General features: G+C 39.3%; 6 protein-coding genes across 19 annotated transcripts; 3 read left to right on the forward strand and 3 right to left on the reverse strand.

The window, feature by feature from the left end:
* The first annotated feature begins 9,866 nt into the window (after nt 1-9,866).
* Nucleotides 9,867-35,729, forward strand: dspa (desmoplakin a). Of its 5 annotated transcripts, none has more exons than XM_088338430.1 (24): nt 9,867-10,281; nt 13,446-13,530; nt 13,623-13,741; nt 13,825-14,026; nt 17,920-18,045; nt 18,161-18,220; nt 18,288-18,455; nt 18,537-18,641; nt 18,726-18,821; nt 18,900-19,025; nt 20,672-20,830; nt 22,087-22,241; nt 22,960-23,086; nt 23,229-23,415; nt 23,494-23,684; nt 25,340-25,521; nt 25,598-25,736; nt 27,056-27,249; nt 27,346-27,508; nt 27,587-27,670; nt 27,781-27,888; nt 29,136-29,234; nt 29,317-31,131; nt 32,031-35,729. In XM_088338430.1, exons 1-24 carry the CDS (start codon nt 10,031-10,033, stop codon nt 35,229-35,231), a joined length of 8,142 nt encoding a protein of 2,713 aa, XP_088194556.1. In that variant the 5' UTR covers nt 9,867-10,030; the 3' UTR covers nt 35,232-35,729. The 5 variants fall into 5 exon arrangements, with proteins under 5 accessions (XP_088194556.1, XP_088194562.1, XP_088194547.1 ...); XM_088338436.1 differs by having other exon boundaries at nt 23,497-23,684; XM_088338454.1 differs by having other exon boundaries at nt 9,868-10,281; nt 29,317-29,814.
* Nucleotides 35,730-43,633: 7,904 nt separating this feature from the next.
* Nucleotides 43,634-103,036, forward strand: LOC148374600 (tensin-3). 5 transcript variants are annotated; one of them, XM_088338478.1, is made up of 28 exons: nt 43,634-43,707; nt 43,814-43,946; nt 56,058-56,227; nt 56,374-56,424; nt 58,373-58,495; nt 61,096-61,160; nt 63,179-63,262; nt 64,045-64,157; nt 65,803-65,863; nt 65,934-66,009; nt 66,098-66,227; nt 66,392-66,457; nt 68,301-68,414; nt 74,849-76,021; nt 82,576-82,727; nt 82,797-82,929; nt 83,795-83,881; nt 84,757-84,871; nt 85,993-86,480; nt 86,573-86,659; nt 88,154-88,285; nt 90,330-90,425; nt 94,232-94,309; nt 94,393-94,470; nt 98,800-98,968; nt 99,043-99,111; nt 100,829-100,858; nt 100,932-103,036. In XM_088338478.1, exons 3-28 carry the CDS (start codon nt 56,078-56,080, stop codon nt 101,074-101,076), a joined length of 4,065 nt encoding a protein of 1,354 aa, XP_088194604.1. In that variant the 5' UTR covers nt 43,634-43,707; nt 43,814-43,946; nt 56,058-56,077; the 3' UTR covers nt 101,077-103,036. The 5 variants fall into 5 exon arrangements, with proteins under 5 accessions (XP_088194604.1, XP_088194620.1, XP_088194595.1 ...); XM_088338494.1 differs by having other exon boundaries at nt 43,660-43,946; nt 100,932-101,046; nt 102,378-103,036; XM_088338469.1 differs by having other exon boundaries at nt 43,660-43,946.
* A 19,756-nt stretch (nt 103,037-122,792) lies between these two features.
* On the forward strand, nt 122,793-152,598 carry LOC148374601 (insulin-like growth factor-binding protein 3). 2 transcript variants are annotated; one of them, XR_015850753.1, is made up of 5 exons: nt 122,793-123,207; nt 130,938-131,179; nt 143,016-143,135; nt 147,450-150,676; nt 150,993-152,598. XR_015850753.1 is itself a non-coding variant. In XM_088338515.1 (4 exons), exons 1-4 carry the CDS (start codon nt 122,832-122,834, stop codon nt 147,573-147,575), a joined length of 864 nt encoding a protein of 287 aa, XP_088194641.1. In that variant the 5' UTR covers nt 122,793-122,831; the 3' UTR covers nt 147,576-152,598. The 2 variants fall into 2 exon arrangements, 1 of the variants encoding a protein (XP_088194641.1); XM_088338515.1 differs by having other exon boundaries at nt 147,450-152,598.
* Nucleotides 152,599-155,589: 2,991 nt separating this feature from the next.
* On the reverse strand, nt 155,590-160,675 carry LOC148374602 (insulin-like growth factor-binding protein 1). The gene is made up of 4 exons (XM_088338530.1): nt 160,175-160,675; nt 159,981-160,111; nt 157,837-157,965; nt 155,590-156,357 (listed from the first exon to the last, which is right to left on the reverse strand). The coding sequence occupies exons 1-4, from the start codon at nt 160,512-160,514 to the stop codon at nt 156,232-156,234; spliced, it is 726 nt and encodes a 241-aa protein (XP_088194656.1). The 5' UTR covers nt 160,515-160,675; the 3' UTR covers nt 155,590-156,231.
* Nucleotides 160,676-165,259: 4,584 nt separating this feature from the next.
* Nucleotides 165,260-175,119, reverse strand: LOC148374603 (uncharacterized). Of its 2 annotated transcripts, none has more exons than XM_088338551.1 (3): nt 174,969-175,119; nt 168,370-168,750; nt 165,260-165,404 (listed from the first exon to the last, which is right to left on the reverse strand). In XM_088338551.1, exons 1-3 carry the CDS (start codon nt 174,987-174,989, stop codon nt 165,324-165,326), a joined length of 483 nt encoding a protein of 160 aa, XP_088194677.1. In that variant the 5' UTR covers nt 174,990-175,119; the 3' UTR covers nt 165,260-165,323. The 2 variants fall into 2 exon arrangements, with proteins under 2 accessions (XP_088194677.1, XP_088194669.1); XM_088338543.1 differs by lacking the exon at nt 174,969-175,119 and adding an exon at nt 173,081-173,397.
* Nucleotides 175,120-182,215: 7,096 nt separating this feature from the next.
* On the reverse strand, nt 182,216-268,952 carry LOC148374604 (adenylate cyclase type 1-like). Of its 4 annotated transcripts, XR_015850757.1 has the most exons (21): nt 268,173-268,952; nt 258,596-258,745; nt 256,218-256,336; nt 243,218-243,329; nt 210,980-211,107; nt 208,933-209,091; nt 205,879-206,020; nt 204,444-204,599; nt 201,605-201,802; nt 201,406-201,503; nt 201,253-201,337; nt 200,075-200,164; nt 198,209-198,471; nt 197,084-197,210; nt 195,432-195,581; nt 195,200-195,346; nt 195,033-195,131; nt 191,717-191,831; nt 190,255-190,379; nt 186,839-187,363; nt 182,216-184,023 (listed from the first exon to the last, which is right to left on the reverse strand). XR_015850757.1 is itself a non-coding variant. In XM_088338577.1 (20 exons), exons 1-20 carry the CDS (start codon nt 268,779-268,781, stop codon nt 187,010-187,012), a joined length of 3,393 nt encoding a protein of 1,130 aa, XP_088194703.1. In that variant the 5' UTR covers nt 268,782-268,952; the 3' UTR covers nt 182,216-187,009. The 4 variants fall into 4 exon arrangements, 3 of the variants coding, with proteins under 3 accessions (XP_088194703.1, XP_088194690.1, XP_088194711.1); XM_088338577.1 differs by having other exon boundaries at nt 182,216-187,363; nt 195,465-195,581; XM_088338564.1 differs by having other exon boundaries at nt 182,216-187,363.
* Nucleotides 268,953-286,157: the final 17,205 nt, after the last annotated feature.

Consider the following 286,157-nt stretch of genomic DNA (forward strand, 5'->3'; position numbering starts at 1 on the left):
CATTGAGTTATTTTACCCTTTTGTATGACTCATAAGTCCAGTCATTATTGGGACTTTTGCGAAAGATTTGAGAAAAAGCCAAGTTCCTGAGTTAGAAATGCTGTTTGTTTCATTATCTGCAATAACCATCTTGGGCATGAGTGCAGAATTTGCAATTTTCTATGAGAGGCTGATTTAGGCAACGATCTATTGGCCGAGTTAGACACATATGAGTGTGACGGTATGAAAATCGTGTAGTGATAGTTCTTCTGAAATTATAATTTTTCTGTGAATCTTTGGCAAAATTGTAATTCATAAAGAAGACATATTCATCGACAATTGAAAAGAAATACTACCATAAATACTAATTCCCATTTTGCACAGGTCTATAAGAGGTACGTGCTGTCCATGTGATTAATGTTAAGTTTTGGGGGTGATGGACCCATGCGGGGGAAGCAGGATCTGGAGGCAGGAGTGCTCAAAAAGAGATCATATTGAATGACAAAGGGGTATAAAAGTCACAAACAAACAATGGATCACAAAACAATGAAATGTCCAAACAAAACAAAACTTGACAAAGCCCAAACCAAAAACAAAAAACAAAACTGGAAATGGATAATGCAAGGAACAAGGGCACTAAACCACTAACAAAATGTATAAAAAAGAAACCAAAAACAAACTAGCACTGGAATGAAGGTGACCCGACAAAATGTGCTGTCCAAAATTCCTTTATAAAGGGTGGGGAAAATTAGGGACAGGGGTGTGGATTTTGGACACACCTGTGCCCAGTTCCATACCTGTTCGGTGTCCCCTGGTGAATGAGGTGCACCAGACCCTAAGAAAGAACCCATAAAGATCCGCTTATAACAATGTTTCTTTTAAATTATTTCACAACAACTGTGAAATATATCGGGAAAACTCGACTCATTGAGTATCTAAACTGACACTCAAAATTCAAATGCGCTTTCAAAATAATGAAATCCACATAATAGGTCGACGCACTTTGATTACAGATCAAAAATAAGGATGTGGTAGAGTTAATAAGAATCAGATTCAAAACACATCTTGTGAAGAGATCATCTTGGTTAAGTCAACCCACAAAATCAAAACATATTCACGTTGGAAAGGAAAAGTTCTAAACTACTTCAGAAAACAAGTAGCACAAATGTAGGAATACTTCAGTGTTTAGGTGGCCCGTCCCTGATTATCAGATCCCAATGATTTTCAAATGGAGTTTGCGTTTACTCAGCAGATGATGTCAACACTGGTGTCTGGAAATGAGGTCACACAAGGTGTTGTCCCGGTCGTCATTTTGTAACTTGGAAGAGTCAAGCAGGTGTCTGATGCGGCATGTGTCATGTGCTGCTACTTCTCACTGGCTTGCAAAACAAGCTACGCCGTATTACAAAGCAAATACTCAGTTAAATATTTACACCCCCCCCAACCCAAGTGGCGGAGCGTTTCACTTCCTCGTAAAAGAGGACAACATTAAGTTGTCTGTCTTTTAAGGCAGAGTACATGAGAGTGTGCGTTTTAGTTGTGTGCAGAGCAATGGTTCCCAAAGTGGGCGGTACCGCATCCCTGGTGGAAAGATCTGGGGGTGGCGGTGAGGAAGAATGAGGCGGTAGGGGGGCGGTAAGGGGGCAGTAGGGGGGCGGCAGGAAGGCGGCAGTCCCTAGTCGAAGTAAGAAGTTTAAACTAAGTGTGGTTGTCAAACCGCAAAGCACTGCGCTTTTTTGTAAAGGTTTTGTCGTGAGTGATGGAGTTTTGGCCAACCACAAATTGTTTCTGTTCGAGTTTTAAAAGCGCCGATCAATCAGAGGCAAGTTTTAATAATAGCACAAGCCAATAAACACGATTCAAAGTTTGCAAGCACCCTACTAAGCCACACCCATCGTGTGAGCTCATTGAGTGTCATGGCGGACTCCATAAACATCGTCCCAGAGTCAATAAACGAAAAGGAAACGAAGCTTGCACCGGAGAAGGGGCGGTACATCGCTTGTTTGGACCTATTTTGGTTTTGACAAAGTGGACGTGGAACAGACGAAAACACGCGCTGCAGAATTTGCTTCCGCGTAGTCGCTAGGTCCAGAGAAAAGTAATTTGTACCAGCACCTTAAAAATAATTACATATTACAATACACGGCATGTCAAAAAGGATTACAAGTAAAAGACGAAGAAGGTGCATCTACAAGTGGACTGTAGGGTAAACAAACCTCCTTCAAAGCAGCATTTGCGACCTTCACGCCGTACCAAAAAAGTTCGCAAAGGCACAAGGAAATCACCAATGTAGTGACTCAGGCTAAAAGTGTCTAATAGTGTGGAACCGCAAAAATGCATTATCGATTAGAGGTAACACTTTTTATTTATGCAAGTTAATAAGTGAGATGTTATCATACCTGTCAACCTTCACGGCACCATGCCCTTACAAATTGTCGTATTTTCCCCTACAAAATACAAAATAATCTTGCGGCATTTTTTTTTTCAAACGTGTTTATTTATGTAGTTTAACATGTTATATTGTGCATGTGTTTCGTTATATCATATATATTGTTAATTAACATTTTGTTGTGAGATTCTGAGTTGCTCGACATGAAAGGTTTAATATAACAAAAGTTCAAAAATAAAGTAGCTTGGACGTTTGCTGTAAAAGGAAAAAATACACGCAAAAATAATAAGTGGAATAATACATTTCATCATTCAAATTATGAATTCATTTTCTGCATTAAATTATTGTTGGTAATATACTGAATAAAGGGATAACCACAAACCTGTCTCTTTTCATTTTCTCATTTTATACTTCCTTTTTATCTTAACTTCTTTATACAACATAATAATTCATAATATATAATGCATCAAAGCAAGTGAGCCGTTTGAGAGCCGGCTCTCTTTAATGAGTTGAGCCGAAAAAGGCGGAAGAGACGGACTTCCTTTCTCTACACAACTCAAACTCGTTTGACTTGATTGATTTGCCGTTTCGTGATAGTCAGTGTATACTGGATGCTACCCATAATTGACAAATTTGCGTTTTTCCGTACGGATTTTCTTGTACGTCGTACACGTCTTAAAAGGCATGATAAACGTACTTTGTACGGCAAAACCGTACAGGTTGACAGGTATGTGGTATGATAAGAGTAATAAACAGTAGTAGCAGTAGTGTTAATAACTTAGCAGGAATGGTGGGTTTGAATTATTGGGGGGGCGCGAGTAATACAATGGGGGGCCAAGGCAAAAGCCTGCAAAAGTTTGGGAACCATCGCTGTAGAGAAAGAATCTTCCTTAGGGAGGTTTAACTTTCACTAGTGAGACTTAACGAGGGAGGAACTATACGACGAAGGCTTTCAAGTCTTGGCAACACGAGCCCAGAAAAAATGCAGTAAAGTGCATTGGCCTCTGCTGTTTGTCAGAGTTCTCAGACGGGTTCAGTCAAGCTTAGTTTGGAGCCTTAAAAAAAAAAAAAAACAACTCACACACACCTGAACTCAGAGAGGAAAAATGTTGGGTGTGTCTCTTCAGGTAGGTGTGTTCAGAGTCTGAGACTGGCCTTTCCAGAAATGGTGGTTTATAGCAGACTGTCATCATTATTTGGAAATGGAGATTACGCTGAAGCTGAGGCCAAACACACACACACACACACACACACACACACACACACGTGAAATGGAGGTGGGGGGGGGGAATTCCACCTCCGGGTGTTGGTTTTGTAAGAACTTCTAATGCACGGCCATGCCTCCCATCTTTCCTTTCTTTCCCACACGTTTACGACAGGACGCTGCAGCCTGCAGTACATCAGCGATTGTGTACCCACAGGCTGCATTGTCTCTTGCTGTCACAGCAGACATTCTATGCGGACACCAGAAGCTTAAAATCGAGGCCAGGTCGACCATATTTTTGTGTGGGCTCAAGCTTGCTTCTGACTGCTGCTCCTGAGGTCCTACCTGTCCCCTCTCTAAAGCTTTTCAAGCACGTAATTGAAATGATCTCAAGCACACTACACTTAAAACAAAAAACATCCATCTTTATTACTGAATTACCTTTACTACTATACTGTACACACACAATACAAACATGCTTTGCTCGCATATGTATGAAATACCGCTCTCAACATAAGCACACAACTAAACGCACACTCTCATGTAAACTAATAAAATCTCTTATTTCTATTTTTTATTTTACTCATTCCACTACAGAGGGTCATCAACACAGCCAAGAGAATCGTTGGGTGCTCTCTACCCAGTCTGGAGGACATTGCTTGCTCTCGCTACCTCAGCAGAGCAGAAAACATCATCAAGGACTTTTCTCACCCTGGCCACCACCTCTTTGACCTGCTGCCTTCCGGAAGACGCTACAGGTCACACAAAACAAAAACAAACAGACTCAGAGACTGTTTCTTCCCCAGAGCCATTACCACTCTTAACACACACCGCACAAAAAACTGAAACTCTTGCAAACACACTACCTCAAACAGATGTAAAATTGTATTCATGCCTATGCTCACTTTGCACAATGTTGCCTATTTTTGCACTACCGTATATTGCACTAATACGATCCCAAAACTGTATGTAACATCCTACATGCCCACATTTCTTGTGTATATATTGTGTAAATTATAACCTTTATCTTCTTTGTTCCTTTATATTGTGTAAATTATAACCTAAAATTCTTTGTTCCTTTATCTTCTTTGTTTTCTTCTATCCTCACTGTTAAATGTGAACCTCGAGTGCCACGTCCAATTTCGTTGTCACAATATATTCAACCCATTTTGTAACAATGACAATAAAGGTATATTCTATTCTATTCTAAATACTCTCACGACATATTTTTGCCTACGAATAAAAAATAAATCTTTACTCAATACCTTAATGCTCCCCTGACCACTCTATAATAATCTCATGCACAACTCAGAATCGGACTGACTACTTTTGGACGATGGATTTGGGCTAAATCTTGTCATGTGTGCTTTAGACCTGATTTGGACCAAAAACAGATGTGTAAAACAGGGTTGTGTTTTGCCCATTCGAACAAATCTGATCCAAAAGTACCGTAGTTGTTTTTGTGTTTACATCATCTTATGTGCTCTCTTCTGATTCAGTCCCCAGAAAGTCATTTGAATTTTATTTTTGACCTCTTGAAAACGACATTTCGATCAAATAACTAAATAAGTTTGACAAAACTTAGTGTTTCTTAAGCATATTTATTGTAAACAGCTTAATATACTGTGATATTCATATCATTGTACTGTTGTTAAGATGCACTGCTTTAGATTGCAATATCATTATGAAAATGAATTGATCTTACATCTTCGGCGGGTCTCCAAGCACTACTAATATTTTTGCTATCTGATGTAGCGAATATGGGTGGTAAATGAAACTATTCGTACAAACAATTTATTGACCAATTGAATTAAAGAGCGGGGTCTATTCTTTTCAAAACTTGTCTCGCCTTTTCCGAGCACCACATACGTTTTGAGATCATTATGTCAGGAAAATGGATGAAAAAACCTTGTTTATATATTCTGAAGGGTGGCTACACACACTTTAGGGGAGTTATTTTTACCGTTTTAATGGTTTAATATACTTTGATTAAGACACACACACTCTTGGATTTATGGACTTTTCTTTTACTAATCATCTACGGAAGAAGCTTGAATAGAACAGAAAATACTAATAAGAAAATAAAACAAAACTATAAGTTGAGAACTTAAACTGGCAGCATTTGGATGGACAACGTTGGCTTGATTATTATGTTGTATTTTTATTTTGATAGAATTTCCCCATTTAATGTCACACCAATAGCAATCAATACCTAGCAATAACAAGATGTTCTGCGACGTTCTGCTTTGATCAAGATGAAGGCCCAGTCTTTGTGTCCTCGGTTCCTAATCCTAATAGGCTTGAGTGACGGTTGGGATGAGGACCTCAGGATGCAGGGTGTTGAAGTAGAGGTTGACTGCTGGTGACTTGAGGCTTCTCTGAGGTTGCTGGCTTTGTCCCACCGGTTTGGCCGCTTGCTTGATCAAGCTTGGCTGCTGACTTGGCAAGGGTCGCCGGCTGCTTGTTGAGCTGAAACCAGCGAGGTTTTTGATCCAGTTCTTCTTGTTAGGATATGTCCTCTTGCCTCCTTGCTGGCCAAATTCAGACTGCCCTTGCGTGGTGAGAAGCTTACCATCTCTAGATTCTGGTCTCCTGGGAAGGGCGGACTCCCTGTGGTGGAGTTGTCATGGCAACCTTTGATGCACAAATGCAAGCTAGCGCCCTCCTCCCCAACCTCACATTCCACCATTATCAGTCAGATAGCATATCTATGTGATTGACTTGAAACACAGTATTCGCCTCACATGTTTTGACATTGTTTGATCATATTCAATGAGGAATACCCTACACTTATTTTTCGCTTTTCAGTCTTTATTATGTGTTTATCTTGCTTATCCTTGAGAGCCATGTCTAATCTGGTTGCAAACAATTTTAACTATGTTGTTATCGATGATGATAAAGACTATTCTACTCTAACATACTCCTAAGAAATATCAGTTGCTTTCACCCATACTACTAGAATTGTATCATTTTGAGTGACAAAATGCTTTGAAAACCCTGAGATTTTGTAAAATAAATGCCATAACACTTCTGATATACTCTCACACACTAAAAAACTTGATTGGTTGCAAATACCAGAAGATACTAACTAAAGGAAACAACCAATCTCCCAAACACCACCACTAAAACACTCACATTTACACAATTGAAACAGTCTTAAACAGATTTTGGATATATTTAATTCACACACCACTTAATTGCCATTTATATATTTGGATTAAATAGACAGTGTGTATGTTTAGCGCATTCTAGTTGTAAAACAATGTTATTTTAAAAAAACACACAGATCATCAAACAAACAAGCATTTTTTTTTCCAAAATACTCATGGGTGAAGAAATTTAGATTTATATTAGATAACATTTTTTAATTCACAAACACATATACTGAGTCAAGGCTTGTGGGCCGAATAAGGTTTTTTTATGTGCCCTGAGATGTTCTTGATACGTATTTTATCATAAATGTTGTGTATTTTTTGGTTGTGCTTGAAGAAAGTGTTTTTGAAAAATATAAGTTTTCACTTTACTTTATTGTATTTAAAATTACAGTACATTATATTTTTAAGAAATATTTCAGTTGAGCGAATGACAGCAAATCGCGATTATTAGGTTTTTCTTTTAAGTACATTTAGCCCACTTTGCTAAAACAGGCTACTGGTGGAGCCTGAGTAATACAGACTTCTTTCATTTGATGTTTGTAATGATTTTGGAGGATGAACCCATGCGGGGGAGGAAGAAACTAGAGGCAGGGTTGCTCAAAACTAGAATCAAAGTAACAACGGAAGAAGGATTCTCAAAGCAAACAGCATGTCCATACAAAATCAAACCTGACCAAGTCCAAACAGGAATGAAAGCCCGAAACCGGAAATGGAAAATGCAAGGATTAAAGTAACAAATATAACCAGAAACAAACAAGCCAGGCGTGGTGGTGGAATAAAAATTAAAGCGAAAACCAGGATGACAACGGCAGCCTAAATGAGAAAAGTTAAAAATGACAATGTTCCAGCAAACGTGCGTAAATCAAAATGTCCTTTGATTGGACACATCTGTGCCCAATTCAAACACGGGTTGGGGCTCTCTGGTCACAGGAGGTGTCGGACTTTAACAATGTTCATGTTATGATACTTTTTATATCAAGGTAATTTGTCTTTTGTGCCTGTTGGAAATTAAAGTTATTTTTATTTATCTGATCATATTGATATAGATGTATATGGTTTTCAGCGGGTTTAATTAGGTTCACTAAACTACAGTATACACGCCATTCTTTCAAATGTTTAACACTTGGTCAGTCTGGCCTTGCACCTATTTGGTGATTTGGTCCTTTTGACTTTGACACCCCTGTTTTAGAATGACATAATGGCACGTTTTGGAAGACGATTTCCAATACATGTGTGAGATTTGTAGATGGAGGTAAGATTCTGTTTTGGTTGTGGATCATAAATTACCTTCTTGGCGGCCATGTATACTGCAGCGCACATAAATGCTTATGTTAACACACATGTGTGCACAAATGAGTTACTTTCTTGACACTTGTATTGCATAAATGCATGCAGAGTTGCATACCCACCCTAGCACTCTTCACTGCCTTTCACCGGGACAGACACGCCTACCCGCATGTGGGCGCATGTAAACGGCACAATTATGCAGCGTGAGAGCGCACAGACGAAAGTCAGGGAAGGACCGATCCCAAGTGTCACTTGCTTTTCAACACCCTCAACTTTCTCAACTGGACCTTGTGACCTCAACAATGTGGAACTTTGGATGACACATTCTATTTGCAACCACTGCTATCAGTTTAATTTTGCCCCACCACTACTGCTGCTTTGTTTAATTGGTGTCAACAGAAAAGTCCCCACACTGGAAAATTGTGTTTGTCTGACACATGAAACCTCGAAATATATCATTGTGACATTTGAAGCTAATCAACCAAATCCATACAATGATCTGACTTTTTACGGTGCACATTCAGTGTATTGAGAAAAGTAACCAAGCTGCTGCTCGTTTCCTGATTGGTTCCCCTCCTATTTAAACACATCATTCTTATTCACTCCTTGACAGTCCGTCAGCGAACCTCCGCACATGCAAGGCAAGCACTTTTTGACTCTGGCTCCCGTCCTTTGACCACGCTCCGATCTCCCTTCCCGGCTGCTTGACTTGTTTCCGTTCTTTGTCCACGCTCCGATTTCAAAGGCTTCCTGCTTCTCCTGTTCAGCGAGCACCGGATCGTTGTTGTTTTTTTCCTCTCGTCTGACTTCCCCGATTCCTCAATAAAGTTTGGTGTGAAACATTACGCGTTTGGGTTTACTGTCTATTCTGGTTCTGTCACTTTGCTCTATTACTCTGCAATTCCAGTCTTTAGTTATGATCCACAAGTAAAATGATGCATGTTGAAAAATACATATTGAAGCAATCTGTCAATTCCTTCAGCCTCAGCCACTGTTACATTCTTTGACCACTAGAAGTCGATGCTTGTGTAATGCAGGGGTCCCCGTTAAGGTGCCCGTGGGCGCCAGGGTGTCCTCTTTGGACAGCTGAGGTGCCAGCGGTCCTGTTCTCAAAATAACTCACAAGCCCTGGGTCAGTGTGATTTTCTAGTAATTTTTTTTTTTTGTGGTGGACTGAGTCTATTTAACACAACTTCTCATAAGTAACCTGGTAATAACATAGTAACAACATAGTAACAAAAGAGTAAAGTTATTATTTTAGAAATGCATACCAAACTAGGTGCCCTTTGATTTCATTACCAACAAAATGTAGCTCTCCGCTTGAAAAAAAGTTGGAAGCCCCTGGTGTAATGCAACCAAAAATAAGCGCTAAAAAGCACAAACGCAAGCTTTTTTTCAGGTACCTGTCAAGCAAGCTGGTATTAAAAAAACAACTTTTTACAGGTGGGGTGTGTTTGAGGGGTCCTTAGAAAAATAAAATATTTTCACTATGTAGCATGTTTTCAAATGCCCAACTCAGTTCAAATAGCCTATACTCTTAAATTTCCTAACTACTTTTATTGTACTTTTAGCCACATCTTGTTGAAAAAACGGAAACGGTAAAGCCCATAAAGCAAAAACAATTCAGTTTTGCCCTTCCTAAATTTGCCAAAGTAGTGGAAGTGCAGCAAGCCAACTCAGTAGAATATAGAGAGTGAGTGAGCTCAGTCTTTTTTTCTGTCGGGGAGCTCGCAAAAGAGCGAGGGAGTGTTTTGCAAACACGCACAAACAGAACGCTGAAAAACTCTCGTGCGCACACGCGCACAGGCAAAAGGTGTGGTTTCTCTGCGATCCAAAAGCGCGCAGCTTCCGCCCATTCACAGCAGACCGAACCCAGCGCACCAGGAGACGGCCACAGGGGGCTCAAGGGCGCGCACGGTCTGTCCCACAAAAAATACCCCAAAAACCTATTTGGCTACTCACCCCCGAGTTTCCCCCCACTGCAAAAGAAGCTGAACCCAGCCCTTTTGTGGCGAAATGAGCATGTTTGGCGGCTCCACGTCCAGGTTGGCCTCTATGGGCCAGCGGAGTAATTCCCGTCCGGACTTGTCGTCGTCGAGCTACATGAGGAACGAGGTTTTTGTGTCTGGCAACGGATTCCAAGGTGGGGACATGCAGATGGCGGACGGCGGCTACAGCTACAAGAACACTTACTCCAGGTCGTCCATGCACGGAGGCACAGGCGGACGCAAAATGCAAATGAGCGTGGCTGCTGGCGGAGGGATAAGGTAAAGTCCCCCGCACGATCACCTGTTGCGTCGTCACAAACATGTCTGGAAAGGAAATGGAATTCCAATTCAATTTTGCGAATGGTGCCAGTTAAAGGACGAAAGTTCAATCATTATCGTAATAATGACTATGGAAACCGAGTTTCTAAGGGATTCCGTTGCGCAAGGTTCTGACCGTAACAGAGGAAATGCTTGGAACGACCCTCCCAAAACTCCCCTCTGCGCTTCCAGGGTGATCTAATCGCACTTTGGACGATTGCAAACGTCAGCTATTTTTTTTTTTGTTACTACACAGTGGTAACATTATACCCGTCAACCTAAACTTCCCCCCGTATTCTGTACGTTGTTTGCTCGTTTCAAATTGTGTGCGCCGTAAAGCAATTTTGGTACTGCAATTTTTTAAAAATACGCTTCTATGTATAAAAGGTAACACTCAATATATAGACTACTGAAAGTGGGGGGAAAAACTCAGAAATATCCTACAATAATTGTTTGTGTTGTTTATTTGGTAGATAGAATAAACAGGCTTTACGCAAATTATCTTTGTTTTTACTCTACATAGTCTGTCTTGTGGTGAGTAAATAGGTGCTGCGTTGTGTTTGCAAGGTTTATTATCGTTTAATAAGGAGAGTTGCTGTTATTAATAAGGTTGACAACTGGCGCAAGTGGTTTTTAGTGACATTGTTTTATATTCTATTGATTTGGTGGAAGAGTCAACCAAAACTTCATCCTTTACTGTTTTCGTGATGATGAACATAAAACTAGAATAACTTTTTATCATCTCAAGGGTCACCGTCGTGCAAAAAGTTGAAAAAAATAATCCATGACTCCAATTTTATTTTTTTATCTTAAGAGTGGTGTCCATAACTTCAAATTGTTCTCCATGCAAACGCCATCTACTGCCTGAAAACATCATTGCAGTGTCTGACAAGCTCCTTTTGTTGTGTATGCAAGTATAGTGAATTCTTAGATGCGCTCGAATAAACTCTTCTTTTGGGGGGATTCATGTTGGCATTTGGACTGTATTTTTTGTTATTTCACCATTTCTATCCTCGAATAAAAGAAAATAGAAAGCATACATGTGAAATCACTCGTCACTGCAGGACTTTTTTTGTCAGTGTAGCATGAAAATGGTGAAAGTATGGAAAAGCTAACCAAGAAAAATGAAAAAAAAGAAGAGTTTATTTGAGTACATCGAAGAAATGCACATACTTGCACATGCATCATAAATGAGCTCATTGAGGATGCAATGACGACACTAGCCTGGAGATGGCAGCAGAGAGTAACAAAGGTTTAAAATTCGTCCAGCTAATTTAGTGATGATTATGTTGCCTAAAGTGACAGTATAAAGCAAGGGTTTGACACTTTTGGCCTGCAAGCCATTTGTGGCCACCGGGATGGTAGATAAGGCCCTCGCCTTAATTTTGTAAGTTTAATGTAAGTTCAGCCCACGTAAATTATTGATTCATTCATTACTAACTGATTATTATATTCATGTTTAATATTTTCTCATTTTTTGATTTTGTGTGTTGAATCTTAAAAATATATTTGAGAACAGTGCAATGTTTTTTTTTTTAGCTTTTATTGTGGAAAAGCCCATTAAGACACCTCGCCTGAGTTTAAGACCACCTGGTGTAAATATTTTCTTGTCTTTTGTGGTCACCATGTCTCATTTATTTATGGTAGAAAATATTTTGTCGTTTTTTATTTTACTATATTTTTAAATTTATTTTTCCACATTAACTAAATTTGTATCTTCTAAAAAAAAATAAGAATACTAGTAATTAAAAGGAGCAAAAATGATCCGCCAGTAGGAGTAAATTGTTTTTATAATGTTGTATTTTTCTTTTTAATAAAAAAAAACAAGCAAAGACAGAAATCAGAAAAATAGATAATTTATATGATTTATTGTCGTATTTTTTGAAGTGCAATCTTAAACAGCATCATCAAACAAAATAAGTTATTAAATATACTTTTCTGTTCTATGACATGAGTAGAAAACCTGTTTGTAAAAATGAAAAAGAAAATTAGTATTCTGCTGCCATCTACTTTAATGGATGAATGGTACAGCTACTCAGATGATCACTAGAAAATATCAAATATAATGAACAATGGCATGCCTTTTCTTGCAAAGGCAAAATTGGGCAATACCCTGCGGCACAGTATAGTGTGGCACAACACACTGATTAAAAAGTACTGCTCTATCTAAGGGACATCTAAACTGTTTTAAACACATTTTTTTTTGTACAATTTACAAAGCAAATTAAAATGTTGGTTTTTGTTTTATCTAAAAAAAAAAAAAAAAAGCTTTTGTATCAATTTAGTTTAGAATTTTACAAAAATGAAATCCATTTATAACTGTTATTAGATAATTATCATCGTTGGATGATAACAAAATAAAACTCCACCGTGTATAAAACACATTTACTCAAAGTAAAACTGATTCTAACTATATGAAACATGGGCGACAGACTGCAAACCGTCTCCAAGGACAAAATAAGGAAACCACTGTTGTAACTTCTCTGTGAAAGGAATTGAAAATGCAATCACAAATATTCACATACATACACAATCAATGGATTTAATAAATTATAACACATTTTCTCAATTGTTCATTACAGTAGAGTCAAGTAAAGCTGGCTTCTCTATAAATTAAATAATAATTTTGAAAATTTTTGAATTACAGCATACTTTTATGAGTCTTCAAAAGTGAACGTTTTTTGGGGCGGGTTTTGCTTATGTAACCCATGAGTTTATTGTGTTTATAATACTGTAATGGTTCATATTTTGTTATCGCTTTGGGCTTTACATAAATTAAGGTAATGTATGCATGTGCGAGAATGCATGTTTTCACCTTAATAAACCTACACGTGTTTCTGTTTTATTCAATTGAAACAACTTTGTCATTATTATTTTCTTCCACTTAGACCAGTCCAGCACTCAAAGAAAAACCAAAGCTTTCCTTCTAGATGACAAAATCGTTTTGTTTCGTGATTTTTTCCCCCCTCCCAACTGCGCCAATATAGGCTGACAAATTTTTACTTAGATGAAGTGTTCTGTATGACCCTCTAACTTTAAATAGTAAATGCCATTTTTCTTTCTGGGCATTTTAATGAAAGTTACCCTGTCAAAACGAGAATATTTATTGTTTTCTCACTTTGCAGTGTGGAAGACATTCAGGAGAAAGTTATGCAGTTGAAAGCCATGAGTCACGAGTACCTGCAAAGAGCAAAGATGATCCTGCAGAGCGTAAGCATTCCTCCCCTCCGAAATAAGAAACAAGCTCATTTTCGCTCCCGCGACTTATTGACGTAACATGGGTGTGTCTAACGTTTACGCAGGGCGGTTCTCCCGCGGAAGCCGAGAAGATGCTAATGATAGCGGCTGACCACATGGAGATGTTGAGAACGTACGGGATGGACCTGCAGCAGATGCGTATACCCAACGACGCCTTTGCCAGGTGAGCACGAAAAGTAGCGACCTCAGATGGGAACCAAATCATTTGAAAACTCTTGCTTGTTTGTTTGGTTTCAAAACCTGCAGTTTGAACCAGCTGGAGCATATGTATGGTGGTATCCAACAGCAAGTCATGGGCACCATGGGCACCATGGGTACTATGGGGAACATAGGCACTATGGGGTCCATGGGCACCATGACCGTCAAACGGAACACGGCTGTCAATTTGGGTGCATCCGAAGGTGGCAGGCTCTTTCAAGACGCTATGGCCTGGATAAGCCAGCAGAAGGTTAGACTTGAGATGCAAAAAAATGCTTTAGGAATGTTGAATGTGTGCAGTAATACCTAAATACAATGTAGATTTTGAATTCAAATGTCAACTATTTGTTGTTGCATCCTGGTTATTATGTAAAAGTGACTTGACAAGCTTGATTCCGTCATGAATAGTACTTCATACATCATAAACCTGATTTTATACATATATATGACAGTCTCGTGAGACTTTTTTTTTACATTCATTATGTTTATTTTTATTTTTTACATATTCCCAAAGTACCCAAATTATGTATCAGTCTCAATGTTGATACCAGCCTCGTTTTAAGATACCAGTATTGGCAGGCCTTTAATGGACATTTTCTCATGTAAGGTTGAATTAAAATGAATAATCAATTAGTATTATTTTTATTATTCTTAGTCCTATTGATTGACTGGTATTGATATCGATGACCACTTATGAGTTAAGTATCGTCTCTGTGTCAAAAGAATTATAGTGTTGAACATCCCTAGTTGGACATGAGGCTGTTGGAATTTGACAAATGATGTCATGAAACACCAGATTGAAAACAGAGTGTCCAATATAATTGGAACCAGTAGAGAAGCTGTAGATTCTTTAATAATAATAATAATAATAATTTCCTTGTATTGTCATTCTGTGTAACAATGTACACAGAACGAAATGTCGATTGCACCTGACCCGTTGTAGCGAGCCGATGCAGCTGCAGCCAACAGAGGGCGCCGCCGACCACTTTTTAAGTCTTAGGAATGACTCGGCCGGGGCGCGAACCCGAACCTCCCAGTCTCAAAGCGGGCGCCTTACCATCTAGGCTACTGAGCTGGTTTACGATAAACTTAAGAAAAACACAATAGATCCACTTTCAGAATACACTGAGATTACTCTTCTATGTGGTATTATTGTTTGCAAAGAAAAAAGTATATAAAAATTATCGCTTGTTTTTCCTTCAACAGTCCTAACATACGACAGAGATGTCAACCAAAACCCCCACCCTTTAACAAATTAAGTCAATGTGTAAAACCATAACAAGTATATTGAATTAAATTGATTAGTCAATTTCACGTTTAAAAGAAAAACAAACATAAAGCTATTGCAGGTTAGCCATTACTCTTTTACAAACCTGTATCCAGATTTATTTATTGATAAATAACACAGTCTACAGTGTATCAAAAATCTTAACCAGTTGGCAAAAAAATATAGCTTAATTTAAGTGCAATTTTTCCCATTTTATGATAGTTGTAGTTGTATTTGGGGTAAAATAATAGAAGTCACACTAAAAATACGCAAAATATCTTCCCTGGAAAATTGTTTCGCTCATCTTAGGCATTATTTTGAAATCTTAGTATAAAATAATTTTTGGACCGATAATCGTTTTCTACCATATTTTATCGTATTCTACTATATTTTCGATTGCCTCTCTTGTAAAATCGAACACTGATCCCTAAATTTTAGATTTTATTCATTTTAAATCAATTCATCCATCCATTTCCTGCACTGTTAGGGTGCTCGAGCCCATCCCAGCTGTCTTCGTGCAGTGGGTAGTGGAAACACTGAACCAGTTGCCAGCCAGTTGCAAGGCTCATTTTACATAATTTTTTAATTATTTCGCCTATAAACTAACATTTGAAAAGAATACCTAAACAGCCTATTTTTTGCCAAAGGGGTAACCAAGGGCACAGGTTTGGTTTTGTTTTGGTGTTGCATTTTTTAAACTGATAACACACTATTGGTGGGGACACAACAATATATGGTCGATATTGGTGGGGGTGAAAGTGACCTGTCCCCTCGTCCATTCTAAAATGACGGTTTTGGGTGTAATGATTTATTATATTCAAAGATTTTATGACGTGTTTAGTCCATATGAGACACCAAGATGTTTTTTACTTTTTCTGTCCTGGGGGGAAGGTCTAAAACTATGAGCTGCTCTAAACTTTGCACAACTTTCAAAGTCTGGAAAAAGAAGGATCTGATTATTGGCAAAAACAAACTCCAACAAAAAGGCCCTCAATTAGGTTGTGTTTTTTGTGTGTTTGTTTTGAACACGGCATTGTCGCGACATGTTGGGCATATCTGAAGTTGCCCGGTTGCTGGAGCAACACGTATAATTGCATGCATGAGTCAAGATGGAGGAGGAGGAGATTGTGCACTCTCCCTATCACTCCCTTTGACCTGATGGTAACTGAAACCATCTTGACACACTGCCAAAACCTGATCCGCTGGTGAATGAGGCCTCAGAGTGAAGCATTGACGTGTGAGGAGGAATAAGACTGATTAGTCTAAATGCGTGCAAGAGGTAGGGCGAAAAGAACCGTAAATGAGTGTGAAATTTGACACTCAACAGTCAGATGTAATAAGGACGGGGCAGGGAAAATGCCCTCATAACCTTCCCTTAACTATGGTGACAAAAACCTCACCCTTAAAAATGCTGTTTGCTGACGCTAACATAACACCTGATCCGATCTGGCAGCTTTTTTGGGGGGAAGTTTTAGTGCTGCTGGTGAAAGAAGACGTCATGTGTGGCCTGAGCCTAGTAAGTGTGCTTGAAGGGAGTGGCGTGTGAACAAAGGCTCGAAAGAGAAGCGAGAGTGGAAGAAAGGGGAGTAAAGTGCAGGGACAGGCAGAGGTTGTTCTTATCAAAAGACCAGAGCTGAACAAAGAAGGGCATAGTTGGAATAGTTTCCTGCCTGTGTATTAGATGGAGATAGACTGCCATCTAGATGACAAGTAAGGGATTACCACAGATGAGGGGGGGGGGGGGGGGGAGTACTTAATACATTTGTATAGTACAGGCAGGTCAAACATACGGCCTGCTGGCCTGACCCGGCCAGTTGGAGGATTTTATCCAGCCCGCTAAAAATATTTGGGTACGAAAAAAAAGTGAGTCTCTTGGTCATTTCTGTCAAAAATTCTTCTTCCTAAAATTAATCTGAACCAAATGCTTCTTCTATTTCTGTATTTAACACATACACGATAGGGCGCGGGTGCCTTCTGCTGCGGCCGCCTTACAACAACACAGCATACAAGTGTGTGTGTGTGTATATATATATATATATATATATATATATATATATATATATATATATATATATATATATATATATATATATATATATATATATATATATATATATATATATATATATATATATATATATATATATATATATATATATATATATATATATATTTATTTATTTATATATACATATATATTTATATATAATGTATTATATACGTTTTTTGTTTGCTGCTTTGTTTTTAAAAAGAAAAAATGCTACTTCAAATATAACTGGAAAAAGGCAATCATGTAAGACACAGTAAATTATAAGTTTATTTTTCTGAATTCAATATTAAAAACAATTCCTTAAAGAAGTATATTCTACCAAATAAAACAGTTTTTCTGGCTTTAAAGATTATTTTTTCTCAAAAAAAAAGAATTTGCTCAAAAATGAATAACATTTTGTAATTATGGATAAAACATTTATTATCCGGAATATGTTGAAAAAATAGAGAAGCAAACAAACAGGATGGAATAATTAATTAAGGTTTAATTACCAAAACAACAACTTCCGTAAACATCAAATGTAATGTATGCCCAGAATCATAGTGTTCTACTTTTGGTCCATAGCTTTTTGATTTTTTGGGGTCATGAAACCAAATATTTACATCCTTTTTCTGTCCACTGAATACAGATTGGGTATTGACCATCAAATTGATTAAAATCTGGCTAATTGAGCCATACCATATTGATTCCTTATCCCACTTAGTTGAACCAACTTGAATCGTTCATTTTTCCAATTGAATTGTTAGAAACTGCATCGTGTCGGCTTTTGCAGCAGGATAATTCAGTAAATAGTAAGTTAATTGATATTTTCTTGTCAAACTTGCAGCGCATGATTCAAACAGCTCCATGGGGGGACGACTCTGCAACCATTGAGAAACAAATTATGAGCCACAACAAATTCCACAGTTCTATTCAAAGGAGCCAGGAAGTGGACCGTGCCCGGGACGAACTGGTACGTAGATTTGCTTTTCATCACTCAACAGTGACCTTTTCAGTGTGTGTCTTTTGAAGCCCCTTAAGTGAGGTCAGGTGAAGAAAAGGCTATTAAAAGAGTGACTTTTATCCAGGGCATGAGAGGAGACAAGTCCAACCTTTACGTCATGGAACAAGACTGGGACAGCCTGCAGGTAAACAAAACACGCTTGGTATTTGAAGAGTAAGGATGGAATTGATTTAATGTGCATTTAATCTCAGAAAATGTCCCACAACCGAGTCAATCAGCTTCGTGAACTGCAAAGCATCATTGAGGAAATCTCCCGTGCGATCATGTGGGTGAACGAGAAGGAGGAAGAGGAGCTAGTTTTCGACTGGGGGGACAAAAACATCGAGCAGTATATCCCAAAGAAACAAGAAAGCTACTCGGTAAACTTCCTCCCTTCCTGTTTCCTTTGCTTTGCGAACCCTTTGAAAAAAATGTTCACCCTGGTCCTATTGTTCGCACAGAGGCTGATGAAAGATCTGGAAGAGAAGGAGAAAGACTTGAACAAGCTCAAAGTGAAAGCGGACGGCCTCCTTAACAACAACCACCCGGCCTCAGATAAAATTGAAGTGAGTTGTTGAGCTTGCATGATGATTAATAGTTAATAACATGTTGTTTTTTTCTTTAACTAATTTTGCTTTCTGTTCCTCAAGGCCTACATGGACACCCTGCAGACCCAGTGGAGTTGGCTTCTTCAGATCACTAAATGTATTCACATTCATTTGAAGGAGAACGCGGCTTACAGCCAAGTAAGATCTCACAGTATTCCATCCTTGAAACAGGAACCGATTCCGACTATATCCTTGTATACAAAATCTCTTGCTCAGTTTTTCAAGGAGGCGAATGAGACATACGAGAAGCTGAAAAAGGACAGAGAGAACATCCAAACCAAGTTCACATGCAACAAGAATACCCCATTGGAAAACCTTGTGGAGCTTCTGAAGCACCTGGAGGTAGCTATATCATCTACTTTTTGAAAAGAAAAAAAAAAACAATCGAATTTGATTCTTATCGTACCCATCCACTAAATGACTGACTCTCATTCTTAATTAGATGCGCCGCCCATTTTTTTTTCACTCAGATTATTCTAACCATGTTTTTTTGTTTAATGATATAGAAAATGTGGAATGTAAATCATTCACTAAACTCAAAAAAATGGGAACAAAAGAACCAAAATTACGTTAAAAAGGGGCCAATAGACTACTTTTGACAAAATCAAATGAAACAAGATGGGTAATTTTTAAAGTGTGATAAGCAGGTCCTCACACCAGGTAACAATATTGGTGCCATTATAGGCTGGTTTTAAGGTATCGTACTTGTGATGGTATCCAATAGAATTATCAAGTACTTAAAAGTCGAGGAATAATAAATTGCCATTAATTAAATTTAGTGAATATATTCTATCTATACATACTGTAATCCTTATTTTTTTTTTTTAACCATTTTCTATGAGAGGAAATGTATACTCAAAGTGTCTGCATCTGGTTCTATGATGATGACAAATCAAAAAGGACAGTATTTTAGATTGCAAAACATTTTGTTTTGTTATTCTAAGGAAAAAACATTCTTGGTAGTAGTGGATTTGGGTAAAGAAAATCTGAAAATTTGGCTAAAGAGTGCAGCCTTAGAAATATAAATATATTCACTTTTGTGTGCATACTTCCTCAATTAATGACCAGGTATTGACATCATTTGGGATTTACTCTTAAACTCTTAATATAGGGTGGTATGGGAACCTATGCCTTTCCAGCCATACTGTATATGTCTCTGTTCATGAATACATCCAATTATTTACTGTGTTGATACACACGATTTTAGCAAGTGCAAAGCCAGAACAATACTGAAATTGTAATGTGTTTGGTCCAGTATATAAACGGCCCAGTCTTAACTATAGTCTACAGTGAAGGTGTCACACCAACAGACACTGTTTGGGCTGTACATCGCTAAAATTTATTATATATTCAAGCTCAACAGTAAACAATGTGTGTTTACGGTTGAGGCACATTATAATAAGAATTCACAGAAAGAACTTTAAACACCCCAACATTCTAGCAATGGGTGGAGCTATACAAACAGCGCGCGGACTCCTCTCCTGGTCCCAGCGCCGTCTGTTGCCGTATTTTGTGACATTTTTACAAAAAAACCTCACTAGCAGCTTTTTTTGAAACTATCATTTAGGACAAAAATGAGGTTCAAAATGAGCCCTAACACTTTTAACTGGGGGAGGGAGACAAATTTCAAGCATTATATTTAAAATTGATACAGTACGCAGGCTCTGGCATTATTATTTAATAGATTTTATGAAATTATCAAACGTCACTCAGTAAAATTAAATGTGCTGGACAGCAGGTTTTGCAGTTTTGTTGAATGTTGTTTTAAAATATATCTAAATATTTTGGCTTTTATGGCTCTTAAAATGAAAAAGTTACCCGGCCCCTGATATAGAAGCTTTGTTCTAGACTTAGTTATAAATAATAAGTAAAGCCCTTTGAAAATCACTGCACGAACCAGTGCTAGCCAGTTGAGAATATAAGATTTTAGGAGTTCTGTGTGGTATGTTGTGTAGGGTTTGGTACTGAGCACACTTTTCTGTTTACAGAAAGAGAAGGAGCGTATCTTGGAGAATAAAAGACAGGTTCAGAGCCTAGTCAACAAATCCAAGACGATAGTGAGGCTGAAGCCCCGCAACCCAGGGGAGCCGCCATCAACCGGCAACCCCATCATGGTTGAAGCGTTGTGTGACTTCAAGCAGGACCAGGTCGGGCCTCAACCGCCGAATAGTTCAACAATCCCTCTCACGTTCTCTATAATTTAGAGCTGAGGTGTCAAAGTCAAATGGACGGGGGGCCAAATCCAACATTTGAAAACAAACTGAGGGCGGACTGATCGAATGTTGAAAAGAAGTAGTTAATGTTGTACTTGTTGCAACTTGCAACCCCTAAAGCAATGCTTGAGGTTACTAAAGCTCACAGCTAACTATTAAAGCTAAAAATGCGACCAGTCCAGGCTGATGACACCAGAAATAAGAAAACAATACTTAAAATAAGAAAATAAAATTCTGATGTCTGTGGTTTGCAATAATCTGTGGTCTGTGCAGCCCTTTGAGACTCTTTGTGATTAAGGGCTATACAAATAAACATGACTTGACTTGACTAAATTGAGCAACACTAGATGCCAATCAAAGATTTTAATGCGAGTGGCTAAAGCTAAATCTAGTGACAGCATCTGTGATGTCACCTGCTGAAGCAAAGCTATTTGCTATTGTTGTGCCTGTCGCAGATAGCGACATCTAAAACAATGACAATACAGGCGTTAAAGCCACCTGTTGAAGACATATGTTTTCACTACTTGAAATGATTATTTTCACTCAGTATATGCATTCCTTCTCAATTTTTTATGATTTTAATCGAGAAGATAGATGCTACAAGCTGCCTCAATGACGCTAGCTGCACCATCAGTAGCCTATGGTTTATAATTTTAGCAAAAGTGGGTTAAATTGACTTCCAAGAGTAAAATTAATAACAGGTGGTTTCTATAGTCCACTCAACTAAAAACACTTTATGAATCATTTTAAAATCAAATCTTACATCCCTGAATCATAATTTGATTGTGAACTTCCGAAAAAGACCCCAAGTCCTCCACACCGCTAATGCCATTCATTTGCTAGTCTGGCCCCCGTAAAAATCTTTTTTCGACCCTTGTGGCCCCCGAGGTAAATGAGATTGACACTCCTGCCTTATAAGAACACTTTTAAAAAGTGTTATTGATTTTTTTGGGGCATCAAGAAAATTGACAATTCTGTTCCCCCACACAAACATTAAATAAAAATGGAAAACCATTTAAGATATCTCTGAAAAATACAAGGTACAAAATACATTGGTGTTTGTTTGCTGCTTTTCAAACTTCTGAACTACAAATTACTATTAAATCATGGACACTTTCCCCCTTAGCTCCAATATCCATTATGTATATTTACGACTATCTGGTACGATTTATTTTGTTTCGTCATTTCAGAAAGGGATCCTTAAAGGGAATGAGGGTATTCTGAAAGACAACAGCCAGCGCAGCAAGTGGCTTGTGACTGGTCCTGGTGGTCTCGACATGCTGATTCCATCCGTCTGCCTACTGATCCCCCCACCCAATCCCCTCAGCATCGGCCTCGCCAACAAGTAAGAGGAAAATTGTTCCTTTTCTTGTCTTATAATTTAGAATCATTGATGTTTTTCGAGTACTGTTCCAGACAATTCACAGGTGTCATGATTATTGATATATTTTATACTTTTATCTTGTCATACAACAGTATTTTTAAGTTTAACCCAATACCAAATATACCAGTGTCAATATTAGTAGTTAAAGCTCAAAACCAGCATAGAATAAAATGATCCATCCATCCATTATCTGCACCGCTTATCCTCAGTAGGGTCGTGTGAGCCCATCCCATCTATCTTCGTGCAGTGGGCATGAGACACCTTGAACTGGTTGCCAGCCAGTTGCAGGGCACACAAAGACAGACAACTCATTCGCTCGTTCACACCTTGGGACAATTTGGACCGGCCAATCAACCTCACATGCAAAATACGTGGTTCCCACTATATTTCTTCTTTTTATGGTACTGGAGACATTGGAATATTGGCTTTGAAAGTCCTTAAATGGTACTTGAAATTGGCCTTGAAAAAGGTGTCCAAACCATGTTCTTTTGAATACATTAGGAAAGTTTTTTTTCATGATTTGCCTCCGACAAAAATCATATCATTTTCCATTATCAAACATTTTTCACAAAGCGCCAGGGAGCCACTAGTGAGCGCCAGAAAGTTGCATGCAGCACACCCTGGATTTAGTTGTAGTTGTTATTTCTATTCATTTTTTTGCATTGTTTTTGTTCCCTAGGAATGAGCAATATTACGAGGCTATCCTCACAATCTGGAATCAGCTGTACATCAATATCAAGAGCCTCATCTCGTGGCAGTACTGCCTCAAAGACATCAACTACATCAACTCTCTCACGTTCTCCATGGTAATGTCTTACAACCTTGACTCCTCTTAACTCATATATTGCCAGCCTTGTTGAGAATGATGGTGTTTATATCTGTTTGCATCATTAAATCCGCAAACCCAACTACCTACACTTACCTCCTGTGACCTTGTTTACATGGTAGATATCAAAAATGCGTCCAGAAGAATACCGCAGTATTATTAAGAGACTGGAGACCCACTACCAAGAATTCCTTCGCACCAGTCAAGGGTGCGACCTTTTTGGAGAAGATGATAAACTCACCATTCAGAGCCACTTTGATAAAGCTCAGACACATTACGATACCCTCGTCATCCAGATGACCGGCCACAGTGAGTTATCCATTTCACCACAAGAGTGCTGCGTTTTAAATGATCAAGTGATTAAAATCCCCTTTTTGCGCATCGAAGAAGAAGAAAAACAGGAGCCGAGCAAACCCGCACCTCCTAAAATTCAAGCCCTCAGCATCACGCTGCTGAGCAGTCTGCAAGAGCTCCGGCGGAGGCTGGAGTTGGCTGAGTCAGGGCTCACAGGCCACCTGCACGTCTGCCCGGGTGAAAACAGCTTGCAGGAATGTTTGCTGCACATTGAAAAACTGCAGGTATGATCGTCATCGCTTTCATGATGCCAGAGCAGCAAATGTACGATTTCTAATTCAGGTTCAATAATCCTGATTTGAATGACCGGTTTGCTCGCTCTCCTTTGGTCTGTTTCCCTCTGAAATGTTCCAAAATCTTGACAAATTAAAATTATCTTTACATTAAACCACGAAATACTGACCTATATACATTCGCACATTCAGCTGTTAGCAAAATGTATGACCAGGACGAGTTCTGCTTAAAGGTGGGGTGCATCGTTTGAGGTGTCTTTAAAAAATTAAAAGTAGAATATATTTAAAAAGTTAAAAGTAGAATATATATATATATATATATATATATATATATATATATATATATATTTATATCTATGTATATATCTATGTATTTGTCTATGTAAATGTATGTATATACCGTATATATATATTTATATATATATATATATATATATATATATATTTTTTTTTTTTTTTTTTGTGCACTTGGCACCAGGACACCCTATATATATATATATATATATATATATATATATATATATATATATTATTATTTCATTCATATATATCAATTAGGTGTGGGTGAAAAAGGCCCGCCTAAGTTATAAGATCCTCTGTCATTTTTCTCCCTTCTGTTTTTATCTTACTTTTGGCACCGCTGTTGCGGTACATGCAACACATTAGGAAAAGGAAAGGAAGGAGGAGGGGTGGAGAATGACTTCATGCTCGTTCCCAGTTTTTTGTTAGTATAACCTGAAAGAAAAGACCGGACTCAAATACAGATACAAAATAAAGGGGGAAAATGTTTTTGTATTTGAGGAATGAGCTAACTGAAGCGGTCATTATGACATTAAGTCAGGACATGGCAGTAGAGAGGTGCATAATTTCACACTACCTTTAACCATTTTGAGGACAAAAACTAAATTGAAGTAATCTCATTTAGAAAAAAAAGCAGTAATTTGTGCATTTTCTGAGACAACTACTAGAAGTGAGGTAAGGGTTAACATTTTGACAAAAAGAAAGGAGATCTTGCATTTTTAAAATTATTTTTAAATTTATTTTAAGTATTTGTTATTCAGACTCTGCTTTGGAGTAATACGGTATAATGTACTTTTGCTCATTTTAAGTACATTATGTCTACTTTCTTATTGTTTTTGAGTAAAATGAGGTAAATTTGCTAAATTTGCGAATTTTTTTCAGCAGACTGCGAAAAAATACTGTGAAGAACAAATATTTGAACACAAATGGCAGCTAATGATATGTTATTTTTGCTAATTTTACAATATTCTTATAGTTTTTTCTTTAAAAAAACAAAAAATTGAGTAAAATGATCTAATGAAAAATGGCAAAAAATTTGCTTGTCTTTATTAGCTTATTTTACAATATTAAAGGTATAGTTTTGGTAAAGAAAGAAAAATAATAGCTGTAATAAACAAAATAATTTGTCAAAAAAAACAAGACATTTTTAATTAAAAATAATATATATATATATATATATATATATATATATATATATATATATATATATATATATATATATATATATATACATATATGTGTATTTTATTTTAATTTTTTGCCCCCTCCAATGTTTTAACTTGCGTTTATGCAGTGTAGCTTAAGGAAACACTAGATCGATTGCCTCATACATTGTGGATGTCTAGATGGTGCACCAGGATCTGGACTCCATTCACGATGAGTACCTGCGCTTGAGAGAGAAGATTCTGAAGCAGCTGGAAGGGATCCCCCCTGACTCGGAACAAGCCAAGTTCCTCCGTTCTGAACTGGAAATTATCAGCCAGAAACTTGGAGGTCTGCAGGGTCTCTATTCAGCTTACATCCAAAGGTTTGCTTTCCTCTTAGAGAAAACATATAACTCAAGGTTCCATTCCAAACAATTTTTCAATACTGTAATCCGACAGACTGTCAGCGCTCAAGTCCCTGCTCGAGATACTTCTTCAAGTTGAGGATGTCGTTAAAGTCCACGAAGCCCGCCTGACAGAAAAAGAAACCACCTCCCTCGACCCACGAGAGCTGGACAACTATCAGAGCACTCTTAAGGTTTTTGTTTTATTTTTTTTGCACATTTTGTCCATTGATTATGGTGTTTAGACCCCTTTGCGCGCATTGCAGAGACATATCAGCGAAACTTATGTCAGTTTATACCAGACGATTGACAGAAAAAGATCATGGATCGTAGACAGTAACATCTCAAATACGCTTAAAGTATGTGCAAGCAGCAAGATAGCGACTTTATATTAGTGATCAAAGTCAACCAAAAAAAATGGGGATCTCGCTCGACGCCCCAATTTGTGGAGATTTTGTGTGTGACTTTTTTTCCTCGTGAACAACGCTGGGAACAAGTAAAATACCTTTTGATGACAACAAGTTAAATGTATGAAAATACTGGCTCAGATGACCAGTTATTATTTACAGTAGGTTAGTCCAGCACGCAGCCCCACGGTGCAGAGGTTGAGGGTTCAAGTCCAGCTACAGGAACCTCCCTGGTTAAGTTTTCATGTTCTCCCCGAGCATGCATGGGTTTCCGCCGGGCACTCCAGTTTCCTACCATATTCCTAAAACATGCATGTCAGGTTAATTGGCTTGCCCAAATTGTCCCAAGGTGTGAATGAGCGAGTGAGATGTTTGTCTCTGTATGTCCTGCGACTGGCTGGCAACCAGTTCAGGGTGTCCCCTGGCCCCTGCCGGAGGACTGCTGGGATGAGCTCCAGCACCCCTGCGACCCTACTGAGGATAAGCGGTGCAGATAATGGATGGATGGATATATTAAATGATAATGTGAACATTGTTATTAGTATTGTTATAATTATTAGTATTACACAATACCTACTAGCTATCACCAGTACAAGCAATCTTACAGTCTGTAGTAGGCATTAGGAGCAAACTTTTTCAATTCACCAACTTACACTTACTAAGGAATTGCACATTCAAGTAAATCCAAACCAGATTACACTGATAACTTATCCGTGAGGAAATGGGCAGCATACGATGTTTTCCGCCTAGCTCTAATGGTTTGCAGCCAAAGGCTCTTACAATGCTTTTGAAAAAGCCTGTTTTTTGATGGGAATTGCAAAAGTATTGTGTTCCTTAAAATTGCAACTTATGTACCCATACAAGTGTGCATACAACAGCCGGTATGTTGTGTTTATAAATAGCCACTCTAAAAACACATTTCAACATCCGAATGTTCCCTCACTTAATTCAAACTCGTACTGCTCTTCCTGCTGTTTTTGTTCAATAATGTGCACGCATCCTGTTGTAATCCACTGACAACATAGGCTGGAAAGGGATCTATTATAGAGTGTCAGATATTTTTCAGATGTTCATCAATATAAGACAGACATTTTTTTCCCTTACAGCAAATGAAGATCGAACTGGACCTCAAAAAAGACCTTCTGAACGCAATGGAGTCAGAGCTGGCCAAAGCAGTTCAGTGGAACAACCAAGTCTCAGATTCTTTCCACAGGTGTGATGTGGACTTGTCCAAATTTTCAGAGCTAGTGGGTCAACTGTCTGACCGCTGGCGCCGCATCCAAGCCCAAATCGACACCCGGTTGGTTACTCTTCACGCAGATCCTTATTTTTCTCTTTGGAACAAGACAGAAATGTGCTCATTTGTCTTTCCTCCTCCCACGCTTTCCTTTCTCAGGTTGTGGGATCTGGAGAAGCACGAGAAGCAGCTGAAAAATTATCAGCAAAACTTTACTTCCACAGACCAGTGGATAAACAATGCCCGGAAGCGCCAGGACGTCCTACAAAATGTTAAGCTGACTAACATCCAGATGGTCATGGACCACCTTAACCAGCAGAAGGCATGTTTTCATCCCTGCTTCCTTCTTTGCGTATATCTGAAAGGGAAATGTTTGATTTCATGGTCAACTACTGTGTAGGTTCTTCACGGTGAGATTAAAGGAAAGAAGGAGACGGTGGAGGGTGTGCAAAAAGATGCAGACACCTGTGCTGCCTCTATCAAGGTTGGTCTGGCTTTACTCATTTGATTTATCTATATATATGTTGAATATATAAACCCTCAAAATCCTGCTGTTTTCTGATGAGGTTTTTAAAAGATGTTCTTTTTCCCCAGGACTATGAGCTGCAGCTGGCTTCCTATAGTTCCGGTCTAGAAACACTTCTTAATATTCCGATCAAGAGGACCATGCTCAAGTCACCTGCTGCTCTTGTTAGGCATGAGGTGAGCATTGAGGTTTTTTTTCTCAAAAATGTCACTTAATTTTGTTAGCTTGGATAAAATAATGAAATCCCGTGCAAGCATTGTACAGCAATCCCTTGCTGTATTGTGGTTTAGTTATCGTGGTTTCGCTACTTGGTGAATTTTCATCGTGCATCGTCTTCTGCATTGCTCTGCTCGCTTTCAATATAATAATTAGACAGAAAGAATGTTTTTCATAAATTAAAAGTTTATAAAGTACACATTTGTTAAACAAATACTTAAGTCTGTAAAGTGTTTTCGTTCTTGAGTAAGAAATGAATAAAGGTTTCTACTTCGCCGGGTTTTGTTTATCGCGGGACGTTTTTGGAACGCATTCTACACAAAAACAAGGGAGTACTGTTCTAAACATCTTGATATCGGATAATAAAATAATATTATAAAAATAAAATTTGATTATTGTACTGTTTTTTTGTAGAGCTGGTTATCCAATCAGATATGCAAATTGATTTCCATCAAGCAGTAAATGGAGATATTTTAAATTTGAATTCATTTGAGAAGTGAGTTATTTTAGAAAAGGTTTTCGTGGTGTGATGAATCAATATTAATCAGTGAAATTGTTGATTTATTCAATTTGAATAATCTTGTATTTGTTCCTTTTAAATCCAGCTCTAAGAGTTAGATTTTATCATCCTCTGAGCTGTTCAGGCGAGTTTTTTTTAACATATGTTTTTCGTGTTTATATACTGTAAGTGCTACTTCAGTTCCACGTTGTGTACTCCAGTGCAACTAATACTTGAACAGATAAAAATTAATTCACGGACGCACGTTAATTTGTGACAAGCACTCTTGAGTGCAGGAAACATAGGAACATTTATTTTACACACTAAAAAATCTCTGTCGAAGCTAGAAACTTTCTTCACCTAAAACTTGCCTATTTCATCACCTATCAACATCTTATTCTGCGCCTAAAATTAACCTCCTCGTATGCAATAAAAATGGACTCATCATTTTTTTCAATAATTTAACTCAATCATAACATGAGCTGAGTAAAAATGTGCCTCTATGATTTGTATAACTGCATTTTTGGCCTATTACAATATACATTTTACTATGGCGTGACTCCTAGAACAGAAATGGCAGTAAAAGTATTCGAAATATTGTCATGCTTTTGTATGTTGAGCTTGATATTGCTGATTTTTATTCATTTGTATTTTCAGCTAATCAGTTAGTTACCAATAGAAATATAATTCCGTATTTCCTCCCATTAGGCATCTGACCTCCAATCCCACTACATTGAGCTCCTCACTCGTTCAAGTGACTATTACAAGTTTCTTGGGGAATTATTGAAGAATATGGAAGAGCTGAAGGTACCTTTTTAAATGCTATTTATTATGTTTGATAAAAATAGAAATAATAAACCCGAAATCTAAAATAGTTGTCTACTTTCAGATAAGAAACACCAAGATTGAGCTGCTGGAGGAGGAAATTAGGCGCCTCAAGGAACAACTTGGAGATTCTGGCGGTAAAAATAAAGTGCTAGAAGATGCCTTGGCCCGCCTGAAGCTTGAGCTCAGCCAGTCAAAAGATCAGCTCATTTCGCTGGAGGAAGTGAAGAGAACCACATCCATTCAAGTAACTGCCGCCAAGGAGAGCTTGGAGGGCACCCACGGTCAGATCCAAGAACTGACTGACCAGCTCAACCGCCTCAAGTACCAACTAGAGGAAGAAAAAAGGAAAAAAAGGCTTGCTGAAGAACGTTACACCAGCCAGCAAGAAGAGTATGAGGCAGCTGTTCGCCGTAGACAAAAGGAGTTGGATGAGCTTAACTGGCTCAAGATTGACTTTGAAAAATCTGTCAAGGACAAGGAACGCGAACTTGAGAGGCTAAAGATTCTTCTGGAAGAGGAGGCAGCTCGCCGTCGCAGTGCTGAGTCAGATATTTCAAAGGTAAGAACACAGTGCACCCAGGAGATCAATCAACTTAAGCAAACGTACGAGACCCAGATCCACGTCACCAAGACCACCGTCCTTAAAGCCTCACAACAAAAAGAAGAGGACTCTGTTGAGCTAAGGCGACAATATGAAATCCTCACCGGGGAGAAGAGGGATCTTGAAGACGAGCTCCGCAGACTCAAACTCTCCATTGCCCACGCTGAAGAGCAAAAAAACCGAGCGGAGATGGAGACCAACCAGCAGAAGGCATCTCTGACCCAGGAGACAAGAATGCGGAGTGAGCTGGAGGTGCAAATTAGGAAGATCACACACCAGAGGGATGAGGATGAGCTCAAACTTAAAGAGGCTAACAAAAACATTCAGGAAAAAGGCCGGCAGATAAGCATGCTTACACGCGATGTTGACGAAGAAGGGAAGAAGAGGAGGTCTTTGGAGTTGGAAATTAATCTTCTGAAACAATCTGAGGCCGAACTAAAGGCAAAGAATGCCTCTTTTCTTGACACAATTAGCAAGCTTAAAATGTCAGAGAAAGAGATCCACATCACCCGGGTGGAGCTGGAGAAACAGACCATTGACCGGAACAAGGCCGAGCAGAGTGCTGTGAGGTTCCAGAGCCGTATCCGGGAACTCCAATGCTCTCTGGATGCCATGGGAGCTGAAGTGGAGAAGCAAAAGAAGGCCACTCAAGAGGAGTTTACGCGCAGAAAGAGGCTGGAGATGGAGTTGGAGAGGGTGACACAAACATGCAAAGAATATACCACCACTATCACGAGCCTCAAGTCAGTTCAGCTGGAGGCTTCAAACTCTGAAAGGAAGCACGAGCAGGATCTTAGAGCTCTGATGGAAGCTCGGGATAAGACTCTAAGGGAGCACAAACTCACTAAAGACGAACTGGCCAATGTGACAGCTGAGCTAAAGACTTTGAAACAGAAGCTCTACCACGATCAGCTCCAGATCGTAGAGTTCAACCAGCAAAAGGAGAGTCTGTACAAAACCATTGAAGACAAAACCCGCAACCTCAAGGAATTTACCATTGAAATGGAACGCCTGAAGGCTCTGATGCAGAACATGACGAAGGAGAAAATGAGGATGGAGGAAGAGATGAGGGCTCTTAGGCATGAAAGGGATGAGCTGAAGATTAGCAGGGACGCCATTGATGGGGAAAACGCATCTCAGATTTCAGCCTTGCATGTCCAGCTTCAGAGTAGCAACAAGAGGACAGCGGAATTGCAAGCTCTCATCAACGATCTGACCAAGGAGAGAGAAAAGCTTATGGTCGAAATAGACAAATTCCAAAAGCAGTCCTTTGAGGTATTTTTAATTGCACTGAAGGATCGCCTCTGCTTAATTCATTTCTTAAGCTTTTGCATTAACAATTATGTCACAGGACTGAACAATTTTGTAAGTAACATTATGAAACACAAAATGCTGTGTTTGGGAAATTGTGTAAGTAATGTGTGCTACTACTCACATCTGCATGTACCTTTAACTATAACTAAGCACAGAATGAAACTCATTATTGCTGTATACTAATTACATACACATTGAAGTATAATCACAGTGGACTCGATGAATGGTAATATATTTCAATAACAGTTTTTCAACAGACATGATTTTATTAATTGGTGAGTATAACATAGGGAGATAAAACGATTCCTATCTTACGTCTCATTAAGTCACCCCCCTAGCTTCCCTTGAAGTCATTGGGACATCGGCTTTTCCTGCCTCGCCGTATCTAGTCTTGGGTGCATTTTGCTGTGGCTCTGTTTAAGGGCTGGCAGATTAGTGCAACCGTTATACCTCAAATTTAAAAGCCTTTGAAAAAAATGAAGTCATCACTAACATTCACACAGCAAAAAAAAACATATCTATTTTGGACCAGCCACTGTTGGCTGTTGCCATCTTTTTTCCCCGTCTCAATTGCAAAAAACCAGCAAAGGCAGAAAAAAAACTGCACACTCTCACTTATGTCTGAAAGTGATTTGTGCGATATTTGGCCACTAATGGTTATTACTTTGTAAACAAGTGTTCAAAGTACAGTAGCACAAAAAAATCAGGAACAAATAAAACATAAAAAAAATACTTTGGACATTATTTTCAAGTAACTAAGTTCTGAGAGTCTACTGTACCTGCTGCTCACGTGGCTTTTTTGCGGCGAGTGGGGGTCCATTTGCATATTTAATTTTATATCTTTGCTTGTATTTCCGCAGACGTCCATCATGGTGCACGAGTCTCAAAGCAAGTACAGTGAGGTTCTGCTGGAGAGGGATGATTTGCTATCAAAGTTAAAATTACTTGACCAGGACAAACACCGTCTGAAGCGCCTTGAAGAGGAACTGGCTCGTGTCAAACACTCCCTTGAGACAGAGCTTCGTAACAAACAACGCCTGGTTGATGAGAAAAACACAGTTCTTAAGGATTTCACCCTTCTGAAAAGCCAGTACGAGCTGAAAGAAACCCAACTAAGGCAGTGGGAGTCAGACAGGTCTAAGACAGACCAAGATAGGATGAGTCTAAAGAATGAGATAGAGAGGTTGATGAGAGAGCTTCGAAGTGTTGAAGAACGTTACAAAAGCAGGCTTATGAGTTCCGAGAAGGAAGTTCACGACCTTGGCCTGAAGAGGGATGCCCTGCAGAGAGAGATAGAGAGGTTGCAGAGAAGACCAAGTACGTTGAGCAGACAGACCCAGACAGATATGAAAGTTGCAACAATTGACCCTTCTAAGCTTGTATTTGACGGAGTGCGTCGGAAAGTTACTGCCCACCAGCTTTGTGACTGCGGTGTAATAAGCAAGGCGACTCTAGAGCTGCTTCTTCAAGGGAAGAAGACAGTGGACGAGGTAGCAGTTGACATCCAAGTGAATCTAAAGGGTACAGGCATTATTGCCGGCATGATAACAGGTTCTCAAGGGAAGATGCCATTCACAGAAGCAAAAAATAGAAACCTTCTTAGCTCCGAGAGTGCGCTCATGTTGTTAGAGGCTCAAGCGGCAACAGGCTACATAGCAGACCCTGCTTTTAATGACAAAATGCCTGTAGACACTGCCTGTTCCAGGGGGATCGTAGACACGGAAGACAGGGATGTGTTGGTGCAAGCTGAAGCTGCAAGTGTTGGTTTCAAGGATCCCTACACGGGAAAGGTGCTATCTGTGGGCCAGGCTTGCAGACAAGGCCGGATCGACAAGGAAACAGCGCTTCGCTTGCTTCAGGCTCAGGAGGCCGTTGGGGGGATTCTAGATCCTGTTCTGAGTGTGTTCCTGCCAAAAGATTTGGCTTTGGATCGCAATCTTATTGACGAGGAGCTCTACAGGGCTTTAAACCGAAAACCTGCCTGCTACTTGGATCCAACAACAGAAGAAAAGGTGAGCTATGTCGACCTTAGGAGAAAGTGTACAGTAGAACCCGTTCATGGTTTGCTGTTGCTTCATGGCCCAGAAAAACCCATGACTGTCAAGGGGCTCCGTGGACAAGTCTCCGTGACGGAGCTCATCAACTCTGAACTGCTTGACGAAACTGATTTGCAAAAGCTCAGGCAAGGGGAGATTACCAGCAAAGATATTGAGGATAAGTTGAGGTCTTACCTCTATGGATCTACCTGTATTGCGGGGATTTATGATGAAGTCAATGACAGAATATGGCCCTTTTACCAGGCAATGAAGGAAGGTCTTCTTATGAGGGGAACCACACTGGAACTTCTTGAAGCCCAAGCTGCATCTGGCTTTATTGTTGACCCAGTAAACAATGTCTTCTTGACAGTAGAGGAAGCCACGATGAGAGGCTTGATTGGAAAAGAATTTAAGAACAAATTGCTATCTGCAGAAAGAGCAGTAACTGGCTACACTGATCCCGCCACAGGAAAGACCATTTCCCTTTTCCAAGCAATTGAGAAAGGTCTTATTGAGAAAGGCCATGGAATACGTCTGCTTGAAGCTCAGATTGCTAGCGGCGGTATTATTGACCCGAAGGAGAGCCATCGGATAGATGTTTCTGTTGCATATAAACGAGGATATTTTGACCAAGAGATGAATGAGATCCTAACTTATGAAGGGGATGACACAAAAGGATTCTTTGACCCAAACACAAAGGAAAACTTAACATACCTTCAACTAAAGGAGAGATGTATAGCAGATGCCAAGACTGGTTTAATACTCCTGCCTCTCAAAGACAAGAAGAAAGCCCAGGTTTTACAAGAGAGCCGCAGTAATGTCCTCCGCAAGAGGCGGGTGGTGATTGTTGACCCAGACACCGGTTTAGAGATGTCTGTGAGAGAGGCCTACCATCGCGAGTTAATAGACTACGACACCTTTCTGGACTTATCAGAACAGGAATGCGAGTGGGAAGAAATCACGATCAAAGGGTCGGATGGCTCAACCCGCTTAGTGATCGTCGACAGAAAGACGGGCACGCAGTATGACATCCAGGATTGCATGGAGCGTGGCATCATTGACCAGAGTTCCATAGATCAGTATCGGTCTGGAAAGGTAACCTTGACACAGTTTGCTGACCATATCTCAAGCAGGAGTTCGGGCACCGAGCTGACGATCCAAACCAGTAGCGCTGCCGACGTAATCACCTGCAGCAGCCCCACACAGGCCGCACCATCCTCTCCGACCGTCCGTAAACGCTTCAACAGTATTTCCATAACAGTCTCACCACCTGAGCTGTTCGATGACCAGAGCCCTGTAGCGGCCATATTTGACACAGAGACTCTGGAGAAGATAACTATTCCAGAAGCACAAAGAAGAGGAATAGTGGATACCCTCACAGCGCAAAGACTCTTGGAGGCCCAGGCTTGCACAGGAGGAATTATCAACCCCGCCACCGCACAGAGACTAACCCTGCAAGATGCTGTCCATCAGTGTGTGATTGATGAATCAATGGCTAATAAGTTGAAGGCTGCACAGAAAGCCTATCTTGGTTTTGAGGATGTGAAGACCAAGAGAAGGATGTCGGCAGCAGAGGCCGTAAAGGAGACATGGCTTCCTTATGATGCTGGGCAGAGGTTCCTGGAATTCCAGTATCTTACTGGAGGCCTGGTAGATCCCAGCAATGGAAAACGTATCACTATCGAAGAGGCCATCCGCAAAAGTTGGCTGGACGGTCTCGGGGCACAGAAACTACAGGATACTCGCAGCTATCCGAAAAACCTGACCTGTCCCAAGACTAAACTGAAGATCTCTTACAAGGAAGCCATGGATAGTTGCATGGTGGAGGAGAGCAACGGTATGAAGATGCTTCAGGCCTCTTCAGTGTCATCAAAAGGTCTCAGCAGCCCTTACAACGTCTCAAACCCAGGATCTCGGTCTGGCTCCAGGTCTGGGTCCAGAAGTGGGTCTCGCAGAGGCAGCGTGGATTATTCATCCACGTATACCTACACCTTCTCGTCAAACAACACAAGTGCCAACTATTAATTCAACATGAATGACATTCAAGCAATTACTCGGCATTTTTAAAAATACAGATGTTTTATTAACTATTTTACAGTTTAACAGTTTAGAGCTTTTCTGGTATATGTGCAAATTATGGGATGTTTAAGAAAAGAATAGGATTCTTTGTTTAAAGAGTGTTTGGATCTGGTGTTTTTTTAAGGTAGGCTTACTAAAATTTGCAGCGTTTTGCATAATTGAAAATACTCATAACTCATTTTAATGTATGGCTTTTTTACGTGCAGTCTTTTTTTTGATGCATGATCAATTCAGTATCTTTCCTTGTCAACGTTTGATAATGGCTCGCTATTGTATGACTTTTGATGTGTTTATCTTCAGCAAGAAAAAAAAATGCTACATTTAAATGTTATGTGTTTAGACACTGGATTGGTAAAAAATTGTATTAGATGTAAAATTACCACAGCCATTTAATAGTAATTAAAAGTGTTTTGGAAAAACAATAAAGCCCTTATTCTATACCCACGTTTGATCATTTGTTGTGTTTTTTGTTTACAAAGTAATTAATCGTGAAGTAAAAAAGAGAAAATACAAGCGCGTAATATCCATTCTTACCTATGAGTGGCGCTAAACGTCTATTTAAAAATGTCTGAAGGGAGCGAAATTTAAAAAAAATGAAAATAAAAAAGCTATACTTGTTGGGCTAAAAATCCTGTGTCAAGTTTGAAACAATTTTGAAAAGTTTCAAATGTATGCAATCTTAATAGCTGCATCAATTCAAAATATGTAATTATTTCTACAACACACACTAGATTTTTTTTTATCACAAAAAGTTATAGAATGTCTGTGATTTTATAATCTCGGGACATGAGATAAATGCTTCATTATATAATAAGCCAGCGGAAAGTATCATTTTCATAAAGTAGGATTTATAATAAGGTTTTAAGTCAAATGTAAAGGTAATAAATTGTTGATGAAATCAGTATTAAAGATGCAGCACGGCGGCGCAGTGGTTAGCGCGTGTGCGGCACAGTTATAGGGTCTTGGGAACCTCCTGTGTGGGTTCAAATCCAGCTACCGGACTTACTGTGCGGAGTTTGTGTGTTCTCGCCGTGTTTGCGTGGGTTTCCTCTGGGCCCTCCGGCTTCCTCCCACATTCCAAAGACATGCATTTCAGGTGGATTGGCCGGTCCAAATTGTCCCTAGGTGTGAATGAGCGAGCTAGTTGTCTGTCCCTGTGTGCCCTGCGATTGGCTGGCAACCAGTTCAGGGTGTCCCCTGCCCACTGCCCGATGATTGCTGCGACCCTATTGAGGATAAGCGGTGCAGATAATGATATGAGAATATTAAAGATAAGCACCTAATAAATGTAGTATTATATTTCCTGGATCGTCTTAAATAAATCAAACAATTCTTAAATGAATGACAGTCAATGAATCTCCAAGAACAAAAATTGAAACGCATTGAAGGCCAGCATTACTTTTAAGCTGCAAAGACATGTGAGTTAACAAAAGCTGTTTATGATGCCATATTAATCCTTGTGCACATTATTAATACGTCTACATTGAACCTAGGTGGTTTGAATTGATGACACTTCAAATTAATACCTTTGAATCTCAACATAAAATATTTCCTTGAAGGTGGTGTTCGTAACATCAAAATATTTTTCTTTCCGATGTCATTTTCTGGCTGGAACCATAATTGCACCCTTTGTCAAGCTCTTTTTGTTGCGTACCAGTGTGTGAGATTCTTAAAGGCACGCAAACAAAGTACTTTTAAATATTTTGGGGGGTATGGTTTGGCATTTCGACTGTAGTTGAAACAGTCCTTTTCTTACTTTCACCATTTTCATCCTAGAATAAAAGAAAACCGCGAGCACACACATGAAATCACTTTCCAATCCCCCTTCCCTGCGCCTCCTTTCCTCCAGCGTAATGCACTCCGTTGCCAGAACCCAGAGGGTCAAAGTAAGATGAATAAAAAAACAAATAGGCACTGTGTGTCAAGACCAGAACAGGAGGAGGACCCAGATGCATAACGCTCACTCACAAGTTTTATTGAGATAAGAGGAAAATCAAGCGCCAGCGATCCGGTGCTCGCTGGGCGAGGGAAGCAAGCCGTTCATGGGATCGGAGCGTGTTCGGAATGTGGAAGTGGATATTGCGGAGCGGGAGATCGTAATGTGATCAAACGGGAAAAAAACGGCTCGTTACCGGGACGGGAGATCAGAACGTGGTTGGGGTCAAAAAACGGGTTGTAGCCGGAGACAAACGGGGAAATCAGGAACAGACGAGTGGGAAACGGGTGACACAACGGGAATCAGAGTCAAACTGATTGCCTTGTGTAAACAATGGTTCGCTAACGGACTGACCACGGACGAGTGAAAGCACTGAGCTTAAACAGGAGGGGGGACCTGCAGCAGTTGGCGCCAAACGAGTGGGCACAGGTGAGTGTAACGCGTAATCATGACACTGTAAGGAAAACAAATGTAGGCTCATTGAACTCAGTTAGGCATTTTTAACAAAGACTTAATAGGGAATAAATTTACTTTTTTTAAGGACACCTATTACGCACCCACCTTCAATACAATGTTTATTTCTGGGCAAACACTTTGTTTTCTGGTTCCTGATTGTTGAAACGAGACAGCAGACGAAACATCGGTACTTTTTCATCTTTGCTTTTCATTGAGCATCACATCGTTACAAACATAATTGGCATAAAAGTCAAACAACAATAAAAATTGAAAAATTCAAAGGGAACAATAAATGTGGCAGAAGAACGTGGGAAAAAATAAATAACGAAATTATAATATGACATGTTTAACTCAACACAAGGGGAGATCCTTAAGTAGATTTTATTCATTTGTACATTGGGAATATTTAAAACATTCAAATATTTTACACAAAAAATATTAAAACCCATTTTGAAAAGTGGGGTTACATTTTTGAAAAGTGGAAATGACAAGAGTGCTGGTATCTGTACTACTCCATCTTTAATAATATAAATCAGACATTTGTTGTCACATGAGTCACATCAGGGTAACCTGTGTTGTGGCGGCCATGCTGGATGGGTAAGCGTACATTCACATAGTTGCTTATTCTTGTGATCATCCTTGAAAAGTATGGCTAGCTAAAGTCTGATTGAGAATAGCATGCATGTCCACCTAAGCCAATTGCTCCCCTTATAAATGATTCCTATTCCCCTTATTAAGCGATAATAAACCTCACACACACATCACGCACCTATCACTTACAGCAAGACAGACTATGTAGAATTAAAAACAAAGACAACATGTGTAATGAAGTTTATTTTTTTTACCAAATAAATGGTGGATCGAAGATAACATTTGCTAGTTCACCTCGACAATTTTAGCAATCCACGGTGACGTTTTCTTCCGCTACCAGTGATTTTGACGATCCATATTAGAGCTGAAATGGGAAAGACAAGAACATTCTAACAAAAACAAGTATTTAAATTCATTTATTTTTAAAAAATCGTATTCAAGAATTGTTGTACATAGTACATGTTTTGAAATGATGAAGAAACATAATATATGAGGAAAACATATAAGTTGACAGATATGCAATAGGCTGACATTAAACGAAAGTTCTAGACCACGTTATGATGGCAAATGTTTATTGAACAACAACCAGGACTATTATGTGCTAGAGAAAAGGTTGGGGAGTAGGAGTTATGGTTTTCAATTTGCTCAGTGAACAGCACACTACTCTTGGCCAGGCTTAATGACAAGTACCGATATCTTTTTAGAGGTTGACTGCAAGTCGGGTCACTTACCGCTTAACAATAATTGTAAAAAAAACATGACGTTGACTTTGAAAAAACTGCACAAGAACGACACATTTTACCTTCCACTTTTATCTGAAAAGCCTAAACAATACTTGATAGACCCGTGACAACATTACACTGTGTATGTTGGACCCATCCGGTAAGGCCGACTGTTTACTTTCAATTGCTTTTCACGCCTAAATTAAAGCCCTTCTGTGTTTTTAAGTGTGACGTAGCCAAGTTATGGCAGAACGGCGAGATTCATCTCAGTTTTTACCAGCCGATTGACAAAAAAAGTTTGCAGATTGTAGATAATCTCAAAGAAGCACAAGCAGTATGTGCAAGCAACTAGTTTGTGACTTTATTTTAGTGATCAAAGTAAACAGAATAGAAAAAGAACCTAGTTATTTCCATTGGTGCTATACATGGAGCTTTTGTGTTGCACTTTTTTGCCTCATAAACAACGCCGGTCCATATCAGGTATGATGATTAACATACCCTTCTACGCAGGCAAGTTAAATGCACAAAAATAGTGGCTCAGATACCCAAGTCGTATTTACAGTCGCTTTCATGCATGGTTACTTGGCTCGTTAGTGTTGATGGATCAATAATAATAATGATAATGACAATTAATCAATAATTATTATTATCAAATCTTTAATAATATAGGGCGGCATGGTGGCTGGAAGGTTAGGGTGCAGCCCCAAGGTTCAAAAGCTAAAGGGTCCTATGGCAGCCTACCTGTGTGGAGTTTGCATGTACTCCTCGTGCCTGCGTGGGTTTCTTCTGGGCACTCTGGTTCCCACTCGCATTCCCAAAAAATGCATGTCAGGTTAGTTGGCCGGTCCTAATAGTCCCTAGGTGTGAATGAGCGAGTGAGTTGTCTGTCTGTGTGCTTTGCGACTGGCTGGCAACCAGTTCAGGGTGTCCCCTGCCCATTGCCCGAAGATTGCTGGGATGGGCTCCAGCACTCCCGCAACCCTACTGAGGATAAGCGATGCAGATAATGGATGGATGGATAAGAAAATGTTATCATTAAAGCCCCAATGTGTAATATTTGACCACTTGATGGAACTTAGTTGATATACGGCACAGTGTGGCTGTAGGATGCCGTACAAATATGGGGCCAACCTAAATGGGAATTCCAGAGTAAAAGAAATACACATATCTCGACTTATGATTTTCTTTTATGTAATATGAACATTGCTATGATAGTTCAGGTTTTTTTACCTGGGGTTTAAACCAATGTTGTTGTTTTTTTTGACTGAATGGACGTTTTTTTTGTACAACTAGGAGGCTCAACATATTACACACTGTCCCTTTAAATGTATCTTAATAATAAAGTTATAATTATTGTTATAATCATTATTATAAAATATCTACTAGCAAACACCAGTAACAGCAAACTTACAGATTTCTATACCAGAGGTCAGGAACATTTTTGACTCAAAGAGCCATAAATGCAACATTTTTTGATTTTATTTTGTAGAAAGACACCATAAATCTTGAGACAAAATTCAACAAAACTGCAAAACCCACTGTCTGGACAAAGCCTATTCTTCAGCACATTCTATTTGACTGTGTAACATTTGAAGATTTGATAATAATTATAATAGAGAATAATGCCAGAGACTGCTTCCCAAATGTTAACAAATATACCACTTTAAACATGTCTCCCTCCTGCAATTACTTCAGATTGTTGAGGCTTATTTTGACCTTCATTGTTTTCTTGTCTTGGGATCAAGAGGTCGGAGGTTCGATACCCGGCTCCTCCGTGTTATATGTCGAAGTGACCCTGGGCAAGACATTGAATCCCTGGTGCCCCCACTAAGCAGGTCGGCGCCTTGCATGGCTGACACTGCTATCGGTTAGTGTGTGAAAGGGAAAAGTGTGAAGCACATTGTAAAGCACTTTGGGAGGTCTTCAATGACTTAAAAAAGGGCTATATAAATGCAGACCATTTACATTTACAAGGTGCAAGCAGTTATTTTAATCATAAAATGTCACAGAATTCTGCAAACAAGGATCCTGATGATATTTACATTCAGCGCAGACAGCACAGGGCGAGAGACAGGACCGAGTGCTTGCGCTCTATGCATACCTCCACCCATAGGTTCCCGGCCCCTGGTCTATACTATGGTAAGCATTAGTAGCAAACACAACGCCCACTAAGGCATTCTACATTCCAGAAAATCAAAATCAGATAGCCTTACTAGATATGAAATGGAAACCACAAATGTGGACATTCTTAAGTATGTCCTGGCTCCAGTCAGTTCTTAAAGAAGGCTTGTTTCTTCGAAGAAAACCGTGTTCCTTAAAATTGCAATTATTGTTCCTGTAAACACAACAGTTGGGCATGTTTTTTTTTTGTAAATTGCGACTCAAAAAAGACAATTCAACATACCAGTAGTGGGCCCGTCAGAGTCCGAACAGACTGTAGACCCAAACCCGTAACGTTTTCACACCAAGCTTTATTTCCGGAAGCAGAGCAGTCATGCGCAGGAACACAAATGCAAGCAATTCGGCGATCGCTGGACAATAGAAGCGGGGCAGAGAAGTCAAGCGCGGGAAAACAGGAAGCCATGGGCAGACGAGCAGGATAACGGTGCTTGGATCAGGGATCGATACAAGATATGAGACCAATACCAGATAAAGGATGGGTCAGGAATAGAACGGGAGCCAGAGTCAAAAAACTTGTCTTACAAGTGCGGAGGTTCGTTGACGGACCGAACAGGAGTGACTGGAAGCGTTGAGTTTAAATAGGAGGGGAACCATTCAGGAAACGAGCAGCAGCTGGTGCCAAAGGAGCGGGCACAGGTGAGGGCAATGGGCAATCATGATAGGGCCGTGCACTTCACACCTAGGCTTTCAGTGATGGTCTTTATTAAATAAATGTACCGTCTCTATGAGCTGGCTCTTGGAAGTCAACGACAGGAGATAACTCCCCACCAATTAAGAGCCAACTCCCTTGGAGACACTTTTTTCTCTTTTTATTGGTCAATATGCATGTTTTTTTTTCATGGATTTGGTGTTTTTGACTTGAATTTGTTTGGCATAAAATGGTTCATATCGTTTTAGACTTTATCTTCTTTTTGTACATCTGTAAATATTTTATTTTTTTATTTCCTCTGTTTTTAGGAATAATGTGTTTTAAATAACAAATGAAAAGTTTATTCTTGTATTTGATGGTTTATTTGTTGTTGCACTGAAAAGTCAATATTTTGACTGAACATTTAGTTGTGTGTTTTCTAGAGATCCGGAGTTGCCTGACATTAAAGTCCGGTGTTTGCTAGGCGCGGGATGCAAACGAGTCGAAAGCCAGGAGAGGAGAGTAGACGTGGTCAGGATCAAAAAACGGATCGAAGCCAGGGAACAGACGGGAGCAAGAAACATGTGGGAGTCAGGGTCGAAAAAGGCTTTTCTAGAGTAAACTGAGGTTCGCAGACGGACTGACAAAAGGGGACAGATAAGAGTGGGTTTGATAGGGACAGAGACCCAATCCGATTCTGAGGCAGTTGGCCGTAATAATGACAGCCTTACTCCGATTCCACACGATATGTGCCACTTCATTGCAAATAGAGTATCCCCATACACCTGTGATGATCTAAGAGCATACAATAGTCTGGATGCTTACCAGTTCTTATCGGTTTTGTGCCGAAAAATGCATTCCCGTGCGATTGTTACTAAAATGACTTCCTGTCTGATTTTTGGGGGAATGTGATAGAACAGTAAAGCACAGGGCATTTGAACCTTTTATAGATATCATTGTTGAACATGTTGTACATATTTATTTTGTCAAAATGATGTTTCCTCTTCTGAATTTTTGTCTCTCATTTTATCCATTGGTAATTTGGCAGTTCATTTTTGCGTAATAAGCTATTTGGTAGAGCACATAACAGTTTTCAATACATGTAATTTTCTGAACATTTCCGCTTTTAATCCCTGGTTAGTCACAATAAAAAAAGCTCATCTATGTAATAAGAAATAGCAATGGTAAGACACTAACTTATTATATTGAGTGTCTTTGTTGTGACTTGTTCCTACTAAACCTAATATTGCTCGAAAAAAAATCAAACATACTTTGTAAAAATTGTTCGCTGCAAATCCTGGAAGACTTGAGGGCTGCCTGTGTTGTGACTCCGCACAACACCAGTTCCTCCGTTTGATTGCAGATAAACATTGCCGTCTTATGTCTTCATCAAAAGAGATGCAATTCCAAATCGATCATAAAAGCTTGCTCTCTACGCAGGAGTTAATCACCATGGTAAAAAGTGGCGGATGTAGCCTTCTGTCGTGGTATTTGTTTCAACTCAACTGCCTATTCAACTGCCATGCGCTCAAGTGGCTCCCACCGTCCGTCATGGCTCTCTGTCCTTCAGAGAAGGCAACGTGTTAAGGGACTATATGACAAATGATAAATGACCGCTTGAGGGTGCAGTATCATTCATAAATAATTTTAGACCAGGCTGCACACGGTACGATTTAGGTATGGGGGCGTGCAGGACAGGTCTCGTCCGGTGGAGGAGTGTCTGGAGCAAATGTGCGTGTGAACAAGCGGGGGGAGGAGGCTGGAGCGGGGCTGGTCTGGAGTGAGAGGATTGGGGGGCGTGGGTAACGGAAGGGAAATGGTCCTGCGGAGCGGTGGGAGGACCATCCCCATGCCAGGACTTGCGGCTTTTGCAGCGTGGAGCTTCAAAACGGAGAAAAGAGTGCAGGGGTAGCGAGTAGAAGTTTAGTGGAACATTGCAAAAAACTCTACGACTACAATCGGTCTCACTGGGCTGACCTCTTGAATCCCCTCCGTTTTTTTTTCAAACATCAAGGTTGGGATGAACGTGCTTCATGACGGGCTGAGGGTTCTTTGACCTCATTCAAATAGTTTTTTCGCCTTTACTGCCTCTCTGACTGACAAAGGAGTGTGTCTTCAGGAAGTTCGTCCTCGCAGCCAAAGCAAAAGTAAGGCTGAACTTTCCTCGTTTCTTTCTTCCTATTCCCTTCGTCTGGTCAATCATTACCAGCAGCGGGGAGAGGTTTTAATAGTGGCGCACAGTGGCGCTTCTTTACTCCCTGCAGACTCATTTCATTGGCCCCTGAGAAGTAAAACAAAGTTTCACTTAGTATTTACTTTAGACCTGTTTCTTAATGCGCTCGTGTGTGTGTTCGTTCGTTACTTTCAACGGGAGACTGAGAACAGAGAAGGGAGTCATTCTAACTGTGCTCTCTGTTAAAGTACTTTGAAAAAAAACTTGTTATTGGAAATGATGCCAGTCAGGCCGACCTTCTCAAGAATTGGGTTGAAACCTATTGCTTGTGGGCCATTCATGAGCATTTAGTGTGGCCCTTTACTTCAACAAAGATACTGAAATCTATTGCAATAAACTGCTTTAAGATAACCACAATAAAGAAATAGAATATACCAACATTTGGCAGGAGTGAACCCTTCATATTTTTGGCTTGTGAAATCTTGAGAGATTGCAAACAAACACTTTGCCGAGACACTCCATATCTATTTTGTTTTTGGGCATCAAACCACTCGAAGATCTCTTCCTCTGTTTCATGACATTTTCTTTTATTTCCAGGCATGCAAAAAAAAAAAAACTTTCACAATACAAAAAAACAAATTCAGCACACGTTTACCAGAAATTCCGTGCTCACATTTGCCCGATTGGTTCCTGTTAGATTGTTGTTACTGTATAAGTCACCCAGTATTTACTTTAGACCTGTGTCCCAATGCACTCATGTGTGTGTTTTCGTTTGCTACTTTCAACAGGAATCTGAGAACAGAGAAGGGAGTCATTCAAACTGAGCGCTCAGAGAAAGTACTTTGAAAGAACTTGTTGGAAAGGCTGAACTTTTCGAGTGTTGGTTCGAAAACTATGGCGAGTGTGCCCTTAATGACCGTTTAGTTTGGTCCTTTGGTACATCACATGTCATTCTCACATGGTCAAAATATTGAATTTATTTGTTGGATATGTTCATCAAATTTAATCAATTAATAATTTAAAATACTTGTATAACTACTAGATAGATCAGCAACACACTGATTGTATAATTACTAGGCAACTATTTTTATGAACTGACTTTAAATACGATTTCATATTGCAGAAAAAATGTGGATATTTCGACAAAATTATGAGTCATAATTTTGGTAAATTAAATTTGTTTTTGCTCAGTAAATTATGAATATGATTTTAACTGCTAACTGTTAAACAAAAGAGCAATTTCTTTTCTTCCAGATAACGTGACACTGGATGGTAGAAAGTGTTTGGCTTGAAACAGTGATTTTACTTAATAATTTTTAAACATTTACCTGCGTGTCATAGTCCCTAACGATTGTTAAGTTCTAAAATTCAGGAAATGAAATGCAAACCATTTTACAGCTCATTAACTAATGGACAAGATAATGACTAGATCAATCAAATAATTATAATGTTTTTTTGCAACTCTAGTTTGAACCCATGGAGTGTGATTAGACGTCAAGGTTCTTTATTCATTTCACACTCTTATATAAATATATATTTTTTCATAACCTTTTGGTAAACCATGTTTTTAAAAATATAGATAGAACAAAAGCTTTAGCATTTCAGGCTTTTGCGTTGCCTTTATGTCTTTTGCACCGGTTCCTTGTTTGGCGCACTATGGTGCAGCTCATAACGCGAAACACATGCCCTCATTATTGTAGCCGGGAGTCTTTTTAAAGGATCAAAAAAAACAAAACAAGGCTCGCTCTCTCTCTTTTGGGCATCAGTGTTTACTCTGATCAATCTGAGATTGTCTTTGTAGCACACATCTGCTGTGTTGTCAGTGTCGCCTCAGGGCAGCTATCATTCGGACTGCAAGTAGCAGCCCACTTCCGTCGCAAGAGCAAGCAGCGGGCAAATTCTCAGCTCTTTGGCCCTTCAGTCTTTCACTTGTTGATCTTTTGCTGCGTGGTTGTTAGATTGAGCCGCACGCCTCTATCGACACCCTCTTATGCGGTGGGTCATCCCCAAAACAGCTTCAACATTAATTACAGGTCAAAAAAGATTTTTTTTTTGTTTGTTTTAAACTGCCAATTATGGCTTTTGTGTTGGTTTTGTTTTGAGTAGCTGAGTGGCGATTGGAGGTGCCGATTTTGTGACAGAACGTTTGGCAAAAGGGAGTAGTCGCCACTCGGCTGCCATGTGCAAACCATTAGAGTGAGAGGAAGGACGGAGAAATGCTTGAGATGAAAAGTGGGAATGCAATCCATTTTGGGACACATTCCATCTATGACCTTGGGATAGGAATTGGTAATGAGGGTTTGCCTCAGCAGCCTCTGGGCTCTATTTTTTTCGGACCCAGTAGGAGGGCTGTGTTGTTTTTCCTACAATTCATAAAAAAGTGTGACAAATACATGTTTGCCTTCCAACTCTACCCTATAAACTTGCTAAAAATACAAACTTCTCCTAATGCATGGCTTTTTCTCCTTGGGTTTACGGTTTTGTTTATGTCAAATGGGTGTCATAGGCTTAATGTGAGCTTGCCCGCGGACATAACAGGAAAAGGCAAGACCAGACTTCGACCTTATTATGATTCGATTTTTTTTTCACTTAAGACATGTTTTTCTACAGTTTGAGGTAGAGGCTCCTGCCAAGAATGAAAATATTTGGATGTGTGATGGTTTTACTGCTATTTGTGTGGTTCTTTGATTTCAACCAAGAGGAGTCATGGAAGTAGGCCTTAATTCAAGGAACAATTGAACATTTTATTGTTTCCCCTTTGTTGTTGTTACTGTAAATTTAAGGAAACAAATGACTGCATCCATGTTACAACAGCAGTGAGATGTACAACATTCATATATATTTATATAGCCAAAGAATATATTAATAGTTTTATATTTAAGAGTATGATATTGTAATTATCGGATCCACAATACAAGAACTGCAAATGTCCAAATTAAAACTTAAGTATGCCCATTTCGGATTTGCAAAAAAAAACATAGAAATAACACATCACTGGTATCTTATCAGATCCGTCACGGTATTGGCAACAGTCTGGCCTGCAGTATTGATATCAAAAAGGAGTCAAATACCATTCGGCGTTTCCTATCCGTCCATTTTCTGAACTGCTTATCCTAATTAGGGCCTCTTGGGGGTGGGTGCTTGGTGGCCTAGTGATTTTATATTTCGTGTTGCTACGTCATATCAGTCGAGAGGGGTGACCTACAGCAAGACAAACATACACAAAAACAAAGAAAGGGTAAAGTAACAAAAACACAAAAAAAATGACCATGGCCAACCCAAATGCCCAAACACCCAAACAAGTCAAGCATCTCAGCACCCAAGTTGGTCATGCTTTCGTCCCTCCAGGTAAAACGGGACACGAGAAAGCGGCCATGTCACTCAGGTCAGGGTGACACAACACACTTCTGTCACCTCAAGTCTGACCTGTAAAAAACAGCCCTGTGCCAAAGTTTCAAGGACCAATGGCAACTCTTTGGCTAACCACGTCAACATAAATGTGCCATGGTTGAATCTCAGCAACTGAGTTGGACAAACTAGAGGAATCCAACTGTTTTCACTAAAATTTCATAAATGTGTAGCTCTTGAAGAACAAGCAAGTTGAACTGCCAAATAGCAGTCAGATTCCTATTCATCAGTCAACACAAGCGGAGAATGCCTAGAAATTGTGTCGCAGGTGGATGCGGTAATGGTATAACACACACAAAGAACTGCCAATGGGGGGTTAACCGGGACCATTTGACGAAAGGCGGCCACTGCTTTGGCGGTAAAACACGATGCTGACCGACCAAAAACATGCAGTGAGCAGCAAGGCTAACCAGGAACTGATAGATAGATAGATAGATACTTTATTCATCCCCGTAGGGGTATTCACACTTCCAGCAGTATGCTTGTGTTGAAAATAAAATACTAATAAAGTAAACGGGATATAATACATAAATACCCAATGTAACGTGTTGATATAGAGTATTTAAATAGTGCAATACAAACTTTAATAAAAATATGGTAATATGCAAATGTGGGGTGGGGTTTAATGTGGGCTTTTACTCCCCCCGGGCGGAGTTAAAGAGCCTCATGGCATGAGGAAGAAATGATCTCAGTCTGTCCGTGGAACAAGACAGCAGTCTGTCGCTGAAGCCGCTCTTCCGTTTGGAGATGATGCTGCGTAGTGGATGTGATGAATTGTCCATGATTGACCGCAGCTTTTTTAGTGCCCGCCTCTCAGCTACAGTTATTAGGCTGTCCAGCTCTGTGCCCACAACAGAGCCCGCTTTCCTCACCAGTTTATTAAGACAAGAGGCATCCTTCTTCTTGGCGCTGCCTCCCCTGCCTCGTGATAATGAGAAGTGTCAACAACTACGGCGACAAAAGCGGAGCAGGCCGTGATTAAACAATCCAAGGAACATAGCAACACTGGCGCTAACGCCAGGCCAGACGATCAATAACACGCTGAGGAAGAAAAAGCTCCAACGGCTATGACGGAAAATATCCTATTGACATGGTAATATCTGCATTAACGGCAGGCTAGCTGGCCAAACGAGCACCATCTGGGCGCAAACAAAACCGGAAAGCCCTTGGCAGCCCCGATGTTAGCGGGGAGCTGGCTCAACAAAAATATACCAACCACGACACAAGCGAAGAACAACACAAACAAAACACCAAAAATGCCTTCTTAAAAGGGGTTTGTTTTTGAGCTAGTGTCACATGTTGTGTCAATGATATCCGCCATATCGTTGTGTTCCCCCATCATGTCACAGCTCTACAGCAAACAAGCCAGATGAGTCAATTTGGAGATGATATTTCTTGTGTTTCCCGCACCGTGGAATATTATCCAACATATTTATTTAATTGTGGGTAGGAACACTACATGTTCTGTGCTTGGAAAAAAAAATCTATTTGGGGATACCTTTAAAGGCAACGTGTGGTCAGTATGTCAGCAAAGTTTACAACTGACGTAGCTCACATTAATTGGCAGCGTGTGTATTTGTTGTCTTAGAATTAGCTTAGACATGGGAGGATTGAAGTTTTGGGGGTATGAAACCCTTAGATTGCATTCATATGTCTGCACGCATGACGTTTCCGTAGTAATTGAGGTTTCTTAAACCGGGCTAAAATCACTGAATGACTCACAAATGGGCAACTGGTAACCCTCGCTCGATTGCTTACATTGTAAAACTATATGTATTTGGGGGGGTTGGGATAATGTTCTTGGCTTCCTTCGCTATGGCATACTTCGATCCAGATTTTTCATGTTGGTTGGTTAAAAATGTTGCAGGTACATTTTGTGAGGGTTGCGTAATGCTTATATTGCTGGAAACTGAATATCATGTTGCTTCATGTTTGTTCAAGGTCTGAAGCTGTTTTTTGCTATGAATTTGCAGTGTAATGTTAATGTTCCTTAATTTACAATGCTTTATTTATTTTCATAGGGTAGCAACACAACATGAATTTGCACATCCATCTGAATGAACTTTAGGCTGTTGCTAATGCAGTAGTTGAAACACAAGTGCAGTAAAATGTGTCCGAAGGGCCATAAACTTTAAACAATAAAATTCAAAACAGTCCACGAGTCAGTATCTGAGTTCATTATTGTGTCTTCCCACGCCAGACTAGTTTTGCATGATTCTTTAACAACAATTCAAATAAATGGAAGACTTTTCTTATATAGATTTGTGTCAGGAAAATATTTATGCATATATTTTGAGCTGAACAAGTTTAGTTGTTCCCTCTCTTTGCCCATGAAAGGCTAAAGGATTTGGATTGTATTTGATCCCGAATCATGAGTGATGCATTACCTAAAACATTTAATGCCTTAAGCTTGTTTTCCTCATCTTCCTCCTCAACAGTATTTTTTTGTCTTAACAATCTTCAGTGATGATGACCACATCACCGTCAGTCATGGAAAACATAGCCTGGGAGCTTGTCAAAGCATGACAGCAACGGGCAAAATAAAACACTGACAATTATCTGAACGATTCAACCCCCTCTTTCATTGAGACAGCTAGGTGCAAGATTCTTCCCAAGTGTTGTCATCACAATGAACTCCAAAGAAGGAAAACAAAAATAGGCCGCTATTCAACCCATGTCTAAGACGTTTTAGAATCAAATTCTTTTTTCATGTCACGGCTGAATTGTCGGCCAGTTAAAAGGGCATGTCTCCACAAATACTGTAGTTGCTGGCCTGCTCTTGGCTAACACTTTTCACTTGCTCTCTTCTAAAGGTTTTTTAGAAACCCTTTTAGTTAATGTATTGAGAAGGACCTAGTCCAATTTCTTACCTGGAGGGCGTAAGAGCTTTGTGATCTAGACACACACAAATCCCCCAAACATCCTGACCCTAATAAACCTGTCCCAGCTTGTTCAGAGTAGACTAGATTTTCCAAATATTGTTTGTCAGTATTGCAAAGACACCCCCCTATCTTGGATCCTCTGCCATGGGTGGCCTTGACATTTGAGCTCCTTAATAAAGTTTATCCCTCCTGATTTTGTGAGCTAATGTCGTGTCTCATACCTGAACAATGCAGGCATAGCAAATTAAAGAGCAATTACCTTTTAGTGCGTGCTTGGGCAAGTCGCTCAACTTGGCTTGAACGGTAATGAGAAACGTGGTCTTGGATAAAGCTTATTCTCAAAGGCTGCACATATTGTTTCCCTAAGCATCATCAAGCCCCCATTCAACATCTAGACATAGTGTACAGTATTTTCTTGTCGCCTGTAAAACTTGTACTATGAAACTAAAGCATTTTACAGAAAGCAATGATCAGGAAAAGATCAGTAGTTTTCTAAAGTATTACACTCTATGTTGTTCACAGTCAGTAATATCTAACTATTTACTATTGGATTGCTGTATTCTGTAACAACAGTGAATGTTTTAAGACATCGATGCAATTTTGATTTTGAACTTTCTGTTTATATTTTAAAATGCGTACTACCTATAGAAAACCCTGGAGCAGGAGCCACGATCTGAACCTAGGAACTCTGGACCCAAATATTGCTCTAAAATAATACAATAATAATTGAGTGCAAAAAAACATGTCACATAAGTTCTAATGTTGCAGATTTAGTGGAGAATTGTGTTGTTAAAAGATGGAGACTTTCAATGGAAACACCTGTTTTGACTGCAATTGCCAATTTGCTGAATTCTTAGCCATGCTCCATTGCTTTGCTAAATTTAAAGGAATTGATTCCTTTTCTTTTGGCTATCGTACCTGCCCAGCGTATTTACAGTATTTACCTGTAATACACATAATCTACATACAAGAACGCCATTTCTGGGTTGTACAGACACCACAATAACATGAATTTCGTTGTCACAGCTTATCCCATGTTGTAACAATGACAATAAAGGCATATTCTATTCTATTCTATTCTATTCTATTCTAAATATAGGTAATAACAGAATGTCTGGTTGACAGCTACCTGAGGTCAACATCATTAATAAGCTGGATATAAATGTGTTCTAAGCCTAGATTTACACACTTCCACCAAAGTTGCAGATCGACTCACAGTGGGCAGAGCATTCCACAGCACCTGGGCCAAAATTGAGAATGTTTTTAAACTTTTGATTTCTTCTTGACTCTTGGGATCGCTCATAGAACAGCGTTTTCCGAGCAAAAGCTTCAAATAGACGCATCGTTGTAAATCTGAAAATATGAAGGGGCCAGTCAATTAGTTTTGTATTTTTAAAAAGTTTTGTATAATACCAACATAACCTTTGAATTACTGCACATCTTAAATTGACAGTGAGCCAGTGCAGGTCAGCTAACGGGCCGGTCACACAGACGTTTGCGGCTGAATCACAGCCAGAAATTTCTGCCTGTGAGGCGGACGCTATTGGACGCTTTGAGATCGCCATACAGACGAGATACAGCATTGCCTAACACGCAGTAGGAAATTCGCGCGCGGGTGGCAGCGCAATACTTTTTCGCGCTGCTCAATTCTTCAGAGCGTGGGTACACAGCCTTTCACGAGCGTATCGAGGCTGAACCACGGCCGGAAATTTCTGGCCGTGAAGCAGACGCTGTTGGGCGCTGTTGGACGTTTTGAGACCGCCATATAGACGAGATACAGCAGTGCTTTACTCGCGGTCGGAAATTCGCACGCAGTTGGCCAAGCGAAAAAGTTTTGAGCTGCTCAAAAGTTTGAGCACGTGTTAAACCGCGTGCCGCACACGTGGTCAACACGAGGTAATGACGCGGAAATGACGCGGAACGACGTGCTCTGGCCGCGGCCAGGGCGTGGTTACACATGGCTAGGACGGGAAATTTCAGCAGGTAATCGTGGGTGGAGCATGGTAATAGCATGTTCTGCGCCTGTATCGCAGTGTTATTACGTGAAATTAGCGTGTTACGCGTGTGACAGTCAAACGCCTTTCTCCGCGTATATACAGCGCGATTTGCCGAGCACACGTCAGTTGTGCTCGAGACGTCAAGGGGGTGAACATGGATCCCCGTCAGCGTAGTGACCTCGTCTTAATCCATTTTTATTTCTTGACCTTTCTTTTCAAGATAATATAATAAAAATGATGCCATAGCTTGAAATCTTGATCTTCACGGGACTGTGTCTTGAGCGGTTATGATTTCTACAGCCCGGTGTTATCCGAGAAATGCATCCCTGCCGAGATTTGCATCCCCTCGCTACTACAACCACTTTTACCTCGTTTTATCTCACTTTTAGGGAATGTAATGGCGAACATATAACCAAAACCACTTCGTCTTGCATTTGTTGGGAATGTAATACAACTTAAACCATTCCGTCTTTGTTTTTGTTGTAAACGTAATCGAACGGTAATGCACACCGTATTTAAATCCTCCCCCCCTCGCGTGAACGCGCATTCTGCTGCGCTTCCAACAAAAGCGATCGTATTCTATATAAAACGCTTATTGAAACAATAAAGCGAGCTAATTATAACAATTGGGAGATCCTAGTCTATATAACGCGTTTATTTAAACAATAAAGTGCGCTCGTATTCTACAAAATGCGTTTGTTAACGCGGATGAAAAAGTCAAAAGCGATCGCGGCAGAATGCGCGTTCACGCGAGGGGGTGGGGGGTGGGGGTGTTGCGTAGGAGTCGGATTTGGGCACAACACCGGCTCGGGAGCTTTTATACCCGTGGTCCACACGAGAAAATGACGCAGAAATGACGCGATGAGGAAGCGGAACAGTCGCCGGCGTCTGTTTTGCGGGCATACCACCGATGAACAGCGGGTTGGCCAATTTTGCGCATTTTCCATCGCGGGCAACCACGGGCAAAAAAAAAACGCAAAAGTTTAGCCGTGATTCAGCCGCAAACGGCTGTGTGACCGGCCCCTAAAATCGGGGTAATGTTATAAAACTTTCTTGTGTAAGTTATAAGCCTGACTGCAGCATTTTGTTCCAGCTGCAGGCTTTTGAGGCTAGACTTTGGGAGACCTGAGAGTTGTACATTTCCAGTCATAGAGACAGGAGGTAACAAACACATGGATTATAATCTCAACATCAGACTGGGACACCATATAATTTTTGCAATGTTGTGAAGATAGAAAAATATTTTCTAGTCATGTTTCAATGTGTAAGTGAAACAACAGATAAGGGTAAAATGTGACACCTAATTATTTGACTGATTCACTCGGGGTGTAGTTACATTTACGAAGGTTCAGAGCAGTGCTTGAGAACAAATCACCGCATTGACTGGACCAATTAATAACATTTTATTTTTTTCAGGGTTGAGGCGCAAGATGTTAAGTGACAGATACATTTGCGTGTAATCTGCATAGCAAAGGAAACGAATTAGACTTGCGAGTAATATCAATTGACAAAAGCAAATAAACACTGAATAGAAGGGGACCAAGTATCATGCCCTCTAGAAAGCCATGTGTAACATGAAAAGATGATGTGTATTTGTTGGCTTTACAAGCATTCAAGGTGGTAAAACATTTTTTGTTAGGTATTAAATGGTATTCTTGTCTATGCGGGTGTTCAAAACAGCTTTGTAATAGTGCTCTATTGCTGGTTTAAGTGTAGGATTTGATCCAACCTTACACGGCTTGTCTTTTAAAATCCCTTTTATCTATCTACAAATGACACACCAAATAAACCAAGACTTTCACAACTTTGGGTCACACACAGGTTAAGTGTTGGTTAGATACCAATCTAATCTTCAGTTAACAAAGCACTTTGACACATCCAAAACAGTACAAAGACCTTTCTCCATCCCACCCCTGCCCTGGAGATAGTTGGACTAACTACGGGCTATTCCGTTCATTAATTTGCCATTAGTCAACATTTTTTCTCCAGATGTCTGAAGTGAAGTGGGCTAAACCTGTTATTTTTGTGCAATCCCTAGCGGGCTCACGGACAAGCTTCCGTGCACACTCCCCGAAAACCCCAGCTTCGTTTCCCCCAGTGATGACCTCTCCAGACACATAACCTCTTTCATTCAGCTCCATGGCTCCCTTTCGGGCCCCCTTCAAAGTGCTGGGATGTAGCCTCCAGTCATTTCACAATTGACTGTCAGACACATTCTTGACTGTCAATGGTTTAATCACACCTAACAATCCGATGGTCATATGAGAAGGATGATGATGTCTTTTAACCTCGTTTAGAAATGTGAAACTGTTTGCGTGCTTGTCTTTGGACCGCATCCCAAATTTCACTTATCAAGAAAATGTTATTGGCGCCATGGGATTAATAATCTAATCTTGGTCATAAAATCTCTTCATGTTAACTGCACAATAAAATGAACAATTCAAAGTACACGGAATAACTTTTTTTTTTTAAACTTGTTGACTGATTGCGAACTCAGCATCAACATATTATCAATATGGGAATCTGTCTGTTAAGAACTTATTAATTAAATGACCAAACTTCTTTCTTTGTAAGATGATCAGCAACACATAATAAAAGGAATGAATCATTTCAAACACTTAAAATGCAGCGATAAAATAAACGGTTATGTTGTCCTTGGGAGTTTTCCACTCAACAGTGAATATTTAAACTAGGGCAATATGGGCCCCCCAAAAAACCTTTAGAAGAGAGCAAGTGAAAGAATGAAAGTGTTAGCCAAGAGCAATTTTTATTGATTTTAACCAAGAAAATCAGTTCAACTCATCAGACATTTAATTAAAGGAGGTTTGAAAATACATCCTGTGAAAAATGTTCGGACAACAAAAATTGATTTTAAATATCGGTACGTTTTATGGAAAAGATTCATTGCCTGTGCAAGTAGTAATTGTAAATGGCTTTTGCCTAGCCTGCATCAATGCAGGTTAGGCAATCAGTTGTAAGTATTATTTACTATTATTATCATGAAAATCACAAAGTCTGATAGTTTCGAACTCAAAAGCAAATTTGGGATGAGACCCAACTCCAGAACAACGCACTTTAGCAATCAGAGCCCGCTTTCAGTGATTGAAATAGTTGTAAACCTTTAAATACCCCTTTGATATTTGGACCATTTTGCAAATTTCCAAATATATTTTTTTAAATGTCAAATTAATTTTAAATAGTCATTGTCAGTCAAATTACCCAAAAATGAATATTACTTTCCTTGCATTCCCTTCAATTTCAGGATTTCTTGTGTAATTATTTTCCGGGAAATTAATACATTGACAGGGCCTTTTTGTTAGGAAGCTGCAAAACAATCCAAAATACATCATGGTGACATGCGTTTCCTTCAGACCTTAAAGTTTGGACAACTTCTAAAAGTTTCTTTGCCCAAGGTCTTTTTATCTATTAATTAAGTTGACACGTCAGGAAGTCACTTGTCATGAGCTCAGTACAACACGCCATAAACCCAGACCAACGTGTTGTAACTGGAAATGTTGTTGTCATTCTAACTAGTATTGTATATCTCTTTGCCTTTAATCTATCCAAAGAAACAAGCTGATGCATCGCTTCGTCGTGGCGTTAAACTGACGGCGGTTGTTCTGCAAACACTCGCAATCTGATTCTTAGGGTCACTCTCCGAGCGTATCGGCGAGACACTTGGATACAGCCACAAGCGTTTAGGACTTTGACCGTCAAATATTGACTAGAGTAAAGTCACCTGTCGCAACTGATGGTGGTGTGAAGTGGCTGCAACGGTATATTTCCCTTTTGTGACAGGAGAGTGTCTAGGTTTCAGAATGGAGGAGGGATATGAGCTGGACCTTACGTATATCACGGAGCGCATTATCGCTGTGTCTTTTCCTCGGGGATGCCTGGAGGAGATCTACACACACAACCTGAAGGATGTCACGCGGATGCTCAAGTCGAAGCATGCAGATAATTACCTGGTCAGTGATAATAATCAAATGCCAACTATTAGTTGTTGCTTTTTGCACTTGTGTCAAAGAGCTGGGTTGTAAACAAGTGCTATTAAAGTGTATAATATCATGTTTCCAAAATAAGCAGATTGATTTACTTCCCGTGTTTCCGACAGATTATCAACCTGTCAGAGAAAAGACATGACCTGTCAAGAATGAATCCAAAGGTACAGTTTTGAGCTTCTCCTAGTTTGTCGTCATATGTCAGACTTAGTTGTAGTGGCGCAGGGCAGTTTGAAATCAGACTGTCTAAGACAGGGGTTGGGAACGTATGGCTTGCGAGCCAGATATGGCTCTTTTTATAAGTACACTTGGCTCAGAGATGTACTAAAGTCCAAAGTAATCTCTTCTCTGACTTTAGTATTTTAGTGTGCATGAAGCCAAAGCGACACTGTAAACCAACTGTTAGTCCAATTAACTGCAATTTACACTCACTATGTTAGAACAAAGAATCTGTGTTTGCTTTTAAGACACTTTGTGATGAAAAGCTGCAGAACAAACTTTAAGCATCCGAAAACGCCAGCCAAGCACTCAGATAAATTTGATTGGATGAGCAGTAATGGCGGGCGGAGCTATGCACACATAGCAGAGTCCCCAATATACACCCGTTTCTGTCTGGTTTCTAGTATTTTGTGACATTTTTACAAAAGAACTTTGCTTGCACCTTGTTTTGAAACCATTATTTACGACAAAAATGATGGTCAAAATGAGCCTCAACGATCTTAAGTAACTGTTGTAAAGAGACACATTTGAAATAGTATATTTGTTGACATGGGGCACAGGCCCTAGCATTATCATTTTATCATAGATTTTATTAAATCATCAAATGTCCCACAGTCAAATAAAATGTGCTGAAGAATTACCTGTTGTCTGGGAAGGGTTTTGTGGTTGTATTTGCTTTTGTTCTAAAATATATGGTGTAGCTCATAAAAATAAAAGGAAAAAATGCAAAATATTTTGCTTTCATGGCTCTTTGAGTCAAAAAGTTCCCAACCCCTGGTCTAAGATCTAAAAGTCCACTACTAAACTATAGTAAAATTGCAATTTTTCTAATAAAGCAATCGCCTCAAAAACAGTAATTTTGTCCGTAAATCCCGAAAATAACCGAGCTTCGAACGTTGCTGAACCATGTGTACTGCATTTCTTCAGGGGTGTTTAAAAGTTGTCGAAATTTTGTGCCACAGTTGTGTTCGTAATTTCTAGCAGTTGTGGTCGTGACTTGTCCTAATTGATGGCAGTCCAACATGTTCAAAATGTCCCTGCTTCAATGGCGTCAACTACTAATAATCAAAACAAATTAAGAAAACATTTGTAACACATTAGAAAGAGTTAGTGACAAAGCTGTAAGACAGCTGTGGGATACAGACAAATCGCACTATTCAAAATTTTAGGTTGTAACCCAGTAGAATAGTCCACCATAAATAATACATTTTTGGTTTAATTGTATTTTGGGGGGGTTGGAAATACTTTTTCACACAAAAACTTTTTCGAGAAGAAAAATAATTAAAAAATGGGGCAGTTTCATCATTTTGAGTCTCCATAGTTTGTATCCTTCCTTGTGCTTTACAACATCTGTTTTTAGTTGCACAACACAATACAGCGGTAAAATATTACACTGTGTCCCTTTAACCGTTAGAAAAAAACCTAAAAACATTTTAAGAAAATGTAAGTTCCTTAAATATAAATGATATTAATCAAAATAAATGCTACAAATAAAATTACAGTTTGTAATGATTCAGCAAAATTAATTTTTGAATCTATTATTCTTTTGTGCAGTCCCTTCTCAGGGTTTCTTCACTTTCTTCATGTTGAGGTTTTTGAGTTTTTCCTTGCCCTCATGTAGGTTTTAGATCAGGGGATGGTGTAATAATGGTTTGTAATAATAATATGACTTGACAAACATATTACTCAAAATTTGGGACAGCGATACAAACGTAGGAGGTGATCTTTTTCTTGGTATTAGATTAATAATTCGGTATCTTTAAATCTAATCGATACATTAAGAAAAATACAGAAATGCATTGATATCCATGATTTCCTTTTTTTTTTGTTTAATAATGTAATAATAATGTTTGAATTATATTGTGATATAATGATGTTGCTGTGTGCTTTCAGACTCTGGACACAGGCTGGCCTGACATGCATGCCCCGCCTCTAGATAAGATCTGCACCATATGTAAAGCAATGGAGAGCTGGCTCCATGCCGACCCGCTGCATGTGGTAGTGATCCACTGCAGGGTAAATTCACAAAACTGGCTTCATGATCGTAAAGGCTTATTCATTATTTAGGATTGTTGCTTCGTGTTTTTCTTTCCTGAAAAACTTGATTTCATATCATATTGTTGTGGGGTGTGTAAGTTGCACAGGTATTTCTATTTGTTTGTATGTCAAATGAATGTCCTAACTTTAATATAATGTGAAATGTGTTTTCGAAAGAAATACCGTATTTTCGGCACTATAAAGGCGCACCCCAAATAACTAAAGTGATGTGTTTTTCATATACAACACGCATAGGATCAAAACTAATATAAAGGCTAGGATGGGACAAAAAATACTCAAAAAGTGCTGTTTTGAGTATTTATTAGTTCAAATATATCACAGAGCATAATTGCATTTGTCACAAATGCATATTTCATGCATACGTGAATTAAACCTTGATTGCGGTGTGAAGTGCAAAAAATCCTATCCACTAGACCACTACGAATGCATACAACACATGAAAAGGCATTCTCTTTTATTTCATCATCACACTATTTTTAGTCTTGGTACCAAATTGTTTAAGCTGTTATTGGGCCGGGCCTCGAGAATATTGTCAGACATGAAACCGGTCTGTGAAAATACAGTATTTACGAAATGCACGAGATTTTGAACTAGATGACAATAAAATTTGGTCGTCCTTGACTGAATAAAGAAAACATAATTGTAAGTAATTCGGTCTTCCTCGAAGCTATAAATAAACACTCGTGCTCTCGATTCGATTCCTGTTGCATTCAATGTTAAGCTATTTTGAACAACCATCCATGTCCCTGGAACCTGCTGGTTTGGATTCAGTGCTCTTACCATTTCCATCTGGTATAAAATGTATCCATTGATTCATTATTGCATAAATATGGTAAGTATTTCTAATTTTAGTGCGCCTTATGTGTACTCTCAAATGTATGGCCAATTCCGGGATTTTAGGTGCACCTTATGGTCTCGAAAATACAATATACAGTATATAATTTAAAAGATACACAAAACTTCACCTGACCTGACTGGAATTTACATATTGCAATCATATTATAAAATAACAACTTTTTTTTGAATGATTGCCTTGTCTACCTGTTGTTACAGATAAGAAAAATAAAAATAAATGAGATTTTTTTGCAGTGTGTAGTTTTGAATTATCTTTCTTTTTTTGCTGTATATGTACCATGTTTTATGTAGTTTGTCTAGTAAAATTACTAATAACACAAAAAACAGACAACCCTGCTCATTCCATTAATTAATTTTCTTACTTTACTAAAATGGAAAAACAAATTGTAATTGTTTCATGTTTCAGTAGCTGATAGCATTTGCTTGTTTAAAAAAAATACAATTTAAAAAAAAAGTTTCAATTTAGTCAATTTAGAATACCGTTCTTTCCACACTATAAACCACAGCCCTGTATTTTTTTTTATCGGATATTTTTTTCTTGTATAAGGCGCATATGATTCAAACTGCTGTAAGAGCTAGCATATTTTCCTTGTAAATTTTTATACACTTCTGGGAAATATTCGTGCACAGGCCAAAACTGACTAAATCATTGTGCGCAACGGAAATTGAACCCGGGTCGTGCCGTTCAGAGCGCCAAAACCAAACCACTAGATCAGTAGTGATACAGATTAGGTTTTATCTCTATGTCACACTACTTTTACTCGGTGCCAGAATGATGGGGAATGAAGAAATGATACATTTGTCCTTAAAGATGCAGTCTGCATTTACAACGCACTTCCCAGGTCACTTAAGACCTCCCAGAGCTCTTGACAATGTGCTTCACACTTACCCATTGACACACACACACTCACACACCAATTGCGGTGTCAGCCATTGAAAGCTCCTACCGGCTTATCGGGCGCATTAGGAGTGCAGTGTCTTGCCCAGGGACACTTCGACAAATAACTCGGAGGAGCCGGGAATTCAACCTGCGACCTCTCGGTCCCACGTTTAGCGCTCTAATTCCAGAGCTGCTCCTGCCCGATATATATATATATATATATATATATATATATATATATATATATATATATATATATATATATATATATATATATATATATATATATAAGATAGAAATAAATACAAAAAAGCATGACAAAAGAAACAACTCTGTTGTATCTGATAATGAATGGATCTTGGCGTTTATTCATAACATTAAGGACGACTTTCTGTTTTCGCCATTCTTTAACATTCATTTCTGGCCCCGTGAGTAAAAATAATGTGATAATGAGATGCACAAACTAGGTAGTATGCTGTAAAACCTTGTTTAGGTGCGCACACGTATTAATGCTGTATGGATTTTATATCTTATCCACCGTGATTTATAGTTATAAGGCACACTTAAACATTTCTCGCCAATTTGTTTTTTTAGGTGTGCTACGTTGTCCGAAAAATACGGTGCTTTAAATTTTAATAAAAATCATTCTTAAAATGAAGAAAATTATCTTCCAGTAAAACATGTAATCTTCAGTGTGTAATAGTGAACATATTAATTCTGGAATTTATGAATGATGTTTTTACTTGGAAAGATCCACTTAAAGTGCAAAATGTCAATGTTATGTCTAATGTGAATAATTGTCTCCTCTCTTCCTATTTCCTAGGGGGGCAAAGGGCGAATCGGTGTTGTCATTTCATCCTTTGTCCATTTCACGGATGTGTCTGCCAGGTAAGCGCTCATGTGTCTACAAATGTCTACGTTTGTGTTCCAGACACCGTTTATCATCATTTACCTCCTCCCTGTTGGCATTGAACAAACCACAACAATTCTATCTGACTCATTCCATGGACCACAAAAAGAGTCAAGTGATTTGTTTACTCGTTGTTACTCAAGGTCACCGGGATTCAGAGTCTGACAAAGAGAAAAAAAATGAAAACCACACCATTTAAGTGGTGAATCACCCCATATACTGTTACATGAATCAGCTTGAGAGAGTGAAAAAAAATAGCTGCTGGTCACGGTGTTACTTTCATGATGTCTATTCATCTCGGAGAGTCACTGTGGCTGATTTAACTCGGCCTTTCGATGTTGTTCCGGAAAGAGACCGATTATTAGGATCCACCTTTGCCTTTTATACACAATTTTATTCTATCATTAAAATGTTTACTTTTTCTGACATTAAGAAAACAAAATACACAATGAAAGTAACATTTGTTTTTTTCAGAATGTAATTTGAAATGATGTTATGTCTTAGAATACAAAGTAATATTAACAGTGTTAAATGCTTTACTGAAAAAAAGTAATTAGTTACAGTGACCTAATTTAGAAGGTAATTTTATCATCCCCTCGATTACTGACACACAAAAGTAGTGCATTACTGTACTCTGAAAGTAATTCTAGTTACAAACTACCGCACTAAAGCCGACCACCTTAAACTGCTTAAAAATAGCCCCATAATAAAAGTGATAAAATAAAACATGTACACCAACCTGAGGAAACAGTGAAGCTTTCATATTTCTTTTGTAATCTTGAGACCCTGCAAACGAACACTTAGCTGGGAGACTTCATATCCATTTTGTCTATGGGCTTCAAACTACTTCAAGATTTCCTCCTCCATTGCTGAGTAACGTCCTAGACGTTTTCTTATTTTTCACAGCAGGGTGTAAATAAGATATAACAATTAAAAAGACCAAAATTCGGAACAGGTTGACAGTAAATTCTGTGCTTACATTGATTTCTCGTTGGTTTATTGGTCCTGTTAAAGCCACGCCTCCTCCCCACGTGTTGCCTCCCATTCGCTACTGGTAGCAAACAAACTTGTACATTTAAAATGACCCCCTGATTTCAATTTATTATTTTATAGTTGTAAATGCAGCTTAGATGTGAGCATATATGGTAGAGAGAATATCAGTTAGGAGAAATTCTCACTCCTCTGTGCTTGACACTGTGCTACTGTAACTGTATTGAGTTGTACTTTGTAGGGCCATAAAAAAATGCCAACTCCCCTTTTTCAACGTGACTAGCGTTGTGCTGCTGTTGGACTAAGGGTTAAGTAATCCAACCTGACTGTTAACATGTACCGATTAGACAACGTTGAAAATTGTGAACTGTTTTCAATAAGTAGTTGAGTTGTTGATGATGTTTGAGTTACAAATTTGTATTAATAACGTGTTACAGTACTCGTTACAGAGAAAAGCAATTGCTTTCCAGGACTCCCAACTCTTTACAGATAAATGACCGATTAATTGAATATTACAATAATTGTTTGTTGCGTCCCTAGTTTTCATCCCATGACTAGGAAGCGATCCACAAGGTGAATGTGAAAGACAGGAGTCCTAAAAATAGAGTCAGAGAAAGAGACGGGAAAACAATGCGTCAGATTTACAATAGAATTGATTTCCGTGGCAGGCTCTGGGGGGGGCACGAAGGTCCGGGTGAAAAGGCCCCCATGCTTGTTGGTTTTAGGGATGCCTGAATGGCCTGGGCTGTGCACACACTCCCTTGTCTCCGCCTCCCTGTTTACTTAAAGCTGCCATTCTCTTCCTCTCCACGGGAATCCCTTGTCCCTCCGCTTACTTTCACTCTTTTCCATTATGCATGTGTATGCATGTGTGTCGTTGTTGACCTTGTACGAGTCAGGGTTAACACAATTTAATTACAGAGGCAGCACAAGTTGAAACATTCTGTGTCATCCCTCCTGGAAGTGTTTAATAAATTCTTTGTTACCCACCCATCTTCCTTTAAAGTGCTGATCAGGCGTTGGACCGCTTTGCTATGAGGAAATACTACGATGATAAGGTGTCTGCTCTCATGACGCCATCACAAAAGCGGTAAGGACCATGATAGTTTTCAGTAACTGTTAGCTACTGAAATGTGGCTGGTGTGCCCTACCCTAACATTCTGTAACACTAAAAAAGAAAACAATAACAACCACGTTCATTAGTAAACATAGAATACATTTAGCAAATGCATTTATTATAACTTAGCCTATTTTCTGCACAAAAATAGTCTTTTGTCATATATTTTTCATACATAAGGGACAATGGACAATAAGGTGGATGGAATTTACACTACAGTATGTATTTGTTTGTATAAAACTGCTGCACATTGTATACATTTTCAAAAAAATGATTGCAATCGGAATCAAGCCCAGGTCACAGCAGTTGCGGCGCCAAAACCTAACCACTAGAACTCTAGTGATACAGACTTTAAAATGCATTCAATTTTAACTTATTATCACAGTATTTTTATTCACGGTGCCAGAAGCAAATGTTAGAGAATGAAGGAAACAGAGAGTTGTCGTGAGAGTTATAAATAAATGCAAAAAAAAGCATGAAGAGGGAAATAACTGGTGTACCTGATGATGAATCTGACTGTGTTTATTTGTATCTTAGGACAAAATGACAGTTTTCTCCGTTCTCTAACATCAGTTTCTGACACAAAAAGTAAAAATATTAACTGTTTATTTACCATTAAATGTTGAATAAATTCAGCAAAAAGACAAAAATAGGCTAAAAAGTAAAATGACTAAGTATTAGGAACATGGAAACGTTTACAGTCCATTGATCCCTAAAGCATTTCATCCCCAACTGCCAATCTTTATTGTTTTTAGGTACGTTTGGATCCTGAACAGCCTCCTGAGTGGATCCATGAAGATCAATGCTTCACCTTTGTTCCTGCACTGCATCATCCTCCACGGAATGCCCAACTTTGAGTCCTCTGGAGGTTAAAAGTCTTTTTTGTTTACCGCCTCATACAGCTGCAGCGCTTTGGAGAGCATTTAAAAGAATTCAGACGTGACCACATCAGAGTCGCAACATGTGTGCACATGCTCAGACCGATGCAGTCTAGAGCCGACCTACACTCATTAAATTGTATTTGGGTCCAAAATAACAATATGGGTCAAGTATGGAACATTCTATTACTTGGGTACATCAAAGATTACAACCTTTTAGGCGTTGTTTTACACAGAATATGAATCGTTGTGGTTATTTTAAAGTTTTCTGGGAGGAGTCAGAGTCATTTAGGTGACGTCCCATCTATATTAAAGCCCATTTTTGTGTTATTGAATAATGAGTTAGTGGGTTTCAAAAAATAATGACCCAGTTTATTGTTCTATAAAAAAAGAACAGTTATTTTAATGTGTAAAACGTGTATTTGTCTTTGTTTTTTCGGTTGTCATAAACAACGTAAAAACAATTTTTAGTGGGTATGTCCTGAACACACTTTCTTTAGTCTCTTGAGTCCTAGTCTTCGATGTTACCGAACTACCTATACCAAGTCCTATTCCAATACCTCAGCAATGCAAAAGTAAAAAATACATACACCTTCATTTTTCTCAACGGCATATGAAAGTATACATACGGACAAATATGTGTGTACAATAAATAGTATGTTGATTTATATTTAGTTATTAGCTTGTTTACCCTTAAAATGTGTTTTTGTTTGATTATTTGGGGCCGATACCAATCTTCATGCCCGATTGTTTTTATCTCTGGATTGGGAGATCGCAAATTTTTATTGTTACCCAGCTAAAATAACACAGGAAGCTGTGCCGAATCAACCCAAGTAGTGCAAGGAATTGGGTTATTTTGTGCCAACTGTTTTGGAGATCCATGGACCAATTAAAATGGTAACAGCAATACTGCAAGTGTAGAGAAAGAAAGAAACAAATAGAAAGGGGGAGGGGCTAAAAAGAAAGTGGGAGAACAAGAAAGAGGGAGGGAAGGGCAACGAAAGAAAGATAAAAAGAGAAAGAAAGAGAGAGACAAAGAAAGAAAAAAAGAGAGGGGGGCAAGAAAAAGGAAGGGAAAAGGAAGAAAAAATAAATGAAATGATCTGCATTTAAATAGCGCTTTTCAAGTCAAGACTTCCCAAAGCGCTTTACAGTGTGCTTCACATTTCCCAATAGCGGCCGTGCAGCCATGTAAGGCGCTAACCTGCTTATTGGGGGTATTCAGTGTTCAGTGTCAGTTCAGTGTCTTACCCAAGGACACTTCGACATGTAACACGGAGGAGCCGGGATTCGAACTGCGATCTTTTGATCCCAAGACGAGCGCTCTATCTGAGCCACTGCAAGGGAAGTATAAAGAAATAATCAGAGGAAGGGAAGATAAAACAAAGTTGGAGAGAAAGCGAGGTGGGACAAAGTAAGACCGAAAGATAGAGAGAGGTGGGACAAAGAAAGAAAGAAAAATGGAGAAAGACAAAGAGAGAGGGAAGAACATAACAAGGAAGACAAAACGATGGAAAGAGAGGGAGGGACTAAGAAAGAAAGAGATACAAATAAAGAGAAAGAAAAGAGAAACCAAGCAAGCAAGAAGACCATTTTCAAAACAAAACGAGTGAAAACACTTTTTTTCTTTCACAGTATGTCGACCGTATGTCAAAGTCTACCAGGGAATGCAAGCGGTGTATTCGTCTGGAATTTAGTAAGTAGTATTTTTTGCTGTTTATTTAATAGTTATCCAGAGTACGTAATGAAATATTTTGCCCTTACAGTCACATCGGTCCTGGCCACAGGGGGCGGATCTGCGTCACGCTGGAGCCTGCCCAGCTTCTCAAAGGGGACATTATGGTAGGGAAAATAAACAGCTCACTATGTACTCAAGTGACATCAACGTTATTTTACAGCTCCACTGTATTTTTCTCTTCTCCTATTTTAGATTAAATGTTACCACAAGAGTGAAGTTTCTTCAGAACGCGAGGTGATTTTCAGGCTGCAGTTCCACACGGGAGCAGTGCAGGGCTATAAGTTGATGTTTGACAAAGAAGACATGGAAGCCGCCAACAAAGGTTAAAACAAAAAGCGGGTCTAGGCTTGTCTGGCTTTTCAAGACAAATGGCATGTTTCTTTGACACTTGGCACTTTATGACCAATAATCCTCTCCAAAAAAATAGTCTCAATAACAACATCAACTCAACATGCTTATAGAATCATCCCCTTGTTTTTGGTCTAGATACGAGATTTCCCGAGTATGGCAAAGTGGAGCTGGTTTTCTCAGAGGGACCGGAAAAGATTCCTGGTAAGTTGGATTTTAAGAAAATACATTAAAAAATTCAAAGTAGCTATTGTGGTTGACAAGTAATATTGCATATAATGCTTTGCAAACTGAATCAATCTGTTGATACCTATTGTTATATCATTAAAACATTTTAGCTCTGCCCTGCAAAAACTCCAGGTACAAAACCAAAACAACATATGATATTGTTGACTCCAAAAATCTTTAAAAACTAAGAAAAAAACATTCACAATTCTGCCTACAAAAACATGTATTACTTTGAATTATTTATTGGATTTTTTTGCACAGATTTTAAAGCTGTTCTGTGTAAAAAGCCTCTGGCAGGTATTTTTCAACACTTTTAGAATTTTTTTAGCTGTTTAAACACACACCAAACAATCCAATTCCGAAGTTCTCATGCTTTGTCTGGAGATGCGACATGATGCGGCGACTGTGTGAGTGCAGATGGAAATATGTGTTTAAATTTCGGATCATGAGAGGCTGTAGTAATTTTAATTAATTCATTTTATTATGAAGACATACTTTTAAAAATGGGTGTGTTGTTTGCGTTGTCCTTAAAAAGTTGAAAGTAGAATATTTTCTCTATCAAGCACGTGTTAACAAATGGTAAATGGTCTGCATTTATATAGCGCTTTTCAAGTCAATGAAGACCTCCCAAAGCGCTTTACAATGTGCTTCCCACTTACCCATTCACACACACACTCACACACCAATAGGGAGTCAGCAATGCAAGGCGCCTACCTGCTTATTGGGGGTATGCCCCACTGAGTTCAAAGAGCCCTTATATCTTATCTGCTTTTATATTACTATTAGCAAAGCTGTTTAGGCTGCAGAATTCATTAGGTAGGAGGAAAGGGGGATTGGAAATTGACCATATGCTCTTCACTGCAATTTTTTTATTAGTGTAGCCTGAAAATTGTGAAAGTAAGAAAAGGCCTGTTTAAAGTACAGTCGAAACGCCAACCTAAACATAAAAAAAGACGAAAAAGAAGAATTTATTTAAAATAAGAAATTGACATACCTGCACGCACATTAGAAGCTTGACAGAGGCTGCAATGATGACGCAAGCCAGGAGATGGCGGCAACCAGAAAAACATTTCCAAATTCCATACACTTTTTAGTAACATTTTAGGACTCTAAAGGCTTATAAATTTAAAAATAAATATATTTCTTTTAATCACTCAAATACTTGATCCTAGTCTCAGACTGTCACCCACTTCTATTGTTTTTCTGTATTTGACAAGTTAAAACGAAAAAAAAAAAAACAATAATAGTTCAGACATGAACTGCAATTTTGCTTGACCTTTGATGAACATCCAAACAGGTCTTACGACATTTTGTCACTTTTTTCCAAAATCGTTTTTTACATGTTAAAAGAAAAACATTTCTCTTATGACAAACTCCCCTTGTTCTTCCCTGAGGGGACAAAGGGGGGCAGGATGTTGCAGAGGGGGGATGATAAAAGCAGTTTTAAGTGTCTGCTGAAAGAGAGGTACAGACGCCCAGCATGCGCTTCCTTGGAGCCTAGATGAAGAGAAAGTGTGTTTATGTGCATCCGCGCACAAAAATTAGGAAGACTTAACGTAAGAGATCCGATGTGTGGGTAATTACTTTGGACAGTGTTGGGACGGTTCCATTGACAATACATGTTTTGCCATTTCAATCAGTACTGTACACTGAAAAAAATGCTAACATACAGTTGGTACTCTGATTACATGAATAGATTTATACTAGTCTTTGTCAGGAATGCTACAGTCCTCTTGCTCCAACCAGATGTCAAATCCATATGTCTTAATAAGATTTAGACAAACAATTTCTAGATGTTTGATGTTTCTTTTGGCTTCAGGTGCTGACAGATGGCATAACGGCGTGGATGTCACAGTGGACTATAACACTGCTGACCCTCTGATCCGCTGGGACTCCTACCAGAACATGTGCGATGCTGATAGTACTGTAACAAGTAAGTACTTCTCTGTACTATCTTTTGCAATTCTGGTTTATTTTTGCAAGCATGCTTTGAAACAGAGGTTCGGAATGTAGGTCTCACGATCCATCTTTTTTGTGAGTACATCTGGCTCAGAGATAAAATTAAAAATATATTTAAAGCACTCGGGCTTGTAGTGCAATACCGTGTTTCTATCACAGCTAGCAGGAGCAATATTGTACTTTTTTACCCTAAGGGCTAGTAAGAAGAAATGTCATTCCATTTCTCTCAGCCAATGAGATACACGAGAACATATTTTCAAGTGTGACGTCTGCTTTCAACCTATCCTGGATATTTTTTCAAATAATGTTTGGACAAGTTGTCAAAAAAAATCAAGAAACTTCAGTAAAGCCAATGAGGACTTTTAAGACTGAAGTTTTTAGTTTTCAAAGATATCAAAGATTCACTTCTGTTAAACTGAACAGAGAGGGAAAAATACCTACTTGAACCCAAGGTCAGAACCTTGTTACATAGCTTAAAGTAGAGGTAAGATTGGGCCTAAAAAAATCCAGCCCTATACGACCCAGCCCACGAGGATATAAAAGTCCAAACCAGCCCGCAGCCAACCAATTAACTTGATTTGAGGGACAGAGCCCGAAGTAAACCTAAATTTTCACATTTTATTTGTGCGATAGAAGCGTGATTTTAGCCATCTCTGAAAACAAACTTTGGTTAAAGGTAAGATCGGACCTAAAGAATTCAGCCCGACCTAACCCGGGTCGCAAGTATATAAACCCAAACCCTTCTGAATCCGTTGGATTAACTTGATTTAAAAAAACTAGCCGGAAATAAACCCAAAGCTTTAACGAACTTTACTTAAGACGTGCGTACTTCAGCACCAAACTGTGTGATCCGGCTGACTATGCAGTTTAGGGATTACTTGGGGCCGAGTCTCTCATATCAAGAGTGCACTGCAAGCACAGGGCCTAAATAGCAGGTGTCAAACTCACGGCCCGCGGGCCACATCCGGCCCGGCGTACAATTATATCCGGCCCGTGAAATCCTTTTATATACATCTACTATAATGGCCCGGGTCTATGAAACCCTGATAACTTTCAAATTATACTCAGTGACTAAAAACCACAATGGCCGAGAAAATTATGTTAACTGACATTGCCGGTAAACCCGTGTGTCTTATTTGTGTAGATTTTGTGGCCTTAATTAAGGAATTTAATGTAAAACAACACTACAAGACAAAACTTCAGAGTAAGCTGAAAAACCTTGAATCCAGAGAAAAGATACAGAAAGTTGAAGAGTTAAAGAAAAATATGAAGATGTTTTTCAATAAGCAAATTCCCAAAGTGAAAAGCACAAATTGTATTTATATTTTCCATTTTTTTCATTTTTATAGATATTTTTATGGAGAGCAACGATTTTTAATTCATTTAATGTTTAAGTTTGTTTATTCTGAAATAATATTCCTGACTGTTTTAAATTCATTTTTATTTATTTTTTAAAAAAAGGAAAGTGTATTTAATAAATATTAACCCTGTTCGGCCCGCGACCAAAGGTCTGGTTTGAGTTCTGGCCCTCTGTAAAACTGAGTTGGACACCCCTGGCCTAAATGAACGTTTTTTTATTCCGAAGTGCGCATCTTGGTGACGTGCCACGAACGAAAGTGGAACTTAACTAAATGGCACAGAGAAAAACAAATTCTGCAGATTACAAGCTGTAAATAATGAAAGATTTGGCCAAAAAGCGGGAAAAAAAATTGTAAGCTGTTAGCAAGAAGCAGAAATGACATCTGATGTAGGGGGAGCGGAAGGAGGAAGCCGTGCGTCTTTTACCCCAATACAAAGGAGGTTAATGTATTTGGATTTAATCATTTTAAGGTAAACTGATAGTTTGATAAGCATTTTATTCATCTAAATAATTATTTGAGTAAAAGTAAGTGCATGCTGTGTAGATCATCCACAAAGGGGAAGAAAAAAAAACGGCGAGAGAGAAGCCCGACCGGCCCGACTTAATTATTGACAGTTTAAGCTTGGGTCAGGTTCGGGCCCGGGCCCAAGATCTTACCTATACTTTAGTTACACCCCTGGTGCACCCCCAGGTTAAAATATTCAATGTGAGTAGATTTGATGCAGTTATAATGACCTTTAAGTATGCTTGGATTGCTCGCTGTTGATGGCCTGGGTCCTTTTCCCCAAAAAGTTCATTATACACTCGAAAATTTAGATTTTTGGATTGCAAAATTATTTTCTCATAGGAAATAATATAAATGTAATTGATCTGTTAGTAGGTCATAAGTCACTGTTAATTTTGGAGATGTTTCTGGACTGTATGTTGTTTGTAATTGGCTAAAGACCTGACTGGGTTTCAAATCTTCCTTGTTGCCTAAAAATCATTTGCAGCCCTAATGAGGGAAAGCACTAAAGAAAATGGAAGGTTGTAAAAGGGAAAAAAAAGCGAGCTTGACATACAACAACTTCAATAAGGTGGAAGGGAGGCGTGTCGCGCTGTGTGAGCGTCGGCTTCAAAGGCTAAGATTTGAGTTCTCAGGGCATTTCTATTTCGTTGATCCGTTAAATGAATAGGCGCTTGAACCCTCAGCAGCGCCTCGGCAGTCAGAAACTGGCGGCACGCTGTCCTCTCCGTGGTCCCTGCAATCCACGCAACCGCGCCATTCACAACAGTGTCCCAGAATAAATCCAAATCCACCCAGTTCCCATGAGTCACTGCACGCTTTTATGAAACGACTGATGAAAATGAGCTGTGATACATTCACATAAACATCCACCAATCATAATGCTCATGGCAAAAGCAGACTCAAAGAAGGACCTTTTTTTCTCCGCCGCTTGATTTCGAAGCATTCATGTGGGATATTTACTACCCCACTTTCTCATGTAAACACTACATCCGAACGGGACTTTGCGGGAATTCGACATCTTCTTCCCAGCGGCCTGGTAGACACGGCGTCACCTAATTTGGCAGCTTCAAAAGCAACACGGGCAAAGGACAACTAAAAACTGTTCACTTCAGAAGTGCTAAACCACGATCTTGAGGCGGGAAAAATGAACTAATTTACTTCAATCCCCCTTTTTTGATCTAGTCAGTACCTATGTGTGTGATTATCTTCAAGTGTGAATTGAGAGATGGATTTAAAAACAGACAAAATGAGGAGTTTGTACAGCTGGAAGCGTTTGGAAGACTGGTATTAAAAGACAAAAAGTGAATAGGTACAATTCTCTCATCACGTTCTATATAATTTCACCAGAAGGTAAGTACATCATTTGGGGCGCGGGGATGAAATTGAGATAAAAAATATGTTTTTGATGTTAGTGGATTCTTAGATGGAATAATGGTAGGGCTCAGAAGTCGTGGTTCATATGTGCATTATACTATTTGGCTATAAATGTCTAAACAAAGGGGCTGCAACTTTTTTCAAACTGAGACCTACTTTTTTTATTTAATCAACGCAAAGGGCACCAAAAAAACAAACATGTCTTGTTATTACTATGTAAAATAGACTCAGTCAACCATTAAAAAATATATTTTATTAGGTTATTAGAACAGGCCCCTCAGCTGTCCTTAGAGGGAACCGTAGTGCCTACAGGCACCACATTGGAGACCCCCTGGTCCCAACTTTTATCCAGATTGGCAAACTGTAAATCAATTAAAAATATCTGTCTCGTTTATTCTTATAAATAAAATTGAAGCCACTTATCAAAATTTAGGGTCTATTGTATATCAATTGTTGCATTTTGAATATTTCCTAAATAGAGATCAAAAATCCTCCTATTGCAAGTCATGTTTCCAAGTTTAACACTCCGGATGTTGGAATTGCAGGAATTTTTGACCAGAGGAATGGCATCTGCTAATTGCATATGCTAGATCAGATCAACTTTTAAAAGCTTTCTGTATGGCACTTGTGGGTTGCTGTGGAACTGACCACAGACCACTGTGATTTACAATTTGGTCTTATTTTTGGTACTTCTGGAATCCTATCTGGTTTGATGTTGAATATCTCACATTAAAGTTTAATATGTTCAACAGATTGAGACGATATATTTCTTTAACATGTTAAACAAGCTGTGGGTATCTGTTTCCATGGCATTTGTGTGTGAATAATCGCTTTTTAAATGAATTCAATCCCCGTTAGCGTTTGAATGGGCTCCTCCGTTGCCTTTTTGGCACTACAGTAATCCCTTACTATAACCCGGTTTACTTTTAATGTTTGGTCTCGCTGCTGTATGGATATTCATCATAAATTGCAATCTGCATTCTGATTGGCTAAATTGTCCCCAAGAGTAGTTATCGGTAAAAAATAAATAAATGTTTATAGGTACTTTATACAGTACTTTTAATTGCTCAACAATTACTCGGGTCTGTAAATTAATGTAGTTCTTTCATTCAAATATATTATAAAGTATTTCATTGTTTATTACTAATAAAAGTAAAGGTTACTACTTCATGTATTTAATGTATCACAGTTGTTTTTGGAGCGTAAAAGAAACAAGGTATTACTATACCGTTAATCTAGCAATTATTTAAAAATAAGATATGTTGTTTTTTTTAACCATAAAGTGGATGCCATTTTTCTTATCGTGTTTTATTTTTAAAATACCGTCACATTACAATTGCATTCGGATAAGACATGGAACAACCTTATATGGAACAAAGCCAATTGAGCAACAGTAATTTATTTTTCATTCAACATAAAGTGGCTAAATGGCTATCCTATAATCCCTTATTTAGACTGCTGGAGACACATAAAAATATTGTTAATTTTTAAAAAAGAAAATGAATTCCCCTTTAAGCTAAATCCCTCTTTAAATGATTTCATATTTCCACAACACAGTGGAAACTATTGATGTCAACATAGTCTTACGTGAATAACTGCATGTTTATGACCTGCTGTCCTCAAGCCACCGAGCAAAAACACCCATAAGAGAATCCGCACTTTAGAACTTCCCACCCATGATTAAGGTAAATGTGAATCCGGAACCCATAATTGAGTGTAGGTCACATCTGTTTCTGGGCGATTTTGTTCACAGAAGAGGGCAGGAATGTGATTTAATGACACACAAGTAAAAGAGGGACTGCCACTTCTTGTGAACTTCTTTAATTAAAAAGTATATTTCTGAAGAGTGAAAAGTGAAGGAAGGAATGTTGTTTTCATTCTATGATCCATGAAGGGTCTGCCTTTTAACCCCCTCCCATCCCATGGTGGTGCAGTCCCCCTTGATGCAGGGCAATAGGTCTATTTGCTGCCTTCCCCTGGCTCGCCCTCTACAACCTAGCACCGCCTCACGTGTTTACATTCCAGTGCCCTTATTTGGAGATAGTACCCCCCCTTCTCCCACCCACCTTTTACACTCCTTGTGTGGAGTGCAAACACACTCACCTTCTCGGCGGAGAAAGAACTCACTATAGTGATTTGAACCTGAACATTGCCCGCCTGAGGAAAAAAGCCATGTCCACTGCTGTGCCTTTGCACTGCCTTGCATCTGCAACAACTTGAGGGTGGTGATCTTCTAGTTCACAGAAAAGGTAGGACTGCTTGTTGGAGAGTTGGTCAGGGATGGTCTGCTACTCGCACCTTGCCTGGAATGTTAAAAGAGGGGTTTACTGGAACGTTGCGAGAGAAGGCCTCGTCATGGCCCAGTTGGATGTTAGCAGTCTTAATAGTGTTCGTGCATGTGGGAGGGGGGTAAATCACACATTATCATGCGTGTCTGGTATTTCGATTCGGTCAGGGTTTGAGGCAAAGGCTTAAAGTTAAGGCGACAGATTGAGCTGGAAGCACGGTTACAGTTTCCCCGGTGGAATCATAAAGTTTAACGAACAGTGAGACGGGATTCGAGTAATGCTCCTAACGTCTCAGTAGTGATGGATAGTGGCCGCAAATGACTGAACTCCTTTGCTTCTATGGGATTTAAAAGGTTGTTTGAACATATGCTGGGGGTCAAAAGGCAAGCGGCAGGGAGAAGGGTTACTTGATCACAGCAGGTAGAGGAATGCAAGGGGTTCAGAACTGTCAAGATGTGCAGCCGTCTGACACACAGAAAACACTTGGTTTGTTGTATAATCTGAGACACATAATTTTTGTGCATTTCATTTGCTCTTCGATGAACACTTGGATATGTAATAGGAGGTGAGGTTTTGTTCTTGTAACAACAATAGAAAACTCTTTCAGAAAATAAGTATAACCGGTTTTACTATTGTGCATTTATTAATACAGCGCCAAGATGACACAGGGTACATTATCGTTATGGAGAACATAATAAAAGCAAAATGTGAAGTGATCATCTTTAGTTTCACATATTTTGCTTTTCTCATTTACTGATTCACTCCCAGCCTTGTTTAAGGGAAATAGTGGATCAACAAGTATAGCCATCAATAGCACTAACTGTGTTAACTAATGATGACACATTCAATATCCAAAATGTGTATTTCTTATGTTACAGTGCCGCGGTTGCAAAGCTTAAGCCAAGACAAAGCGATTACCTATAAGACCCTCACTGGGGGAGAGATTACTCTTGGTCGGGGGATCTCCACGACCTCGGCGACTTCCAGCCCCGACCATAGCGACCACACCCTGTCTGTCAGCAGCGACTCAGGACTATCCAGCACATCCCTCTGGGCCGAAAAACCCCCAGCTCCATCTACCGTTATCCCCTCTGTCCCTGTTCCTTCTAACAAAGGGCCCAGCCAGCAGGAGAAAGTCCAGCTCAAACAACTGCTAAGTGGGTTTGGAGTGGAGGACCCTTCGCTGGAGGAGATGGATGATCCAGCCCCGAGGGTGAGCATCCATCAGATCACTCCAGCTCAAGTGCACATTAACGGCGACGCATTAAAAGGGCCACGAGAGCGGGAAACAGACATCCTGGATGATGAGGTCATTACTGGCCAGGATCTGCATAGTGTGGACAGCTTTGGGACCTTGTCATCCTCCTGCCACAAAAGTAGCCAAAACTCCCTTCTTTCAGATGGCTTTGGGAGTCCTGGAGGTGAAGAACAGCAAGGCCAAACCCAGACTCACCTCCAACCTCCAACACCTTCTTCCTCCATGGAGGAGTATGAGAGACATTATAGTGAGTCCAGAAGGGGTCATATTGGTTTCAGGAGCAACTCTGTGGCTAGCTCCAACCCCAGCAGTGCTTCTGCGACAAAGCAGCAGGTCTACAGAAAGGGAAGCTATTCCACACAGTCCTGGGTCCGCCAGCAACAGATGGTTGCTGCACAACAGTTGATTTACATGCCAGATGATGGAAACGATGCAGAAAGCTACCAAGGGAACAAACAGAGAAGTGGTTCACCTAAAAGAGGCATCAGCTTGGAACATGAGGATTCAGGGACACTGTCCCTGAGTGTCAGAGCTTCTCACAAGGAACAAGCCATGCTGAACAATAAAAACAACCATAAACGAGATGAGGAGTTTAAATCTCTCACCATGGACATTGACAACTCCATTGATCAGCTCAACCAACTCATCATGGACCTGGACCCCACTTTCTTGCCGCTTTCAAGCAAAAGTAGCTCCGTTAAGAGAAACGGCAGCCCGCTTGTAAACGGCACAGCGCCTAAGAGCCCTAATGGCATCGATCTGCGATTCTGCAACAACAACAAGCAGCAAATAGGTAAGACAGGCACACAGTATTGAAGGTGTTTGGAAATGGTCTCATGGTCACCTAATAACTCCCAATGAAAAGCGTTGCAGGACATTAGTTGGGTTAAACAAGGGGGCTGGGAATCCCCTCCCCTGCTTCAATCTCCCAAAAAGAGTCAGGAATGTGAGTTTGTTCTTGACTTTAGCGACCTCCCAATCGGGGAATAAGGCTCAGGTACATGCATGCATGTATGCATGCAATGGTAAACACAACTCCATGTATTGTTTTTCATTACAAAAAAACCCTCTACTTCTTTCCCCCATCCCAAATTGGCGTGTTCGAGTGTCAGAAATAGTAGAGTTGCTGCCAGATTTTTTTTTTTTAGCTATTCTCAGTATGTTTCTGAGTTCGGCAAATTGTTGAGGCTTGCCCGTGTAACTATCTGTAAGGGGATCAGCACTTTACATGAGAAGAGGGAGGGAGGACCTTTTTGAACATTGTTCCTTAAAGTGTATACACGTACATTTTAAATTGCACATTACAGAAGTAAAATGACTTATGTGTATAATTTACAAATAAGGAGCGACAAGGTTTTACAGAGGCTGCTGTTATCAAAGCTGATCCATAACAGCCTATAGCACTCAAGATAAATAAAACGAGAAAGCAAAACTTTTGCGTGGGATTAAAGGGTCACACCAAGATGAAACACATTGAGAGATGCAACCTTCTTGAAGTCACATTTGGGGAAATTCTTGAGAGGTATACTGTGTACTATCACGTCACTGATTATGTAGCTGTACACTGACCAGAGTTTGGTACAAGTCAAAATATGTTTCACACCAGGGCTTCAACTAACCATTAATTTCATAATCGATGAATCGGTCGATAATTTGTTTTGATTAATCGCTAAATCTGATTTCTAATTTCCCTCCTATTTCTTTAAATATCGAAGCTTTGGACAGATAGACAATAATGCACAAAACAAAATATTCTATTATATAAACCAATAAAAAAATGATAAGTGTTTGTTAATTAAGTTGATAATAAAATACATAGACGTTGGAGCCTTTCCTTTAGTGTGCTACGTCAAATTGGCATTGTAAATCTAATAGTCTCCACAAAATACATAGAAATATATACTATACACCTGCAAATATGTAAGATAGTCTTTTCCTACCACCTTATCCAAGGATAATATTAATGTTGGACTTATCATAAAAAAACAAATAGAGAATTTGTATAGATTTTTTTTTTTCATCAACAAAAAAAAAAAAAACGTTGAAAAATAACACTTTTCAAAAAGTTGTCAACAAATTTGTTTTTAGGGGTTACATTTTGGAATATGATAAACATTGCCTATATGAAAATGGGCGGCATTAGCTCAGGAGGCAGAGCGATCATCTTGGCACAAAGAGGTCGCAGGTTCGATTCCCGGCTCTTCCGTGTTATATGTCGAAGTGTCCTTGGGCAAGACACCGAATCCCTAATGCCCCCGATAGCAGGTAGTTGCCTTGCATGGCTGACGCTACTATCGGTTAGTTAGTGTGTAAAAGGGAAAAGTGTAATGCGCTTTGGGACGTCTTCATTTACTTGAAAAATGCTATATAAATGCAGACCATTTACATTTTTATATCCTCAAGAATTTGCCCCTTGAGTAGAGTTAAACATGTCATTATCATTATTTTTCGTTTTACTTTATTTATTTTATACTTTTTTTCTTATTGTTTTTCTCTGTATTTCTGTCTTAACTTGCAAAGTTGAAACTTTCATGTCAATTTTGTTTGTAAACAATGTTCAAAATGTAGAACATAAAAAAAAATTACACAGCTTTTTTTATAGAAACTGTCTTGGCATCCTCTGCCAGACCAAAGCGGTACTACAATTCCCGGCGTCACAACGAAATGGTTTGCATTGATTTAACGTTCTTGATGGCTCATAAATCACAAGATACAAGGAATGGATGATCTAATTAATGGATGATCTAATTAATTCCCAACCTTTTTAATCATCGATTTTAATCGATTTTGTCGATTCGTTGTTGCAACACTAGTTTACACCATTGCAAAATACAAGTTATATTAATATTATTGGTTTTATAGAAGCCTGTTCATTGTGTATGTTCTGCTGAGAGACACAATGACTCTTTGATTGGCACAGAAAGTTGAACAGTACTGTGTAGAGTAGTATATTACCGTATTTGTGCAATCATCTGTTGAAAATATTGCTGAGCAACATCGCAAAACATTGAAAGCAACGGCAATCAAATCCAAGTTGTCCTAGTGAAAACTAATCTCTAGAACGCCAGTGATATAGATGACGTAAGAATTAGCATTCGATTTGATCGCACTGTCACACTATTTTTATTCACAGTACCAGAGACAAATAATTGAGAATGGAGTAGACTAAAAATCGTTCTGAAATAAATGCAAAAAAAAGAACAAAAGGGGAAGCAAACTCTTTAGTGTATCTGATGATCAATCAGACTTAGAAGGACATAAAAAATAAATATTTTGTAATTGTGATGTTGGTATTGTGTTAACAGTTCAATTAATGATTTTAATCATGACCACTTCAACCACGTTTGTCACTTATGCTTAGTTTGAGCTGAGAAAAAGTGAAACAAAAGTGTATACCGATTTTTACTTAGAAATTAGGAGTCTCTGTATTACTCAAATCTGCGTTATACACGAATAAATACAGTAAGTCTTCATCGAATTTCAGTGATTCAAGTGTTGAAGAACAACAAGAGTATTTAGTTTCACTCTCTCAACATTTGAAAAGGCAATGACAGCTGTTGTGCACTTAAGTCTCTGTTTTGACCAGGAAACTAATGAGGCAGAGAGAGAAGACAGTCATCCATCTGGTTGACAGTGATTCTCATCTGCAGCGTGTTTTTTCGCTTGGCAAAGATAGGGCTGGTAAAGATGATGGTTGGCCAGAGGAATTTCCAAGAAGGAACTGTGGGCCTGCAGGCAAATATTTTGTATTTGATTCCAAAGAAGCAATACCTGTTTGTGCGTATCAGCTATGCGAAGGCCTCTTTTGTGGAAGGGTGGGAGTGCGCCAAGCTCTAGAATGAACGTTTTGGATTGTTCTCTTTTCCTCACTGATACCTGCCCGACACGTAACCATCTGCTATTCACCTCATCCAGCTGTATAATTGAGCTTGAGTACCAAGTACTATATTTTCTGGACTGTATGGCGTACCTAAAAATCTTAAATTGCTCCTGAGATACTGCAAAATACGGTAGATTAGAAATGCATTTAATATTCCTAAGTATGCATTACTATACAAGTTTTTTATGGTATACTTCTGTATCTGAGCAATAATTGCTGGCCCAAATCGCAGAACATTGTATGCAATATGATTGGAACCCAGGTTGTGGCGTTGAGATTATTGATATTCTTCCACTAAATCACCAATGTTGTAAAAAAATATAAAAAGGCATAAGAGCTTATCTCATTATCACACTTTTTTTAACTTACGGTGCTGGTTACACTGGTTTGCATAGTGCATACTGATAGTTTAAACAGTCTCTCCACCTCTTCAAAGACAATACTCTTTTACATACCTATACATATTAGGCTAGGAAATTATTAACGCACAGCTGAAGAGGTGGAGTGACTGTCTAACCAATCAGAATGCACAAGGCACAACGATCTTAAATCTAAACGGCTGCTAATCTGACTTTTTGCACTACTGGCAGTTTTTTTTTATAGCTTGCCACTCCTCCTTGCACATTGCTCTCTGCACTATTGTAATTACAGCGTTATTGTTACAGTGTTAATGTTACTGTGTACCTGACTTGTTAACCTGACTGCCCATTTTGCACATCTGGTTAGCTACTCTTCTTGCACTATCGGCACTATGGTAAAATACTATACGTAGCCAAAATACAATACAACATTATTTATATCTGTACATTCAAGGAAACTGTGGGGGTCAGATGCATCGACATTTCGTTCTGTATACACGTGTACTAGAATGACAATAAAGTAGATCTGAATCTGAATCTGAATCTGATGTTTCTGGCACCGGGAGTAAAAATAGTGTGTTAATTACATAGCATCTGTATCATTGGAGTGTGGTAAAATATTGGTGATTGCACTGCTGCCATTTGGGTATGATTGTTTAAATTAAATTAGAATGCAACATGATTGGACTTGGCATTCCTGGGTAAATGTCTAATAAAGACAATAAAGCAGACAAAAATAAATAGGAAAACAAAGAGGAAAAATATTTCCTTTATTTTAACATTTAAATCAGTGATGCTTATCAACTAATTAATCATTGCACTATTATTTTCTGTGTCTAAAGTTCCCAACGGTTATACATGAAAAACACAGTAATTGTTATTTGGGGGTGTGCCTATTAATCCGTTGCGCCTTATACTGCGGAAAATACGGCATGATGAAAATTCTGTGATCAATTCGTAAAATTTTATGTCATGAGTTTCTTAATAAATTCGAACACAGACATTGCTTGATAGCTTAATTACAACTTAAATAATCATAACTCTTACTCCTAAATGGCTCAATTCAATATTTTTTGCTAAAAGTATAGTTAACAAAAAAAAAACTTAAATCGAACATAGGATAATGAAAACAGTTAAAACATATAAGAATAATAAAACTGGAACAAAGTCTCATGCTGGGTCAAAAGTCAAGGCTCCTTCCAGTAATGAATCGTAATTAAAAATCGGCACTCTTCAGCACACACGGCTTAGAAAATTGAACAGTGCAACATGACAGCGATGGTCAATTGCCAAACAATTTGACTAATGACCCTGGTTATTAGCACTTGGGCATCATTAGCATTCTTCGGGTTTGACAGTCTGCTCACTGGGAGGGTTCAAATTAACACCCTGGTGCTGAATGGTGATGTTCCTGAGAGCAGTCAGAGAAGCAAGCCCCTCTTAACAATACACATTAGGCCACCCAGTCTTTCTAGCATTCCTCAGCTGTCCTCTCTCAACACCATTGCAGGAACACATTGAAGAACCCGTCTGAATGTCTCCGTTCCACTTTTTTTTTCCAGGGATAAATGAACAAAATTCCATCTGCAATGCCCCAAATCAATTTCTATCCTTGAGTAACAGTTTTGATCATCAATGTTTTCACTTGTGAAACTCGTTTTTCAGTTATTCTGGTGCTGCACGCTAAAAGGCTAGCTTTTGTGGCATAAGTCGCACCAAATTGTGTGTTTGATTATTTATTTTTGGAATTTATACGATACTGGGAAGATCTTTGTGGCTTGACAGAGTTGCAACCTGACCATTTGCTTCCAGCTTCTGCTTGTCGCACGTTGGTGACTTCGGCGCATATCCACTACCTTAACACGTCGTGTGTTAAAAAACACATGCAACATTGCTTTGTCCCAGGTAGTTCAGCATTTAGTTATTATTATCATTCCCCAGTGCTGGGCTGTGCATTTCACTTCTAGGTCTTTAGCAGGCTGAATTAATACGATCTACTATTTTATAGCTGTAAAACATTTGCTGCAGCTACAGCTGTGACATACTGCATGAAAAGCATCAATAAAAATTTAGATTAATATTGCAATATTAAGTAGGAATATAGCCACATTTTACTCATCATAAATCCTTGTTTCTTTTTTATCACCATCGAAGCTAATCCTGTAAGTCGAGCCTGTCCTGTCGTATTTCTGTCTCACGTTTTTATTCGATTTGGGGCTGAAAAAGTTTCTTCGACACAGGGATTTTTCTTCTTCACATTTACGTAGTCATACTTGTGTTACAGCCCCGTAGCCAATCAGAGTTTGTGAACCGGTAACATTTTACAAGGACCGCTAGCAGGCTCTGGCCCAACAACTTGAAATCTGATCGACTTAACCAACAGCTTGTTCGACACTGATATTAGACCTCAGAGCCTGCAGAGCTCATTGTGAACGCATCCGGGAAGATTGCTGACCCTTGTAACAAGAAATGGCTGAAATATCATTTAACCAAAATGTTTGAAGATGAAAGCACATAACTGGAAGCAGTGCAACACCCAGGGGAGAAGCAATGAAAGGAAGCTGAAAGACAATTTGGAATTATTTTATAAGTGTTCATAGACCAAATATAAACCTCACATGATTCAGATAATATTAAGTCAGCAGAGAAGGCATTGCAGGTCCTGACGGCCTACCACTGCCATGTTCAGGCTACTCATTGCTTTTGGTGGTTGTAACGGATGGGAACTACAACCTTGACTGATAACCAGGCGATCAAATTACAATGGAAAATAGTATTATGCTGACTAAACTTTACCTAACATTATTTTCTATAGAGGTAACAGGAAGGTGGTAACTGGAGCATTTTCCAGTTTATTTTGAGTGAGATGTTTTATATACCCGAATGCTCACCAGCAAAGCATAGGACGCAATTAAGCAAGCATTCACACACATATAGGATGAGCCAAGAGGCCACAGTGATGGGAACAAGTCCACACAAGCACGCAGAAAAAACAACTCCCCCCCAAAAACGCTACAGCTGCTCAAGAGACATGAGAAAAAAATCTCAATGGATCCAAACATTTAGTTCAATTCAATAACTTCCTCTATTGTGATTGTGTGTGCCCAGCTGTCCAGTCCAAAGAAGGGGATGTCACACAGGGTCTAAGTCATCAAGAAAGCAATCTCTCTGATTGCTCAAGGTTCTGCAACACGGGGTGGATGGCATCAGAAGAGTACAGGAGCCAGAGGACATACTCGCCTTGTTCACCACAGTCACAAGTACTTTAAACGGCATACGTTTTTAAATCTCATATGGTTTTACATTATTTGAAATATGTTGGGCTCTAGCAGAGCGTACTGTGCAGGAGTGACAGTGCTGACTACGGGACACAAGGTCCAGATACTGACAGTGGAGTTGAAGCTGGAAGTGACACAACACCACCTACGCCTGCATTTCCAATTTCTCCTCCTACACCCTATGGTGAGTTGAGTGAACCACTAAGTGAATTTGAGATTTCAGGGGAGGGGGCCTGAAATGCTTATTTTAGGTGGTTCACAAATATTCGTTTTACAAAAGTCCTCATGTAGTCACGCATATCTGGATAATACTGAATTAGGAGCCAGATAAAGTAGCAACAAAATATATCCAGTCGCTACAGGCTTTTCCGCAGGAGGTGTGAACAAATCTGGTCCTCTAAAAACAATTGTGTCAATGATAATTTTCTGACTTGGGTTGTTTGGCATAAATAATCTAAATTTATTTAATATAGCTCCAACTATTGGGTAGTTGTTTTTTTTAAATAACTCTAAAACTTAACTAGTTGACATTTTTCAAAGATCAATACCAACAATCAGACTGCTTTGTATGAGCATTTTAGTTCAAACAACCCTAAAATAATTAAGTTGTTTATTAAAAACCTAATACACAGGCCCTCTCTGAGATAAAAACTTTATTTAAAAAAAAAAGAAAAAGATTGTTTTGTATTAACCACCCGCAAATCTTTTTTTTAAAAAACAAAACAACAACAAAAATCTTAACTTCTACCAAATCTGGATTTGGAGTTTTTTGAGTCTGGTCAATTACTTGTATTGGAGCAGAGAAACCTCCCAAACCCTTGCTAGCATCATCCTCTGCTACGAGGATAGATCTTTCTACTTCCCAGTCATATTTGCAATCAACCAGAAGCAGCTTATCTATTAGGACTGGCTCATTGTCATTGGAGGTTTACCGCTTGCGTGATGTCAGTGATAAAACTGTTAGAGATTTTCTTAGTGTATTTTGGGGCTGATGTTGAGTTAAGTAGGTAATGCGCTAGTTTAATAACTCACAGTTGTATTCTTTTCAGTGAAAAACATGTCGGAGTTCAGTCAATCGTTCCAGCAAACACCATCACCCACCATCCATTCCTTGGAAGGCCTCAGAACAAACCACGGTAAATTCACAAGACTCTTCGTGTTTTGCAAGATAAGACAAAAATCACGAGGAATTCATTTGTCTGACTTCACGAGACATGTCTTTTTACCCAAATACACTATTTTGTTTATACAGGTTTAAATTTAGTGGCAGACAGTTCAGATTGATCTCTGGAATAGGAAATCATACCACCATGAGAGGGTGGGAAGTTACTTCGATGAAACTTAATCCTTTCATCATGTCGCGCTGGAGCCTTTCCTTTAGTGTGCTACGTCAAATTGGCAATGTAAATCTAATAGTCTCCACAAACAGACAGATGATATTGCCTTCGGCTATATCACGTTGTCTCTGTTTCCCTCTATCCTTAACTCGCTGCTGTTGCGGCCTACGGTTGTTGGTCTTTGGCTCGGAATGCCTGGGAAACCAAACCCTGCCCCTGCTGTGCCTCTTAAAACCAGACACCAAGGCCAGAATCCCAGCTACATTCAGTTCACTTTTATTGCCATGGTTACTGTGGACTGGGAAGCATGACACTTCAACAACGTTTTTTCCCTTCCTTTTTGAAGCGTTTCTGTGTACACAATTGGAAAACCAGCAACTCTACATCGGTGCACAATTGATTTAAAAACGAAAATCCCCTCAAGCCTCACAACATAGCTTATAGCTAATTATTTCACATCACAGATTTCAGTCTGCTACGTGGTGATGATAGAATGAAGATTGATGAGCCGTATTTTCATTTCCTGTAAACCCAAATACTGTATTGATTGACCCAATCATCAGAGACAGTATTTTCCCGTTTATTGGCTGTTTCTTGGCTTCCGAAATAGGTTGTGTTCCAAAATAACTTAAAACTAATTTAAGGTAAGTTCATTATTTTTAAATCCCATACAGAATCACGAGGACTTTCAGAGAGGACCAATCATGACACGTCCTCTGTGAACTGCCACACAGGCCAAAATGTGACACAACATGCCTCTGTTCTTGGGTCTCATCAACGGACAGATAGGTAAGATTAAGCCCTGATTAATATATAGATGGAGATGTGTCTTCATTCTGTGCATTTACATGCAGGGAATAGATCTTATTCAGACTGTTAATCCTTCAACGGAGAGTGGTTGGGTTAATCTGGTCATAGTCGAAATACATGGACTTCTTATAAACCCATTTGACTCCTGTATTTTCTAATGCAGATGCACAATTTCTTCTTTGGCTAATTTATTTTTTCCTTCGGCTATTTTATCTTCTTTATCGTACCTCAAAGAACTTTGGGCTTGTAGTCCAGACAGGAATTACCATATTTCTTTTTTGTATTAGGAGCACCAAAAAAACCTTATTTGGCCAGAAATGTGATCGTGTGCCTTATATACCAAATTGGGAATACAAGATTTTACAGTAATACCGTATGCAGGCAAACATTGCATGCAAAGGAATTAAATTCAAGTATTAGCATTGAAAACGCTGACACATTACCACTAGACTAGATTATCATTGGTCTAACTGACATACGACAAGGCATGAGACTTTATCACTTAATCACACAGAGTTCTCCACTTATTCACCTTAGAAAGTCTTTCGATAAAATACTTTAGAAGCTCTTTTACATATTAAACCGAGATGTTATTGACGAAAAGGTAACACACAATGAAAATCAGTGCTGTGGCACCATTAGTAAACATAGTGTGATGATGAGATGAGCTCTAATACCTTTTCTTATGGTATCTGCACTACTGGTAGTTTAGTCGTAATGTGTCGTTACGCTCATTGCTACTATCCAGGCTTGATTACCAATGCAAATGATTTGTGATTAGAGTTAACAGCACATATTTTTGCATTTATATGTACCCTTAACCACGTAACTTCTTATTGTAGTCTCAATTTAATTCGCCTTATAGTATGGTGCGCCTTACACTATAAATATGTCCGACCAAAGACTATTTTTTGGGGGTTGCTCCTTACAATCTATAGCCATATCTGGCCTGCGAGCCATGAGTTCCTGACCCCTGATATACAAAGTTACGTCTATGTGAATGAATTATTCTAGGTGGTCCGAAAACCTGAATTCTGATTTTAATCCGACAATGTTCGCATTCTTATTGTTGAAAATCTCTCTCTTTTCCTCATCTTTAGTCCATCAGTGAACCATCATTGGCCAGAACATGTCGTTGTGAGCCGCCAGGCTTCTTTGAACAGCTTCCCCTCCAACAGGCAAGCCACCCAGCACTCCTCGCCACTGGACTACACCCGCCAACATGTTCATCCGGCACCAAACGGCCATAGCTCGCCCCGTAGCAGCCAACGTAGCCGCATGGCACTTTACGCCCACAGCCATAGTCCCGCCCAAAGCTTTGACGAGCAGGATGACTTGGTTTTGGGTTACGAGTCGCATTGTCCCAATCCCGACTCACTGCTCGGAAACGGGAGCATGGAAAGGCACATCCTACCCCCACATCTGCCAGAGAAGAAGAGGGCGTCTGATGGGGAACATAGAGGGACTGCCTCCCCAGCTATGAGTGGGTTCTCTAGTCCGCACAGCAATAGTTTGCTGAGTATTCCTTTCCCCAATGTCTTGCCTGACCTGTCAACTCATATGCTGAGAACAGGATCACCTCTACCAGGTGAGCAAATAACTAGAAGCACCTAAAGAGGAACTGCACTTGATAAACACGGAGAATGTGTTAAGCTGTTTTTTTGTTTTTGTTTTTTGCAGATGTGCTCGTAAGCAAGCAGGTTACTGTCAAATTTGTGCAAGACACATCCAAATTCTGGTACAAGGCAGACATCTCAAGAGATCAGGGTAGGTTTATTGAGTCAAACCTGTTATGCTGCAAACATTTTAGTAAAAATGTAATATTTTAAAAAAGTTCTAGGAAAGAAATCCGGGTAAAATCTTTACTGTTAAGCTTTCAGACAGCTTTGCTCATGTTAAACATTACTATTATTTTTTTTATATTCATTTTAGATATGATTTTTTTACTCCCCTCAATTCATGCACCTTCACATTTCAAATACATGTTCCAAGTTGAGGAAAAACATTATTAATACAGCAGAATATAGAAAATATTCATCAAAAATGTATATAAAAATATAAAAACAAAAATGAATAATAATACAAATAAAATACCAATATTAAAAAAATATATATAAATAAGCAAAACTATGAATTAAATTAGTATAAGGTCATTGAGACAAAATGATTTGCCAACAGAATAATTCATGCTCGGTTGAGTTTGCAGTTTCAGTTGCTTGGTCGTTTTGCTTTTCCTGGGTTTTGCACACTTTTAAATGAAATCTGTAGTGGCATAAAGAAAAATTACTTTCAATACTTTAAAGTTTTTGCTGCAAAAATGTTATCCCTTTAGCAGAAAATTCTGTCCATTTTTATACATTATACTTCCCATAAATGAGAAAAGAAATGTGCTTTTTTTGGTGTGAAATGTTTGGGCAAAAAAAAAAAATATCTCGTTTTGTAGAGTTTATGAGAATGTTATTATACTTACTTAAGCCTGATAATTACAGTCCAAGGTAACACAATTCTGCACCTGTAGGCCGGGCTTCTAAACAAATTTCCTATCGAGAAAATACTATATAATGTATTTAATGGTAAAAAATAACATTGTTTTTTTAACATTTGCACATGTTTACCTTTTTAATTTGTTAACTTGCTCTGAAAGGAGAATCCCTTCAATTTTGTTGTACTTGTATAATGACAATAAAGTGAATCCATGCATTCATTTATTCATTGTGAGCCTGAACAATAGCACCTTATGACTATGTTGATGTGAAGAAAGTCAGCATCCCAAAAATGTTTTTACAACTTTTTGCAAAAAATACAAATATTGTAATTTTACAAAGGTGGGTTAAGGATTTGAATTCTTATTTATCTAGGGGAATACACTGAACATATACTAAAATAAGAAATATAATACTAAAAATATAAAGAAAAAAAATAGTTTACAATATTTTCTGTTTTTCTTGAGTGAAATGAGAAAATGATTCCTGCAAATGATAAAAGAAAAAAAAAATAATAATGAGTTGGGAATTGAGTTATTTGCAGTGTTATGGTTGTCTGTAAGCGAGTAAATAGGCAATGTTTGTTGACACTGAATACAACAGATTAACTCACCTGCACAAGGTCAAGCTGGACCTGAAAACAAGTGCCCACTACGGGCACAACATTTGAATTGCTTTACATACACAGATCAAGAACTCTGGAATTTTCACATCTGATTTCAGCTTTTATTATTTTTTTTCTCTCGATAAAAAAGATCCTTGTTCTTTTGTCTCACAGCCATTTCAGTCTTAAAGGACAAGAAGCCAGGCTGCTTCATCGTGCGTGACAGCCATTCTTTTAGAGGCGCCTACGGGCTGGCAATGAAGGTGGCCACGCCCCCACCTTCTGTTATGCAGCAAAGTAAAAAAGGTTAGACATTACTGTGTTCACTCATTGCCGGAAAGTAGTATTTTTGGCAATCCTTATGTCCTTCTTGAAATGAAGGTAGCCACATGCATACTGTTTACATTTGCACAACTATATTTTTTAAAAGTGAGGCAACATGAAGAGAACGTAAAGCCAATTGAACTCTTCAAATTCATAAAGGCCGACTTGCTAATATTATATCATGTTTATGGATCCCATTTGACATTTAAAATCGTTAATTGAGATTGTTTTCTTTCTAGCAGATGCATTATATACTCAAGCTAATAATGACTTTGATTGCTAGGTAGACCAAAAAAATCCTCAAAAATGTTGAGCTTTGTGAGATGGTTGTCTAATTCATGACTTACAATAACGAACTGCTAGAGATGCAGAGCAAATTTCTCAATATTGTAATCCCTTGCTCTATTGCAGAACTTTGCGGATTTTCATCGTGCATTAACTCCCTCCGACAAAAGTTTTCTTCATTTACAAAAATGGACATTTCAAAATACCGGAAAATGCAGCAAACCATGCTGTTTCACTAACGAAAGAACAAAGGTCCTTTGTCTTTTATCAAACTCGGGCCAAGATTGATCCCTTTCTTGGATCAATTTGATTTTTTTTGTGTTTGATTGGGGCACTTTCTGCAAAGCAACACCTAACAAAAACAGAAAATGTTGGTCAGCTTTAATTATCAACCACGAACCACAGCGACCCCAAATCACCTGCCTCCCTCTGCCTTATACCTTAAGACTTGGGATATTTCTTGAAAATAAATTAAAATAATAATGTAATTGGTTTGGTAATTTGGTTTGAAACACCCCAAAATTATCGCATTTGTTTTAATGCAAATGATAAAAGTATGATTATTTAATTGAAAATGACAACAACAAATTCTTAAGTTAAAGTTGAACCACCAGAAAATGAGTCATTTCTTTAAAAAAGCTTAAAAATGTGTATGTGTAGTTTTATACGTATTGCCCACCAAAAAAGAATTGTTTTTTTATAACAATATCATTGTTTTAAACACACCTAAATTCGTCTTATTTCAAACAATTAATAAAAAATAAGCTAATTTATTGGGACAACCAAAAAGTAGTATTAGTTTTACCTTCGCTCCTTAATTGTCATTGCTTATTAATGAGAACGAATACATGAAATTGTTAGGTTTGAATTCCCTATTGTGTTGTTACAACAAATCCCCAACATCCCAGAAAGTTAGTTCGTAGGGACATCTTGGGCCTCACCCAAAGCCGTTTCAATTTACCATTCACTGTACCAGCCTTTGTACAGCCACCGGAGCGTCTCGTCCTTCGTCAAAGGTTTATCTCAGGTGATGAAGCAAAATATAGAACACAAGCATCTCAATTTACAACCTTTATAAAGGCTTCTCTCCATCCAGAGGCCTTTTCCCGTCAAGGTACATTCTCCTGGAAAGCGATGTCATAGAAGCGATATCGTTGAGCTATAACAGGTTTTTTTTGGAGTCAAATCCGTCGTCTGGGGGAAACCAAACATTCCATAAAACAAAGTCACAGAGTTGGATATCACTTTAGCTCCAAGGGACTATAATAAAGCAGATATCTGAAGATCTGCCTTTGTTTTTTTTTTCCAAAACGTATTCCTAATGGCACAAAAGTACGGACATACCTTTCTGCCTATTTGAACCCTGGACCCGCACACCTGTCCTCTTTGTTCACCGTCCACCCAAATCGGTCCAAAGCTACCTGTGGTGACATCATGACACGGTCTTCCCCCTCACCCTCCGCACGCTCAGTTTAGCCCATTGTGGTTCCTTATTAGTGTGAAACCCAACCCATCTCAAGGAACGGGTCTTTCTCCAAGTCTTTGTGTCCGTAACATTCCTCAGATTTTCCCGCCTGCCTATGAGGCTCTTCTGCGTATTCATAATCCTTTTCATCTCAACTTGATGTGTTTGGGGTGGGCGGGGATTACCTGATTTGCTCGGAGCTAACTGCTGTTTTATGTGGCCTGACCTGTCTCTGATGAAGTCCTGATGTTGTTTTTGTGTGTTTGTGTTTGTCAGCCGGAGATCTCGCCAATGAGTTAGTTCGTCACTTCCTGATTGAGTGCACACCGAAAGGTGTTCGCTTGAAGGGTTGCCCAAATGAGCCTTATTTTGGTGAGTTACAAGAGCAGTCACATCACTTTGCCTGTCAACGCAGGGCTTGCCAATTCGTACCGCACTCTGCTGCCATCTGCTGTTCACTATGAAAGGCTGTTCGAGGAATCAATCATCCTGCACATGCACAACTATATTATACAGACACCGTTATACCATACCTGTCAACCTCCAGGGCTCCATGCCCTTACAAACTGTCGTATTTTCCCTTACAAAATACAAAAAAATCTTACACCATATTTTTTTTTCAAACGTGTTTATTTATGTAGTTTAACATGTTACATTGTACATGCGTTTCGTTATATCATAAATATTGTTAATTAACATTTTGTTGTGAGATCCTGAGTTGCTCGACATGAATGAGGTTTATTATAAAAAAAAGTTCAAAAATGAAGTAGCTTGGACGTTCACTGTAGAAGGAAAAAATACATGCAAATATAATTAGATGAGATAGATAGATAGATAGATAGATAGATAGATAGATAGATAGATACTTTATTCATCCCCGAAGGGAAATTCACATTAAGTAGAATAATACATTTTCTTATTCAAATTATGAATTCATTTTCTGCATTAAATTATTGTTGGTAATATACTGATTAAAAGGATAACCACAAACCTGTATTTTTCATTTTCTCATTTTATACTTCCTTTTTTTCGTAACTTCTTTATACAACATAATAATTCGTAATATTATTCATCAAAGCAAGTGAGCCGTTTGAGAGCCGGCTCTCTTTAATGAATTGAGCCGAAAAAGCCGGTTCTCTAAAACGAGACGGACTTCTTTTCACTACATCAAACCGCTCGCTTCGTTTGCAATGAAAAAAACGATACAGAGATAGAGGCTTCCGCGGCGAACTCGTTTGACTTGATTGATTTGCCGTTTCATGATAGTCGGTGTATACCGGATGGTACCCATAATTGACAAATTTGCGTTTTTCCGTACAGATTTTCTCGTACGTCGTACACGTCTTGAAAGGCATAAAAAACATACTTTGTCTGGCAAAACAGTACAGGTTGACAGGTATGTTATACTCATGCAACAAAATTCACTGTACTATTCCATACACACTACTGTTCTCTATCTCACACCCACTACCATACTTTCACATACACAATACTATACTCTCTCACAAATATTACTATACTCCCTTACACACAATACTATACCCTCTCACTTATATAACTGTATTTTCACAGACACATTGCTAAACTCTTGCACAAACATTACTATACTCTCATACACATACTACTATACTCTCTCACACATACCACTATAACGGGAGCAACTCCAGTATGACGTCAAACTGTACAACATATACACACAGAAGTGTGCATCGCCTTGGTAACCAAGAGTACTAAAGTAAAACGAAACTGAAAGTTGAGGTGATCATCAAATTAGGTGTGAAAAACTTCTGAAGTAATATTAAGTTTATTGGTTTTCGAGAAAAAAATTATAGTGTTTGTGAGAGAGTATAATAGCGTGTGCCTGAGAATCTATAGGAGTTTGTGTGTGAGAGTATAATAGTATGCATTAAATTGTAGTGGTGTTTGTATGGGAGTACAGCATAGTAGTGTATGTATGAGAGTAAAGTACCTTGTGTGAGTGAGTAAAGTAGTGTGTATGAGAGTGTATAGTAGTGTGTGTGTGTGAGAGAGAGAGAGAGAGAGTTTAGAAGTGTGTATGAGAAAGGATGGCACTGTTTGTGCATGGACGTGGCTTTATGAGAATATGGTTGTGTTTGTGTGAATGTGTAATATGTGAGAGCAAGTATGATTTACTGCTCAAATGATGCCTCATAGTTCACACTTATATTTTACATTCCAGGATATCCTACATTTCATCACTCACCATATTTAAAGAGTCATTTCCTTAGCACATGAATGGAAATTCCACTACTTTTTGCTGGAGTCACTAACAAATTAAATCATTTGGGGGGGGGGGACTTTATTGTGTGTTAATATTTACAGTCATTTGAATATATTACTTTCACCAAAACTACCACATTTTGCTAAGACTACTTGTCATTGATTCACCCAACCACTTATTCTCACCATTACTTGTGTGTATATTCCTGAAATTCAGGTACGATAAAGGACATACTACATTTCTTAATATACACTTAAATATTCCATTATTCCCTATTTTAAATGATATATTACACCACTTATCAAAATTTGTACTAGAATTTTCTGTAACTCTTGAAATGTCCCCAATACCTGTAACAACAACAAAAACTGCTATTCATAATACAGAGCCGAAAAAAACCACGACTCCCAACATAAGAGAAAGCTCTATAACTCCTTATCAAATGCATAGCATGAATAATAACTAACAGAAAATGTCCCCCCAAAACATTGGGTAATAAAAATCATCCTAATTGTTGTTGGCATGACCCAAGTAACTCATTAGATTATCTTTAGTTTTTAGAAATAAAATGTATCTTCATACTAATTGATAACTACGTACTGAATATTGTTTATGATGAGATTAGACGTGGCACTCCAGGGTGGACGCTTAATAAAATATTTAAAAGTAATGCTTATAGACTGGCTAAAATGTAAGTGTTTTTTTACATATTGTACTTCAATTTGGAATACGTAAGTCATCTTAGAGTTCTGTAAAATCCAATTAACAACACATATTTAGTTGTATGAATAGATAAAAGTCCTAAATCAGTGTTTTTTTTTTTCAAATGGAAAGATATTTACAAGTAATTACTGTATTGCTACACGCACAGCCAAATTTAGCAATTGCAACGCTAGAACAGGTTTGGTGCAGTATATGTAGGGCACAGTCTTACCAAAAATTTACAGTCAAGTTGTCACACCAAAGACACTCTTTTGGCTGTACAATCTTTTATATGGAAGCTCATTAAACAGTGTGTGTTCACTGTTGAAACACTTTATGGTCAAAATCCACAGAACAAACTGTAAACACTCCAAAACTCCAGCAAAGCACCTAGAGTAATTTGATTGGGTGAGCGGTACGAATGGGCAGAGCTATACATAGCGTGCACTCCTTCTCCTTGCCCAGTGCCGTCTGCACTGAAAGTAAATATGTTGCAGTATTTTGTGACACTTTTACAAAAGAACTTCACTCGCACGTGGTTTTGAAACCATTATTTAGAGTAAAAATGACAGTCAAAATGAGAATCAACACAGCGGGACGGAGACAAGTTTTAAGTGGTATAATAATATTGAGATGCGGACACAGGCTTTGGCATATTTGATCTTCTAGACACTAAAAGCTGAGAGAAATGTAATTTCAATTTTCTGTTTATCCTGAAGAATTTACAATAAAGTTGACTATTTCACAGGTTTAATCGAATCATCAAATGTAACACAGTAAAATAAAATGTGCTAAGGAATTAGCTTTTGTCTTTAGAACCAGTTTGGAAGTTTTGTTGAAATCTGTCTTAAAATATATAGTGTGGCTCCCCCCCAATAAAAAATCTAAATACTTTGGCTTTTATTGCTATTATTGCTCTGAAAAAGGTTCCCTACCCCTGGCATAAACTAATCTTCGAAATGTTCGTTCCTAATTTATAAAATGACCACTAGAAGGCCATCCTGGGGAACTAGTACTCATCCGTCTACCTATTAGTCCAATGTCCATCAGTACTCGACATCTCGGATTTCTATTTCTAATGTGTTATTCACAACTCTACTGCCAATAAAAACCTTAAGTGGCGACTCGAATGTGATTTAGAAAACAAGAATTTAGTGAAAAATATTGGTTTGGTTATAATGCATGACTCATCTTGTGTGTGTATTACTCAACAAAACACTGTATTGGTTTACAGGAAGTTTACCTGCTCTGGTTTGCCAGCATTCAATAACTCCATTGGCCCTGCCTTGTAAACTTATCATACCCGACAAAGGTAAACACGTTCACAAGCTCGCCAAAATCTCATACTTTGAAAATGTTACGGGAGTTATATTTTCCCATCTAACTTTCTTTTAGACCCTCTCGAAGACGTGGTTGAGAAGACGCCTCAGTCTGTCACTAATTCTGCTGCGGAACTTCTCAAACAAGGAGCAGGTAAAGTAGAAGAATGCTTGTGTTTACATTTACCGTATTTTACGCACTATAAGGCGTACCCCCAAAGATTTTTCTTTAGTGATATGTTTTCGTATGTAAGGTACACCGGACTATATTGCGCATATAATTCAAACTAGAGAAAGGGTTAGGCTTGAACTAAAAATAATTACCATATTTGAGCATTGATTGAATTTGTCAAAATATGTTACTGATCACAGGGATCAAACCTGGAATTTTTGGTTTGAACAATTTTATTGACACTTTTAACAGCAAATGAACAATGTGAGGTTTGAACAATTTTTCGCAACAATTTTAACAGCAATTAAGCATATTCACAATTTCGTTATATCTGACAGTGTCGGATACTACCTACCAGGGATACAGACTATACACCAAAAGGCATTAGGTTTTATGTCATCATTAAACTATTTTTAGTCAGAGTACCACGTGTCGATGATATTACGGGACCGGGCGGCAAACATAGTGTCAGACTTTAAACAGTGCACAAAAAGGTTGGGGACCACCAAAATACAGAATTGTATCCCCTACTAGCAAAGTTTTTATTGAGCGGTACGAAATTCTAAACTGAATGAAGAAAAAGGCATTGTAGGAAGTAATTAGGTTATCCTGACATATGTAAATAAATGCATGGCTGCACGAATCTAACAACCTTATTCACTTACAATACTTAGAGCCAAGAAAACGTAAAAAAAGGTTTCATAGATGGATAGACAGACAGATAGATACAGTACTTTATCAACTACTAGAAACGTTTTCATTGAGCGGTGCAATATTCCGAACTGAATGAAGAGAAGGGCATTGTGGGAAGTAATTTGGTCGTCCTGAAAGATATGAATAAATGCATGGCTGCACGAATTTAACAACATTAGTCACTTACATTACTGGCTAAGAAAACGTAAAAAAAAGTTGAATAGATAGATAGATACTATATTCATCTCCCATAGGGAAATTCACAATATCGATTATAATCACTTTCTGTTTTGTCATTTCTTCAACATTTGTATCTGGTACCATGACCAAAAATAGTGTTATGATGATATAAAACATCTTGCCATTTCCTTCATCATATATGTCCACAGTAGCTTGGTGGATAGAATTCTGTGCTCTTACTGCTGCTATCTGGGTTTGATTCCCGTTGCCACCATTGGCATGCAATTTTGGTAAGACTGAACAAATATTGTAATAAAGTGGGTATGCATTGCTAATTGTTTACCTACATAAAGCACACTGAATTATAAGGGGCACTGGATTATAAGGCGCACGTTAAAATTCCTGGGCAATTTGGGTTTTTGGGTTGCGCCTTATAGTCCAGGAAAATACGGTACATTTAGTGATAGGTGACACTTTTCTGATCCTCAGTTTAGATGTGGGTTATACATCTCAAGAAAATAAAACAAAAATTTAAATCTCTTCAGATCACAATAGGGCAAAACTTGAGACATTTGACATTTCAGGGTTCGTACAGGTGCTTGAAATCCATTAAAATGCTTGAATTTCAATGTTCTGTTTTCAATGATAAAAATGTGCTTGAATTTTTCGTGAATTGCTTGTAAATTGTTGAAATTGTTGCCATTGTTCACAACAAATCTGCTTGAAAATTATGCCGACACTGCTTTCTGTTGGCCTCGCTTTGCCATTCCATTTCTTCGTCCCCTTGTAATTTGCTGAGTTAGTTTGTATGACATTGTCTTATCATTTATAAGCCACTTAGTGTGTTAAATAAGTCAAATCAAGTCATGTTTATTTGTATAGCCCTTAATCACAAAGAGTCTCAAAGGGCTGCACAGACCACAGATTATTGCAAACCACAAACTATTATTACACCATCCCCTGTTCTATAACCTACATGATGGCAAGGAAAAGCTCAAAAACCTTAACATGAGGAAAATGAAGAAACCTTGAGAAGGGACTGCACATGAGGTAATCCCTTAAATAAGTGAAAATAAGGTCATTGCATTTTTGGAGTTAAGGTGTAAGATTGTAGTACCCCTTTGGTCCGACAGAGGACGTTTTTATAAAAGTATTTTACATTAAAAAAAAGAATTGTTGAACATTACTTCTTTACAAACCAAATTGGCAAGAAACAGTAAACCACTAGAGAGTTAACTATTTTTAAGGGAACAGAAAGTGCTGCAGATTTTTTTTTTACAATAGATTAATAAAATATAAAAAAGTAAAAAGACAAATTATAATGACGACATGTTTATCTCAACACAAGGGCCAGATTCTTTAGCATATTATATATCATTTGTGCATCAGGAATGTTGGTATCATATTCAAAGATCTAACGAAATTGATTCGTTGTAGAAGAAAGCTATTAGGATTGTGCATGATTGTAGGCATAAAACATACAGCCTTCATTGGCAACATTTTGATCACATTTAGATATTTTTTGGCAGATAAAAATATTGCTAAACATGAAATGTAATTTATCGCTCTTTTTTCTTTTTGTTTTGTATGATAAGTCTACATGTATTATGATCTAGGGCAGCAACTAACAATTATTTTAATAATGGCTGAATCGGATGATTATCATTTTGGATTACTTTTGTTTCCTCAATATTTGAATGTTTTGGACGGATTGAAAATAGAAAAAATAGCTTACAAAAGAAAAAAAACGAAAATGAAAAAAAAAGAGAAATACATACGAATAAATGCTATAAGCCTGTAAATATGTAAGATACATTTTAATAAAGTGAAAAAAGATGCAGGAAAGACAAATTCAAAATCATAACAAGAAAACCAAACTTAAGAAAATAAGGAGGACTTGTATAAAATGGAATATCTACAGAAATGTATCTTCTCTAGAATATTCATCCAGAATACGTACAGTTTATGATGTTTATATGTCAATAAGGCAGATTTTTAATGTCATCGTTTAAAAAGTTCCGTAAATAGATAGCTTTGTAATGTTGTGCGAGAATATTCGACCTTAATGTTCTGGATTCCCCTGAGATGATACGTCTCTGCTTTGTTGAGAAACAACTGTTGAATATTCGTTGCTTACTTGCTTTAGATACTAATAGTAGGGATTTAAGTTACAATATATCTTCAAATTTTAACATGTTGGGTTTTATTAACTGTATGTTTTATGCCTACAATCATGCACAATCCAAATAGCTGTCTTCTATAACGAATCAATATTCTATATTGCATATATGTATTTCCCCAAATCTCTATACATTAAATAAGTCAAATCAATACACTGTATATAATATACGTTTTTTTGGTCAGATATATGTCTTCATTTATTTATGACTGCAATGTATGCATCTTATTGTACCATCAATTTTGTTTATATAGCACATTTAGTTAGATTTCAATGTCTGAAAAGTGCAAATTTGGATTTGGATGTAAATGACCTGGTGAAAAATGCGGTCTTAGGACGCCCTCTGTTGGACTAAACTGTACTATCAGCGTGCACACTTATTTGCATTGAATTGATGTGCTGAGAGAGACGAATACACCGATGATTTAAGTCGTCTCCAACGCTTTTAATAGTCGATTTTAATCGATTTTATTGATTCGTTATTGCAGCCCTAATATGATGTTTGGGTAAGGTGTTAGTATGGTATCTTACACATCTGCAGGTGATGTCATACATTTGCATTTGTATGTATATTTGTTTATTGTTAAGTTATATGACTAACACTTGTATATTTGATTGTTTTATATTATAGAATAATCTGTTGTTTCTTGCACTATTTTGCTATCCGTCCATACCTTCAATTTTTAAATATATAGGGGAAATTAAAAATCTTTTTTATTTTAAAAATATGATTCATCAATTAATCATTGACAGATTCATTGGCTATTCAAATAATCATGAGTTGCAGCCCTAAGTATGAGTGCAAGGATTACGTATCAATCATGGGTAATGCAAAAATTCAAGGTAGTATTTCCCATTGGGGAATTGTTATGGGAAGAACTTCCTGCAACTGAAAATGTAAGCTATTACCATCATTTTACCCAACACCATCAAAGGGAGAGAGTTGTCCGAAAAAACAAAAACATTTGCGATTTACTCAAGATCTAAAACTCAAATAACTTGATAAATGCACAAGCAACATTAATAATCCTATGTGAATAGCAGATATAGTTGTGGATGAGCAAACTACGTGATTGACCTGTACCGGATTTTTTCTTCTAATTGTTCTGGAGAAATTTAAATAGAAAAAAAAAATTGCTTCGAAAGTCCTTAAAAAGTTCTTGAATTTGGTCATGAAAAAGGTGTACAAACCCTGATTTTTATTATGTGGCCTTTATCATTTCCAGTAAAATCAAATGTGTGTGGTGTACCGTTTGTAGCTTGTAACGTATGGTACCTTGGCTCGGTGGACATGGAGTCCCTGACGGGGGTGCAGGCGGTGCAGAAAGCCACTGGCGTGACCCTGAGCGCCGAGCCGCCTCCGATTTCCACCGTGGTCCATTTCAAAGTCTCCTCGCAGGGAATCACACTGACTGATAACCAGAGAAAGTGAGCGGAACACATGCATGGAAAAGAGAAACACAGCACTCTTCACGTGTTCCTAACATGTGGGTGCTTTTCAGGCTTTTCTTCAGGAGGCACTACAATGTCAACACGGTGATTTTCTGTGCTTTGGACCCTCAAGATAGAAAGTGAGTAAGATATGTGCAAATTCTAATCGAGTGGGGATCTGTGTTCCCTTGTGGGAATGTGAAGGAACTCGTGTGGTAACCTTACTATTCAAATTTCACACTGCTACCTCTTCATAGGAGCTTAATTCGTTTCAGGATTATGCTTGTAGCCTGAATTGCCCGTGTGACAAGCACATTTTCCTAATATGAAGTAATTAAAATTACCACATTTCCAGGACTATAGGGCGCACCCCCAAAAATAGTTTTTTTGTCCTATATTTTCCTTACATGAAGCCCACAGGAGTATAAGGCTCTACAGTCTACAAGTCCTAGTTCAGTCAAACGTATTAACCCCTTGCCATTGTGATGGCTTTCAAAGAAGCAAATGCGTGTCACGTACGGACACTGTGTCTGTCTGATGTCACCAATCACTTAAATGCGTCATTCCACAAATCATTAGGAAGGTTTAACTCTTGGGATTCAAGAAATGCCATCCATTTCTTAGTTTCAATTTTCTTTTTTGCTGGCAACCGTGTGGACAGCAAAGTAAGGATTTCATTGTGCGGGGAAACGTGGTTCTCTACTGTGCATAAGACAATAAACACTTGAATTGAATTCAAGAATAGACTCTTCACAAAAACATTAAAATCTGTCTGAAACAAGATACCGGGTAAAATATAAAGTCGGGGTAGCTCACCAAAGTCGTCTTGCAGCCATCACGTTCCAATAATAATACGCAACCATGGTCCTCTTACATCCGTGAGTGTAGTAAATCCATCCATTATCTGCACTGCTTATCCTCAGTAAGGTCACAAGGTGCTGGAGCCGATTCCAGCTATCTTTGGGGAGTGGGCAGGGTACACCCTTAACCGGTTGCCAGCCAGTCGCAGGCCACTCGTAGACAGACAACTCACTCGCTCATTCACACCTAGGGACGATTTGGACCGGCCAATTAACCTGAAATGCATGTTTTTGGAATGTGGGAGAAAACCGGAGTGCCCGAAAAACAACCCACACAGGCACGGGGAGAACATGCAAACTCCACACGGTAAGGTTCAATCTCATGACCTCAGAACTGTACCGCACACACGCTAACCACTGCCCTGCCGCGCTGATAAATCCAACCACGTAAAATATTTGCGCACCCCAAAACACGCGATAATGCCGACAAATAAAGGAAAAAATCAGCCGAGAAGTATCTGCATCGATTGACGTTGCTTGTTGCTAGCTGTCTGTTTAGCCCCATAATTCCTGTTTACAAATACAGGCTACAGTAGTAAAAAATGATTTCTCCAGGCAGTAGAGCAACCAAATGTGTGACTCAAATCTTTTGTCGGCCAATTGCAGGTCTAGTTTTGCCCTGCTTTTTCCTATGTGAGCCTATAAATGCTAAAAAAGACCCGCCTCCTTTACCTCTGATTAACATTAGCCAATACTGACCGATTCAAATGATGATTGAACAGTTGGTTAGGAAATGAAACGTTTTTACCAGCATACAACGCAGACGTCTACGGGGGGGAAAAATCATATTCTGCAAATAGTAAACTGTAAATAGTAAAATATGCAGCCAAAAACGTTAATCAGAAATATAGTTTGGAGTCAGCGAGCAGCGGAGGTGACAATGAGTCTGACGTAGTTACCTATTGTCTTTTTGGTGGAAAATATATTCCACACTAGGCACGTTTCTTAAGAACGTTTGAAGGTGTTTGTTATAATTGGTCATTTTCCCCCACAACAGGTGGAAAAGAGATGGCTGCACGTCAGCAAAGTAAGAACTATATTTACACCCGCTATTGAAACGCGAGGACATTTCCCTTACGCTTTTCTGTTCTTCCTCGCAGAATCTTTGGCTTTGTGGCCCGAAAGAGCGGCACCTCCATGGACAACGTGTGCCACCTTTTTGCCGAGCACGACCCCGAGCAGCCGGCTAGCGCCATCGTCAATTTCGTGTCTAAGGTGATGATCGGCTCGCAGAAGAGTAAATAGGAGCGGCGCCTCCTAAAAGAAGCAGGACCATGAGATCAAAGCTAGATCATGACCAAGATTCTCAGCTGAACGTGGAGTCTCGTGCCTACATGATCACACCTCTTAATATTTTTATTCTTATTTCAATGTTAAACGGCAAGGGCATTACTTCTTCTGATTAGTAAAATGCATTTATGCAATTCTTGCGTCATGAAAAATGCGCAAAAGCGGTGAGCATGTATATAAATGTGTTTCATGGGACGGATAGCGTGCATATATGATCAATGCAACGTAAAAAAAAATATTTTTCTAAACTTAAAACATTGCAAGTCTAAGTTTAATGTTTACAAAAGCTGTCAACATTCAAATGAGGAAAGAGTGTTTGTAGGTAAATGTGTGTGTGTGCGTGTGTTAAAAAAAGACTATAAGTAAACTCTAATATATATATGATATACCCCCAAACCTCCTCAACACAAACTCCTAGCAGAGATATGATCTGAAGCCCAAGACTGAGCCATGTCGGGCCTGAAATATCAATCATTATGTTTGGGTCAGGCTTCTCTCTGGCTGCTTTATTTTTTTAAATGATCTACCTATCATTGTTGTTTTTTGTCGCTCTGCCTCTCTCTCTCTCTCTCTCTCTCTCTCTCTCTCTCTCTCTCTCTCTCTCTCTCTCTCTCTCTCTCTCTCTCTCTCTCATAAGGTGCTGTGCTAGATTCTTAAGGACGTACTGCTGCTGTGGTTTATGGCCCAATTATAAACCTGTCAAAATGGCGGATGGCCTTAAAATGTTGCCGTCAACTCTTAAAAAAATCCATTGATGGTGGAAATTGTCGGGTAATGTATCCTATGTAGACATAAAGTACATAGCTTCGATTTTGTTACCAAAGATTCGGGTTTGCTTCGGGCTTGGTCCTGCAAACCGAGTTAATCGATCGGACTCGGGCTGGGTCCGCCTTTTATACCCGCAGGCCTGGGTCGGGTCGGGCTGGATTTTTTGTGGACCTGATCTTACCTCTGGTTCCGAGTAGTGTCCTATTCATTTATACCAAATCGATATTGTGAAATGTGTGTTTGACTTCTAAGTGTTCAGCCCCAAAAATGTTTTTGTTGGTCACCGAGCCAAATCAAAAATGAAATTAAACAATTCTATTTAAATTCTTAAATGTAAAACACATTTGAATAAGAAATATGAAAGCTATATCATCATCCTTTGTTACATATTCATATTGCTATTATTGTAGTTATTATAGTCTTTAAAAAAACAATTTTTTGCCTGTCCACAAAAAAAATGTTTTATTTTAATTTATTTCTTTTTTCAGGCACTGAAACTCCCTGAAGTTTTTTAGTCCTACCTAGCGGGGATGTGACCTCAATGGCAAATGGACTTGTTTGTTTTTTTCTTGTAAAGTTTTTTGTTTTGTTTTGGTTTTTTACACAGTAGTGATTAATTTTGTGATCCTTCTTTGCCAAATTATATATATATTTTAATGTCATCTTAATGTCCGTGGCACCCACCCATTGCCAAATTATACGATTTGGAGGTTTGGTTAAATGTAATTTTAAGTGCAGCTCGTCGAAATAAAAATATATTTTTAAAAGGTAGGATGATAAGTGTTCACTGATTTTGTATGCTAACGCACCTCCATTCAAGACATGTCTTTTGCTGCCCCCAGGGGGAGTGCTTCCCACAAATTTTGAAAACTGCTGTTCTCAAAGATTATGGATTTATGCATTAATGTCTTAAACTTGACGGATATACGAAAAAAACACCGTTGTAATTTTGTGTTAAAGCTCTGAAAATATTGCAAGTATGTATTTCCACCTTCAATTGTTTAATGTCAGTATAATTACACACAATGTAAATTTGGCCGCATGTTTGTGTACCTCATGTCGACTAGACCTCTGTGTATCAGTTGATTTGGAAATATGATATGGGATTGTTTTTATGTCTTCTGTAAATAAATACATGCAAACCCTTTTTATTTTATGACGTGGATTGTTTTGAAAGCACCTGCAAAAGGATTAGAATAATCCGTTTTTCGCGGGGGTGGCATTCCAAAAATGTTCCGCAATAGTCAAAACCTTTATTTATTCATTTATTACTCTATTCCATATCGAAACCAAAGAACAAACCCAATTTACAGGCTCAAGTATTTGCTTGATGAAAAAAAGTACTGTACTTCATTAACTTTTTTTACAGATAACATTTGCATGTCATGTTATAAATTTAAAAATAATCTTACTGCTCTAGATAGATAGATACTTTATTCATCCCTGATAGGGAAATTCATACTTCCGAAAGTATCCTTGTGTTGAAAATAAAATAATAATAAAATAAAAGAAGTAGAATACAGAAATACCCAATATAACGTGTTGATATAGAGTATTTAAATAGTGCTACATAAAATACACACTGTTGTAAAAATAGTGTCACGAAACAGAACAGGAAGCAGGAAGTAGGAACTCATTTGCATAGACGTCCTCACACTTTAATTGAGAAAGAAAAGTTGTCCAAAACACAAACGGACCAGACCAAAAAACAAACTAGCCATTTCCAGAATTAAACAGAACTTGCAGGAATCTTTCAGAATGTTACACCGAAGTGCAACAAAGTCCAACAAGTATGACCAAGCATAAACAAGTTTTCAACAACGATCTGGCCAAGCGCAGTTCAAAAGAGTACGTTTAAGTACCCACAGAAGTAATCGATAAATGCGAGTCAGCTGGTGTCAAGGGGCGGTGCCAGCTGGGCGCCAGGGCAACCGTGCAGAACCTGATAAATAAGGTAATATCCAAACGTGGGGGTGGGGTTTAATGTGGGCTTTTACTCCCCGGGTGGTGTTAAAGAGCCTCATGGCATGAGGAAGAAATTATCTCCTCAGTCTGTCCGTGAAACAAGACTGTGACAGCAGTCTGTCGCTGAAGCTGCTTTTCCGTTTGGAGATGATGCTGTGTAGTGGATGTGATGAATTGTCCATGATTGATCGCAGCTTTTTCAGTGCCCGTCTCTCAGCTACAGTTGTCAAGCTGTCCAGCTCTGTACCTATAACAGAGCCCACTTTCCTCATTAGTTTATAAAGACGAGAGGCATCCTTCTTCTTAGCGCTGCCTCCCCAACGCGTTGCCGCATAGACGAGGGCGCTTGCCACAACAGTCTCACAGAACATTTGCAGGAGCTTTTTGCAGATGTTGAAGGACGCCAGCCTTCTGAGGAAGTACAGTCGGCTTTGTCCTTTCCTGCATAGAGCTTCTGTCTTGGCAGTCCAGTCCAGTTTATTGTTCAGATCCACACTCAGGTATTTGTAGGTCTGGACAAATTCTACAGATTCTCCTTTGATAGTTAGAGGAACCGGGTGAGTTCTAGTTCACCTGAAGTCTACCACCATCTCTATTGCACAACTGTATTAAGGACATGATCCCTTTTACTTGGCATGATACAGTTGTGGTCAAAAGTTTACATACACTTGTGAAGTACAATGTCATGGCTCTCTTGAATTTAGAGTTATTTCTACAACTCTGATTTTTATCTAAGAGTGATAGGAACCGATAGTTCTTTGTCACAAAAAAACATTCATGAGATTTGGTTCTATTATGACTTTATTACGGGTTAACAGATAAAGTGATCAAATCTGCTGTATAGCAACACGAATTACAAATTTTGGTGACTTCGAAATATTTGTTAATGAAATGAGCTTAATAGCATAGCCTCCTAACTTCTTGTGAGCATTTATGAGTAACTACAGATGGTGACTTCTCTGAGGCGATTAAATAGGGCTTATTAAATGCAAACGCCCACAAACCCTAAAATGGTAAGTTAAAGGAGCTCAGCATGGATCTGAAGAAGTGAATAATTGACTAGAACAAGTCAGGAAAGTCACTTGGAGCCATTTCAAAGACACTGCAGGTCCCTAGAGCAACAGTGCAAACAATTGTTTGTATGTATAAGGTACATGGCACTCTTTTGTCACTGTCACAATGAGGAAGAAAACGAAAGCTATCACATGCCGCTGACAGAAAGTTGGTCAGGAGGATGAAGATTCAACCGAGAATCACAAAAAAGTAGATCTGCCCAGAATTAGAAGCTGCTGGAACACTGGTGTCAGTGTCCACAGTCAAGCGTGTTTTGCATCTCCATGGACTTAGAGGCTGCTGTGCAAGAAGGAAGCCCTTTCTCCAAAAGCGACACCTTAAGGTTCGACTGAAGTTTCCTTCTAGTCACATGGAAAAAAATAAGATGGATAGATAGATAGATACTTTATTCATCCCTGTAGGAAAATTAACACTCCTAGCAGTATCCTTGTGTTGAAAATAAAATAATAATAAAATAAAAGAAATCGAATGTGTCATAATAAGACCTTCTGGTGGAAAGTTCTGTGGTCAGACAAAAAAAAATCAAGCTATTTGGCCACAATGCCCAGCAATGTGTCTGGAGGAGAAAAGGTAGGGCCTTTAACCCCACGTACACCCAGGGTTGGGTAGGGTTACTTTGACTGGATTACTTTCAATTACTTTTGGATTACTCCAATACCAAATATGCTAATAAAAGACAAAAGATACTAAATATGAATAAAATTACTAAATTTTGTGCAGGCTTGGGGGGTAACGAAATACATGGAACGGCAAAAATGATGTTGGCAAGCTGTTTGGATTTATTTTCATTTTGTTTCTGTCGCATTTTATGTTAGTTTTGCCGGAGATCAAAGAGATCAAAGCCAGGAGAGAAAGCTTACCACGTGTTGTGAGTCATAATTTTATTTATATTTAGTTTCTTTTGTCTTTTATTAGCATAATTGGTATTTGAGTAATCCAAAAGTAATTGAAAGTAATCCAGTTAAAGTAACCCTACCTAACCCTGCGTACACCATGCCTACTGTCAAGCACGGTGGTGGTAGTATTATGCTGTGAGGCTGTTTTGCTTCCAATGGAACTGGTGCTTTAGAATAGAATAGAATAGAATATACCTTTATTGTCATTGTTACAACATGGGTTAAATATATTGTGACAACAAAATTGGATGTGGCACTCCAGTCCATATTTTACAGTGAGGATAAAAAAAACAAAGAAGATAAGGAGAGATTTAGAGAGAGTAAATGGGATAACGAAGAAAGAGGATTACCTTCAAATTATTCAAGATAACGAAAAGTCAGAGTCGCAGTTGAGTGTTTCTACAAGACAATGACTCCAAACACACATCAAAAGTGGTAACGGATTGGCTAAATCGGGCTAGAATTAAGGTTTTAGAATGGCCTTCCTAAAGTCCTGACCCCATTGAGAACTTGAGGACAATGCTGAAGAAACAAGTCCATGTCAGAAAGCCATCAAATTTATCTGAACTGCACCAATTCTGTCAAGAGGAGTGGTCAAAGATTCAACCAGACGCTTGAAGATTGCTACTAAAAGCACCTAATTGAAGTGAAACTGGCACAATATTAGCACTGCTGTATGTATATCTTTTATTTTTTATTGTTGTGGTGATACATTCGGGATTGTTGATCATTACTTTTTTTTTTGTGCGGATTTCCAAGGCGAGCAAAGAAGCAAACTTCCTGCTGATAAAGACCTGGAAGCTCTCGACCACCTGTGGGTATTTCAATCAATCGAGTTCAAACTTGATCTGAGGGTTCTGTGACTTCTTGACTGATTTCCTTGTGAGTAAATACACTGCGAGGATGAAATAACCTCCCATGCCTTTTCGCATGTCATTTGCACCACTGGTCTTAGTGGTAAAGTGTCGGCACCCTCACCACGGCGATTTGGGTTCCTTATCCGTTGCAATGATAATCAGCAATACAAACTGATTCATCATTGCTGTTACTGTACAAAGAGGTTAAAAGAGCCTAATGGCTATCTACAGTGGTCCTACGGGTACTTGAAGTCCTTAAAAATGCTGGAATTTGAATATTGTGTTGAAATAATTGGAGAAGTGCTCGAATTTTGGGTGTAGTGCTTGCAAATTTGTGCCATATATCTTGGTAGTCTGACCATGCATTAAATGAAGAAAATGAAATCATGTCTGCCTAAAAACAACATAGACACTGCTTTCTGGTGGGTTCGCTTTGTCATTGCATTTCTTCTTCCATGGTGATTAACGGCAGCTGGTATTAGTATGTATGGCGTTATGTAAAGCATCATCCCTCCCTATGTGGATGAGTAACGAGTGAAATATACTTTTATGGCAGCAAGTTAAATGAATGAAAATCGTTGCTCACCAGTTCAGGTTTACACTTAAGAGCACCCAAAACTCAACCCGGGCACGCTTAAAAATTATAATATTAATTATAAAAATTATGTCATTTAAAGAAATATTTTCCTTTCCTATTTTGCAGTCATATTTTTGTAGTATTTCTTTAGTAGATTTTAAAATATCTCTAACATTACTGTAGTTGTATTTTTGTAGTAGTTCTCTAGTCATAATTTTGTAGTTTTGCTGTAGTGTTACAGTAGTTTTATTTTTGTTGTATTTTTTTAGTATTTCTGAAGTCTGATTTTTGTAGTGTTTATATAGTATTACTGTACTTTTGTTTTGAAGAATTTTGTAAAATCCCAACAGTAATATTTTTATTGTATAATTTTTGTAGTATATCGGTAGTATTATTGTTGTATTACTGTCATTGTATTTTGTAGTACTTCTGTTGATGTACTTTTGTATTATCTCTGTCGCGATTTTTATGTAGCAGTATTTTTGTACAGTGTTACTGTATTGGTACTTTGTAGTATTACTCTGGTTGTATTTTGGAGTATTACTGTCATAATATTTCTGCAGAAGTACTTTTGTAGTTTTTCTGTCACGCTATTTTTGTAGTAGCATTATTGTACAGAAGTGTTACTGTAGTGGTATTTGTTAGTATTTCTGTAGAGGTATTTTGAAGTATTTCCATACTATTATTTTTGTAGTATTTCTTTAGAATTTGTTAATATTACTGTGGTTGTATTTTTGTATTTATGTTGTAACATTTCTGTAATAGTATTTTTTAAATCATAGTATTACTGCACTAGTATTTTTGAGTATTTTTTTTCTTTTCAGACTGAAGACAAAATAATATTCTAGGTCAATGATTTTTAACACTAAATTTTATATTATGTCTTGTGGTACCCCACAGCCCAACTGAGGATAAGCAGTGCAGATAATGGATGAATGGATGTAGTCATTTTGTAGTATTTTTATACTAGTTTTGTTGCAGACACACAAAAGGACAGTGGGTACAAGGTTGGCACCAAACCCGATTAAGTGGTACTGGGGATATTTAGAAATTGGCTTTGAAAGTCTTTAAAAAGTGCTTGGATTTGGCCATGAAAAGATGTACCAACCCTATATATGGGCGGCAGTAGCTCAGGAAGTGGAGCGCTCGTCTTGGGATCAAGGAATCCCAGTTCGAATCCCGGCTCGTCCGTGTTACATGTCGAAGTGTCCTTGGGTAAGACACTGAACCCCTAATACCCCCAATAAGCAGGTTAGCGCCTTACATGGCTGCAAGGCCGCTATTGGGAAATGTGGAGCACATTGTAAAGCACTAAGAATTAATATGAAAATAAAACACATTTCTATTGACTTGAAAAGCGCTATAGAAATGCAGATCATTTCATTTCATTTATATAGAATAAACACGGAGGCTCTTACTATAGTCTTTACTGTAATTTAATTTAATTTGCCTTATAGTCTAGTGTCCCTTCTGTAAGAAAAACATATGACAAACGAATATTTTTGAGGGGTGCCCGTATAGTTTGGAAAATATGGTACATTAGCTTTAGGGAGAAAAACAGTAGACTTAAACTTGCAACACGAGCCGGGGCAGGTCGGCTCAAACTCTAGAGTGAAAGAATACAGTAGTGATGAAAAATGTCTTCATCCTTCTCAAACTTGTCTGTTTGCTGGTGTTGAAATTTGAGAATTTCTTGGGTGGGCAGGACGGAAGTGCAAGCCCACAGGTGCATCGACCGTAACAGACCTGAGAGCTTGGTCTCTTTCTGTATTATTTGAAATAGAAGAAGATAAACAGAAAAAGAGAGCATTGGTACTTTACGCAAGAATGCATCGGTGTTGAATATATTTCATCCAAAGTTGTTGACTTATGCGAGCAATTTTCTCAGATTGATAAATTAAACTGCAGGATTAATGACACAGGAGAGGTAATTGCAAAGAAAATACACGAGAGAACTGGCCCAATTTTAATTAATCTGTACAGCAAGCAGGGGCAATAAATAGTACCACTGCAGTTTGTTTTGGGAGTAAATATCAGAGCCTATATTCTTGTTTCCCTTTTACTTTTGATTTGGCTTGTGAGCTCTGTTTGTTTCGCTAGTGAGAGTCATGAGCTAGCAATGAGACAGTTAGAAATGGTGTGGGATAACTCGTTTATTTTGTTTGACTTTTTTATGTTAAATGTCCAAATTTGGGTGAAAAAAAGAGGCACCATTTTTCAGTTTAAATAAATTCCAATTTTGTTATGTAAATTTCCTGATTCATCAGTGTCTTGACGGAGACCACCAAGCTGGCCGTTCTCACGAAACCAGGTTTTACCTACAAAATAAATGGGGACACATTTTTCTTCTTCTCCATCGTCATCTTTCTCTTCTCATTCTTTTTTTCCCTTCATAATCTTTTCCGCCTTTATTAATATCACAGTGATGTATTTTGTAGTATTTCTGATTTAATTTCTGTAGGAGTATTTTTGTATTATAGTATTACTGTAGTAGTATTTTCCTCTTTTAATGAACATTGAGATTGTTCATTTTCCTCTTCCTTCGTTTTTTTAAATTCATGTTTATGTTCTTTTCCTTTCCCTTAATCTTCCTGAATTTTCATTCTTCCACGTCTTCTTGTGTTTCCTTTTCCTAATTTTCTTCCATTATTTTCAATTTTCTTCTTTTTTTATCCTTCCTCGTGTTCCTTTTCTTGCTTTTTTCATCTTCTCAATCTTCCATTTAATCTATTATGATTGGTGCAACTATTTATCAAAAACAGCCATATTTGGGATGAGATGGACTTTTCATCCACTTTCAGGTTTTGTGCTGGAAATCCTTGAAAATGCTTGAATTTTAAGGTTGGGTCACTACCAGCCAGGCAGTCTGAAAAAGACTGGAAAAGAAAAATATGAAGTAGGCATCAATAATAAGCTATTGAGTAGAAGTGGGTCCTAAGTCTAGATTTAAAAAGTTCCACTGAGGTTGCAGATCTTATCTCTGGAGGCAGAGTATTCCGCAGCACCGGGGCCCGGATGGAGAACGTTCTCGAGCCTGCACTTCTTCTTGGCTCTCAGAGTCACAAGTAGACCGGCATTTTCAGAGCGGATGCTCTGTGTAGGAACATAGGGGGAGATCAAATCAGAGAGATAAGAGGGTGCAAGTCCATGAAAATATTTGAATGTTAGTAGGAGAACCTTAAAGTCACATCTTAAGCGGACAGGGAAACAGCGCAAATAAGCTAATATAGGAGTGATATGGTCAAACTTAGTCTTAGTAAAGAGTCTCGCTGCCGCATTCTGATTTAGCTGCAAACTTTTGATGCTAGACATCAGTAGACCAGAATACAATACATTATGGTAATCAAGCCGAGAGGTAATGAATTAGAACCTCTGCATCTGATTGGGACAGCATCGGATGAATCTACGCAATATTATGGAGGTGGAAGAAAGCTATTCAAGTAATGTTTTTCACGTGTAACTGAAATGACAAATTGGGATCAAATATAACACCTACATTTTTGACCCAGTCACTGTGGGTGGTATCACATTATTATATTACGGTGGGCCCCAAATAAATTGAGTTTAAGACCCTTGGTCTATAACACATTTTCTCAAAGGTCACCTCTAGATTTGAAGGCTACTCTCCATCCACTCCTGGTGCTGACAATGAAAAGTGCTAACCCGCCATCCACAATATTGACATCACATTATATAATCGCAGACCACCAGCGCTAACAAAACAACGAGAAGATAATAAATAGGCCGGGTAAGGGATATCACCACTCTAATCGAGTCTTTGTTCACAATGACTAATGTTGTGTCCGTAATGATACGGCGCACCACCGGGGCCACCTGGTTCAGGTGCTTTTTCACTCGCCGTGTGTTTAAAGCCAGGCCTACTGCAGTGAAGTGTGAACAGACTAATATAAATGAAGCTTGAATGAAAAGGCACTTTGTGTGTTTCACTGTCGTCCGCTCACGCACCATTGACAGAGCGCTCAGACCTCCTTCACACATGTGAGGAAATGTACGTGCATGTGTGAAAAGATGTTAAAAAGTCTGGAGCAGACAGCCTTGTGTGGACATAGGAAGCCATGTTGTCTGGGACCGGTGGAGGAGGGGGGGGTGACTGTGGAGAATTTCAGACCAAGCACAAAGTGTCACAGCCAAACTTGCTAGCTCATGACAGCCAGCTCAGCTAACTATCGTAAATCACCAATTTAAATCACAACACATGTTCGGGATCAGCATAATTTCATGTATTTTGCACTATATTATAAAATGCACCCTCAATTGATTCTGGGGGGTGGGAGTTCAGCCCGAATATGCACACACACATCTCCATGCAGGTTACTAAAATCAGCCGAAATGTTTCCCTCCCCATAAGACTCAATCAGCAAAGGCCTGACTGTTTCCAGGTCTTTTAAAAATGTCCCTGCACAATTATCGTGTGCCGGATTAGCAAAAGTAAATATTTAACAACTTAAAGATTTGGGGTTTTACAGAGAGAGCTGGGGGAAATTTCTCCTTAATTTTCTATAGGCAATGTATATTCTAATATTTGTTGACTTAGATCAGAATGGGAGAAATGTTCACATTCAGTCCAAACAACAATCCATGTCTACTTCAGAGAGGAAGAGGAAGAAAATGAAGGAGAAAAAAGAAGTATAAAAATAGAATAAAAATATAAGGAAATGGGTTAGGAAAACAAAAAGTGGATGGAGAAAAAGAAGAAAGAAAAAGAAAAAATAAGTAAGAATATGATGATGAAGCAAACAAATAGAGAAAAAGATCAAGAAGAAATAGAAGAAGAGGAAGAAAAAGGGTATTATAAAACACGTGGATAAGGAGGAATATAAAAAAGGAGAAGAAGGAGAAAAAAATTAAGAAAAAAAATGAAGAAGAAATTGGCAAATAAAGGGTACAAAAGATGAAAAAGAAAAGAAAATGAAAGAAAAGAGAGGAAGTAGAACACAAGGAAGGAAAAGAAAAAGAAGATGAGGCAAAATGAAGAAAATTAAGAAAAGGGGAATAAAAAAGGAAATACAAAAAGACGTAGAAGAATTAGAATTCAATGAAGACTAAGGGGAAGGAAAAGAAGGTAAACATGAATTTGGAAAAAGGGAACAAAGAAGATTCAACCTTAAAAATCATTATAAAAGGAAGAATGAGGCGAAAAGATTTGGAAGGTGAATAAGAATGAGGAGAGAAAGAGGACAATAAGAAGAAGAAACTACAAAAGAAAATAATAGAAAAAGATGGATACGAATCAAAATAAAATTATTAAAATGGGCTCAGAGAAGCCCTGCGACAGGCTGGCAACCAGTTCAGGGTGTGTCCTGCCCACTGCCCACTGATGGCTGGGATGGGCTCCAGCACCCCCCGCGACCCTACTGAGGATAAGCGGTGCAGATAATGGATGGATGGATGGATGGCTCAGAAAAGAAGAATTAGAGGAAGGTGAAGACGCAAAAGGAGTCAAAGGAGAGAAACAAGAACAAGAGGACGGGAAGAACAAGAAATGGAGAAACCGAATCAGGATGAAAAAAAGAAGATGAATAACAAAAGGAGAGACTAATAAAGAAAAACAGCAACAGCCAGTACAAGATTTGCAATAGTAGCAGGCACAGGCAAATTCAACCGCCCAAAGAGAATATTAGTTCAAAAAAGCACAAAGTCTGTCTGCGATAAGATCAGCAAGAGAAAGAACGTCAAAGAAAAACATTGACCTTACCCGGGTAGTCATGTGATACGCAGGACGGGCTCATTCCTCAAGGGCTCCACCCGTTCCTGTCTCACCCAAACACACCTACACATTATATACAGTATGTAAGTGTTCGGAGACATAAACACCGCTTAGGGGAACCGGGTTCAAATTGAGGTAATTATCTGAAAATAACAAACTGTACATTTTCCTCTTTGGACTGGATTCAAAGCATGAAGAATGGATGATGGAGCTGCACCTACACACCATAAAACTCAGCATGATAGAAAGTGTTTGGAAAAGTTATTTTTGGAAAAACTCCAGTCAGCAAAAGAGTGGATTTGGTGCCAGGTGCCATTTATTATTCCACATACAGTAATCCCTCGTTTTTTGCTTAGTGTTATGTTCGAAAAGGTCCGTGATAGTCAAAACCCACTAAGTATTGTACTTTATAAAAGGTTTTTTTTTTTCAACAAATCATTCTATACTGTCAAATCATTATTTTAGAATTAATCTTACTGCTATATTGCGCTATTGTACTGTATTTATGTCATATCAACTTTACTTCAGATTATACAACCCCTAGCAAAAAGTATATGATCACCAGTCTTGGGCAAGCCCTCACTCAGACATTTTATTCTGAAGAAACAACTCAAATACAGCTGACTGTGAACAGTCCACATCTTTGGCAACCATACAAACAGAGTTACCTTCTTCAAGAGGTTTGACAATCCTGTCTTTGGTCTCAAGAGACATCTCTCTTGTTGGAGCGATGATTTTTGCCAATTCACTTAGTCCAGGAGCACTCCAAGGTGTGATAACTGCACTGTTTGGTACTACTGACCAAAATCAGTCTTATTCTAAGCCAGGTGCCCAATTGAGGAAAGGAAATTTACTTGGTCTGTCCTTATTTTCTACTCAATTGTTTCTACTCTTTCGACTCGATTGTTTCATGTTTGTGATCTGAGTTTTTTTTCAACAGAGTATAATGTCGTAGTGATGGCTTGACCAAGACTGGTGATTCCATATTTTTTGCGAGGGGTTGTATTCAGTTGGCATCATGTGGATGATTGTAGAACAAAAATGTGACATGAAAAGACAGACAACCATTCAATCGCTCATTCACACCCTGGGACAATTTGGACCTGCCAATTAGCCTGACATGCATGTTTTTGGAATGTGGGAGGAAACCGGAATGCCCGGAGGAAACCCACGCAAGTACAGGGAGAACATGCAAACCCCACACGGGGAGGCTGCAGTAGCTGGACTTGAACCTTGAACTTCTGCACCGTGGGGCTGCGCGCTAACCACCCAACCACCATGCCGCCACGTGCAATGATATATTATCATAAATTACAGATGATTTCTGAAGGTTTCAGGAGACCCACTTTTTCAATATGGCCCTGAATTGATATTTTCTATTTTCTATTTTTATTTTTGATTTTTGATTTTACCATATAATATTTTATATATATTTGATACTTTTATATTTTGTACTGCAGTTGATTTTATTTTTTATTTCTATTTTTTTGTTGGTCTGGGGGGTAATCTACATTCTTGTTGCATGCTGAATGTTTTTATCCAGCACTTTGAGTGGCATTTTTCTCCGGAAAAGTGCTCTTCAAATACATTTGATTTGATTTGATTAGAAAATGATCCACCTTACTTAAGATGATATTTTGTCGCCATTTTCGTTACAGGTGAAACAAAAATGTGGTATGAAAATGCTTTTACCTTCCTTAAGCATGTGGAGAAGTCCAACTATGTGGGCAATAGAAGGCATCTTCCTCTGTCTTTTGGTGCTTTTGTGGGTCCAGAAGGTTTTGTTGCCTTCATGGCTTTTGCCCAAAATTTGACATTGATATTTGCGTGTAGGTTGGTCAAGCTCTTTACATCTTAGACAGCTATGTTATTGACACACAGGCAGACACAGGCAGAAAATGGGTGGGGTGGCTGTTTAGTTAATTAAAATGCAGAACACAATACACAATGAAAATCTGCAAATTATTGAAACGGCGAAAAGTAAACTGCAATACAACGAAGTAAAGGTTAAGGTAATAGTATAAAACCATTAAAAAAGATTAAAGAGAGTGTTTTATTTAGCTCCTTTGAGGAGTATTGTTATTTTCAAATCATTGTAAAAATAATATTGATTTAAATAAACAAGAATACCTAAAGAATCGTACGAAAGTGCATTTTTTAAAAATATTCGTAGGTCGAGAAATTAGCATTTATTTTACATAACATGAGCCCTACTAAAAAAGGAGCTGACATAAGTGTCCGCCGTCTTGCTGCCACAGACACCCCAAAACTTCAAAAAGGGCAAAATAATTAGAAGTAAGATGGTGCGTTTCAGTCACTTTGAACCTTCGTAGTTTGTATTTTGCCTTGTTTTTTTAGCACTCGTTTTTATGTTGCACTACACCATACAGCAACAGCTTAAATAATAAATAATGTCCATTTAGAGAAAACTATGTTGCCAGGATTTTAAAGCCTTTTTTGAAATAGTCTTTTTTGGCAGAAGGAATGTAGTTTTTTTCCTAAATAAAGGGACAACATGTATTATTTTGTGTGTCCTAGTGGTTAAAAAACTTTTATAAAAAAACGATTGATTTACATACACACATACACAATTATCATCTAAATGTGTATTTTTTTAAGTACTTTTAAGTCTAGAATTTTGTATTCATTTGAAATAACATAGGGCACGCCTGTCATGATTGTCTGCGACCTTGTTACTCATGGTACCAGCAAGAACCCAAAATATTAAGGAAAAAAAAAGAAAATAAAAACAGTGCAGTTTGTCCAATTTGAGTTGCCGTACTTTGCAATCTTCTTTGTGCTTTGAAATAGAAGTGTGGGGTTGAATTACGAGATACAGTGATATCTAGTGGTCAAATATTACACTGAGTCCCTTGAAAACACTTGTGTCAAACATGCTGCCACGCTCTAGATTAGGCGCACCAAAGGTTTTAATCTGGCCCGCGAGACAACACCCAGAGAAGCACAAGAGGAAAATCGGCTGCAGTATGAAAAAAGTCTACTTGAAATTAACAAAGCCAGTATTTGTCTTTCTTTCTCTCGTTCTCTCCCTTTCTCTCTCTCTCACTCTTTCTTTGTTTCTTTGTTTGTCTATTTCTTTCTCTCTCGCTCTCTCTCTCTCTCTCACTCTCTCTCTCTAACTCTCTCTCTCTCTCTCTCTCTCTCCTTTTCTCTCTCTTGGTTTCTTTCTCTCTTGTTCTTGTTCTTGTTCTCTCTTTCTGCCTCTCTTTCTTATTTTCATCTACTTATCCGGCCCCCATTACAGTTTTTTTCTCCCATGTTTCCCAAAAGTTAAAGTGAGTTTGACACCCATGCTATAAGATGCATTGAATCGGAATTGACTACTACTCAAGAGATGGATAATCGTGCTGATATCAGTCTGAAAAAACGTGGTATCCAACGTCTCCACTCACAATATGTCTAAACTTGGTAAAGTCATTTATTTTGATGATCTATTGAGGGCGATGCTGTTTTATTATTCTTCATGATTGCTTTCTTCACCTTCCAAAATATTGTATATTTAATATTTTGTCTCGGTTTAAACTATTTCAAAGACATCTACATCGAATATACGCGATATTCCACTCCTATTGAATTGAGAGTATTATAGATGGCATGGACGTATGTGGCATATTAAGCTTGAAGCACACCCTGCGGCCAGGTTTATTTTTAGCGACACCTGCCTAGCTAGCGCCGCTCAAACGGTCCAAAAAACATTTCAAATTACACCAGATGAAAATGTGTCAAGTCGGCAACTCGTGTCGAACACATGTACAGTAAAGTAATATCCTGTGTGCGCACTATCAACATTCTTCACACTCCCCCTTTATTGAGTGGCTGCTCCACGGGATGACATTCCAGCAGCGGCCCATGTTGGCTGCTGCTATGCAGAAAATGTGCAGGTGGCTCCGAAAAGACCCCGTCCTAAAGAGGCCAGCGAGGAAAATCTGCTTGCCCCCCTCCTGACTCTCGACTCCCCTCCGCTCGCTCCCTGAATATGAAACATGTTTGGAATTCCAGCCAGAAGGTCTCTGCTGTAGGGCCGCCCGTGAAGGGGTGAGGGATGGCGGGCATGGTGCCAGATCTGCCTGGACAAAAGCCGGTGAAGGCATTGACGAATTCTTTTACATGGAAAATGTGAGGAAATACTCCAAGTGTTTTTCTTCGTAAAATCGATATATATATTTCATCGGTATACAGAGACCCCTCTTGGACCGATACGGAGACCTTGTTGGTTCACTGCTTCACAGATTTTGAATTTAATAGAATCGTCTTTATTGTCATTGATATCAACGGATTGTGCGTTGTGTTCAGAGCACACAGCACACAGCACAGGGGGCACGGGGGTTGTATGTGTCAGGTAGGAGTGACTGTCTGTGCGACTGTGATAAGCTGGTGTGTGCTGTCAGTCAAACAATTCAATTGAATGTAGTCACCCAAAACAAACTGGGAAGCATTTTGACCGCTAGGTCATTTTGAAAAAAAAAAAAAAAGAATCAACTACAATGAATCGAAAATCCGAGGCGGTTGTTATCAGCTCCGGGAAGCGACTTAGGGAGAGGGCAAAACCGAAGTTGCCGATTCAGCCGACTGCTAGGAACTCTTTCAAGCCACCCCTACCGATCCTGTATCCCACCAATGCCATTTACGCGTGGGAAACAGCTACATACAAGACTTGCATTTTTATCATCACAGAGACCTGGCTCAATCTGAATTTGACCAAGGTGCGGCTAGCCAGCCGCTCTCTAAATTGCTTTCTTACGTTGAGAAAGCCCTCAGATTTCCTTTAACTTTTGTATCATGGCAACACAGACCATTCGTTTAACTGCAATTCCGTGTTCTGTGTTTTAATTTGTAGATCTGTATTTGTTGATTGGTCGCAGTCGTATACGCTCCCTCGGTAAGGACGTCATCTCGAGGTAAGTTTGACCCTCGGGGACTTTGATGAAGGTGCGACGCTACTTTGCGGATTTTAACTTTTTGCAGGGGGTTTTGGTCCTCGTTGACCACGATAACTGAGAGATTACTGTATTCCATTTATTATCTGAGACAATGCCTTCTAAAGAGAGCTTGTCTTGTCTTTGTCATCCTGAGCTGTGACATCATCAGAGGAACACCAGCACCCTAGCAAGCCAGTCGCCATATCGTTTTTAAGTGTTAAATAGTCAAAGAGGCTACCAGTTTTTGAAGCTAAGAAAAACGTTTTTTTTGTTTGGATCTATTTTGTTTTGGACAACCCACCAAATAAAGCAATTTAGTTACTAAAACGGCAATAAAACACCCAAGAATGGTTAATTGTATTTGAAATAACCCATGAAGAGATAAAGAAATATATAATACATACAATTTTAAACTTGGGCAGCACGGCGGCGTAGTGGTTAGCGCTTGTGCGGCACAGTTCATGTCATGGGAACCTGTCGTGGGTTCAAATCCAGCTCCAGACTTCCTTTGCGGAATTTGTATGTTCTCCCCGTGCTTGCATGGGTTTCCTCCGGGCACTCCGGTTTCCTCCCACATTCCAAAAACATGCATTTCAGGTGAATTGGCCGGTCTAAATTGTCCCTAGGTGTGAATGAGCGAGCGAGTGAGTTGTCTGTCCCCGTGTGCCCTGCGATTGGCTGGCAACCAGTTCAGGGTGTCCTCTGCCCACTGCCTGGAGATGGCTGGAATGGGCTCCAGCCCCCCGCGACCCTAATGAGGATAAGCGGTACGGCTAATGAGATGAGAGATGAGAGATGAATTTTAAACTTAAATTTTGTAGTTTGAAAAAGCAACCCCCTAAATAATTGCTAATGCATAAAAACAACTCTTGAAAATAAACTTTTGAAGGGACATTGTGTCTGTCGCTGTTTTGTGTTGGGCAATCTAAAGTGAGTGGAATGAAGAATACAAACTACGGAGACTCAAAGGAACCAAACCGCACAATTTTTTGCCCAGCCTTTTATGAGGTGTTTTTTCTTTCTTTTTTTTTTACCTATAGCAGCAAGATGGCCGACAGTGATCACCGCTCCCTCTAGGTGAGGCTCATCTCATCTCATCTCATCTCATCTTATCTCATCTCATCTCATTAGCTGTACCGCTTATCCTTATTAAGGTCGCGGGGAGCCCATCCCAGCAATCATCGGGCAGTTGGCAGGGGACACCCTGAACTGGTTGCCAGCCAATCGCAGGGCACACGGGGACAGATAACTCACTCGCTCATTCACACCTAGGGACAATTTGGACCAATTCACCTGAAATGCATGTTTTTGGAATGTGGGAGGAAACCGGAGTGCCCGGAGGAAACCCACACAAGCACGTGGAGAACACACAAACTCCGCACAGGAAGTCTGGAGCTGGATTCGAACCCACGCAGGAGGTTCCCAAGACATGAACTGTGCCGCACATGCGCTAACCACTGCGCCGCCGTGCTGCCCAGGTGAGACTCATTGTATGTAAAATAAATGCAAATTTCCCAACATACTAGTATTTTTTTAAAAATGCACATTTATATGATAGTCCATGTATTTTTGCTCATTATTTATATCTATGTATATTTTGTTTATATTTCATGAGGTGCTAAAGAGTACAAATTAAAGCCGAAATACTACAAAACAACTAATCAAACATATTTCAAATAAAAACCCACTACCGTTTTTATTTGTATAATTGTTTTGTAGTTAAATAAATTACAGGGAAAACATTGGTTAATCAATAACAATAATTATTGTTATTATTATTACTTTTGTTATTTTTATTAATATAATAATAATAATAAAAAACGTGACCTGTATCTATTTTAAATATTCTCTATGTGGCCCCCAGAACAAATTGTTTGGATGTAATAGTGATATTAAGTGCCATTGGTAAAAAAATGAATTGAGATGAGGAGGGGCCACGGCTAGACCAGACAGCAAAGGGTCTTTGAACTTATTACTCAAACACTAACTGAATCGAACTCATACTTGGCGCACCCTGTGGGTGAATTTGGGTATTTCTCCTCAAACAAGGCTCACTTAATTTGAAAGTGTTTCTGAACAATCAAATGCACTGTGGTTCTTGTATCACTTAAAGATAAGATGTTTTATTTCGGCCGTGAGTGTGAAGATTCGATCCAGGGGCTGAATTATCTCAGCCGCAGAGTAACAAATGAGGGTGGTTATATTTTAGAACAGGGTTCGGGAACCTTTTTGACCTGAAGAGCCAGGAAACCAAATATATATATATATATATATATATATATATATATATATATATATATATATATATATATATATATATATATATATATATATATATATATATATATATATATATATATATATATATATATATTAGCCGTACCGCTTATCCTCATTAGGGTGGAGCCCATCCCAGCCATCTCCAGGCAGTGGGCAGGGGACACCCTGAACTGGTTGGCAGCCAATTGCAGGGCACACAGTGACAGACAACTCATTCGCTCATTCACACCTAGGGACAATTTATATATATATATATATATATATATATATATATATATATATATATATATATATATATATATATATATATATATATATATACACATATATATACACTTATATATTGTACATGTGTTTCGTTACATATCTTATTTTTCAGTATATTGTAAGAAAGAAATTCAACAAAGCCGCCAAACAAAAGCTAATCCTTCAGTGCAATTTATTTCACTGTGTGACGTTTGATCATTTTATGAAATACATGAAATCATAATAATTATAATAATAAATATTACTCTTAAAATATTTCTCCCTCTGGCATTTACTGAGGTTAATTTTGGCCATTATTGTGGTCTTAAACAATGGTTCCAAAACAAGGAGCAAATAAAACTGTGAAGGACGGCGACAGCTAATATTTAAACGGCTTGTTGCATTGAAAAGGAATTCCGTAAATTTGCACTCTGAGGAAAGTCAGAAGAGTGCAATGTAATGCTGATCACCAGCAGATGCTCCGCGGATTGTTATCGGGTCCGGGAAGAGACTGAGTCAATGTCTGGGGAGAAGGCACTCGCGGTGCTGCTGGTCCGGCCTAGTGTTTCTGCTACGTAACAACTCAAGGAACCCCTGCAGAGCCTGTACCTCACGAATCGCAGATCAATTGCCCATAAAATGAATGACCTATAACTATAACATTTGGGAAACCGCTACATTCTTGATGTTTGTATTTTAATTTTCACGAACACCTGGCTCTATTTGAAAAGCCCTGATGCTAACGTGCAGCTAGCCGGCTGCTCTCTACTTTGCTGTCTTACATTGAAATGAGAATTCCTCCAATTTTCTTATACTATTGTACAATGACAACAAAGACCGTTATTCAACTGCAGTTCTGTGGTCTTGTGGCTCTATAGATGTTATTTCGTTAGAGTCGTATATGTATTATATGTTACTCCTTTTTTTTCCATTTTCCTCACCTTATCACAGATTAACCAGGGGTCTTCTGCAACACTTGTCGGATGGAGTCACTGGGTGACCAAACCCCCCAATTCCAATCCCTAATGCCAAGCGCCAAGCAGGAAGTCCTAGGTTTAACTCGGCCCAAGCTCGAACCAGCAAACTCCAAAGGCCATCGAGGTATGTTTCATGTTACATTATATGTCACTGATATCTAATTAATGAATAAATGTTTGTACTTTGTGGGTTTTAACTATTGCAGGACATTTTTGGAATGCAACTCCCACAAAAAACAAGTGATTACTGTTTTCTGATGCTTGTCATTGGCTAACCGACTGAAAAATCTCACTGACATTTCTTCTTACCAGCTTTAAAGTTAGAAAAGCTCTACAGTGCTACCTACCACTGTTAGTGTGTTGCACTCCCGGGCTGAATGCGTTAAAATAGCATTCCTGTCAACCTGTATGTTTATTATGCATTTCAAGAAGCGTACGACGTACAAGAAAATCTGTACAGAAAAACGCAAATTTGTCAATTATGGGTGCCATCCGGTATAAACCGACCATCACAAAACGGCAAATCAATCAAGTCAGACGAGTTCGAGTTGTGTAGTGAAAGGAAGTCCGTCTCTTTTTAGAGAACCGGCTTTTTCGGCTCAACTCATTAAAGAGACCAGGCTCTCAAACGGCTCACTTGCTTTAATGCATTATATAACAAATCATTGGTGTTGTATAAAGAAGTTAAGAAAAAAAAAGAAGTATAAAAGGAGAAAATGAAAAAAGACAGGTTCGTGGTTAACCCTTTAATCAGTATATTACCAACAATAATTGAATGCAGAAAATGAATTCATAATTTGAATTTAAAAATGTATTATTCTACTTGATTATATTTGCATGTATTTTTTCCCTCTACAGTGAACGTCCAAGCTACTTAATTTATGAACTTTTTTATAATAAACCTCATTCATGTCGAGCAACTCAGTATTTCATAACAGAATGTTAATTAACAATATATATGATATAACAAAACACATGTACAATATAACATGTTAAACTACATAAATAAACACATTTGAAAAAAAATATGGTGTAAGATTTTTTTTTATATTATGTAAGGGAAAATACGACAGTTTGTAAGGGCATGGAGCCCTGGAGGTTGACAGGTATGTCTTTTTGAGCCAAATATACTCATGAAAATTACCCCATCTGGCCCGCGAGCCATATATTGCTCATCGTTGTTTTAGAGCTACAAAAATTGAAGTTGACCGACTTTTTAGTCATAAAGTCATGTACATTGCTGTGATTAGAAAAGGCAGAGAAGAGTGGAGGCAATTCATCAGCGAGGGGAGTGACTAGAGTCCCAGGGTCTATATATTGAGACGTTTCTGTTCGGTGGATTGACGCGAATGAGAGAGCGGGAGGAGTCTCCAGGGTAGGATTGCACACGTACGCCACCAGCATGGATTCGTGCTTGCGCGCAATCTGCGCGACTTTGCTGCTGGCGTCTTTGGGTTGCGGGTCAGGTGCGCTGGGTCCGGTGATCAAGTGCGATCCTTGCGATGACGGAGCGCGTCTGGCCTGCAAACCGCTACCCAAGGATTGCTCCGAACGGGTCCGAGAACCCGGCTGCGGCTGTTGCCTGGCGTGCGCGCTCAGTTTTGGGCAGCCGTGCGGCGTATATACCGGCAGATGTGGGTCAGGGTTTTCGTGCCAGCACCAACCCGGGGAGACCAGACCCTTGCAGGCGCTCCTGGAGGGACGCGGCGTCTGCGCCAACGCCACCGTCGCCCGGCGCCTCGCAGAGAAACCGACGCCTCCTGTCAATGAACTGCCAGGTATGCGCGCCGTGCACCTTCGTTTATGGGCTGGCGGATTCATCCAAATACCGATATTATTGACAATAAGGACGTATTTGGATTGGATCGATACTATTTCCCAGGGATTAATACATACCTGTCAACCTCCACGGCTCCATGCCCTTACAAACTGTCGTATTTTCCTTTTCAAAATACAAAATAATCTTAAACCATATTTTTTTTCCAAACGTGTTTATTTATGTAGTTTAACATGTTATATTGTGCATGTGTTTCGTTACATACATATATCGTTAATTGACATTTAGTCTCTCGACATGAATGAGGTTTATTATAAAAAAAAGTTAAAAAATGAGGTAGCTTGGACGTTCACTGTAGAAGGAAAAAATACATGCAAATATAATTAAGTAGAATAATACATTTTCTTATTCAAATTATTCATTTTCTGCATTGGATTATTGTTGGTAATGTACTGATTAAAGGGGATAACCACAAACCTGTCTTTTTTCATTTTCTCCCTTTATACTTCCTTTTTCTCTTAACTTCTTTATACAACATAATAATTCGTAATATAATGCATCAAAGCAAGTGAGCCGTTTGAGAGCCGGCTCTCTTTAACGAGTTGAGCCAAAAAAGCCAGTTCTCTAAAAAGAGACAGACTTCCTTTCACTATGAAATTAAATGATCTGCATTTTTATAGCGCTTTTCAAGTCAAGTCTTCCCAAAGCGCTTTACAGTGTGCTTCACATTTCCCAATAGCGTCCGTGCAGCCATGTAAGGCACTAACCTGCTTATTGGGGGTATTAGGGGTTCAGTGTCTTACCCAAGGACACTTCGACATGTAACACGGAGAAGCCGGGACACAACTCGAACTCGTTTGACTTGATGGATTTGCCGTTTCGTGATAGTCGGTGTATACCGGATGGTACCCATAATTGACAAATTTGCGTTTTTCCGTACAGATTTTCTTGTACGTGGTACACGTCTTAAAATGCATAATAAATGTACTTTGTACGGCAAAACCGTACAGGTTGACAGATATGTTAATACTTCGCTCCTACACCAATTTCCTCATAGTGCCATATTTCTTTGTTGATAGCACAGCCCTTTCTCTCACCCTCGGCCATTCTAAGTTTATGCCAGAGTGTGTAACTGAAAGGCGCACTTTTAGCATCTCTCTCTAAACCTAACCTAAATCTTGCCTGCCAGCCACAAGGGCCAAAGCTACCTACCAGAAGCTGAAAATTACAGAAGCGAGCATAAGGTGTGGACTTTTTGTCGACTAAAAATAAAGACAATAATTTGTACAGTAAAGTAGTTTCCTACTGTAGCAACAACCTAAATTGGCATGAGCACTTGAAAAACCAAGAGCTCACCTCGCAGAAAGCAATGAGCTGCAACTCAAATGTGCATGTGTTACTGTTCCTGAACAAAAACTTGTGTCACTATGGCAACAAAGCTTAGAGACAACTGACAGTTTATTTGTTTTGCTGACTTAATTTTCAAAAGATTGTGCAATGGACAGTATTTTATTTATCTGGATCAGAGTTTCTCAACTGGTGGGTTAGGACCCAAAAGCGGGCCGGGGACCTTTTATCAAAGGTCTTTGGTCAAATAATGCTAAGGGAAAAAAAGTAACTCACTGTCAATTACACTCCTTAACAGGAGATGGCAATAAAGCTTTGCAAATGCGATTTGACATCCACCATTTCCCACCACAGAAAAATACAGGTTAAGTTTGTTTGCACATGTTGAACATAACCAAACACAGATACAGTGAAAGATATATGAGATATGGATTTAACTATTTTGAAGACAAAGGAGGACAAAAATATCAGTGTGTTATGTAGATAGATAGATAGATAGATAGATAGATAGATAGATAGATAGATAGATAGATAGATAGATAGATAGATAGATAGATAGATAGATAGATAGATAGATAGATAGATAGATAGATAGATAGATAGATAGATAGATAGATACTTTATTCATCCCCGTAGGGAAATTCAAACTTCCAGCAGTATCCTTGAGTTGAAAATAAAACAATAATAAAGTAAAAGGAATATAATACATAAATACACAATGTAACGTGTTGATATAGAGTATTTAGATAGTGCTACATAAAATACACACTGTAATAAAAATACCGTAATATGCAACGTGGGGGTGTGGTTTCATGTGGGTTTTTACTCCCCCGAGTGGAGTTAAAGAGCCTCATGGCATGAGGAAGAAATTATCTCCTCAGTCTGTCCGTGAAACAAGACTGTAACAGCAGTCTGTCGCTGAAGCTGCTCTTCCGTTTGGAGATGATGCTGTTTAGTGGATGTGATGAATTGTCCATGATTGACCGCAGCTTTTTCAGTGCCTGTCTCTCAGCAACTGTTTTTCAGGCTGTCCAGCTCTATGCCCACAACAGAGCTCGCTTTCCTCACCAGTTTAGAATATTATATTATATTATATTATATTATATTATATTTTATTAAATTATATTATATTATATTATATTATATTATATTATATTATATTATATTATATTATATTATATTATATTATATTATATTATCTCATCTCATCTCATCTCATCAGCTGCACCGCTTATCCTAAGTAGGGTCGCGGGGATGCTGGAGCCCATCCCAGCAATCATCAGGCAGTGGGCAGGGGACACCCTGGACTGGTTGCTATATTATATTATATTATATTATATTATATTATATTATATTATATTATCTCATCTCATCTCATTAGCCGTACCGCTTATCCTCATTAGGGTCGCAGGGGGGGGCTGGAGCCCATCCCTGCCATCTCCGGGCAGTGGGCAGGGGACACCCTGAACTGGTTGCCAGCCCGTCGCAGTGCACACAGGGACAGACAGCTCATTCGCTCATTCACACCTAGGGACAATTTGGACCGGCCAATTCACCTGAAATGCATGTTTTTGGAATGTGGGAGGAAACCGGAGTGCCCGGAGGAAACCCACGCAAGCACGGGGAGAACATACAAACTCCGCACAGGAAGTCTGGAGCTGGATTTGAACCCACGACAGGTTCCCGAGACATTTAACTGTGCCGCACAAGCGGTAACCACTGCGCCGCCGTGCTGCCATGTTATATTATATTATATTATATTATATTATATTATATTATATTATATTATATTATATTATATTATATTATATTATAGGGCAGCACGGTGGCGCAGTGGTTAGCGCGTGTGCGGCACAGTTCCAAGGCCTTGGGAACATCCTGTGTGGGTTCAAATCCAGATCCCGGACTTCCTTTGCGGAGATTGCATGTTCTCCCTGTGCTTGCGTGGGTTTTTTCCAGGCACTCCGGGTTCCTCCCACATTCCAAAGACATGCATTTCAGGTGGATTGGCCGGTCCAAATTGTTCCTAGGTGTGAATGAGCGAGCGAGTTGATTGCCGGGATGGGCTCCAGCATGCCCGCGACCCTACTGAGGATAAGCAGTGCAGCTAATGAGATGAGATGAGATAAGATGAGATATTATATGATATGATATTATATTATATTTTAGTATTACATAATAAGGCAGCACGGCAGCGCAGTGGTTAGCGCTTGTGCGGCACAGTTCATGTCATGGGAACCTGTCGTGGGTTCAAATCCAGCTCCAGATTTCCTGTGCGGAGTTTGTACAGGGAGTGCAGAATTATTAGGCAAGTTGTATTTTTGAGGATTAATTTTATTATTGAACAACAACCATGTTCTTAATGAACCCAAAAGTCTCATTAATATCAAAGCTGAATATTTTGGAAGTTGGAGTGGGGCTTTTTTAGTTTTAGCTATTTTAGGAGGATATCTGTGTGTGCAGGTGACTATTACTGTGCATAATTATTAGGCAACTTAACAAAAAACAAATGTATACCCATTTCAATTATTTATTTTCATCAGGGAAACCAATATAACAGCTCAACATTCACAAATATACATGTCTGACATTCAAAAACAAAACAAAAACAAATCAGTGACCAATATAGCCACCTTTCTTTGCAAGGACACTCAAAAGCCTGCCATCCATGGATTCTGTCAGTGCTTTGATCTGTTCACGATCAACATTGCGTGCAGCAGCAACCACAGCGTCCCAGACACTGTTCAGAGAGGTGTACTGTTTTCCCTCCTTGTAAATCTCACATTTGATGAGGGACCACAGGTTCTCTATGGGGTTCAGATCAGGTGAACAAGGAGGCCATGTCATTAGTTTTTCTTCTTTTAGACCCTTTCTTGCCAGCCACGCTGTGGAGTACTTGGATGCGTGTGATGGAGCGTTGTCCTGCATGAAAATCATGTTTTTCTTGAAGGATGCGGACTTCTTCCTGTACCACTGCTTGAAGAAGGTGTCTTCCAGAAACTGGCAGTAGGACTGGGAGTTGAGCTTGAGTCCATCCTCAACCCGAAAAGGCCCCACAAGCTCATCTTTGATGATACCAGCCCATACCAGTACCCCACCTCCACCTTGCTGGCGTCTGAGGCGGACTGGAGCTCTCTGCCCTTTACCGATCCAGCCACGGGCCCATCCATCTGGCCCATCAAGACTCACTCTCATTTCATCAGTCCATAAAACCTTAGAAAAATCCGTCTTGAGATTTTTCTTGGCCCAGTCTTGACGTTTCAGCTTGTGTGTCTTGTTCAGTGGTGGTCGTTTTTCAGCCTTTCTTACCTTGGCCATGTCTCTGAGTATTGCACACCTTGTGCTTTTGGGCACTCCAGTGATGTTGCAGCTCTGAAATATGGCAAAACTGGTGGCAAGTGGCATCTTGGCAGCTGTATGCTTGACTTTTGTCAGTTCACGGGCAGTTATTTTGCGCCTTGGTTTTTCTACATGCTTCTTGCGACCCTGTTGACTATTTTGAATGTAACGCTTGATTGTTCGATGATCACGCTTCAGAAGCTTGGCAATTTTAAGAGTGCTGCATCCCTCTGCAAGATATCTCACTATTTTTGACTTTTCAGAGCCTGTCAAGTCCCTCTTCTGACCCATTTTGCCAAAGGAAAGGAAGTTGCCTAATAATTATGCACACCTGATATAGGGTGTTGATGTCATTAGACCACACCCCTTCTCATTACAGAGATGCACATCACCTGATATGCTTAATTGGTAGTAGGCTTTCGAGCCTATACAGCTTGGAGTAAGACAACATGCATAAAGAGGATGATGTGGTCAAAATACTCATTTGCCTAATAATTCTGCACTCCCTGTATGTTCTCCCCGTGCTTGCGTGGGTTTCCTCCGGGCACTCCGGTTTCCTCCCACGTTCCAAAAACATGCATTTCAGGTGAATTGGCCGGTCCAAATTGTCCCTAGGTGTGAATGAGCGAATGAGTTGTCTGTACCCGTGTGCCCTGCGATTGGCTGGCAACCAGTTCATGGTGTCCCCTGCCCACTGCCCGCAGATGGCTGGGATGGGCTCCAGCCGCCCCGCGACCCTAATGAGGATAAGCGGTACGGCTAATGAGATGAGATGAGATGAGTATTACATAATATGTAGGGAATATTACGACTTCAAGTTGAGTTGATTGGGTTGGTCATTTTCCTTAAAGTAAAATGTGAATATATCCTTTTACTTGTGATTAAGGCGTGTGTGTGTGTTTGTGTTGGTGAATTGAGACTAGTTGAGAAACACTGGTCTCTGTATGCATTTCTTTTTTGGTTTGACTCTCTTGGCTTTTGTTCTCAGACAGTTGTAATATGAATATTTATATTGATTTATTTATTCATAGTGTTGAAGTTTTCTTTGTGCTGTGTTAACAGGAACTATATGCTAACTCAAGAAGTGAAGGGTTCAATTATTCAAAGTTCATGATATTTTCAAGCAAAAAGTATTGGTATTGGATCGGTATCGATCAATACTATCCTGTATTTGCTTGGTTCGGATCGATACCCAAACTTTCGTCTCACTCACCCCTTGATGGCTGGCTTTAATGGCATACGCACGCGCACACTGGCGTGCATTGAAAACTTTGGAACCGCGCGTGAATTGAGCACAGGCTTGTCTTTATGGCCCATAGTGGACCTTTATAAGCTTCTAATTAAGTGCTAGAGGTGAGGGGACAAGAGGGTCTTCAATGTGAGCTGCCAAAGTGAGAATGTAGCTAAGCTGTCCGTGTGGACTGAGCTGGCACCCTTTTCAAATTTGCAAAATGTGTCCCGATAAATGGTACATGCTTTTTAGTTTTTTCTCGTTGTATGCCGAAGTAACAATATAATTCCTTTTACACTCTCTTGAAGCAACCTAGTGCTAAGGAACTGTGTAGGGTTGACTTAAGGGGCTTTATTTTGATCGGTGGGCAGCACCATGCAGCTCTTTAGCATTTACCCGGACCAGCTTGGTGGCCTTGAGGTAGGGTACCCGCCCCGGGACTGGGCAGTCACAGATTCAAACCTCGGCCGAGTCATACCTGAGAATTACAGCATTGCTACCCATCGGAATTGGGGGGGCTTGTTCACCTAATGACTCAAAATTGGGAAAGCGCTTCAAAATAAATAAATCTTTAGCTTTTTGAGAAATGTTTGAATTTTGGAAAAGATGGGGAGAGAAAAACAGTCATCCCTGGTGTTTCGCGGGGTGGTGTTCCAAATATGTCCCGTAATCATCAAAAAGGCAGAAACCCTTATTTATTTCTTAAACAGTGAATCAACATATGTATTACTCAGTTTACGGATTCAAGTATTTGTTTAACAAATAAAAGAGCAGTACTTTATAAAAGATTTTTTAAAAACCAATAACTATCAACTTATAAAGGGGACAAGCACAAAAAGGGGCGGGGCAAAAAAAGAATAAATCCTAAATATCAAATGACTAACTTTTATGTTTCGATCATCTTTTCATTTTGAGAAGAGTGTTTACAAGGCTTTTGTTTTGAGGCTCAACAAATTTGTTTTTCTTTTGTTTTTGGGTCTGTTGTGGTGCTGTCAAAATGTTTGGTGGCTGATCCCTGATTTGGACAAAGTAGTTATGATGAGCTATTTTTGAAATTTGGATTCCAAAAAAACCACTGTTGACATGAGTCAGGGAGTTTTTCCACCCCATATTGTAGAACTGATGGATAATTATAGATCTTACTGGGAGCGGAGCCATCGATTATTGTGCAACACTGTTTTTCTCAACGCTTTTTCCATTTATATACCACCGTTTTTGGCCAAATCCCCCCACTGATGCTTTTGGAAATGTACTGTTCCATAATCAAAGAGCTGTGCGGGCCAAGCTCCGCCCCTTTTAAATGTAATTGACCCTTAGTTACTTTTTTACATTTTCGTAGCATTATTCTGCCAAGGCAAAGGCTTACGACCCAATCAAAACAGGTCCCATCAGCTGAGAAACACTGGTCTGCAGTATACAAGGTTCAGCATCATCACGTGCTTGCTGAAAGGTCGCCATTGGCTTTGACAGAAGGCAAAGAGAGCTGCACCTAAAATGTAATTGGGCATGTCAAAAATTGTTTTTTTGGTAGGGAAGGAGCAAGGTCACTGATATTGTTTGGGGAGCCATGCCAAATGTGAGGACGTAGTTCCAGGATCACCGTTCAATTCCTTTGACACCAGACGAGGAGGGTAAGCTGGTGTACTTTGTGCCCTGATAGTTTGAAGTGGATGGTTTACGAAAATATTGTTGTTTTTTTAGTTTGAAAATGTAAACAATGGATTCGATTTATCATTTCTTGACGACTATCCGAAGGTGGTTCAACCAAAACACAGCACAGATAACAACCACGTGTTCTTTCAAAACACCGGCAGAGACCGTCGAGACTCAGGAAGAGGAGCGCAACTCTAGCAGCATTGTCTTCCAAAAGATGCACAGCAGACTGGCGGGACCCCCGAGATCACCGTTTAATGCCTTCCTCCCCTCGGCCAAAGCTGAGATTCTACGACGGGAGCAGCAGAAGAGAATTAAAAGCTTTAAGATGGAGGAATTGCCCGGACCACTTCTGACAGACCAACAGAATTTCTCCCTGGAGATCAAACCGGAGCCTGAGTATGTAAGTACCACCAACAAGTTTTCTTTTTCTGGGGCAGTGGTCCGCAACCTTTTCTGTAACATGGAGCGGTTCATTGTCTGACAATATTTTCATTAAACATATTTGTAAGTTTTCTAAAAAAATATTAACAAATACCCTAAAAGCAATTAAAACATTTTATGAAAATAGCAACAAAAACGTAGTTTGAGGTGTCCTTGAAAAGTTTAAAATATAATCTTTTCTCTATTAAGTATGTGTTGAAAATGCCCACCTGAGTTCAAAGTTCAAACTGAATTATATATTTTTTCTCACGGCACCTATCTGCTTTTATTTCACTTTTATTATTGGTGTTCTCGCCACGCAGCACAATACCCTGGAGGAAAGGGGGAGTGTGTGTGTGGGGGGGGATGGTTTCTTTTATTCCAGGATGAAAATAGTGAAAGTAAGAAAAGGACTGTTTCAAATACAGTTAGACCTAAACGCCCAAAAAAATGAAACAAGAAGAGTTTATTCGGGTGCACCCGAGATATTATGCTTGAGGAGAGGAGGCCGGGGGTATTGGGGGAATGGGGAAAGGAGAGTGAGTTTGCGTGTGTGGTTGCGGGTTCCTTTTATTCCTGGATTAAAATAGTACATGTAAGAAAAATGACTGTATCAAATACAGTTCAAATTTCAACCCAAACCCTCCAAAAGATGAAAGAGTTTATTCCAGCGCATCTAAGACAGACACATACATGCACAGTTTGCACACGCTATAGAAGCAGTTTGACAAAGGCTGCCTAAAGATTTAATCCAGAAGATGGAATCAGCAAGTAGAATATTTTGAAGTAACAGACACCACCTTTTATTACTGTGCTGTCATGTGGAACATTTAGATGTCCCAGTAATATCACACCAAAATCACATTCATTAATTTTTCGAACCAATTATGCGTGAGTTGGCGATCCGCAGCTCAGAAGCCGTCTGCAGCTTTTTAGCACTGCAGAGACTCCTTTCCAAAAATGTTTCTGAGTTGAAAACGGTCGGGAAGGGAAATGTATTTTTTGTTTTGCTCTCTCACTAAAATTGAGGTTGAAAAGACATCCGATCAAGGTTGTTACCTTAAATGCAGCAACGTCTTATATTTTGACAGGGAGTCATGGCTCTCAGGCTTGAACTCCTGCCTGGGGAACTTAACTGCAATGCTAAAAACAAATACCGGTCTCCTCCGCTACTTTTCCTTTCTGTTCACTGTTCCATAATCAAAGAGCTGTGCGGTCAAAGCTCCGCCCCTTTTATAGTATCACAAAGTCACCCCTTTCAAAATTCACAAGCTGCTATTTTTAGAATAGAATAGAATATACCTTTATTGTCATTGTTACAAAATGGGTTAACATATTGTGACAACGAAATTGGGCATGACACTTCAGTTTCACACATCCCCAGTGAGGTAAAAAAGCCAAGAAGATAAAGAAACAGAGAAGATAAGGTTATAAAACAAGGAGGATAAGGTTATAGTTATAATTTACACAATATTTACACAAGAAATGTCGGCATGTAGAAAGTTACATACAGTTTGGTATCGTAATCCAGTTGGTATCGTAAGGGTTTGTGCAATTGTGCATTTGGTGCAAAAATAGTCATCATAGTGCAAAAAATAGTCAACATGTGCATTTGGTGCAAAAAATAGTCATCATAGTGCAAAAAAATGGTCAACATTGTGCAAGGTGAGCAGTAAACATAGTACAGTCAACCTGAAAACTCGTGCCAACACTACCTCATACGAATATAATGTTACTCATGTCTTGTTCTTGCACATGTCGACTGCACTACGTTTAATGCTCAAAATGCACAATGTCTGACCATTTCCTGTTTCTGCACTATGATGTCTATGTTTGCACCAATGCATATGCTGACTATTTTTGCACTATGATGACTTTGCACCAAATGCAATATTGCACAACCGTTACGATACCAACGTTATCACGACAACCCTGTATGTAACATCCCACATGCCGACATTTCTTGTGTAAATACCATGTAAATTATAACTATAGCCTTATCCCCCTTGTCTTATAACATTATCTTCTCTGTTCCTTTATCTTCTTGCTCATACCTCACTATGAATGTGTAAAACTGGAGTGTCATGCCCAATTTCGTTGTCACAATATGTTAGCCCATTTGTAGCAATGACAATAAAGGTATATTCTATTCTATTCTATTCTATTCTATTCTATGTGCAAGAAACATAGACATGAGTACCATTTTACATTCGTATGAGGTAGTGTTTTTCCAAGAGTTTTTCAGTTTTTTGTGCGGTGTCTTTTACTATTTCATTTTATTACACTCTTTTTGTTGCCCAGATAAAATGCATGTTATGTTATGTTCTATTTCTTTTTTTGACTCCTCAGAATAAAAGTGACATTAAAAATTGGATTCCTGTAATTTTATCAACGCAATGAAACATACTGCAATTCATTAAAGAGACAGTATGTAACATTTAGTGTTTCCTAGTGGTATAGACTGTAACCATTCCAGAATTGTTGCTGGACATATTTGTTAATTGCTTTTTTTGGTCCAATATGGCTCTCTCAGCATTTTGGGATACCAACCCCTGGCTTATTCTAACGAGGATTGCGGGAGCGCTGGGCCCATTCCAGTCATGTTTTTGGAATGTGAGGGGGAAACCGAAGTGCTCTAGGGCATCGGGAGAACAAGGAGGCCGGTAGCTGGAATTGAACCCGGGAACTCCGAACTGTGAGGCGGACATGCTAATACCAAAACACCATGGTCACTATTGTAATGTTTAACGCAAAAAGTCACGTCCATCCACGTGCCTAGTAATTAGAAACACAAACTCACAAAATGAACCAAACCTTTGAAAAAAAGTTGATGTTGTATGGTCTCCGTGTCGTCTTATTGAATTAGGGACCCATACATCCCCAAATTCCTTTGCCCAAATATTTTTCTATAGCGGTTTGTTTACTATTGTTCAAGCAAGGGGTGTGCAATCTTTTCAGAAAGCTGGCCAGTTTTCGGAAGCTGAAAATGTGTGGGGGCCAACTATTCTTCCTGGCATTCTTTTAACAGTCTTTAATAAATCCACTGTCTTTGAAAGGTTTGCAGTGCTTTGTGATTAGCATCTTGACCTCTTAGCTCGCCTTTGCAGTATTTTCATTTGACTGGCACAGTCTCGTGTAAAAGCATTTGTTTCCAGTTAGCTTTTTGCAGTCCGCATGTTTTGTCTGACAGTGCCTCTTGATATTATAGTCTTTGAAAACAGCCACAGTCTCTTGGCAAATTGGGAAGACGCAGTTGATTCAGATTTTTGTAAAATCATACTACACACTACATTTTCCATTTATCCAGGAAGCAGCAGCCCTCAGAGTCAACTTTCCTTTTTTATTTACCGTGTGAGAAATGGGGTGGGGTAGAATTCTCTTCAGAAGCCAAGGGCAAGGTAGGACTACTGCTATCATCTGGTGAAATGGTGAATTTTTTTGTATGTTGTTTAAATGTATTTCATACTGCGGTCAATATTACTGGCAGGCCACGCATTATTAATTTTATGAGAGGCCGCAGGCCGGTAAAAATTTGCTCACAGGCTTTTACTGTTCCTCAGGTTGGACTTTGGACCTGCCTTTTCTAGCATGACGTTCTGTAGTTGACCATTCTCCACACTAAATGGCTGGTTGGGCAAGAATCCTTGTTTCCAACGTGACAGTTGCTTGACAGTCAATTGCTCCTGCCCGTGGAAACAACACTAATTTTCAGAGGTGAGGCTGTACAGGTTACACCTAGGCCTTCAGCTCCAGTCTTAAGTAGTGTGATGTGTTATTTGCGAACTTACTGGCTCTTTGAGCCGGTTCCTGGAAGTGAAATTTCCTTTTTATTTGTGAGGACTTAAGTGGAGGAGAAGTGATATGGGCTGACCCCAGATCCTGCCGCACGCCCGGTTCTCTGGGTCCGACGCCGCCTGGCACAGCCGGGTCCACTCGGTGGCGGTGACAAAATAAGCAGGAGGGGCGCGAAGGGCCTCGTGCCGCGGGGACGTGACACATAAAGCCTGTCTTTTATAACCATATCTAAGTTAAACAAAACTGTATGAACACAGACAAAATAGAACAGTGACATGGCATAATAAAACCCAAACACAATGACTAACATTTTAAGTCCCGACCTGGCCCAAAATTCGGATTGTGTCGGGATGGGCTTGGGCTTGTGCTTAAGATCTTACCTCTAGACCAGGGGTCGGGAACCTATGGGTCGCGAGCCATATATGGCTCTTTCTATAAGTACCTGTGGCTCGGAGACAAATATGATTGCATGCAAATTTTCTCCATCTCGTCCAAAACGTAAGCTACTAATCCTGTTCAGATACACACAAAGCCAAACCAAAGCTGACATTGAAGTAGTGCTTGGCAAAATATATAGGGCATGTTTTCACTACAATTTACAGTCAAGGTGTCACACGAAAAAAAAAAAAAAACTCGTTCTGGCTGTACATCGCTAAAGAATCTGTTATATAAAACCTCACTATATTATCTGTCTTCAGTGTTCAGATACCTTATGATGAATCCACAGAACACACTGTAAATACGCCAAAACACCGGAAGAGAATTTAAAGTTTTTTGATTGGGTGAGTGGGAGGGATGGGTGGAGCTATGCAAAAAGTGCAAGCACTCCCTCCCATCTCTCGCCCTACGCCGTCTGCGCCATACATAAGCACATCAGGCTCCCTGTTTGCAGAATGTTGTGACGTTTTTACAAAATAACAGCTTACATCTGGTTTTGAAACCAATATGTATGAAAAAAAGGGTCAAAATGAGTTTAACCGATCTTGAGTAATTGCAAGAAAGACACAAGTTTAAAATGGTATGTTTGTTGATTTTGCGACACGGGCTCTGGCATTATTCTCTTTTCATAATTTTTATCAAATCATCAAAAATAAATGTGCTGAAGACTAAGCTTTTGTCTGGGGCGCGGGTTTAGCAATTTAGTAAATTTGTCTCATAATATATTTTGTGGCTCTTTCCCAAAATAAAATTAATATATTTTGCTTTTATGGCTCTTTGAGTCAAAAAGGTTCCTGACCCCTGCTCTAGACTGAAAGTGGCAGACAAAATATTTACAACTTGCGAAAGGCTTACTCACTTGTTGTCCAACCTTTCCGTGCAATTCAGTCTCCTCCAGACATGGGACCAAGTCACACATGTGCAAGTCTCAAGTAAGTCTCAAGTCTTCACCTTCAAGTCCCAAGTAAGTCCCAAGTATTTTTTTCTTGGGCAAGTCAAGTCACAAGTCAAGTCCCGAGTCTTAGATTGCCAAGTCCAAGTCAAGTCACAAGTCATAAAAACAGCGACTCGAGTCGACTCGAGTCCAAGTCACTAAGTCTCAAGTCCCCATGTCTGGTCTCCTCAAATTTAACGGCTGTTTGCGTGATTGCTGTGCTGGATTACGGCCACCTAGCCAAGTATAGTTTGTAAAACCGGTCACATATTTCCTATGACTGCTTGCAAACTATCAGAGACAAACTTGGAATCTGATCGGCTTAACCAACAGCTTTTTTAACACGGCTTGCAGGATATTTTGTGAAGGCCTCTAAGCAGATTTCTGAGCCTAACAACAAATAATGGCTGAAATAATAATGGTTAAATGCTTAAATATTAAAGCACTTATCTGGAAGCAGCGCGACCAGTGAGATGCAATGAAAGGAAGTTGACGGACGATTTGGGATTATTTAAGAATTATTGATGGACAAAAAAGAATAACATCACTTGATTCATAATTTTTTTAGGCCAGCACGGAAGACCTTGCAGTCTCTGAAGGCTGATTTGATTTCAAGCTTACGACTTCAACCTTGGTTCAAGATGAGTCTGAAAAGTGGGAGTGTCAGTAAAACAACAATTGGAAAAAATAATGGAGCTTATTTTTCTTTACTTGTGGCCAGGTAGCGAACTACCCACGGCCCGGGTTCGGCGTGCGGCTCCGTGGTTGCAGACCACTGCTCTGGAGAACAGAGTCCGACTGCTTTTCTCGACTCTCCCCTGCTCGCTCCGCCTTCTCTCTCTGGCTCTCTATGTTTTGGTGTTTTTCTCCTCCTGTGGGTGATGAAATATTCTGGGGGAAGCGTGCTGAAGGTTGGCAGGCGCCGTGACCGACAGAATGGCACTGCAGCGAGCAGGGACTGTGGCCCTGCGGCCGAACCGGGTCAGTCGGTTGTTTGACCGCAAGGCGTCCGCGTGCCGGTAGTGCTAAGAGCCAGCAGATGATGGATTGGCCGCCTAGAGTGCCTGTTAGAAAACCCCGCTACTATTTCCATCTCCTCTTTTGGCCCGAGACATGAACTCACACAAGACCTGGGCTTTGGCTGCATGCTCGCTTTAATTAGCGACCAGAGTACTTGGCTTAGCTTAGGACAGGCCTTTTTGGCTCTGCTTTTAAGCTTTCCCCTTCCTACATCCATCCATCAATATCCTACAACGCTTATGTTGTGTCAGGGGAGCCTACCCTGGCGGACTTGGGACAAGGGGCAGGGCACACCTTGGTCTCATAGCAAATCAACAATATAACAAATTGAATTATGGCATTAGTGTTCCTGAAAATGAATATTTAGGGCTTTGTTCATGTTGGCTGTGCTTGAATATTTATCACTAATTTCCAAATCCATCAACACACTTGTCTCTGTCAATGCAAGGGAGAACAAACAACGAAACTTGCAAGCAAAACATCCTAGATATACTTGCTTAATCCCTATCAAATATTCAGTTTTACTTTGGGTTATTTTCTATATAAATTAATTTACATTAGAAAGAAAACACCTAAAACAAACTATCGATCTAGCTATCTATCTATTTATCTATCTATCCTGGTCATATCCCTTGAGAGGGGTGACCGACAGCAAGACAAATACATACAAAAACAAAGAAAATAAAAAGGGAAAAGGTAGGCAAAAACACACACAATTTTTTTTGGACCATGGCCAATAGGGTGGTCCTTATTTTTCGACTTTTAAAATTTCATGCTCTGACCCCTTGAATATGTTCCAATATATACAAAACGTAATTAGGCAAAGTTTCATCAAAATCAAAGGATATTTAGAGGTCGCTCAAGGCCTCTGAAATTTTGGTATGAAAAATAAGGATTTTTCGCACATTATATCAGACCTAGTGTACAAAGTTACTTGTAACTTTTCTTGTGTTACAATTATAAGCAATGGACTGAAATTGGATGTTCTAAAACGCCGTACACATAGGGTTAAGATTTCCGTTTTTTCTCGAAAATTGCCAAAATTGTACCATTTTGGGAAATTTCAAAGTCGTTGAGCTACCTCTAAATATTATCCAAATTGTTCAAAATTGCACACAGTGTGTTTTTATCGATATAAGAACATATGCGGGGGGTCAGAGCCCAATATTTAAAAAAAAAAAATTTCGACCCCCATTAAGGACCACCCTAATGGCCAACCCAAATGCCCAAACACCCAAACAGGTTAAGCACCTTGGCACTCAAGTTGGTCATGCTTTCGTCCCTCCAGATGAAACGGGACACAAGAATGCGCCCGTGCCGCTCGGGTCAGGGTGACACAACACACTCTTCTGTTCAACAGCAGGGCCCGACAGCTTTCACTGGTTTACCCCTGCCGCATCATACGGGTGCCCTGCTCATCCCTTAGGACACGTCTGAACATCCCACCATCATTTTACAAAAACAAACTAGGTCGGTAAAATTTCACCTGGAGTATATAAGGTTCAAAATGCCACAGAGGTGTATTTTTAATGTGACTGCAAACAGAAGAGAGGGATTTACACTACGTAAGTGTAAAGCGTTCCAGTTTTGGGCACATTGAATCTTGATTCTAACATACTTTTTACTGCAGGTGTCTCGAGCAGATACTCAAGATAGGTATCGGGTCTCAATCAAGCTCTTTTGTATGGATTGGCTGGGTTAAAACTTTGTAATGTGGGACCACTATGGTTACTGTTTCAACCATTACTTTGTATTTTCCTTGTTAAGTGCCAACCTTTGCTTAAAAGTTTACACCGAATTTGCACTAACAACCCGGTCAGGCAAAAAATTCCAAATTTTTGGTATCCTGAAAGAAATAAAGTTTCCATGCAAGTTGCTGGTAGGTCTAGGCACCTGTAACTTATATCTGTGGCCACGTAAACCATCAACACGACAGAACTCAAAAAATTGATCAAAGGGCACATTGATCATTCCATGTAGTACTTTTAACACAAAAATTAAATCAAATCGAATTCTGCGGAGCTCCAAAAAGTCCAAGTTCAGCTTTTGTAGTCTTTCCGGATATGACAAATTGTGCATCCCAGGTATCCGCTTCGTATGCCGACGTTTAACTCCTTCCAGTAGGTTGATGTTTTTGAGTAAGTAAGGGTTCCACACAACGCTATTATATTCTAACATACACGCAAAACATTCAAACTAAGAATGCTGGGTTCTTGTTGTAAAAATGTATGTAAATGTTTGATGCTACGTTATTGGCTTTGTTGGTAATTTTGGCAGTATGTGTGATAAACTTTTGGTTTGAAGTAAGAGTGACACCCAGATCCTTATGTTCAGTAACAACATTCAAATTATGATTATTAATGGTATACAGCGGAACAGAACCATGAAAAAAACGACTGTTCTAAGCATTTATGAGATAACAGTTGCAGTTGCTACTGTTCGGCCCAAAGAAAAACGTATTTAATATCATTTTGAAGAGAATCAATTGTTCCTGCAACCTGGGTTTTGGGGAAGAAAGCCGACAGTTTAGCATCAAACAAAAATTGAGATTTCACTACTTTGAATGACCTCGGGTAGGTTGTTCACAACAGACAGGAATAATAATGGTCCTAGTACTGAGCCCTGCGGTACCCCACTACAAACTTCCGACCACGCTAAAAGAACATCGTCAATTTTTACGCATTGTTTACGATTTGACAAGTATGCAGTTATCCATTCAAGGAGTTTTTCACTAATACCATAACATTTCAGTTTTTGTAAAACCTTGACATGAGACACTTTATCAAAAGCCTTGCAAAAGTCTAAGTAAACAACATGACCAGCCATATTGCGAACGAAAAACATACTGGTAATATTATTCAAATGAGCTATCAAGTTAGTCATGGTAGAATGTCCGGACCTAAACCCATGTTGCTTAAACGTAAAAAGATTGTGCTCCTGTATAAATTTCCATACGGCATCTGAAATAATTCTCTCAAACACTTTACAGACGCAGCTAGTCAAGCTAACTGGTCTATAGTTAGCTGCACTTGTTGTGCTCTTGATTTTCTTTCTTTTTTTTAAATTTTTTTTTTAATACTATTTTTGCCCTATGGAATGTTTTCAAAATCTAGTCCACGAGCATTGAGTTGGACACCTGGATTCTGAACTTGCAAACTAATTCTTGTAACCTGCAGTGCTTACAATGTGAACAAACCAAGGCATAAAAGTAAATGATAAAAAAACCGAGACACGTTTGTTTCACATGGCTGCAAAGAAATTCTCATGTCAAGAAGACGTATGAAACAGAGATTGCAGTTACACTTAAGACCAGAGGTGGCAGTCGCGAGTAGAAAACAAACAAACTATTAGTTACTGTTGAAATGGTTTTAGGTAATAGCATTCCCCAATCATTAAGGAATCATTTTACCACAAGAATAAAAATATATTTCAGGCAACACACGTGAATAATGAAGCTCTTTATCAAATGAGGGTTTCAATTAAACAATTTATACCAGGGTCAGGAAAACTATAGCCCGTGGGCCAATTGCGGCCCTTCAGGCTTTTTCATTGAGCCCACCAAACAAAAATGTTTTTAAACAGTACTAATAATAATAAAGTGTTGTTTTGTCACTACTTTTGTCCCTATTGGCTCCAACATTCAAAGCTGGCTACATTTTTCTTTCCTTGCTAAGTGTTTATTTTATTTTACCAGTAGTTGTGTCACAATTTAAGCTTTTCAATGCATAGTTTCAAATTTAGTGCCATGAAAGAGGCATAATCCATTACATTGCTTTAATTCAATTTGATTAAATAGTTTATTCATTGACAAAAAAAAATCATTTTGGCCTTTTAGCTTTTTTTAACCCAATCCGGCCTGTGACTCAAAAGGTTTATCCACCTTGGTTTTAACAATCCAGGACTTAACACCAACAAGTTCGGATTTAAAACTAGCTAGAATACAAGACAAGTTTGGCATAATTCACAGTCACCAGAACCAAGATGTCCTGTATTGACCTCAATCCGACCAAAGTTCACAACTAAGGGATAAATTGCATCGTGTATAATTCAATCAGTCTCTCGTGTTAGCCACCACACTAAAACAAGCGCTCACTCCAACACGCAAGCGCTCCTCTTACATCACAACCAAGGTACATGTATGTATAAGTTGTTTAAGAATTTTGTGATGTGGGTCACAAAATAGCACGTGCGTGGTAGCAGACCAGCCGTTTTCTTTACCTTTTAACCCCTCGCAGGGTCACAGATTGGAGCCAAATCCGGCTACAACTCTGGAATGGTTACGGTCAGTCAGAGGGCACATGTTGAGACAGCCAAGCGTTAACACTCAGGCTCGCACTTTCACTGAGTGGGAACGTAAATCAGGCGAGGGAACCTCTGATATAATGGTACTTGATCATGAGTTTTTGCGTTAAGTCACACGCATACCCAAAAGTAAACTGTCGGCCATATTGGATGGGTCCACCGGTCTTTGATGTTATATATGTATATGGTTGTACACCTATTTTGTTGAATGTTGAAATGAAAGAAGAATTTGGCTTCATTGTTGGTGATTTTATTGCTTATTTCTAATCACTGTTACAAAGTGAGTGGAGACCAGAGTTAGAACCTCACTTGCAATGCTGCATTCCGAGATAGTGGGTGCGCACCATAAACCCTAGGGAGAAAATGTTGCGTCGTCTCCCAGACAAAATGAGCTCCTAATAAAGCACAGAGTGTCCCTGAAAGCCTGGGTGATAAGAGTGCACCCTTATCCGGTGAATGTCGGGCAGAGATAGGCTCCAAATTAACGTAATTCGCCCCGTTGTGTTATTTTGTTTGGAGGGGATCGTGTGGACACATGTGTTAGTTTGACACTCTTTAATAGGGATAATCGAAGTAACAAAAGGCGTTTTGTAGAGGAAAGGAATTGAAAATCTAGTAAAAAATAAAAAATAAACACGGCCCATAAAAGGCAAGGCTGTATAACAACTACAAAGTTTTACCAATAAGCAAGCATTAACGGCTTGGTTTGGAAGGGCATGAACTTCAATTATCCGACGCTCAAACTCAGTTGAAGCAGTTATCAAATACTGGAGTTTCTAATATCTAAATCAGTCCCCTGTTGCCCCAGGAACCTTACATCCAAGAATGGCGAAGGCATGCTTAAACACCTTGCTGGCTGAAAAGAGTCCCAGTGATCACATTATTTGAACCCTGACCCTTATACCACAGGCTTTTCTCTAGCGCACATGGGTCTTGTTTGTACATTAGCGAACATTTGTTGTCGTAACTTAGCCTTAAACGTTCAACAACATTCAAACCAAAGCTTTGATCGCCATATTTCAAATGTCAATCACAATAATATTGAGGTAAACACCCACCCGTCCACTATGGCCGCCTAACTCAGGTTTCCCTTATGTAGATTACGTGATGGTAACTCTCAATTCTGATTTTGGTTATACATCGTCGCTCAGATAGGTAAGTGATATCACTGCCAAGAAAATTAAGAGTGCGCTCCGGCTCAGTTGACAGCATTGCCACTTACAGTTTAATAAATGTCATCTACCCAAAACTGAAAATAAACCGACAACGATTGGCCGGCAACAATTTCAAGAAAAAAAACTTATCGCTGCCTTTTGTGTGTGTGCAGGGTCCCTGTCGGCGAGAAATCGAGAGCATCCTCAGCAGCCTCAAGATAACGGACATCCTCAATCCGCAAGGTTTCCGCATACCCAACTGCGACAAAAAAGGGTTTTATAAGAAAAAGCAGGTAGGAAATCCGACCGCAGTAGCTGCTATGTGTGATCATTTTTTTTCGTTGCTTGGAGTTCATTCACTGCCATCAGAGTAACAAAAAGGATAATTGACACCTAAGACATCTATAGATTTTTTAACAGCGTTAATTTTTTACTCTTTATCAATTTGACTTTGTCTTTTCTCAAAGGGTTGTTTTTTGACATCATATACTGTTTTTTTCAAACTATTAAGCACGGCTAAAAATCCTAAATCTGCCTGAAATTCGCACCTTACAACCCGGTGCGCCTTATGTCCTGGAAAATATTGATGGATGGAATTGGAAATGCATACAGTTTTTATTCATGTGCATTACTACACCAGGTATTACACTACTCCACCGTATTTGCGATTGATCAATTGACAAAGATTGCTGACAGTAATGCAAAGCATTGTATGCAACGGGAATCGAGCCTTGGGCACAGAGCATATGGATATGGATGACACATGAAAAGGCATTAGTTTTTATCTCATTGTCGCACTATTTTTACTTACGGTACGAGGCACAGATGTTAGAGAATGGAGACGACAGAAAGTCATCCGGATATATATATAAAACAATAATCTCATTCATTGTCAGATACACCAAAGAGATTGTGTATATATATATATATATATATATATATATATATATATATACATACGTACATGATCTATCCATCAACAAAACAATTATTTTTTTCTGCATCCCCGAAATAGACAGACCATCTGAGAACTCCAAAAATACCCATAGGGCAATTTAACATTAGACCTTGAAAACTACATTACAGTGTTATGTAATCACTTCTATTGTTAAAACTGAGGACATCGGCAGATGGCTTTCATGGGTTTTATTACAATTCTCTCAAATTAAATGGTACATCAGAAAAGACATCTGAAGTAAAAAAAAAAAAAAAACAGTGCAAAATGAATAAATGACTCACTGCAGCGCCAAGCTGAAAGTTGCAACAACAACGCCGTAAGGCTGTTTCGAGGTTTCCAAATCGTTCCTTCCAAAACATAAACAGCACACAAGCTCTTTATTTCTCAAGAGCAGGGCCAAACGTCTTACTTCCCGTTCACAGAAAGGAAAAGCAGTGACTCAAACTGTGAGCCTCCTGCAGCCCAATTATAGACAAGAATCTGTCCTCCTGTATTCATCGGTAGTTATTAGAGCCTCATCATTGCACCGCTGCACCAGTGAGGTAGACCCCTAGCCACTGGCGCTGGAGACTGTGACCGCAGGGACCAAACCCCAGCGACGGGCGCTGCCTGGCCGGGAACCGACTTTCCGTCAAGGTGGCGGCCTGCACCCGACGTCCTCACCCCATAATTGCCGGACTTTTGAGAAGCCATCCCAGAAATAGAGCGGTGGCCGTGCCCCCGCCGCCCACCCCTCGCATCCCTCGCTCAGCCCGCAACGGGCTTGTTATAAATGAGCGGTTCGTACGCGTTCATATGGAGGCACTTAGGCACCGCTGCATCGCTTTTCTCGTTGCAGGCCACGCACTTAACTCATTCAGTACCTAACGTACTTTTAAAAAGCTTTTTTTTGTATGGTTTAAGCTCAGTTTTTCAGTCCCTCATAAAAGTTTTGAGGAGAACAAAAAAAGGTTATTTGTTATCGTTGCTGCAGACACTGATGCCTCTTCATAGAAGCTGAACTTGCTCTGGGATCCTTCTTGTAGCTCGAATTGCTCGTCTAACGAGCAAATCTTCTCGATAGGAAGCAATCAAAAGCTAATGGGCCCGTTCCCGACCTCCCAAAAGAATCAGTGTACCCTAAATAGAAATAAAATACATCTTCCTGATCAGTAAAACACATTCAAATTGTAATTAAACATAAAATATACAGAAATTAGATAAATAAGATGATCTTAACCAAATGAAATGCAAGTTTATTATGAGTACTTACCCCAGAGGCAGTCACCTCAATGAAGATTTGTGTGCGGTGCAAAGGAGGGGGAGGGAAGAGTGTCAGAGATTACATCCCTGTCAACTTATACGTGTCCCCGAATGTACTCATTTTTGTTTTGTTTCAAATTCTGCACACCGTATAACAATTCTTGTATGGCTCTAATCCGGATCATGTCAGTCTCATGATCGTAAATCGTTATTATTGTCGCAATCCTACATAGTCTGTCTTGCCGTGACTAATTTGGTGCAGCGTTGGCTTTGTAAGGTGTATTATCACTATAAAAGGAGGATTTGCAATCATTAATAAGAGGAGTATTTGGCAGAGGTTTACAGGTATGAGATCAAGAGACTGTTGATGATATGTAAGCACTTAGTGTTCACTTAAAATTATTTAAAGTTACTGTAGCTTTGAGTAAACGTACACACAATTTCCATTTTTGCCTGGACAAGCTGATGCTAGCTATAAGCAGTCATGAGTGGTGAGTGGTCTCGAGCTGTCTCTGGTGGTAGCCTCTGGGACAGCTTGTGATCTGGATTTTCTTTTGTATAGAGAGCAAGAGTTTTGTTGCAGGTAAAACTCATACCTCATTTTTGTGTGTAGAGGTCCTGGTTTAAAGAGCTACCACCTTATAAAGGTACCAAGTCAGGTAACATCCGACCTGCAAGCTACTCAAAATAAGTCCACTCATACCTACAACCATGGCCAGCAGATGCAAATGTTTTCAGCGGATGTTCATTTTTGTCAGCAATTATTTGTAATACAATGCCTGGCCATTGCAGAGCGTAGAATCAAGGCACCCCAATTTAACCGTTTTTGTAGCCAGCCGGCACGGTAAACTACCACTAAGCTCCGTATGGTAATTACACACCATCTCTGCAGCAGTAGGCGCCATTGTAACGAACTTGCAAACGGCTGCTCGAAATGAGTGACCAGATCGAGTCGGATGTTACCTCTACTTTTGACGGTAGTTAATACCATTGTTTATTGCTCTGTAATGGCCCTGTTATAATGCAGTGCTATAAATCACAAATTAAAGAAAATAAAGAAAAAGTAGGAGTAATAATAAAAAATCAATAGGGGTTATTCCTTACTAATTATATTGGTTTCTGGTTATCCGTATCGGTGACTACCAAGAGTTAAGAACCTGAGTCTGTATGGGTCTAAGAAATGTCATTTTGTGCATTGAAAATTTTGTAGAAGTCTAATGGAATCACTTTTTTCTGTTGGTTTTTAAATAGCAAACAGACAAACAAACAAACAGAAAAAACAAACAAATCAATACACAAACAGAAAAAATAAATAAAATAATTACATCAATAAACATCAAAACTGAAAACTAAATTTTGATAATCTTCAAAACAACAGATTGAAATAAACAAATGAATAAAAATCAATATTTGGGGGAACAAAAGGCAAAACAAAAAAATCCCCCAAACAAGAAAGTACGCTCTTCTGAAAGTTTTCAGAAAACAATGAAAATTAAAGGGAAAAACATGACCAGAAAAAAACATAACTGATGTTTTTCAATTAGCCTTCAAAAGGACGCTTCTGTCGTTCCAGTTTCTTGTTCAACATCTGTTTTTTGTTTCATCATTTCAACCGTTAAAGGTAAAGAAGGGATTGAAATGACTGCAAGTGAATAAACCAGGACCTTCCTTTCACCTGGAATCATCTTATAAGAAGTCCGGCTAATTGTTTGCGTAGAGTGGTGGCAACACAATATGCAGCACTGCACTTTTTCATGCGGTCCGCTCAAATTCGGATGAGCGCAATTCTTGGAGCCGAACCGTCCGCTCAAGAGCCATACACCTATCCTCCTCTGAGATATCTTTTCGACGTTCTGCTATTCTTAGCCGACGTGTGTTGCGATGCAGGCGCACGACTCCCGTCCCGGCGGCTGAGAAACGCTCGCATGTTTTACAAGAGCGGGTGTTGACCTTTAGTAAAATTGGCAAAAAAATAACAGCCCTGGAGTTTCTCCACACAGACTCTGTAAGTCATTTGTAGTACCCATAATTTGGAGTCATGGGTATAATCAGCAACAGATGATTCGTGCTGCCACCGGCATCTGAAAATAGATCTGGGTTCTCAGTTGTTCGCGAAGGTCCCTAAGCAAATATTTGAGCAGGTTTCTGTTTACTTTTAAGGTCTCTATATGTGTGCGTAACAGGAGGTGGACCATAAAAGTTGCTGAAAATACCACAGCACGCCGAGTGGCCAAGGCTGCGTCCACTCAAGCACAATCTGCCCATTAATGCTTCTTAACTATTGCCGTTTTCCTTCATTGACTAAGGGGGCCTATTAGCCATAATGCCGCACATTCAAACTGTTTTTTTTTTTTTTTTCAATTTTGACTACGTTTGGCCTCACTCTGTCCCTTTTCTCCACTCGCAGTGCCGTCCATCCAAGGGCAGAAAGCGAGGCTTCTGTTGGTGCGTGGACAAATTCGGGCAACCCTTGCCAGGTTTCGATGGGAAGGAGCAAGGAGTCTCCCGGCACTCCAGCTCAAGGAGCCAATAGGGTCCCGGAAAGGACTTGGGGGCAGGTTAAAGATCTGTAAACAAGCAGTGACTCTAAGGATGATGGGAGAGGGCCAATATCCGGATGTTTGCTTTCTCTATCTAATGGACCTTTTGTTGATACAAGGAACAAACGAGGAAGAAAATCCAAGCAATTATTGCAAGAAGTTGAAGGGAAGCACAGTTGTGTGCGTTATTAATGATAAGGATGCACGGTAATTATTGAACTGATATTTAGTGCGTTGGTTCTGAACTAGTCTGATTTGAGGACCCACCATTGCACCCCAATGACAAGCTGCAACCCATATCAAGAAAATAATTCCACTTCTCAAACGTATCAAATGCAAGGATTCTACAGTTTAAGGCAGAGAAAGAATATAGTCACGAGTTTTTGGGGGGTTTTTTTGTTTCAAAAAACAAAACCTAAACTAGTTCAAGTACTGCATATACTGGCATATAAGCATACATTGGATATAAGCAACCCCCAGAAACTGGTTTAAAATAGCCACACACTAAAAAAAAGTTGTACCCAAAGCATTAATAAAATGTACATAAAACATAGATAATAATTTAATAATAAAGAAAATGAAGATATCAGGTTAATATGCAGGTCCAAATTGTCCCGAGGTTTGTATAAGCGAGTGAGCTGTCTCTGTGGTTGGCACCAGTTCAAGGTGTCCCCTGCAACCCTAGTAGAGATGAGCGGCCCAGTGAAGTGGATGGACGAAGATAAATATATTGGTAAAAAGCCGGAAATATAAAACTTTTAAAACATTTAATGGAAACTCATTTACAACATACTCACAACATTCACTCGTCAACCTTTTTTGCAATCACTTCCATCTTTAACTCGATCACTGTTTTCCACGTTTCCTTTCCCCTACCATTAACTTTCCTGAGACACATTATTATGGGAATAAAAATGAAATAAAACAAATAAAATCACAATAAAATGAGATATGGTCCCTCTCAAACACAGTGGGGATAAAGCTGATCATCGCCATCTACCTTTTAAGGAGTGTAATTATCCTTCCATTTTTTTATTCCTGGCATGATGTTGCCAAGGCAAAGGCTAGCCACCCAAAGAAAAAGGGTCCACCACCAACTTTTGGGTTCTGACCCACCAGTTGAGAAACACTCGTTGAGTGGACAGATAATACAATAAAACAATGTCACAGTTTTCAGTCCCATAGTGAAAAAACTGCAAAATGGTCACTTGTAGCCAGTGTTGGGAGTATTGTGTTTTAAAGGAACGCATTCATGGAACACAATTGAGTACAAGTACTGTTTTGTTCATGTTATTAATAGATTTTTGTAACTCTAGTTATTACAATATGGTGGGTAACTCCATGACAGTTCTTATTGAAATGAAATGAAATGAAATGAAATGAAATTATCTGCATTTATATAGCGCTTTTCAAGTCAATGACTTCCCAAAGCGCTTTACAATGTGCTCCACATTTCCCAATAGCGGCCTTGCAGCCATGTAAGGCGCTAACCTGCTTATTGGGGGTATTAGGGGTTCAGTGTCTTACCCAAGGACACTTCGACATGTAACACGGACGAGTCGGGATTCGAACTGGGATCCCTTGATCCCAAGACGAGCGCTCTACCTCCTGAGCTACTGCCGCCCCGATGTATGTATTATGGATTATTTCACTAATGAAGTAATACATGACCCTTAATCCACCAGCAACGCAATGCTAAACACAAAACCGATGAAGGGTGGGCAAGTTTATGTTGTATGTACCTGCAAAATACCACTAAATGCAGTACGGTGGCGCCGTTTCAAGCACAGAGTATGTGGTTTTATCTCACCCGCTTGAGACGATGGAAGTTTAAAAGCCTCCCCAAGTAAGCTTTGGCTATATATATCTTCTATTATTCTAGGCTCGTCTATTAAAACTGTAACTAAGAAAAAAGGGACATCGGACTTTTTGGGTCTCATAACCAGGAAGTTTTAGCTTCAATCGGACATCACTCAACATAAGCAACACAAATGGAGAGACAGCACGATGCAATACTCAACTTAAACATCTCCCTTTAGTTATATATTGATTTTGAAGTGTTGTTACTGAAACCTAGCTAATCGACAGTTTCTTTTTACAAAGAGATCGGCAACCAGCGGCTCTGGAGCCGCATGTGGTACTTTGGTGCCCCCTGATGTGTTTTCAAAAATGTTTGATCATAGAAAAATATGCGGTTTCTGGGGAAATACAATATGGCTCTTTCAACATTTGAGTATCCAATCCCGGACTTAACACATAATAACCAGAACAACACAATTTGTTATTATTGTTTAACTTTTCCTCAAGTGGTTTGAGGGGAAAATTTGGTTTTCCCAGTTTCCTCAAATGCAACGTGTTGTCAGGTTCACGTCTTCCTCATTACATAATGCCCAAATTAATTTCTGAACAATAAAGATAACCTCAAGGTAACCATGTGAATTATTTAGCTCCTCCCAGTGTTCAAAAACATCTATCATTAAAAATAACTCTATACAAACATGCAATTTTAGAATAACAGCAGTAGGTCGAGAGATAAGCATTAATTTCACATAAAACAAGTTTCACTTAATGTGACCTGACATAATTGTCCACCTTTATCTTGCTGCTACTCAACACCCACAAAATGGTTTGGGAAAAAAATTGGGAAGTACAGTAAATGGTGAGGTTTGGTCATTTTGAGTCTCTGTTGTTCGTAGTTTTTAACACTCTTTTCCGGTTGCACTACACCATACAGTGAAATCTAATATTTAAATAAAACACGCTGTCCCTTTAAGTTGATTTTACTTTTTTGTAGTCATATGTCAGCCTATACAATTTCCCAGTATTTCATAGGATCTTTGATCATTTCTAATTGTGTACGTCATATAAAAAGATTTGTGCGGGAAGGACTGATGGATTTCTAGTCTAATCCCAAACGTTTTGGTCACTGGTAGCAGACGGCAACGTCATCTTAGATTGGTAATATTGTCATGTTATTGTACAGTCTGTCTTACTGTGAGTTAACAGGTGCCGCATTGTGTTTGTAAGGTTTATTTTCGCTTAATAAGGGGACTTGCAATCACTAATAATGGGAGCAATCGGCTGAGGCTAACAGGTTTGTAGACAAATTATTTTACAGTGGGGCAAATTAGTATTTAGTCAACCAATAATTGAGCAAGTTCTCTCACTTAGAAATATTAGAAAGGCCTGCAATTGTAAACTTGGGTACAACTCAACCATGAGAGAAAGAATATGGACAAAAAAAAAAGAAAATCACATTGTTTGATTTTTAAAGAATGTTTTTGGAAATCATGGTGGAAAATAAGTATTTGGTCAATTCCAGAAGTTAATCCCAATACCTTTTTATGTAATCTTTGTTGGCAATAATTTCACACACCGTTTCTGGTGTTTTGACCTATTCCTCCCTGCAGATCAGATGATTCAGGGCTGTCGTTGGGCAACACGGACTTTAAACTCCCTCCACAGATTTTCAATGAAGTTGAGATTTGGAGACCGAGTAGGCGACTCCAGGACCTTGAAATGCTTCTGACGAAACCAGTCCTTTGTTGCCCTGGCTGTGTGTTTGAGATCATTGAATGGTGAAAGACCCAGCTACACCTCATCTTCAATGCCCTTGCTGGTGGAAGGAGACGTCCACTCAAAAAATCTAGATACGTAGCCCCATTCATTCTTTCCTTTCTCTAGCGAACCACAGACAGGCCTGGACGTGTACTGGCTTCAGCAGGGGGACACGTCTGGCAGTGCAGGATTTGAATCCCTGGTGGCAAATTGTTTTACTCGAAGTAGCCTTTGTCACTGTGGTCCAGTCCCAGCTCTCTCAAGGCCATTAACTAGGTCCCCCCTGAGTGGTTCTGGAATTTTTGCTCACCGTTTGTGTTGTCATTTTGCCGTACCGGGTGAGATGTTGCATGGAGGCCCAGATCAAAAGAAGGTTATTAGTGGTCTTGTATTTCTTCAATCTGACTGGTGCAGGTCTATAATTTTGACTCTAGTATCTTTCAACAGCTCTTTGGTCTTAGCCTTAGTAGAGTTTTGAAGGGAGACTGACCGAGGTTGTGGACATGAGTCTTTTTTTAACAATGAGTTAAAACAGGTTTCATTGATACAGGTAACGAGTGGAGCCTTGTTAGACCTTATTAGAAGACGTTCACACGCCTTGCTTGCGTGTAGGTGACAAAATACTTATTTTCCATTCCAATTTAGAAATAAATTATTTAAAAATCAAACAATGTGATTTTCCTTTGTTTACCACATTCTGTCTCTCATAGTTAATGTTTACCCATATTGACTATTACAGGCCTCTAATCTTTTCAAGTAGGAGAACTTGCACCATCGGTGTTTGACTAAATACTTATTTGCACCACTGTATATGGCATTTCCAATTTAGTCAGGAATTAGTGATGTGTTGGACATGTTTTGGATGTATTATGGATACATCCAAAACATGTTCGCAAGTGTTCAGTTGTCAACTGAAACTCACAACCCAACTTAATAACAAGTAGGCCTTGATTGTTTGCTTCTTGAATCTCTTTGGTTTCCTTTACAGTTGACAACAACAGACAAAATGGCCTTTGCTCAATTTGGACAAAGAAGCCTTTGCTTTGAAGCTATTCAGCAAAAAATGCCTGTCCAATAGATACCACTTCACATCGGTTGGCAGATAAATTAGACTGATGTTTTCCTCTTAAACTAAAATAATAAAACAAAATGATCTTAGTTCTGGCAGTCATCATTTTGGTCAGGGAGCCTAGATGGGATCCAGGCACATTTTTTGTTATTTTAAAATCATTGAACAAGCGCACAAATGTGTTTCTGTAAAATGTTATTTGATTCGTATGTATTAAATAAATGTGTTACTATTGGCTTGTGTACAGTGTATGATGATGTTATGGCAGAACAGGGCATATTTTTGTAAATGCGCAGAAACCCAGTTGGAGGCAAATATTTAGTTTGCATGTACAGTACATGACAACTCTCAAATGTCTATTTTTACTTAATAAAGGAAAGACCAAACTATGTATGTTGTATTTTCATCTTTTTTTTTGGTGGCTACAATCACAATCGTTCTAATTGTCATAGGTCGTATCACTAAAATATATCTTAGCACAACAGTCCATTCGTTGTAAAAGCTGTTATTTCATATTGGAATCGACTAAGAACAGAAGATGGACAAACGGTCCTTTTATGACATTTGAAGGATAAATAGATAGATAGATACTATATTCATCCCCGCAGGGAAATTCACATTTCCAGCAGCATCCCTTCGCTGAGAACAATACAATGAAAAAGCAAAAGGAATACAATATACATATACCCAATGTGACGTGCTAATACCCACTGTAGTGTGTTGTATTTAAATAGTGCTACATAAAATACACACTGCAAAAAAAGTACGGTAATATGCAATGTAGGGGGTGTGGTTTAGTGTGGGCCTTTAACTCCACTCGGCGGAGTAAAGAGCCTCATGGCGTGAGGAAGAAAAGATTTCTTCAGTCTGTCCGTGGGGCAAGTCCCTTGGCAAATGAGCCTTTGAAGCAGGCATTTTAAACATACCATATGGGTTGGATCTGGCCCGTTGGATGGTTTAATCAGTCCTGCCATACATTTCTGAGTATGTCAAAAAACGAAGTGAGGTTTAAGTCATGTCTATCAGAAGTTGTGATTTTTATAAATAAACTCACACCAAATGCTCTCTCCAACCACTGAAGGGCACTGTTGAATTTGCATAGCCTGGTGAGTTGTTTCAGGTGTAAAACTACATTTACTCCTTTGTTAAAATTGACCAGTCAACACATTCAATGCCAAACATGAACATCTTTCTTCCTCATTGTTTGTTAAAACATGTGTGCAAATAGTAGGTTACCAATGTAGGTAGAATGACAAAGCATAATAGTACAGTGGAACCTCGGTTCTCGACCATAATCCGTTCCAGAACCCTGTTCGAAAACCGATTAAGTCGATCACCGAAAATCGTTTTTCCCTTTAAAAGTAATGTAAAAACGTCTTAATCCGTTCCAACAATCTGAATGTTTACCACGAACGTAAACATGAAGCTAACCCAGGCTAATCGTACGTTCATGAATGTGTAAAAATAAAAAAATCAGGTCGTTTACACGTCATTTAGCACCCGGGTCTCCACAACAAGTCGTGAGCGGTTAAAGGATAAATAAAAGATTTATGAATAGGATTTTTTACCTTTGTGGTGGTCTGCAGAAGCCATGCTCTATTCCCTCAAAAGAAGGGAAACTCGCACATTTTCTTCATATTTTGCTATTATTTCTTTCTTAAATGCAATAGTTGTACGCACTACTCTTCTTTTTTCACCGGTAGCAACTTTGCTGCTTGCACCGACCTTCTTCCGAGGCATAATTAGGGGTTAAAACACTCCCTTCACCGATATTAAAAACGAATGCAAAAAGAAGTGCACGCTCACGTGACAACAGTTCTTCACGAGGGGTGGGGGCAATCAACACCCGTACGCCGCTCGGCATCGCCCCTAGTGTACCGGCGTTCGAACTCCGTTTTTTTGAACGAAAAGAGAAGCAAGAATTTCTCAAATATTTTGGTCGAGAACCGATTTGTTCGAACTGAGAGGCGTTCGAAAACCGAGGTTCCACTATACTGAAAAGCAAAGCTCAAAATCTGGAGTTGATAACCTTTTACAGATCCGGCCCATCTGAGAACATAAAGTGGATCTGGCCACAGAGCAAAATTAGGTTTGACATCCCTGCTTTTTAGAATTAATGTCTGTCACTTTGCTAACATAATGTTAGCATTAGCAATGAACCAGCATTAGCAGTGATTGTGATTATATTTTTCCCCTATAAGCAGGTTACATACACTGTCAATAGGTGTACATTTTAACCCCTGCCCCATCGTTTGAACATAGTCCACCAAGTGTGATTATTGAAAGTCTTTCAAAGATTACCATTATTGATTGTATTTTGGGATGCGTTAAATGATTTTTCCACATGATCGTCAGTGAAGATATGGTGTTTTCAATTTATACATCCCACACACTGGAAAAACACATAATTCCCCTCAAAACCCCATCCTCTTTGAGTGGCGTTAGAAATGTCCTCACTTTAAGTATTTGTGATCTACCTTAACATTTGAAGACATGATTTTTAGATCTTGAGTAATTCGCAAATATTTGTTTGAGACAAACCTTTTTACTTATTAGGTGTTGGGTAAAAATTAAAATAACATTTTACCACTGGGAGGCGTTACCTTAAGTGTTTGCATGCCCTGGAATGAATGTCCATAATTGATACATAATAATTGCACTAATACCCATTTCATAGTGCCCTGTTTAGCTGTAGCTGCACCTGTTCTCTTGGGTGTGACCCACACAGGGTGATGATGCTTCATAGGACAATGTCAACAAACCAATGTGTGCTGCCTGTAATCACTAGGGAAAAAGAAGTGCAATGGCAAAGCTTAAGCCACCAGAGAGCAGTGTCTGCGTCATTCTTGAGCAGACTTGTTACCCAAAACTCAAACACTTTCCAACCCTTGAAAACTCAATGTTAAAGTTCAAGTATTTTTCTAGGATTTCAAGCATCCGTTCAAACCAGTATAATTTTCTACTGCATATACATTACATGCATTTATCTTATTTTTGACATTGCGGTTCAGGGTGGAACACAGTAGGAACGAGGAATGGGGGCTAGAAAGAGTCCTGGAGAATAGCATCATTCTCGTATTTGCAGGTTTTTTATTTATGTGTGTCAGTGTAGGATAAAAATGGTGAAAGTAAGAAAAGGCCTACTTCTAGTAGCGTCCAAACGTCAACCCAAAGCCCCCCCCCCCAAAAAAAAAGAGTTTACTAATCTGCAAGTACTTTCACGCGCACCATGAATGAGCTGACTGAGGCTGCAATGAAGACACAATCCAGTAGATTGTGGAAGAGAATAGCAAAGTTATAGATTAGGCCAAGTTTTGTCAATACACTAAGAAAAAAACCTCCACTATTAATTAATGTGTGGAATTGAAGGTCACACCAACTACTTGCCACATATTTATTGTTTTAGTGGTATTTTGTGACAAATAAGACAGCAACAACAAATATTTTTTGTAATATATTTTACATAGATACATAAATAAAGAAATATAAAGTAATTACTGCATTAACACACTGGAATAAGTAATAAATATTAGAATAAATGCAGAATATGCTTAAAAAACAAAGGAACAAGCATCACCCCAGTGGACAGATTGTGGGGTAAAAAAAGTGGGTGAATGCCGAGGTAGACAAATGTTGAGGCTTGGATGAGCTCTCATATGTTTGTGCTTGACCAGCATACACATACTTGCGGAACTTTAAGTATCCCCCATCGAGGAAATGAAGATGCATGCAGACAATGTCAACATGTTGCATGAATGAACGGCTGTGTGGATATGAATGAATTGAAAAAGAAAAAGGAAAACAAGAAGGCCCTGAAATGGAGCTTGGCAGTGGATACAGAGCTGTGGTTTTTGAGAAACGGAGTTATTTAGTCAGAAATACAAACGCATACAGTGCTGCCCTATTTACAATTGGGGGTGGAGGGGGTAAAAAAATGACGTGTCATGAATAAATAAAATCATTTACAACCCGGCTTTACGAAAAAGGAGGGGGAGGTCCTTGTTTGTGGCTCACTTCCCGCTTCAGTGTGTGACTTCCTGGTGGCATTCGGAGTTGCTGGGGATGTCGCCAGCACCGGGGAGGATCTTGCCGTTCCATGCCGACACGCACCAGCAGCGGGCTGGCGGCCCCACTAGAGACGATTCGCACTGGGGAGGAAACAGTGGAGAAACTGTGAATGAGGTCGGTAGTGATAAGAGAGATCAGACATAAAAAAACAACTGCCCGACTGACCCAGCCCGAGCCTGACCAATTACTGCATCTTCCCCATTTTGGCTAAATTTCAATCAAAAGTTTTGATTTTTTTAATATATGCAAACCAAATGCTCTCTGTGGTCGGAAGAGAGTGTTGACTTTGTTGTGTGGCAAGATGGTTCAGGTGTAAATCTGAATTCACTTGACTGTTAACAGGTAAAATATAAAGTTAACACATTCAATGCCAAGCGTGAAAATATGTTACCCCCATATGTAGGGTAGGTTACTAATTGAGGCTAAATGATGAAGCATACAAAGCTAAAAACTTAGATTAACATTATTTTGCAGATCAGGCGCGCCTAAGAAAAGAAAGTCAGGATCCAGCCTCTGAGCCAGACTGAGTTGGAAATCATTGTATTAGACCTCATCTTATTATTACACTTCTTTTACTAACGGTACCAGGTACACAGATTTGCGTTGTGCATTGTGATAGGTTACAGTCTCTCCGACACTTCTACACCAACGAATGTTAGAGAATGGAGAAAACAAAGTCTTTCAACAATAAGTTATTTTACATATGCACACATATTAAACCAAGAGGTTATTGACACACTTGTGAAGAAGTGTAGAGGGTGTTAAACCTATCAGAATGCACTATGCAAATCAGTGTTGTGGAACAGTAGGTAAAAATTGTGCGATGATGAGAAACTAATGCCTTATCTAAAGCTATTTGTACCACTGGTGGGGTTGTGGTATTGTGCTGGCTCTCTAACTGCCACTACTTAGGTTGGATTCCCATTGCATGCAATGTTTTGTGATTCGGGTTAGAGCAATGGTTCTCAAATACCCTTAAAGAGCCGTGGTAGATTCCTAGTGGCACACTTCTGCTTTTTCCCATCATCTCTCAAAAATAATCGTCAATGATGGAAAATTGTAGGTCAGTGTAACCTTTTGCAGGCACAGAAATGTAAGATATGTTCATGTTTATACAGTTTTTTGTTTAACTGTATAAAGCTTTAATTTGTGATCATTAATGACCTTTTCTCCTCCCGAGTCCTCACAAATAAAATACAAAAAGTTCGGGTTTGCTTCGGGCTCGGTCCTACACATTAATTGACGGGCCTGGGCTGGGTTGGGGTGGATTTTTTAAGGCTCGACCTTACCTCTGATTTTATGTTATTTCACTTTATGTTTGTGTAGTATACAAAAGTTAGTTTTAAATTACTGAAAGGTTCACTGTAAAGTGAAAAAATAAGGCTATTATAATATTGTGGTATAATACACAATTTGTCATAGACCAATATAAAGAAACAACAAAAAATTTGAAGAGCTGTTTGGGATCCTAAAGAGACAACACTTTTCAGTGAGCCAAGCTAAAAGAGCCGGTTGTCCAAAAAAAGCTGGAATTCCAATAACAAGAAGCCGCGGCTCACCTGCTTGGCCTTGTAGAAGCCGTGCTTGTCGCAATTGGGGAGATAGAAGGTGGTGAACTTCTCGCCGAGGTTCTGTTGCGAGCTTGCAATAGCATCCAGTGCGGCGTCCAGCTCGATGTGACACGGGCCCTGCGTGGAGAAAGGGGGAAGCGTCAATGGAGGCTTTCTGTTATGACATTGCAGCCGTTGCCATTTATCGGAAGCTAAATGAAGGCGTGCACATTTGTCGTTTTCAGTCCTACAAAAGGCCAAAGGAGTGACGTAACCTGATGTTAAGTGCAGACCTAAAGTTGAAGAAAAATGTTAATGGAAAAAGCGACAATTGGTGGCCCACGAAAATGCTGAGAAACACATGAGAAAAATAAAAAAATAAAAAAAGCATCCGGATTTTGTTGCAGATGTTTAAAGAAACTTTCGCTCCTTTCTATAATAGATGTGAAAGATAAAAGTGAAGTTCCCATACTCTGGTAAATATTTTCATTGAAAAACTTTAAAAAGCAGAAAGACCTTTAATTAATTAAATTAATCATTTAAATCAATGTTTGTGTTCTATATGTGTTACTTTCTAGTCTGCATGAGTTTCCCAGAGTTAAATACACTAAGTGGAAACGAATTTAATTATTGTTAGGTTTTGGGGTTTTTGTTTGTTTTTTTACGAAAGCACATTGATAAAAGCTAGGAGATTGCAAAATACTAAATATTAAGGAAAAAAAAGTCAATAAAAAGTTTTGTAATCAATTATTACATCCCTGAATCACAATTTCCCTGCGACGGACGGTATCTTATTAATAGGGATGTGTATTGCCTTTTTTAAGCTAAGAGTACTTAACTCTTGAATGTTTACCAACAATTACTTTTGAAGTCAGGGTTTCTATAGCATAAGCCAAGTTAAATTCAAGAATTTTAAAGACATTTTAATGCCTTTCAAAATCAAATTTAAGACAAAATCACAAATAAAAAACCACAACAAACATTTTTTTCACACAATACATTGTGGCTTCTAAACATTGCCTGGCACAGCTTTTAGCCAAGGCTAATAACATTTGATAGACAGCCACTACTTATTCAATTTTTATTTTCCCACGTTCCAGAGTTGCTATGTGTATTGTGGGTAGACAAAAGATGTGTCTGCTCTGAAAGGCCCGACTGAAACCACATCGACATTTTGAATGTTCTGTTGATGGGGTCGTGCGATGTTGCCACGAAAGTAAATCGGTGAATTATTTAAAAAGTGTGACTAAATCTTTTTAGTCCAGACTCTTCGTGATTAAGGGCTATACAAATAAATATGACTTGACTTGACTTCAAACAAATATAAATCTTATTCATGTGCTCACATTTTTAAGACTTTCGAAAATTGGATTAAAGACATTTTAATTCTAATTAAGGCCTTATTTTTAGAATAAGAAATTCAATGCCTTTGAAAGATCCGCAGGAACCTCAGAAGAAAAGACAAACTCATGGATTTACGAACAGAAAATTTTCCATTAAGGACTAAAAATGAAAACTTAATGTCATTTTCTCATGTTAAATCAGGGTTTCCACTAAAATTATCCATTCAACCATAATCTTGCACCGCTCCACTAAAATTATTTTTAATATAAATACATTCATAGTCTTTTTTTTTTATCAAATCCTAAAATTTATTTTAAATAATTTTGCTTAAAAATAGAGAGTCGAAATTCATTTACAAATAACATATGAATATAATCTAAAGAAGTCATTTAGTTGGCAATTTATGTTCTTAGAAGTTTTAAATATTTAAAATCATCCTTTAAGGTACTTAAAAGTATATCTGTAAACCTCATTTGATTGTATTTGAGTTCATCAATTAACAAAGAAAACTGCTGGCCTGCCAAGTAAAAATGTAAAGTATCTTTGTCCATAGCAGCAAATATTTTTTATCATGAGAGTTTTTTTCTCTTTATAGTTTAATTACATGTTTACCCGCAAGTCTTACCAATCTCGCTGCATACAATTTTTCACAACATTGATATTATTGGCAAGAAAGACAATTCAATTAAAACAATATCATTTTCCATTTAAATGAATACTACAATCTCCAATTAGAAAACGGGCAACAATTAAACATCCTAATTCAACTGTACATTTTTTTTTTTTTTTTTTTACATATTCTACCTCACCTGCTGCACCAGTTTGTTGCGGATGGCATTGACTTTGGCCTTGAGGCTCTCCTGCGCGTCAGCGCCATCCTGGTCTGGCGACGCCAGCATGTACTGCAGGGAACTGTGATCCGCTTCTGTCTCCGCATCCTCTGAACACCAACACTACGATGAGCCACCACATTTTTATTTCTCGCTAGAAATCAAACTCCTACCTTGCTCTTCGGTGCAGATCCCCTGGCCCCGAGTGAGGGCATGTAGTGGCCTGGCCTCACCGGGCCTGGGCATGCAGCGCAGGCCGCGGGCGCAGTGGGCCGTGTGAACCCCGCAGGCGCTTCCTCTCTCCAGGGCGCAGGCCAAGCAGCAACCGCAGCCGGGCTCCCTCAGCACCTGCCCGCAGCCGCTGGGGACTACGGGGCACTCGCTCAGCTTCTCCTGAGTGCAGGGGGAGCATCGGATGGGCTCGGGGCCCAATACCGGTGACAACTTCGCCACTGCCGCGAGTGCCGCCAAAACCAGCGCCGTCAAAGTCATCTTCTTGTGTAATCCGCACATTTCTACTGTGATATTTTTTTTCTGAAGTTCTCCTCCCAAACGGTCGCATTTATGCTACCAGTGAAGGAAGGGGTTAATGATTGACACGGCACCTGCTGATATAAAATATGTGTGACATCGCCGCAGTAAACAGTAGCATGACCCCGCTTGACGTGCGTGGTTGAAGGTTCATGGGGTCTGCGGTCAATATTGACTTAGGAAACATGGTGATTGGACATCAAAACAAGCTTGGCTGGGGTGGATGAGAGGGGGCGTGGGGGCACTTTTACTCATCAGTGACTGAAAAGGTGAACAAACATGCGTTGCTTTAAGATGTCGTTCCGCAAAAGGAGTGAACAACATGTTTGGTTTCGTGGGCGCTGTTTTGACAGCGCAGCCGCTGTGTTCCCGCAGCCTCTTTGGCAAAGGTTCATCTTATCAGGGAAGGGGGAGATAAACAAGGCCATGAGACACCCACACACACACGCACTTACCCCATTTTATTGCATAACCCTTCTACGGTCATAACATGTTTGTGTTAAGGCAACGGACAGCAAACTGGTCATTTCCTTCCGCGTAGTATTGGTAAAGAGTGTCCACTTTTCACTATTACAAAGAATAAATGAAAATTTTAGCTTGTTTACTTTGACCTGGCCCAAGTGGAATCAATGTGCTTTCTTCCAAGTGGGTGAGCCAGCTTTTGGGCACTGAAAATGGTGACACGGGGCCCACTGACCTAATGAATGGCGGCTGACCTGATGTGCAAAAAGCAGCATCACAACCTTTTCCAGTTTGCTTTGTGAAATAGTAAATAGGCAATAGATTACATTTATAAAGCTGCCGTTTCATTTTTACCTTTATCAAGGCACACTCATAACGAAAATGCTTCTCAATGCAGATGAAGTATGTACTGTACTTTGGGAAGGGAACTATTGTCACTAGATGGGGAGTAATAAGGTTTTAAAAATATATATTTTACTTTAAAAAAAAAAATTGCCAAATGGGGTCAAATCAAAACATGCCACAGCAAAATATAATTTGACATATGTATATATCCATTATCTGCACCGCTTCGCCTCAGTAGGGTCGTAGGGGTGCTGGAGCCCATCCGAGCTATCTTCGGGCAGTGGGTCAGTAAAAAAGAATCAGTTCTGAAATTAATCAGTAAAAAAGTAACTATTACTTTGTATTGCCATTTCATAATATGTTGACTTCATATATGTTAAATCATGTTTTATTGGAGACATGTCAGAGGCAATGGTAGAATAATTACAGTAATAACAAGTTTATTCAAATAAGCGTTAAACAATAAAACGTATCTACTAAACTAAATATTGCATATTTGTCAACCTCAGCCAGTTGCTCTCCTTATTAATTATTGCAATTTCCACTATTAATTGATAATAACAGGAGGGATGAATTAAACTGGGAACCATGAGAAGATGACCCTGCATCACTGCCTGTCCTCCAACTCGAGGGCGTTGTGGTTCACGGTCAAAAAATCCAGTGACCGTGGTACACTACCTAACGGCATCTTCTCCTGATTGAAAGCTCCATTCACTTTTTGAGTGACTGGAAGAGTTACTGTATGTGATGGCTTGTATTCTGGTTCACCACTGACTTTCAGGAAAGGCTGAAAGGAAACCAAGGAAGACTGGTGACGCTGGAAAGAGATGACCTCCATTAAAGAGTGGCACGGGAGAGGCTATCAATGCCACCAACAGCACTCGCAATAGGGCACCAACTATTGCTGATGAATGGAACAATGAGCAATGCCCCCAGAGTCTCCTGAGGGTGGGGAATGATGAGAGACTCACGAGAACAGCTTCAACCGTAATGGCTACGGTAAGAAGACAGACGACAATACGGCTTACATAAACCACACGAAGTGAAGCGACCCAGCGGGAAAATTTGCAAAAAAGCAAGGGGCCTTAAAATACATCAATACAGGTGTTGGAATTATATACATATATTTATCCTACAGTTGGCATTAATATGTTATAAGTGTTCTCAGCCCTTTTTGTAGAGTTTTCAGCCGTAAGCTGTTCTTCAAGGCCATGAGTTGTTTTTTGTACAGTCTGTCTCACATACCAATGGGTGCACCTTGACCTGGAATAATCTGTGCATGCAATAACTCGAGTTGTTTTTCACCAAAAGCCTTGAAAGAAGAAAGGAGGTGTCCAGAACAGAGGCCAGCTGTGATCATCAGGCGGAAAGCAGGCCATGCAAAAGAAGATTAATTAACTCCGCGTAGCAACAGTTAGACGGCAGTCTCAACTAGATAGAACCCCTCCCTTCAGAAAGTTGAGACTCATGTACGATAGGGCGAACCTTAATAAAAAGAGGAGAGAGAGATCGGAGATTTCTTCAGAGTAATTTGGGAGATTGGCGGTATAAAATCTCCGATCCTCTCCTTGCAAGATATTTAAAAACTGATCAGATTCTCTTTGTCTTTTATTTCAGAGCGTTTTATCATAAATGTTGGGGACTTAAACCTAACAACAGGACCATTTGTAGGACAGGGCAAGAACAGATGCAATGCATGTTGGAGACACTAGGTAAGATGTAGGAGGATTGTAGTCAAGAGGCACTCCACAGTAGAGACATCTCTGCATCTGCTCCACCCTTCACCCTACCCCAGGGGGGAAAGCCGCAGAGAGCGCCTCTTGCTGGCTCTGGAGTAGGAGGGAGGAGTTTAGCTGGGTACCAGGAGAAGATGGTCTTCTTCAATAAGAAGATTCAACACATACGGGACTACATTTCTAAAGACAATGTTAATACATCACTGGGCTGAAATCTATAAATGCGTGACATGGTGGCTGTCCAGGGACTTTTTCCCGATTTAGTGATCTGTCACTTGATAATCTTAAACAGGTGGTGAATACCGCCAAACCGACTCCTTGCCCATTTACCCCGCTTCCGGATTCGCTGATTAAAGGTCTTTTTGGGGTCCTTGGACCTTCAGTTCTAAATATCATAAACATATCATTCTCCTCAGGTGTAGTTCCAGCGGCTTTTAAGTCCGCTGTCATTAAACCTACACTGAAACGATCCAACCTTGATCCAGAAAGCTTATCTAATTATAGACCTGTGTCAAACCTACTGTTTCTTTCTAAAGTACTTGAAAAAGTTGTGGCACAGCAGCTGAATGATTTTATATCCTAGAGCAATCTTTTTGAATAGATGCAATCAGGATTCAGGGCTAACCACTCTGAGACAGCTCTGATTAAGGTAACCAATGATCTTCTACTGGCAATGGACTCCGGCGCCTCATCACTCTTGCTGCTGCTGGACCTTAGTGCTGCCTTTGACACTGTGGACCATATTATCTTTCTAGAACGTTTGGAAAAATGGATTGGTTTCTGAAGAACAGTCCTCTTATGGTTCAGATCCTACCTCTCAGATAGGACGCACTGTGTTAAATATGGTGAAATGACATCTGAGCCCTTTAGTGTTACCTGTGGTGTTCCGCAGGGTTCAATGATTGGCCCCCTTTTCAGCATTTACATGCTTACATTAGGTGATATTATTCGCAAGTATAATATTAGTTTCTATTGCTACGCAGATGACACTCAATTACATCTTCCGATTGAGGAATCTGCCACTATAAAACTGTGGAAATTTGGAAGCCTGTCTCAATGAGATAAGAGAATGGATGTCACTCAACTTATTGCGCCTTTATTCTGAAAAGACCGAAATGCTAGTGATTGGTGCATCTAAATACCGTGACTTGTTTTCAAAACTGCTCTGAACATTGACACATGTAAGATAACCCAGAGTGACTCAGTCAAAAATTTAGGTGTCATATTTGACCCCTAATTGTCCTTTCAAACACACGTTAAGAATATTACTTGAACAGCTTTTTTCCATCTTCGCAATATTGCTAAAATTAGCCCTATGCTGTCTCAGTCTGATGCGGAGATTATAATTGATACGTTTGTTACCTCCCGTCTCGATTAATGTAATGTACTCCGGTCTCCCCAAGTCCAAAATCAAGAGCCTTCAGCTGGTACAAAAGGCAGCAGTGAGGCTTTTAACCAAGACAAGAAAGTTTGATCACATTACCTTGATTTTAGCTAACCTGCTTTGGCTCCCAGTTAGCTTTAGATGTGATTTTAAGGTTCTGTTTGTATTACACAAAATCATGCATGGACTTGCTCCCTCATATCTTTTAGATTTAATTTCCTCCTATGTTCCGGTCCAGAGCCTTGGCTTGGAAAACGCTGTTCTACTAGTGATCCCAAGAGCCAAGAAGAGATCCGCAGGTTCGAGAGCGTTCTCCATTCGGGCCCCAGTGCTGCGGAATGCTCTTCCCCCTGAGATTCGATCTGCAACCTCAGTGGAAATGTTTAAATCTAAGCTTACAACGGACTTCTATTCCATAGCATATGAATAACCTATATTTTATGTTGACAATATCTGTGTATTATTTGCCCTCATGTAGGTTTTAGATGAGGGGATGGTGTCATAATAGTCTGTAGTTTGCAATAGTCTTTGACCTATGCAGCCCTTTGAGACTCTTTGTGATTAAGGGCTTTACAAATAAACATGACTTGACCTTCTACTAAAAGCTAGTCACTGCAGTAGTTGCATGGTTGTAAGAATTCACAAAATAGATGAAATCATGTGTAACATGCACCGCAACACTGAGAGAAATGTGGAAAGCTTTACAACAAAGTAACTCAAATTAGAAAGTAACTGGCTACTTTGAGCAGGGGAAAAGTAACAAATATTTGAGGGTTGGCTTTCAGATCAATTATTTACAGTGAGATTTACAGTGTCATTTAATGAAAGGATTAAACAAAAAACATACATCCACATGACTGGTATTCACTCTATTAGCAGATGATGTGTTGTCGCCTCCTCGATGTCATTCATCAGGTTCACCAGCCAAGGGGGATGCGGCTCAGACTGAAGTAAAAAAAACAACAACAAAAAACATTCATATCTAGTTTAATCCGAATAAAATAAAAACATTCATATCTAGTTTAATCCAAATAAAATAATCACTTACACAAGAGGTAAAAATGCCCTTTTATCACAACATAGTTGGCAACTCTTGACATGATTGGATTAATTTCATTGAGACTAGTACTGGATAAAATGCCCCCACCCCAAAAAGTGTGAAAATGTGACATCAAACATTAGATAATAAGTTCAAGCATACAGTCAGAAGGACAGTGTGCAATATCTAGTGCAGACAATATTTAATAAAAATTAAAAATTAAACTAAAGATATGGGTATTAACGGGAAAATTTGCATTATATAGCACTTCCTAGTGGTCAAAAAAATATTTAGAAAGGCAACATTATTTGAATCATAAGCAGAAATTCATGAAGGTGCATGTTTTTTTTTAATACACATTGGCCATAGATTTGTACTTGTATTACATACCATGAAGCTCACCTAGAGGTAGATGACATGATTGTTTCCATTCCTACTGCTAAGATTAAGTCAAGTCATTTTTATTTGTATAGCCCTTAATCACAAGAAGTCTCAAAGGGCTGTAGAGATTATTGACAACTTTTAATAATACAATAACAAAAGGGAAATAGAGCAATGATGAGATAGAATTATTGCCTTTCAATCATGTAACGTTATGTTCGTGTACCATACTATATATTTAGCCTATTGCTCTCTTATATTTTAGATTGCTTTTCAAGAGGACATGTATGTTTTAAGTGTTGGGTTTTATCAAATAAATTTCCCCCAAAAATGCAACTTGTACTCCAGTGCGACTTATTCATGGTTTTTCCTCAATTATGCATTTTCTTGCCTGGTGTGACTTATACTTCTGAGGACCTTTCTTGGCAAGTGACGTTAAAACCGGAACCGTGACAATTCTGGTTGGCCAACCAATCGATCACTCACAAACATGGCACTATAAATCCTTAAAAAAACCACGCAGTGTCTTGCAATTACACAATCGCACTGTAACATCGCAATATTGATTAGATTTTAGTTAACCATGCAGCCCTAGTGTATAGCATACATTTTTTTTATTATTGTTAACCTTTTATTACAAACACTTGGATTTTGTTATTTACCCACCTCCCAAAAAAATATATATATATATTGTGGATGCTGGATGACCTCTCACAGCACCACGCGACAGGAAGGAGCACTACAGAACTGTCTTCTACTGGGAAAAAGGTGCAGACAATACAAAATTTAACTTACTGCAATGTCCGGAAATTTTTCGACATCCTGGAAAAAAATGATCGTATCTGCCAGAATCTGTAAGTCGAATGTACATAAGTCGTGAGGCGTCTTTATGTCAAAAAAGAAGCGGGTCTAGGACATTTCTATAAATTATGATTTTTAAATAAATGCAAACCAATTGCTCTCTCTGGCCACTACGGGGCAGTGTTGTCTTTGTACGGCGTGATGATTTGGATCAGGTGTAAAACTGCATTTACTTAGCTGTCAAAACAAAATAGTTGACAGATTCAATGCCGCACATAAAAAACTTTTTTCCCTACCGTTTGGAAATAAAAGTGTTCCAAAAAGATCCCCTTTGATTATAATAGACTGGGAGGTCGGTGGTTCGCGCCCCGGCCGAGTCATTCCTAAGACTTAAAAAGTGGTCGTCGGCGCCCTCTGTTGGCTGCGGCTGCATCGGCTCGCTACAACGGGTCAGGTGCAATCGACATTTCGTTCTGTGTACATTGTTACACAGAATGACAATACAAGGAAATTATTATTATTATTATTATAATGTGTAGGGTAGGTTACTAATGTAGACTTAGTGATAAAGTATACTAAAAACAAAGCAAAAAAATTAGAGTTGACATTTTGCTGCACGGCGACGCAGATGTTAGCGCGTGTGCGGCACAGTTTTGAGGTCGTGAGATTAACCCTTCCAGTGTGGAGTTTGCATGTTCTACCTGTGCTTGCGTGGTTTCCTCCGGGCACTCCGGTTTTCTCCCACATTCCAAAAACATGCATGTCTGGTTAATTGGCTGGTCCGAATTCTCCCTATAAGTGTGAATGAGCGAGCGACTTGTCTGTCCCTGTGTGCCCTGCGACTGGCTGGCAACCAGTTCAGGGTCAAGTCAAGTCATTTTTATTTGTATAGCCCTAAATCACCAAGAGTCTCAAAGGGCTTCACAGATTATTACACTATATTACACAGACTATTTTTCAGCCGACGAGAAGAGTAGGTTATTCATATGCTATGGAGTAGAAGTGAGTTTTAAGTTTAGATTTAAACATTTCCACTGAGGTTGCAGATCGGATCTCAGGGGGAAGAGCCCTGCCCACTGCCCGAAGATACCCGAACCTGCGACCCTACTGAGGATAAGCGGTGCAGATAATGGATTTTGTTTTAGCCACCTCAGAACAGAAAGACTGTTGCTGGCCCAGAGCTAAACTGAGTATGACATCCATGGAACGGTAAAGTGAAAGAGTGACATTCTGCCTTTGTTCTTTATTTCCGCCAAAGCTTTTAGTTCTTGTTTGATCGCGTCCTTCTTTCATCACAGTGCTCCCTCCTTTATGATGAGTCGAGGGTTGTTTATTAAAATGGCCACCCCATCGTCACGGTCCTCACCCAAGCCACTCCACAATGAAGGGCACGGCCAAATCTCTTTCCACTGTTCATACTTTCACTTTACCTCCAGAAACCTTGTTAAAATATGACATGGTGAAATTGTGAATGTGTTTAATTGCTGTTGAAAGTGTCAATAAAATTGTTCAAACCAAACCAATGACATCCATGGAACACACATTATTTTATATACATCCATGGAACAAAGCCGTTTCATAGTGATTTAGTTGCACTTGAAACAACGATTTAATTTATTACGGAGGGAAAAAATGAATACTCTATATTGCACTTTTTTTAGTCAAATTAGGCACACATTTCATTCTTACCACGTGGCTTGTTTTAGATTTCTTGTGAATGTTTCTCCTTGTCTTCTTCATGGATGTTCTGGTCCTCTTTACTGGTCCTTGCAATGGTTTCAATGACTCCAATCCAGCGGTCATTTCCGTGCTTAGCCTCTTTATGCTTCCCTTATGAATTTGCGATTCCAATCGCGTCGATTCATACTGCGGCACTCCTGACTGCGACAGCAGACTGTCCACGCTGAAGGTACCTGACTTCCTTGCTGTGCTGAAAACTGTCAGCGAGGCGTCCTCTTTGTCACTTGTTAACATGACCTGTCCTCCGCTCCCTTGTCCTTCCGGTGAGTGTCTCTCCTCGTCACCGCTGTTTGACTCTGACTCCTCCATGATGTCAGACAGGTCTGGCTTCTGTTATGGATATAGGTTGGACATCAGTGAAAATGTAGCAAATAAAGAATCTGATAGCTTGCTTAAGCTTTAAGCAGAACACTACGCTCCTTCAATTGTTGCAAGTCTATAATTCCTTTGAAACCCTTGTTCCACACTTGGCATTTTTGTAAACAAAGACGCTTACATCAAGAACAAAGCATTGGAAAAAAATAATAGGAAGCTGAAATTTGGGTAATTTAAAAAGCACTGAATTTCAAAATAGCACTACTCTACCTTTGAAAATGATTCCGCCTGTTTTACTTATGTATTTTTTTGACAAAATATCCACAGCAAAAATGAACGCATTCAAAAACAAACATGAAACAAAAAACCCATCATTAAGCGAAGAAAACCAAAACCACATCTACTGACAGAGGCCTAACCCCACTCTCACGAATCGCATTACTGTCATCATCTTTTCAAAAAGTATCAATTTTATAATCTGGATAACAAAAACGCACAAACAAAAATATCCACAAAGACACGAGAATATCGTTAAATAAATACAAGCAAATGTTATTTCGATCCATTGCAACTCTGATGTAAAATAAATTAATAAATAAATAAATAAATATAAACATTATAATTAAGTTTCTTTGTCAATGTGTTGTAAAGTTTGGGCATAGGCCTGGATGACTGATGTTGAACGGTGAGAAACTGGGCATATCTACAAGACTGTCTCAGAAAATTAGAATATTGTGATAAAGTTCTTTATTTTCTGTAATGCAATTAAAAAAACAAAAATGTCATACATTCTGGATTCATTACACATCAACTGAACTATTTCAAGCCTTTTATTATTTGAATTTTGCTGATTTTGGCTTACAGCTGAAAAAAACTCAAAAATCCTATCTCAAAATATTAGAATACTTCCTCAGACCAAGTAAAAGAATAATTTTATAACAGCAAAACTAAATCAAACATTTGAAAATGTCCATTGATGCACTCAGTACTTGGTTGGGAATCCTTTTGCACGGATTACTGCATCAATCCGGCGTGGCATGGAGGCAATCAGCCTGTGGCATTGCTGAGGTGTTATTGATGCCCAGGATGCTTCGATAGCGGCCTTCAGCTCATTTGCATTTGTAGGTCTGGTGTCTTTCATCTTCTTCTTAACTATACCCCACAAATTCTCGATGGGGTTCAGGTCAGGGGAATTAGCAGGCCAATCAAGGACAGTGATGCCATGGTCAGTGCACCAGTTACTGGTGGTTTTGGCACTGTGGGCAGATGCCAGATCATGCTGGAAAATGAAATCCTCATCTCCATAGAGCTTTTCAGCAGATGGAAGCATGTAGTGCTCTAAAATCTCTTGGTACACAGTTGCATTTACTCTGGACTTGATGAAACACAGTGGACCAACACCAGCAGCTGACATGGCTCCCCAAACCATTGCTGACTGTGGGAACTTCACACTGGATTTCAAGCAACTTGGATTTTGCTCCTCTCCAGCCTTTCTCCAGACTCTGGCGCCTTGACTTCCAAATGAAATGCAAAACTTGCTTTCGTCTGAAAAGAGGACTTTGGACCACTCTGCAACTGTCCAGTGCTTCTTCTCCATAGCCCAAGTCAGACGCTTCTTCCGTTGTCTTGAGTTCAGAAGTGGCTTGACCATGGGAATACGGCTATTGTAGCCCATTTCCCGGACACGTCTGTGAACTGTGGCTTTTGATACCTGGACTCCAGCTTCAGCCCACTGTCTTTGAAGCTCCCCCAAATTCTGGGAGCGGCTCTTCTCCACAATTTTGTTAAGGCTGCGGTCATCTCTCTTGGTTGTGCAGCATTTCCGGCCACATTTTTCCCTTCCAACAGACTTTTTGTGGATATGCTTTGAAACTGCACTCTGTGAACAGCCTGCTCTTTGAGAAATTTCTTTTTGTGTCTTACCCTCCTGATGGAGGGTATCAATGATGGTCCTCTGGACAGCAGTCAAATCAGCAGTCTTCCCCATACTTGTGATTTAGTTTACTGAACCAAGCTGAGTGTTTTTAAGGCTCAGGAAACCCTCGCAAGGTGTTTCGAGTTAATTAGATGATTCAGGTGATTAGTTGAATAGCCTACTTGTATACTTTTTCATGATATTCTAATATTTTGAGATAGGATTTGAGTTTTTTTCAGCTGTAAGCCAAAATCAGCAATATTAAAATAATAAAAGGCTTGAAATAGTTCAGTTGATGTGTAATGAATCCAGAATGTATGACATTTTTGTTGTTTTAATTGCATTACAGAAAATAAAGAACTTTATCACAATATTCTAATTTTCTGAGACAGTCCTGTATATCTAAACCCTGCTTTAGATTGATCAACATCCTAACACAGAGACCTTGATGTTTTGGTGTACTAAGAATCTCACAATCTCTGGAAAGCTGTTCTATCTGGTCTCACATAGACCCAAGAGTATCTTTCCATCTCGTGGATGGGGTTGATCAACTTTCCGTGCTAGTGCGAGGTACGGGCCTTCCATGTGGCAGAGACAAAGGCTTTCCTACCACACAATGTAAGTGTCCTACACTCATCACCATGTGGTGTGCCTTGGGCGAGAACAGCCTCGCAGAGCACATCCCTCTCAAGGGCAGTTTGTTAGGCTGGGGTTTGCTCATCCACATGAAAGCGATACGAATGGTTTCAATGGTCACTAGCAGTGTTGGGACTAAAAACGTACAAAGGAATGCGTTCCTGGAACATAATTAATGTTCTCGGTAACATTACTAGTAAACTAATGTAAATCAACTGCCTGTATAATAGATACTGTATTTATCCCCGTAGGGGAAAATCACCCTTCCAGCAGTCTCTTTTGTTGTTTAATAACAGATTAACAGGATGCCCTCGGGGTGCTTTGTTGTAGTTTAGCCACAGCGGAGTGGATGATGTCACATGCTAGTCCAAAAGTTCGACGTCCCTGCAGCAGATGGAAATCTTTGTGCCCAGGGATACACCACCTCGTGTTAGCAAGTCCACCTCCTCTCCGCTTCCCGCAGGCTTTGGTGTCTCTGTCTAACAGCGCTGAAGCCGGGTATCTCTGTGTAGCTCCACGTCAGCATCCGGGATGCTAGACGTGAGCCATTTTTCCGTAAAACACAGCAAACTGCACTCCCTGTGCGCTTTGATGTTTCTCACCAGCACAGCCAGTTTGTCGGTCTCATTTGGTAGAGAGTTCACATTTACCATGTTTACGGACAGAACCGAAGACTTCTTAAGCTGCTTGCCTCTTAGCTAGCTCCGGCTCTCCATCCACGATAGAGCCCCCTCATCACGCCGGCACAAGAATTCTTCAGGGGAAGGAGTTGATCCCTCGAATAAACGCATTTTTGTGCGTTAAAACCCATAACGATGGGATAGAAAGTAATCCAAAGGGTAGTTGTCAAACGGGACTAAAATTCACCGAAGATAGAACCAGACACTTAAAACAATAAATCACATAAAGAGCTAAATAACACGGAGCTGCTGGAAAGGCTGCCGCTTGCGGCGGTGCCGCTTTGATATACATATATTGATAATCAATATGGTGCGTTATTCTGCTACGCACAAAAGGCAGATCGTTAGCGACAGCGTCCTCGTGTTGCCATCATTCCTTTGCACACGATGTAACAACATCTGTCATCACCTGCAAGTTTATACAGTATATACCTTCAAAGTATACCTGATTGCAGTTATGGTGGCACTGTCTCAAGCACAGAATATAAGGTCACAGATTTGTCCGTCATGGACATACTCTCTCAAACCTTTATACTTGCATCCAAACTCTATTCACAAATATAAAACCAAATACTAAAATCAGGGATGAGTTTATATGAGCTTATTTTGTTGCGGGTCTCCCATAACAAATAGGCAGCCGCACGTCGGTTGCGGCGGGTTGTCGTAGGATGGCGTGCGTTGTGGCTTCTACAGGAAAAATAAACCGACTCAATCATGGGGGCACAGAATTCACAGTAGAAGTGTATAGAATTTTGTTCTTTTTATCTGTAAAACGATTTTTGCAATACAACAATGCACCATACCTGGAGAAAAAAAGATTACGCTAACATGAACGTGTAAAAATAAAAAAAATCAGGTCGTTTACAAGTCATTCAGCACCCGGGTCTCCACAACAAGTGGTGAGCGGTTCATTGGAAAGGGGGCTCCGTTCCAACACCCTGAATGTTGGGCTCCGTTCCAACACCCTGAATGTTTAACGTAAACAAAGCTAACCCAGGCTAATCGTACGTTTGCGTTATCGTAATCTTCCGTACGAAAGATTACGCTAACACGAACGTGTAAAAATAATTTTAAAAAAAGGATAAAGAAAATATCTGTGAAAAGGATTTCTTACCTTTGTGGTGGTCAGCAGAAGGCGCAGGTGGACGGTGGGGTATTCCCTAGCAAGATCAGACACTCGCACAACTTCTTCATATTTTGCTATTATTTCTTTCTTAAATGCAATAGTTGTAAGCACTACTTTTCTTTTTTCACCTGTAGCAACTTTGCTGCTTGCATTGACTTTCTTCGGAGGCATAATTAGGGGCTAGAACACTTCATACACCTATACTAAAAGCAAAAGCAAAACATAGCACGTCCGCACGCGATAACAGTTGGTCACGAATAGAGCGATCTACACCCGTACGCCGCTCAGCATCGCATCCTAGCGTACGCACTTACGCATTACCGGCGTTCGAACCCAAAATTTTTGGTCGGACTCCGATTTGTTCGAACTGAGAGGCATTCGAAAACCAAGGTTCCACTGTATTTGTATTGTGCCTCATCTATTACTGCAGTAAGTTTTGCGAATAGCCGATTTGACAATTAAGTTGAGTGGTTTGAAAACAAAAGATAAAATGGATATGGAGTGTCTCACCCAAGTGTTCATTTGCAAGCTCTCAAGATTGCTAAAATAAGCGTAATGTGATCTTTGGATAAGGGATTAGGAAAAGAGTATCTTTAAAATTTGCAGGCGTATAGCATACATTTGTATGTATTTTTGTTTATTGCTAATTGTCAAAAACCTGGGTTTTTTAATAGTTTTATATTAAAGAATACGTCATTGTGTTGTGCACGCTTTTCTTTCAGTCAAAAACTTCAATATTTGAATTGAGGACAAAATTAAAAATGTGTTTTTAAAAAAGACTGATTATTTGAAAGAATAATTGATTCATTGATTATTGAGATAATTGTTAGGTTCAGCCCTTGTGCAGGAACCGCCAACCACTACCACTCACCCAATCAAATCTGCGCACTTCTAACGCTCTCTTGACTTGGCTGCCGCTTTTGGGAGTTTACAGTTTTTTTCTGTGGGTTTTCATCATAAGCATTGCAACAGTGAACATACATTATTCAATGAGCTTCCATTTAAAGGATTCCTTTGTGACATACAGCCAAAACGGAGTCCACCTGTGTGACACCTTGACTGTAAACTGTAGTGCCAACTGCGCCCTTTATAATCTGGAACTAATTAATGGAAATTATTTTGGTTACGCGTGTACCTAAAACCTAAAAGGACAAATTGAAAGAGGAACTACACAGACATAATTTACACGAGCAAGCTTTAATATCCGAACCTCATGAAAAGAGCCAACGTATGGCTCGCGAGCCATAAGTACTCATAAAAACAGCGATAAACGGCTCGCGGGCCATTAAGTTCCCGAGCCCTGCTAAGGTTTAGGCTTAGGCTTAGTTTGGCGTTAGCCCCGCAACTTTTGTCAAGAGCAAACCGAATAAACTAAACTCACACAAAATGTACTCCAAAATAACAAAACCAAAAGTCTACCCGGAAAATCTCAACGTTAGCGTAGGTATCGCGAAGTGCTAGTTTAGCGCCCACTCCACTTTAGGTAGCCGCGAACCATCGTGTAGAATCAAACGTACAAAACTAATACAAGCGATGCGATGTCCCTAAAGGCCATGTTACTGGGGTATTTTTTTAACACACAAAAGTAGATTTTTCATGGAGCACACACTAGTTGAGAATCAGGAAGAGAGCTAAAATTATACTAGCAACCAAAGTGTTCTCATCTACCCACCCAAAACAACAGACACTTTAGTACACTCCTCTTTTTCTGCATCCGCATATTGATGCAAGCTACTGGCAAACCATTAACGCCCTGATAAACTACACTCGTATATCCTTTGCATCCATTTTAGGTTATTTGTCTTTTCAAATTTGACGTATGACTGGTGCATTAAAACAGGATCGTAAAAGGGATAAAGAAGATAAAAAAACTCACTGTCTGAAGATATTCGTCCATCGTGAATTGCAGCTTGATTGGTTCGTTGCAAGCGTGAACTATAACGACAAGCAGGTGAGCGCTCAACAACTCAAGTCATTAAAGGAAAAAAAATATAAAAACAATTAATCCAGTACGTTCATATTTATAACAAATAGTAAATATGAGTAATAATATAAAATTTAAAATGAAAAAGGATATCAAATAAATAAAATATTTGACTTTTGACTGAGCTAAATTAGGGCTGATTAAATACTGCTTCTACAAAAGTAATATCTAGCGTTCTCTTGAAGTGCAAAATTGATTTAAATTGCTTGGTTGGTCGGTTGATCCCTTTACAACTAGTGGCACCATTTCCTATGGTGTGTCTTGGGCAAGTACAGCCTGGTGGCACCCATCCATTTCCTTGTCAACATATGTTTTCACCTCACGTGGACAAAAGTTTTGGCACTGCACTATTATACCAGTATATATTTCCAACACTAGTGCTTTGAGCGTTAAACTTCCGCCTTTCTTCCATTAAAAATACCTACTTTTAAAGGAATCTGCCGCTTTTTCAAATTTATGCTGCAAAAACAAAATCTTTACTCAAGACTAGTATTTTTGTAGACGGCTGCTACATGTTGAAGCGAGACTAAGTGTTTGTGTGTGAATAAACAGTTCCAACAATCGCATTCGATTTCCACTTTTAGTTTTAAACAAGCACATGTTGTTGTTTTTTTTTTTTTTGTCCCTAGCGTAAAAATTGAGTTAGCGATAAAATCTACCACTTTTTAATGTAAAAAAGTGCCATGCTTGCTATTAGTCACACTTTTTTTCAATAGATTGGCTATATACTCCTGGGAAACTTAATTTAAAAAATAATATATACCAGGTTAGGCAATATGGCGACTGAGTGGTTCGCGCGTCCGCAGCTCAGTTCTGAGGTCATGGGATCAAATCTTCCTGTGTGGAGTTTGCATGTTCACCCCGTGCTTGCGTGGGTTTCCTCCGGGCACTCTGGTAATCTCCCACATTCCAAAAATATGCGTGTCAGGTGAATTGGCCGGTCCAAATTGTCCTTAGGCGTGAATCAGTGAGTGAGATGTCTTTCTCTGTGTGCCCTGCGACTGGCCGGCAACCAGTTCAGGGTGTCCCCTGCCCACTGCCCGAAGATGGCTGGGATGGGCTCCAGCATCCCCGCGTCCATACTGAGGACAAGCGGTGCAGATAATGGATGAATGTACAAGGTTCATGCAGGTGCTTTGAACCCTTTAACATGCTTGAATCATCATTAATTCTGTTGTTTGGAGCTGAGGTGTGTGCCAAATCAGAATCCTTAGTCAAAATCGCCTTCTGTCATGAGGCAAGATAATTGTGTGCCTCACTACATCTGCAGACCCTTACCAAAGAACTATGTTACATACGAATTTTATGAATAGTATTTATTATATAATGTAGGGGTCTAAAACTCAATTTACATGCGGGGCGCGAGAACTAAGGTCGAAGTGAAGTTTGGACGCATTAGGTTTTCAGAAGCAGAAACTCACCAAAAGTTACACGTAAGATGCATCCAATGCCGTTTAAGCTTCAGTTTAACAGCAGTGACGATCTCCTTTCATACCCCGACAGCCTTTCATTCAGCATTTCAAATTGAATAAAGTATTTCGGGATCAATTTGCAAAAAAATGTTTAATCAACTCTGCTAATTTGTCGAAACTTAAAGTCTATGGTGTGTACGCTCTACAATGGGTAAAACCGAAAGGTACCTAGCCAATCATATTACAGGGCAGATATCCATCGATTCTCAACATTAGCGAGTTGATTTTGAGTGCTGCCTGACTAATTGGCACTGACAGAGTATTGTTGGAATTTCTTGTTAAATCAACACAAACTTCAATTAATCATCTGACTCCAATTTGTGACCTTTCCCAATCACCACTCATCCAAACAATTTGCGCGCTCTTTTCTGCATAGAAAGTTCTCAGAAGCTGGCGTTTTCACTCACGAGTGGATTTATTTCTAACACACAAATCAATACAGCTCTGCACGCCTCTCCTTCCAAAAGCCAACTCTTCTTCTTCTTCCGAGTTGCTCAGCAAACCATCTCCTCCACCACTTGGCTGAATCCCATTGGTCTCCCATTCCCGGAAGAATGGCGCGTCAACCTACTCTGCCTTGGCCCCCAGACAGCTGGTCACCTCCCACTGCCTGAGAGCTGCCCCACGTGATCTACTCCGCAAAACTTTTGCACAAAACACAGAGAGTCCAACAGACAAACCCAAATTCAAACTTCCATATTACTTTAGTATCCATATCAAACTTGCGTGGGCCACAGTAACTTTAGGCTTTCATATACAGTAATGGCAGCTGGCTGGCTCTTTAGCAGCTCCAGGCTGGGGATGGCATGCTACCAGGGCCTCAAGAGTTTTTTGGGTAGGAGGATAGGAGGGGACTATGCCCTGGTGGGCCCTACACCCTTTTTGATGTTGATGTGGTGTTTTTGCATGATCAGCTCTTCCACCTCACCAGGCCCTACCATGATTCGGTAGCATAATCCCCTTAAAATTACTCAGATGAAAGAAACTGTGTTGAATATGGTAAAATTACATCTGAGCCTTTTATTGTTCCCTGTGGTATTCCGCAGGGTTCAGTACTTGGTCCCATTTTTTTCAGCATTTACATGCTTCTATTGGGTGATATTATTCGAAAGTATAATATCGGTTTTCATTGCTAAGCAGATGACACTCAACTATATTTTCTGATGGAGAAATCTGCCATACTAAACTGTGGAAATTTGGAGGCCTCACTCAGATCAAAGTATGGAAGACACTCAACTTATTGCATCTTGACTCTGAAAAGACCGAAATGTTAGTTATTAGTCCGTAAATGCCGTGACTTGCTCTCAAAACATTGACATCTAAACATTGACCACTTTAATATCACACAAAGTGACTCAGTCAAAAATGTAGGTGTCCCATTTGACCCCTATGTGTCCTTCCAAACACACATTTAGAACATTTCTAGAATAGCTTTTCTCCATATTTGCATTATTGCTAAAAATTCGCCCTTTGCTCTCACAGTCTGATGCGGAGATTATGATTCTAGCGTTTGTTATCTCCCGTCTCGATTACTGTAATGTACTACTCCCTGGTCCCCCAAAGTCCAAAATCAAGAGCCTTCAGCTGGTACAAAATGCTGCAGCAAGGCTTTTAAATAAGACAAGAAAGTTTGATCGCATTACCCTGATTTTAGCTAACCTCCAAAGGCTCCCTGTTAGCTTAAGATGTGATTTAAAGGTTCTGTTGGTATTATACAAAATTCAAGTCAAGTCAAGTCATTTTTATTTGTATAGCCCTAAATCACGAAGAGTCTCAAAGGGCTTCACAGATTGTTACACAATATTACACAAACTATTTTCAACCGACAAGAGGAGTAGGTTATTCGTATGCAATGGAGTAGAAGTGAGTTTTAAGTTTAGATTTAAACATTTCCACTGAGGTTGCAGATCGAATCTCAGGGGGAAGAGCATTCCACAGCACCGGTGCCCGGATGGAGAACGCTCTCGAACCAGCAGAAGACTTCTTTGCTCTCGGGATCATCAGAAGACCAGCACTCTCAGATCGTAGGCTTCGGACCGGGACATAGTGGCAGATCAGATCTGAAAGATAAGAGGGAGCAAGTCCATGTATGATTTTGTACAATACTAAGAGAACTTTGAAGTCACATCTTTGGCTAACTGGGAGCCAATGCAGGTTAGCCAAAATCCGTGTTATGTGATCGTACTTTTTTGTCCTGGTTAAAAGCCTCGCTGCGGCATTTTGTACTAGCTGAAGAGACTTGATTCTGGACTTCGGGAGACCGGAGAGTAGTGCATTGCAGTAATCGAGACGGGAGGTAACAAATGCATGAATTATTGTTTCCGCATCAGACTGAGACAGTATTGAACGGATTTTAGCAATGTTGCGAAGATGGAAGAAGGCAGTTCTAGTAATTTGCTTTACATGCATCTCAAAGGATAGATCAGGGTCAAATATGACACCTAAATTTTTAACTGAGTCACTCTGTGTGATGTGACATTTGTCAATGTTCACAGCAGTTTTTGAGAATAAGTCCCGGCATTTAGAAGGACCAATGACTAACATTTCGGTCTTTTCAGAGTTAAGACGCAAGAAATTGAGTGACATCCACTCTTTTATCTCAGTGAGACAGGCCTCCAAATTTCCACAGTTTAGTGTGGAAGATTCCTCCAACGGAAGATATAGTTGAGTGTCGTCTGCGTAGCAATGGAAGCTGATATTGTACTTGCGAATAATATCACCTAATGGAAGCATGTAAATGTTGAAAAGTAGGGGGCCGAGCACTGAACCCTGCGGAACACCGCAGGTAACATTAAAGGGCTCAGATGTCGTTTCACCATATTTAACACAGTGCGTCCTATCTTAGAGGTAGGATTTGAACCACGAGAGGACGGCTCCTGAGAGACCAATCCATTTTTCCAACCGTTCTAGTAGGATATTGTGGCGCACTGTGTCAAAAGCAGCACTAAGATCCAGCAGCAGCAAAAGTGATGAAGCGCCAGAATCCATTGACATTAGGAGATCATTTGTTACCTTGATCAGAGCTGTCTCAGTAGAGTGGTTAGCCCTGAATCCTGATTGCATGGATTCAAAAAGGTTATTCTCCGATATGAAAGCATTCAGCTGCTGTGCCACTACTCTTTCGAGTACTTTAGAGAGGAAAGGTAGGTTTGACACAGGTCTGTAATTACTTAATATTTCTGGATCAAGGTTGGGTCGTTTCAGTGTGGGTTTAATAACGGCGGACTTAAAAGCTGCTGGAACTACACCTGAGGAGAGTGATGTATTTATAATATTTAGAACTGAAGGCCCAAGGACGCTAAAAAGACTGCATGGACTTGCTCCCTCGTATCTTTCCGATTTGATTTCCCCTTATGTTCCAGTCCGGAACCTTCGCTCTGGAAATGCTGGTCTACTAGTGATCCCAAGAGCCAAGAAGAGATCCGCAGGTTTGAGAGCGTTCTCCATCCCCAGTGCTGTGGAATGCTCTTTCCCCTCGATTCGATCTGCAACCTCAGTGGAACTGTTTAAATTTAGGCTTAAATCACACTTCTATTCTATATCTTATGAATGACCTTGTCGTGATTGCCTAAGTGAAGTCACCTGGAGCGCACTTCCTGATTGGCTGACGTTCTCCCCTTAAGCGGTCTGCGTCCAGAGATGGACTTTGGATTGTACTTTTTGTATCCCTGTGTATTCTCCAGACTACAAGGTACCTACGACTCCTCTTGCCTGATTCATGCCTGCCTATCGTTTTTGACCTGTTTCCGTCCCACTTTTTGCGACCTGCTCTCCCGCCCTGGCCATCGACTTACCTGCTAAGCTGTACCCTCCAACTACCTGCCACGGAGCTACCATTCCGCCCGAAGAGGCTGATGACCGACAAGCGCCGGCGTCCCAAGCCAGCTCCAACAACTCTTTCTAATAAAATCTCTTTTGAAACTAACGCTATTGGATCTGAGAGTCCGTCCTGGTTCATGACAGACCTATATTTTGTGTTGACAATATCTGTGTAGTTTGTTATTGCAACATCCTTTGCAGCCTGGTTATCCTGGAAGGGCTATTAGCTCATGTGCAGTCCCTTCTCCAGGTTTCTTCATGTCCCTCATGTTGAGGTTTTTGAGTTTTTCCTTGCCCTCATGTCGGTTTTGAATCAGGCGAGGGTGGAATAAAAGTTTGTGGTTTGCAATAATCTGTGGTCTGTGCAGCTTCTTGAGACTCTTTGTGATTAAGGGCTATACAAATAAACATGACTTGACTTGACTTGATGTAGGCGTACACGCAAGTACACACGTCATTTTGTTTTTCAAATAAAGGTGAAAAACTCTATATCCCTGCTTCAACCTGCTCAATTCAAGAAGTGAAATGCTTTTCTTAATTTGGGTCGCCGCTTGTCATTAGGGTGAAATGGGGGGTCCTCAAGTCACATCAGTTGAGAATAACTGATCTATATCCCTAGAGTTCTGGTGTTTGCACAACAAATTTGAGCTTATTATTATGGTTGCTATTAAAACTTTGGTCATTTTTAGGCCAGGCTACAAGAATATAGTCAGATATTTAACCCATCTGTGGCTCATCTTACTGACCACTGTTGTAATACACATGCATGACATTCAATGCATTCTGTTAGTTCACACCAGGATGGCACTAAATAGCACTCACTGTCACATGAAACTCACAGATACCTTTTCAAATTCCGAAGGAAAGTATGCAAATTAGAGTGTATGCCAGAGTTTTTCAACTTGGTGTTTTGCAGGCATGAGAAATCATCAACATGATCAGTGTCATTAAAAACTGTTTATTAGTGGTTGACTGAGCTTATCTTAACCCGACTTATATAATTATTACCTGGTAATAACATAACATACCTGTCAACTTATTCGGTTTACCTGTAAGAAAAAATGTTCACATTTTTTTTACTCTGATCAAATTGTGTACGCCATATAACAATTTTTGTATGTATTTTATTTAAAAAAGGCCAATTTTCTTGTTAGACCGATCCCGTCTTGCCCATTTCGGTTCTATTTCAGATTGTCTTGGTCACTTGTAGCAGACGGTAATGTCACCAAGGATGGCAATAATACAGTATTCTAAATAATACTTTTAAGTGTGAGTAAAAATATGCCACGTTGTGTTTGTAAGGTCATTGCTTAATACAGGGAATGGCAATCATTAATAAGGGGAGCAATTGGCTGAGGTTGGCAGGTATGTGATAATAATATTGCTACAACATAGCAATGTCGTCAGTTGGAATTTAAAAATGCATTTCAAACTGAGCTATTAAATAAGTTCAGTCAACTCATGCGATTTTATACAGCCTTTAAACACAAGAATTCTTAAAGGGCTGCAGAGACTGCAGACTAAAAGCTCTCAGGTTCAAATAGGTTGGCGACCCCTGGTATACGCAAACTATAAACTTGATGTACCTAACACTTTGTAAGCATAAAATGAATATAAAGAAGTCCCCTTTATTGTTAATATGAGTTTGTACTATTGATTAAAAAGGTTGCCGGAGGGTGTGTGTTGAAATGCATACATGTCAGTAAGCAGTTTACATTGGCAGCTGGTAAGAGAAGGGGGTGCTTGTTTTGTGTACGTTTACCTCAGAACGCCTCTGGTTGCTTCACGATGAGTATGTACGCATGTGCATCCTAAAAAACAAGCTGAGGTCAGAAATCATGGTCGGTATACGCTCGCCTGTTTTTTTTTTTTTTACACCAACATTGTATTTATTACAAAATATTCAATAAACCATCTTTACACTGTACAAGTTGTAACATAGTTTACAGATGTTCGAACATTTACAAAGAACATAAGGGAGTATGTCCTGCATATCAAAGTGATTATGTGTAAAAAGGCAGGTTGCAAATAAGCTTGACATAATAAGGCAAAGACGTGATGTTATGTACTCAGGCGCAGGAAAAAGAGAGAGCTGTGTAGTTTACAGTGGACAACACTGATTTGCTGAGTCAGAATGGAGGCTTGTTGTCATAATTGCCTCCTCTTAAAGTCATTGCAACGGCATTCTCTTAAATATGATTAACCTCTTCAATGGTAACGATGGCTATAGACGTCCAACCGATCCAACCGTGCTCGCAGTAATTGGGGTCATTTATCTTTTTAATCAGAATATCTAAAACAGTGTGATAGATAATATTTATTTGAATGAAAAAAAAACATGGAGGATAGTATTCCAAAGAAATGCTCCAGCAAGAAATAGGCTGCAATCCACCATATAAAAGGAATCTGGGCTTGCTGAAACATTATTTCAACAACAGATGCCTGTGTTATAAATGTGCAATTGTGTGCTTTAATACTATTTTCCTGTGTGTGACACAAATTTTGGGGAACAATTGAGTGCCGGCACCAGGTATCTGTATCGGCGATCAAACTAGCCCATTTGGAGGAATCCGAATCTGTGTCACGCTAGTGGCCATGTCAGTTATTGGATCTTTTATATTCTTTTTTTTTTCCTAGTACAATTAGTATCTAGTATCAACATTAACGACTACTCAATAGTTGAGCATTAGTAAATATTTGTAAAATGTGGTATGGAGCATTTCTAATTAAAAAAAATCCAAGCCTTTACTCCCAATTACTATGAGGATTAAGGATTGAGGTTATTTTATTTTATTGATTTTTTTTAAGAAATAAAGAAAGAAAAAGGGGAAGAAAGATAGTCAGAAAAAAGAGAGAAAAAGAAAGAAAGAAAAGGGGAAGAAAGATAGTAAGAAAAAAGAGAGAAAAGAAACAAAGAACTAAAGAAAGAAAGAAAGCACATTATAGTAGGGAATGTCGAGAACTGATAAAAGGTATCCAAATAATATCATCTTAAAAGAAGAAAAAAAATGTTTGATTTAATGCTTTAATCAAAATCTTGTAACAGGTTATGTAGGTTAAATTATCTGTCATAAATATTTTCGTTAAAATGTATTCATCAAACCCTTTTGTATCGGCACTTGGTATCAGTGTTGGTGACTACAATCGAGTTGAATACTTGTACTCGTATCTCTAAAACACCCCCAACGTTTTAGCTTATCTGAGGGAGTTTGAAAGCGTGTGAGCCCCTTCCAGAGGCCATATTGACAATCTCTGTACTTTGGCTTAGTTGAAGAGGAATTCTGCTTGTGAAAACCGTACGGATTAAGAAATGCATCTGCAGGAATGTCATTGTACTGTCTTTCACGCACATATCATACACACACAAACACACTCAACAATACACACCTACACAAGCTTAGGTGCATCAAAGATGAATAAATACATAAGTAATGCATCCTTGGCATCATTTGAAAGCAAAAGCAGTAGCGAGATGTCTTTTTTTTTTAAATATCGTAAATTTCGAACTACGAGCCGCAAGTTTTTTTCTGCATTTTAAAACACTGCAGCTTATCATACGACGTGGTTTATTTTTTATTTTTTTTCGTCGGCAGAGACCTCAGACGCCTGCTGGGCCGTTCCCCCGGATCTCCCCATCTTCGGTGCCAGTCAGGGACCTGTGTCGACACAGATGCGCAGGTCTAAGTAACACATTGTGACACGATTAAAACACTTCTTTGCAAAATGTGTCAAGAGCTTAATCAACGAGCGCAGCAGTCAATATACATTAAATATTATTAGCATGCATAGCTGGAGTGCGACGTAACAAAATTCAATTTACTGTACTGGCTAAAATTCAGAAGCCCTTACAACCATAGCAGGCTGTACACATGTTGAGACATGCGACTGATCTTAAGCTCTCCCATTCCTCACACACATGACAAAGTGATAGAGGTGAGACCAAGTATTGCTACTACTACATAAAAGATCATAAAAGATACATCCATGCTGACACTAGTTACTAACTAAGGAGGAGGGAGGGATGGCAGGTGTTGGTTTGATCTTCTCCGGATATAAATTGAACATTTTAGCTAGGCAATGAAAGACTCTCGATTTGTTTGGTTAGAATGTGGGTTTGAGTAATTGCGCGGTCAAAACACGAGGCATTGCTCTCCTCCTGAAAACAATATGGCTACCGAGTGGCTGTAGGCCAGCAGTAACGCAAGAACAGCCAGGCAAAAAGCTCCGCCCACTTCAGAGGCAAATCCCTCATAGCAGGCAAGGGTTCACAACCCTCTGTTATCAGGTTTATGTGACAAAGGCGGGGTGCCTCACGGCAAAGTACAATAATTACTTGAGTGTATACCGGTATATAGTTTACCTGAGTAGTATCAACGCTTGGTCTCCTATCTACACTCTGTCATGTGCGCAAGGGATGACTCTGAATGTGTACAGGCTGTTGTGATTGTGTTGCAGGGGTCAGGAACTGTTTTGACCCGGAGAACCATAAAAGAACAAATGTTTCGATTTCATTTTCTAGAGACCGCCATATATTTTAAGACAAAATTCAACAAAACCGCCAAACCCGCTCCCCAGACAAAAGCTTATTCTTGAGCACATTTTATTTCACTGATAATTTGATAAAATCTCTCATCTCATCTCATTAGCTGCACCGCTTATCCTCAGTAGGGTTGTGGGGGTGCTGGAGCCCATCCTAGAAATCATTGGGCAGTGGGCAGGGGACACCCTGAACTGGTAGCCGGCCAATCGCAGGGCACACAGGGACAGACAACTCGCTCGCTCATTCACACCTAGGGACAATTTGGACCGGCCAATCCACCTGAAATGCATGTCTTTTGGAATGTGGGAGGAAACCGGACTGCCCGGAGGAAACCCTCGCAAGCACGGGGAGAACATACAAACTCCGCACAGTAATTCCGGTAGCTAGATTTGAACCCACACAGGAGGTTCCCAAGACCTCAGAAGTGTGCCGCACACACGCTAAACACTGCGCCGCCGTGCTGCCCTTGATAAAATCTATTAAATAATAATAATGTCAAAGCCTGTGTCCAATATCAATACAAATATACCACTTGAAATCTGGTACACTTAGAAGTGTTAAGGCTCATTTTTCCTAAATAATAGTCATAAATAATGCACAGTTCTTCAGTAAAAATGTCTGCAAACGAGGATATCAACGTATTTACCCCTTGGAGGGCTGTGTGTATAGCTTCGCCCATTCCTACCACCCACCCAATCAAATTGCTCTGTGTGCTTTTCTGGAGTTTGGGATGTTTACAGTTTGTTCTGTGGGGTTTTCATCGTAAAATGTTTAAACAGTGAACATGCATTGTTTAATGAACTTCCATACTAGGTTTCTTCAGCGATGGACAGCCAAAACAGAATCTGATGGCGTGACACCTGACTGTACACTTTAAGATAAGACTGTGCCCTATATATACTGGACGGAACCCCATGCACACTTAATCTCGTCTTTGCACATAACTCTAGAGTAAATAACTGCACAAGTTCTTTTTTATCTTTGAGCCAGATGTACTCTTGAAAAGAGCCATGTACGGCTCTCGGGCCTTATGTTCCCGGCCGCTGTTGTATGGGCTTCTGAAATTTAGTCAGTACGATACATTGAGTTTTGTTTTGAGAATTGTTTTGTTGCACTACTTCATAAGTATTAATGCCAACTAAATAAAGATTGACTGCTGCGGTAGTTGGTTATGATTGACAGCTTCGGACATAGTCCGCAAACAAGGTATGGCTTTTCTGTACTAGAAATTACCCCCCGCTGATTTTTTTTTAATGTAAGAAATAGACGTGAATGAGTTCATTTTTATGGCTGTTTAAGCCTGCGGATCAAGAGCCAGTGTGGCTTGTTCGAAAACAAACTTGAGTTTCTTCCTTGAAGAAGCTGTACAGAATTTTAAACTTTGTTACTCACTCCTGTCTAAAAGTCCAGATCGCAGCCTCAGTCCACTCATTCATGATGCGCGTGCAAGTACGTGCATTTCTTCGATTCACACAAATTAACTTTTTTTTGTAATGTTTGGGTTGGCGTTTGGACTCTACGACAATCAGGCTTTTTCTTATTCTCACCATTTTCGTGCTATTCCGACAAATACAAATTTAAAAAACCTGCAAGGATGATCATAACACCCAACAGAAAACCACCCTGCCACACCCACCATTCATTGAAACATATGTGTCGCGCCAAAAACAGCTGTGCTAAAAGTAGGATAACAGCATAGATTCAATGGAAAATAGAGCATAAGGGCTCTTTGAACTTAGTTGGGCATTGTTAACACTTAATAGGGAAAACATTTCACTTTCAACTTTTTAAGGACACCTCTAATGCATGCTGCATTTAGTCCGGAATTAATGCTAACATTCTGTAGAAAGTCCACACTGGAAAGATTAAACCTGCAAAGAAAGGGTGGTGTAAGTGAGTGTGTCCAAACAGTGGTGAGTAAATGACATTACCTTTAAAAAATAAAAAGAAGAAAAATAAATAAATAAATAGAACAACGTGATTGTGTGGACTCATTTCCTGAAGGAATATTGTCGCATCAGCAGGAAATGTTCCAGTCGCTCTCCTCAAGGCCTCCATCTTGGCTCTTCGTACCTCAGGTGAGGTCACACGCGTGTTCGTGTTTAGACGGCGGCATCGGCTACAGTGGCCATAGCCTCGATTTCAATCCCTGCAACGTCTACTTCCTTAACTCCTCCTTCTTCTTCTTCATCCTCCTCGCCTAGCGCAAGCACGCGGGAAGAAGGCAAGCACACGGGGGGTGCCAGGTTGGCAGGCACGCTGGTCTTGCCGCACGAGTGGATGCGACGCGCCAGGCTGGCCGAGCGTACCACCGAGGAGGTGGTGGCCGTCCCCACGCCTTGCACCTTGCCCTCCAGGAAGTACGTCAGCATTTCACCTTTGCCCTTCACGCTTACGTTGCCGCGGCGCACCAGGTCGTAGTCGGAGTTAAGCAGGCGGTACACCTCCTCCGTCACCTGGGTGACAGGCAATATTGGGAATAACACCTCACAAAGGAACACAATTACCTTTCTAAGTAGCAAGTACTGTAACAAGTTATTAATGACATTTTCTAAGTCAACGGCTTCAGTCAAGCTTCAGTTACTTCATCTTTCACACAGAGTATGAGGGCCCTAAATTCTTCCTCATGGGGATATTCTCCCTAAGGTATATACTCGTATCTAAGCCGGACTTACAACTATAAACTTTAAGACTTTCAACCTGATTGTCAAAAATGTTATATGTACAGCATACAGCACTTCCTTGTTGAACAACAAACTCGCGGTGTTAGCAAGTGGGAGGAGATGGAGACATCATGCAGCAGGAATAAAATTACTGGTAAATAAGTCTGGTTTTAGGAAATCATTAATATGATAAGGAATTATATCATAGCAGGAGGGACTAGGCCAGGGAGAGAGTTCAGTGTCCTGACAGCATGAAAGAAGAAGCTGTCCTTCAGCCTGCTGCTTCTGGCTCTGAGACTCCGCAGTCTCTTCCATGACGGCAGCAGGTTGAAAAAGTTGGTAGCTTTGCGGGTGAGGCGGGAAATGTAGGTGTGTTTATCAGCGCATATTCACTTGTGTGTCACCAGTAACCAACGGTAGGCCTTGCATGGGTAGGGGTTTGTGGATTATACAGATACAACAAACGGGAAATCATTGTCTCAAACGTCAGCATGGAATTTATGCGCTGAATGTTAGTCATTTTATTAGTAATTTTTTTTTTCAATTCATCATATCTAAAGAAAAAAAGAAAACGTCTCGGGCCTTACCTAGAAATGGAGAATGAAATCTTCGAATGGTCTAAGACTAAATGGATATGGAGTGTCTTGGGTAAGGGTTGGTTTGTAAGCCATAAAATATGAAGGCTTCACCGCTTTCACAGGTTGGTGTGCAACTTTTCTTTTATTTATACTATTATATTTTATTATTTCAAAGATGTTTTATGGGATTGTCTTTAAAGCGAGTATATATAGTCATTTGAAAATAGAGTAGCATGCTACCTTTGGGTAGTCAGAAATCTGGGATGTAACGGAATAACTTATCAAATTAAGTTACAAGTAACTGCAATAAATTACTTTTTTAGTAACACGCCCAACATTGGTGACTGGTAAGCAGAGGTCCCGAAAATGGATAACAAAATGGAAAGGACCACAATTCAGACTCATATTCAGGCAAGTACCAAAACTCTTAAGTATTTACCCATACTGATACCAAGTTATGATACTGCAAAAAAATCAAAATTATCTTGCCCCAAAGTCATACATACGACATACGATGTAGAACAAAAACAATGGTATTTTTTGTAAACGCGTTAATTTTACCTCTCAAATAAACAACATAAACAATTATTTTAGCATCCTTCTTAGTTCTTTCCCAACTTGCTGTAAATGTAGTGTTGCTTATTACATGTGGCAGTGCAGGATTTCTCTGACTTCACCCGTTTAGAAATGTACGATGATGTTATCGTCTCCCACCAGTGATGATCCTGATTAGAGACAAAATGGGCAAGATAGTTCCGTACAAATATTGGTGTAGAGCGCTCAAAATTTGAATTGATAAAAACAAAATACAATAAACATGTAAAATGCGGGGAAATCATATACGTTTACAGGTATGAGTATAGTTTTCTTTATCATATAATTCTAATTTATTTTGATATCCTCATTTGCGCAAGCATTTGTTTCCACTTTTTTGCTTCTTTTTCTAACTTGTTTTACCCATAAATCTCGACTGCAAAAAAATGTATTAAATAATTTACCTCATTGGTAATAAACTTTGCTAATTTAGGTATTATTGTTGCTATTTTGCAACAATTTTAACTTACGTTAACAATTACTTACAACTAAATTGACTACGTACATTCCTTAAAATGCATTACCCCCAGATTACTGACACCCAAAAGTAGTCCGTTACTCTGAAAGTAACTACTGTACCTAGTTAAAAATGATCGTATATGCTCACTCTGAAGCCGAAATGGAAGAAAACGTGTATACCAACCTGTGGTAGCAGTAATCCTGCATATTTTTTGGCGTGTGCAATCTCAGGATCTTTAGAACTAACATAGCTGAGACACTCCATTTCCATTGTGACCTTTGTCTTTAAGCCACTCAAATTTTTCCTCCTCCAGTTCTAGGTCATGTTGAATACATTTTCTTTTTTTCTCCAGGCATGGTGTATTGACAAAAATAATTTTATGAATAAAAACAAAAAAATGTTTGCTCTACTTTACTGTAAATTCTGTGTTCACGTTCGCCCCATTGATTTGGTTGTTCCTGTACAAGCCACGTCCCCTCCCTATGTTCTGCCTACCATTCAATACTGGTTTCATCCAACTAAACATGTCAATATAGACTGACTCTCTGATTTCATTATTTTATTTTGAAGTTTTAAATATGGATGATATGTAAGTATATACAATAGGGAGATTATCTGAATATCAGTAGGCATAAATCAAGTGTTCTCATAATCTATTGCTTGAAAAGGCCCAACTGAAACTATGTTTAGTTGAATTTTGTAGGTATATATAAACATGCCCACCTTTCACAATTGTTATATTCAGTGTTGTGTTGCTGGTGAGTAGAGATTTGTATGTCACTTCATGATAGAGCAACAGTCAAAAAACAGAAGACAAACGAAGATTGAGTTAAAAAATTTGATTAATAATGCATTACAGTACTTGTTACAGAGAAATATAATTTGAATTCCTTGGTGGTACTTTGTAACACATTACTCCCGACACTGGCGACATCCAGTGCTCAAATATTACACATATTACCTTTAATGATATAAATGTTTTGCCTTTTTATGCTATTAAACTTACATCCGTGTTAGCATTCGAACATAAAAGGCTGAAAAGGATTCCTCACCTGTATCTTCCCTGGTACTCCGGTGCTGTCCATGCGACTAGCCACATTGACGGTATTCCCCCAGATGTCATACTGAGGTCGCCGTGCCCCGATAACGCCAGCCACCACTGGGCCCACATTGATCCCTGCACCAACAACAGACAATGAGCAAATCAAATAATTCTGTGTTAGGACGAGGGTTGGGGGGATTACTTTAAAGATATAATCCGATACAATTACTCGTTACCTGTTGAAAATGTGATGAGTAACGTAATCCATTATATTAAAGTAATGTCACTTGATTATTTTTGGAGTAGTCCAATATGAAGTATGCTAAAAAAAAACAGGCTAAAAATAAATACAATTACAAAACTTTAATTTAAACTAACAATGTCGCCTTGAAAAAGAAATAGAGGAAACTAAGATCAGGTAGTTGCTTGTAGTCAAACAAAAAAGTGCTTCCATTCTAACCACAAAGTTTCTATAGTGCGGTGGTTAGCACGTTTGCCTAACACACAAAAGGTCCCCGGTTTGAAACCAGGTGGAAACATATGTAGACCTGGAGAGGGATGAGTGCTTCAGGTTGTATTTACCCAAGACACACCACAGGAAATTTTGCCCCTACGACCTCAGTGGTTAAGGGTTTCAACCAACTGGTATAGTGAATTGAGCAAAAATAAATGTTGTGTTTCACATGGTAGATAAGATATGCTTGGTTTTATTTCAAAACAAGAGGACATTAAAAACCCAATATTATTTTATGCCCACGAAAGGTTTACTTTCTAAATTTCCCCAAAACTCATTGATGTCTTGTCATCTCACTCTGTTTCTCTAGTGTCTGTGATTGAAATTATGACGGACATTTTGTATATATAAATGTGGGATATGATTGAGTGCATGAAGTGAATGAATGAATGATTGAAAGGATGCTGTGGAAGAGGGAACACGCCCCCAGGTTTTTAATTGAATTAATTATTTCATGTTATTAGATTTACACAGTATGTTCATACTTTGATGTGGCTTCAATAGTTGTACTTTAATTACATAGCATACATTTTCTGTTAGTTTTGTAAAGTTTTTGTTCAGATAGTCATGTGTTGTAGTCAGGGACTTTGGGATGCTGCAGGGGTCCTGAGAGTGAGCGCACTAATGTGTGTGTTTGTGTGTGTGAGTGTGTGTGTGTGTGTGTGTGCGTGTGAGAGGATGAGAGAGAGAGAGAGAGAGAGAGAGAGAGAGAGAGAGAGAGAAAAAGAGACAGACAGAGAGAAAGAGTGTCCACTGATTTGTGCAACATAAATATGCTTTTAAATAAAAGTGTAATTCTACAAAGTAATACTTATTTTTACATAATGCACCTGTAATTTAATTGCGTATTTTTTTATGTAGCTTTAACCGAATACAACTAAATATTTCTGTATTCTGATTAGGTAACGCCGTTAAATGTATTCGTTTTATTTTTGTCGGCGGGGTTGCGCAGACGTACCCACTCTCAAAACAAATTCATTGTAGGACTGATAGTTGATTTCATCCAGCACGTCAAACATCTCGATGGCGTAGTCCGCTATGGTGCTCAGGTGGTCATAAATTGACTTCTTAGCCTGTAAAAGCAAATAGAAGATGTCACATGACTGAACAACTGTTTTTTTTTTTGTTTGTTTTTTGAGTGTGCTTTTTTTCTGCTTCACTTGCGCTTGCTCAAAAAATGAAATATATCTGCCAAAGATTAAAAACTCATAAATTGAGCCACTGGTAAGTCTGGGGCTCCTTATAATATGACTTCAATTAGTTCCATGAATGAAAATTATGTTTTAAATTTTTGGAGATACCCCTTAATATTAAACATATTTTTGTCATGATTACCAATATGCTCCTTTGGCGCCAACTGCCTCGGACTCTGATTGGCTCTGTCCCTATTTAAACCCACTCCTATCTGTCCCCTGTTGTCAGTCCGTCTGTGAACCTCAGTTTACACTAGGCAAGCCCTTTTTTCGACCCTGACTCCAACCTGTTTTCTTGCTCCTGTCTGTCCCCCGACTTCGACCCGTTTTTGATCCTGACCACGTCTACTCTCTCGCCCCGGCTTTCGACCTTTTTTTGGCCCCGACCACGTCTAGACTCCTTTCCTGGCTTACGACTTGCTTTCGACCCCGAACACGTTTTTGCTTCCCTGTCCCGGCTACTGACCCGTTTTTCCATTCCCGACACCGCCATCGCTCGCCACGGAAGTCCTAGTTTTTCTTTCAGAGCGACCTGCTGCCCGCGCCCAACGATCACAGGATCGTGGGGGCCACCCTTTCCTTTCTTCCAATAAAACTGAGAGGAACATAACGCAAGTGGGTCCTGTCTCTGTTCTGGTCCTGACATTTTATTGTGATTTCAAAATGTAACATTTTCAATCCTATGACTATGGAATATGCTCACTTAAATAAACACAGGTGTACAAAAACGCTGAAACAAATATTAAATTAAAGTCAATGAATTTTGTTCACACTGAGTATTATATCTCACGGGGAGAACATGCAAACTCCACACAGGAAGGTTTGATCCCATGACGTCACAACTGTGCTGCTAATGCGCTAACCAATGTGATATATATATATATATATATATATATATATATATATATAAACATGCATTTCAGGTGAATTGGCCGGTCCAAATTGTCCCTAGGTGTGAATGAGCGAATGAGTTGTCTGTCCCTGTGTGCCCTGTGTGGTTGGCAACCAGTTCAGGGTGTCCCCTGCCCACTGCCAGGAGATGGCTGGGATGGGCTCCAGCCCCCCGCGACCCTAATGAGGATAAGCGGTACGGCTAATGAGATGAGATGAGATATATATATATATATATATATATATATATATATATATATATATATATGTATATATATGTATATATATGTATATATATGTATATATATATATATATATATATATATATATATATATATATATATATATATATATATGTATAAACTATAGCAAAACAAGAATAAGAAATAAGAAATTATATTTATTTTGAGGGTTTATACTAGTACCAAAGACAATCACAAAAATAATACATTTAAAGTCACACTTCTTTTTAATTTGTCAAATAAGCAGCAACATAAATAGACACTATAGTGGAGAAGGTTGAAAATAATAATTTTTATTTGGAAACTGTTTTTGTAAAACAATGTAATTTATAAGTAACCCTAAAATTTTGAACAATAGTGTGTTTATACTTCTTAAAAGGCTTGATTCATACAGTTTAAAAACTAAATATTGAGTCATCACTAACTGAAAGATATAACAAAGGAAGGTAAATTTAGATATAGTCACACCAGTAAAACATTATTCTCACTAAAAAAATGTTGGATCCAAATGATATGGCAAAGCTCACACTGTTAGCCTGTTCCTGGGTTTTTTTTAGTTAGCATATGGCTGCACAGACATTCTAGGAGCAAAGCTAGGTAGTTGTTTAACATGCACGACATGGCATTATCTTTGTTTTATGTTTGGTTTGACAGTATACTTAAACAAGGATGGGTAATAAACCACTTGAAGCTGTGAAAGGAGGAGAAAAACACACACAGGTTGTTAAGCCCCATTTAAATATGACCTGGCTTTGATTATCAGCACCTGAAGTAAATATTACATAAACACATGGGCAGGGTTGGGAGTAACGCATTACTTTTCTCGGGAACAGGTACCAAAACGAATGTTGCGGAAAAAGTGTAATTCAAATGATGTTACAAAATGGTGCACTACCCCCCCTACTTATTTAAACAGGTCATGAGTTTCACCGCCATGTAATTAGATTAGGTTTTCTTGTTGGTCAGGACAAATTCATTAACACTTAGTCCACCAGCATCACACAGCTAATCATGTCGTCAAAGTGGAGTTGGCCCTATAAATTACAACTCAGAGTTCCACTCTACTGACATTCTATCTACCGTATATCCTAGCATCAAAGGTGTATTTAAAACTATAGAATAAAATACAGAAATCACGGGGTTAGGCTTAAATGGACAAGTTTTGTTTGTGTGTCAACAGGAGCGATCGGTAGCGAGCATGTGTGGTGGTGTCGTGACTTATCCAGGAAAAAGAGAACCAACAGGGCAAGCGTGAGCACACAATATATGGTAAAAGTGTGCTTAATTTATGCCTTATTTTGTGATTTACTTTTGCATTACACCACGCCACGAAAAAGAAAACATTTTGGACAGTATTCAGAGGAGATATTCAAGTTCTTTGAAGCCCATTGGCAAAATAGATATGGAGTGTCTCACCGTAATGTCTTTTTTTTAAAGCTCTAAAGCAGGGGTAGCGAACCTATGGCTCGGGAGCCATATATGGCTCTTTTCATGAGTACGTATGGCTCCGAAATATTGCAAATCTCTCTGTGGCGTTCCAAAGTCAAGTGATTTCATCCCAATTTTGGTCCATATAAAGGCGAAGCAACTTAATGCAGAAGTTTGATAAGAAACCTTTTAAACTGATTAATAAAAACGCTGGCAAACACTTTGATTGGGTGAGCAGTACAGGTGGGCGGATCCGTGCACACAGCGCAAGACTTCCACAGTTTGGCATCTATTGTTTAATGATGTGGCTATTTTTAAGCAGTTTTAGGGGGTCGTCCTCAATGCGAATTTATATTGTAACTAGATAGAGTAGTTACTTTCAGAGTGACGCGCTACTTTTGATTGTCAGTAAACCGGGGGGTTACGAAATTACTTTTTAAATGAAGTAACTGGTAATGGTCACTAATTACTTTTATTTTTCAGTAACGTACCCAACACTGTCCATGGGCAAGTACCTCACCTTGCTTCCGATAGTTGGAACAAGACCCACTGCTGCCATGTACGTGCTGCCAATTGTCTTGATCTTCTCAATATCTTGGTAGCACTCTTTATCCATGAGCTGGAAGATGCACAATCAATTCGAAAAATGCAAATCAACCAAAAAGCTCTTGACACTCTCAGTCTAACCTCATCGAAGTCAGCGATGATCTCGTTGAGAAGTCTCAAGCACTCCACCCCCATGTTGTTTCCGTCCAACTCGATGTAGAAGTCGTTGAAATTCGGGATGGATGCAAACAAGACGCCGACTTGTGCATAGGACTGGTAGTATAGATCCTAGTAAGAGGGAAAAACGTAAAAACAGAATAGTAATTACAAGTTGTTGTGATAAGTTCTGATGCCGCTTCCTGCTTTGGTCTACCTGTTTGTATGTCTGTCTATGAAGTGGGCTCACCATGTTCCTAGGGTTGGACAGCAGGAAGTGTTGGGCCACGTGCGCCGGCAACAAATTGAAAAGAATCCGCTTGTTGTCCAGTTTGACTTTTTCCATGCCGTCTCGTTCCTCTTCCGCCTGTCACCACACACGCTCAGAGTTAGCGACGACTCGTAGCTAAAAAAAGTCAGTACACCCCTCACATTTCTGCTGAAATGGATATTTTACAAGGCAACTTTGTAGAAATGACACTATGACAGAGGCAAAAGCAGTCAGTGTATAGCTAATTGAATGATGTACATTTCATAAACAAATCTACCAAAGTAATTAAAAAAAAAGTATTTTATTGTATTTTCTCATCAACCAGTTCAGGGGGTTACCTGTCCCCTGAAAGATGGCTGGAATGGACTCCAGCACCCCCACAGCCCTATTGAGGATAAGCGGTGCAGATAATGGATGGATGGATGTATTTTCTCTCTTATTTTTTTCTTTTTAATCATGTCGCAACAAACATTGCTTCACTATAGAAAAAAAGTTACCTGAAAAGAGAAAAAGAGATGACAGGTTGAAGCCAAAGGCTTATAAAAGACCCCAAATTAACTTTGGAAGCTTCTTCTATCAATCATATAAAAACATTTGCATATCTTACATCATTGTATTTCATTATTCTAGTACAGTTAGCAGTCCTTCAGTGTCATCCTCACCTGTTAGTGTTACTAAGTCTTACGTATAGACTCTTTAGAGCAGGTGTGGTGAACACGTGGCTGTAGAGCCGCATGCGGCTCTTGGCCAATAAGAATGCGGCTCTGTGCCTCATCATATTTTCTATATACTGTGGCTCTTTGCCTTGTTTCATGTTTAGTTTTTTTGTGTGTATTAAGGGTGGACACTTTCCTTGAAATCAACACAAGAACAATACTTGTATTGTAAGGAGAGGAGTGTGTTATGGGAAACAATGTGTTTTTAATTGTGTGTGTTTGTGTGTGTCTGTTTGTCATGGCAGGTCAGTGCGTGGTGTGGCTCTTACAGTTAAGAATTTCGTCTCTTTGTGTCAAACTTGTTCCCCACCCCTGCTTTAGAGCATGGGTCGGGAACAAATTCTCACTAGTCAGATATGGCTCCTATCATGAACAGATATGACTTGGATATAATACAAAAGCCGTGCTAACATTCTCTGTGACGTTCCAACTTACGTTTATACGAAGCAGAAGTGGTGTAGTAAACGAATGTAAATGGTAAAGTCCCCACTACAGTTCACACCTACAGACCCCGTTTTGGCTGTATATGGGCGCTAAATGGGATATATATATATTTATTCATAAATAAGTATGAGCTTGCATTGCCAAGGTATTGGATCCAGACAATCAAATCAGTCCATTTTTTTCTCCTGCTTCAAGGAATAAACAACAACTAATTTTATGATTAAAAATGTAACCAGATGAGGTCAGTCAAAGAGTTTTTGCATTTGAAGTGGTCTTTTCATTGCAAATTTCATCCTCTCACTATAGAAATGTCTCATTATCCTAATTCAACCCAAATCCAACACCTCACACTTGCCATAAAACACAAACACAAATTCTATAAATGTCATTTACACGCATTCATCATCACTTTGCTGTCATGATGAACGACCAGCTAACCTGCACAGCCCAGAGAAAGTCCAAGCGCAATTTGAGGTCCAGCTGCCTGGAGTGGAGGGCCAGGGCACTTACGAAGAGAAACAGAGACAGGATGGGCTCGTAGCCTCGGATGTGGAAGGACCCCCCACTGTGGAAAGAGACAGGCAGAAAGTCAGCCACCGGGCTGGACCACCCAGGGAAAAAAAATACAAGGGACGCTTGAGGCGATCCCCCACACAGTCGGCAGTAAATACGTGTTAGGTTATATTGTACAACAATGTGGATTTTGATCTGTCTAATTGCGTAATTATGCGAATCTTGTACTAAAACAGCGGATTATATCACTACAATAGCTTAATCTGTCATGTCAAACATAAGGCCCATGGGCCTAACCTGGCGTGTTGGGTGATTTAATTTGGGTCGCCATACTTTTCGTTTTCTAAGGCAGAGGAATCAGACCAGAATTTAAAAATAACTGATTGATTGAAATAAAAAGATAGTGGGGACAAGAGCAACGGCAAAACCACATTTTTTAACAGTGGAACCGTTTTCTTTTTTTACCATAATTGTCACTATATCGATACTATTTTTCGTTCAGCGGGCTGGATAAAAAAGGCTGACAGGCCTTATGTGGGCCTTGGTTTGCCAACCACTCCTCCACATTGAAAACTCATTTCATCCTCTTTGCCCCCAAATTGCTTTACTTTAATCCAGTAGTGTCAAACATACGGGCTGCGGGCTGGATCGGGCCCATTAGATGATTTAATCTGGCCCGCATTTAATTTCTAAGTATGTCAAGAAAGGTCTCTAGGTTATTTCTTTCAGAAGATATGATTTTGGTTTTTAATCGGTGCAAAGCAAGTGCTCTTTCTTGGCGCTAGAGGGCAGTGTCGAGTCACTGTTGAAAAAATAACACATGAAACATGAAAATCATTTTTTGCCATTTTTTGCGAATAAATGAGTTGGGGGTGCACAAGCTCTTAGTGTGGTGGGGTGGAGCATTTGTCCCCTATGCCTTGCCCATAGCGACGGGTGTGAGAGCCTTTTGAGGAAATCAAAATCGCAACCAAGCACCTCATTTGCATGATTTCGAAGCACTCGGCTGATTTGGGCGCCTGCCCATATCACCCCGCAGCCCCCTCTTACCGGGCCGCCTTGTAAAAACCGCTGAGCTCTAGCACAGTGATGTAGAGTCCGCCCAGCAGGAGCATGAGCGCCATCTTGGGCAACCAGGAAACTCGCAAAAAGAGCGCCAGGGTAAGCGTGCCCACCGCACACGACAGGAAAGCGTAGCGGGCGCCTTCGCAGGGCAGCTCGGCCATGGTACGGTTGGCACCGCTGTCCAGGTCAAGGATGATGATGGATCTGTTGGCATTTGTGCGACTCCACAGCCAGGGCATGCAACCCACCTGCATTCAATGTAAACAAAACTCCATGTGCACACTTTATCTTGAAAATATAGTGGAACCTCTTTACACAAGCACCTCTAAACAATGAAAATGTTGGTATACGAGTTTTTTCAGCAAAAATGTACCACACTATGCGGGGAAAAATCCTGTTCACGAGCAGTCCCAGAGACCGCTCATGACCTTCTACCGCCATCAGTTTGTACAGTTTGCTCATGTAAACTACAACAGGCAGAAAATTAAAAAGTAGGAAAATTGTGCTGGGAAAATATTTTGTGTGTATGTTCATTTAAAGTTATAGAAACTTTAATTTTAGGTGTACAGTAAGTGCTTACGTGTCAACAACAAACTCTCGATACCATACCTATCAACCTCCGCCAATTTACTGTATGTCCTTATTAACTCATTCAAAACCATTAACGACTAAAGATGTCACAAATGTGTTCTTAACTTGGTGTCATTGACAGCTTTGGATGCCAATCCTTCATCAAAGTTTTTCCTCATTAATGAAAGAAAATATGTGATGAATGTATTGGATATTGCCACAAAAGCCTCGAATCAAATAGAGAATAGAGAATTGAGTTCTAAAATAAGAGATTGAATCGGGTCTAAAAAAATCCAGCCCCCTTGTATTAAAGCCTGGACCAGCCCCTGCCCGACAGATTAACTTGATTTGAGGGACCGAGCCCCAAGTAAGCCCTTCTACTTATAGAAGCAGTGGGCGGTGTTGTCCAAAACCAATCTTTCCTCCTCACAAAGAAAATAAGAAAATTTGGGTATGCTTGGATAATGAAAGTCACATTGGCAAGTGAAGTCACATTTATTTGTGTAGCTCTTAATCACAAAATGTCTCAAAGGACTGCACAAGCCACAATTACACCATCCCCTTAAAAAAAAGTCAGTGAGAGAGGGGCCCGGCTAATCTAATGACTTACTCTTTAGGCCCGACTCGACCCGAATTTAAGGCTGGGTTCGAGCTTGGGCCTACGATCGTACCTCTACCGTCAATGGCACTTAATTTAGAACCGATTTTCGACGTCTTTAGTCATCATTGGTAGTGAATGAGTTATTAATTGCAAATCCTCCTTGCTAAGTGAGAATAAACCTTTAAACACAATGCGGCACCTACTCAAAGCAAGACAGACCATGTAAAATACGTCTGCAATATAAGTAATCTACAAGGACATAGAAGAGCTGAAATAGGCGAGACAAGATCAGAAATTTTGAAAAAAAATGAAAATTGTTATACGGCGTACACGATATGAAATGAACAAAAAAAAGTTTAAAAAAAAAGGGTAAAACGTATAAATTAAGTTCTCTTTTCAAACGCCATCCCCCAACCCTAACCCTCCCCAGCACGCGCAAACTGTATATTTTATGTCTGCTTGCAATTTGAATGTGTTTTTAGAGATCAGGAAAATGTGTTTTTATAGCTATAGGATTCACTCATATGCTTTCGAGAGAACAGGAGCGAACCAATTGGTTTTTAATAATTTCACGTAAGGAAATTGTACCCAATTTGAGCTACGAGCAAGATTGTTGAATGAATTAAGCTGTGTGAAGAGAAACCGCTGTAAAGTGTTTCACTTTCAGATACTAGACTTACCACACAGGCTTGAGCCACAGAGTAGATTAAGAGCACTGTGAGAATGCAGAGAGCAGTACGGATCTGGATAGTCAGGCACCCTGGAAAACACTGATTCACCCCCCAAAAATAAATATTATACATTATATAAATACACTACTTTTGTCTGAATCAGGGGTGGCCAAATTATGGCCTGCAGGCCACATGCGGCCCATCGAGCTTTTTCATCTGGCCTGCCTCTCTAAAGGTTAGAGAAAAAGTATTACTTAAAAATGGTTGTTTTATTCTCCCTGTCCATAAAATATATTTTCCCATTTGCTATGATTCCTCATATATTTATTTTATTTATCAAGATTTTCATTGACCTAATTTAAAAAAAAGCGTTTTTGCATTTAAAGTTTTTTAGTGGTTAAAAGTAGAATAATATATGACTTTGCTTCTATAATTAGAATTATCCATCCATCCATCCATCCATCCATTATCTGCACCGCTTATCCTCAGTAGGGTCGTGGGGGTGCTGGAGCCCATCCCAGCTATCTTCGGGCAGTGGGCAGGGGACACCCTGAACTAGTTGCCAGCCAGTCGCAGGACACACAGAGACAGACAACTCAGTCGCTCATTCACACCTAACATGATATATTTTTATCTCTAGAACAAGCAAAATATCTTATCTAGCAAAACGTCAGCAATAAAGGTCATTAAAAATAATATGAACAGTATAAATAATGTAAAAAATAAAACGAGTAAATAGTTTTATTAAAAAAAATAAAGCATAAAAATAAGCAAAATAATCTACTCATTCCTAGATAAGACACACATTTTTAAGGGACGGTATATTATTTAGCTTTCATTCCAATTTAATGATCATAATAATAATCAAATACAAACAGAAATATATAGATTAATTCCTGTATATTTATTCATAAATAAGAATGAGAAAATACAGAAAAGTTATTTTCTCCATGTATTGTCGAAGTATTGGGCCCATACGCAGATTTTTTTGGTATCAATCAATCAATCAATCAGTCAGTCAGTCAATCAATGAATCAATCAATCGTCAATTTTGCCCATTTTTTTAACCAAAAGCATCCCGTCACTTAAAATGTGTACCAACCCCTGGTCTAAATAAAGCACCCCAGATAACCATTTTTTGCAAAGCCACTAAGGTGCCACTAAAAGGGGTTGAATATGCTGCTCACCTGCACTCTAGTGATATGAAGGTACATGATACATGCTACCAGGAAACAGATGCAGAAGACAAGCAGCACCAGAACCAACACGCCCCTGACAAACACAAAAGAAAAATTAAGAATATGTTGAAAAAATAAAAAAAATCATATTATAGTACATACTGTGGTATGATGAGAAGATAAACAAGGCCACACAAGGCAGCAAGGATCAGAGAAAGTACCACCGCGCTTGTGAAGTACTCATCCGGAACCAGATGATACTTTTGAGTACCAAAAAGAGCAAAATAATCCGTAAGTGACAGTTCCTGACAATCTCTCCGTTTATTTGTATTTGATATAAGTATCGCTGAGCAGGGCTCACCTTGTGCTCGCGCTCTGAGCACTTGTACATGAGAGTAAGGAAGTTAAGTTCGGCCGTGTCCGACTCGGTCTGCCGGGCTTCGATCAGCCGGCCGATGTAGCGGTTGACCCGCGTTCTGGGGCTGCTCTGGACCACGTTAGCCTGGTTAGCATTGGGCCGGTTTCTCAGCTTCTGCGGCGCCGTCCTCATGGCCCTGCGCTATGTAGTGGCAATGGATGAAGATGAAAAAAAATTATATTACAATTCATATGAGCTTAATTTGTTCCAGGATCGTGATCAATTGTGTGCGTAATGAGCAATTTTTTTCTGATATGAAATACTTAAAAACTAGTTGGTCCATTCCAGAAGAGCGACAGAGATCGAATACCAGTCAACTTATATGTTTCCCCCCTATTTAATACGGTTATTGGATCATTAATCATTTTTAAACGTGAAAAAAATAAAAGAAAAAACAAGACCGATCTTGTTTTGCCCATTTCAGCTCTAATACAGACCATCACAATCAGTGGTAGCAGACGACAACATAATGATTGCTAATATTGTTGCGGTTTTCAGTCTTGCTGTGAGTAAATAGGTGTGTGCTGTGTTTTTAAGGTTTATCATCATTAGGATAGCTGGAACCATTAATACACAGAGAAAGTGGTTAAGTTTGAGATTGGGAGGCTGTTGATACTTACTCACTTACTGTACAATTAAAATTGAAGCTTTGATTAAAAGTACTCACAATTTTTTTTTTTGCCTTTGGCATTTTGCATGAGCAAACTGGAACTAGCTGATGCTGGCAGTGAGCAGTCACATTCTCTCCTAGTAACGTCTTTGCTTGTGATTTGTATCTTCTGTCATGCGCAGGGCAAGATTTTCCAAATAAAGCTTGTATATCGAAAATTCTCGTGTTAAGAGGTGCTCGTAAAATGAGGCACCGCTGTGTAAAAAGTGAACTGATGCGTTCTCACTTTTGGGAGTTTTATCATTTCTGTAAGACGGCTGGAGTAGCGCTGACAATACAACAGGGCCGCTGATTATACTTTCAAATGACGCCTGCTGCCATCACATTTGACTTCATTAGTGGATGCGCCCTGCTGAGGCTAAGTGTCTATGGCAGTCGCATCGAGGAGAGGTGCAAAATAGCGAGAGCTGGAGCCAAACAACATTGCCTTCATTTGAACTTTATTTTGTTACTATTTCCATAGCAGATTGTAGCCAACATGGTTTTTGTTTATTCTTCTGAAATGGAGAGCGGATTTTTAGCCTCAAAGCTGTCTCTGGCTTAAAAAAAGATGATGAGTTGAAACCAGGCATGAACGAATATTTTTTAGCTGCAATGGGTTAAAGAAATTGGGCTACAGGGCCAATACTAACGGCCTAGCCAACTTTTCTCATTTATGACTGAGAACACATAAAGGCATGTTTTATTTCTTTATATTTGTTTAAAAATATATTAGTTTCATCCAGTTGGTTTTGAAACCCTCCCAAAAAAAGCAAAAAAAATTAGAAGGTCCCTGTTTAAGCGCTGAATTTGATATTTAGTTTTGTAGTTTAATTTATTTTGTAGTTCTGCAGTATTTCTGAAGATGGATTTTTGTAGTAGTTATGAAGTAATATTTTGTGGTATTACCAAAGTAGTATTTTGTAGTTTTTCTGTAGTATTTTGGTAGTATTTCCACTGTCAGATTTTTGTAGTATTTATTTAATAGTATTTCTTATAGTATTTCAGGCGTAATATTTCTGTAGTCGTATTTTGTATTATAGTATCAATGTAGTAGTATTTCCATGGTATTTATTCAGGATGGAAGCAAAATAATATATAAGTCTCTGATTTTAAGGAATTATTTTGGTATTTAATTTTGTAGTAATTTTGTAGTTTTTTTGTAATAGTATTTTTATCGGGAACCAGGTTGGCATCAAAAAGATTTTTATTAGTAGTACTTGTTCCCCTTAACCACAAGAGTCATTTGGGGCACCATTTCTTGTGGTGTGTTTTGGGCAAGCACAGCCTGGTGGCACCCATCGCTCTCCAGACTTACATATTTTTCCACCCAGTTCCTAACCGGGGATCTTTCGTGTGGTAAGCAAATGTGTTAACTACTGCACTACGGAGATGCATAGCCGTGGTGCATTATTTAGGATTATATATATTTATTGTGATTACGGTATATCCTGACCATCTTCTTTTGGTGGGCAGATGAAAAATCCTGCTATTGGTACAAAAACTTTCATTCAGTAAAAAAAATATCACATTTAGTTGAATTCTATGGAAAAAATACCAGAACTATCAGTCCAATTTTTATATATTTTTTTTAAATCTTAGGTCGAGAAATGTGTATTTCTTTTAACTTGTGTAATACAGACTTTGCCATGTTTGTCTAGCATCCTGAGAACAAATCTGTGCGACTGAGCACAACGAAGCAGGATTAAACAACATTTCTACCTAATGGTCAAATATTACACACTGAGTTTTAGTACAAAGAAATGACTCAGGGGAGAGCTTTTATAAATGGTTGGAATTTCTTATCATAGGTTTGGGACCTCTCCTGTTCTTCTTGCAAGTTCAAATTGCATTGATGTCTTCATTTTGAGTGTTGACTAAAATAAAAATTTATTACACTAGACGGCTCTAAATAATGTAGCTTGTGTGTTGTTACGGAATGCTACAATAATATTCTGTTTTGAAACACAGAATCTGACATCTCATGGGCTGTACAAGCAAAATCAAAACTGCTAATGTCAGGGAGCTAAACCGGTCTCAAGATTTGTAGCTCAAGGTCAAACATACCAAGTTACGGCTGCAATGTATCAGAACTACTTGCACAAAGTCACACACAAAAAGAAAAATAAATACCTTATCTCCGTCCTCGCAGTTCATAACATTGGAGAAGGGGATCTCTGCCTTAAACATCTTCCTGCAGTGCATGAGTTGCACCAGCAAGTAGCACACCGTCTTAAACTTCATCTTTTTGGCCGGCTTGATATCCGACAGGATCAATCCTGGGAATATCTGTGCGAGATGGGAACAAGGGATTTTTATTAAGTCAGCCATGATAGACCATGCTGGAATAGATTTTTTTTAAAGCATAAGCGTGTGTGCATTCCCATCATCGTTGAATCATTATTACCAGGATTTTGCAGAGAAAAGGCGAATCAATCCCTCAGGTCATACTATTCATTTGAGATCGCTAAGTTCGTGCCTTGCGCTCAACACAAGGTTACAATAATAAATACTCTATACGGTGTAGTAAAAAGTTACATGGAGGTCAAGTAATTGTTTGATTGTAAAACTGGAGTTGCTCCCATTATAGTGTATGTATGAGAGAGTATAGTAATGAGTTTTTGAGAGGATAGTAATGTGTGAGAGAATATAGTAGTGTATGAATGAGAGTATAGTGGTATGAGTGAGAGTTTATAGTATGTGCATATGGGAGTATTTTGAGTATGTGTAAGAGCATATAGAATGTAAAAAAGAGTATAGTAGTGTGTATTAGAGTCTAGTAGTAAGTATGATACCATACAGTAGTGTTTGTGTATGGGTATGACCGTGCCTGTATGAGAGTATAGCTGTGTATGTGTGAGAATATGATATTAAACGTGAGAGCACGTATGATTTACATCTCAAACTGACTCTCATAGATTTTAGCCTTATCAGTGTTACTCCTCAACTTACTTCAACATGGTCCAATAGCTGCAAGATCCCACAAGACGGCAGCACAAAATAATTTGCTCTAGAAACACAAGGTGGTGTCAGTTTGTCTTTTGTTTAATGTTTTTTTGTTTTATTATTATTTCAGAGTAGCGCTTCATAATCCCACCACTAGAAGAGAACCCAAGCATTGTAAGGAAAAGCAAGCTTCCTGCTTGCTTTTTGTTGATGAAATTTGCGCATTTGTATGCATGCTCAAATCTGCGAGAAAAGGAGCCACGGGCTCTTTTCGTTTCTAGTTGAATCCATTCCAGGATGGAAGTGACATCATGGGCACATCAAATGTTTTAGCGCTCCATTATATCACACTTGATGCTTTACTTAACACTCTTTTTTTCCTCCCCCTTCTATTCTCCTCCTGTGAGATTTTAGTGCAGGAGATGGAACCAGGATATAAGCCTCCTTCTTCATTTGAGCCTCGTCTGATTTTCCATGTGGATTATCTCCGCACAGTACACCCTTAAAGGTATTAAGGGTTTACTCGGGGCCACGGCCTCATAAAGAATACAAGTGAGAGTGTGGCGGCAGTCATTTCCCTTTCCAGGGCCTGGACGCAGACGGGAAATGGAACTCGGCCTACCTTGCGTCGGTGTGATGGTACAATGAAGAAGGTTTCGATCTGGTGTTTCTGGAGAAATGCATGGCGCTCATGACCGTTTCCCGGTTCCACCTCGTAGTCTCCGTTCAGGCACTCTAATGTAGATCTTGTGATGTGGACTTTCCTGTTGAATAAAGTAAAGGAAATGAAAATCCACAAAAAATAGCAACCCTCAGCTAGCATTTGTATTATCTTCCTATATAAAATAGAAACATGTAAGAGCAGAAATGTACTCCTATCCCTTTATCTCATACAGAATGATTAATAAGCAGGTCGGTGCCTTGCATGGCTGCATGGCCGCTATTGGTGTGTGAGTGTGTGTGTGAATGGATACGTGTGAAGCACATTGTAAAGCACTTCAAGGTCTTCATTGACTTGAAAAGCGCTATATAAATGCAGGCCATTTACCAATTACCATTAAAGGGCACAACTAGAATTATTTAGGTTTATCATTGTTGCTTTACTATAATTGACAAAATACTGCATTATCCTGTGTTGTTATTATGTAAACCAAAATGACAAGGAGAATTGTATATGGATAAACACATTAGTAAGGACCATCTTAGACTGTAGTGTGAACATGGTGTAAATGATTGGTTTACAAGCATTTAACTGGTATTAAATTTAACTATTTTGATGCTGCCTAATTAAAATATAAAGGTTTTACTAACAGTTTTATGTTGATAATATGTGTATAATTTGCCCTCATGTAGGTTTTAGATGAGGGGATGGTGTGATAATCAGGGTTGGGTAGGGTTACTTTAACTTGATTACTTTCAATTACTTTTGGATTACTCCAATACCAAATATACTAATAAAAGACAAAATAAACTAAATATGAAAAAAATTACTCAATTTTGTGCAGGGTTGTGGAGTAACGGAATACATGGAACGGCAAAAATGATGTTGGCAAGCTGTTTGGATTTATTTTCATTTTGTTTCTGTCGCATTTTATGTTAGTTTTGCCGTAAATCAAATAGATCAAAGCCAGGAGAGAAAGCTTACCACGTGTTGTGAATCATAATTTTATTCATATTTAGTTTCTTTTGTTTTTTTATTAGCATATTTGGTATTGGAGTAATCCAAAAGTGATTAAAAGTAATCAAGTTAAAGTAACCCTACCCAACCCTGGTCATAATAGTCTGTAATAATAGTTTGCAATAGTCTTTGATCTGTGCAGCCCTTTAAGACTCTTTTTGATTAAGGGCTAAAAAAATAAACATGACTTGACTTGACTTTTGTATTCATACCTTTTTAGGATTGGGGGGTTGTTTTGGGAGGATGATGGTAAAATAAAATTACAATTATGTGGGTGCCATTCTCTCAGCATTCTTCCAACAAAGTATAATTTAGCCCCCAAAGCCTAAAACTTCTTTTTGTGATCCATTTATTCAGTTGTTATTTAGTACCTACACTGATTTAAGTTCTGTTTTTAGTTTGCAACTGGAGAAGGCCTTGAGTTTTGTCAGTACTTCCCAGACATAAATTATTATTATTATTGTCATAAATAGTTGTAATACAAAATTTAGTATGACATTTTTTACATCAGCCTCGTCAAAATATTGTACTTGACACATGGCAGCATTTGGTTCCCATTAGATAATTGAGTTTATAATAAGGGTTTTTCAAAAGTCTTTTGACATTGAATAGATGGGGAACTTAAGGATAGATAATCACATCTTGTAAATTCAGAAAGCTTGTGATCTAAATTTTTAATGAAATATTTTCAAAAATCTTCAATAAGAGCACCATTGGTCTCACATCATTCAATCTCAAGAGTGAATTGTCAATGAATAAAACAGTTTCTGTTATTCTTGGCTTTAGCTCATCCACATCTCATGAAATAAGGAGCACATAGGCCAACCTTTCTGATATACTGTACCAACAAAAATAAATCGCATGGTATGAGATCCTGAAATATGAGTTGCTAGGACATGAGATCGTGGTCATTCTGCCCAAACCATCTAAATCCATCTGTCTGGCACTGTTGTGTTCAGAAACTGTCTAACCTTGAGGGTCCATTGGGGTGGCGTCCCATCCTGTTGGAAAATGATGTCACCAGTCTCTTTCTCACTTCAAGTATCCATTAACCAGATTCCCAGTATGTATGTCTCACCAATGTCTGTTGCTTTTTCAAAGAGGAACGGTCCATGGACAGATTTTTTTTCGACGCCACAAAACACAGCCACCTCTGAGGGATCTTGCTGAACCTCAACAAGCTCGTGTGGGTTCTCAGTACCCCATACACTTATTAACTTTGCCATTTACATGGAAAGTTGGCTCATTGTAGGTTGTAAGTTGTCATGTGCATTCGTCTTATTAAGAGGAATTGTCAGATATTAGACATTGTTTTGGATGAAACATACAGTCCCTTTGCCAAAACATGGCTGATATTTTTCATAAGTTTTTTTTAAATCCTAAAAAGTGCTTGGTATAGATTTATTTGTTCAAAAGAAATATAGATTATTTGCCATTTACATGGAAAGTCAGCTCATTGGACTAACTGTAGCATGTAAGTAGTCATGTGCATTCGTCTTATTGAGACAAATTGTCAGTAGTCGATTTAAGTGGGGCTTGATTGGAAATGCTCTTTGAACTTGTTAAATCACATCTTCTCAAGATGAGGGGACTTTTAGCTGGGCATAAGCACGCATCCATTATAAAATTTCTAATGTCATCTCACTCTGGTGGCTCCTTTTCAAATTTTCATTAAAATGCATGTTGAAGAACAGTTCATCGTTTAGTTTTTGCAAATACAAGCACACAAAACGCCTTTTCTGATTGAGTGAACAACATTCATGAATCTGAAAAAGGAATTTATAGAATCAATACCCTAATAAAAAAAGTAACGTAACTAGCTTAAATATGGCACAACTTTTATCTTACTACCATTCATAGTTTAGTAAATATAGTGACTTGAAATGTGCCTAAGACCTTTGGAACAATCTGTATGTTCTAAGTTGTAGCATTGGCACTTGTTAATACTTGTCCCTTAGCGTTCACAGACGTGGTTCATTTGAAAGTTAGCCAACTGACCCAGGTAGTCCCCCGGCCTCCATCACGTTGGCGAGGGTGACGTCGTTGGACCAAACGTCGTACTGCCACTTCCTGAGACCCAGCACGCCACACAGCACCCGGCCCGTGTGCAGGCCCACACGCATGTTCAAGTTGACTTCAGTGGCCTCTGCCACTGACCTGAGAGGGCGGGCAAACACGGGCAGGATTATATTCCAATATTCAGAAAATGTCTTGTACAAACATATTTTTAAAATATATAATGTTTTGTGAAAGCAACTGAACTTTTAATTTTTACAATTACCATACTTCTAAAATCATACCCCAAAATATACATTCCCCAAAAAGTAGGATTAAAGAGAATTTGACATTTAATCCTTCTTTTATCCTCACTTTTTAAATCATTGTTTTCAATCCACTTGATCATACAGATTCAGATTCATTCAGATTCAGATTCAGATCTACTTTATTGTCATTCTAGTACACGTGTATACAGAACGAAATGTCGATAGTTTCCTTGAATGTACAGATATAAATAAAATGTTGTATTGAGTTGTAGTATTGAGTATATACACAAAATTAATGTAATAATTATTAGAAAATAATAAGGGGAGTTACAAACTTTCTTATAAAATGAATTCAGAAGGAATGTTATAGTTTGAAGAAAAAATATATAGACAAGCATAAAATTACTTTATTCTTTTTAAACATTTTTTTTTTACCTTTTCAGACTGATACAGATATTAGACATTAATTTGGATGAAACATACAGCCCCTTTGCCAAAACATGGCTGATATTTTTAATAAGTATTTTTAAATCTTAAAAAGTGCTTGGTATAGATTTATTTGTTTAAAAAAAATCTAGATTCATCTCACTCCAATTGAATTGTCCTTATTGTCATTGATCAACGTTGTTAAACATTGTATGCAACTATATACCCCGCGACCCTACTGAGGATAAGTGGTGCAGATAATGAATGATTGAATTAATGTATGTTACATATGTGTATTTGTGTGTGTGTGTGTTTGTTGCTCTCCATTTCTCTGTCGCTCTTGCTCTCTCACTCCCGTGATGCTTGTGTCACTTGTAACATGAGCTTCACCCATCGTGTTTAATGTCTGATAACCAGTACACCCTAGCAATAGGACCCCCTGCAATATTACCAAATAATTATGCTTTCCTTTACCAATAAATGTTAGACCAAGGTTGACATTAGAGAAATGGTGACATTATCTTTGTCGCCCTACAAAGTCGCAGAGTCTTGGGATAACGCAGCATGGTTTTGCCAATAACAGCCAATCATTGATTGTTGTTTCTTAATTCTGCATTAAATTAATGTCAGTATAATATTTTATAATTACTAGAGAGTAATAGAAAACAGACAATTTCATCCAGACCTGGACACGAAATAACGGATAATAATTTGCCCTTCCGTTCCCCCTAAATGTAGAGAAAATGTACGTTGTCATCCTGGCGGACAAAATTAGAACTGATATTGTCATTGTGGTTTTCAATGCTATTTTTATATCCACCGTCATGTCAGTTTCTTTATTCCCTGTGTTATTCCATTTCCAGTTTTGGTGTTTTTAGTTTCGACTTTGTCAGGGTTAGTTTTTGTTTCTGAAGGATTGTTTGAACATTTTAGTTGCTTCGTGCCCACCTGTTTATTTGGTATTTTTTCCTAATTTCATTAACAAATACCGTTTTTGTTTTTAAGAACCCCTGCCTCCAGTTCCTGCCTCCCCCACAAGGGTCTTCCATCTACCATCAAATCATAACAGAATAACCTAACTGCCACCCGAGCTGGTTGAGGTTGAAGGCTGCTTAAAGAATAAGGAGGAATGACAGAGAGCTTGGTCAGGGCGTTGCATAACAACAATAGCAATCCCAAGACAATAGTACCGATCTTCTCCAAGTACTCACTCAGTATTGATAATATCAATATTTAGATCGATCAGCCTACCCTTACTGGCAGCTCAATGAAGGAGCTTTGGGGTTGGAAAGCAGCTCTAATAAAGAGAAGCTGCATAAAAGAAAAACAGATGGATGGACCATCGGATAACTTACGTTATGGTGTCAATCATGTCCAGTCCCATCTCCACACAGCAGTGGGCATGGTCCGTCTTGGGCTGCGTCAGGCCGGACACGCAGTAGTAGCAGTCCCCCAAGATCTTAATCCGACGACAGTGGTTCTCCTGCAACGAACGCATGAAGGATACACGGTCTCATTGGGGCAACGGCAGCGTATACGCATAGTCTATAATCATGCATGATCAATTCCGGCAAGGTCAAATGAGCTCAGAGGAGATTTCATCATACATCACAGTAACCCCGCCATGCTCAAAGCCTGTCAAATTATGCAAACGGGGTGTGCATATTTGCTTTGGATATACTGATGTTTTATATTTCAGACACCGTAAAGACTCGTACCCTCTACGGCTCACCCTCAGCTGGCGACAAAACAGAAGGCCGGCAAATGCAAAGTGCCATTATTGGAGCATATGAGCCAGGGGGACGAGGGTTACCATTGACGCCGTCGCTCACAACCCCTTCATTGTCTCCATGGAGGTAATGGGATCACTGGCCGTGCATGCGAAGAGCAACAAAGACTCATAATTATGCACATCAGCAGCCGAGGGGAGGAGCGACAAGCAGGCCAACGCGCTATTTTTAATGTGTGTCGTGGCCGGCGACCAGCGATTTTCAGCGAGGCTCGTCCACAGTGTTTTGATATTACTGCTGCCCGTGTTGATTTTTTAGGAGCTCATTAAAATTATTTGGTTTGTTGGAAAGAGAGGAAGTAGGTTCAAAAACCCACTTGCTAGTAAACAGCATCAGGAGGACATCCATCTCTGAAATCTGCAGAGATCGGTAAATTCCAAATAAAAATGAACTGGCGGCATTTAGCTGTTATAGTGCAAAAAAGAACGGAATAGTTTACAAATGGAAAATGTTTTAAAGTCCGATTTTTATGCTTTGGACATTAGAGTCACTTAAAAGTAGCACTGGCTGTCTGCCCAGCCTGGCAGATCAAGTCATGTGTGAAGTAGTTCTGTGCGAGAGCAGTTATTGGTTAAATTTGCGTCACATTTCAATATTTTCTCAGCTATGAGGTTTTGGAATTATGTTTACTGTTGCAAATTAATGTCACAGTGTGTTCTTTATCATTTGTTCATCAACAGCAGTGATGTGCATTCGGGGGAGGAAGGTGAGGCTGTGTAAAATAAGAAATATATTAGTGGTTCTATGTATTCAGTGTTAAAGTTTCTCATTAAACTTCACATTTTTTGGATTTTGTTTTTCCAAATAACTGAATTTTCAAATTATGCTATGACTAAATAATACAATGAGTATGTAATATATTACTGAGCGCCTGGAGATGCAAAGTGAGGCACTTAATTTTCTTACCTCATGGCAGAGGGCGATGGTCAAACTAAGAAATTCCGATTTGTCGTACATCTCAGGATCAAATTACAGAAATATAATTAGTTTTTGAGGGGTGGGCCCAAGTTAAGGAAAGCAGGAACTGAACCAGGGGGGCTTAAAATAAGTAATGTATTCAATAACAAAACCAGGAAAAACGTTCCTAACAACAAGATGTCCGGACAAAATCAAAGCTGACAATGGGCCAAATGAAGACCAGTATTAAAAAGCAAGAAACAAAGTAACAAACAAAAACAAGTGAGCGCAAAACAATTCACGAGATATCCAAACCAGAAAATAGTAAACCCAAAAAATAATCTGCTGTAACAGTGGAAATGAATCTGCTACGCTTTTTGGGTGGACCCAAGTGAAGGGCAGCAGGACTTAAGGCAGGTATGCTCAACAAAATATGGTATTTATTGACATTAAACAGGTCCAAAGAAACAAAAACAAACAAGGTCTTAAAAAACACTTTCTATTGGCTAGCTAACAAGTAACAAGTCAGGCCATCCAGGATTTTTTTTTCTCGTTTCATGGACTTTTTTCTTGAGACGTATTCATTGATGCTTTTTATTCAAAAGGAGTAGTATGCAACATTTTACATCTCAGATGCAGTGAGGCACTTAATTGTCTTGCCTCATGGCAGATTGCGATAGTGAGACCAAGTATTCAGGTTCAGTACACAGCTCAGCCCCAAACAATAAAATTAGTGATCATATTAGCAAGCTAATAACAAGTCAAGCGAGCTACTACAGCCAGTAGTTTTCTTTCTCGATGCATGGACCTTTCCCTAATAGACATTCATTAATGCTTGTATCCAAAATGAGCAGAATAAAGACTTCATTTAAACAGTGCCAAGTGAAAGTATTGGCCCCCTAAGAACTCTTTGTTGTATTGCCACATTTCAGGCTTCAAACTCAAACCTAAAAAAGTGAAAAAGGTTTCTAGGAATCAACATCATGTGAGACACAATCGTGAAATTGAACAAAATTGTTTTAACATTTTATATTATAGTTACAATAAAAAGTAAATATTGCAAAAATATTGACTGCCTGTGCTCTAAGCTCAGCCAACTGATTATAGAAGTTCCCTGGTGATTTCGGAATAATCCAATGTCGACCTAACTGACTAATAATGAAGAACAAAATGCACCTATGAGCTCTGTGAGAGCAATAAAATCAAATTGGTAGGAGCATAAAACCACTGCAAACCTACCAAGACCTGGCGATCCCTCTAAACTTTCAGCCCAAAGATGGAGAAAATAAATCAGAGAAGCAACCGAGAGACCCATGATCACATTGGATGTCCTGCAGGCATACATAGCTGAGGTGGGACAATCTCTGCATAAATCCACCGTTTATTAAAGAGTGGCAAAAAGAAAGTTATTTCTGAAAGAATACCATAAAAAGCCCTGTTTGGCGTTTGCAAGAATCTGCATGTGAGACACAAATAGCATGTGGAACAAGGAACAGTGGCCAGATGAGACCAAAACTGAACCTTTTGGTCTTAATGCAAAACGTTACGTTTGGCATAAGAGTAACATTGCACATCAGCCAGAAAACACCATCCCAACTGTCAAACATGGGGGTGGCAGCATCATGTTATGGGGTTGCTTTTTTGCAACACTTTACAGCACAATATAAAATGTTGAATACATTTGGTTTCTTTACACGATTGTGTCTCACATTTTGTTGAATTATAGAAAATATTTTGAGTTTTTAATCGATAAGTTTGAACTCTGAAATAATGCGATATGTCAAATACTTTTTCAAGGCAATGTATGTTAAGGTAAGAAAATAAGATGTCATTTTTTACAATTTAGAAAGGGCTTTTTTTGCTCTGCCACTCAAACGATGAATCAGGTGTAGATTAATTTATTTGTAAATCTAACTGACTCACCAGACATACACATCGGCTCAACAGTAAATCCATGTTTGAGCAATTCACCAATGCAACTAGATTTTAGTGTGCTGTCGGCAGGCCAATCAGGCCTTTTGGACTTTCTCGGTTCAGGTGGCGGTTCTATAACAGATGGCACTACTTTATCGAGGTGAGGCTGATGGGAGCGGGGGGGGGAGGTCCCGGTGCTTAAAGTCTGCCACTGTGTACTTTTCCAGTGCTAATCTGCACTGTGGATTTATAGAAGCTGATTGAGAACCCAAGCAAGATTACTGCATGTCATGTGACCTAAGGAAGGCGACTGTAGGCTTTAATGTAAAAAAAAGGAGACTAAAGAAAGAAATGAAATGGCCCCACATGCTTGCTTCTTCCTTTTTTTGCTCCAAAAAAAATCAATGATCCAAATCATAATAGAGCACTAACACAGCTGTGATGTGGCAGCATACATAACCTGTAGCCCCACACACAAGCACAGACGCAACTTGTTCCATATGCATGCAGTTGCAAATGAGAGCACCCTTCATTGCATCCCAACAAAGAGGATGACACAAAGGGAGAGACAAACAAGATGTAATATAAAGCACACACACACACACGTGCGTAAAAAAATATAAGCAGATGAGTAGCAGTGAGATGAGTCACCGAATATTAGTATGTTGTTTTTTTTGTTCGATTTCTACACATCGAGGGAGTTGAGCCAAGGAGAAGCGAGTTTTTGACCGTTGCTGATGTTCGACTTAAATTCAACAAGTGTGATTAAAGCAAGTAGGGTTTTTCGTCAGCCATATTTTATCACCAAGCTTCAATACAATGAAGGGGTTCATCTTGCCGGAACATGCATCTCGTGAAATCGTGTTGATTATATTGCATATACATTTACATCAGATCATTTTTGCTTCAGTGGTTTCGAGTCAATTAGGTTGAAAGTGACGCATCAATAGTCATGAAGGGAGGAATATGGTTGGTAAATGTATAAATAAGTAATAAGTAGAATGCAGAATGATTAACAATGTTGTAGAACGAAAACAGAAATTTGACGTCTCGGTTAATGCCCCAATGCCAGAAATACTGACAGGATAATTGGTCACTTTAAGCCACACTATAGTATCCAATCAGCCGTAACATCTTGTTAAAAAGACTCCAATCATTTATGTTCGTTGTTTTTTTTAGGTCTATTACCTTACATCTCTGAATAAAACACAAAATAAGAGCGACAAGCGACAGCAATATTTTCTCATGAGGAGATGCAGTCAAAGCCTGATTCACATCTGACCAGAACTGCAACAGCCCACCTATTTTTTACAAACAATTGAGTCAATGGGGGAGAAGAGTTTAACATAGCAAGAGGACACCATCGTAAAACAAGAAACATGAAACAGGCCGGAGAAAAATAAACATGACAATGCGTCAGTTTTTATTCTCATGCGAATGGTTGAGTGGTTCACAAGGTGATAAAACTGTTTGAAGCAAGGAAAATATTTTACTCAACAATAGAAACTCAATATAATTAAGATAATTCTAATTCCAATTTTAATTCCAACATTGTAGTAAATAATTAACAAATGTATTTACAACTATCTCGTCAGTTCTATAACTGCATTTGCCACAAATATGCATAAGTAATTTGAAATCTGAGTGACAAAACTTAACCTGGGTCTACCGAGCCACAGTGGGGCATATACTGGGTCACAGCATCATGGAGTGGTATACTGGGAGCGCAGCATCAGAAAGAAAAACACTTACAGAGAGTCTTCAACAAAGCCCAGGAAATCATCAGCTGCTGGCTCCCTAGCCTGGAGGACATTGCAGGCTCGTAATACCGCAGCTGAGGACATTATAAAGAACTCCTCTTAGCCTGGACACCACCTTTCTGATCTGTTGGTTTCTGGCAGACCCTACAGATCCCTTCAAAAAAGGACTAACAAGTCCAGGGACTTTGTCTTTTCCAGGGCTAATACCACCCTGAACAAGTGACAGAATAGAATAGAGAATAGAATTTACTTTTATTGTCATTCTTTGTAACAATGCACACAGAACGAAATGTCAATACACCTGACCCGTACAGTTAAACTGTAGCGAGCGGATGCAGCCGCAGCCAAAGAGGGCGCAACCATTTTAGTCATTAGGTGACCAAACCCCCCAATTCCAACCCTTAATGTTGAGCAGGGAGGCAATGAGTACCAATGTTGTAAGTCTGACTCGGCCGAGGCTTGAACCAGCGACCTCCCAGTCTCAGAGCGGGCGCCCTACCATCTAGACTACCGAGCTGGTGCACAGGAATGTGAAAAACGACATGTATTCATTTCTAAATTTTCTAATGATACTGCACTATTATCATTGCACTATTGTTCTGATACACTTATAAGAGCATTGGAGAGTTTTTAATTTAGAATAAAAGTTAACTTTCCATAATTTGGCATAGCCGACAAGTGGGAAACTAGATTGTTTGATTTGAGCGGTTCTCAGGTCAGCGCATCTCCAAGCTGCTGTCTTACGGAAGCAGTTGGATTTAACAGTGATCCTCGCATCTGCTGGCGAGACAGACCCCATGTTTTGTGTTTGCATCTCAGATTTGAGAAACTGGCACCAGAGCGACAAACTAACAGCATTTTATATATATATATATATATATATATATATATATATATATATATATATATATATATATATATATATATAAAACATTTTCCATTTGTAAACTATTCTGTTCTTTTTTGCACTATAACAGCTAAATGCCGCCAGTTCAATTTTATTTGGAATTTACCGGTTTCTGCAGATTTCAGAGATGGGTGTCCGCCTGATATTGTTTACTAGCAAGTGGGTTTTTGAACCTACTTCCTCTCTTTCCAACAAACCAAATAATTTTAATGAGCTCCTAAAAAATATGTATATGTGAAAAAGATTGAGACTTCTTTAGAACATTTTTACTTGCTTTGTAAAAATACATAAGGATGTACAGAATGAAATAGAAAAAGATAAAGTGAGAATGAAAAAATGCAAGAAATTAAGACAGGGGGAAAAAAAGACAGTAAAAGAGAAAAAAAACAGACAGAAAGAAGGAAAGTCTGACTTTTCTCAAAATAGATAGAGAACAAGAGAAACAAAGAAACAAAGGACTGATTGGGAAAAATGGATAAAGAAAGAAAGAAAGAAAGAAAGAAAGAAAGAAAGAAAGAAAGAAAGAAAGAAAGAAAGAAAGACAGAAAGACAGAAAGACAGAAAGAAGTAGAAGCCTTGCGAGCCTACTACACACCTCAAACAAGATAAGCCAATCGCAGTGCACATAGACTCCATAAACTCGGACAATGTCTGCTGGCATGTTGCATTAAAGTTCGTCTTTTCAGTTTTTGTGTTTTTTTTTCTTACATTTTGAACTTCAAAATGGTCAAACACACCGCATGGGGCAAATGCAAATCTGATACAAGGTATCCTGAGAGGCTGGGCAATGGAGATATTCTTTTAACTGATTTAGCCACCTCGAAATTGAGACAAGTGTCTGCTTTGGATAAAATTCTGTGTCGACCATGGCACCAACTCAATGTGGATAAAAATAATGTATGTACAGTATGTCTGCGTCTGTTCTAAGGTAAGTCAAGTTATTTGTAACGTTAACATCCCTAACGTTAGGTAGATGCTAGGTAACATTAACTCTTGGCTGCGTTATCCATCATATTTGTTTACTCCGAGTTGAGTGGCCTGTTTTGTGCTAGTTTTTCTACATTGGTAATCATACGTGATTGTTAGCTGTTATACTTAAGAATGTAGTCAACATCAGATTCCACCAAAATATCGAAAATGGCCATTAAGCTCTGCAGTATGACCCTAGCCTAAAGGTTAACGTTTAGCGCTTAGCTCTTTAACTTACCAGTACCTGTAAATAACTAAAATAACAAATGTTGACAACGTTTTATTGTAAATACTGTTGCACCAAATTAATGGAGAGGCACTGGCAATGTGCAGCTTGGACTTGAAACTTTTCATGGACCTTCTCTAATATGAAATTATTAATATAACCCTCCAATGCAGGGGTCTCGAACCTTGTTCAAGCGTCGAGTGACTTTTTGTTACTAATTAGGGCCCAGTTTGAAATGAATTTCTAAAATGGCAACTTAACTAGATAGCTAGTTAAATAGCTCAAAAGTTAACTTTATGGTTAGTTAGAAAGATAAACAGGTACAAAACTAAAAAATAGAGCTAGATAGATAGCCAAATGATTCAAAAGCAGTCTAAATACCCAGACAGAAAGCTAAAAACTAGAAAGATAGCTATAAAGGAAAAAAGCTTAAAATTATATAGTGAGCTAAAAAAGATGAAATGTGAGCTACATGGCATGCATAAAAAATTGATTTAGCTATTTAGATAGTTTGCTAAATAGCTATGAAGGTAGGAAGATAGCCAGCTATAAAGCTAAAAAAAAGGTAGCTAGACAGCTAGCAGAAAAAACTGCACATTTTTGGCTCATTTGCTTTATAAATCAAGGAAAAGATGAATAAATATATTTGTTTAAAACATGAATAGATTCTCATTCTATTCTTTTAATTAATCATTTAAGAATATTTATCAATACTCAGAATATATTTTTTGAATTTCTAAAAGTTTCTATTGGTAGTATAGAAAGTCATACATGGACTTGCTCCCTCATATCTTTCAGATCTAATTTCCTCTTATATTCCGGTCCGGAGCTTTCTCTCTGAAAATGCTGGTCTACTAGTGATCCCAAGAGCCAAGAAGAGATCCGCAGGTTCGAGAGCGTCTATATTTTATGTTGACAATATCAGGGGATGGTGTCATAATAGTCTGTAATAATAGTCAAGTCAAGTCATTTTTATTTGTACAGCCCTTAATCAGAGTCTCAAAGGGCTTCACAGGTTATTACACATGAGAAGTTTAGGTTATTCAATGCTATAGAGTAGAAGTGAGTTTTAAGCTTAGATTTAAACATTTCCACTGAGGTTGCAGATCGGATCTCAGGGGTAAGAGCATTCCACAGCACCGGTGCCCGGATGAAGAACGCTCTCGAACCAGCGGAACACTTCTTGGCTCTTGGGATCACCAGAAGACCGGCGCTCTCAGAACGAAGGCTTCGGGCCGGAACATAAGGGGGAATCAGACCTGAAAGATATGAGGGGGCAAGTCCATGTATGATTTTGTATAATAATAATAATAAGCAATAATAAGAGAACCTTGAAATCACACCTTAGGCGAACGAGGAGCCAATGCAGGTTAGCCAAAATTGGGGTGATGTGATCGGACTTTTTTGTCCTAGTTAAAAGGCTCGCTGAGGCATTTTGTACCAGCTGAAGACTCTTGAGTCTGGTCATCGGAAGACCGGAGAGTAGTACATTACAGTAATCGAGATGGGAGGTAACAAACGCGTGAATTATAATCTCCGCATCCGACTGAGACAGTATAGGACGAATTTTAGCAATGTTACGAAGATAGAAGAAAGCGGTTCTAGTAATTTTCTTCACATGTGTTTGAAAGGACAGATCGGGGTCAAATGTGACACCTAAATTTTTAACTGAGTCACTCTGTGTGATGTGACATTTGTCAATGTTCACAGCAGTTTTAGAGAATAAGTCGCAGCATTTAGATGGACCAATAACTAAAATTTCGGTCTTTTCAGAGTTAAGACGCAAGAAATTGAGTGACATCCACTCTTATCTCAGTGAGGCAGGCCTCTAAATTTGCACAGTTTAGTGTGGCAGATTCCTCCATCGGGAGATATAGTTGAGTGTTATCTGCGTAGCAATGGAAACTGATATTCTACTTGCGAATAATATCACCTAATGGAAGCATGTAAATGCTGAAAAGTAGGGGGCCAAGCACTGAACCCTGCGGAACACCACAGGTAACAATAAAGGGCTTAGATGTCATTTTGCCATATTCAACACAGTGCGTCCTATCTGAGAGGTAGGATCTGAACCATAAGATGATGTTTCCTGAGAGACCAATCAATTTTTCCAACCGTTCTAGTAAGATATTATGGTCTACTGTATCAAAAGCAGCACTAAGGTCCAGCAGCAGCAAAAGTGATGAAGCGCCAGAGTCCATTGCCCGTAGGAGATCATTGGTTACCTTAATCAGAGCTGTTTCAGTAGAGTGGTTAGCCCTGAATCCTGATTGCATTGATTCAAAAAGATTGTTCTCGGATATGAAATCATTCAGCTGCTGTGCCACTAATTTTTCAAGTACTTTAGAAAGAAACGGTAGGTTTGACACAGGTCTATAATTACACAAGCTTTCTGGATCAAGGTTGGGTCGTTTCAGTGTGGGTTTAATAACGGCGGACTTAAAAGCCGCTGGAACTACACCTGAGGAGGGTGATATGTTTATAATATTGAGAACTGAAGGTGCAAGGATGCCAAAAAGACCTTAATAAGTGAACCTGGAAGCGGGTCGAACTGGCAAGTCGTCGGATTGGCCGTATTCACCACCTGTTTAGGATTATCGAGTGACAGTTCACTAAAACGGGACAAATTCCCTGGACAGCCACCATGTCGTGCATCTATAGATTTCAGCGCTTCAGTATGTGTTGTATTAATACTGTCTTTAGCAATTTCTTCCTGTATGCATTGAATCTTCTTAGTAAAGAAGACCATTAAGTCATGGGCTGAATGGGTGGAACTATCTGGGATAGTCTGTTGTCTTGTAAGCAATGCTACAGTGTCGAAAAGGACTTTGGGATTGTTCTTTTGTGAGGCAATCACCTTCTGTTCACATCGTAAACTAATAGTTTGCAATAGTCTTTGATCTGTGCAGCCCTTTGAGACTCTTTGTGATTAAGGGCTATACAAATAAACATGACTTGACTTGACTTAAAATATCAACATATCATGTTATTACTATGTTGTTACTATTTTATTACCAGGTTAATTATTGAAAATAGGGTAAAAGATCGAACACCCCTGCTCCGATGCATAGTTCAGGACATTTTGCTGACTTTGAGATGATATGTGATTTGTATCAATTAGCTCCTACTCTGACAAACACCATAACACTCTTCGCAGAATGTCTAATGTTTGTCCGAGGGAGTAAAGGAGACCGGGCTGAGCTATAGGTCGATTCCAATTAGCCTTAAACAGAGGTAAGCATATGCAATGCCAATCCAATGCTGTTTATGGCAATGGTTCGTTTTGGCTGTACATCACTAAAGTCAAGTCAAGTCACATTTATTTGTATAGCCCTTAATCACAAAACGTTTCAAAGGATTGCACAGGTTAAGGTTACACCACCCCCTGATCTTAAACCAACATGCGGGCAAGGAAAAACTCAAAACTTCAGCACAAGGAAAATAAGAAACCTTGAGAAGGGGCCTCACAAGTGGTAATCCCACTTCCAGGATGACCTGGGTGGAATAGATTTTACACTGGGTAACAGTACTAAATAATACTTTCTATTGAAGCTCATTAAATAATGAATATTCAATGTTGAGACACTTTACGATGTGAACAGAAAAAACTCCAAGAAATACCAGCTAAAAACACACAGCAGTTTAAATGGGCGAATAGTAGGAGTGGACGGATTTTATTGAGTGAGGGGTAGAGGTGTTTGGATCTCTGCACACAATGCACGCTTCCCTCCTTCTCTCGCATGCGCCTACGGCGCTGAATAGTGTCCAGACGGAAACTTTTCGTTTGCATTATTTAGTGACATTTTTACAAAAGAACTGCTTGCACCTTGTTCTGAAATGATTGCTTGTAAAAAATGAAGGTCAAAATGAGCCCGACGGTCTTAAGTAACTTTGGAAGGGAGCAAGTTTTGAGTGGTATATTTGTTGATATGGGACACAGGCTCTGAATTTATTATTATTTCATATATTTTACCAAGTCATTTAATGTCACACAGTGAAATAAATTGCAGAAAAAAATGTGTTGAATTTTGTCTCACAATATATGGTGTGGCTCTCTCAAAAGAAAAAAAGTCTAAATATCTTGCTGCTCTAAAGCAATAAATTCTTATCATTCAAACAGATGGCAGAAAAGTTCAAATTCAAGTATTATTTGTCACAGTCATGCACCCTGAGTTCTGTTTTTCTGTTTGTTCACTCTCTCTCTCTCTCTCTCTCTCTCTCTCTCTCTCTCTGTCTCTCTCTCTCTCGCTTGCCCTTAGCTTAATTGGTCATTCACTTCTGGGTTCTATTTTCCTCCTCATAACCTTTGTTTCCTATCTCGACTCCTCTTTCATCCCCTTGGTTCCTTGCTAGTTCGTTATCTGTCTCGTCATGTTCCAAGCACCCATGTCACAGAGCTTTCGTTCATTTGGTTTACCAAACCGCCGCCTAGCCTTTCTGATTACGAGTACCCCTGATGAACTATTCTACTGTTGACTTTGCTGCTTGAACCTTTCGCCTGTCAATTGGATTTCTTTTTTCTGCCTCTAGTGTTCTGGTTATTGTTGCCTTCCGTGTGATGAAAGGACTATCGTTTTATTAGACTAATCTGCGTTTCTGTATTTTGATTCCGCACCAACCCGATTGAGTTCATGACAGATTTTTCTTTAATCATAATATTAAAAATGGTTGTCATCTATTTATTTCATTATGAGTCTCTATCAGTGCAGAGACAATTTGATTAAAGAAACCCATCCCTGCTGCTTGTTCATTGTAAAACTACAATGTGTGTGAGTACAATAATAATGAAAATGTTGCCCCATTCAAAAAGCAAAAAGGCAGTCGGCAGATACATCATGGAGTTGTCTAAAAATGGGAGTGCGAGACAACGTCGGAGAGGAAGCCGCAGAGAGAAACCACAGGGCATAACAGATGACGTTGAGGCAAGTAGGATGCTACGTGTCAATCAAGAAGCTGCGAAACAACAAGCGGAGGAGTCTGGAACCCGTGATGCACAGGGGGTTTATGACAGGCGGGAAAAAGACACATAAGAGCGACGAGACCAATGAAAAATGTGCATGCAATGTTGCCTCGGTTGGCCTGGAAGTCGGTCCAATGACTTGACTTACCAAGCACCGTATTTTCCGCACTACACAATGCATTGGATTAAAAGGTGCATCACCAAAATATTTTTTTTTTTATTCATAAAGATCACTGGATTAGAAGGCACATGGAACTAAAACTACAGTAAGAGCTATGTCTTTATTCTTGACCGTTGTGCATTTCATACACGTATGGTATATCATAGTGCAATGTTTGATCAATCGAAAATGTTGCTAGCAGTTAAATGCAACAGGAATCAAAACCAGATTAAAGAATGTTAGAGCGCCAAGAACAGTTTTTCTAAACCAGTGGGTAAGGACCCAGAAGTTGGTTGTAAACCTGTTTTCAGTGGGTTGTGGGCCTTTTCCTTTGTAAAATAATGCCAAGAAGAGGAAAAAAACAAAGGGTCAGTTACACTCCATAACAGTAGAGGGCAATAATGCCCTGATCGATCTATTCTTCCTGTTCAGTTAATCGGCTTCTTTAAAAGGGACTACACCTTATTTTATTGTGATTCTTTTCCCTTTTTGTTCCCATAATAAATGGTCCTAAAAAGTTAGTAGTAAGGGTAAGGAAAAGAGGAAAACAGTAATAACAATGATCAAGTCGAAGAAGGAAACGATTGCAAAATGGTGTACCAGTGTCTGCCATTGAAGTGCTGCTGGAAGGTACAGTAAATGGTTTAATAAATGATGTATGGTTAGCTTTTTACCAATATTTTAATATTTATTAATTACATAATCAAATGATAATTGATGTTTTTCTACACACTTTATCAATATTTTGAATTTATTTTAATATGTGGCTATTTCAAAGCCGTTTTAGGGGGTTGCTTATATGCGTTGTAGGCTTATATACTTGTATGCATATGGTACCTAAAGTCTTTTTTGTTTTGCTGGTTGTGTTGTTTCTGAAAAATGCTGAGTATATTCTACCATCTCTGCTTTAAACTGCACGGTTCTTTTATTGGATACATTTAATAAGTGGAATTATTTTCTTGTCATTGATACGGAATTTGGGGTCCTGAAGTCAGACCAGTTGCACCGAACCACTCAAATGACATACACAAAAATACACAACTTTTTATCTCATTATCACACTATTTTACTCACAGTACCAGAAACAAGTGTTAGAGAATGGGGGAAACATTAAGTTAAACTAAAAGGTATAAGTAAATGCAAGGTACGATTCATGATCAGATACACCAGAGTTGTTTCCCTTCTTGTGCTTTTTTTGTATCTTTCCGGCCGACTTTCTGTTTTTTCCATTCTCCTGTATACATTCAATTTACATACATTTCTAGCACCAAGAGTAAAAATAGTGTGATAATGAGATAAAATCCAATACATTTTGGTATGTCATTTCAACAGTGGTCTAGTGGTTAAGTGACGGCACTATCGCCGCTGCGACCTGGATTTGATTCCCGTTATAGTATAATAATCAACCGTAAAACCTTGTGTAGTAATACTCGCATGTAAATGAGTGTATATCTAATGTATACAACTCTAATCTTATCCACTGTATTTTGCGTTATATAAGGCATACTGGGTTAAAAGGCACAATTTCAAATTTGTGGCAGATTATGGGTTATAGGTGCACCTCATAATACGGACAGTACGGGAATTTTGGTGGAGTAAATCCGCAGTTACTTTACTAACAACAAGGCTGACAACCTTTCTAAACAAAATTGATGATTCATTTCTTCAATAAAAATGTTAAAAGTACATTTTGAACCATGACATCTGAGTCTTTCATCATCTATGCCGGACGCTTGAGGGTGAAGTAGTCAGGAGAATGAAAGCATTCATGTTCCTCATAATGGCCACTGCAGCTGCTTGTTTACTTTCAAATTTAGTTTTCAGCAGACGTGCGTGACGCCGCACATGCTATAATCATGACGTCTTGGATTGACTGTTGAAAGGACAACGAAATACTTTGCTATAATCTAAAACCGCTTCAGACTTCAAAGCGCATGTAGGAAGGTAAAGGAAAATATTGGTTTATTAAATGTGTGATATTGTTTATGTTGTGTGTGTATTTAACGGTTTTTGTGACAATAATAGTTGTTTGAAAGTGGATGCCATGTTGTGTTTTATTTGCTTTGATGAAGTTTGTTTATATGCATGGGATAGTCCAATTGAAATGAGGATATGTTTTTTTGGATCAATCTAGTCACTTTATTAAATGCCAACAAGACAATTGCTCATGCCAATGGTGGTATGTTTTTTGTAACACACTTTTTAATCCAATGTCAAAACTAACTCTCTTTATTACAGGACAATACATGACAAAGCAGAAATTCTAACCATCCTCTCGATAAATCAATTCTAATAGATCAATCACAATAATCTGTTTACATGACAGGATTTAACCATGTAAATGTGGCATTTGGGGAGAATACAATTGGAAGGCAATAAATGTTATTCCTTCCTTAAACTTTTTACATTAAATTGATTAATATTACATTGGTATCACTCGCCACAATCAATGCTGTACCCAGTGACCTGCAGTCCGGGGAGGTAAGTGAGGCTGTGTGGAAATATTAAATTAAAATATATATTTATTGTCCATATTGATACAGTTTTAAAGTTCTTTCTTATTCAACATCACAATGTTTGGATTTTATTTTTCGAAATGACTGAATCTTCACATTATGTTTTGAATAATATTAACACAATACGTCTGTAACATTTAACTGTGCTGAGCATCTGCAGATGCAAAGTGATGCATTCAATTCTCTTGCCTAATGGCAGAGGGCGATAGAAAGACCCCAAATTCTTATTTGGCGCACAACTAAGCCCCAACAATAGAATTAATGAGTCAAGCTATCCTGAACATAATGGATGAATACCTATCTATAAGGTTTTAATCAAAAGCATTTGACTTCATTTGTTAGTTAAGTTAAAACAATAACACCTTTCATTTCGAGAAATTCTTGCTTCGCTGTTCGGTCAAAAATTCGGAGTTTGAACGCAATTAATGCGTGAGTGCGTACGCTAGAGTGCGATGCTGAGCGGCGTACGGGTGTAGATCGTGTAGATCGCCCCCACCCCTCGTGACCAACTGTTATCACGTGCGCACTTGCCTCTTTTTGCTTTCGCTTTTAATATCGGTGAACGGAGTGTTTTAGCCCCTAACTATGCCTCCGAAGAAGGTCGGTGCAAGCAGGACAGGTGAAAAAAGAAAAGTTGTTCGTACAACTATTGCTTTTTAGAAAGACATAATAGCTAAATATGAAAGAGGTGTGCGAGTTTCCGATCTTGCTAGGGTATACAGCATGTGGCTTCTGCTGACCACCACAAAGGTAAGAAATCCTATTCATAGTTCTTTTCTTTATCTTTTTTTTTTTTTACACGTTCGTGTTAGCGTAATCTTTCGTACGGAAGATTACGATAACGCGAACGTACGATCAGCCTGGGTTAGCTCTATGATTACGTTGAACATCCAGGTAAAAATTCAGGGTGTTGGAACGGAGCCCCCTTTCCAATGAAGCGCTAGCCACTTGTGGGGCTAATTAAATTTTAAACGACCTGCTTTTTTTATTTTTACACATTTATGTTAGCGTAATCTTTCGTAGGGAAGATTACGATAAAGCGAACGTACAATTAGCCTGGGTCAGCTTCATGTTTACGTTAAACATTCATAGTAAACATTCAGGGTGTTGGAACGGATTAAAACAATTTACATTATTTTTAATGGGAAAAATGATTTCGGTGATTGAACAAATCGGTTCTCGAACTGGGTTCTGGAACAGATTGTGGTCAAGAACCGAGGTTCCACTGTATTTGTAATTCTGACTGTGCCTCACCAGACACGACTCTCACAGCACATCCCTGGCTGTACCATTGTTGGTTCAGAGGTAAAATCCGGCCTAAAAAATCTAGCCTGACCCGACCTGGCCTGCAGGTATTAAATCCTGTTCCAGCCCGAGCCCGAGTAATGAACTTTATTTGATGGACCAAGCCCGTAAGCAGTCGGGAGGAGGGCAATCTTGGGCGACACCTACAAGATCTCACCTTTAAGTTTTTTTTTTCCTCACTTCAAAAGTGTGATTTGTTGCTGTGTGTCTTGTGTTTAAAGGTTGCCCTCCAGGGGCAACTGTTTACACGATATATGTAAAACTAGAACTGTGGCATTTTCACCTAAATGACACAAAATAAAAGGAAAATGTTAAAAAGAAGTCAACATTTTAATGTGAGTCTCATTTAGCTTGTAAGCTAGGGTTAATGTGTGTAGTTTGCTTTGGTTCAGATAAGGAGGCTTCCCTTGCAACTGGTAAGCATGGAAACCAGACAGAACTATCTGTTTCCTGTGGGGGAGCAAACACTTACAGAAAAAACGTCCTGGACTTAATAGAAAAAAAAACAGGATAAGAGAATGTCAGGATAATTTGAAATATTCCCAAGGCAGGGCTTGGAGACTGGCCGAAGTTGTGATATTAGTGCGAAGGAAAAAAGTGCACCGTGACAATAATGCAATGAAAAGTAGTACAATAATATTCAACAGCAACAGAAATTCTCCCAAAAGTGGCAAAATGTATATTTTTCACAGTTTTGTGTACATGTTCAGTGTAGTGGTGGGGAAGAAACTGATCCTGTTGGTCCTTGTTTTAACGGACCTGTTGCGCCTACCTGAGGGCAACAGGTCAAAGAGGTGGTGGCTGGGGTGAGAAGAGACATTCATAATGGTAATAGCTCTGCTGTGTTATCACAAGCCAGCAAAGTCCTTCAGACTGGATATAAACTAGCCAATGATTTTCTGGGCATTGTTCAATATGATGTAATGTTTAAAAAAGTTAAAAAAAAATGTTTTGGGATAAGCCATGTTAAAATGGGTATATGGTAAAAGTTCCAATCATGTTCAGAAAGCTACACACGTTTTAATCTCAGTTGGTATTTTTTCTACACATGCATTGAGTTTCATAAGTCTTATGCCCCCAATAAGCAGGTTGGCCCCTTGCATGGCTGCATGGTCGCTATTGGTGTGTGAGTGTGTGTGTGAATGGGTAAGTGTGAAGCACATTGTAAAGCGTTTTGGGAGGTCTTCATTGACTTGAAAAGTGCTATAAAAATGCAGACCATTTACCATTTACCATTTCTTATTTTTGCCCTACTGTTACGATTTTATACATCTATTATTGACTGATTTTCTGTCCTTAATATGTTTATTAATATCTTATTTTGTGTTGAAAAATAAAAAAAGAAATTTGAAACAGTGGAAACATCCCCATCACCCTGGCTCAGTGGTGTCAAACTCATATTAGCTAACGGGCTGTATGGTAGTAAAAACCTTCTCACAGTGGCCGGACTAGTAGATTAAAGAGAAAGAGGGAGAAGGAAGGGGAGAGACAGGGAGTGAGAGAGAGAGAGAGAGAGAGAGAGAGAGAGAGAGAGAGAGAGAGAGAGAGAGAAAGAGAGAGAGAGACAGAGAGAGAGACAGAGACAGAGACAGAGTAAAGAGAGAGTTTCTTTGTAAGAACTACCTGTCTTTGCAACATTCAGTGGACATATTTCAAACTGAAAGTCACTTTTGTCTTGTTCAAACTTAGCTTTGTCTCACGGGCCGAATTAAAACCCTTGGCGGGATTGATCAAGCCCGTAACCCGGGTGATTGACACCTATGCTCTAGCTAAAGTGAACTGAGTTTGAGACCCCTGATTTACATAACCACGAATAGCACATATGAAGGGGTGGAACTCAAGCCTCTTAATCGGACAATAAGCAGTCAGAATACGAGTATATTTGGGTTTCTTTGCATGTTTACATGGCCTTACAGAACCCGAATATTGTCGATGTTCTGATGTGAGTCCAAATGCATGTAAACATGCTGATCCTTTTGTCTTGTGTTGTCCTTCCTCCTGTCAGCTAATCAGTTCCCTCAGTCTCATCTGAGTTATCCGGGTGTGACTCGTCAATGCGTCATTGAGTGTGTGTTTAGTTCTTCGGGTTTTTTGTCCTCATCAGGTCATCGTTGCTTCCTCGCTCAAGTCATTTAAGTTTAGACTGTCTGCTTTCTAGTTCGTCCCCAGTCGCGTTTTGTTCTCCTTTGCACTTTGGTTGTTTGTCTTGTGTATTTTAGCTTAAACCACCCTTGTTGATCCTACTGAAGATAAGCTGTGCAGATAATAGCTGAATGGATGGAATTTTAGCATCATAAGGGTTTTTGTACAGTCCTCTCCTTTTCTTCCTGCAAGTTCAAAATTAATTGATCGTCTTCTTATCTTGACAGTTATCATTTGAAAACACTCCTGTTCCTGCTCCCCCGCACTCAAGTCTCCTAAAACAAAACACACATTCGTGGCAACTATATAAATGATTAAATGTGTTTTGTGACACATTTCTCTGTAAATATTGTCAGGTCAGATGACATTTATTATGCACATTACTAGTCACACATAAAATGTCTGAGATTGACGTGATTTTTATGTTACATGTTATCAAGCTGATGAATGCCATTTTGTCCCAACTCGCTTGACTGTTCATCATGTGCAGAGGATGTGAACAAGCCCAGCTCATGAAATGGTTTAGGTATATCTTGATTTTGCTATTTCATCTACTTTAACAAAGTAAAAACATTAATTTAGCATCATTGTTTTCATTTTCTATTTTATATCATACGTTAATTATTATATACATTTTGTATTGTTTATTAATGCAATATCCATTGCAGCCTGGTCATCCTGGAAGGATGTGCGGTCCCTCATGTGCCTTCCCTTTCTTCATTTTCCTCACGCTGAGGTTTTTTAGTTTTTCCTTGCCTTCATGTAGGTTTTAGATCAGGGGATGGTGTAATAATAGTATGTAGTTTGCTATAGTCTGTGCAGCCCTCACAAAGGGTGTCACAAATAAAGATGACTGGACTTGACATAAAAAAATTAGCATGGTGAGCAAAGGCACATGCTTACTGTGTTTATTTATTTCACGATGCACCGCATATTACAGCATAATACTGTAAATCTTACTGCCATTTTTTACTGAACCTTTGGTACTCATGCTGTCGAGCATTGCAATGAGCATGAATCTCATCACAGAAGCTGTTGTTTTGGGTGCTGCACAGCCCGCTGGACACTCAGCCAAAGAGAGGAAGTGTTTCTTCATCGAGAGGACCAGTTGGCGTGTCAATTTTGCATGTTGGGAAATGAACCACCGTCTCAAAACAGTCCTGCACTCGCCATCAATCTGATGCTCGTTACAGAACTTGAGAATGATCTCATGTTAGGACATTTGTTGGAAGCCTGATCAGTTTTAGAAATTAGTGTCTTAAGTGTAGAGGATTAACCAATATGAACATTGTTTGCAACAAGGTTAAACATGGCGCTCCAGGATAAACACATGATAAAGACATATAGGAGGAAAAATATGATAAAAACAATTTCAGGAAAAAAGGCAAACATTAACAAGGTAGTATTTGTAGAGTGGGTTGGATTGAAGGGGCGAGGTGAGTTAGCAAAAGTAGCTGGAGGTGTTATTGGCTCTAATCTTCCATCTTAGCAGCAGTCAGCAGATTCCAGCGACAGCACTGAAGAGTTATAATTATTCTCAGCTTGTGCTGCAGCGGGTGGTGGGAATCAAACTGCCGACACTTATTAGTTTGAGTGGGTTTCCTGGAAACCAAATTTGCATGTCCTGCAGTACAAGAAAGCTTATTGGGACTTTAACCCGGGTTGATTTCGCTCAGACCTGAATATTTGTCGTCCTTGTTGTAGCAACTCTATGAGCATTAGCAAAGGCTCTTTCCACCGCAGCCAACATCACTTTGACCTCCTGCCCTCAAGTAGGCGCTACAGATCCCTCAAAACAAGGATGTACGTGTTCAAAGACATCTTACTGCTCAGGGCCATCACCAGCATAAACAAGTGCAAAAAATTGTGAAAACATTTCTTGCAACTTTTTTTTCTTTTTTGACGCTGCTGATGTTATTGCATGAAACTGTGAAAATATATAGCTTGTGGCTTATTTGGGGTATTTTGATGCCGTTAAATGTTATTGCACTTATTTTCCAGTGTACTACTGTTACGATGCAGTATTCTTTTCCATGCACTATTTTTCTAACCAAGCCCAAAAAAGCAATAAATTGTAAAAAAAAAAAAAAATGTCGTTTGACTTTTTTTCTGCAAATGGCTGGCAACCAGTTCATGGTGTCCCTTGCCTCCTGCCGGCGACCCTACTGAGGATAAGCAGTGCAGATAATGGATGGATGAATAATGCGTGGATGTGCGGCACAGTTCTGAGGTCATGAGATCGCACTTCCTGTGTGAAGTTTGCATGTTCTCCCTGTGCTTGTGTGGGTTTCCTCCAGGCACTCCAGTTTCCTCCCACATCCCAAAAACATGCATGTCATGTTCTGAATTATCCCTAGGAATGAATGAGCAAGTGTCTGTCTCCGTGTGCCCTGCGACTGGCTGGCAACCAGTTCAGGGTGTCCAGTGCCCACTGCCCGGAGATGGCTGGGATGGGTTCCAGCACCCCCGTGACCCTACAGAGGATAAGCGGTGCAGATAATGGATGTGTGTGTGTATATATATATATATATATATATATATATATATATATATATACACATACAGTATATATACATATATATATAAACTTATATAAACTCATCTCATCTCTCATCTCATTAGCTACACCGCTTATCCTCAGTGGGGTCGCGGGGGTGCTGGAGCCCATCCCAGCAATCATCGGGCAGTGGGCAGGGGACACCCTGAACTGGTTGCCAGCCAATTGCAGGGCACACAGGGACAGACAACTCACTCACTCATTCACACCTAGGGACAATTTGGACCGGCCAATTCACCTGAAATGCATGTTTTTGGAATGTGGGAGGAAACCGGAGTGCCCGGAGGAAACTCACGCAAGCACGGGGATAACATACAAACTCCGCACAGGAAGTCTGGAGCTAGATTTGAACCCACGCAGGAGGTTCCCAAGACATGAACTGTGCCGCACATGCGCTAACCACTGCGCTGCCGTGCTGCCCCTTATATAAACTAATATAAGCAAATTGTTTTACAGTACTAATATTCTGTAGAAAATTAAACAATGTTTATTTTGTTGTTAATATTGGACAAACGGAGAGATATGATAGGATAATCCTTATTTTGACTTTTATTGCGCATTGTTGTTCATTGCTTTAACTATTACATAATTGTTGCTATCGGCCAATCGTGTTGCTGTTCTTTGATAACCACACCCCTTGGGCCTGATCTGTTTTTTTCTAACCCGATAATTCAATAAAAATAGGCTCAGGGGAAGGCGTCAGAAACAAGGAATGGAATGTTCTCATCTAAAGGCTTCTCTTCTTGTTTCTCCTTGCTAGTTCAAAATCTATTAATGTTTTGCCTCCTCAATTTGATTGTCTACTAAAGTTTAAACTTAACACAAGGAAAAAAATATTACCAAAAATTTTTCAAAAAGCAAGGATGTCTATTACTTTCATAGGCAAAATGTCTTAATTTTAGACTATTAAAACCAAATCAGAAAAATAAAGCCTTGCACGTTTTCAAGAAAAGCAGTAATAATCTTATACAGTAATCCCTCGGTTATCGTGTTTAATGGGGACCAAAACCACCCGCGAAAAGTGAAAACCCGCGAAGTAGCGACGCCCCTTCAAAAATGCTTTAAAAAAAAAAAAATTGCGAAGCTCTGAAACCCGCGAATGTGGAACCACGAAGTAGTGACGCCCCTTCAAAAAAAAAAAAAAAAATATATATATATATATATATATATATATATATATATATATATATATATATATATATATATATATATATATATATATGTGTGTTTTTTTTTTTTTTTAATTTTATTATTTTTTTTTAGACCCGCGAAGCTCTGAACCCTCGAACGTGGAACCGCGAAGTAGCGAGGTCCCACTGTGTAGGATTGGATGGAGCTGTAACTGACTCATTTGATTTATATAATTTTTGTAAAAAGGTATAAAACATTTTTAAGAGAGAATCCAGTTAAATTTTAGAGGGCGTGGGGGACAAAAGAGGTTAAATTGAGACAAAAAACTTGAATTCAAAGGGAAGTGATGGAATAGTCGTTTGTGATTTAATGATATCCAATCGTCATAGTAAATAAATTATTTTCATAGCAATTTAATTCAAAACAATTAAACTAAATGTGCTTTATAAAAACACTCGATGTTAAAGAGAAAAATCAGGATATTGTGGGTAAGTTGACAATATCAAAACAAAACTCAGAATACAAACAATTAAAAAAAATCTGCCTCAGTCTGGGTGTCAGGTTTGGTTTTCTCTCTCTCTCTCTCCCCATCCTTGCTTTCCCTTTTCCTGTTTTGGTCACTTCCTCCCTTTCTCTGATTTCCACTCACACGTCTCATGCCCTGATTGCACCCTAATCACCTCTCCTGCACACTATTTCAACACCTCTGTCAAACCCATGGCCCGCGGGCCAAATGTGGCCTGTGACATCATTTTATGTGGCCTGCGAGAGAATTCTGGGAAAATCTCAAATGAAAAATAAACGTCAAATAATGACTTTCTGTTTCAAATATCTCCACGAGATGTTGCCAATGCTAAGCACCACTCCTAAAAGCTGTATTTATTGACTACCATTAATCAACCAGAGAACATTAAGGAAACCCATACAGTTGTTTTCTTACGTAAAGTAATCGTCACTGAGGTGCTGTTTACAGCAATACTAAAAATGAAAAAAATAAAAAAAGACACATGGGTGTCTTTGCCCAGGTTTAAAAAGCTTTAACTCCTTTTTATAATGGATATGAAATCTTAAGCAAAGTTCCAATTCATTAAAAAAAAAAGACTTTTAAATTATTAAATCAATAATAATAGAATAGAATATAGAATATACCTTTATTGTCATTGTTACAAATGGGCTAACATATTGTGACAACGAAATTGGGCATGACACTCCAGTTTTACACATTCATAGTGAGGTATGAGCAAGAAGATAAAGGAACAGAGAAGATAATGTTATAAGACAAGGGGGATAAGGCTATAGTTATAATTTACATGGTGTTTACACAAGAAATGTCGGCATGTGGGATGTTACATACAGGGTTGTCGTGATAACGTTGGTATTGTAACGGTTGTGCAATATTGCATTTGGTGCAAAGTCATCATAGTGCAAAAAATAGTCAGCATGAAACAGGAAATGGTCAGACATTGTGCAATTTGAGCATTAAACGTAGTGCAGTCGACATGTGCAAGAACAAGACATGAGTAACATTGTATTCGTATGAGGAAGTGTTGGCGCGAGTTTTAAGTTTTTTTTTTTTTTTTTGTGCGGTGTCTGTTTGAGCAGTGAACAAACATAGTGCAGACAGCATTGTACGTGAGTACCATTTTACATACGTGTGAGGTAGTTTTTTGCAACAGTTTTCAGTTTTTTGTGCGGTGTCTGTTTAGGGTGGTAATGGCTGTGGGGAAGAAACTGTCTCTGAGTCTGTTCGTTTTTGCTTTGTGTGACCTGTAGCGCTTGCCGGAAGGCAGCAGGTCGAAGAGATGGTGGCCAGGGTGAGAAAAGTCCTTGATGATGTTTTCTGCTCTGCTGAGGTAGCGAGAGCAGGCAATGTCCTCCAGACTGGGCAGAGAGCAGCCGACGATTCTCTGGGCTGTTTTGATGATCCTCTGGAGCTTTTTCCTGTCTGCTGCTGTGCACCCAGCATACCACACCGTGATGCAGTATGTTAGGATGCTCTCCACTGTGGCTTTGTAGAAGGACACCTGCAGCTGCTGTTTTAGGTTATTTTTCCTGAGCAATCTCAGGAAGTGCAGTCGCTGCTGGGCCTTCCCTACCACCGCTCTGGTGTTTGCAGACCAGGAGAGGTCGTCGGAGATGTGCACGCCCAGGAATTTGAACGAGTGGACTCTCTCTACACAGTCCCCTTTTATGGTGAGTGGTGCTGGATTCCTGCCATTCCTTCTGAAATCCAGAATCAGTTCTTTTGTTTTTGTGGTGTTCAATATGAGGTGGTTTTCCGAACACCACGTTGAAAGTGACTCAACCTCATCCCTGTATGCCGCCTCGTCCCCTTCAGAGATGAGGCCGATCAAGGTGGTATCGTCAGCGAACTTAATGATAGTGTTTGTGGGGTGGGTCGGTGAGCAGTCGGAGCTGTAGAGGGTGAAAAGCAGGGGGCTCAGTGCACAACCTTGGGGGGAGCCAGTGTTCAGTGTTAGGGTGGGAGAGACGTGGGTACCGAGTTTCACCGACTGTGGGCGGTTGGAGAGGAAGTCCATTATCCAGTGGCAGATTGAAGGAGAGAGTCCTAGGTGTGCAAGTTTCTCCACCAGGATCTCCGGGATAATGGTGTTGAAGGCTGAGCTGAAGTCCAGGAAGAGCATTCTGACGTAGCTCCCCCGGTGATCCAGGTGTTTCAGCACGGTGTGAAGTGCTGTGTTTATGGCGTCGTCAGTTGAGCGGTTTGCCCTATAGGCAAACTGGTGGGGGTCCAGTGTGAGTGGCAGGGAGTTTTTGATGTGCCGGGACACTAACCTCTCGAAGCACTTCATGACCACAGGCGTAAGAGCTACAGGCCTGTAGTCGTTGAGGCTTTCCACTGCTGACTTTTTGGGGATGGGAATGATGGTGGAGGTTTTGAGGCAAGGTGGGACGGTCGCCTGTGACAGGGACCGGTTGAAGATGGTGGTGACGACCCCAGCCAGCGGATTGGAACAGTCCCTGAGTACCCTCCCTGGTACTCCATCCGGGCCAGTTGCCTTCCTGGGGTTTATGGTATTCAGCGCACGCCTAACTTCGTGCTCCTGAAATGTGAGAGAGTTGCTGCTGGTTGTTGGTAGGTGTGATGTGGCTGTTTGTGGCCTACCAGCTTCAAAGCGAGCGAAGAACTGATTAAGGTCCTCAGCTAGTGAAGCCTCAGCCTCAACAGCTGCCAGGTTGTGGTCTCTGAAGTTGGTGATGTGTTGGAGGCCCTGCCACATCCTCCTCGGGTCATTTCCAGCGAAGAGGTGCTCGATCCTCCTTGTGTAGGCTGCTTTTGCTTCCTTGATGCCTCTCTTCAGGTCAGCCCTGGCCACCCCGTAAAGAGCCTTGTCTCCAGACCTGAAGGCGGTGTTGCGGTGTTTGAGGAGGGTGCGCACCTCGCTGGACATCCAGGGTTTTTGATTTAGGTAGTTTTTGATTTTTTTATATACTGTGACTTCATCCGTGCAGTAACGGATGTAGGATAAAACAGTGTCAGTGAATTTCTGGAGGTCATGGTGTTCAAATACCTCCCAGCAAGTTTGATCAAAACAGTCCTGCAGCTTGGAGAGGGCTTCCTCAGGCCACGTTTGTATTGTCCTCGTTACAGGTTTTGTTTTCCTTCGGATGGGGGTGTATGAGGGGGTAAGGGATAGGCATAGGTGATCCGAAGATTGGTCTTTGTATGCCAAGTTTGTCACTATCAAGTCCTAATGAGTTTCCCCAAGTTAAATAACATGGGAATTAATTACATTGTTTTGCATTGTTGATAAAACATACAAGACATTAAATCCTAGTGAAGGAGAACATATTGAATAAAAAATACTTGAATAATTGTTTTATTATCAAATATTGGATTCCCAAATCAGAAATGAATCTCGAGCCTCCTAAAAGACCCCGAATCCTCCAGCTAAGGCATACTTTTGATGCGATTATTTTACTAGTTTGGTCCCTATCAAAATATTTTTTCTACCATGTTTGACCCACCCGCCACAGTACTTGAGCACCTCACATTATCCATAAAATGAAGTGTAGCTGCCATACACTGCAAAAGTCTACAAGCCGTAGCAAAACCATGTACAAAGCAAAGAATAGCAAGAAGCCAAAAAGTCTCTCATCACAAGCTACAACTCCACACAACCAGGATTAAAGATTCCAACTCCGAACCTAAGAACCGTGATGCAGGCTTGCTTATCACTAGCTCCTATACAGGTGTGGAAAGTACGGCTCGTGAGCCACAAATTTCTAATTTCATGAGGATATATACTGCTTTGAGAAAAAATTGAGACCTGATCAATCTTTTCCGTCCCCTTCCAAATTAGTACAGTATATGTAAACCCAAAGCCATATATAAAGTAACTTGTCACTCCAAAATGTAGAGCAAAGTTTTAACTAAAATTTACAGTCACTGTGTTACACCAAGAGACCCAGATGTTTTCTGTTTCTCGAATTAATCCTTTGTATGGAAGCTCATAAAACAATCCATATTCGACGTTGAGATCATTTCTGATGAAGACCCACAGAAAACACTCTAAAAACCTAAAACAACTAGCAAAGCACACGGGGCAATTTGATTGGGTGTGCAGTAAGATTGGGTGGATATCTGCACACATAGCATAATCACCCAAATACGTCCATAGCTTTCTTGTTTGCAATATTTGGTGACATTTTTACGAAAGAACTCTGCTCACACCTCGCCCTAATGTTTCCTTAATTTCCAAAACTGAATAAAAGTTGTCATAAATGGAGGCCGCCAAAGGTACATCCAAGATATTGAGTTAGTGATGAAGCACTCCTGAGCAGAACTCAGTGTTCCTGGCTGACGTCCCGTGCAGCTTGACTGGTTCAGAGAGTGGACAGGTGGTGTGGGGACGGTGCTGGAATGCTATTACGAGATGACGCCCAGTGGCCATGTGCCATTACTTTCTCTCCTTAAGAAAAAAAAAGTTTAGAGCCCGTGCCGGCGGTGACCGATATGATGACTCATTGCGAGCCACTGCTTTCTACCCAAGTGGATCAGAGAGAGAGGAGGCTTTGGGTCGGGGGTCAGGCAATCTAAGACATCAGATGAAAAGCTCCAAGACATATACTCTTCTTAAAATTAATCCAAAATAAGGTAAAACATGGGCCAATCCCCAACTTGACATTTCATCTAACGTTCTGTGTTACTTTTTTACTTTAAGGGACATTGTGTATTAATTTGTGCCCCCTTGTGTGGAAAAAAAAAAACAATTTGTTAAAAAAACAACAATATTGATGTATATAATAAGCAAAATTACATGAACTTATATACGTACCGTATTTTCCGGACTAAAAGGTGAAAATAAAAACCCAAATTGTCCAGAAATTTGCCAGTGAGCTTTTTAACCCAGTGGACCCTTGTATGCCTCAAAATATGGTGAATAAGATTGGAATTGCATACAGTCTATATACATGTGCATTACTATGCGTCATTTGACGGTATACTACCGCATTTGTGCAAAGATCAATCAAAAAGCTTCGCTGACCAACATTGGGAATCTAACCCGGTCGGGGAAAGCGCTGACTTTAAACCACTAAACTAGTGGTAGAGATGACATACAAAAAAAGCATTAGATTTTATCTCATGATGACACAATTTTTACTCTGTGCCAGAAACGGACGTCAGAGAATAGAGAAAACAGAAAGTGGTCCTGAAAGACACAAATAAATGCAAAGTCCGATTCATCATCAGATACACTGTTGTTTCGCTCGTTGTGCTTTATTTTTTTTTTTATACCTTCCAGTACAATTTTTTCTTTTATTTGTTCTCTAACTTTAGTTTTTGGCACAGTGGGTAAAAATAGTGTGATAATCAGATAGAATCGAATGCCTTTTTGTATGTCATCAGTATTACTGGTGGTCTTTTGGATTTATTTGTCATTGCACACATTGTTTATTTGATTTATCATTACAATAATATATCCTGTAATATAGTTGCCTTATAAATATTTAAAAAGTTTTATTTCCACGTGCCTTAGGTTTACAGTGTGCCTTATGTATAGAAAAAGATAGGACAAAATACTATTTATTTGGGGATGCACCTTATAGTTTGGTGCCCTTATACAGTGTCTGAAACTCATGTCAGAAAGTTACCGGACACCAGGGCAGAAAACTTGCCTGCCCAGCCATAAAGTTGCCTGCCCCATTTTTCACAACTTGAAACACAATAAGACGACTAATCGCGAAAAAAAAACCATTGTTGCAAGGGGTTAAGGATTGATAATCAGAATATATAACAAAACAACACTTTAAAAATAAGTTTATTATAAATCTACTTATAACATTCATTGCATGTATTTGACGTTTTTTTCCATCAGTATGTACATGTATTTACTCATCTTCATTCATGCAATGTTTGTGTTGCATCGTCTGCTACAAGCCTGAACTCCTATCCATGATGCTTTTAATGTACGTTTACGTTTTGTAGCGTCAGAAATTTTGTTAGCTTCTTTTGAATCTTTCTTCTGTGGCTGGGGTTTTGGTTTGATTCCTAACCACTTTACCATTTTTCTTGAGTTCTCTGTGCGTCTACTTTGGAAAATGACATGCAAATGCGCGACCTTATAACGCTCAGGAAAGTACGAAATTATTTGATGCAGGCTTCTGATTGGCTGCCGAGTATGCAAATTGCAAAACCAACTGAAATTCCGAAATTTCCAAACCGGACGAATATTTCGAAATCGGAACAAAGCAAACATTTGATTTGAAAAAAAATAATGATAATGATGTTTTGTTTTTGTTTTTGTTTTTTGTCTTTTAATTTGTCAGCCACCCTTGCGGAGACGTTTTGTAAGTCGTACGCCCGACGTGAAAGATGCATGCCCCTGGCGTCCCCTGCCTTATAGTATAGATTAATAGGTAAATCTTTTTGTGGTTAGGTTTTGGGGGTTGCACAATAACTATCCAATTTTGAGGTTGTAATAAAAACAAAAAAAACAGCAATCATAAAGGGGATAAAATAATATAAAATGACCTACTTTTTATATTTGTTTAAATCAAGCAGCAATCATCTTCCGAGAGTTTGAATCAAAATAACCTTTTTTGTCATTCATAACAATCCTTTTTGTAGAATAGAAAACAAAGAAATCTTTGAGTTGTTTTATCAAGATTTTGGAGCAGTTTATATAAAATGACACAAGTTCGTTTTCATTTTTGCGGAGGTCGTTACTGCAGCAACTAAATACATCAAAAAAGTCGTACGTGCAAAATGTTTTTTCCTTTAAAAAAGTACTGGGTCAGTTAGGTGCTGTGTCATGATTATTGATGCGAGGCACCTGAGTCACCTCTTTTGGCGCCAACCGCCTCGGACGCTGATTGGCTGCTCATCTCTTTTCAAACCCCCGTCTTCCTGTCACCCTTTGTCAGTCCGTCTGCGGGCCTCAGCTCCATGCTAGGCAAGCACTTTTCGACCCTGACTCAATCCTGTCCTGATACCCCTTTTCTGAACTCGATTACGTTTCTGCTCCACCGGCCATCGACCTGTTCTTCCCCCCGCTCTGGACACTACCTTCACTCGCCACGGAAGTGCCACTTCCGCGTTCCAAGCGATCTGCTACCCATGACCGACAATCACCGGATCGTGGGTGCAAGCCCTTTCCTCCTTCTAAATAAAGCTGAGTAAAAATGAACGCAAGTGGGTCCTGTCTCCGTTTCTGGTCTCTGACAGCCTGTTGTTTGCCCACCACTGCGCTCGGGGGAGCAATCAAATCCGTTTGTCATGTGAATCCGACTTGAAAGCAAAGAACTAAAAAATATATTTAAGAAAAAAATCATTATAATATACACTATACTGTATTTTCTGGACGATAAGGCGCACCTAAAAACGCAAATTGTCCAGAAATTTGAATGTGTGCCTTATAATTCGGTGTGACTAATTTTTTGTTGTTTTGTTTTTTTTAATTTGTTTTTCACTGCAGTATTGAACACACTTTTTATTGTTAAACTGTTTACTTCTGTTGTGTGAAAATACTTGAAGTACAGTAGCAGTTGTCTGACTAAAGATTGTGATTCATTGTATATAGCAAAACTCAAGTCATATTGTTTTGCAATTGACTTTTGTTGTAAACCAAATACTTGAAGAACAGTAGGCTATGTCTACTTGACCATATGTCTCAGGTTGTGAAATTTAGATATGATTGATTCTACTTACTTTATATTGTCTCTTGCTAAATGCTTTATCATTATTGCTGTTTATTAAGCATAGGACAATTCTGTTTATGGTGAGGTGCAATAAATATTACAAGGTTCTATAAATATCGGTCTGATCTTTTCTATTCAACTGACTCAAATACTGCCATGGATATGTGAATTATTTTACATACTTCAACTTGTTTTTAAAGTAACAGAAATAGTTAATTACCTGCCAACTACCGGTAGTTACTTTTACTAAATATTGATTCAGTTACTAAGTTTCTTTTTGGAAGAAGTATGAGTAACTATAACTGATTACTTTTTTAAGGTAACATGCCCAACACTGCCAACATTGAATGTCCAGAGAAATTAAGAAATCAAATCAAAATGCAGTTTTTCAGCGAATTGCTTATAAACGGGACGAGTTGCGATTGCAAGTCCATTCAATCGTCGGTATCGTCAGCGAGGAGGAAAAAATTAGCCTGGGGCGAGTCCGGACTAGATTAGAGTCTTCCTCAAATGAAGCATTCAGTAATCACATTAGACATCACAAAGCCTTCCAGTATTCACTGTGACACCACGCTGAGCTGACAGCCGAGAGCGTTGGACTCATCAGGGTGGCCGAGCATTTCTCTCCATCAGGAAGCATTTCACTTAAGAGAATATACGCCCCGGGCCTTGCTAAATTTATGAATAAAAAAGGGAGGTGAATGATTGATAGAAATACAAAATTTGGGAGAATAATAACTCAAATCAGGTCACATTTAGATCCATTACTTTGATCATTGTCATCTGATATTTTCGGTGGTATTTTTGTTTTGTTCTTTTTACGGATTTTGATGTATTGTTTGTTCTTTGCTTAAAATGACTCTACTTTTGGGGCTTTGAAGAGAATGACCAAGTTTTGGGGGTTCTAAGCTATAAAGTAATCTGGGAGGGACTTTATAACAGAGATGTGATTTTGTGGGTGATCAACAATAATAATAATTTTGGGAGGAGAGATTTTCACAAAAATTTAACCTGCTTTTTAAGTGAACGAGGAAGTCTGGGAGTGGTACTAAATAAGCATATTCTTCTTCCTGTTCCTTTTCGTACATATATGTTAACATTGTTTTTGTTTTCGACTTATTGTTTTGTTTTTAATCATGTCTGAAATACAGTTTCATTCATTCATTCATTCATTCATTCAATTCAGACAAAACAACCAATTTTTGTATTTATTCCAAATTAATTGAATTTGTTTTTGCAAGACATCCCAGAAAATTATATAGAATATTGATTGTATTTATTGGTTTTAGAGCGCTAAATCAATCTTTGGACATTTTTTAAGTTGTTTTACCCTTTAGGAACTTTAGAATGTAAACAAAGTATTCAAGTCAAGTGTAGGATTAATAGGATTATTAAAATGTGTGATGACGCATGGGCAAACTATGGCCACATGTGGCCCGTCAGGGCTCTGAATCTGGCCCCCGAAATGTCAAAATTATAATACTTATCTTAAAAAAAAATCCACTTATAAAAATGTATTGATTTGGTACCACTCTTGTCCCCGGTGTCGCCAACATTCAAATAACTGGCTATATTTTTCTTGACTGTTTATTTTCACTTCATTTATCAAGATATTTTATGCAAAAAAAAAAAAAAAAAAAAAGAGAAAGATCACTTCTGAGTTATGCCTATTGCAATTTAAGTTTTTAAATGAATATTGGCAAATATATCATATATTTTACTTTGCATTCATTTTAAACGTTTCAAAACCATTTGGATGGAAATGGTCTGTTTAGAGACAAAATCTATCCAATAAAGTGTGTTCCACTTCATTATTTTGTCTCACTTATTTTTGATGCTTCACAAGAAATTACAGTTTTATATCTTTATGTTTGAAGTCTGAAATGTGACAAAAGGTCACAACGTTCAAGGGGGCCAAATAGTTTTGCGAGCCACTGTACATTTCTAAATTACATCAGGGCCTTTGAAGACAGACATTATGCTTATGAGGCTCTCAGTGAAACCTAATTTGGCCTGCGTTTTAAAGCGTTTGCCCACTTCTGTGATAACCATTCTAAAGTAAATTATTAATTGAAGTTTCATTATCCACCGAGCCTCGAGACACAGAGCTCAAATTTTCGTCTAGTTCGCGTTCAAATATTAGCATCCTTCCCAACACTTCCCATTGAAAATGTCCATTGATACAAAGAGACTCACTGTGGCGAGTTCGTCGAACTTTCCAAAAAGCTCATTCAGAAGTTTGACCAGTTCCTGGGCGGTGCACTGTGAGGCCAAGCTGGTGAAACCCACGATGTCTGCAAATAGGATGCTACCACAGAGGAAAAAAACAAGAAAAATGGCTTGTTATTGTCATGACGTGGTAGCGGATCAGATTAGCAGTGAGGGAGCTCTTTAAATGACATTTAGGAGGTCGATCTGAACAGCAACTTTGGGTTTTCCACGCCTGACGAATCAAAGATGGCAATTAGTGCCGGCAACGGGCAGAGAAAGATTAAAACGATGGCAAGAGCAAGATAGACTGAGGGAACGTCGGTTCTATTTTGACTAGCGGCGAAGTCAGATCACATTGACCGAAAATAGCAGCCAGAGTATTCTCATGGGGATCAAGGTGAAGATGTTTGCTGTTAGCTGAGTCACTTAGGGATAATATGCAGCCGCCAGGACCTTCTTGACATCGTTTCAGCTAAGCAGGCCGGTTCAGAGTGGTATGGAACTTGGTTGTTTGGCGAGCCGGATCATAAACCAATTTTACAGATTGCCGTCTTCTGTTGATTGCTTGATCAACGATTCAATCGGAGGTCTTCGGTTTACAGCAGTTCTTTTATGATTATTTATGGCAAACGAGTGTGGTATGATATCCCCATTACTTCCCCTTCCCCTCTATTTTGTTCCTTACTCTAGTAATGTGCGTTTAAAAGGAGACAGAGACTGTCAAGATCAAGATCGGAAAATTGCTCAAACAAAAATGCTAGAGTAAAGCATGACAGCTAGAGGTGGGCAAATTTATCCAACTATCTATATTACTAAGCAAGTATTTGGATTGTTCTGAGATCAATACTTCACCCCACCACCAATTTCCTCAAATGTAGATAGTTTAGTGCTACTTTCTCTGACCTAGTTCCCTTGGCCACTTTCTAAGTTTATACCTGTGTTCGTGACTGACAGGCACACTTTTAACATTTCTCCCTACCTGGCCTGCTACTGCATCTTGCCTGCCAGGCAGAAGAGAGGGAGAAATCTATGTGCGCACCTTTATCAGAAGCTAAATATGAAATATGTTGCAAACAGGAAGCACAACACTGTGTGGCCTTTTTTTTAAACAAAAGAAAAGGACGATGCCAGGTGTCCTTTGTGTTATAAAGTGGTCTGCTACCGTGGCAAATGTACATAAACACGTGAAAAAAGTTTACCCTACACGCAAAAAAATGATTCTTGGACTTTTCTAGTAGCCATTAAGTTTTTTTTTCTTTTGGTTAAGAGTGAATAAATCTAATTGAACCAAATGTTATTTGATAATGATACAGCAAAGTGCTGTATATCAGGCTCTTGTAAACTAAATAAAATATTTCAAGTAAACTATATGTGATAAAATGGATTTGGCCGTTATGTTCACTCTCAAAAGGCTGTATGCATGTTTTGATAAGAAGCGTGACTATGCTCAACTCACGTGAAGTAACTGGACACATAGGAGAAACCAACTATATAAAGTCTTTTTTTAATGTTTCAGGCCCAATGAAAGCTGATTTTAATACTTTAAATTAAGCCATGTTTTGTTTTGTATTATCAGTAACAAAAATAGAGAGTACTGCTTTGAAAGTTTGCTGAGATGGGGGATTGGCATACAAAGAGCAACAAGCTCCGAAAATGTAAACATGTTACTGTTCCTGAACAAAAATCAGTAAATCTGATGTCAGAATGGCAACAGAGTCAAAAGAACTTGTTGGTTACATTGATGATGTTTCTCTAGACTTTTGCTCTGTAACAGCTGTTGTAGTAGAAGTATTTTTTTTTTAACTGTTAAAGGTTTTCAGATTGTATTGTTAACGCTATTTGCACTTTCTGAAATTAATGTCCAAATATTGTGCAATGAAAGGTATAGTTGACATGTCGACTTTGTCATAATTATATTTTCTGTGAAAATATTTACAAGGTGGTGCTTGGAGACTGGCCTAACTATAAGTGCAGCGTAATGATAGTCTACGCCAAATTGTGCAATAACATCTACAAGAAACAAAAATCCCAAATAAGACAATGATTAATGTATTTGTACCCATGTGTCTATATAATATCCACTTTTCAATACAACGGGCAAGATATAAGACTTGGGTGCTTGTGTAGTGTGGTGATAGCCACTGGGGAAGAAACTGTCTTTGAGCCTTGTTTGTCCTTGTTTTAAGGGACGTGTAGCAGCTACTTTTGGCTATACCAACAGGTCTCAGAGGTGGTGGCCAGGGTGAGAGGAGTCATTTGTAATGTAATTCGATCTGTTGTAGTATAATAGGTAAAACAACGATTTTTCTGTGTAAAATTATTCTGCTGAAAGATTTTTTGGTGAAATGTAAAAAAAATGTTAAGTTCAGCAAACCATTTACCATATCACACTGTTAAGCTCATTTTAGGTATTATATTCCTGGTTTACTAAAAGAAAACAATTAAGCCATTAAAATAAAATGAAAAATATGATTGCATCAAAATCTGTTATTTTTTCCAATCAACTAATAAGGTTTTATTCCAATCTAATGCTGAAAAAGTCTTAATAAAAGCATGTATTTCATCAAAATTCAGTTACTAGCTCGACCTATACTGTATCTGAAAATGGGAAAATATGTTGATTGTGGTTTTTCAAAGTAAAAGAAAATGACAAGATTGAGTCCAAAACCTTTTAAAGTAAAATTCAAAACAACCAATCATTTGTAAGAAGAAATAAAATACACAGGAGTTGACCAATATTTGAACATTTTGAAGAAATGTGAAATTGGCCTAATTATGACCATAAACTTGATTACAGATATATGCGAAATGTTTGGTTTTGATAACCAAGTGAGAAAATGTTTCCAGTAAGGAAAAACACAATAATTAGAAAATATGTAAACATTTCAATTGAGAAGCTATAATTCTTGGTACTTAGAGAATTCCTAATACATAGGGTGGTTAAACAATTAATTGACTATTGGAAAAAATGTGTTGACTCTTTTGAAAATAGTTTGTTGTAGATTTTCAAGTGTTACATGTTTAGGCGTTGAAATTAATTCAATGATGGATCAATGGGAAAGGGGAACAATCAGATTTGGTTTCAGTTTCTAGTACCTTTTCAAAAATAACTGATATACAACGACTTGACCTAATTGAAACAAGAAATAAAAAAACGGTTGTTCCAAAACAGCAACTAAGTGTTTTAATGGGCACTGACCGGATCAATTGATGAAAACCACACCTGAGGTTTGGAAAGAAAAGTTTGATTGGAGTTGGAATTGGCTTGGAATTCAGAGATTTCCTACAATGCGGATCAAAATAATAGCAGTGCAATGTGACGAACCAAAATATCTCAGGATCTAGTATACTTTTTATTGTTACATGACAAACAAGTTACCAGTAGGTGCAGTAGATTCTCAGAAAACAAACAAGACCCAGCATTCATAATAGGCACGCTCCGAAGGCTTTGCAACTAGGCAAAAAGGGCTGTGTTAAAAAAATAGCAGTGTCTGCTGTTGACTGTACGAACTCAAACTATTTTATATTTCCAAAAAAGGGTAGGATTTAGTAGTCCTAATATTTAGTTGCATGACCGCAGTTTTTTATGACTGCTTCACATCTGTGTGTCATAGAGGCAACCAACATGTGGCACCTTTCAGTTGTTATTTCACTCCATGATTGCTTGACAACATTCCACAATTCATTTTCCATTCTTGTTTTTGCTTGACAAACAGCTCTTTTTGTACCACCCCACAATTTCTTGATTGGATTGAGATCCGGGGATTAGGTTGGCCACTCCATAACATTAATTTTATTGGTTTGACACCAAAATTGTCTGGGGTCATTGTCTTGTTGAAACACCCATTTCAAGGACATGTCCTCTTCAGGATAAGGTAACATAATCTCCTCAAGTATCTTGACATACACAAACTGATCCATGATCCCTGGTATGCGATAAATGAGCCAACACCAGAGTAGAAGAAACATGCCCAGACCATGATACTTGCACCACCATGCTCCATATCTTCAATGTGTACTTTAATCCCGTTCTTCAGAGTAGTGTCTTGAACGACACATTTAACTATAATGCATGTTCAACCTGTGCTAGCTTCATCATCTTTAAATGGGCGCCACCCGATTCTCACCTGATTAACACTGTTTTTGTTTTTGTTTTATTTCCCAAAATTAACAAACTTAGAGATTGGTTGCCATTCTGCTATTTTAACAGACCCTTTTGGAATATTTGCCCTGTTGCGCAGCCTTCAGAGCTTGCCTATTATTAATGCTGTGTCTTGTTTGGTTGGCATGTAACAATTAAAAATATACTAAAATCCAGGGATAATCTGGTTAGTCACACTGCGCTGCTGTTAATTTGAACAGCACTGTACATAAAGAATTTTTTATTCTGATTAGTTTTATAATCCTCACCAAGAAAGTTGATTATTGAGACTCCACAACTTGATTGAAATGTAAAGGTCTTCCCTAGCTACAGAGGTGTCCCAGTAAAATTCCCTTACCACACCACAGGACACTTGTTATCAAATCAGTGATATAAAAATGTACATAATTAAACTTCATTAAAGGCTATTAACAGAATGGGGTGAGGGATAAAGTATACATTTACAGGATTTGTTGAATCCAATATCTGTTCTTGCATTTACTCATCCATCCATCCATTATCTACGATTATCCGAGGTGAGGTTGCGGAAGCACTAGCCTCAGCATGGAAGACCATACCTCCTTATCCACAACCAGCTCGTCTGACGTAATCCGAGACGTTCCCAGGCCAGCCAAGAGACTAAGTCTATCCAGCGTGCCCCGGGTCATCCCTTGGCCTCCTGACAATGAGACATGCCCGGAACACCTCCCGAGTGAGGCGCCCTTAACTGATGCCCAAGCCACTTCAGCTGGCTCTTTTTAACGCGGATAACCGTGCTTCTCACTCTATCTATCAGCCAGCGTGCAAAATACACTTGTGCTTGTATACTTGGTCTTGTTCTTTCCGTTATGACCCACAGCTTGTGATCATAGATGAGGGTACTGTTAAAACGAAGATCAGTAAATCAAAAGCTTTGCCTTTCGCCCCAGCTTCTTCTTCTCAAAGACGGACCAGTAAAGGCTCTGCATAACTATAGATGCTACACCAACTCATCTGTCGATCTCCTGTCCTATCCTACCCTCACTCATGTACAAGTTCATGAGGTACTTGAACTACTCCAGAAAGGGCATACCACCCTTTTCCAAAAGAGAACCATGGTCTCGGACATAGAGATGCTTCATCCTGGCCACTCAGATGCGAACCACTCCAGGGAGAGTTTAGGATCATAGCTTGAGCAAGCTACAAGCACTATATCATCTGCAGATAAATATGAAATGCTGATGCTCCATATCTGGACCTCTTCAACACCAAGGCTGCTCCTAGAATTTCTGTCCATAATATTTATGAACAGAATCGATGACAAAGAGCAGCCTGGGCGAAGTCCAAATCCCACTGGAAACAAATCCGATTTACTCCTGGCATTGCTGACCATACTCTGGCACCAATCATACAGGGACCAAAAGGCCCTGATAAGACTGTCCTTAGACTCCCGAAGCACCCCCTCCTGGGCGCCCCGTGGGACACAGTCAGACGCCTTCTCCAAGTCCACAAAACACATGTTGACTGGATTGATTGGGAAAACTCCCATGCACCCTGGAGAAGGGTTAAAGTTGGTCCACTGTTCCAAGGCCCGGATTTTACACAAAAATTCCTTAAACTAGTCGCCTGAGCATGGTAAAAAAAAAGTTCCTATGACTCCGTGCGTATCGACACAGCATCCTATAAAAAAAAATCATAAAAATGAGATGCAAAATACAATTAGAAGTTACACAGACTTTCACCCTGGAAATATCAGTTTGACTTCAATACCATGTCAGTAAGTGACGTTTCGAAGAAGAGGGCTGTCGCTAATTCATGCCAACACTGGAATTGGTCGCCATCTGTGACAAGCAAATATTTAAGACGCTGAATGCTGCATTAGCGCAAATCTGCAAACAGTGGGCCTAATGTGACCCTTAACTGCATTGTGGCTGCGTATCGCAGCCAACGACGAAGCGAAGAACTGGAGTGAACCCAAATTGATTTTGAATAGGAAAGCCTACACAACACATGTCCTGTTATCTAATCCCTGGCGATAATACAATAGATCCTGTCGTAGGGCCCACTTAAAGCTCCTAGCCTATTTTTCCCTCCTCTTTAGTTCTCGCTGGAGTGAATAATTCCTTATTTCCAGCAGCTAGTAATGTTCAAATAATAACACATTTAAAGCGTTTTCTTTTCCTGGCTGTCAAAGTTAAAAAAACTGATTATCGGATGTCTTAAGAAGATTATCCTGATGGATTTTACAGGATAGACACGCAATTTTGAATATAAAATCAGGCGCTCCATCCCGTCTTGCTACACTCGGATACAAAACATAGTAAGTAAATGAGGAATTATATTGCAGTATCAAGATTTAATTGTTTGTTTTAAAAATCGTTTTTTAATGGTGGAAAGTTCCTTCATTAAACGCTCACCAGGCTTCTTGCTCTGTTTTTTTTTAAGTTTTTGCAAATTTCACCTTTAAATAATGTTAATGATATTTACAGCCTGCGCAGAACACATAGGTGTTAAAGCTCCTTTTTAACACGTATGTAAACTTGTGATCTGCTAGCCTGGCCAATATATTAGCTGTGGGAATGGGCTTGAGTGTAAGAAACAAGTAACATTTACTCTCAGCCATTTGGAATTTTAAAGATACTATTAAAATGATTTCCGACCTGAAATATGGGCATGACCTGACCTATCATCAACATACAATAATGCCTCATAAAAACATCCAAGGTGAGTTAATTTCCTAAGACTGCGTGTGTGTTTTAGTCTCAGAAGCGAGTGTTTCTTTCTCCTAGTACTCATTGCAAGTTTAAAATCCATTGATGTGTTATCTCGTGGTCTGGAGAGGGATGGGGGGCCACCAGGCTGTACTCAGCCAAGACACATCACAGGAAATGGTGGCCCTACGACCCTAGTGGTTAAGGGGTCCAACCAACCAACCAACCAACCAACCAACCAACTAAGTTTAAACATAACAAGAACGTAAAAGCATTTTTAAGCTGCATTTTTGTTTTTGAATAACGTCCACATGATGGCGACAAAATATCATCTGAAGTAAAAATTGGTGCGTTGAAATCATGTCCACCCCTTTTATAGAATTAGCAGTGCAAACAGCAGTGAGGTTTATGATTCGTATAATTTGACAGTACAGAAGTTATTCGCAAAAAAAAAAAAACTTTTATAAAGTACAGTACTTTTATTTGTTGTTTGGAGTGTTCTAGTTAGGTGAACATTTTTGAACCTGTTTGGTTATTTTAAATAACGTCTACATTATGCGTCTCCAACATGGTGCCCGTGGAGATTATAATTTTCTAGGAAATTTGATTTCTAACGTGCATCATGTTTAGTGTTTGACTGAGCCTTTTTAGTCTCTAAAAATTACAAACTAACACTAACATGTAATAACATTATAACAACAAAGTAATAACCTATTATGTTAGAAATCCATAAAGTGGGCTGCAAGGTCCAACTCATCTTTAAAAAGTGTGACGTTGCTTTACACCAACAACAACAGCAACCAGATGATGAGTGTGCTGTATTCGCGTCAGATATGGAGGCTTGTCCTGCTATTGGTAACCATGGAAACTAGTACTATCTGTTTAATGTGGGGGAGTAAACAGAAAAAAACGGACTTGGGAAAAATGGGCGCTGCCAGACTGTACTTGCCCACAGGAAGTGGTGTCCAGGACCCAGGCATTTAAGGTATCCATGAACAGTAAATTTTCAAACTAGTAGCCCTTCATGCTAATCACTAGCAAGTAGGTTGGCAACCCCTGGTTTACATGTTGGCGACAAAATATAATCTGTAGTAAACAGTGGTGTCCAAAAAACCTTTCCAACCAGTTTGGGAATCAGTAGTGCAATAACTCTGAAATTGTTTAATTGATGTTGGAAATGTCAGGAAAAAATGTTAAAACGTCATATCGTCACGTCATATTGTCAAATATAAAAAAATTGTGAATATGCTTGATGGCTGTGTTTTGCTGCTGTTGGTGTCGGTGGATTTGTTCAGACCGAGGACAATCGACTTTGGCCTGGACGGATCTATTGACACTAACAAAGATGTTATATAATGAAATTGTGAATATGTTTGATTTTCGAGAAGGTTTGTTCAAACCTCACTTTGTGTTTGCTGTTAAAAACGTAATATTGGAATATAATATTGTGAATGTGCTTAATTGCTATTGAGATTGTCATGATTGTTTTCTGTTTTTAGTGTCAATAAACTTGTTCAAACCAAAAAAAATAACGGCAAGTTGTGGAACCCAGAAGGGAGAGGACCCACGCAGAAGGGAGAGGACCCACACAGAGGACTGGAAGAATGCTGCTTGGGAGGGTGGGATGGCAGAGCTATGCCCTTGCACAATAGTATTGCCTTTTACACGCTGGTTAACTACTGTTAAAAGAAAATAACTCTGAAATTGTTTAATTGATGTTGAAAATGTCAGGAAAAAATGTTAAAATGTCATATCGTCACGTCATATTGTCAGATATAAAAAAATTGTGAATATGCTTGATGACTGTGTTTTGCTGCTGTTGGTGTCGGTGTATTTGTTCAGACCGAGGATAATCGACTTTGGCCTGGACGGATCTATTGACACTAACAAAGATGTTATATAATGAAATTGTGTTTGATTGCTAATAAGATTTTCGAGAAGGTTTGTTCAAACCTCACTTTGTGTTTGCTGTTAAAAACATAATATTGGAATATAATATTGTGAATGTGCTTAATTGCTGTTGAGATTGTCATGATTGTTTTCTGTTTTTAGTGTCAATAAATTTGTTCAAACCAAAAAAAATAACGGCAAGTTTAGTTTTAAAATTATGACTTGACGGTACATAGTTTTTTTCGTAGAAAAACAAAACAAAACCTTTAATACAGTATTTTTATTTGAAGAGCAAATGCTCGAGTTTTTCTTATTAGGGTTTCAATGAATAACAAATAAAAAAGTAAGTAAATAAATATTTCAACAAATAAATGTTTCTACTTTGCAGATATTGACTGTTGCAGGTCCTTATTTAAATGCAACCCCCATTGAAAAAGAGGGATAATGGTACCTGAAATTGTAAATAATAGTAATAGTAATAGTAATAATGAATAATGATAATAATAATAATAATGATAAGAAGAAGAAGGAGAAGAAGAAGAAAATAAAATGATACTTAAATTAGTAGTATTAATAATAATAGTAATAGTAATCTTAGTATTATTAAAAAATCAGTTTACAGTGCATGCTATTTGATACGTCCAAACTTGTTGGAAGGCCCCAGTTACCTTCACAAGTTTAATCTTTTTTTCCTTTTTTTTTTTTGCAGCTGCTCTCAACAATATCCGCCCGGCCAGACAATAATCAGATCAAAATGGAGCCCACCTTGTCCGAGCATAATAGAAAAATGTCGGAGTAAACCGAGCCGTGTGCTCCGTCTATGCTCTAATTAAAGTCCGCCTGAATTATATAAATCCTATCCTGTGTCGACCGTCCAATCTGGTCAATTCTCTCTTTAGTAGAGTCCAATATTTTGAGTGGGGGTGCGGGAGGAATGGGTGGGAGGACACAGAAACAGTCAGAGAAAAGCCTCATAAATTGAATCCATATCTAGACACTGAGTTTCAGGCAACAGGAATCTTGTCATCTACATTCTAATGTCTTCCCATTCGGGTCTTAATTTTAAGGCATGGCAAACCTTAAAGGGGAAGTCAATCCAAGTATATTTACATTTCAATTATATTTTCTATACCTGCCAAACACAGCATTCTGGTTAACACAGTGTTTACGGAACATATCACTGGGCAACTATTTTTTTCTTGCTGTCATGTGAAAATGTCATCAGAGTGGCTCAGGACCAGTGATTAGTCATTGATTTTCTGTGAACAGCAATTGCAAAATGGCAACTGTGGATGTCCTGTTTAAAAAAATGGAGGCCACGACAGCTACAATTTGTGTAACACATTTTCCTTAGATCTTGTGAAAAAACTATCTGGAGAAAAACTTAAATTCAATCAACGACATTGAAAATAATTAATTGCATAAACACTACAACTGGTGGCAGCAGCGCTGTCTTTGTCAAGGGGTATTAGCTTCTTAGCCGTGGTGTACAGTAATCCCTTGCCGTTGTGCAAATCGTGCTTCCATTGGGTTCCGCAGCAGACAACACACAGCAACTGCTATCACTGGGGCAGGTTGCAGGGTTTGGTGTGAGTGTCTTGGGTGGGCGGGACTGTCTGTGTGTGCGACTAAGATAGGATGGTGTATGCTGTCAGTCAAATAGCCAGGCGGGTGCACAGATCCACCAAAACAAACTGCAAAGCACGGCGACAGCTTGTATTTTAGAAGCCCAGTATATTGAAAAGAAATTCATCAATTAAATCAGACTCTGAAGAAGGTCAAAAGAGCGCATAGAAATGCTCATTACCACTGGGTGCTCCGTGGATTGTTATTAGGTGCAGGAAGAGACTGAGGCAGCGTCAGGAGGGAAAGCAATCGCGAGGCTTAGGTGTACAGCAAACTGCGGCTAGGCTACGTAACAGATCTGACATCACCAAAGCCAGATCCATTACCCGTGAAATGGATGACCTGAAGCTAATGCCTGTGGGAAACCCCTACATTTGTGACTCGTGTATTTTAATCATCACAGGGACTTGGCCAAACTCGGGTATCCCCAATGCTTGCGTGCAGCTAGCCGGCCACTCTCTATCACATCACTTTCTTACACTGGAAGGTGAAGCCCTCTGATTTTGTCATACTATTGTATAATGACAATGAAGACCATTCAATCAACTGCAATTTTGCCTTCTGTGTTTTTATTTGTAGATCTCCAGTTGTTATTTCATTACAGTTGTATGTATTATGTGTTACTGATATCTAATAAATGTGGAGATATTTTCTCCATATTACAGAAACCCACTGCGACTCAGAAGCCACAAACTGCCCCCACAAGACAACTCATTTGTCTCCTACCAGTTGATTGAATTACAGGAGCAGACTGACCTGTTTTCCTATTATGATAAAAATATTTGTGCTCTTATGTCATGATAGGTCGATGTAAATGATTCCTGATCATAGAATATACAGTTCGAGAAATTTACTGACAGGATGGCCTAGCAGAAAACTAACTATTGCCAACCAAATTGAGAGTTTTCTGTTTCTCAATCAAATAAAAGTTCTACTCAGAAGGTTCCAGTCACGCTATAAAAGGTGGATGCACCTAACAATTCCCTTCTTTTTCCTAAAGAAATGTACTCTACATAAATAAACAAATATTTCCACTTCACAGGTTTGACTATCGCGGGACTTTTTTGGAATGCAACCTCTGCGAAAAGAAAGGAATACTGTATATAAAATATTTTATAATTATTGAGAATAACTTAAAACAGATATGAATGTTCTCTTACTGTATTGCAGTGACTTGTCATTGGAATGTTTTGGTGCATGTATCTGGACTTTTTGTTCATTTTTGGGCCATAGTGCTAAGCCTCACTGCTTGTCCTATGCAAGTTTTTCACATATTTAAAGGGACAGCATGTCTTATTTATCACCTATGACCGGTAAAAAAAAACTTAATTCATTGAAAACAAAAAAAAGCAAAGACAAACAAACTATCATATCAACGTGCATTTTTAAGACACTCTTAGGTTCAGAAATGCGTCCAGAAATGGTCCAGAAAAGAAACTGAAAGAAAATGTCCGCCATCTTGCTGCAACAGGTACCAAAAAAAAACAACTCTAGAAATGCCGGACCATAAATGAGAAGAAAAATGATGCTTTTCGGTCACTTTGAGTCTCTGTAGTTTGTATTCTTGCCTGAGTTTTTGGCACTTGTTTTGGATGTGCAATGTAGCGACATCTTGTGGGCCATAATACACCCTGCCCCTTCAAGATCGACAGGATATTTTGTTCACTGAATAAAAGACAATCTCCCCAAAACAGCTCATCCTTTCTCATGAATTATGAACTATATAATCAGCAGTACAAGGTAGGTTGCAAAAAGGATTTCTTCCAATGTGGCATCGCTTCCATCAATTTGTAGTTGTGCATCTTTTAAGTTATTTTGAAATTATTTTGGAGTAAGAAATGTTCCAATTTCCATTTTTAAACAACCAGATTACTTGTCAATGAGAATAAATGTGTTTTAATGGCCAGGTAAGAAGCTTGAAACGTTTGTGTGGGTCATCTTTGGGCAACAGGCCACGGCTAAATGAGCTATAATGTGTTAATCATTAAAAGGAAGACATTTTTCTAGAATGTCTTTTCAAAGAAACACAATAATCATTAAGCGTCTTCTTTCCACTGAAATGTCATTCCCTCAGTTGACTACCACAGAAAACTGCTTAAGCCTCATTTAAGTTTTTCTTCCTCCAAAACCTCACAAGGCCTTTTCCCCCAGAGAGTGCTGCTAAGTCTTGATGACCCCGAAATTGCCCACAAGTAGACTATTATCCCGTTCCTACGAAGTCCCTAATTGGATCTTTTATGTCAGCGGACGTCGGTGGATTCTGTTTAATGATCCAAAACGGCAAATCTTTAGATGCACAAAGACAGTTTTTACGCTGGCAGGCTGACGTCTCCCAAATTGAATTTTCAATGTGGGTTTCCTTGGAGGGCCAGGATCGGCTCGATTTTAGTGTTTTTAAATGCAATAACATTGTTGAATTTCTAATTAACTCAGTGGTTTTCTGAACTGGGAAAAACAGGCTTTTCTTAAAGTGATTTAAACACTTGTTATAATTTTAGGCCGTCATCCCATTCAGGGACGAGTTTTCCTAAAATGTTATTCCATACTTGGTTTCTATGGGCCCCGCTATTTCTTTTCTCAGTTGTTTGCATGAGCAGCAATGGTAGAGACGCCACATCAGACTATTCAGGAATTTTACCTGACGTTGTCGTGGCGCTGGATGTAGATCTTGTGAAAGATCCTTTCTGGGGGCTTCAGGAAGTCCTCCTTCATCTCCATGGCGACATTCCTGGGTAACAAACTCATAAGGAGGCGCTCCTGGATGTTGGGGGAAAAACCAACAGTATCGCTGTTAGAATTACAGTCATACTTTTTTTTCATTTTTAATAACTACAAATAGGAGCTGTAAAGCACTATTGGCCTCATTATATTTGTATAGACATGTACATTTATAATACTATAATGTGTATGTATGCATAATGCACAGTGTTGAGCACGTTACTTTAAAAAAATAATTAGTTATAGTTACTTACTAATTCTAAAAAGTGACTAAGTAACTGAATTACTAGTAACTAGTTACCAGGGAAAGTAACTATTTCCGTCTCTTTAATTGAAGTTGTATGTCAAAGAATTTTAAAATTTCTGAGCAAATATGAAACACTGCGGTGATGTCTTTGACCGAAGTTTATTTGAAGGGATGGGAATTCTGACTATTTTTAGAGAACCGCTTTTTGCTATTGCCTCGGCTCATGAAGGGTCCCATGCGGCTCTTTCGGTTGTTTTTGTTGCTTTAATCCCTACAATACCAATTATTGTGTAACATTGTACAGATAATGTCTTAAAAAGGGAGAAAATAAACAAAAGAGAGGGGAAAGGGGAAAAAGGAAAATAACAAAAGGAAAAATGACAGATGAAGAAGAAGACAAAAAAATAAACTTAATATTTTTACACAAACATATATTTACAAAAAAAACAACACGGAATTTCCCCCAAAATGCATATCGACCAATCAAAAGAGAACAAAGGCGTCTCGAATGGAACTGGCTGTTTATTGGAGGCGAGCCCCTAGATTAACCTCCAAGAGCCGGCTCATAGAGATGTGTCGTTCGTGAACAACACGAGTCGAAGTGCGTAAATGTTTTTGCGAATCAACCCCCATTCGCCTTTTATTTCGCTTCATTAGTAAATAGTATATATTTGTTATCCCTATCAAACTATATGGTAGTCGCGATTTTGAATAGTGGAAGTAATTCGTTAGATTACCCTGTTACTGACAAAAAAAACAGTTATGTTCTTTATAATGGCGTTAACACTGGTATATATATATATATATATATATATATATATATATATATATATATATATATATATATAGGTCAAATTGTAAAACTCAATTGGTAGCTTGTTTAAAACAACTTTCAAAATAAAGAAGGAGCTGAGCAGGGATACGAAGCTCTGAATTTTCCCGTTTATCAATGTTCCTATCCTTACCTAAGGTCATGAATTGTGGGTCATGACCGAAAGAACAATTACCTGGATCGAAGCGGCTGAAAATAATTTTCTCCGCAGGCTGGCATTGCTCTCCCTTAGAAATAAGGTGAGAAGCTCGGTTATTCGGGAGGGACTTAGTGTAGAGCCGCTGCTTCTATGCATTGAGAGTAATCAGTTGGGGTAGCTTGGGCATCTAAAAAGAATACCTCCTAAACAGGAAGTTTTAAGGGCGTGTCCTACCAGCAGGAGGCCCCTGGGACGTCCTAGGACACACTGAAGAGACTACCTCTGTAGGCTGGCATGGGAACCCCTCGGGATCCCGAACGATGAGCTGAATGAAGTGGCTGGGGACAGGGAGGTAAGGGCCTCCCTACTAAGGCTCCGATAAGCGGGAAAAAAAAGGAAGGGTAGAAGGAAGGGTAACTGTGGCAGCGAGATGGCGGACAATTTGTTTCAGCTCCCTCAAGTTGAGGATCATTTTACGTGAAATAAATTCAAATGTATTTTGCTTTTTGATTAAATCAATATAGTTTTTTTAAGAAATTAGTTATTTTACCGCTAGTGGGCGATAAATAATACACAATATCTCTTCTAGAGACAACATGATGCATTCAGGGTAGCAAAGGGAATTTGCAGACTATCTGCAGCCTTCCTTTATTTACTTTGATTATCCCTTTTAAAGTTGCAGAATTTAGAATTAAAATGAGAATATATGGAGAGGCTGCCAAATGATTAATATTACTTTATTTGAGTTTACTACGGGGGTTTCGTTCCAAAAAGAGCCAGTGACTGGCAAAATCTCGAAGGAGAAAACCTTTACTCCTTTTACAATAAATACAGCATACAATTAAAAAGTACATTAACACTAAAGAAGAAATCAATTTCAAAAGCCCAAGCATTCGTTTACCAAATACAAGTACTGTATACTGTACAAATAAACACTCTTTTTTATTTTTTTACCTAGCGAGTAGGGACTATTTCGAATGGAGAACATAATGCATAAAGCAAATCGGCAAAGCAGCGAGATGTGAGAAGTTAACCTCGTTATAGCCAGGGATTCCTGTAACTAACTTTGTGGGTAGGCACCTGTTTTTCATTCTCGTCTTCCATGCGAAATCGCTCCTCTATGCAGTTTCGCGCCTGCAGGAAGGCCTTCCTCTGCGCTCGCTCCGTAAGGATGCGCACAAACAATCCCGACAGGTTGACGCTGGTGAACAGCACCGTGTTGGCCACCAGCTACTGACACAATGAAAGGAAAAACAAAATGTTACTTTGAGGGATCAGAAAGAAGGGGAATGTTACAGAATATATTGGTAAACATTCGACTCCTAAACAGAATATTATAAATGAAGAATTGTTTTGTCCCTCAAATTCATTGGCTCTTTATCACATGCGAGCAAAGCGAGGGCGGTGAAAAATTATTTTGCTTGGGATCTAAGTATTTATATATACCTGTTTGTTCTGTCTCGTGTGTGTGTGTGTGTGTGTGTGTGTGTGTGTGTATGTGTGTGTGTGTGTGCGCGTGTGTGCTAAAAATACAATAAAATATTAATTAAACATAGAGTGATTCACCCATCCAGCAATGGATGGATGAGTGTATTTTCTGCAATATATCATCTGCAATGCTTATCCACACCAGGGTCGCGGGAGTGCTGAAGCCCACCCCAGCTCTCTTCAGACACAACACCCTAAACTGGTTGCCAGCTAGTCACAGGGTGCACAGAGACAGACAACCATTCTTACACTCACTCATACCTAGGTACAATCTGGAATCATCAATTCATAAGATGATATTAACAAAATAAAATGAAAGTTTATTATGAGCACCTGCCATGTTTAGGAATTTGCCATAAAAAATGTGTGCATGTGGTGCAGAGGAAGGGGGTGAGTCGGGTGCAAGTTGGAGTAACAGATCACATACCTGTCAGCAAATACATTTCCTCTTATTACATGTATTTTGATACATTTCAAATTGTGTACGCTGAATAATATTTTTTATACGGGCACATTTTTTTCAAATAGACGGAGCTCGTCTTCCCTATTTCGGATACAGATTGTCTCAGTCACTGCTAGCAGACGACAACTGTTTCCTAATTTTGTTGCTTTATTCTACATAGTCTGTATTGCTGTGAGTAGGTGTTATATTGTGTTTGTAAGCTTTATTATCGTGTAATACAAATGAGTGATTTGCAATCATTAGTAAGGGGAACCAATCCGGGGGGTTGACAGGTATGAGATTGAGGGACTGTTGATGATAGATAGGCATTTACTGTACACTTAAAATTGAAGCTACTGTAACTTTAAATGAACCTAAAGGTGTAAGCGAAGGCATGTGCAAACTTAATGAGCTAATGCTGGTGTAAACAGTCACTAACTGTGAACAGTCACAAGTGGTCAAGAGTGGTGAGCGGCTTCAAGAGGTTTCTAGTCATAGCTTCTGAGAATACTAGTGAAGTTGATTTTTCTTCGTATAGTGAGCAAGCTTTTTGTCTCAAATTAAACTCGAACACAGAAATTAGCATATTTAGTAGTGCTCAAATAAAGAGGTACAGCTGTTCATCTTTGAGGAGACTAAGGATGAGTGATGATTATGTGAAGTTTTCCAACAGAGCATCAATGGGAATGCGAGATTAACGCATGAGCAGATGCGCATCCATCACAGAGGATGACTGTGCGCCAGAATGGCCGCTTTCAACCTTGGTTTCCCACCTTCACCCCACCCCACCTTCGCTTCACCAAGGTTGGTTGACTTTCAACATCAACCTAACAAGGGTCGGATATTAACTTATGCACCATGGTTCATTAAAACGCTTAAATCCATGGAAAAGAATGTATATATATATTTTTCACATTTTACATTAATCTTCCCTATAATCAGAAATAAACTCACGGTGCATTGTTTGGATGCCTTAATTGGCCATAAAATCATATTAGTGCAAGCCTGTGATGGTTTGTCTCACAATTAATCTGCTTCCAGCAACACGGACACGTGCAGTGAACAAAAATGGACATATTTTGGAAAAAGTAAGTGTATGTTTTACATGGCGAGCCTTTAAACTGCTATAATTTGAGTTTTAGGGGATACTGTTGCTCTCCACAAGGACGCCAGCGGTGGCAGTTTTATAAACTCCTTCCACAGCGGAATTACGAGCGGGGTGATGACACTCGTTTTAATTGCAAATTGAACAGACGATGCATCGGTTTGGATAAATGTCCATTCAAAGTAATGTTCTGGAGGCATTTACGATATTTGCACGGAAAGAAGAGTTAACAGCATTACAGTAAATGTTTTTCTCCTTAAAAAGACACCGTGTAATATATGACCACTAGATGTCACTGTATCCTGTAGTGCAACCAAAAACAGGTGCTATAAGGTGCAAGGAAAAATACAAACACTGGAGACTCAAAGGGACTAGACTGCGCCTTATTTTCTCTCATTTTCTTAGCCAGCCTTCCACAAAGTTTTTGGAGGTACCCTTTTCAGCAGGATGACAGAAAATCATGTCAGCTCCCTCTAAGTGAGCCTCGATTAATGTAAAATAAATACAAATTTCTCAATGTATGTGTATTTAGAAAGAATCATATTTACATGACAGTTCATTGTTAAAATTAACATTTTTTTATTTAATGAATGGGGCTTTTACCACTTAGACGTGCTGAATAATACAGAATCTCCCTTTGAGACAAGTAACTAATGTTTTTTTGCTTTTTTGAAAAAAATCTTGCTGCACATAGAAAGTTTAGAAACTTTCACAGTTATGACACTCTTTAAAACAGACATTTTATATCCTGATTAAGTTTATACGTAAAATGGAGTTTATCGCAACAAGAGTTAGTTATTTTTGTTGTTGAATGTTCATTCTTATGAAACCTGAAAATATATTAGAAGTAGCTCTGCGTATTTTTGTTGTCTCATTGACCCACCTTCTGCAGAGTATGTGTGTGTTTTCAGCACATAACCTGTTACATGCAGATTTGATGAAATACAACCTTTTTTTTACTCGCTTTAAAGGGAAAAAAACATCAATCAGTTTTCGTTCTCTATATTTTTTCCAAGGTGTGTGCAATGTTAAAGAAGAACTAGGCTTATATGTAGAAAATCAAGACACAGAAGTTCTAGAAGAGTTAGTGGAAGCTAGGTTGACTAGTTAAAGGAAGCAAAGACTTATATGTTGGCGACTGAGAAGAAGAGATAGTAACAAGCTACAATTGCGGTAAGAAAGTGTGAAGTAAAAGTAGAAGAAAAAGACAGCTTACAGTTGTAAGCTTATAAAGGGGAAGAAATTCAAATAAGGTAAAAACTAATAAACAATTCTCATTCTTTGCTAGTAGGAAATAAAAGCAGAAGAAACTGCGAAAAACCACCAGTAACAAAATAAATGAAGATACTAGAATCTCATTGTTCTCCCAGGGAATAAAAGTGGCAAGAAAATAGTGAATGCTTTTAGTCTAGGCTGACTGTTGTTGAGTTTTAAAAGGACATTTTTAAAAACAGTGCATTCGAAAAGGAAGCATTAGAAGCTAGGATTACTCCTTTTACAGCTAGTGAGGAAATTTGGGTTGCACACTCTTCCCCGTGTCCTTTTTACCGTGTGAATGACTTCCAGTCCAATAACTAGCCAGACATTAATAGCTAGCCTGCTTTTTAGGAAACTGTGCCGTAACCACTTTTTTGACAGCCAAGGACAGACCATGAGCACTTGCAGTGTAGTTCAGCACTAGGGACAGCTCCTTGCAGCTCATTCATCTATACAGGCACGGAAAAAACACATTTTCTTGTGTACTCTTGCAAAACAAAATGAAATGGTAAACCAGGAAAGTAATTGATAAAAATTGTGAAGTTCAGGAGACCAGAGCTACTGGTGAAGCATAAAAATAAAGGGTGACGTTGAGGGAGAAAGCGTGTGACTGTTATCCAGGGGGATATGAATTAATCATTAAACTCAACGCAAGTTTACAGCTGTAATGGAACTCGTCTTTTTCGTCGCGCAAAAACTCAGTTCCTGCACAGAGGTAGAAAAAGGGAAATACTTGAGGAAAGCTGCACGTACTTGCCTAAAAAAATGACACCCATTCTAAGTATCTTACTTAGACAAAAACGAAGAGGACACAATCTGAATTGTATTATTACAAAGTTACAATTCCAGAACTATACATTGTTTTAATACTTAGTGAGTGAAAACAGAAATGCTATATAACAATACAATAGAAAATGATAACAGCTGTGCTGTTTTTCCAAGTTCGCATACTTTTAGAATATAGATATATTTTTTAATATTGTTCTTAGAATTGCTGGTAATAAAATGCGTGTTATTCTTAACCAATGCAATACCCAAAAAATGATTATCTATTTTTTGCAAAGTTTAAACCTTCAGTATGGGCATTTGGCACTCATTCATGGCTTAAATTTTTTACCAACTGTCCTGGGTTAAATTTTGACAGCCAATGCAATTAGGATAGGGAAAATTGATACCAAAATGCTTTGAATTTTGGATCTAGTGCTTGATTGTCAAAACAGTTTGGACGAAAAAGAGACTAAAAAAAGCGCCTGGCCCAATTATATGGGTCATTTATCTACAAGAGAAAAAAAATGGGGGTTGCTGTGTTTTAAAATAACCTCTATTTATGGTTAATTTGTTTGTAAAATGTAGAATTAGTCACTTTTTTGACCTATTTAGGTTGGACTCATCAGAAATTTGAATAACAACTAAACTATTTTGACCCAAAAAAATGTAATCCACAATCCAGTGGTTAATTGGTATATAATAATCCTAGAATTGGATCAGTCATAAGAATAGTGTTGTTTGCTGCAAAAAAAGTTGGCTCAAGCAAAATCAAGTGGAGTTTTTGTCAATTTTTGACCCAAATTGGTTTAGTTTGAAGAAAACAACACTTAGATTGGAAGGTTTTGTACACAACTACCCAGAAACGGTTTTGCATAATGAGATGGGTAAAATAGTCTTAAGTGGGGGGGTGGGTCAATATTTTTTACACAGATTTAGACTTTTTTATCAAGCTACCCTAAAATGATACTTACAAAGTGATATTACATTGAATGATGCCATCAAGAACCACCCAGAATTTATTAAAAGCGACCAACGGTATTAAGAGTAGCGGTCAACCGGTAATCGGATTATCAGGTGGGCCGATGATTGGTACCAATATATGGGAATTCGACGGCTATCTGTACCGGCGTTTTTATTTCTTCGACGGGCCAAGTATTTAGTCTCAAATACACGCCTCTCTCCTGCCTTCTGTCTCACACGCTACCCACCCCGCGCCTTCTGATTGGATTAGCGACCAGGGGTGGAGCCACTAAAGAAGGAAGGATTACATTAGGAGAAGACAACAGCAGCAGCTCTGCTAACTCCTAAAGTCCTGACATGCCTGTGTGTCAAGACCCCCGATAATATTCAGATTTCTAAAGGTCCGTGGTAAAAAAAACAAAACATGTGTGTGATTAAGAGATAGCGTAATAAGTGTAGTTTCTTGTTTTATGGATGTACGTTCAGGTGGAGACTAATGTATTAGCTATGATCACAGCATAAGTTTGTCAATCAAGCGTGTCTGTTTGTGATTGAGAGAGAGAGCATAAAATGCATACTAAAGTGGAAGGTTCAGCGATTAGCTGTTACCATAACATTAGTTTGTCGATCTGGCTCTAAAGCAGGAGTGCCCACACTTGATCATTTGCGAGCTCTGTTGAAATGTTGATGCACTTTTTGTTTTAAGTTTGTTTAAGTCATGTTGGTTGTATTGACATTTTTAGCAATCTTTTGTAAAATAACAAAACAAGGGAGCAATTTAAGTTTACGTGTACCTTTATACGAGTTGCTGCTAATCGTAATTTCATTTCATGCACTGTTAACTTTTGTTTTACGTGATAGATTAGTCATGAAATTCAAATAGATTTACTGGTAAAGGATTTAGAGAGCTCTTAAAGTTTTATATAAATTTATAACAAATCTTTATTTCTTCTTGCCAAATTGAACATTTCTTTATCCAATTTTTAAGTTTTTACAGCAAATGACTGTCGGCTCCAAATATCAGTTATTGGCCTCCTCCTATTACTAATAATTGTATCAGCCCTAAAAAATCGCATAACGGTCGATCCTTAATTAAGAGTGTACTCATTTTGGTGGATGGCTGTTTTTTAGAATTTGGGCTTTTTTATCCTGCAATTCGATAATTAAAGAACTGTTCCATTACAGTAAAGTGATTTACTTGGTCAGTTTGCCAGTCAAGGCAGAACGTGGTTGCCTGGGCACCGGGATCCCCATTAACACTTCTCAGGGGGAAAAACAAATTGAGACTGGATCAGTTCATCATGCGCTTGGCCGACGGCAGCATATTTGCAGAGGATATTTTTTCCCCCTCCTCCCTTCGGCGCGGCCGTCGAGACGCCTCGGCAACTGTGTGAAGGACAGTGTAGGCCGCAGATAGATAGGTAGAGCTAATCTATTAAGCTCGGAGAAGAGCCCCGTGGCATGAACCTCCAATTCGTAGACCACAACTTCCCCAACTCTGGTCGGCCTTAAAATTGCAACAGTGACTTTACCTATCCTTTTTTTTTTATTATAATTGTAACAATACTTTAATATAGTCTTGGTTTTATATCTAGGTTGGTGCTACATTGATAGTTGGAGTAATGGATCGATAAGACAAAGATAGACACATAAGACTAAGTGTGTTATTAAAGAACACACAAATAATCGCTGTGTATTTCTATAGAACTTTTTTGAATTTATTTGATAAACTTTTTGGATTATAGTTTCCCACTGTACTTGTGTACTGGTAAATTGGGTATTTTATAATCTTGTTGTCATGGCACTCCATTATGGCTCTATCAGCATGTGGGTCTATGTCCTGCTTTATCTATCTTTACGTTTTGTTTAATGTGACATAGTTTCCAGACATTTTCTGCGTAGTTATGCTTTCATGTTGTTGTTCAGTTGTAGTTCCAACACGTCCTGTGTTGTCCTGATTTCCTGTTTTTGTCAAATAATAAAGAAAAGATTCCAATATGTTCTGGGTTGTCTACCTTTCATGTTTTTGATCGGTTACAACTAGTTAGTGTCATCAGTTTTATGTTTTGTTCTCTTGAAGCTGGTTGGTGTTGGAACCTGTTGTAGTTGTTCCCTATCCAAGAGAGAGTATGTTCCCTGAGTCCCCTACTTCTGTGTTTCGTTTTTTTTAAAACTAGTGGGTATTCCAACATATCCTACGTAAACCTTCTACCATGTTTTGTTCAGTTAGAGGTAGTTTGCGCAACAACATATCCTGCATCTTTTTGCTTTACCTAGCATCCCTAATGTCTATTTTCGGTACATTAAAACATTGACAAGTTTCACATTTGACGTTCACATCTCGAAAATAAAAAAATCCAAAAGAGCTCTTAGAAATATCCAAACTGTCAAGGCGACACAGGATTGTGACAGTGAGTCAGTGACTCATGAGTGGGATGTGGGACCACCTACCCTTGTGGTGACCCACAAAAGGATAAATCCTACATGTTGTTCCTTGCCAGTGGAACACTTGCAGCTAAGCCATTTCTTCTCCCACTAGGTTTCAGCCTTTGTGTACATAGACTGAATTTAGCAAAGTGAATTCATACATGTGTTTGCATTTGTGTTTATTTTGTTTGGTTTCCAAATGTGACCATTTACGAGGAATGTGCGAGAGAAAAATGGAAGGGGGTAAGGACTGTTTTGAAACTCAGTAAATTATTAGACAAACTAATAACAAAAAAGGAAAAAATAAGTATAGATTTTAGATTAGGAATCTACTTTAGGATTGTGGAGTGGCCATTGCTCAGTATACGACCAGTCCTGGACAGTAACCAAATCCCATCTACAATTTAAGGACCAAAAACGACAAAGGCTTGACTCTTTTTCAAGGAGTTGACAATAGATATGGTGAATGAATGATTGATTTTATTTTTTGTGCTGGGCCTAAATAAAAAGCCACAATTAAAAACAATTAATATTGACCGCTTTTGTCTGTTAAATAAAACAAGATGTCCCTTAAAACAGCATTTTGATGACTACATTTGTACACATTCGGCGAGGTAAATGCAACTATTATTGGACTAAAATTGTTCAAAATTTTGGGTACACTTTTGTGGACCGGTGAAAAGCGGATGGTGGCCCCCAATTTCCCCTGTAGCATAATTTGGACTTCCTTGTTTATTTACAGACAGTTAAAACAATGCATTGTTTTGTGCGTTTAAGCCACATGGGTGACGCATATTCTTGAGTCAAAATTTTTGTTTACATTTTAAAAGCTGCGCATGAAAAAAAAGAAAAAAGGAGTAAGCGTTTTTAATGCAGGTATGTGCTCATATTGTCATGGTACACTAGCACATCTTATCCTCGATCAGGCGTTTATTTGGTAAGGAAAACAAACTTGGTTACACAAATTATCTTTGTTTTGTATTCTACATGGTCTGTCTTGCTGTGAGTAAATAGGTGCCGCATTGTGATTATAGGGTTACTAATCGCTTAAAAAGGGGCATTGAAATCATTAATAAGGGGAGCAATTAGCTGGTGTTGACAGATATGTGAAAAGGAGTTAGTGGCCGACAATCGCCCCAGCCTAATTTGCAGGACCTTACTTTACACTAGGGGGTCAAGAACCTATGGCTCATGAGCAAGATATGCCTCTTTTCATGAGCTTAAAAATCAAATCCAGCCCGTGCAAACCTTCTCCATGCCATTCCAATTATAGTGTGTGCGAAGCCGAAAAGACACAGGAAGAAAAAGGTTCAGTCCAGAATATATGGGGCATAATCTCAACTTCAATTCACAATCGCAGTGTTACACCAACAAACAGACCCCCTTATTGCTCTATGTCTCTATTGAATCCGTTAGAAGGAAGCTCATTGAACATTGTTCACTGTTGATAAAAACCCACAAACTGTAAACACCCAATAACGCCACAGTGAGTGGTAGGAGTTGGCGGACCTCTGCACGCATAGCGCTCTCCCCTCTCACTCTCGCCCGGCGCACTCTGCGCCTAAGGTATATATTTTATATATATGTACCGGAGCCATATCCCCCTAGTAGGAGGTGGCCAGAGTCAAGATCACACTCACATTTTTTGACTCTTTCTGGGAGATTGATACAGAGGAGGGGATTCCCAGCCCCCTCACTCAACCCATCTAATATATTGGGAGTCATTAGGTGACCAAACCCCCCAATTCCAACCAATAATGTGGAGCGCCAAGCAGGGAGGCAATGATTACCAATGTTATAAGGCTTAGGTATGACTCGGCTGAGGCTTGAACCAGCAACCTCCCAGTCTCGGGGCGGACGCCCTACCCCCAAGGCCACCGAGCTGGCCTAAAGTATATACACACACGTATTATTCTTGTTTGCAGTAATCTGTAAGATTTTTATAAAATAACTCTGCTCTCACCTTGTTTTGAAACCAATTGTTACAGGAGAAAAACATGTTTAAAAAAAACATCAAAATATTTTGTTTTCATGGCTCCTTGGGTCAAAAAGGTCCCCGACCCCTGCCTTACACACTTGTTTGGCTACATGTGTTTATTTACGCACAGTAAACTCAGCGTTCGGTTATGTGTACAAAGGGCACGCAAGTGCATTTTTGTTCAGGTGCCCCCGGCGTAAATGCGCGAGTGCGTGGCGACGCATGTACTCACCGTCCTCCAGATTTTCTGCGTCCGGGCGGAGGTGGCGGTCACGATGAGGTGCGACACCGAAACCATGAGCCCGAAAAGAACCGCCAGCAAAGTCCGGACAGGCAACAGTGCGTAGGCGACGAAAGTGACCAGGATCAATTGCCACACACCCTGCTCGGGCGAAACGTGCGCCTCGGAGCCCCCGGCGGCGCCCAGCGAGAAGGGACAGCAGAGGAAGGCGAAAGTGAAGCCGAAGAGAAGACTCAGGTTGACGATCTGCTGCAACTGGGTCACCTGCAGATACTTGACGTTGGTGACGACAAAGAGCGAGGTGAAGACGACGCAGTGCACCGGGTTCGAGCCCTTGGAAATGGTGAGGTGGCCGGGGCCGCCCAGCAGCTCGCCCCCGGCCAGTGCCGACGACATGACGATGAGGATGGCGAGCGCTTTCAGGGTGGACGTCTGCTCCAGCTTGAGCTTGTAGTTTTGGAATAGCGACTCCAGCTCCTTGCAGTCGAACTCGTCCTCGCAGGCGATGCTGCTCACGGGGAAGCCCGCCGGACACGGACTTCTCTTCCGCCGGCTTCGGACTTTCTCAGAGGGCGCTTCCTCCATATCGGGGCCATTCATAAACTGAAGATGAAGTCTGCCTTTTTTCCTCGGCTTGGAGGCGAGACTGCTTTATCCACAGAATGGCACTCAGAGATTCATTTCTTTATGAAAAGACAAAAGCATAAAAAAATAGAGCGGGCGCCACGTCCACTTGCAACTTAGCGGGGCTCAGACTCAACTGGGATCACGCGTGCGCAGTCCGAGGCCGACGCTAAGTCTCAAGACGATAAGAATGGGACGGGTGATGGGTCGTTCCCGAGCGAAACGGCTCCATAAGCCTGCCTTCTGAGGTGAACGACGAGAGCCGACTCTCCATCAAGAAGGAACCGAATCATTTCCAATCTCTCTTTTTCTCTATTTCCCTCTCTTTTTCTCCAGTTCCCTTCCTTTCTCTAGTTCCCTCTCTTTATTTCTATTCCCCTCTCTTAATTCTGTTATCCTCTCTTTCTCTCCATTTCCCCCTCTTTGTCTCTATTTCCCTCTCTTTTTCTCTATATTCCTCTCTTTATTTATTTTTAATTGCCTGTTTTTTTTCTATGTCCCTCTCATTTTCTTCATTCTTCATTTTCTCTCTCTCTCTACCTCTCTCTCTCTCTCTCTCTCTCTCTCTCTCTCTCTCTCTCTGTCTTTGTGTGTTTTTCTCTCTTTTTCCTTTTATTCTCTTTTTTTTCTTTTAATAGTTCCTGTTAATTTGTTATATTTGACTTTTAGTGTGTGTTAAATCACTTATATTAATAAAAACCTGGCAACAGCTGGCACAAAAGTTATGTAGTTTGTGCAATTCATTCTTTGTATTTCTTGAAAAATAATTGCATGATTGGCAAATGTAATATCACCCAGAGTCAAGGTTTTTTAATTTCCTCATGTAGAAGTTGACTTTTTCCTTTCCCTCGTGTAGGTTTTAGATCAGGGGATGGTGCAATAATAGTCTATAGTCTGTGCAGCCCTTTGATACTCTTTGTGATTAAGGGCTATACAAATAAACATGACTTGACTTTTTCTCCCACCTTCTCTGGGGAGAGCAGCCTGTGGCCGAATCTTTTTTCGGGAAAGTCAGAAGAGGAATTTCGTTCTGTTTACAGTGAAGAGAGGTCAGGACTGGACAGAACCCTAAACTTTCGGGGGGCGCTTTGATGTTTAATGTTAGCTCTATCTGACACCTACCGCAGAAAGCCCATTTCTAATCGGACAAGAACCTTTGTTTTTTGGACTTCATCCCCCATTCCCTGAATCCTATTGGAATATCCAATATACCTTCTTCTGTTCAAATCTGGAGAGCTGTCTCTTGGTTGTGTATTTTCCAGTGTAAAACCTGTTTTTGATTCCCCGGGTAGCCCCATCGTGTAAAAATGCCTGTGGAGGTTCATGTGGCTCTTTGGCATTCCCAAGTGGCTTCCTGGCGCTTCAACAAACCACTGCCCCCACAACCTCGCCCAAGGACAATGCCCAGAAACGCCGAGCTATTCTGTTTTTATCACTGAAACAAAAACAAATCTGAGGAACCGTTTGGGACTGAGCCGAGCCGAAAAAGCCAGTTCTTAAAGAAAGAGCTGAGTTTCCCATCACGAAATGGGACTGTCCACATCTACGCAGCATCCCCCTTTTCTCCCTCCCTTGTCTCATTTGTTTGCCACCCACACGCATTTTCCTTCATCAATACAGTCTTACTAGCTCAACGCATGGTCGCCTCCACCCCTTATTCAACATGTGTTGAAAGGAGTCACGCTTGGGACCAAGTTTCATGTCGAAATCCTTATTCCAGTAATATCTATCATTGATAAGAAAATACATTCATCTTCTTAATTGTTATCATTAAATCAAGGACAAACAGGCTCAGAGACATTTGCTTCCCCAGGGCCATCACCACCCTAAATAAGCGCGCAAAACTGTAATTAACTTGCGACTTATTTGGGAATTTTTGTTTTTGCTAATGTTATTGCATTACTTTTCATTGCTCTATTACGACGCACCATTCTTTCATTGCACTATTTTTAGATCTTGGGCCAGTCCCTAATCACTATGTCATACATATGAGTTTCCTATTTATTTTGACAGTCTTATTTTTCATCTTCAAAGTCTTTATTGCACGTTGGAGTGCCATGTCTTATCTCGTCGCCTAAAATTTTTTACCACGATCATATCAATGACAATTATGACTTTGGTATTCCAAACAAGGGATGGTCAGTTTCTGAAATAAATGACATTACACAAAGCTAGAGTCATGGTTGTCATGGCGCCCAATTGGCCCCCGCCGTGTGGCGCCAGGTTCTGTCACGGTTGCCACGTCGCCCAATTGGCCCCGCCCACTGACACCAGTTTAAACGCGTTGACAGATTGCTGCCGGACAACTTAAACGGGGTCTTGCGAGTTGCCTGGTGTCAGAGCGTCTGCGAAACCCCTGCTAGACTCTGTGTGATATGCCAAGTCCTGTGAATTTGCCTGTGAATTTGCCTGTGTTTGATCCTGTTTTATTTTTGGCCCGATCTGTTTGATTTTGACCACTCTTTAGTTGTGATTTCAATCCACTCCCGCAACCATCGACCCCCGGATTGAGTGTGTGCGCATTCCTCTTCTCCCCAATAAATTGTGCGTAACGTTACGCGATTATCATTCCTGTTTCCTGTCCTGGCTCGTGACAGCTAGTGCTGATTTTTAACTATATGTCTAGTTAATTGTGGCATTTAAGCAAATAAAGGTTATGTTTCTTGCATGTGCAATGACCATTGGCCATCTGTTAAAACTGTTTTTTTTCAATTATTCTTGTCTAAACATTTTGCAAAGTATTTTAATAAATAAAACTTTATTTGAATAAATGGGCTTCCGGTGGGTTGTATTGATATACTGTATTGTTAGTGTCCAGATGACTAACAAAACTGAACATTTCATTTTTGGGAGCCATATTTCTCAGTCCTAATTAAAACGTACATAATATGGTACAATTGTGTCTTCCTTCCAACAGGAAGATAAAACATTATGATCAGATATGTCTTTATTGTAATTGATAACAATGTAGTGAAAATACGTTAAACAAGATTAGACACGGCACCGCAGGATGATAAATTAATAAGATAATAAAGACTTAAATGAGAAAAATGAGATAAAGAATATTGTCTTGGAGACATGTACACTTATATGTTTGTATTCATGAATTCTCTTCTTCGTTATAAGGGGCGGCAGTAGCTCATGAGGTATAGCGCTCGTCAGTTCGAATCCCGGCTCGTCCGTGTTACATGTCAAAATGTCCTTGGGTAAGACACTGAACCCCTAATATTCCCAATAAGCAGGTTAGTGTCTTACATGGCTGCAATACAAGGCAGCTATTGGGAAATGTGAAGCACATTGTAAAGCGCTTTGGGAAGTCATTGACTTGAAAAGCGCTATATAAATGCAGATCATTTCATTTCATTTCATATTACAATACATGATACATAACATTGTTATCCGGTTCATGTTACAATATATAGTTTATTTTACTACTGGTTTTATATCATTGTCAGATAACAAGGAACAAAATAAAACAGAAGCAAACAGAGGATAAGAAATACTACAAATCCATGTTACTGCTGTAACCTTTATTTTCTAAACTTTGTCTCAACCTGCGATTGGCTGGCAACCAGTTCAGGGTGTCCCCTGACCACTGCCCGGAGATGGCTGGGATTGGCTCCAGCCCCCCCGCGACCCTAATGAGGATAAGCGGTACGGCTGATGAGATGAGATGAGATGAGATGAGGTCTCTTCTGTGTATATTTAATCTTTCTGATTTTAAGGATCTTCACCATAAACAGGGAGGTATCCCCTTTACATAAATTGTTATTAAACATCCACCAAATATACAAAATATTAAAGATGCTATAAAACTAATAGTTATGGACCCAAGAATCAAGTTAAGGCAAGGATATTAAACTCAGTTTGGCTATGGGGACAAATCCAAGCATTCTGTTCTCAGGCGGGCTAGATCAGTAAAATAGTTTCAACAAAGATTTTTACCATTGTTTTTCACCTAAATCAACTCACTGTGCTAAGAAAACTTGAGTGGGAGCTATGAAAAAAATCTGCATTTGTTTGATCTAATTGTTGTACTGGTTTAGAATAAATGAAAAGAAAATACAAAATATTTTATAGCAATGCTTGAGCAATACGATTTGACTGCAACAGATCCAGGGTTTGGTAGGGTTACTTTCAATTACTTTTGGATTACTCCAATACCAAATATGCCAATAAAAGACCAAAGAAACTAAAAATGAATAAAATGACTACATTTTGTGCAGGCTTGGGGAGTAACGGAATACATGGAACGGCAAAAATGATGTTGGCAAGCTGTTTGGATTTATTTTCATTTTGTTTCTGTCGCATTTTATGTTAGTTTTGCCGGAGATCAAAGAGATCAAAGCCAGGAGAGAAAGCTTATCACGTGTTGTGAGTCATAAGTTTATTCATATTTAGTTTCTTTTGTCTTTTATTAGCATATTTGGCATTGGAGTAATCCAAAAGTAATTGAAAGTAATCCAGTTAAAGTAACCCTACCCAACCCTGAACAGATCAAACTACAGATCTAGACCTACTAATTGTGAGAGTATATTACCCGCGTTCCTCTCTTCCGTCGCTCAAAGCATGTCTTAGGGGGGCGTGCGCGTGGGTCAAGATCGCGGTGGCCCAGCAGCTGTGCTACTAGGTTGTCATTGTCAGGGTTCGTGGGGGCTCGAGAATGTCACGTTCTGTCGAAGCGCGGTTGTTTCGGCTCAGTCCGCCCGTCCTCTCTACAGCGGTTTTCCTTGGGTTGGCCCTTCTCTTCACCAACCTAAAAGCTACCCTGTCCCACCTTAGGGCCCGGTCACACAGCCGTTTGCGGCTGAATCACGGCCAGAAATTTCTGCCTGTGAGGCGGACGCTATTGGACGCTTTGAGATCGCCATACAGACGAGATACAGCAGTGCTTAATACGCGGTCGGAAATTCACGTGCGGTTGGCAGCGCGAACAAGTTTTGCACTGCTCAATACTTGAGAGCACGGGTACACAGCCTTTCGCGGGCGTATCGAGGCTGAATCACGGCCAGAAATGTCTGCCCTTGAAGCAGATGCTGTTGAGCGCTGTTGGACGCTTTGAGACCGCCATATAGACGAGATACAGCAGTGCTTTACTCGCGGTCGGAAATTCACACGCGGATGGCCGCGCGAAAAAGTTTTGAGCTGCTCAAAACTTTGAGCACGTGTTAACCGCGGGCGGCACACGAGGTAATGACGCGGAAATGACGCGGAACGACGTGCTCTGGGCGCGGCTAGGGCGTGGTTACACATGGGTAGGACGCGAAATTTCAGCGGGTAATCGTGGGTGGAGCATGGTAATAGCATGTTCTGCGCCTGTATCGTGGTGTTGTTACGTGAAATTAGCGTGTTACGCGTGTGACGGTCAAACGCCTTTCTCCGCGTATATACAGCGCGATTTGCCGAGCACACGTCAGTTGTGCTCGAGACGTCAAGGGGTAGACATGGATCCCCGTCACCGTGGTGACCTCGTCTTAATCCATTTTTATTTCTTGACATTTCTTTTCATTTCATAACAAGATAATAAAATAAAAATGAAAAACTATTACAATAATAACATATTGGCTTCTTCGGTGCCATAGCTTCAAATCTTGATCTTCACGGGACTGTGTCTTGAGCGGTTATGATTTCTACAGCCCGGTGTTATGCCGAGAAATGCATCCCTGCCGAGATTTGCATCCCCTCGCTACTTCAACCACTTTTACCTCGTTTTATCTCACTTTTATATCACTTTTAGGGAATGTAATGGCGAACATACAACCAAAACCACTTCGTCTTGCATTTGTTGGGAATGTAATACAACTTAAACCATTCCGTCTTTGTTTTTGTTGTGAACGTAATCGAACGGTAATGCACACCGTATATAAAATCCTCCCCCCCTCGCGTGAACGCGCATTCTGCTGCGCTTCCAACAAAAGCGATCGTATTCTATATAAAACGCTTATTAAAACAATAAAGCGAGCTAATTATAACAATGGGAGATCCTAGTCTATATAACGCATTTATTTAAACAATAAAGTGCGATCGTATTCTACAAAATGCGTTTGTTAACGCGGATGAAAAAGTCACCAACGTCAATGCACGCTTCCAACAAAAGCGATCGCAGCAGAATGCGCGTTCACGCGAGGGGGGGGGGGGATTTTGCGTAGGAGTCGGATTTGGGCACAACACCGGCTCGGGAGCTTTTATACCCGTGGTCCACACGAGAAAATGACACGGAAATGACGCGATGAGGAAGCGGAACAGCCGCCGCGTCTGTTTTGCGGGCATACCACCGATGAACAGCGGGTTGGCCAATTTTGCGCATTTTCCATCGCGGGCAACCACGGGCAAAAAAAAAACGCAAAATTTTACCCGCGATACAGACGCAAACGGCTGTGTGACCGGGCCCTTAGTCTGCAGGTTTTCCCCGTCCAGTGCCGTCACAATCCGGCCGCCCTTGGAACCTAAGCTCATCCACCGGGTATGCAACACCAGGGTTTAAAATCCACACATCAGGTTGCCAAATGTGGATTTCTCTTTCCTGGCTCTAACTCATTGAGAATACATGCTGAACATCAGCTCTTATACATATTTACTTCCCTCTAGCAGCTGGAGAGAAAATTTGGTTTGCATTTATTGAACAAAAAATCATAACTTTTGATAAAAATGACATACAGACTTTTTTACATATTCCGTAATTTACGGGCAGCCTGCGGGCCATATCAAATACATAGCTGGGTCAAGGAATCACTTTTCGGGTGGACATTCCTAGTAAGCAATAGGACTCTAGGAGTAAGGTTTTCTTCAAGAGCACAAATAAGCAACAGCATGCATTCATGTTAATAGATGATTTCTCTTCCGCCACCATTATTGTCTCTCATTTCATTCATTACCACAGGAAGATTAGTCACCGTGCAGTCACAAGCCGAGGGAGGAACAAACTTGACAGATGGGTAGTCCGTGCGCAGGTCCAGCCATGCTACAAGGACAGCCGTGCCTTCTGTTGCCCCGCTCCTTCTTTCTCTTCTCTGCTTTTCCGACTCCGCTGTCCGATGGGAACACAGAGACAGCGGGGATAAAGAAGGCAGGTTATAAAAAAAAATTCTAAAAATAGCGGGCAATGTCAAACTGAGAAAAGGGAATTCAGTTTCAGTTATTTTCTCTTGCCAGACCCACAACTTCAAACATTAAGTGTGAACAGGGCAAAACAGTCATTAATCAAAGGATGAAAATATATACTAATTGAGGTACAGTAACAAAACGTTTCAGTCTTGAGTGACAATATACTGTACATGAGGCCATCATCACAGAGGAAACGGAGCCTATTTTAGCTGGCATTGGGTGAGAGGCAGAGTGCTGACTTCCAGTTATTCATGGCACTAATGACATAGAAGCCATGGAAATGATAAAAGAACATCCGACTCAGGGTTAGTTTGCAGGATGATAAACTGAAACAATCTGCAGTACTGACAGTGTGATACGGCTACACATACAAAAAAAAGCTCTTTTAAAACGTCTATTATCTATCCAGTTTAAAAGATAAATGCAGCACTCCCTGCTAAGTTATGAATGTGACCCTGGAGTGACTTTGAATGTAAACTATTTATGAGTGCCAAAATAACTGTGACAGAGAAGACAAAAGCATATAAATGTCGAAGTAGTTTGAAATCTCCAACACATTAAGTGTACTCGCCAAAAATGGAATGACTTTTATAATGTTATTTTGAGATAACTTTTGATTTGGGTAACTGCTGAGCCACAGTGTCTGAACCTCCAAATAAAAGTACGCAGGACTGAATAAAAAAGGCAGCGCCGCACTGAATTTGGATGTCTGAACGAATAAGCATTAGTTCACAGGGTTAGAATATGGCGTACATGCTTCGTTGCTGTGATCAATACAATGAGTATTGATGGTGTTTGGTGAACATGATTTGAGATTACAGCAAAGCACTGATTTTCTATTAGATTAAACGAGGCTCCTCCCTTCGCTCTAGTCTAGAAAGACATGGGATTGGGCTGTACACACTTTTGCCTGGGGGGCATTCATGTTTTTCATTAGTCACAGCACAAGCTCAAACGTATATGTGCTCATAAATCATTTTTGGGGGAACTGTATATCTTGTTGAAAATAATAAATGGTCTTATTTGACAATTTACAATTTTGAAACATTTTTTTCTTCATATAATTGATCATTTATTTGTAAAATTGTAAACTAGCCCTGTTAGAGGGTTTGTGTTTACAAAAACAACAGATTTTGGTTTTATTTTGGATTGATTCAGTTATTAAAAAAAAAAAAATTCTAATTCAGAAACATGCGTTTTGATGATCTTTGTTTCAATATATTCTCATCCCTAGTGCATTTTTTTCTCATTTTAAGACATTTTTTCTTTTAGATGATTTATTGTGATACCTCGGGGGTTGTCGGTACGTAAACCACAATAAATGATAACTGCTACTTAAAATTTAAAAAATGTTCTCCTATAACAAAAGGTAGATTATTTTTCACTGTATTTTTTTACATTTCTTGGTAGAAAACATTTCTTCAAATGAACAAATGTATCTTTCAAAGTGACTTGAGTATTTCTACAGAACATTCTGAATTTATTTAATAATTTTTTAGTTGAAAGAAGAGAGAAATACGGGGAGTAATCAACACAGCCCATAAAATCATCGGCTGCTCTCTGCCCAGTCTGAGATACATTTCTGGCTTCCGAAGCCGGAACAGAGCCATCAACATTAGAGTACTTTCACCCCGGCCACTATCTCTTTAACCTGTAGCCTCATGGAAGGTGCTACAAGTCCATTAAAACAAGGACAAACTTGCTCATAGAGAATTTAGTCTCAAGGGCCATCACTACCCCAAACAAGTGCGCAAAAAATTAAAAATATATTTCATTACTTGCCTGGGGAATTTTTGTTGCTGCTAAATGTTATTGCACTACTGTTATGACTTACACTAGGCTCTAAGCACAATGTCGTGAGATTTTTTTCCTATCAATCCTGCCAGTCTTTTTGTCAAGAACCAGAACAGGAGTAGGACCCAGATATGTTACAATTCTCACACAAGCTTTGTTTTACAGGAAATGGGGCGGTCATGCATGTTAACCCAAACGCCAGTGATTCGGCGATCGCCAGGCGGAAGACGTAAGGCAGCAGTCTGGCGTAGAATGACAGGAAGCCGGAGGCAGACGAGATCTATACCAATTGCACTAGCAGATATCGGACAGATGGAGTCGATACCGGACAGGACGGGACAGACAGGCTTAATATCAGGCACTGGAGACTGGAGCCCGATAACAAGCAGGACGAGATAGACAGAAACGATACGAGACACTGGAGATCGAAATTAAACAGAACAAAATAGCCGGGAACGAAACTGGAGAACAATGTAAAACAGGACAAAATAGACGGCAACGATACCAGACAGGAAACACAAGCAGGAAACCAGACTGAGTCAAAACCCACATCTTGCAGGTGCAGAGGTTTGTTGACGAACTGACCAAGGGTGAGTGAGAGCACTGAGCTTAAATAGGAGGGACTCCAATCGGTCAACGAACCACAGCTGGCGCCAAATGGGCGGGGCCAATTGGGCGCCATCGGCAGCCATGACAGTTTTATCTTATTTTCCTTTGTATTATGTGTTTACCCATGATTGCAATGTCTAATCTTGTTGCACACAATGTTCACTAAGCTATTATCGATGACCGCAATGACAATCCAATGGCAATTATTCTTTCCTTCATTTATTAGGGTAGCAAGATGAATTATATCAAAATCAGAAAAGAAATATACCCAAAATGGGTATAGATTTTTGCTAATGGGTAAAAAAAATTTTGCCTTGAAAGGACAACATGGGGAAAGCACACTTACTTTTTACAAGGCGCTATGCTAATGTTGTGCTTTGACAGGCATGTCATCCGGCCCAAAGGTGACATGCAAATGCCACAAAATTGAGCAGTTATTTTTAGCTGCTTGACCGGTCTGTGTGATTAATTTTGCAATGATCCTGTGTCATTCCCATGTCATCAGCATTTTAATATTTCCCCATGCTGGAGGGCCCCCAAAATGTGCAATAAGAAGCAACAAATTCTTTGTTTGGTTCGTTTTTCATGAAACATCCTCAATCGCTTTGACGCAAATGTCACTGTTTGGAGAACATGTGACAATCACGCCGTCATTTGTGTGTGAGCTTAAGTTCGATTGACAGGCAGCTCAGGATGTGCCAGAGTGAAGGTGAGCGGGTGTGGGAATGTCTTCCCAACAGTCTTTGTTTTAACACCCAAAAGTGTCACTGCCTGGCTCCAGGTGTAAGTGCACGCTCGCACTCATCCTCGTCTCCCCCGAGAGAACAAAAAAAGGCAATAGGGGAGTTACCTTTGGGAGTTTGGTGCCTTGCAGTCCCACTCCAAGGACGAGTCCTCGTCATCTTTAATTCCTTTTTTTAATTCTTTCCTCTCAAGCTTTTATCGCACTAAACTCATCGCCTCGGACTTAAAGGCTACGAACAGCAGCCTGCACCTGAAATGATAATGTATCGGACATTGACAGTCCGAAAATTAAATTGATGATCAAACGCCTTACAAGTAACAATTATTGGATGTCTCCAAGAGTTCATGCCATGAGATTATCCTCGTGGGGAGGATTTGGGATTAATGGGTTTCTTTAACACTAGCGTTGATAATCGGACACGTACCGACAACCCCCGAGGTATCACAATAAACCACCTGACCATCAGCCACCAACACCGTACATTAAATTTTTGTACTAGACTAAATTGCTAATTTTGGGGGAAGAACTTTCTACGTGAAAATTGTGCTGACCTTATATTAGCATGAATATGCACAAAAAAACAGATAATTCCATATATTTAGCACCTGTAAGCATAGCAGCGGTCATAAATATAGATTAATATATATATATATATATATATATATATATATATATATATATATATATATATATATATGTAACCGCGGTGTACTTGTCCCACCAAAGATCCACATTCACGCTGGTGAGCTGATGTGGCAGGTAGGACAATCCTCGGTTCGGAGAGTTTGATAGAAGTCACAGGTCACGGCACCAATGTAACCGCGGTGTACTTGTCCCACCAAAGATCCACATTCACGCTGGACTGGATGATGAGGTTTTTATTACAGTTACTGGAGATTAAATGAGTCACAACATTAGCTTTTCTGCTGGCTTTGATCTCTTTGGCAGCTCTCTCTGTAGACTGCCAACAAACCCCGCCTCCCGGTCACATGCCAGAAGCCAAAACCAAACCCCACCCCATACCAGCAGGTGGCACTGTTGGACTCATCATTGCAGGACACTTACCAAAAACTATACACATTTTCAGCAGTAATTTCAATAAAATAAAAGTTATTATTACACCCGTTATTTATATATATATATATATATATATATATATATATATATATATATGTAACCGCGGTGTACGTGTCCCACCAAAGATCCACATTTACGTTGGACTGGATGATGAGGTTTTTATTACAGTTACTGCAAATGGATGAGTCACAACATTAGCTTTTCTGTTGGCTTTGATCTCTTTGATCTCATTGCAGTTCTCTCTGATAAGACTGCCAACAAAGCATATCAAAGAGCTTTCTTTTCACTTTACAGAAAATACATTTTAGAATATCACAATACATTTTTACATCTTTACATTTTAACAAGATACTTTTAACAAGAGATCGTATAGTGGATTTTTAACGTTTACAATGGATTCAACATATTTTTCTTTCGTCTGAATTTTAACCAACATCATCCTTTTTTAATGTATATGAAAAAATAGAAATAAAAAAATAATGAGTATAAAAACAGGTACAAGTTACCTGCAAATGGATGAGTCACAACATTAGCTTTTCTGTTGGCTTTGATCTCTTTGATCTCTACAAGGGGAATTAATAATTTAGTAAAACAGAAACAAAACGAAAATAAACCTAAACAGCTTGACAATATCAATCACATTACTGTGCATGTTGAGAGATTTGTCAGCTGGGGTTGTAATGTTTAAAATTAACTTCTTTTGTGGAGCACCAAAAGATGTGTCTTACCATTGCAGTTCTCTCTGATAAGACTGCCAACAAATCCCGCCTCCCGGTCACATGTCAGAAGCCAAAACCAAACCCCACCCCATACCAGCAGATAGCACTGTTGGACTCATCATTGCAGGACATTTACCAAAAACTATACACATATTTCAGCAGGAATTTCAATAAAACAAAAGTTATTATTACACCCGTTACATATATATATATATATATATATATATATATATATATATATATATATATATATATACAAGAAAAGGGGAAATGAGTTTAGATATTACCACCATCTTTGACAGGGAGTCATGTAGGTTGCCCTAGATGTGAAAAATGCCCCCCAAAAAAGCTGACTTTTGACTGGTTTTGTTGACTTAACCGTTTTTCAGGAAACACATTACACTCTCCCTGAATAGAAAACAATCCATTTTAACACAATGCTTTGCAGACAGTTGTAAGTGTTGACCCACATTTGAAAAATAATTAGAATAGAATAGAATAGAATAGAATAGAATAGAATAGAATAGAATAGAATAGAATAGAATAGAATATACCTTTACTGTCATTGTTACAAAATGGGTTAACATATTGTGACAACGAAATTGGGCATGACACTCCAGTTTCACACATTCACAGTGAGGTAAAGAAACCAAGAAGATAAGGAACAGAGAAGATAAGGTTGTAAAACAAGGAGGATAAGGTTAAAGTTATAATTTACACAATATTTACACAAAGAAATGACGGCATGTAGGATGTTACATACAGTTGGTATCGTAAGGGTTTGTGCAATATGCATTTCGTGCAAAAATAGTCAGCATAGTGCAAAAAAAATAGTCAAAATTGTGCAAGGTGAGCAGTAAACATAGTGCAGTCAACATTGTGCAAGAAACATAGACATGAGTACCATTTTATGTTCATATGAGGTAGTTTTGTGCGGTGTGTGTTTCGTGTGGTAATGGCTCTGGAGAATAAACTGTCTCTGAGTCTGTTTGTTTTTGTTTTGTGTGACCTGTAACGCTTGCCGGAAGGCAGCAGGTCAAAGAGGTGGTGCCCGGGGTGGGAAAAGTCCTTGACTATGTTTTCTGCTCTGCCGAGGTAGCGAGAGCAGGCAATGTCCTCCAGACTGGGCAGAGAGCAACCAACGATTTTCTGGGCTGTTTTGATGACCCTCTGGAGCGTTTTCCTATCTGCTACTGTGCACCCAGCATACCACACCGTAATGCAGTATGTTAGAATGCTCTCCACTGTGGCTTTGAAAAAGGACATCTGCAGCTGCTGTTTTAGATGATTTTTCCTGAGCACTCTCAGGAAATGTAGTCGCTGCTGGATCTTCCCTACCACCGCTCTGGTGTTTGCAGACCAGGAGAGGTCGTCGGAGATGTGCACGCCCAGGAATTTGAACGAGTGGACTCTCTCTACACAGTCCCCTTTTATGATGAGTGGTGCTGGATTCCTGCCATTCCTTCTGAAATCCAGAATCAGTTCTTTTGTTTTTGTGGTGTTCAATATGAGGTGGTTTTCCGAACACCACGTTGAAAGTGACTCAACCTCATCCCTGTATGCCGCCTCGTCCCCTTCAGAGATGAGGCCGATCAAGGTGGTATCGTCAGCGAACTTAATGATTGTGTTTGTGAGGTGTGTTGGTGAGCAGTCGGAGGTGTAGAGGGTGAAAAGCAGGGGGCTCAGTGCACAACCTTGGGGGGAGCCAGTGCTCAGTGTTAGGGTGGGAGAGACGTGGTTACTCGAGTTTCACGGACAGTGGGCGGTTTGAGAGGAAGTCCATTATCCATTGGCGGATGGAGGGAGAGAGTCCTAGGTGTGAGAGTTTCTCCACTAGGATCTCCGGAATAATGGTGTTGAAGGCTGAGCTGAAGTCCAGAAAGAGCATTCTGACGTAGCTCCCCCGGTGGTCCAGGTGTTTCAGCACGGTGTGAAGTGCTGTGTTTATGGCGTCGTCAGTGGAGCGGTTTGCCCTGAAGGCAAACTGGTGGGGGTCCAGTGTGAGTGGCAGGGAGTTTCTGATGTACTGGGACACTAACCTCTCGAAGCACTTCATGACCACAGGCGTAATAGCGACAGGCCTGTAGTCGTTGAGGCTTTCCACTGCTGACATTTTGGGGATGGGAATGATGGTGGAGGTTTTGAGGCAGGGTGGGACGGTCGCCTGTGACTCAGCACGCTTGGTTTTGCTGCATTGGCATTTATTTTTCAAGAAAGACTTTCCACTCTCCCAGGTCCAAACGACATTGAATATCAACACCATATTTCACATGCAGTCACATATGTGAAAATAGCCACAAAAAAAGCTGTTTCTGCATTTTTCATTTTGTTGACTCAGCAGCTTTACCAGAAAAGAATTTCACTCCCTTAGACCAGAACAGGTTTGGCTAGGATCATTACATTTTATAAGCAATCAGGTAGATCACTTTAGACGTGAATAATCATGCCAAAATTGGTTCCTCGTCTCACCGTGGATGTTGCTCTGATGGCGCACAGCCATTCTAGTTTAAAAAACAGTTAAACTGTTGAAAATACTGGAATGTGGGAATTATTTTGATTGTAACGAAAATGAAACTGGAAGAGGATGAAAAAAATCAATGTGGGGCGAAGGAGGCAATGCCTTTATGTATGCTTGTGCGTGTGCATGAGTGTGCGTGTGTGTCACTGCTAAGGCGTCCCGTGGCCTGAAGATTGGCGGCACTTTGGATCAACACCAGCAAATGAAACAGCCTTCAGAAAAGACCCTTGAGAGGAAAGACGGCGTACTGAGAATGAGCTTGTGTCGTTCTTAATTAAAATGTGCTAGGAAGGAAGTCTCCACTTAAAGTAGCACGCTGGGGCCAATGTTAGTCTAAAGATATTCGGATGTAGTTTATACACATAAATTGATCGTAATATGATGAAAATGTACAATAGAGAGGATGCTACGTTTAAAGGTAATCACAAACAGATTTGGTTTTTCAAATAGGCACAGGATTTGTTGTGCTCCTCCTCACAATATGAAAATATATTGCAAAATATTCCACGTGCCGTGCGACTCAAAAATTTAGTTTCAAAGTTGACCAATATGTCTTTTTTTCTATAGAGCTGTGACGTCATTGAAGGACCTCAACACTTTCAAAATGGCGAATCCCATTAACACAACATGAGGCGATCTCTGAAATAGAGAGTGTTTGTACTGAACGGGAATTGCATAGCTTGGAAGAATTGGAACTTAGCTTACCCTGTCGCTGGGGTTTAGTGTCTGTTTTGCCTGAGTTGCGTGCATCGACCTCCAAAAGCTGTGTGGGGCAAGTTTATCCGTCACCATTACAGCATGCGTTTCTTGCTAGCCTTCACCTCCTTTTAGGTAAGCGATTGTGTCTTTTTGTTTGTGTCTTTTGCCGCATGTGTCACGGTTGGTAAACTTTTGTCCAACTAGCTCCCCGTTAGCATCATGGCTGCCGAGTGCTTCCTCTTTTGTTTGTTCCCGGTTTGTGCTTGTTGGCTGCCCACTGTGTTGTTCAGATGGGTAGCCTGGCGTCAGCGTCTGTTTTTCCATGTCCCTTCGTTTATTCCTGGCCATTTTCGTGCTTATCACTCTAGTTGTTTTTTGATGTTGGTTGCGGGTCAGCCTGGCTCTTCACAGTGTGTTTTTGGTCTGTCGGCCTCACGTTTTTCACCATGACAGCGGCCGCCTTTTCTTGATCGGCCCCGATTAGCCCCTGTTGGTGGCTGTGTGTTATGTTTCCGAGTTAGCCCCTTTTTGGCTGTTAGCCCTTCGCTGTACCATCATTGCATCCACCTAGGTATTTTCCACAAAAACTACCAAAACTTTACTTTTATTTTTTTGCTGTGTGTACTATCTTCTCATATTTTGCATGTTTAAGAATTTGGAGATACTGTACCTTTAAACACTTCTGAAGATAAAAAAATGTGACTCATTAAACTAAAACAAGATCATAAAGTCACAAAACACAATATGAGAGTCGCACAATCTACAGCCTTTGGGGCCAAGAGGAAGGCAAAAATGGAATGAATGAATGAATGAATGAATGAATGAATGAATGCTCACCATTGACCAAGCATCATGGTCACTTGATTTGGACCAGTTCAGTTGATCCTTTGGCCATTTTAACAAAAATATGACATGTATTTAGGACAGTTTATTGTACAAAAAAGAAAAAGAAACGCGCATATCCCTTTTAAAGGGTCAGTGTTTGTTATTTGAACACTTTATGTCACAGTTTTGTGGTCTCAACACAGGTCTCAACACCAATGAGCGGCATCTATACACGCACCAACCGGCTCAGTCCAATGTTCAATTGTAACACACATTTCAGCAAACCAGGGTCCCCAGGTAGAATGCCCGGGCCACCTTTATCAATTTTTTTTTATATCTATTGAGGGTGCATTGACATGAAGCCTACCTTAAAACACTCCCAGAGACTTCAAGTATTTCTGTTTATATGTTCACAAAAATCTGTTCAGCTGTTTCAGAGCCTATTGGTCACATACAAATACAAACACACACGCACGTACGCACACACACATTAGGATTTATGAACAAATTTACATTACATAGATGTAGACCAGATGTAGATTAGATTTTGAATAGATCAACACAGCATATCAATATTCTTTTAAATGAAGTTTTTACCCAATAGGGGGTGCTAAATAATGCACACTGTCCCTATAAGAGTAAAAGGACTCCAATTTCACAAATCCACAATCACAGATATAAGGCGGGAAAAAAAAAATCCATCCCCGGCATGGGCTCATCTGACCTGAGCTTGCATTAGCTGTGGAAGCTGCAATACAGATGTAATTCATCTTTTGATAGACTTACTTGACAGTTCACGGGCAGCAAGCCAAGGTCACCCCCGGCTCCTGCACGCTATTTAAAAGGTCGACCAAACAAGAAGCAAGGCCGTCCGATGCTCACATACAGTAAGTCCCCTTGGAGATGTGCTTTCAAGTGGACTGGATGATATTGCCTATACACAAAATTCCTATAACAATCTGTCTAAAGAAATCAAGGATTAGCATATCAGGCCTTTTTACAAGCACCGCAGGAAACTGTTGCATCAAGCCATTAAAATAACTGACTGGAATGAGGACATTATTAGAAATGTCCGCGTTTGAGTTGCCCATTCTATATCTGGTAAGTTATCAAAGTGATCTGGTTTTGATTTACTTAAATACTTTATGCCTTAGCAAGCGTAAGTAGGAGAATTGTATGCTTGCAACCAATGCCTACTATAGACAGTAAACTACACTATATTAACTATACTACAAGAATGCTACTGGTGGTGTTACCTAGAA

The sequence above is a fragment of the Urocampus carinirostris genome, chromosome 1 (genome assembly GCF_059441175.1).
Source record: "Urocampus carinirostris isolate Australia breed hairy pipefish chromosome 1, RoL_Ucar_1.0, whole genome shotgun sequence".
NCBI lineage: Eukaryota > Metazoa > Chordata > Actinopteri > Syngnathiformes > Syngnathidae > Urocampus > Urocampus carinirostris.

What these genes read in the sequence shown, in the direction of transcription:
- LOC148374603 (XM_088338543.1), bottom strand. Translation starts at nt 173,263, where the DNA reads ATGCCTCCGAAGAAAGTCAATGCAAGCAGCAAAGTTGCTACAGGTGAA. An exon ending in TTCTGCTGACCACCACAAAG is followed by an intron (nt 168,751 to 173,080) that starts GTAAGAAATCCT and finishes TATCCATAACAG; the next exon opens with AAGCCAGACCTGTCTGACAT. An exon ending in AATCTAAAACAAGCCACGTG is followed by an intron (nt 165,405 to 168,369) that starts GTAAGAATGAAA and finishes TTTTTACTTCAG; the next exon opens with TCTGAGCCGCATCCCCCTTG.
- LOC148374604 (XM_088338564.1), bottom strand. Translation starts at nt 268,781, where the DNA reads ATGAATGGCCCCGATATGGAGGAAGCGCCCTCTGAGAAAGTCCGAAGC. An exon ending in TATCTTCTCATCATACCACA is followed by an intron (nt 201,338 to 201,405) that starts GTATGTACTATA and finishes TGTGTTTGTCAG; the next exon opens with GGGCGTGTTGGTTCTGGTGC. An exon ending in GGTTTTTACAAGGCGGCCCG is followed by an intron (nt 197,211 to 198,208) that starts GTAAGAGGGGGC and finishes CTCTTTCCACAG; the next exon opens with TGGGGGGTCCTTCCACATCC.
- LOC148374602 (XM_088338530.1), bottom strand. Translation starts at nt 160,514, where the DNA reads ATGTGCGGATTACACAAGAAGATGACTTTGACGGCGCTGGTTTTGGCG. An exon ending in GCAACAAACTGGTGCAGCAG is followed by an intron (nt 157,966 to 159,980) that starts GTGAGGTAGAAT and finishes TTCTCCACGCAG; the next exon opens with GGCCCGTGTCACATCGAGCT. An exon ending in GCTTCTACAAGGCCAAGCAG is followed by an intron (nt 156,358 to 157,836) that starts GTGAGCCGCGGC and finishes TTTCCTCCCCAG; the next exon opens with TGCGAATCGTCTCTAGTGGG.
- dspa (XM_088338421.1), top strand. Translation starts at nt 10,031, where the DNA reads ATGAGCATGTTTGGCGGCTCCACGTCCAGGTTGGCCTCTATGGGCCAG. An exon ending in ACCGTGCCCGGGACGAACTG is followed by an intron (nt 18,046 to 18,160) that starts GTACGTAGATTT and finishes ACTTTTATCCAG; the next exon opens with GGCATGAGAGGAGACAAGTC. An exon ending in TGCACATTGAAAAACTGCAG is followed by an intron (nt 23,685 to 25,339) that starts GTATGATCGTCA and finishes GTGGATGTCTAG; the next exon opens with ATGGTGCACCAGGATCTGGA.
- LOC148374601 (XM_088338515.1), top strand. Translation starts at nt 122,832, where the DNA reads ATGGATTCGTGCTTGCGCGCAATCTGCGCGACTTTGCTGCTGGCGTCT. An exon ending in TCCTGTCAATGAACTGCCAG is followed by an intron (nt 123,208 to 130,937) that starts GTATGCGCGCCG and finishes AAACACCGGCAG; the next exon opens with AGACCGTCGAGACTCAGGAA. An exon ending in TCAAACCGGAGCCTGAGTAT is followed by an intron (nt 131,180 to 143,015) that starts GTAAGTACCACC and finishes GTGTGTGTGCAG; the next exon opens with GGTCCCTGTCGGCGAGAAAT.
- LOC148374600 (XM_088338478.1), top strand. Translation starts at nt 56,078, where the DNA reads ATGGAGGAGGGATATGAGCTGGACCTTACGTATATCACGGAGCGCATT. An exon ending in AGCATGCAGATAATTACCTG is followed by an intron (nt 56,228 to 56,373) that starts GTCAGTGATAAT and finishes TGTTTCCGACAG; the next exon opens with ATTATCAACCTGTCAGAGAA. An exon ending in ATGACGCCATCACAAAAGCG is followed by an intron (nt 63,263 to 64,044) that starts GTAAGGACCATG and finishes TATTGTTTTTAG; the next exon opens with GTACGTTTGGATCCTGAACA.